Source organism: Phocoena sinus, chromosome 13, assembly GCF_008692025.1.
Source record: "Phocoena sinus isolate mPhoSin1 chromosome 13, mPhoSin1.pri, whole genome shotgun sequence".
NCBI lineage: Eukaryota > Metazoa > Chordata > Mammalia > Artiodactyla > Phocoenidae > Phocoena > Phocoena sinus.
Genome location: NC_045775.1, coordinates 862,849 through 1,147,776, shown reverse-complemented (window position 1 = coordinate 1,147,776; position 284,928 = coordinate 862,849). Strand labels below are relative to the sequence as shown.

At 52.1% G+C, this 284,928-nt stretch overlaps 2 protein-coding genes across 5 annotated transcripts; both read left to right on the top strand.

The window, feature by feature from the left end:
• Positions 1-56,311: 56,311 nt before the first annotated feature.
• Positions 56,312-193,177, top strand: MYT1L (myelin transcription factor 1 like). Of its 3 annotated transcripts, none has more exons than XM_032652890.1 (21): positions 56,312-56,366; positions 56,525-56,558; positions 56,787-56,849; positions 82,228-82,583; positions 97,771-98,742; positions 103,280-103,414; positions 107,598-107,688; positions 109,456-109,563; positions 113,038-113,249; positions 113,540-113,542; positions 120,263-120,510; positions 122,771-123,007; positions 124,771-124,892; positions 125,769-125,837; positions 157,610-157,672; positions 164,444-164,527; positions 165,817-166,038; positions 181,627-181,718; positions 189,497-189,600; positions 192,575-192,718; positions 193,037-193,177. In XM_032652890.1, exons 1-21 carry the CDS (start codon positions 56,312-56,314, stop codon positions 193,175-193,177), a joined length of 3,555 nt encoding a protein of 1,184 aa, XP_032508781.1. The 3 variants fall into 3 exon arrangements, with proteins under 3 accessions (XP_032508781.1, XP_032508780.1, XP_032508782.1); XM_032652889.1 differs by having other exon boundaries at positions 97,771-98,748; XM_032652891.1 differs by lacking the exon at positions 193,037-193,177 and having other exon boundaries at positions 189,497-189,606; positions 192,575-192,730.
• A 15,110-nt stretch (positions 193,178-208,287) lies between these two features.
• On the top strand, positions 208,288-273,983 carry PXDN (peroxidasin). 2 transcript variants are annotated; one of them, XM_032653389.1, is made up of 23 exons: positions 208,288-208,583; positions 231,867-231,938; positions 233,125-233,196; positions 236,809-236,880; positions 240,137-240,208; positions 240,557-240,628; positions 242,646-242,815; positions 245,113-245,230; positions 247,124-247,293; positions 252,653-252,925; positions 254,028-254,144; positions 255,269-255,427; positions 256,161-256,273; positions 256,981-257,137; positions 259,723-259,831; positions 260,391-260,548; positions 261,582-263,085; positions 265,787-265,921; positions 266,229-266,437; positions 269,024-269,144; positions 269,321-269,453; positions 271,221-271,331; positions 271,881-273,983. In XM_032653389.1, the coding sequence occupies exons 1-23, from the start codon at positions 208,384-208,386 to the stop codon at positions 271,998-272,000; spliced, it is 4,437 nt and encodes a 1,478-aa protein (XP_032509280.1). In that variant the 5' UTR covers positions 208,288-208,383; the 3' UTR covers positions 272,001-273,983. The 2 variants fall into 2 exon arrangements, with proteins under 2 accessions (XP_032509280.1, XP_032509281.1); XM_032653390.1 differs by lacking the exon at positions 236,809-236,880.
• The last annotated feature ends 10,945 nt before the right edge of the window (positions 273,984-284,928 follow it).

The following is a 284,928-nucleotide window of genomic DNA, read 5'->3' as shown; positions in this document are numbered from 1 at the left end:
TATCCATTTCATAATTTTGATTTTGTTACAGCCAATTGTCACATATTTTATATGTGACTCTCAGCAAGGTCGATGGGGTGAGTCGTTGAGGGAAGCCTGTGCTTTCCCTGAACCCTAACATTGAGCAAGGTGGGGGCACCTGGGCAGCACCCCTAAACGCTGGTAAAGTCGGAGAGGCAGTAAGAATGCCCGGGGTGGACCTCAGTAGGAAACCTCAAGAGGTTGAAGGCAGTGGGGTGAAACCCTCCAACATCGAGGGAGGATTACTCCGATCTAGATTTTTCCCTCAGATAAACATTATGGAAATAGGAAAAAAGAAAGAAGACCTCCCAAGCATCTTTCTTTGGGAAGCAATGGAGGGGAACACAAAATTGTGGCTAGGAGTTTGGGCTCAGGAATCCAATAAGCAATTATACTGTTAACAGGTGAAGAGAGGAATGTGCTGGGCACTGACATCTAAGGCACCACAGAGAAGAACGCAGGACAGAAGAGTGAGGGGCCACGAGAGACACAAGGCTCGCACTTTATTTACCAGTTGTCCATTTTGCAGAGGCGTAATCTTTGCCAAATTATTTTTTGTTGCATTGCGTTCTAAAGATACAAATGTAAGTAAAGCATGGTTCTACCCATGAGAAAGCCTCCTGTTTACTCCTGTAAGAATCATACCCCCAAGGGAGGGTCACAGAAGAGAAAGAAGAGGCTGTAACATCAAAAGGCAGAATCTGTGTCAAAGGGAAGAAAGATGGGATTGGAAAAAGGTGGTACGTGGTGAAAAAGAGAAGCAATCAGGTGGAAATCATTGTGGGCTAATCACCCAGGAAACAGACAATTGAGACAAAAATGAGAAAATTCATCTTACTCATTGGTTTCAGGCATAAATGTAAGTATTCAACACACAAATCTTATTTAGAGTCAAGTCAAAATAATGATGGGGTTTTAGATGACTATTCTTTAGGAGGAAAAAGTTTTTAAAGAAACGTACTATGTTGTCTCTGTACTTTTCTTGGAATGCAGTTTTTCTGTAAAAGAGATGAACAGATGTTAGACTTTGGGTGTTCAGTTAAAGATGGCAGATCCAAGCACATTAGCTTCTTCTCTCTCCTGAAATCCCACTAAAATGACAGAAGAGTCATGTTTATCAAAAAAAAAAAAAAGAAGAAGAAGAAGAACAGACAGGGGATAATGGCGGCCCCATTTAGAGCTGGAGAGCAGAGATAGGAAGAAGTGATGTAGCAGAGCCCAAGGAGGCAGATGGGCTCAGAACCACTCTCAGGACCCTCTGTCCCTCCAGGATTGGCAGACTCAGGCCCCATGGGAGGCAAGGTGAAGCTGGACTAGAAACTGGCAGATTGGTTGAAAGGTTAAAAGCCAAGTAGACAGCAGGGATAATTTCTTTTCAGCAGAAAACTCCAGGTTTACTCTTTGATGGAATAAATCAGAGAGTCTCTTTGGGGAGATGATAGAAACAGCTGAGGGCTGGATGCTATGCAGAAAGCTGGATCTAAAGGAAATTCAGATATTGAGTATGGAGCCCCTCAAGATCCCTCCCCTAACCTGTACAGCACTTACCGTGTATCAGACACAATCCCGATGACATGACACTTTTAAAAAATAGTTTTATAAACTCCTCAGGGGTAACCACTTTACAAATGAGGAAACTGATACAGAGAAAAGATTCAGTAACTTACCAAGAGCACACAGGTAATAAATGGAAGGGTTGGAATCGAAGCACATGCCGTCTCGATGCAGAGTCCGACTCTCACCCACCACACACAACTGATGGGCCCCGGGAAGAGCCTGTCAAACATCCCACACAGAAGCCCGAGATCCAGATGCATCGTCCGTATGAGCAGGGCCTCTAGAATTTCTGATGCTGCCCCGGGAAGTCTGAGCAACAGACAAGGACCCCGGATGCCTGAGAAAATCCCGTAATATGACAGAGACCACAACAAGCTGAGAAACAGAACAGAAGAGGGATCGAAGCAAATTGGAGGAAATAAAAGGATACAAGAAGAAAGAAACTTCCATTAACTTTCTCAGATTATGGGAGACAACTATTGCATTTACTAAATGAGAACAAAATATTTCTTAATTGGAAGAGGGAGAAGATGATTCAGATAAACAAGAGCGCTCACTTTGAAAGTAAAAAGATGAGTGTTGAAATTTACATTTTAAGAAGTCTCACTAGAAGGGTGAGAAGGTAAAATAGAGGAAACGTGATTAGAACAAAAGGACACAGACGAATGGATAAAGATGTGGTACATATATGTGATGGAATATTACTCAGCCATAAAGAGGAATGAAATTGGGTCATTTGTAGAGATGTGGGTGGACCTAGAGACTGTCATACAGAGTGAAGTAAGTCAGAAAGAGAAAAACAAATATCGTATATTAATGCGTATATGTGGAACCTAGAAAAATGGTACAGATGAACCGGTTTGCAAGGCAGAAATAGAGGCACAGATGTAGGGAACAAACGTATGGACACCAAGCGGGGGAAGTGGCAGGGGGGTGGTGGTGGGATGAATTGGGAGACTGGGATTGACATGCATACACTAATATGTATAAAATGGATAACTAATAAGAACCTGCTGTATAAAAAAATAAATAAAACAAAATTCAAAAAGAAAAAGAACAAAAGGACAAAGAGATGGAAACCAAGAGAGACAGACTCAGAGGTTGTCCTGCATGAGCTGTAGCAGTTCCAGAAAGAGAAGAAGAGAAGAGAAGATCCCTGGGTGCTCTGCAGGGCGCCCACCATGATCAGGGAAACAGATCCACACACCCACCCATTATGGGAACATGACAACACACATGGAACAAGAGAGAGTCCTAATAATTCTGGGAATGCGCATCTAGTGGAAAGGATTCTACAAAGAATCTTCAAGAGGTAGAAGATAATGGAATGAAACCCTCCAACATCTGAGGAAGAATTATTCCGATCTGGATTCTTGTACTCAAATATTATGGAAATAGTGGGAAAAAAAAAAAAAAAGATCTCCCTAGAACCTCCTTTCTTTGGGAAGCAATGGATGATGATCCATCCAAGAAAGAGGAAGGCAGGGGTTGCAGTAAACAGGAGATGGGGGAGTGGACTGGCTGGGCTGGAGGAGAAGGGACCATCCAGCCCTTCAGGCGGCCTGACGTAAAACGGCCGGATGGGAGCGCACGGACAGCTCCCTGAGATGTCATCCAGGGCCCCAAATGGACACCCAGTGCTTGCTTGCAGTGAAAGGAGGCTACTTAATTGGGAGACTTTGAGGATAAACTCTTGGGAAGCACACAGGAAGGATACAAGTACACGAGCACAGCTGCTGACTGCGGATGAGGGATGTGGTAAAACCTACGACCCACTGTCCACAGTGTTTTCATAGTCATGACAACGGAACGTTGTTAATGGTCTAACGTAATGTCCCCCGTGACTGCATTGGGACAGAAGTGTCTGAGACAGGACGGCAGGTGTGCGTGTTGGAAAGCATCTTCTTCTCCAAGCTGGGAAGTTGACAGATGAACGCTTCTGGGTGGGAAATAGTGCCCTAGAGGAGGGAAAGCTTTTGTTAGGGATGTGGATGGAGGTCAATGTCAAAAGAAAGGGTGAAAGAGTTGAAAACCCTGCCCTCTGGGGAGCTGGGAGTAGAATGCAGGTGGTATTTGGGGAACAATTTTCCATAACAAGCCATGTACAGCTGCCTGACCCCTTAACTATGTATGTGTATCACTTTGGTGAGAACACATAATACATTTTTTGATATGTCATATTACATCCTGTTGTTCATCATGATGGCTGGTAATTGCAGTCTTCAGAGCACAGACGGTCTGGAGTGGAGGCTGAAGGCTCTCAGCTCCTGGAATCGGAAGAGCAGTTCCCGGAACCCGGGACTCAGCTGCGCTGGGCGAGGGGGTGGCCTGTTTCTCCCAGGAGGAGGGCGCAGGTCAGTTCTCCAGCCACTCCTCCCCGCACTTCTCTGGTGACAGCACATTTGGTGACTGACAAACACTCACCCCTTGATAACAGCGTGTTCCCGCAATAGCTGCTGGATTCCCGGGGGTTTCAACGCTGTTGAGCGAGCGCGGTCCATGTTAACAAAGACACTAAACACAGCTGTTTCATTGTCTATATTTAAAACCAGTCAAATAAAGATACTCTTGGCTCCCAGCAGAACGGTTCTGTGGGGCTCCAAACGGGCCCTGGGTTGCTGGAGATCCTGGCGGTCCCTGGATGCCCCCGGGTGTGCTCAGGGCCACCTCTCAGCTGTCCCTCCTCAGCCACGTGGCTTGTGGGGCCTGGGTGCACCGCTGATGTTTCTTTAATGTGCAGCCGCGTCCTATGTAAGCCATAGATCCACAATGAGCCGTTAGTAAAACAAGAAGCAGAAGGAGTTCTAATAATAACATACAAATTAGCAAGGAGCAAACCTACCTCAAAATGGTCTACACCAGCTCCGAAAGTTACGTTCATAGATCAGATTTCTCATATTGCCAGTCACAATTTCTCTGATACTTGTTTAAAAATGGTAAATGGAAAAACATAAAGATAACCCCATTTATAATATGTTATATTTGGAGAAGTACTTACAAATATCAGCCTAGAATATTCTCTTCTGCCTCACTATTTGGAAACAAATTTTAAAATGAACAAAAGAGAGATGGAAGGAAGGGAGGGAAGAAACAAAGAAATCTGGTTTCCCTTAGCCCAAAATGCAAACATTTCAAACAGGAGGTCATTTATGTCTATTTTCCATGACAAGATAAATTACTAAATTTCAATCTATCTCTTAATACATAATCAGTCTAAAAACCAAATATGACGTAATCAATCATTCTTGAATCGGGGACAAACAATGCTTTTTATTCACTACATAACTAATCTAAAAATTAAGCAATGCACACTCTTGTTAAATGGGGAAAATCAAAATTGGCCTTATATCATGAATATTAATAAAGGTAAAGTTAAAGTGAATTTTATAATGCAGCCATTTATAATGCACTGATCTAAAACTGAGTTTTTACTTAAAACCACTTCTTTACTACATGCTACTACATACTATGTTAAAATGAAGAAATGATTTGGGCTCCTGAGAAGGGACCCCCAACAGCCCCAAACTGAAACCTGGTGTGGGCATTCCCCAAGCAGTCCCTCATCCCTCACTCCCCATGTGCCGAGCGCTGGTCGACACCACAAGATGCTGGGCAGAGGTGTGTTTCATGGTTTAGCTCATCGTTGGCTCAGTTGTTCAGTCTGGCAGAATCTGCTCAGCAACTGTTCCATGCCTCCATGGTTGCGTTGTGGGCTCTGAGCCACAACTACTGAGCCTGCGCTCTAGAGCCCGTGAGCCACAACTACGGAGCCCGTGAGTCACAGCTACTGAACCCATGTGCCACAACTACTGAAACCTGTGCACCTAGAGCCTGTGCTCCACAACAAGAGAAGCCACCACAATGAGAAGCCCACACACTGCAACGAAGAGTAGCCCCCGCTCGCTGCAACTAGAGAAAGCCCGCGCGCAGCAACAGAGACCCAGTGCAGCCAAAAAAAAAAGTCAACATCATCAACACACATAGCTACAAAGTTTTTTGTGTGTGATGAGAACTATTAAGATCTACTCGCTTAGCAACTTTCACCTATACGACACAAACGTACACAGATGTAATGCTGTACGCTACATTCCCAGGACTTATTGATTTTACAAATAGACGTTTGTGCTTTTGACCCCATTCACTGGTCTGGCCTAGCCCCACCCACACCCCTCTCCCCCGTCTCTGGAAACGACCAGTCTGTTCTCTGCATCATAGAACATTCTCAAAACTATAGAAATGGAAGGCAGATTCGAGGTTGCAGGAAGGGAAGTGGGTAAGCTTATAAGAGGGTGGCCGGGCTTCCCTGGTGGCACAGTGGTTGAGAGTCCGCCTGCCGACGCAGGGGACGCGGGTTCGTGCCCCGGTCTGGGAAGATCCCACATGCCGCGGAGCGGCTGGGCCCGTGAGCTATGGCCGCTGAGCCTGTGCGTCTGGAGCCTGTGCTCCGCAACGGGAGAGGCCACAGCAGTGAGAGGCCCGCGTACCGCAAAAAAAAAAAAAAAAAAAAAAGAGGGTGGCCACACTTGTGGTGACAGCGTTCTGTGCCTTGGCTGTGCGGGTGTACAGTGGACACACACAAGTGATCGATTCACATACAATTAAACACAGACATGCACGGGAGCACAAGTAAAGCAAGATCAGTGGAGTGAATGGGTGTTGATATCCCAGTTGTGACGATATCTTAGAGTCTGGGGAGATGATATTACCAGGGGAAGTAAGTCAAGGGCACATGGGATCTCTGTATCATTTCTTCCAGCTGCACGTGATCTGCAATTATCTCAAAACAAATAGTTTAAAGCAAAGTAAAACATGTATGATAATTTCACATAATGGCCAATGCTATAAAGAAAGCCCCATTAATCCTCATCTGAGTGAGGGTGGATGAGAGGAAGGTGCAGTAAAGCTGTACCCGAGGACACAGTGGGGCTGAACACCCGAAGCCACCCCCGCCTGCTAGTGTTATTTGCGTCATTTGTGTTTCGCAACTAAGCTACCTGCTAAACACTTCATATGAGAGCTCGTCTTGGAAATTCCATTACAAATGATCACAAGCAGCATATGTGACAGAGAACTGTAAACAGCCAGAACCATGGGAGCATAATCCTTCATCTTGTACCTGAGTAACTGAGAAAATGTGATGTCTTACAAGATCACGTCACTAAGGGACTCAGTCGTTTGTAGATGGTTCTGTGGATTCTTACATAATGAGAGGTGTTTTGTTCACAGAATCATCAGCTCAGTTTTTCATTCACTTTTTTAAATTCTGCCTTAAAGAAGAAATTTCTATTTTACATCTCAGTTGTCTTAAATCAAAATATATATACATTTAATAAGAAGCATCAACTGTCTTTCAAGGGCATTTAACCTGTAATCCATCCGTTTTTAATCTACATCTGACAAATGACTCCGGGGTGAAAATACCTCTTGGAGAAGAGGTGGTGTCTCCTGCTGACAGTCACCATAAGTTCCCTTCTTCCAAAAGGGGGGCAGAATGTCTTGTATTTGTGGGTGAGCCCCAGCTCCCCGTGAGCTCAAGGGAACAAGGAAAGGATCAAGGTCACTGTCACAAGGATCCAGACACAGCAATATTTGGAGGAAGCTCCATGAAGGCTGAGAGGAGGGCATTGCCCATGCGGGGAATGAGAAAGGTATTTTCAACTCCCTGACTTATCCGTGAACGTGGGCATGGAGAACAGAGGATGTGTCAAATACAACTTTGTCCACAAAATTCGATGTTATAGACCCTAATGACTTTAATGAAAAGCCTGTCATTTGCCCCTCATGGGTGAGCCCGGTGGTCTTTGTCTTCCCAGAACCCCACGGAGTCCCCAGAATGATGGGGACCATGTGATGAATCTACAACACATTATGAAATGCTTAAAGCGATAGAGGTGAATTTCTAGGATTACCAGAAAAGTAAAACATGTAAATTAATATAACAATATTTCACTAAAATGTGATTTTTTAACAGAGTGTTGGCACTATATCAGATAGAGTGGCTTTGATCATTAATATCCAATCCTTTTCATATATTTTCTAATCACTTAATTGTCTTGCTTTGTGTTGGTTTGTTTATAAGATTTATTTAAATTTGTCTACTTGATGTTCTTCATACGATGAGAATTAAGATGCTTTTTCATAAAACCTCTGCACTGAATACCATTCAAACCATTCTTAGCCAATTTAGTAACATCTCAGAACATCTTCAAAATAACTGTGCCCACTAAGTACACATTCACCATGGAAGACTGTGCACAAAGGCCATTTTAAACACTGCGTTTTGTTGTTGCTTTATAGTTATAACAAATGAAAATCTTAAATTAACACTTAAGAGGTTGTATTTTGTTTTCCTTTTTCATTAGCAAATAAGATGTCCTTAGAAAGTCTTTTATATGGAAAGGACTGTAGCTTATTTACTGCCTTTTGAATGGACAAGGATAAAAATAAAAACACATCTGACAAACTATGATGATAAAAGCTCTGTATCGACAGGCAGATACATCACTATGCTTCCCTAATTAACTTCTAAGTATTTCATACTGTCTTAATACTTTTCAGACTCAATCAAAGATAACTTACACTTAGTTTTATTGAGAACATGTTAACAGTTTGTGTAATCTTTACATCACAAACAGCAATTTAGTTTTCTAAAGAGATTTTTCTATAAGGAATCATTTATCACAAATCAGTGCATTGTGATACGATCTCCAGGTCCCCCCATAGTGTCTCCGTGTGTTTGTGCACCCAGCCTGGCTGTCATCCCCCGTCTGTCCTCAAGGGCAAACCTCCCTGGTGAATAGACCCTGCAGGTAGGATCCTTGTCGCCTTATGATAAGCAACTGCATTCCTCTGCTCTTTTATTCTTCCCTAGAGTGACTGCATCTCGTGGAAGAGGAAAAATGTAGTTATTGGATCCAATCGAGTGTTTGTGTCTCTGAAATTATCAGCAACACCCCGTCAGGAAAGGCTCTGTTGGTCCACAGACGTATGGCGATCCAAGCAGCCACGTAAAGGTAATGACCCCGTGTCCTACTTCAGACTCGACGTGCAAACAGATGTTTGTCTATTACCTTAACAAGAATTCCGAAAAGCACAAAGACAGGTTTGCGAATAGAGGATTTTGTATTTGATCAAGAGTTCAACGTTCCTAATCTTAATAAACAAACTCAGTACAAAGTCAGAATTTATCATCTATTACTAAACATAGACTCAAGTAGTCTTCTTTTATCCAATGACAACGTTACCCCCAAAATTATTTCATAGCCATATTAATAGGTCTGTTCACCCCTTGGCAGTTGTACAGAGGCTGCTTCGTACAGAGTCCCTTTAAAATCAGATCTCTCTTTCCACTATTAGTCTATTTAGGGACCCTTTATCTTTAAGGAAATTAAGCACTTCCTTAATTAGGGCCCATTTGCATAGCCCAAGGTCCTCATAGGTTGATGTCAATCACTGTTGATAAGCCTCTCTCAGTGCTGCTGTGAACCTCCAGAACCACACTCCTTGCAAACTTCCAGTTATGTATGGCTAATGTTCTTTTTTAAGAAATTTTTTAAATTGTGGTAAAATGTATAGGACGTAAAATTTACCTCCTGACCTCTTTTAAGCGTACAGTTCAGTAGCGTGAAGTACATTTACATTATGTAGCTGTGCGACTACCATCGCCACCCATCTCCAGAACTTTTTTCATCTTCCAAAATTAAAACTCTGTCCCCATTAGGTACTCACTCTCCATTTGCCCCTCCTCCCAGCTTCTGGAAACCACCATCTACTTTCTGTCTCTGTGAATTTGACTGCTGCGGGGACCTCATGTGAGGGAATCATACAGTATCTGTCCTTTAGTGACTGGCTGATTTTACCAGCATTATGTTGTGGCAGGTGTCAGAATCCCTTACCTCTTTAAGACTCAAGAAGGTTCTGTTGTACGTAGAGACCACATTTAGTTTATTCCCTCTCTGTCAATGGACACTTGGGTTGCTTCTACCTTTTGGCTATTGTGACTAATGCTGCTATGAACATGAGTGTGCAAATATTTGTTTGAATCCCTGCTTTCGGTTCTGCTGTGTATATACCCAGATGTGAAGTTGTTTGATCCTATGTTAATTTTTAACAGTAAGGAACTTCCATACTGTTTTCAATCACAGCTGCACCATTTTGCATTCCCACGAACGGTACACAGGAGTTCCAATTTCTCTACGTCCTCACCAACGCTTCTTGTTTTTTGTGTTGTTTTGTTCTCTTATGTTTTTAATGATAGCCATTCAAATGGATGTGAAGTGGTATTTATTGTGGTTTTGACTTGATTTCCCTAATGATAATAATGTTGAGGGTCTTTTCATGTACTTATTGACCATTTATATATCTTCTTTGGGTAAATGTCTATTCAAGCTTTTTGCCTTAATCAAGTAGTTTTGTTGTTGCTGTTGTTGTTGTTGAGTGTAGGAGCTGTTTATGTATTCTGGATATTAAGCCCTTATTAGATAAATGTTTTGCAAATGTTTTCCCACATTCTGTGGTTTGCCTTTTCATTTGGTTGGTCGTGTTCTTCGATGCACAGAAGATTTTACTTTTGACGTAGTCCAATTTATCTATTTTCTTTTGTTGCCTGTGTTTTTGGTATCATATCCAAGAAACCATTGCCAAATCTAACATCATGAACATTTTCCTATATATTTTCTTTTAAGAGTTGTATAGTTTTAACTCTTATGTTTAGTTTTGGGTTTTGATCCATTTCAAGTTACTTTTTGTATATAGTGTAAGTTAAGGGTCCAGTGTCATTCTTTTGCAATGTAAGTATCCAGTTTTCCCAATACCATTTGTTGAAAAGACTGCCCTTGCTCCATTGAATGGTCTTGGCACCCTTGACAAGAATCATTTGACCATATGTACAAGGGTTTATTTGTAGGCTTTCTATTCGATTCCTTTGGTCTGTGTGTCTGTCTTTATGCCAGTACCACACTGTTTTGTTTACTGTAGCTTTGTGTAAGTTTTGAAATCAGGAAGTATGAAACTTTCAAATTTGTTCTTCTTTTTCAAGATTGTTTTGGCTATTTGGGTGTTCCTTTAGGGTCCACATGAATTTTAGCATGGATCTTTCTATTTCTGCAAAACAACAACATTGGGATTTTGATGGGGATCGCTTTAAAACTATAAGTTGCATGGCTAAGTGTCTTAATCAGACAGAAATAGAGGTTTCAATGTTTTATGGTAGTGAATTTTCCTACCCAATTTGAGCATGTACCATTACCTTAAATAAATGTTTTTTCAGTGTGAAAAATATTAAGATTTTATTTTATTTTTTCTGATCCTGGTCTGGAGAACAGTAAGTGATTGTAGGGAATGTTAACTATAAAGTTTTACACAAATCTGCGCTGAGAATGAAGAGACAGTTTCTGTTGAATTTCTTAAAACTCAGAATTTTGAAATCAGTAATTCCTTAGTAGAAAATTACCAATGTCATGGAATGTTTCACATAGTCTTTGCCATCAAAGGTAAGCTTATCTGGCATTCAGAAGTTCTTTATTTATAATAAGAGCCTAATACAAAACTTAGGTATGATGGGGCATCACTCAAGACCATGGTCAATATTAACAGTGTGGAGATGCACAGTATATTTGAACGAGTGATTAATCACACCCCTGTGTCATTTTTGAAATAACAAAACCTACCAATGATCGAGCTCTAGCACACACGCCAGCACCGGGCAAGCACTAAATTCCTCCCAAATTCTCCTAGACTGAGAGATTATCCTTCCCACTTCAGAGCTCAGTAAAGGGAGGGTTAGAGAATGTAAGTGACTATGTTAAGATAACATAATTAATAAGTAGCCAAGACAGTAACTGCACCAGACTTAGGTGGCTGACAACGGAATTTTGTTTAGAGATCTACATTTGACGCAAATCACTAATTCCAAGAAGCCTTCAAATTTCAACCTTCAATCCAAGTCTATTTCTAAACCAAATGAAAATGTTCAGAAGTTAGCAGTAGAATAGATACAGCGAAAAAAGGACTCAAAGGAAAGGTTTTTTTTCACAACTACCCTTTCTGTCCCAGATACAAAGGGATAATTGTGTATTAATCATTATGTTCCTCCATTTCCCATTTTTTCTACACCACTGAGTACCTATTTGGTTCCATGAGCCCTTCTAGACTCTGGAGGTATAAAATGGATGAGGCACGGTCACTGTCCTCAGAGCATCACAACGACGTGGTAAGGACCAAGAGTAAACAGGCCTGCAGGCCCTTCCTTCAGGGCAGAACACCTGCTTGGTCCCTCCGCCTTCCAGAGCCGAGCATGTTTCCCGGCCCTGTAAGGAGTTCGGTCACTTCTCATGGTATCAACAGAGGTCTGGGTAAGATGACTTGGGAGGATGGAGAAGAGGTCTTAGCTCTGATTAGAGGGGCCAAAGATGTCTTTGCAGAGGAAGTGACCCCAGAAGTGGGCCTCGAAAGATTAGTTCATTAGATGGATGAATTGGGAGTGACTTCCCATGTAGGAGAAAAATATAAAACCCAGAGATGAACTCAGGGCGTAGACATAGATACCAGTAACTTGGCACACACAGCTACTTGTTAGGACAAAGGACTTAATTCCTCCCGGCTTGGGTTTGGTGTTGGTAAAACAGTTGTGATTTCTGTGGTCCACAGGAGAGAGAACGTGATGTGGCTCCATCTCCCTGTCTTTTCAGATGGAGGGTGTAGAATTGTCCACTCCAGGGCTCTCAATCCCAGAAACTGATTACTAGCTGCTCTCACTCATTTGCCCACCATCCTTTCTTCTTCCAAGGCCCAGCGTTATCGTATTCAACCATCCAGATTCTTGTTACCTGCTGCCATGTGGTTGTTTGAACTATGGATTCCCAGGATTGTTCTTTCGCTGCTTCCACTCCTTAGATTGCAACTCAGAATCAGAAGGACGCAGGTGGAAGGGCCCATGGTCCCGTTGCCATTGCTAAGCCAGCAGCGGTTGAGTACAGACGACCCTGGTCCTGCAGCCCTCGCACTTCCAGCCCCTCCCCACCCTGTGGCCACCACCGGCTCCCCGTGGGCCATATTTCCTGTCCTCAGCCCTTGCTTCCCTTAGCAACCCCAGTCAAGAAGGACTTTGGGGCTTCCTCTTATGGGAGAAATGAAAGTGCCGTGGTAAAAGATTTAGATTTAGGGCATTTTCTGTCCATGTGTCCCAATTAGCCACCATGATTGCCGAGTTGAGCACCTGTGGCTTCCCCACAGCTGGTGCTCTAGGAAATCCAATTTCCTCTGAACCAGAGCCCAAAGAGAAAATCACACTCCCATCCAATTTCTATGCTAAAGACTTTACTTAAAATAAAATCAATATCTGTTTCCCAAAAAGCTTCATGGATTGTGTTCTGAATGGCGACTATTTTAAAGAAAAGTGTATCGTGTGTCCAGAAGGAGGAATCTGCCGAAATAGCTCCAACTTTGTAAATCTGTGGTCTTTGACCCTTTGAATCGGATTTATTTAAAACAGCTGACAAATACTATTAGTTTCGTCCTAGCACTGCCAGTTACCATTTGTATCCCTTTGGGCAAATCCCTTCAAAGTCTTACTTTCTTTTCCTGTAAAATAGGGATAAAGGGCTAGATCAAGTGTGATGGATTACATGAAAATACTGTAAACTACTAATGATGGTGATTGTAGCTAAGTATTCATTAAGTATCCACAATGTACCAAGCTCCGTTCTCAAAGTACCACTCACTATATCCCATTTAGTCCTCGAAACACCCTGTGCTACTCTTCTTGTCCAGATTTTTATCCGTAATTTATATCAGAGGAAACTAATGTATAGAGAAGTTAAATAAAATGCCCAACGTTACACAGTAAATGGCACGGATGGAATTCAAACTTAGGTGGGTGTTTCAGCTCCTGGCCAACGTTCTTAACTGCTGGGACCTGCCCCTGCCATGTTCCCAAAGCCCTATGCAGATATCACACATTGCTATCCTTGTGTCTGTTCCACATATATTTACAATAGATATTATTTGTGTGTGCAAGTACTGTGTATATATATATATATGCTTACACACCAAGAATTTGTAAAACTGCTAGGTTGCCACTAAATCACTGTTTTGCCTAAAAGGAACGACGCTGTTAATATGATTCTGAGTTCACCACTCTCATGGCCCCTTGCTCAGAAAACGGCCCAATAATTTCGAGTCGTGTTTTCTCAAGATCATCCCTAATGCTTTTCAATAGTTTTCATAGTGATCCGTCAGTATTGCTCAAATCTTCTTTATGACCTTTGTTACCTGCCGTTATAACAATATTTATAAAACGTAATGTTATAAAATAGTACAGATAGTGAAAAATAAGTAAAAGCGTTTGCGCTTTGATTTTTCTGGAATTTAGGAGACAGTGGAAATTTGCATTTTACGTGACTTGTCTCAAAGTCTTGGACCACCACTCTCTTGGAAAGTAGGATGCAAATGACTAATCCCTCTCCCCTCCCCTGGAGTGCGACAGGGACGGCAGATGACGACTCTTCTCTCCCCCCAGCTGAGAACGATTGCCTCCATCCGTGGGCGTTTGGATTGAAGCCGAGTTGGGGAATAGGCGGGTCGTGTGTGGGTGTGGATGACAAGGGGCATCAGATCCAGGGGCTTCTGCCAGCCAGAGTCCACCTGCGGGCGGGGAGCTCACCAGAGAGGAGCTCCTCTTGACTCAGTGGAGGTGCTGCCGCCGTGATCGAGGTCAGCCTGGGACCCCTTCTCTGTGACCCCATGCTCCTCCGGCATCCCGGGTGACTTGAGACTGGGAGGTCCCTGGACGCCCCGCGGGTTTATGAAAGCTTCCGAGCGACGTGCGTTTTCCACACATGAGTTTCAGAGTCGGAATGCCCTTCCCTCCTGTTCCCCTGGAGCAGAACTAGGAAAACGAGAAAAGCCAAAGATGCCAAGAGAGCCCAGGGCTTTGCTGAAGCTGCCCATTCAGTCCAGTGAACCTCAGGCAGCTCGTTCAGCCCCACCCTCGGCAGGACCGCGTTCTAAGTTATTTCTCGGAGAGAATAGAGTACTGCAGGGTGCTAAAGTGACCCCGGAGGTCACTGGCACCAGGAGATCTGAACATCAGACAGCATATCATAAATTTCTCAAAGAACCCAAAAGGCAGAAACACCTATAGGGCAGGTGCTGTGTGTCGGGCGTGTCCGTGCCTTCCGTGTACTCACAGCCTGAGGTCCCCCGCACTCCACGATGTGCTCTGGACAGCCCCACACTCACGGCAGGGACCTGCACAAATCCCTGGGGAGACTGACAGTGCAATTATCGCCTGAAAGTCTGTGATGCGTGAGAAATTTGTGCCCTGAGGTCTTGCTGGGAGATTTTGTGGTGCTGGTCAAAGCCTAATGCTGACATTATTCACCATTTTCATATTTCCTCTTTAATCGTAGTTCACATCCTTTCCTTGGGTCTTAACATTTGTTTGACAAAAAGATTGCGCACCATTTTATTTATAAAGATCTACCATTACTAATATGTTTAGAGAAGAGCATTCTGCTTAAATAACTGGTAGCACCTTCCACTGAAGCTTTTATAATTAAACCTCTTCGTCTGCTAATGTCAACAGTTCCTTCTAGATGGAGTCAGTGGAATTCTTGTTATCATGGAAACTTGCCACTTGATTCTACAGCCTGAGCCTTGTGTAATATGTACCAGAGTAGTGATGTTTAGTGATGTATAAGCTTTCTCCTCACTCCTAGTAGAGAACTTTCAAGTAGACCGCATTCCATAGAAGGTTCTAGAACGGCCATTGGAGGTATATGTATCTTTACTTTGGGGGAGGAAATACAGCTATCCTCAGATGTATCATTTTCATTTGCCTTGTGGATGTGTTCTCATTTGACCAGAATAAAAATCATGCTAGCCCTTATCTCATGGGTAGCTTTCATGCACAATTTAAATCCAATGTAAAATTCATGGGTGGAAATTAATAGACACTTGCCAAAGCATAATGAATAACGTATTACAGTCTTGAAAGGGGTGTTAAATTTAAACACAGATAATATGGCAGTTAAATGAATAAATCTTCCCTAATCAAAATCACTTTCAAAATATGGAAATTTTAGTGCCTGCCTTGTTTTAGGGTTGCATTAATAAACAAACAAACAAACAAATAAGGAATAATCCCATTAGAACAGAGCAGAAAAAAGGTAGATAGTGACTTACTAGCATATTAAATTTGACAACAAATATTAACTAAACACGGAGAAAGAATATGGAAAGATATTTCAGAGAAGATGCAAGTGGCTTGTACGTTAGAAAAAGTGTTCAACCTCATCAGCATCATCCGTGTGACCCACAGACTGACAACGTCATAGCATCGTTTACCTACCAACCATGTTCAAACCGTACTGAGGAGCGTGGCTTTACAGACACAGTTACTGGACATCAGTGAAGCTTAGAGAGGATATTGCCTTCGTATTAGCACGTCCACGTAGTGCACAGATACTTACACTCAGGAGCTGCATATATGTTGTATGTATGAAGCTGCGGCAAGGCGGTGCCCGGGGAGCATGGCCTCTGCAGGGACCATATCCAAGCATGACTTTGGACGATCTACGATCTCCGCCAGTCTGTTTCCTTCTATGTATGTCAGGCATGGTCATAGAGTGCCGTGAGAAGGACTTGATGGATGAAATGGCATCTGTCACATAGTGAGCATTTCAGAAGACTTGGCTATTTTTGTTACACGTTATAGACTTGTTTGTAAGAGCAGGAATTTGGAAACAACTATTCATCCATAAAAGACGCGTTAAATGAAGTATGCTGTGTTCATGCAAGAGAGCACTCTGGATTATTTTTTGAAGGCGGGAACTTGTATGAACCTAGCCCAGCCTATGTCGTGAGATGAAAACTCGCAGGTGCAAAGCCACGTTGAGGGTTACCATTTGTATACTTTGAAAGTGTGTTTGCACACAGATGCTTGTCAGTGCTGGGACATCAGAGGAAGGACAGTCAAGGTTGCCTCAGGGTTAGGAGTTAGCTGATTGGGCAGGAGAGGAGTTTCTTCTCCTCGTTGTATGCCTGTGGATACCTTAAACATGCTGCCCCATCTATACGTCTATTCCCCTTTGAAATTCGTGATCGACGTTTATATTCACTGAATATTCGTGGAGAGACTTGAGTGGAGCCGGCAGAGGCTGTGACCCTGGGGGAGCTGACACTCCCAGTCAGATGTTCCCGGAGAAGTTGGCAGAATGGATCTGGGGCGGATTCGTGGGAAAGGAGTGGACAGGGCAATACCAGTGCCAAACTCAGGGGAGAAGAGAGGTGTCCTGGAGATCAGACAGCTCCTCAGACCTGAGAGGCTGGTGGAGATGGGATCCTCCGCCAGCACCAGCAAAGGCACCGCGGCAGGAATCCCAGGTTCCGCCTGGAAAAGAGGCAATGAGTCTAAATCCCGGTGTGTGCAGGGCACAACCACATGAGCAGAGGACAGGAAAATGGGGAAAGCTGGTTCTGGGAACATCTTTTAAACACGTTGCCCGCTCTCCTAAGAAAAAATGCCAAACTATGAGGGGCAGAGAATTCCATCCACGTGATACAGGTTATTGGTTTCATTTGGCTAATACTGTTTGTATATCGTGAGCAGGTGGGTGGTACTGCCCGTGATCTCTGAGTTCTTCACACTCTTGTAGATCTGCTGCTTTGCCCCCTCCACCCCGTGTGGCTCTGCAGGAGCCCCCTCCTCCCAAGGCCTCTCCAGGGCCTGCTACTTCAGCAGTTTAAGGAAAGGCAGGCAGAACCCATAGCAGCCAGGCAGTCTGCCTGTTAGAAGCCTGCCCCAGAAACCGTGTCTGCAGGGTGATGGATGAGGTTAATCTCCCGTCGCTTCATGGGAGATTTACATGCATAAGTCTCATTAGTGCTAATGGGAGTTTCTTGCATAAATCTGACATGCGGGAAGGTAAGGAAAAAGATGGTTTTCTTTTCTTCTTTATCGGTTTTCTTGTTTAAGGATTCGTTCCTGCAGTCTGGGGGCTGGCTTGGGTGTCTTGCCACGTGCCTTGCATGGAAGCCGCTGGTGGTCTTCATTTACATGGAAATGGACCCTAAACAGGGTTCTGAACTCACATGTTTAAACACCTCCTACTTGCGCCATCATCTTTGCAAGTACAGATACCCAATTAGTGCCACTGATCCAACAAATTTCCGTGTGTCAGTTGTACCTGCTGTGAATGTCATTCTGTTTGGTGATAACAGGGCCTGCACCCAAAATGGAGGTGGGGGGAGAGGGAAAGCCACACTGAGTCCTTGCTGTGAACTGAATTATTTTTAAAGTGACTACAGATCCCTGTCCTTTTTAAAGTACCAGCCTATCTCTGAAGCTAGGATTGGGTTTGGAGGGAGAAAGGCTAGACCGGCCCCTGTCGCTCACTTGCCATCCCTTCCCTTATGTCTATTAAGTTGTGGGTCGATTTATAATATCAAGGCAAACATGTAGAGTTAGAGCTGTTTCCAAGAGGACATCTGAACCAACAAACACAGGCTTAATTTCACCCTGCGTCTGAGTGGGAGACTGGCATTTTTCAAAGCCCGTTGAATACTTTCCGTTATTATTTTGAACGTATGCCAATTTCCCATCATGTTCACACTCAGAGCTGTGGAGTGTCGCTTGCTGGGAGGTAGGAGATGGTTGTGGAGGACTTTGACATTATATAGGTTCACTTTATTTGTATTTAAACATTTGCATATGTAGCTGCTGACAAAAGGTAACCACGATGACTTCAGGTACATCTAGTTCGGAGGACAAGTCACGAGTGTGGTGGCTTGTGATAGAAAAACCTTTTCCTTGTAATTTAAATTGTGTATGATTTACAGATAGATATTAACAGCAGATATTGTCTATAGTATCTGCCCATGTATATGTAAATGGATAACATGCTAATGCATAAAAGCAATATGTGTGTGAGTGAGACAGACAGATTAATAGAAGATTTTAGTGTATTAATAGGAAAAAGAGATAAAAGATAATAACTTTAAAATTTTCCAGGAAACCAATACTTCAGTTGGCTAAATTAGCAACAGAAGAAAAGTAACTTTCTGAGCTTTTTCTTCATTAATCCATTTTCTAGAAAAAATATCTGATGGAGTCATTCTCTGTTAACCAAAATGATAAAAATTATGTCTTCCTCTCTAATCAAATTCTCCTTCAGTCAAATTTTGGCCTCATCTTTATTAGAGATTATTTGTAAATTGATGTTCATTTTGATCACAGTGTGGATAACTGGAAAGTTTTTTGTGTGTCCACATTCACGCACTCACTTATTCAACATATACGACTGAGCACCCATGAAACGCGGGGCGTTGCTCCAGACGCTGGGGATGCTTCAGAGAGCAGAGCCCCTGCCCTCACTGAGCTTGCCTTTCAGGAAGATGGATGCAGGTGACGCAGGGCAGGAAAGGAGCCTTTCTGGGGAGGGAGCAAGGCTCTGTTCCAGAGAGAGGGTGACCTCCAAGAAGCAGACGTGGTCCAGTCACAGCTCCAATGAGGCAAAGACAGGGTGTAGATGTTGGGGAGCCGGGGTCGCTGTCTTGAACTGTTTCTGGCTTCTGGATGAGGTGGGAAGCCAGGTCCTCCATGAGCTTGAGGGGAGGAAGGGACCAGGTCTGGAGGAGGAGATGTGACGGAGGGAAGGAAGGAGGGGACGGGGACCTTGTATTGACAGCAGGAACTGAAGACCCACCTGAGGCCACGTCATGCTTTGAGGTGAGACCAGACAGCCAGGACTGCATCCTTCCTTCCAGCCACTCTCTGGAGGAGGGCTGGCACAAAGCAGATGGCGAAGCCAACCTTCCCAAGGGAGGAAGTTTAGATGAGAGGCAGGCGGGCAGATTAGGGAGCGCAGGAAGAGCAGCGAATCGTGGTCCATCCAGTGTGAGTGCCGAGGAGGGGAGGACGGAGGACGGGGGGGTCAGTGAGGAGATGGTGGGGTCAGTGGGCGATTTGCTGGTCCTTGTGCAGTTGTCCAAAGGCTGGTTGGAGACTGGGAGCTGGAGGGAGGGAGCTGGAAAGGCACCAGGTGGCAGCCAGAGGGGGGAGCGTCTGAGTGAGGAAACAGAGCGGGGGCCATGGAGCAGAGGCTGAAGCAGGAAAAAACGGTCCAGGAGTCAAGAGGCCAGGATTTTGGAAGGATGGGTGATGTGGATGGAGAAGTTATCAAGGATCCTGCAGGTTGGCTGGAGACCATCCTGTGATCCTCAAGGAGTGGGGTGAGGTCCCGTGTTTTGGTGATGTCAGGGAGTCTCTCTGAGTCTAGGGTGACCTGAGACTCAAGGCTGGAGGGATTTAGGGAGGATAGGAGGGGGCTGCCAGGTGAGGGGCCGGCCCGGGGTGCAGAGGCCCGGGGCGGGGCAATACACAGGATGCTCTGGGGCCTGCCTTGAGCTCCAGAGGCTGCCTTGGAATGACTTCAAGAATGAGGCATGAGAGGTGGGGTCAGGAAGGGGACAATGCCCGGCATGAGGCTTAGAACCTGAGAAGGGTCCCCTGGGAGCCTGATGGGAGGTGCCGACCTCAGTATCCCCAGCATCTGCTGCTGGTGGGTGAGGCTGGCAGGTGAGGCCGGAGGGACGTTCATGGGATGTCCTTTGTGATTTAGCACGAATCATAGCTAATATGTTAGAGCGGGGCTCCTAAGGGTACTAAGGGATCAGTGTGACTAAGCACGTGTAACATTGTGACTCTGGGCACAGAAGTTGTTTAATGGCTCAGGAAAACATCACGTGTATCACACATGTCATTTACATTGTTTGCCCTTGAAGTGTCCTTCAGAGTTGACACAGATACATTACAACCCCCTTGAAAACAAAGTCCACAAATAAGGTTGACATAAGGAAAGTTTATTTGGTAACAGGGCTAGAGGGATGGAGAGGGGCCGCATGAAACATTTCCTTGCAAGGACTTAAAAAAATAAAATCCGTGTACCATGCAATCTCACCAAAAAGGAAGAACGTTCCTTCAGCTGGAGAATCTTCAGATTCTCAGTTACCGCATGTGATGGCTCAAGTGCAAAGATGGCTGTTAAGAAGGATCTTGGCTGGACACAGCTGCCGATGACGCACTTGAAACTGTCTGCTTCGGCTGCGAGATGCAGGTATTCGCAGCCCCTCCCCTCCTCTCAGACAGCCCACAAGGATGCCATGGGGACGTCACCCTGCACCTCCACGGAACATCTGTTCACAAGGATTTGTTGGATGTACAAGGTGTGTGTAGGTGTATGTGCTGGGCGCACATGGGCATTCATTCACTCCCCACGCGTCCAGCGGACGCAGATGAAGTGCTAAGGGCGATGGTTACACTGCCGATGGACCCCTGGTCCCTAAACACACAGCCCGCTGAGGCCGGATCAACCCAGAAACCAGGGCAAATGCAGTGAGACTGAAATGGCAACACCTGTACAGGTCACCAGGTTGTGACCAGCTCATACTGCGGACAGGGCACCCGACAAGGTTCACCCGAGGTTTCACACACACAATCACTCACACGCTCTCAGACTCACAGTAGTAACGACAGCCAGGTTTAGTCGTCTTCGTGCTCCCTCCCCTACGACCTCCCTCGGAACAGACCTCCTGGTTCCTTCTCGCATCTCCAGGCTCTGCCCGTCATCCACTGAGTAGGTCCTATGCTCTGGGGAATAAGCAGATCACCCTGGCCCCGCAGATGCCCCACTCTGAGCCCAAAGGCGTCTTCCTTTTCACCAAAGCCCGTTAGCTTCCTGTTGGGAGTTTTCTGTCTTTGGAGCTCCTGTGGGTCCAAAGTCCTATCTATTCCTCAGCAACAATCACGTCCATCCTTAACAATTCATATTTCCCTCCATTCGTAAATTCAACTTTGAACCTTCCTTCAGGTGGTAAACTTCCCATTTTGTAACAGTAGGAAATGGAGATTCCAACTAACTGACGTGTATGGAACCAAGAGTTTGTGGATAAACATGTAAAGATCATGTATAGATTTTCATCAAATATTACTGTGGTACCGTGAGGATAAAATGCTACGATATTTGTGAGAGAGAGAGTCGTGAACCACAGAACGTTCCCCGATGATTACTTATTAACATCAGGAAAAATGCGCCCAGTGAAATATTGTCCTTTCAATGGGTATTCACTGGCCACCGGCCGCGAGCAGGTACCGGGGCTATAAGGATGAAAGGGTCTCACGAAGCAGAAACTCACATACTGAGCGCAGGTCACCGGGCGGGGTGCGGGGTGGTTGACGCAGCACACAGCACTGTGGGTCGGGGCATCACAAGAGGGGCACCTAGTGGAGGAGATTGGACCCAGCATAAAGGGGGAGACGGTGATACTTAAGCATCAGCCCCTGGATAAGAAGGAGTCAGGGAAGAGGGGGCGGGGGAGAGTGTGTGGCCATTGGAAACCTGGCGTTTCCTGCCGAGGAGGTTTGTCCGAGGGGGAGGTTGGCCTCATCACAAATGACCCTGCAGGACATGTCGGGGGTTGGACTTTGTTCTGAAGGCTGCGGGACCACACACACGGTCATCCTCGTGACTGATGCCACGGCAGGTAAATCAGCAAGTAGGAGATGCGTCTGGCGGCAAGACCAACCACTAGGCTACACGCAGGAACACAGGCAGATAAACACGGCCCCTGACCAAGACAGCAGGTGCGCGGGACCGAATGGGCGGCTGGAGAGATGCCGGAAGCCAAGCCAGCCTGGACAGGCCACTGGGGAACCAGGGACAGAGGGGGGATGGACGAGGGGGAGCAGGCAGGGGTCCACGTCCCGGGCTGGGACCGCAGCTTAGGTGGGGGAGCCACTCACGGGGCTGGGCGGAAGGCCGGCTTGTTACTCGTGGGCAGGAAGACCCCACTCAGCCAAGGCCACACTTCACGGTTACATAGTTTAACCTTAGGTTGAAAAGGCATCTCAAGATTTTATACACGGAGTTCTAGTGCAGTAAAATAATAACATGATAAAAGGGGCACATTCTCTAATCAAGTGAGTCTTAAACAGCGCCGGCCCTCTCACATTCCCGTAAGAGACGCGCGTGTCATGAAATAATGCCATTTAATTCCGCAAACATGTTGAAACCCTAGGTCTGTTGCTCAGCAGATGTTCAGTGTTTGATTTCACCCACGTGGAGTGCCGAGGTCACTAAGGCCTAACCCAACTCCCAAGGACTTATCATCTCATAAGGGAAACAAGACAAATGGGCAGAATAATCGCTTTTCAGGGCTGTGTAGAATCAGTGCCGGGGTGGGGAGATGCACAGGCATTTAGGGACTCGACCACACCAGCACTTTTCATCACCCGAACCCCACTATTACTTGTCCCAGACAGGTGACCCCCTCCTTGTAGATGGAGAAAGAGGTACTTTCGGGTCTCATAGCTGCAGTGACGGTCCCGCAGGCCTGCCAACCACGTTCTGTGCCAGGACGGGGAGAGCCACTGGGGACAGGATGGGGCAGCTCCAGTTCCCGTGGAGCGTGCAGTCGAGGGACGGGGCCCACAGAAAACAAGCAAACACACAGAAAGCGACTGCAAGTTGCAGTAAGTCTACTGAGCAGGGGACAGGCAGTGGGTGGAGAAGACGAAGCGCTGCCCCATCCACTCTCACAGGGTGGTTTGGAAACTCCTGTGCTGGGAAGACGGCGGTGAGGCTGGGCAGAGAGTAGAGGAGAGACTGAGAAAAGTGGGGAGACTTTCAGGCAGAGGGCACCACGGAGACGGGTCAGGACTGTACCAGCTCGTTTGGGGAACACAGAGAAGATGCTGGAGCCCGGTGGATGCGGGGCAGCGTGGGGTAAAGCAGGTCAGAGGCTGCAGGGGAGCCTCTGCATGCTGCCTTGTCACAGTCAAAAGGGGTCTGACATCATAAGGCCATGGAAAACCACTGGTGGGTTTCAAACAAGGCAAAGCCCAGAAAGTATTTATATCTCAAATTTGGTACTTAAACAGACTGGAGGTTTGATTGTCAAGGGGCAGGAAGGGAGAAGAGAAGACAATTAGATTATTTCATTGGTCAGGTGAGAGATTATGTAACTTGGACTAAATGTGTTGATGCAGAAAAAATGATTTAAGATGTGTTTTGGAGATAGAATCGTGAAAACTTGTAGATGTGGGGCTTTGAGAGGAACGGAGGAATGAATAGTGACCCTGTTGCTGATGTGAACAGGCATGTGGACAGATTCTGTTACCTGGATACAGACGGCATCAGGGAGAGAAGCTGGGGTAGGAATGAGGAGCTCCATTCCGGGCCCCAGAAGTTTTGGATCAGACATCACGTCCAGAGTATACGTCTAAGTGTCTGAATGCTGGTATTGTGTTGAAACTAACGTTCTTTTCTGAGCTAAATTCCCCTCAGTGTTTGTAGGACTTTTAGAAATCATAGAGAACTTAATAAGCTTTAATCTTTCTATCACATTGTTTAAATGAGGGGAATTGAGTGGCTTATCTGCGGTTATTCAGGTACTTAGGGAGAGCCAGGACCAGCCCAGGCTCGTGCCTCCCACCCTGTGTGCTCCCCACTCAGGCACTGAAAACACAGGTGCATTCGTCTGTCAGGACTAAACCCACACTCTGCGTAAGCCTCCTCACTTCCACCATGTGACTGTGAATGGAACCGCAAATGCGACGCTGAGTCCAGGATGCACAGCACACCGCCCACCATGGGCCGCCAAGCTGGTCAAGTCACTGAGTCTTTCCAGACGTTCCGAATGGGGGACGGAACAGCCAGGACGGTGAATCGTCTTCATCCCGTAGATCCCTCTGCTACCTGTCATCTCTGTTAGAATTTAGTGACTTAAAACCGCATTTCTGTAGCCAGGTGAAGCCTAGAATATTTTAAAACGCTGATTCCTGGTGTCTCCTTTACATATTGGAAAACGAGGCTGTTTTTCTCTCGATATCAAAGTGCTTTTCACTCAGCAGCCCCGCACGGAGATTGGCCTCGAGGCCTCAGCGTCCAGGGCGGAGTCCTGTCTCGCTGCCCTGGGACAGAGGGAATGAAGGGATGCACGGCCTTCTTTCTGTACCGGCCACTGCACCCTGGAAGATTCGCCGAATCTGAGTCCCCCACCTGTTCCTAGCGGTTTTTAAAAAGGTGATTAATTGGATCCGATTTGACTCAGTCTTGAGCGTCCCCTCCCAGGGCCTCCCCCCTGCATCTGCTGCTGTATCTCTTCAAATGAGCATCACAGCTGCGAAGGCATCACGACGGTAACCCCACAGGCCCGCGGTGCCCCGGAGCTCAGGGACGCCGACAGGCCACGTCTCTAGAAGCCATGGAAACATAAGATGAACTTGTAAAGCTCGGGGCTTGTTTGTTGGAAATTAGCAGCCACACTGTTTATTGGAGCTGGTGATGAAAGGTCCATCATTTCGAAAAGTCAGTCCTACAAATACTTAATACAAAACCAAAGTATTCGAGAAATAGCTACATCCTCGCAACGTGAGACACTAGAAACTAATGCTTTTGTCAGAATTCAATAAAGACGCTATAAATCTGATTCAGCTTCGAAAAGTGAAAACATTGGGGCCATAGGCATCCATAAGCACCAAACCGTGTAGTCCCTCGGGCTGGAAGTCGAAACAGAGACGTAGCTTAAGGCCGGCCAAATGTATAACTAAAATGATATATAAATCATAGCGGTTCAGACTGTGCTATGGTTTCCCATTAACTTACAGTATACTTTCAGGGACATTATTACAAGTCCATGAACTTTTACCTCAATATACTTTGGAGGAAACCTACATTTGTAACTCCTGCATAATGTCTAAGGATATACATTCAGCTCCCAAGTGACTTTCTAATAAAGGTGAGAAGACAATATCTTAACTGGCATGTTTGTTTAAGTTATAGTTAAACCCATTGCTTCCTCTTACTCACTTTCATGAATCTTAGCATCGAGAACAAAGCCTGGCAAATAGCGGGCATCCCTTTCGTGTTCAGAGTAAAAGACACGCGGATGAGTAGGTGAACACGATAGGTAAGGGTCAAAGGTGTTAGAAACAGAATATGAATCTGGATACTCTAAGACATGCTAAGGTGTTCGTGAGCTAATTGTTGCTGTAACTGGCACTCCGCCAGAAGATAATTTGTTCTTGGTACCCTTGCCTTAGAAGGGAAGAAGTGAGTAATTCAAAAACCTTATGAAATATGCAAATAAGCATGGTTAAGTGTTAGATAAGCAGTTAGTCAGTCACGGTGAGATTGTGTGTATTTACTTTTCCCTAGTCTTACACCCAGAAATATGTGTTTGGCCAGTATACATTGACACACGAACAATTGTCAGAGGCCAGTAATTTTCTAAATTAGATGCAGTTTCTCCAGTTGTCAGTTTTGAAGATAATTTATTAGATTTCTTTGTAATGAAATAGAGCCTAGATTATTTTATGCACATGAAGGTAATTCCAACTCCAAATCATACGAAGCATGGAGAGCCAGTTAAGTGGATCTGTAACACATTTGCGTGTGTGTACCCACGAGCACATGCATGTGACATGGGCGTGGACACGCATGTGTCAGCTAGGCATTCATGTAATTTACTGTCACTTTAGTCTAAAGTGGAAACGGCTGACTTGGGTAATTACAGGTCTGTAAAAAATCACCTTTCTGCTTTTGGTACGTCTAGAACAGGGTCCTTCGCTCTGAGTTATTGAACACCTAGAAGCTTTTTCAAAAATTCTAGAATACTAGCGTTGAAAAAGACTTTGAAAAACATCAGATCTAGGGTTCCATTTTACAGATAAGGAAACTGAGGCTCAGAGGGACTTACTCAAAAAGAACCCATTTAATCACCCTCCTCTCAGGGGTGTCCTTACACACACGCCCCATCATTCTGGCTCAGGTGCTCCTCTTCTGGGTTAAATACCGGTCTGGGTTTTACCTCCCGTTAGACTGCAGGATCTTGAAGGCTTAGTTGCTTTGCCCTGTGTCCCTGGTAGCTGGCCTGGGCTCCAGTAAGAACTGAGGAGGGAAAGAAAGAAGGTTTCTTAGCAAACGCAAGGTTAGCAGCCGTGTCTCCAGCCGTGTCTCCAGGTTCGTGTTACACCACATGCCTTCCAAGAGCATGTTTTGGAGCCGTGATGCTAGCTTTTCTAAACTACACACAATATTCCTTCCGTTAAAAACAGTGCCCTGAAGTGTAGACCTTGGATAGAATCTGCCATTTCCGTGGTCCTGCCTGACCTTCCGTCTCTCTTCCTGCTCTTCGCATGGCCTCCCTTTCATCACAGATTTACAGCCTCCCTTTCTGTTCATCACTTTCTGACCTTCACAGTGATTGCAGCTACTGGCCCTGTCACTCAGCCCCTTCGATTCTGCCCCATAAATTGTCAGCTGCCAGTGGTCACCCAGGTACGAAGCCCACGTTCCTTATGGGGCATCTGCCCCTCTAGACCCCGGCGCCCCGCAGGGTCTCGGGCCTGGATGGGCTCACACACCGGGCTCACCTCCCTGCCAGACCAACGGTCTCGTTCTTCTTATTCTCCGAGAGGACGCTCTGTTATGGGCTGAGCATCGCAATAGATTATTAGGAAAGGGTCTTCTTAACTAACCCAGTCTTATGACCCCAAATATGATAGAAACTCAGTTCTATCAGATGATGAGACTGGCTGTGAGGAAAGCAAGCAAAAGCCATCATGCCACTATTACCGTCTTCAGTTTCACATTTGCTGTGGTTCCTAAGCTCTAGACTAGCCATCAGCTTAGCCGCCATTCGTGCGAGCCTCCTTCAGGAGCTTTCTGGGCACGGACACCACTTCTCAGCCTGACCATTTCAGCTCCGCAGTGACAGTCAGCAATGTCACCTACTTTGCCGTCGTCACAGCTAACGGGAGGGCTGGGTTGGCGAGTTTGGACACTTTGCTGTTTTTGCCACGTTAAGTTTCTAAACAGCGTCGCTGGTGATTATTTCAAACCTCCCCTGTACATCGCATTCTTTCTTAACTTGTATTCCTAATATACTAACACAGTCAACTCATATCTGACAGCTACTTTTTGTTATATAATCTTAAGGATACTATTTTACAAGTTGACTCAGTTCACAGGAGTCTACTTAGTACATCCTCCATATAAATATAAAAATGTTCTGCTAGCTGTCATGTACAATAACTTCTGCACTTTCTACCAACCAAATTTTTGACCTTCCTCCGGCGATGACTGGAGAAGTCTGCATATACGTGTGGCTGTGCTTCACCCCGTCCCTCCCTCCAGGGCCTTCGTCCTCTTTGCTCGGCCATTCCTGCTCGTGAAAAGCACTCACCATCCCAGCGTAAACTCATAAAGGCAGATCCTGCCCTTCCTAAGGGCGCAGGGGAGTGGGCTTCCTCAGCGCCCACCCACGGGGCTCAGCCAGCAGCAGAGCTCGGGGGAATGAGGCCACTGGGTGCGTGGGTGAGCAGGGGACAGCCAACACCACACCTGCCCCAGCAGCAGGGACGGTACAGAGGCCACCAGGGGGACCCAGAGGTCCCCACACCTACCGGCCTCGGGTCAGGAAAGGCTGACATCCATGATTTAGCAGTGCCCCAGCCATGGCACTTGGCCCAGGGATGGAAGACAGACCACCAGAAGCAGACCAGGAGGCCAGGGAGAAGCTGCTTTTCACTAAGGACCTGAGCCTGAGAGAACTCGACTGTTGGGATCCCCCTGGACAGGCTCACACATACCTGCTCTCACCCCAGCCCTCCCGATGCTTCCGGTCAGACCCTTGTCCAGCCCCTCCTGACACCCCTTCCGCAGCACAGGCAGGGGGAGTCCCTGATTAGCAGGCCCCCAGACAGGAGAACAACAGAGGGAACAGAGGTGATCTAACTGTCCCCTGCAGGGAGCCTGGAGAAATGCCGACTCCGAGTGACCAAGGGTGTGCGTGGTAGGGAAGATAGGGACGAGACCCCTGCGTGGTTTTGTTCTATCCGTGAAACTGGAACTCAAGCACTAAAGCCTGATGCATAGCGTAGCTCACCGTGGTGCCCAGTAGGTGTCTGAGCACGAGGGCCTGTGTGCTGCCCCCTGCTTTAACACCCAGGGTGTGAGAAGACACCGCCCCCCAGCTGCCAGCCCCTCCATTTCTCCCTGAAGCTCTGCCTGTCTTGTCCTAATCAAGCATGTAATTGATTGGTTTAGATTTTTGCTTTGCTTCATGTATCTTGTTCTGAATATCAGGTTTGAATATAATTGCCATAGGTCACACTACATTTTAAAAAAAAATTATCCAGTATGCAAGTTTGGGAGCTGGGGGTGACATGAATGTTATATGTAAATTTATGTAAATGTATGCTAATGCCCCGTTGCAGCCCACAGGTGAGTGAAGTGGCTGTCACATCCTCACAGGTTAGTTCACCAGGGAGCCCCGAGCACTGCCAGCTCAGGATGACTGCAGCATATTTATGTCCCTGTTGAAAACAGTCCAATAGCTTTTCTCAAAAGATCTCACAATTCCCCCAGACTATTCCTGTTGATGAGAAAAATCACACTGGTGATCTTCCAAGTTATCTGTGCTTTCTTTTATATAGAAATCAGCCTACATGTTTCTTACATTTGCTGGTTTTTAAGTTGGTTTCAAGTCAGTAAATACCACTGGGCGCTTTTCGCTGTGAAACACCGTGCTGGGTAAATGCAATACAGCTCTCAAGTTCCAGGACCTCGCAGTTCAGTAGGCAGCACTGCAATGGAGCTGGAACTCAGATCTCCAGAGGGGGAATGTTCCACGTAACTGTCAGGTTGGGGGAAACACCCCAGGATTCTAAGCAGAAGGGGCTGCTCAGCTGTGCTCTGCTAAGCCCCACTTAGAGAGCCAGTAAAACCCTGTGCCCCTCACCCCACGTCATCCAGAGTGTCGGGCCTTCCATGCATCTTATACGTGGGATTTTTGCATAAGATTTAAAAAAGAAAAATTTTCCTATGTGAAAGCCAACAAGGCACACAGGATGGTTTAGACTCTAGAAGCTGATGAGGTGGTCCAGCGCCGAGACGGTGCAGACCAGGCTCAGGGGGCTGCAGTGGGAACAGGTAGAAGCCAAAGGGGGAACGTCACAGTCGTCTCAGAGCTAAGACAGCCCCTGCCCTGTGCTTCCGTGCAAGGCCCCCCTGCTGCCCTTCTCCCCCCAACCTCCGGTGACCTGCACCTGTGCCCCGCTTCTCTCTCCACGCCACGACCCCTTCTTCCTCCGTCCTTCCTTCTGACACTCAGGGATTTACTGCAGAGGTCACAATACCTGAGCACTGACTGATTTATCGTAATCTGGGGTTCCAGCTGCAGAGATCTTAATCCCCCTTCCAGCCATGGGGAAGGCTCAGACTGACATACAGGGAAATGTGGAAAACAAAGGTAAAAAATGATATTCCAAGATTTACTATTCACTTGCCACATCCCGCTTTTCCACAGAGACAACTGGATAGTTTCTGGGCCCTGATCTGAAGGGAAAAGGGCAATTTGAAATTTTCCCAAAACGCCCCTCGTCCTGGAAGGTGGAACCAGGGTGACGGGCCTCAAGGTTGGATGTGGCTATGACCCTCGACCTTCAGCTCCCTCCAAATAAACAGCCCCCAAAGGGATTGTCAGCAGTGGCTTTGAAGTAAGAGCCAGGAGTGGAGTGAGGAGGGTCAGCGCCTTCTTCCCTGGCTCCCAATGTTGTAAACACTTTATCCAGCAGGCTGGCCGGGGCAGAGCCTCTGAGGGGGCAGAGCCTCTGAGAGCGCAGAGCAATGGGATGTGTGCATTTGCTCAGCGGCTTTGACAGTATTGGGCTTAAAGAACAAGATCACTGTCTCACCGTCTGGAGGATGGACTCAGGCCGAGACCCCGGTGTGGGCAGGGGTGGCTCCTTTTGAGCCATGGGGAGTTTGTGTCCTGGGTCCCTCCCCAGCTCCTGGGGGTTTGCTGGAGATCTTCCACATCCTTGGCTTGTAGAAGCATCAACCGACCCCTGAATACCGGTCACAAGGCACTCTCCCTGCGTGTGTCTCTGCATCCCAAGTTCCCCGTTTTATAAGAACCCCAGTGATACTGGATGAGGGCCCACCCTATTCTGTATGACCTCATCCTCCTTTATTTAATCTGCAATGGCTCGGGTTACAAATAAGGCCACATTCTGAGGTCCGGGGGTTAGGACTTCAACCTATGACTTTTCCAGACACAACTCAACCCTAACAATTAGGTGGAGTGAAACAATATTCACAGGAACGATGGTGGCACTGCTTTCACAGAACAGGAAGCTGGTCCTACAACGGCCACGGAGGCTGTTTTCTCTTCCAGACGGTGGGGAAGTCTGCCCAGTCCTTGGCTGCGGCAGTGAGCCCTGGCCGTGGGCCACGCGGGCTGCTCTGCCCCTCAGACGAGCTGCCAGGTCTCAGCAGCAGTCACACGTTAAGATGAAACATGCCTGGCATGATTTGGTCACACATGGGTGGATGACCCATCTTCTATCACATTTGACCGATGTGGCCATGTCAGCTTGCGGGCTGAAAAATGGTATTTTTGGATGGATAAGTAAGGACGAAGGTTGACCTTATTCATCAACACATTGCGTCTGGTTCTGACCCCACAGAAGCTCTGATTCCCCAGAGATTCTCCAGAGGGAAAGGAAAGATTGACGTATCTCCTACTGCAAGTTCTGTCACCTTTCACCTGGTTGAATTTGCGTTTCTTCTTATAAAAAGTTATTTTAAATTAATGCTATGGAACTCTGAGTGTGACAAAGGAAAACTACTTTTGCATCAAATAAAGAGGATATTAACCAATGTAGAGCTTACACTGTAGTTTCAGACCACCTGGAAGTGGGTGTTAGAGCTCGTAGGGTGGGACAGGGGCTCTTACCTGTTTGGAGATAGAAGAATCCCAGCTCATACCCTGCAAAGGCCTCCCCCGACTTGGAGGGGCCCTGTGTGTTCTCAGTAGAGCTGTGTTGTGGAGTTTCGTGGCAAAGGCAAGCCCTGTTAAGCCAATATTCAGAGGTTGCTCCGTTTACGACCAAAGCACTGTGCAAAGTGCGTGAGTGAAGTTGGGACACCTGCAGGGCTGTCTGCCCTACAACCCTAAGCCCTGAGGTGGGGAGCCCAGCCCGCATCTGCTGACTCTCAGAAGTTTCTGGAAGTACAGTTTGGTGGCTGGCACTCTACTGCACGAAGACGGAGCTTGTTCGTGGCAGGGTCTCAGGATATTGACACCATCAAAGACACAAGTACAAGCCATATCGCCGGTCCCTCCATGGTCTAAGTATCAGCAGGTGTCAGACCTGTGGGGAACGGCCTGTTTCCCAAGAGGAGGGACCTGGGCTGCTCTGGGCCGCTCTCTGATTCCCAGATGGGGCACTGAGGGCCAGGTACGAGGGGCCTGTTCAGAACTTAACTGGATCACGTGCCCTCTCTTTGAATTCCAACCTCCTGCCATGCTCAGCACAGAAACGAGATCCGCTCTGTGGCATCAGGAGCCGTGAGGACCTGCCCTGCCTGTTTTGTCCTTTTAACCCCAACCTCTTTCTCTCCCTGGGCCTGTGCCCCCTCCCCCTCCAACCTCAACCAGCTACCTCTTCCCTTGGGTTTGACCGCACACACCCCCCTAGAGAAGCAGGGCTCCTGACCTGCAAAGAGCCCTCTTGCTGCCCGAGACCCCAGCCACTTCCCTCCCGAGTGTCACCCCTTTGCCCGTTTCCCACCTCCACTCAGAACTCGCAGTGTTACTGCCACACCGGGCAGACAGCTCACGGGCTCCCAAGCAGGGGGGTCACGGTCCCAGGGCGGCTGCTCCAGGTCACAGTGGTCCCTGGAACCAGGCACATCCTCAAACAGACGAGCTGTTTGTGTTTGGGGAGGATTTAGGAAAACATCCTGGGGTAAGTCTTTCACTCAGAGTCGGAAGAGCCGTCTTAATGAAAAGTAGAAGTTACACGTGGAAAGACCGAGTGTCACCCTGTCAACATCTAAAACAGGCACAAACCGAGCAAAAGGCCAGTGATAACCTGGGGAGAAGCATTTGCTGCGTGAGTAACACAAAAAACATAAATATTCGGAATACATATAGAAACATAATCAAAAAGGTACAGGAAACAACTAAATCACAGAAGAGGAGAGAGAAACGGCCGTCAGCTCGGGCTCAGGTCACCTGTGAAACAAGCGAAGTTTGGTAACACAGCTACTGCCAACGTGCTGGAAATGTCGCATCCATACTTTTACTGGTTGCGAATGGATTTGACCACTTCGAAGGGCAGCTTGCTGGTATCTGTTGAATTTTCAAATGTTGAGAAGTATCAGTCCACATGCCTGAGGAGGAGACCAGACAAGGTTTAGTAGAGCATCAGTGTCTGTTAGTGAAAAACAGGAAGCAATCTGAACTTATATCAAGACATTTGATAGTTTCATGAATTGTGTGTAGCCATATTATGGAATAATTACCACTCATCATGAAATGTGAAGTATAGCTTATTACACCCACGTGGAAATGTTTCCAACGGTAACTGAAAAATAAAACTTTGTAGAAGAATGTGTAAGATGTGGTCGAATTTATGTTTAAAAATGAGTAGCTCTATGCATTTACATATTTGGTAGGGCTGACCATGTCTAGGTAAATTGTGTGTTTGTGTGTCTGTGTTTAGATGAGCATGTTACAGCAGACACAAGCAAAGCTAATAAACATGTCTGTCTCACTGGAAGGGCCTGAGACGGGAGGGAAAGTCTGGTGGCTAAAAAGGACGTGTTCCAAAATCCACTCCCCCATCACAGGTATTATCAACATCTGCACTTATTTCTTGCCAGTATTTGTTCATTTCCATGGTGCTTTTGGCTAGGAGCATATTATACCTGTACTTTTGCAACCTAATATTTATTTCACAATTGCATCGTGAGCACTTCAAACAGTGCTACAATTCTTTCCGTGGGGAGAAAGGCTTGCAGTGATCCGGCACTGGCTCTGTGCTGGACATCTTAGCCATTACCTCATTTAAGTTTCCCACCACCTAACGGGCAGGAATTAGCCCACATCGTGAAGGGAGCCTGGGACTCAGAGCAATTGGGTGAACAGACCAAAGAACTGGCTGGCAGCTGGATCAGGGCAGAGCCCAGGGCTGTTTGACAACAATCGACAGTCTCCCCCCTCACTCTGCAGTCTCCCCCCTCACTCTGCAGTCGCCCCCCTCACTCTGCAGTCTCCCCCCTCACTCTGCAGTCGCCCCCCTCACTCTGCAGTCTCCCCCCTCACTCTGCAGTCACCCCCCTCACTCTGCAGTCGCCCCCCTCACTCTGCAGTCTCCCCCCTCACTCTGCAGTCGCCCCCCTCACTCTGCAGTCACCCCCTTCACTCTGCAGTCTCCCCCCTCACTCTGCAGTCGCCCCCCTCACTCTGCAGCCGCCCCCCTCACTCTGCAGTCTCCCCCCTCACTCTGCAGTCGCCCCCCTCACTCTGCAGTCTCCCCCCTCACTCTGCAGTCACCCCCCTCACTCTGCAGTCTCCCCCCTCACCCTGCAGTCTCCCCCCCTCACTCTGCAGTCTCCCCCCTCACTCTGCAGTCTCCCTCCTCACTCTGGGAAGCAGATGAATGAGGAGCCCCGTCACCGTCCGTGTTGCTGGGAATGAGGCTGCTTTCCATTTTCCACTCTCCTGCATGACGTGTGCGGTGCCGAGAAGGTGGGGAGTGAGCGGGAGGAAGAGGACCGCCTGTGCCAGGTGTGCTCCGGGAACCGGGCCTCACCTGGTCGATGCGAAGGCTGAGGCCTGCTCCCCAAGGTGATTCAGAGCTGAATCCTGAAGGCCTCGGAACTGAACAATAACCCGCTCGTCTCCCTCCTGAGACACCGGCTCAGCTCGAAGCCCCAGGTGACCCCCCGCAGCGCTCCGGCTGCTCGAAATGGAAGGCGGCACAGCTGCTGGGGGCCTGTGGACTCAATTATCACCACCTCCTTTAAATAGTAATTTAAGCAGGTAGATGCTTTTTAATTGCCGTCTGTGTAGTGAAATCCATACCAAGACAATCAGGGTCTGCTTTAATTGGACATAACCTGGCTGGTAAGCATCAGAACGACAGAGCTGAGACTGACAGGTCAGGGAATCAGACACTTTGGCCATGTATAATGGTTGGTTCTATGTGGCTTCGTGGTCTCATATCACGTAAATAAATATGGGTGTGTGTGTGTATGTATGTATGCGTGCATTCTACATTATTATTTTGCTCTTCTCATCCAGCAGGCCAGCTTCTCTCTCCTGATTCTAAGTATTACTTTCTTTTATTGCCTTTTAAACTCTGCCTTCACGCATGTCCCCCACCTCCCCTGGAAGCTGCCTTGCCCATCAGCAGCTGAAGTAGCCACACTAGGGGAGGCACTGGATTCCCCTTATTTCTCTCCTGTGCCCCCAAGGAATTGCCCCGTTGGGTGCCCTGCAGGATGCAGACAGCCCCTGCAGCTGTGGGGCCCTGCAGTGGGTGTCCTGCTTGTCCTTGTCCTAAATTCCCAACAGGCTTGTGTCAGGGCTTAAGAGGCAGGAGGAAGAAGTTCCCTGCTTGTCTGTCCAAGCTCTTGGAGAGCCTTCCTGGCCAGCCTACCCCAGGGGCCGACCCTGCCCTCCCTAGCCCCTCCCCCTGACATCCCGCACACTCAGGATCGGACTATCTCTCCTGTCTCGGCTCTGGGTCCCCTGAGCAATGTCCCTGCTGTGTCCCCAGCACCCGACAGACACCTGACTCGAACGCAGTCTCCAACCCTAATTGCTGAGGGAGCAAAGTCACTTAATCCTCACCAGGCTTCATCTGAACCACAACCAACGTAAATGCTGCTTTCTGAGTCGGCCTTTCATCGAAGGATGTGGTGCATGTCTCTCCACATTACCAGCCTTCCGTCCATTGTTGTCATTCTTTCTCTCATTCTGGCATCATCTGACTGCAGTGACCACGTGGATGCTGGCACCCCAGTGGGGCTGCTCAACCCTCGTCTGGGTGAAGTGTCATCTGCAGGAGAGACTAAGGAGGCTACTTCACAGGACTGTTGAGAGGAAGGGGCGGCTAAATGTCAGGAAGGAGGGGCCCGGGATGCAGCGGCTCCCCCAGTGCAGGAGGGACACAAGGCCCTGCTCCCCCAGTGCAGGAGGGACGGAACCTCCACAGGACCGGCGACAGCCTCCCGCCTCCCCCGCCCCAGCCAGGCTCCCCTGGGCCCTGCAGAGCTGCACACCCTCCAGGATGACTCACCTTCCCGGGGCCCCTTCAGCTGTGAAGAGCTGCGTGGGGATTAATTAAGTGACTGTGGGTAAGGAATGAACTTGGAGGTCTCCCACGAAAGGTGGCTCGGGAGGACATGAGCTGATTATTAAAGTATTAAATCCCCACTTTGCCGCTAGATAGAAAGCAACTCAACTCTCCCAACTGCTCTGGAGGAAAACAGGATTCCTGCACATCCCGCCCCCTGGTGAAGAATGAAATAGCACCAGTTAGGATGTACTGTACTTGCTGTCGAAGAACAGGGCGGCCGTCTGGTAGGGATCCGGGCCTGCTTCGACAGTTAGTTATTTACCAGGTAAATCTGGTGCATAGAGAAGAGATGCAGCGTCCAGTATCTTGGTCAGATGCTTCCATGGTGGTGCCTTCAGCTAATACTGGTCAACCAGACGGTCTACGTGGGGGGCCCTACACCACCGCACACCAGGGAGGGGCCGTGAGGACGCTGCAAACACTGCAGGGGCATTTCATGTTGACCCAATTCGGTCACCCGCCCGGAGCCTCGCTGGGATCTAGGATCTCACCTTTCTCGTGAGCGTCCTCTCTCCTTTGTGAGAACAATCAAGCTGAGTGGGAGGGCAGCCTGCTTGCAAAGTGCTGCAGGGCACTGCCAGGTGCTGGGGCTGGGCGCCCTGCACGTGGCCAGCTGGTCTGCCCAAGCCACAGGCACGCCGGGTCTCGGAAGGCAGCGTCACCTGAGCGCCTCCCTGCTCGGCATGTGTGCAGGCTGGCGGCCCTGAGACTGAGGTCCCGGCCGGCTTCGCCACAACCAGCCGTGAGCTGGGCCCAACACAGCCCTTCCCCGGGCCTCAGGGGGAGTCCAATTTGCTTACTCCCTAGCAGGGCTGGCACAGTCAGAATCCAACTTGTTGGCCGGCAACAGTCAGGTACACTATCAGGTGTTATCTGAGAAGCAGTGAACTGGGAGGACAGGGCTGGTAATGGGGAGACCCCAGAATCACACAAGGGAAGCCTCACACCTTAAACCCAGGGAGAAAACGCCCCTGGGCCCGAGAGCATCCGGCCCCAGGCACGGAGGCAGGAATGGGGTCTGCTCCCTGGTGGCTCAGAAGGTCCGGCTGGTTCACTGATAACTCCTGAGTGTCGCCCCGGGGTGTCTTATGAATATTTTTAACAGCTTTATTAAGATATAATTCACCTACCACACATTTCACCCATATAAAGTGCACAATTCAGTGGGTTTTCGTGTATTCACAGATAAGTGCAATTGTCACCACAGTCAATTTTAGAACATTTCCATCACTGAAAAGTGACCCCATAGATTTCAGCTTTCCCGCCCCACTTCCCACCCTACCCTCTTGTCCTAGGAAACTACTAATCTACGTTCTGTCTCCATAAACTTCCCGATTCGGGACATAGCATACAAATGGAATCATGTAATATGTGATCTTTATCGACCTGATTCTTACACTCAGCATAACATGCTCGAGGCTCATCGATGTTGTAGCGTGTGTTGTTCCTGTTTATGACAGATCGATATTCCATGTATGAAGAGACCGCATTTTATTTATCCATTCATCAGCTGATGGAAATCTAAATTGATTCCATCGTTTTGAATATCATCAATGCTGCTGCTGTGTACATACTTGTACAAGCTTCTGTGTGTACTTGTTCATTTCTTACCTAAGAGTGGGATTATTGGGTCATGCAGTAACGTTTTGACTCGGCATCTGAGGACCTGCCTGATTGTTTGCTGACGTGGCTGCGCCATTTGCATTTCCACCGCTTGTGCGTGAGGGTTCTGACTTCTCCGCGTTTTCCCCAACACTTGTTATTACCTGACTTTCTGATTCTAGCCATCCTCGTGGGCATCAAGTGGTGTCCCATCGTGGTATTGATTTGCAATTCTCTGATGATTAATGATGTCAAGGAGTGTCTTGTCACGTGCTTATTTTGCTATTTGTACATCTTCTTTGCAGAAATGTTTATTCAGATTCTTTGCCCATTGTTAATTGAATTGTCTTTTTTTATTACAGAGTTATAAGAGTTCTTTATATATTCTGGATACAAGTCCCTTATCAGATATATGATTTGCAAATATGTTTTCCCATCCTGTGGGTTGTCCTTTTCACTTTTTTAATGGTGTATTTTTAACGCCAAAGTTTCTTTTTTAATTTTGATGAAGTCCGATTTATCTATTTTGTTGTTGCTGTAGTCGCTTGTATTTTTGGTGTTATATCTGAGAATGATTTGCCAAATGCAAGGTCATGAAGATTTACTCTTAGGTTTTCTTCTAAGTTCTTTATAGTTTTATCTCTTACATTTGGGTCTTTGATCCAATTTGAGTTCATTCTGTTACATGGTGTGAGACAGGGATTCAAATTCACTGTTTCGTGTGGGGATGTCCAGTTGTCTCAGCTCCATTTGTTGGAGAGGCTATCCTTTCCCCTTTAAATGGTCTTGGCACCCTTGTAAAAATCAGCTGACAAAGATGTATGGGTTTATTTCTGGACTCACAATTCTATTCAACTTGTCTATGTGTCTATCCTTATGCTAGTACCACACTACGTTGATTACTATTTTTTGTAGTACATTTTGAAATTGGAAAGTGTGAGTTCTGCTGTTTTGTGTGATGTTAGCTGTGGGTATATCTTCTGAGTATTAAAGGTTACAAAGCTCATAGATATCAGAGCTGGGATTCGATCCTTGTTCTCTCCACGGTACCTCAGGCCTAGAAGGGACACCTGAGCCATTATTGGGTATTTCCAGTGAGGGGGAAGTTTCACTGCATTACCTCATTGGACCAACTCCATCCTGACCTTCCTGAAGACTCCAAGAGGTACCAGGACTTGACCCAGGGTAATGAATCTGCACGTAGAGAGGCAAGACAGGCCTGTGACACCGTCATGCCTTTCACCCTGAGCGGCATCAGGCCCTGGTCTAGAAGACAACACCCAACACCTCCAAGTCACCCAACACGGCTTCCACACAGCTGGGCAGAACCTCCCAAGAGAAAGCCAGCCTCCAGCCTACCTGACTCATAACTTCTGGGGTCACCTTGAGCCCCCCCATTCCATTCTGAACGTCTTCACCTAGATCTGAAGAGCTGGACAGGGAAACGGGGTTTCGTGATTTCCTGCTGCCTCTACGTCCTCCCTGCTGGCGCCTTCCATACAGAGAAGCAGCCACAGCAGTGGGAGGTATGGGAGAATCCAGTCAGGACTCCTGCCGGAATGGGCCTGACCATGGCACATTCTCTGTTTTATGCTGTAAATACCCAAAATATGAAAGGAGGGGTTTTGCACCACTTCCAATAGAAGAGAAAGCGAACTGTTACAGTACCATGTAATAATGCACTTTCTGTCTGAAATAAGAAAAGGTACAAAAGAGAAGACATGAATGGGCTGGGTGAATAAATAAATTTTGTGATAAAAAGAAACACAAGATGTCATAGGAGCACAAGGAGGGCACCTGAGCCATCCTGGGGCTTGGGGTGCCCCTCAGCTTCTCCCAGAGGATGACAGGGACTGAGTCAAAGGGAGAGAAATGGTCCACCAGAGGCCTGGTCTTAAACCTCTTGTAAAGACAAATAATCACCAAAATAAACGCAAATGTATAACTGTGATAAAAAACAATTTGGGCATATAAAATAGGATTCTTTTTTTTTTTTTTTTTTTTTTTTTAGGATTCTTGAAATTTTAAAATACAATTGAAGAACTCAAAGATAAATTTGAAAAAACCTTCCAAAAGATAGAGAGGAAACAGAAAGAATGAAAAAAAAGCCAAGCTCACTAAGATCAACTTATCAGTAGGATACATTTAGACAACACAGATCCATTTGGTAGACATTTTTTTAAAAAACACACAGTAAAGAAAATAAAAAGGGAGAAGTTATCAAAGAAAGGAGAAGCAACTTGTCAGCGACCAGCACGCTTCAGGTCGTGTGTGCACTGAGTGCTGAGCAGTAAGAGTGGAGAACGGATTCCCACAGCGACACACAAGCCCAGGGGGAGGGAGAACTGCTTCTGATGAGAGGTGGCATCAGACTGGCCTCAGCGGCAGAGGCCATGCTGGAGGCCTGGCCTTCTAGTCTCGTGGAAGCAATTTACACTTAGGAAGTCCTGCCTGAGAGCGAAATAAAGACATTTCCTGACATGCAAGGTCTCAGAGGGAAACTTTCCTGCAGGTTCTCATTCTGGGAAAATGCCTGGGCTGAGTGTCAACAAGGTAGAGGAGAAGCCCAGGGAGAAGACTGTTAGGGGGTCTGGAAAATAAACAGCTCCTGTGCCCTGCATCTAGAGGGAGGAAGGGCAGACAGAGCCGTGTGAGGCCTGTTGGGCTCCTTCAACACCCAGCAGTCCCTCTTACCTTCAGCCTTTCAATACAGACACTTGTAATGCACGTTTTTCAAAAGCAAATAAAAAAAAATAATAATAATAATAATAATAATAATAGGTCTGAGACCGTGATTTCCTGAAATAAATTTCCCAGAGGGAATTTCTGCCATTGAAAAAGAAACGGCCTGGGTCCCAAAGAAGAGGGGTCCAGATCGGTTGTGAACCCTGGAACCACCTGCCAGGGTGCCTGACCCCCCTCGGCTGCTGGGCTGTGGGTGGGACTTGCCTCATCCCTGTGCTGCCCAGGGAGGGAAACTCTGTCTTTGTGCAATAAGTACTCTGCTCGGAGCCGCCGGAAGCCGTCCTCGGATTAAATAATGTCGATGTGCAGCTTTCAGGGGACACTTGGCTCTGTGGCATCATCACCCCCTGCCCTCCCACGGGCTCTGTAAGGGATGTGGTCTAACGACTTTGTTGTCACCAGAACACAAGACCCACAGACGAGCGCGCCGCAGGTTTATGTGACAACTGTAGTCAATAGGAATATCAAATCTAATTTAGTTTATGCTGAGATCAGGAGTTGAACCATAATTAACAGTTTGCTTGTCATTCGTTCATATATAATTTGATTGTTTAATTTTTAAACATTATGAGCTATTTATATGTATATTTCTGGATAATATTACTCACACTGAGTTGAATATTTGCTGTTTAAAAAGTGCTTTTTAGGGCTTCCCTGGTGGCGCAGTGGTTGGGAGTCCGCCTGCCGATGCAGGGGACGCGGGTTCGTGCCCCGGTCTGGGAGGATCCCACATGCCGCGGAGCGGCTGGGCCCGTGGGCCATGGCCGCTGAGCCTGCGCGTCCGGAGCCTGTCCTCCGCAACGGGAGAGGCCACAACAGTGAGAGGCCCGCGTAACGCATAAAAAAAAAAAAAAAAAAAAAGTGCTTTTTATAGCTATAGTTTTATAAAATAATTTATTTTAAAAGGCCAGCATCTACATATGTCACAGTATCAAAACTGAGCGTGCTGTCGATGTATTAACCTGTTTTCGTTTGTGTTTTAGTAGATTATGTTGTATTGTCTCAGTTATTGGGGTTTCTTTGATAAATTTAGTGATGGGTATGGAATTTCTATTTTACCCAAACGTACTGCTTTTTGTGTTTTTTCCTTCTGCTCTTTCATCTTTTCTCTTTTTCTTGACACCCCCTCAAAATTATTTTTTGCATATTTAAGGTTGTAACTGTGTTGATCCTAACTCTGCGCTATTCTTTCTTTTATTCTTCCTTTGAACTTATGTAGAAATGTCTTACCTATCTTGTTTCGTACCGAGTCACCCAAGTCTAGCTGAGTGCAGGCAGGCGAGCCCTCAGTAAATAGTGGTTGAGTTAATTAAAGGCGTCCCTATTTAGGGAGCTGTCTACATCATCATGGTTATAAGTGAGAAACTGAAACTCAGAGATATTATGGAGGTATATTAATAAATAGATATACAGTGATAATAATATACAAACATACTACCATTTGCTGAGCATTTACGGTTAGCTAGATCCTTCTTGTATATTATCTACTTTAGATATTGAAAAATTCTAGGAAATAAATACCTATGAACAACCAGCTCAGGTTATGAGGTAGTAAGTGGTAGTGCTTTTGTGACCCAAGTCCATCTGATTCCAAATCTTTTAACCATTAAACATTTTACTGGCTGGTTGGGTCACTTGTGTAACAATCCGCTCAATTAGATCAAAAATTCCTCCTGTGCGGGTCCACAGGAACGCTGTCTTCTTTTTTCTCTCTGTCTCTCCCTTCGTTTCTTTTTCTTTTCTTTGTCTTCCTATCAACAAAGCTGTATTAACCAGCCCCTGGCTGCAGCACCTAAGACAAAGCAGGTGGTCTGGCTGCTCCAGAGTCACGAGGACCCGAGGGCTGAGCCCGGAGACAGAGGAACTGGGAAAATTTAGGGGAATTTATTAAATCCCGAGGAGGAGGTGGGGAGACATTCTTTGTTCTAAATGGCAAACTTGAAAAGCAGAAAGACAAATCTGGTCTAATTCCTTTCTCTTTCTGGGAATTTATGAGTTTAAATCTTCTGTGGTTTACGTCCTTGTGTTCCTAGCAAGACACACATGAGCAAACTCTCAGTCCTTGTCTGTGTGGAGCAAATCAGGCCTTGGGAAGATTAAGTGTTCAAGGAAAGGATTTACAGCTCAGCCCTAAGTGTGGATGGGAGCACACAGGGCAGCCGGTTCCCAGGTAACAGGAAGGATGGCTGAGTTCCAAGGACAATGGACTCCCGCTCAATGCCTCCCGCTCCTCCTTATTTGACTCAACTATCTAATTTCCTGTAGTTCAAATGAGGAATTACAACGAAAGTTGATGTCATACCTCAGCATTTTGCTGGTTGTCTGTGATAAGCTGGTTATCCGAAATGTCAGTGCCCAGAGGTTTTCATTCCAGCAAACCGCGTGAGCAAGAGGCACTGGACCCTTTGCAACGAATGAGCCCATGTGAATGGATAGCCACAGCAACTGCTGGGGCAAAGCACCCAAAGTCGCCGCTCAAAAGCTCGTGCAGGACTCTAGCTGGGTCTCAGCCCCTCCGGTTCTCCTGGTGGGGGTGGGGGCGTGTGGACAGCCCGGCTGCACTGGGGAGAGTCCTCGATCCGGCTGCAAGAGCGTGCAGTTCCCCGTGTGACTCTCGCGCTGACTACCCGTGTAGCTTTGAGCAAATATCTCAACCTCTCTGTCAGTTTCTTCATTCAGAAAGTCACCATAGTTTGGTTGATGGATAAATAACATACTGGATAAGGTGTTGTAAAGTCATCTAGCTCCACAAACGTTACGGAGACCAGCCTGGAGGGATGCTGGTCCCCCTGTACCAAGAGTTCTCGAACCTCCTCAGGTAGGGCAGAATGTTCCACAGTCTGCACAGCTGACTTGGCTGGCAGGGAACAAGTCTTCCCAGATGGAACCCAGGGAAGACCCTTTCTCGGAGACAAAGCAGCGGCCCCAAGTCCAGGAGAGAAATTCTCAAGGGCAACGTTGTATGTGGGGAGGACAGAAGACGTGGTCCCTGGGGGAAGCAGGAGGGTCCATGGTCACTGCCGAGGGCATGTTCTCTATTCACGCTGCTTCCTGAAATCAATAGATGGTTTACCCCGTGGTCCCTGTTTTGCAGATGGAGAAATCGAGGCACCGAGAAATTAAGTGACTTCGCCACAGTCACAGGCTGGGGAGGACCCGGATTAGAACTTAGAGAGAACTTGACTCTGGGCCTGTGTCCTGCCCACAGTCACGCTGCCTCCGTTCCTAGGAGAGAAGACTTCCTGCAAGGTAACCCCCTGACCCCGCCCCACCGGCTGCGAGTGGTCCATGAGGAGGCCGTGCACTGCACGTGCGTGGACCGCTGACAGCGCAAATGTCTGCTCTAGGCCGTTGTCGGCAGACTGCATCCTTCCGTGGTCATGACGGCTGCCCGCTCCCCTACCTCTGCAGCCCCGTCCCCCCAGGTGCCCTCGTCCCGCCCCGAAGTGTCTCCACTGCCTCCTCTTCAAGGCCTTTGTTTCATCCTCGTCTTCTCCTCTTTACGTATCTACAACCCCCGCCCCTCCATGGGCTGACCAACCCTATCCCAGGGGTTTAGAAAAGAGAGAGAAGCTCCCTTCAACCCTCCCCGAGCTCTTGTCTCACCCCTGGGCCCGTGAGGCCAGGCCTGGAGGGGCCCCCTTCATGGCCTGTCCACTGCACGTCTGTGGGCCTCTGGCCTGCAGTCCCACCCTTCTCCTGGGACTTGTCTCAGAAATCCACCACTGGTCTCCTGAGACCAAGCCCAGGCCACATCAGGGGTCAGAGGGGTCATCCAGCCCGGCATCCCACCATCCCAGGGATGAAACTTCCCCACACTGACCCGCGGCCACCTGACTACTTCCCAGTGTGATCAGTGCCCCCTCGCACCCTGGGGTCCCAACTCAATACTCCTTCCCCCCAGCATCCTTCTAGAACTTTCTCTCACTTTCTGTTATGCGCTGTTTCTTTAGCTTCTCTTCCTACCATTTGGGTGACTTTTCTTTTGCGGGTACATTTACTTTGATCTCTGAAAGCTCCTTGAGGTGAGGGGTACGTCTCGTTTGGTGTTTTCCTCCCGCTGAGATGGACGCATGAGGTCACAGGACTAGTCAGGACACAACGTCCCTCCTTACGTGGGCACGTGAGCACGGCACTCCACAGTTTAAAGAGCCCCAGGCGATCCTGGCACTCCACAGTTTAAAGAGCCCCGGGCGATCCTGAGTTTTCACACCCATCCAACCCTGCACTGAGCTCGCAGGAAGACACTCCTCTCACTGCGCAGTTTGTACAGACGGATCAGGCTGAGTCTTGAAGGGTGAAAATGTGCAGTAAGTGGGAGAAACTAAGTGCCAAGCCCAGCCCTTTCTCTCTAAAATTCATATATCTTGCCTATTCAATAATTTCCAAGATATTTTAATTTCTGGAAATTTTCAGTGAATTGTGTATTTCGTCTCCCCTGAACACAAACTTAGTTCACAGATTACACTTTCTCTCACTTGTAGATGTAAGCTTCTCTAATTTTTCTGTTCTTTATCCATTTAGTAGTGTTCCCCCCCAAAAAAAGAGTAAAATAATTTTATAAAAACTGGATTTTTAAAAAATTTATAAACTAAAAAATCACTCAGTTTCAAATCTTTATATAAATGAACATTTTTGTTAATTGTTATAATGTCATAACATATTTGAATCTTTGAGTTTTATTTTTTGTGCCACTTCATCAAAATTTAAATTGGGAAGAAAGTTGGAAAATGCTGAATATAGACCAGATATATAGTCTCAAAAGCAGACTTATAGATCTGCTTGTGAACATAGAACATTATTGACTATTTGTTCAAAGCAGTTTTCTCATCACATTTGTGGTTTTGTCACTGTCAGAAAGGGATGTGTTGTCTCTCCTTTTTTGCTCCCACCCAAGGGGCCTGTCTGGCTGAGGCAGGTGTTAATAAGACAAAGGAGCATCCTTCTTGGCCAGTTCACAAACACAGAGCCCAGGATATAGAACAGACCCCAGAAGTGGGCCAGACATGCCAGGCGGGAGGAGCCTGTGCCCATCGACGTCATGAGGGGCTGAGCCCGGAGAAGGCCCAGGGGACCGAGGTCCACTGGTGGGCAGGCTGAGGACATCCAGGAGACGGGGCTGGGTGGGGAAGGCACGCTGGCCATAGAGCGCTGGGACTCTGTCCAGATGGCCGTGGGATGGCCTGCATTGTGTGCTTCTATTTGGGAAAAACACCACTAGCAAGGAAAAAAAAGAAAATACTTGCAACAGATAAGATGGGCAAAGGGGTTAACACCTTAAACATACAAAGAGCTATTATGAATTGATGTGAAAATTTTTAAAAGAAGAAAAATAGGCAAAGGGTGAGAATAAGAACTTCCTAGCAGGGGAAACTTAGGAGGCTGAATCTGGCTAATACTGACCCTTATTCTTGGTTGGAGAAGGAAACATGTAAGCAACCATGTGACAGGTAACCTCAGTCAGTAAAAATAACAGACTGGTGGGACCCATTGGAGGTAAGCACTTAGATAATGGGCGTAATCATACTTTACTAACGAGTGCATGGAGTTTTACATTTTCTAACAGTACTGACAATATCTTTTAAGAAAACCATAGTATGGAAATGTGTACAGAGATGTGTGTGATATTTATTGCACCTTTTTATAGTGGAATAAAACAAATAAATGAAATACAACAGCCTAACTATCCATTAGTAGGGGAATTTACAGATATGGTTGGATACATTTCTGGCTGCAGAATATTACGTAGCCATTCAAAAAATGAGTGTAACAAAAATAAACTCAGAATGGCTTAAAGACAAACATAAGACACGACACCATAAAATTCCTAGAAGAGATCATAGGCAAAACATTCTCTGACATAAATTGTACAAATGTTTTCTTAGGTCAGTTTCCCAAGGCAATAGAGATAAAAACAAAAATAAGTAATTGGGACCCAATCAAACTTACAAGGTTTTGCACAGCAAAGGAAACCATAAAAAAAAAAAAAATAGGAAAAGACAACCTACAGAATGGGAGAAAATATTTGCAAACAATGTAACTGACAAGGGCTTAATTTCCAAAATATACAAACAGAACATCTCATACAACTCAACAACCAAAAAACAAACAACCCAATCCAAAAATAGGCAGAAGACCTAAACAGACATTTCTACAAAGAAGTCAATAGGCATATGAAAAGATGCTCAACATTGCTAATTACTAGAGAGATGCAGATCAAAACTACAATGAGGTATCACCTCACACCAGTCAGAATGGCCATCATTAAATAGTCTACAAATAACAGATGCTGGACAGGGTGTGGAGAAAAGGGAACCCTCCTACACTGTTGGTGGGAACGTAAGTTGGCGTAGCCACTGTGGAAAACGGTATGGAGGTTCCTCAGAAAACTAAAAATAGAGTCACCACAGGATCCTGCAATCCCACTCCTGGGCTTATGTCTCGACAAAACTATAATTAAAAAGATACATTCACCCCTATGTTCATTGCAGCACTATTCACAATAGCCAAGACATGGAAACAGCCTAAATGTTCATCAACAGAGGAATGGATAAAAAAGATGAGGTACATATATACAATGGAATATTACTCAGCCATAAAAAAGAATGAAATAACGCCATTTGCAGCAACATGGATGGACCTCGAGATCATCAGACTAAGTGAAGTAAGCCAGACAGAGAAAGACAAATATCACATGCTATCACTTACAAGTGAAATCTTAAATACGACACAAATGAACCTATCTATAAAACAGAAGCAAAATCACGGACATAGAGAACAGACTTGTGGTTGCCAAGGGTAGTGTGGGGAGTTGGGGGAGGGATGGAGTGGGAGGTTGGGGTGAGCAGAGGTAAGTTATTATATATACTACAGATAAACACCAAGGTCCTACTGCATATCGGTATCCTATGATAAACCATAAAAGAAAAGACTGTTAAAAAAAGAAAAGACTGTAAATATATAGATGCATAACTGAATCACTTTGCTGTACAGCAGAAATTAACACAACATTGTAAATCAACTATATTTCAGTTAAAAAAAATATTGAGTGTAAGCCACAGGCATTGACCTGGTGAGATAGCTGTGATTTTTAATAAGTGAAGAATAGCAACGCACAGAAAAGTTTGTGCAAATGGAGCCGCCTTTTATAGACAATAAGCATACGAGGGGAAAGCTGCTCGATTCATTCATTACGTTTCCAGAGTAGAGAGAAGGTTAGTAATCTTGGGATGAGGAAGTTGGATGAAGAGACTATAGCTGTTGCTGTATCCCCACCGCAGAGCTGATGTGTCGCTGTACTTCTTTTGATTTTTTTCAACCCATTAATGTAGAAGAAGGGAAGAAAAGGAAGGCAGGCATTGTTGCTCAGACTTAAGGAAGTCAACGGGAACTTTTCTGCGTTCCTAAGCCAGAGAATTCCATGATGGAAATAGGGTAGCATCACGGCTGTGCATGTAACAGGTTGACAAGGGGACAGGCCTCTAGGAGAGGATGGCAGTGAGTCGGTCTTAAAAGGTAAGGACTTAACCAGGTGCGGTATCCAGGGAGATGGAAAGAAGTGGGAAAAAAATACAATGGCGAAGAGTGGAACGTGATAAACGATTGATGGAGAAACGAAGACGAGGAAAAGGCCGAATATGGTCTTAAGGTTTCAGACTGAAAGAATGACCCTTCCTTTGGTCCGTAAACAACCACTGAGAAAGTGGACCGATTCTAGGCTTTCACAGGCTCCCTCCTCCCAAGACCTTACAAAACAGGCAGGAACGCCTTCTGACCATGGTGCAGAGAAACAAACCTCCAATGAAGAAATGTACACAATGCTGAGGATGTATGAGGCTGCTTTTCAGACGAATCCGCTGTGAGATGACCATACCCTGGAAGCAGCCAGAGCGTGGACTCGAGGTTGAAATGAGAGGTCAGGACTAGAGATGCTGGCTTGAGCTGTGGCAGCGGGGCAGTGGACACCTCCGCCCTGGGCGTGTGTGGACCTGAGGGACCGGACAGGAGCCAGTGATCCGGGGAAGGGGGACCGTAGCGTGAGTGTCTGCTGAGGGATGAGACAGATCGGCTTTGGGGAGTCAGGGAACAGGCCCCAGTGACCTCAGAAGCGGGTTCCAGAAGTGACGTCCTCCGGTGGCTGGGAGAAAGGCCACTGCTGAAGAAGTTTCACAGCGAAGGAGAGATGGGACCGTCACCAAAGTCAGCAGGCCGGGTGGGGGTCCTGAGCCGAAGGGAAGCAGGAGGGCCCGTGAGAGGAACAGGTTAAACTCGCTGGGGCGGGGGTGGGCAGGGAGAAGCCCAGGACCCCCGGGAAGTGGCCTCGCAGCCCTGAAGTTGGGGGCAGGTGGCGGTGGTCAAGCGTTTGAGCATTGGACTCGGCCGTGACCTCCAGCTCCGCTGTCTTTCTAGTTGCCCGACCTTGGCCCAAGTCACTGACTGACCCTCTGAAAGTCCTGTACTTTGTAATCTTGACCCACCAGTGATGCTGCTTCCAGGCAGAAGCCAGAGTCACCGTGGGGACCCTGTGAGGCGTCCCTGAAACCATCTGCAGCCGTTTTTGAATATTCATTCTATACTTTTTTGAAGCCTCCCCTTCCTATGGAGGGATATTGAGTTCTGGGAAATGATTCACTTTTTCCTCCTCCTTTCCTTTACTGTGTAGAACATCCAAGCCCCTTAAATAACTTCCCTCCATCCCTACGTCGCCAAGAAAGTTTGCCCAATGTCCACACAATCTTTAAGGGAGCTTATGTATTTTTATTGAGTACAACTCAGCAAACATTCATCACCGAGCAACTGCTCTGTACCAGGCACCGTGCCAGAGACCGACACACCTGCTCTGTCATAGCCTGCCTAGCACCGCTCACTGGGGCCAGGTCCACCCGCGCACAGGTGGGTCTGAGTTGCCCCCATGTCTCCAGGTGCCAGGACTATAGCAGTTCTCCAGCCTGATCCAGGGAACTTAGGAGTCTAGAAACTATTAAAATACTTGGATTAAGGAAGATTGTCAAAAAGGCAAGAGAAATACTCACAACTAGAAAAGAAACTTGTGTTCCCCACCCCTTCACACACGTTTTAAGTTTTGTAAATATAGCCAAATTGGGGGCTCTAGAAGTCATTATGGAGACTGTACTCCGAAGCTGTGCACCGTGGTGCTGGTTCAGATACTCAAAGGCCAGTAAAATGTTTGGTATTAGGAAAAGCTAGTTAAAAATGCACAGATGGCATCATCTTACCCTACATCACAAGAGTTGTGTATGTCCTTAACTTGGGTATTATGAGCATTTCTGTTTCTGTGCCTTTGGGAAAACACAGCACCTAGAAAACCAAGCTGGGAAGGATGCACAGACATCTTTAAGCATCTCTCGAGTACCAGGCACCAGGCCAGGTTCTCCCATAAAATCATTCCATCCGAGTCTCTTGACCACCCAGTGGGATAAGTAGGGATTTTACGCATGACAGAACTGAGATTCACTTTGTTAGTAAACGTGGAGCCACAGTCACACCCGGGCCACCTGCTTCTGAGATACACCTGCCTCACCGCACACACAGGTAGATGGGCATCCACAGAGGGGGGGAGGATCGCTGCTGACACAGAGGAGTCCCAGGATGCCAGCCCCTCCATCAGGAGAGCCAACAGTTAGAAGATTACCCCACTGTCTGCAGGGCCCAGAGGTGTTCAGGAGTCGCACAGGACCTTGCGCCCAGCCCACATCCACCCTCTTGGTGGGTCCCTGCTGAGTGCCGGCACCCTGGGAGGGGCAGGAGGGGCAGGTGTCTCTGGGGAAGATGGAAGCCTAAACAAGCACCTTAAGACAAGAGTGTAATTCCTTTGAAGACAAGTACAAAGTCTCTGCAAACGTATCTGCAGGAACTTTCTGGGAAATTAAAGAACAACTACTCCAAGAAGAGGGATGGAGAGGAATTTAAATACATCATTAGACACTGAGCCAAAGCTCCTGGCCAGAGACTCAGGTGGTTTTTGGAGAGGCTGCCATGTTCTGAACCTTCAGCAAATCCATCCAGCCCTCTGAGACCCACACCTCAGGCCCCCACTGCCCACGGAAGTCCTGATGACAGATACGGGGTCTGGAGCTAGGATGGGATACTATTCCTATAAAATTACACAAAATCCCACAACGTTCATGTGTTTTAGGTCTGGCTTCTCCTTCACTCTTGAGAGGCCCTGGAACTTAGATGTCTGCTCTGTTCTGAGGATAATGCAGTTATCCTCAAGGGCAGAGAGCCCTGGGCGGGAGCAGGGACCCCCAGGGAGACCCAGCCCCAGGCAGCCTGGACACAGCTGTCAGCATTGTCGGAGCCCCTCTTCTGAGACAACTGGAACCGGATCAAGAGCAACGCAGTCAAACACCCCAGGGCTGGGCGGGGGTCACACACAAGGTATGGGATGGACACGGGGCTGCCACGTGGAACGCAGCCTCGCCAGCCAACTGTTGCCAAGAGAGTAATGTTTCCAGATCCCCTGATTTTTCCAGAAAAAAAGTCAGGAATTCAGATTTGGATATGAAATCTCCAGAGTTTTAGGTGTGGGTCCGACGGGTTACGTATTAACAGCCTCAAGGAAGGGGTGTTGCTTCGTGCTCCAGCACAGGCCACTGTCTAATGCCGTGTTTTACAATGACTTTAGGAATTCTTTATAGGCCACAAAGAGTTGCTTGACGTTTACTAAGTACTTATTGACCAGTTCATAAAATAATCAGGCTCCAAACCTCCTCATTCCAATGAACTTCAGATATGCTACTTCCTCTGTTATCCTAGATTTCCCCCAAAACGGCTACTCACAGAATCGTCCGGGAGCGAGGAGTGTATGCGGCTTTCCCTCTGGTCCCCGAGCACGGAGGCAGCAGCTCACGTGGGGGTCAGGTGGGCAAGGCCCCGCTCACACCGCAGTCAGGGCCAGGAGGCGGGCAGCGGCCAGCGGCTTCTCGTGTTTGCCCAGAGAATTCCTGGTTTCTCGTCTCAGTCTCTCTTGCCTCTGTTGGCACCAACCATGCCTCTGCAAACAGGGGCGTCTGGGGTGAAGCGGTGGGAGCCTCGGTCTCTGTCCTTTGAGGGGAGTTGACTGGGTAACCCCTCCTCCATGACCAGGAAAAGGAGAGGAGGGAGCAAAGGAAAAGTTAGGAGCGGAAAACCCAAGGCTTTGCCTGTGTTTTATTTGTCTAATTTTTCCTTATTTCCATCCTAAGAGGTGGGATAACTAATCTGAAAACTTATAAACCGTGGACCATAAACCCCTTTACTTCTTCTAATTTTGTAACCTTTGGACAATAACGCTATCCTTTGTCTTAATAGAAATATTGGATAGGAATCCTCAATCTCAACAGATTTGCACTACGTTAAATTCACAGAAAATGTCATATTTTAGAAAACACTTTAAATTGTTACAGTATTTTTTTAACTCTACTCAAGGATGACACGATACATAAACTCCGATTCTCGCTGGTCTTTCCCGGTGGATTTCTTTATGAACCAAAACTTCCCTGCGTCTGAACTGAGACGAGGAAGCAGCTTCCATCACGGGGAGCTGCGTGGAGCCGGTCTCCTTTACCTAGGAGACCTCGGTTACCTAGGAGACGGTGACCCCGGGCATGAAAGCTCTCTGGGAAACAGCTGCAGGCAGTTTGATCCGCACCCTTGGTTTTGCCAGAGCTTCTAGTTTCCCTTCATTATACCTTCCCCGACTTTCTCACTGTCACACCACTCGGGCTGCCGCCTGCCTGCAACCCTCCCTCCTCCGTGATGCTAATGAACAGTGAGCAATCCGCAGGTTGGGTGGCAGCAGGTGAAAGGTAGGGCCTGGCTGATGACTAAGTGACTGCTACTTCCCCAGTGACTGGGGAGCAGCTGGGGAGGAGGAGGGAGCTCCGGCTCTGTGTGGAGCCCCAGCTGTGCCCACCGCGGAGACCGCGGCCCGAGGCCCCCCCTGCCTCGTCCCTGCAGAGGGAGCGCCGGTGACGGTGCGTGGAGACATGGGTCAGGACACCGATGGGCCCTCGCGGTCCCAGGACCCCACTTCCAGCCCCTCCCAGGGGCATTGCTGTGGCCTGGAGCCTGTTTGGCCTCCAAAGGCTTGAAGGAATCTACGAATGCGCGGTTTTTCATATAGTTAATACTCTGTGATCTTCACTAAGTCTCAACCTGACCGGAGTGTGCATTTTCCTGGTAGGGAGGATGGGGGGAAATCAAATAGTAAAATAGCTCCTGCTTCCAGATTCAAGTTTACATATTACAACATAATTCCCTGCTCTCTCTTCAGTGAGTCTTTCTGATGGCTTCTGTTGGTTCAGAAGTAAATTTTTTAAATTCTAGACTTTAAGTATAAAACCATTTTAAGCTCCTAAGAAAACCTCTTTTTATTTTTAAAATAAGCAGTGGGCTTAAAAATAAAAGAATTAGTGCTGTAGTAGTTCCTTAAGGGTGATTTTTCTAAATGTGAATCACTAGAGTGGGAATCAGAAACCCAAACCCAGGCAGAGGTAACCAGGTTGCTTCTGTCCGGGCCCAGGCAAGACCAGAGCCCGTAGGTTAGAAAGCGCTGCTGGCAACCTGCTCAGGCATCACCAGTGAAGCTTCGGCAACTCAGGTCTCAGACCCCTTGGAAGAGCAAATTCAAACACACAGCTCCCCTGATGCTTCCGAGGAAGACGCCGTCAGGTGGGAAAGGGTGGGTGAAAACAGGCAGGAGTGGGGACGCAGGCAGGGGGGCCTGCAGGAGTCGGGGGCCCTGCCCACACTCGCAGGTGTAGGCTTGGAAGATGAAAGAACCTCCTCACATATCTCCCACTGTGAACTGTACGCTTTCTGCCTAATCTGAACCTCGCCAGCGGTTTCCGGACATTGCTACGTGAGTGTGAAAAGGAAGTTTGAATCCGTTCTGCTACTTTGCCTTTTCAGACTCTTTTCCCTTAAGGGTTGTTACAGAATATTGAGTAGAGCTCCCTGTGCTCTACAGCAGGTCCCTGTTGGTTCTCTGTTTTATATACAGTAGCGTGCGTATGTTAACCCCACCCTTAAAGGCTTATTTACGAGAGAGCAAAACCCACTACAGAGCCTGGAATTCAAACAGGATTGGCCCTGCTATAAACAGAGCAGTGGCACAGAACAGTCCACAGAGGGACCCAGCTGCGGTGGGAAATTAGCACAGCAAGAGCGTGTATTTTAGTTGGGGCGGGGGTGGAGCTAGTATTTATTAATTGAAGGATTAGTGGAAGAATTAACTGTCCATCTAGAAGAAAATAAGGTTGTCCCCGTATGTACAAAAAATGGAGTAAAACTTAAAGGTAAAAAATCAAACAATTCTTAGGCAACCATATGAGCAATTAGCTAGTAAGCCAAGGTTTTCGACTTCATACCCACAGAGCGATGGCCTCAACGCCCTTTTGGTGACAAGCCCTCTCCTGGGCGACGGCTGGGGTTTATTTCAGATGCTACACGAGCATCCGTGACAAGGGTACGGGCTTCCCGAGCGTGACTGGCCGTGTCCCTCTGAAGCTCCGAGGAGCCCGCGCCAGCCGAAGGAGGCCCCCCAGTGAACCCCAAGCACCCCCAGGCCTCCCGGAACTCCCCATGTGCCTGTGCCCCAGGGCCTTTGCGCGTCTTGTTCCCTCTGCCTGGAACATCTGCCTCAACCCTTTTTTAACCTGAAACCTGCAGTTTTCCTTGAAAACGGCGCCTATTTTGATTCCCCCTGGGAGCCTCTGTCCACCTCCCGAAGGGTTACCTTCAGCTCGTCTGTGTTCTGTTATGTTCTCAGGGCCCTGACACAACGTCTCCACTCGGTTTTGAGTTCCTTAAAGAACAGGCTTCCATCCCGTCGTCTCTGCGTCCCTGGTCCTACGACAGGTGTGCAGTGTCAGGAGATGCTCCAACTTGCACAGAACAGGGCCCAGCATTTCCTCCGTCACCCGTCGCCCCACGGCGTGTGGGTCCTGTTTGCGCGCTTTGCTAAACCGTCAGCGTTGGAGAGGATTTCCAGGTGCAGTAGCCGCCTCAGAGCTGTGACGTGCCACCCGGGGTACCGCTGACCCAGACTGCGTCTGCCTTCCGGGCTTCCACACCCTGAGCGGGGCTGATGCAGCAGAGGAAGGGCGGCCACCCAAGGAGGCCCGGCACCGCGCGCCACGTCGACCCTCCTTGAAACGTTTCCCAGCTCCTCTCCATCTCCCTGCGTCTGTCCTCCCTGCAGGGTCAGCTGCATCTCAGGACGCAGGCCGACTTGGTGGAGGCCCTTCCCCCCGGGCAGGTCGTCTCCTCTTGGCCCACTCTGGTCCCCTCTGCGCTCTCTCGAACTGCTGCTAAATTCATTTCTTTATAAATATGCTGGTGAGGGATCCCTCCCGTGCTCAAGAACCAACAACAGCTGTCTATCCGCTGGGTCACTAGTGACCCTCCAGGTCTGTCCAGGCCCCCAAGGGGCCCTTCCCACTCTCCCTGTGGCCGAGCGCTCCCTGCTCCGCCAAGCCCGTCACCCCGAGGTTCCACCTTGTTCCCGCCGTCTCCTTGACCCACCATCTCCCCAGCAAATGGACTCGCCAACTCATTCACTTGCGCGCCCATCCAAGTACGCGTTTCTAGCATCTGCGTGTCAGCTGAGCCTCTGCGTGTACCTATACACACGATGGATGTGTAAGTCCTTTCTTCCTTCTACACCTAATCGTCCTGAAGTATCTCAGCTTTCCCTGAGAAATTCCCCCTCCGTGATTCACCTCGCACGGGCTCCTCCTTTCCTGAAATTCTTCTTATTTTATTAAATCTGCCAAATCTTATGTCTGTGCAGATGCCTCTCCCATTAAGATATTAAGCTCATTAAATGAACTTACATTTATTATTATAGGTATTTTTATTATTCCACACACAAGAGTAATAAACAGCTGGCGTGAACATTAAATCAGATTCCGTGCAGGATCTCGCCTTGCTGATGGTTTATTTCAATAGCAGATCCACCCAGGTCTTCTCGATAACGTCACCTGGCAGAACCACAATTGTCTAACTAGAGTCTTCTTTCCCAAATTCTGACGTTTCTTGTCATGAACTGTGAAGGAGGTGAACTGTGCATACGTGGTTTTTTGTTGCTGTTTGAGTTAGTTGATTTACAATGTTGTTAATTTCTGCTGTCGTCAGTTACAGATAGATATATATTCTTTTTCATATTGTTTTCCATTACGGTTTATCCCAGGATATTGAATATAGTTCCCTGCGCTCTACAGTAGGACCTTGTTGTCTATCCATCCTATATATACTAGTTTGCACCTGCTGACCCCAAACTCCCAATCCATCTCTCCCACACACTCCCCCCAGTACATGACGTTTTACGACGTCCCCATCTTCTGCCCAGAATGCAGCTCTGGTCACAATGGGCGGGGTGAAAAATGACACAGTGCAGGTTGGAATCTGGCCGGAGGAGCTGTCGCCTTTACTGCTCACCTCTTGTCAGCCCCTCTGATGCGCTGAGTGGAATTCTCCCATGACGCGGTTGTGCCGTGTATAAATTACTCACATCCACCCCACTGGCAGTATGTTCCCGTGGCTTAAAGAGGACGTGGAGACAGTGGCTGGTTTCAGGACCCTGCACCAAAGCTGCCCCTTGAATGATCTTGGGCAAATCACAGCTGTAAAGGAAGTGTAAGAAAGACACCTCCTTACAGAATCGTGTGAGGACCCTGCAAGGTAATAGATGGAAACACTGTCATCTCCAAGTGTGAGCCTTGCTGTGACCCTGGAAAGCATCCTGACGATTTAGATCAAGGTAGATGCAATTGTCCCCCAGGACCAGACCACGGCGAGAGTAGCCCGCACGCTAAAACGTCCTTCTGTGACACCCACCTCCTCCCCGCCACGACTCCTCGATCAGGTTAAACACTTCAGCTACAGGGAGAATCTAGACATTAATATATGCACTTTCTTCCTTCCTGCAAACTTCAGCCCTATCCATTATATTCTTGGCACAAAGTACAACTCAGACTGACCGACCCAGGTGTGTCCCAATCAAAGTCTTCCACTGCGGGGGCCCTGCAAGACGAGGTCTGCTTTGTTATCTTTAAACAACACGTTTAGATTGCCTGGTCCTTCCCCAGTAGCACCCCTTCCAGAGGGAACCCGTCCCTGAGTTGCCAGCAGGAAAGCACGCTGACTGCCTTCCTCTCTCCCCAGATGGAGGTGGATACCGAGGAAAGGCGGCACCGCACGCGGTCTAAAGGGCTCCGAGGTACGTCCCTGCTTCCAGGTCCCTGGGGGCCCTGCTGGGGTCCCCTTTGTCCTGCCGAAGCCCTCAGACCCGGCCTGGACACCACCCTCTCGGTAGCTATCTGTGGAAGGGGCTTCTTGGGATCGATCATCAATTTGTGTCTTTTCCTCTCTCTGCAGTTCCTGTGGAGCCGGCCATACAGGAGCTGTTCAGGTCAGTGAACAGGACGGGCAGGTATGCCGTTCAGATAGCGGGCAGGATGCACCCCAGCAGCGGTCAGAGACTGCGTCGTAGCAGAGACAGGGCTTTCGCACGCCCGGGGGACCCAGGGCCTGCACCCCAGCCCCCTCCTCCCAGTTTCCAGCCCTCCCTGTCTGTCTGCGTCCCCCACTTCCCTCCCGTCCAGGTGGCACCTGAGTGACCCATCCTTTCCTCTTGCAGCTGTCCCACCCCTGGCTGTGACGGCAGTGGCCACGTCAGCGGAAAATATGCGAGACACAGAAGGTAAGGCCTCGGTTTTTCACGTCATGCTGAGTGACTCGTGGTCACAGTGAATGGCGACCATCTTGGGGAAGCTTTCCTGTCCTCCTCGGACGTGGGGCTCTTGTAAGACGTTCTGACCACCTTCTGGGGCAGCGTTTACCCCACACCAGGGGTGGCGACTGAGGACCAGCCTTGCACCTCTCCCCACTTGCTCCCTGGGATCCTCCCCTAGGTCACTGGGAGCCATATTTCTCCTCCCCGTTTTCTCCTTCCGTAGCTCAGGATGGTAAACATCCGGTGGTAAAGTAAAGCGTGAACTTCCTGACCTTCCTGTGGGCACTCGGCTCGTCCTGGGAAAGGAGGTCCAGGCCTGGCGCCGGGCAGCTGCAGGGGAAATTCAGAGCAGGAGGGGAAAGTCCGTAAAGATCACGCTCGGAGGCTTTGGGGCTTAGAGATGATGCTCGCAAACACCGGGATTTCATGTCCGTGACAGAGGTGGCAACACCTGGAGCACAGGATAGGCAGGTGATGGCTGCTAAAATGCGCCACCGCGGAATCGCATCCTTCACGCCAAGACTGCGGGTCACGTGCAGCTAGCTCGGTCTTGAGATTCACTTCTCCCGAGATCCCTTTCCCTGTGGTATTAAGGCAGCTTCACCTTTCAGTGGAAGGTTCGGGTTATGATGAGTTAGAAATGTTTACAAGCCGTGACACATTTTTGGCTAATTCCCACAAACAAGGGTGCGAGGACTGAGGCCATTCAGCCCAAGCAGCCATCAGGGGCCGGGCCTAGGTACCCAAAGCTCGGGAGCTAGAGCAGGTGCCCTGAGCACCCCAGGGTGACCGTCCTTCGCTGCTTTCCACTTTATTTCCTTTTCAGCTGAACACTAATTTACGGATGAAATCAAGCAATTATTATGATTGTCCTTTAGCAACATCAAGGGGAAAATTACAAATTACTCCAAAATACCCATGCTAGCGTTTAAGGAGGCAGGGAATTTTCAGTGGGCATCCATGATGAAATGGTTTCACACCAAAGGAACGACAGGCCATGGTTAAGAGAATTTTGTGACTTAAATTATTATATTTAATTTATTATATTATTATTTGATTGTGAAAACTTATTGAATTATGTAATTTAAATATGTGGTTTTTTTAACTATATATTATTTTATGAAGGAGTATATATGTAAATTCTTTCTTAAAAATCCAGTTTTTAAAAACTGGATTGTTTATGTTTACAATGGAAAACAAGTTATGAAATTCAGAGCAGGGGGGGAAAGTCCGGACAGATCACGCTCGGAGGCTTTGGGGCTTAGAGATGATGCTCGCAAACACCGGGATTTCATGTCCGTGACAGAGGTGGCAACACCTGGAGCACAGGATAGGCAGGTGATGGCTGCTAAATGCGTGAGTGGAGTTTTTCGCCTAATCATCTCTTCACTAGACAATAGTTTTGCTACTAGAAAGAATGATTAAATTTGACTAAAAAGTTTTAATTAGGTGTCAGCTAGTTTTAACTGGGCGTCGTAACCACACTTTTGCTGGAAAAATCATGAAGTTCCCAAAGAATTATTTCAAGCGTTTGTATTCCTACCCAAGGTGCATCCCCTAGAGCTGTGGACTGATGGGCCCTGTGAGATGCAGTGTGTGTGCACAGCTCTCCCTGGGATCTCCTCCACTGCTCAGAAATGATGCTCAGCCTTAGGCTGGGAACAATGCGAAGACAGCTGGGCTCCACCCTCCTCTGAGACCTGATGCTGCTGAGAGCACAGAACGCCCTGAATTTTTCAGGAGCGAAGTAGGCGGAATTTTAGAGAGGAGTCACAGAAACAGCCAAATTGGACAATTTTACAGCAAAAATAATTTCAGTTTTTTAAATTTAAAATGTTATTTTTTACCATGAGTCATAGTGTTTGCAATTATTGGAATTCCCGCTGTTTTAATAGAAATAGTGAGTGGGGAGGCATACTGTGGGAACCCAGTACACAGACACTGGGCCCCGTTTCCCCTTTGCCACTAATTGCCCAAGGGGCTTTGGGTGAATTATTTAACATGTATTGACTTCAGATTTCCTCGGTTTTATAATGAGAAAGTTGCAGACTTTGTTATGTAAAACTAATTACCATTCAAAACTTACGTCACAGATAAGACTTCTCTCCAAGGAATCTCACTGAGTTATCAAGTGGGGCTTTTTCTAAATTTTATTTTTCCGTGTCTGCATACTATCAGCAGTTTTCAACTAAGGGGTGACACTTGAATTGCTCAGACTGAAAAGGGGCTCCTTGTAGCAGATAAGATTCGTGTATACGTCGACATCTTTTGACTGGTGCTATTTCAAATCTGTGAGACTCTTCAATTATATCTGGCTTTGTTTTTTTCTATTTTTAAAAGATTTCCTAAATGAAAGTTTCTCCCCTCTGACAGCTGTGCTCATGCAAAACAATACCTGCACTACCCGCCCACCGACACAGGTGTCACTTGCCTGCTGCCCTGTCCCCGCCGATACTCGGAGCACATGAGGCCCCTGCAAATAGGACAAGGGCAGCAGCCTCAGTTCGGGTCTTGATGAAACTGCCCGTTACTTCGGTCTTTTAAAGATGCATTTTCCAATGAATATATTCCCGTTAAGGCTACAATTGCATTTTACTCACATATCACGCCAGTTCGTAGCCAAATAAAAAGGCATTCTTTTAGTATATTGAAGTATCTATTTATTTGAACATGCAAAAATTAATTGGAGGCAGGTGAGGGGAATCAACAATGTAAAAAATAAAACATACAATTTTTAGGAAATTTGGTATCAAGTGGTAAAATGATGCCTCTCAGTTCATCTTTATTTTGAACACAAGAAAATTTCTAAGGAAGTCAAATATTGATCACAGTTTCGGTGTGCCTTCTTATTGCTTTGGAGGGCATGCACGTCGGTGGGTGGCCTTGCTGCTTCAACGGGGATTTGGCTTTTCATGATAGCTTCTAAGACTGATGGCTTTTTTCCTGTGTGGTAGAGGTAGGGTTGTGGATTTGTAAGAAATGGGGAATAGGTGATAGAGGAGGATCAATCATCAGATAGGACCTGTGAAATTAAACAATAATCTGAATTCACAAGGCATTCACAATTTAAGATCCTGGTTAAAAATGGAGAGCTAGGAATTAAATTTATAATACTTACTTTATTCGTTGGTCTGCCTTATTCAAAAATTATGTCCTTGAACTAAAGAAATCTATTCATGGGTGTTTACTTGTGTTAATAGTTCACCATCAATTTCAGGTGTCTGATAAACACAGGTACAACTGCACAGTTAAAGGCTGAATCCAAGAGATAAATTAGGAAAAACATAAGGGAAATGAAAACAATCTTACCAGAAACCCAGGATGTATCAGGAGTTCTGATAGGTATTCCATCCAGTGCTGAGTCTCTGGGCAGTCAAGGTAAGAAAGAGGAAGACGAATGACACAACCTCGTTATCTGATACAGGCAGCGCAGCAGTTCCTCAGAGGGGTTGCGCTCCTGGCACTGAAGGTCCATTTCTTTGAATCCCTGCACACTGACCAGCAGGGATCCGAGCTCAGTCAGTATTTTTCGCCCTGATGCATGTGAACAGGGCCAGGCCTCCAGGCAGAGGACAAGATTACCAGCCGTTATCTTCAGAAACATCGTTAGTATCTAGACACGTGACTCTGACTTTTTTAGGCTTTATATTATTAGCACATAAGTACGACAAACCATCATGGATTTGTAGTCAGGGCCAGAAGTAAGTCTCCTGTCGTGAAGCAAAATACCGACACAGTCTTTTCTGTACACAGCAAATCCGACCTCTGCTTTCCCACTCACATCTCACGTCTTTCGCACACCTGACCGCACACAGTCCGGTGCACACGTCTTTTCTAAACTGGTATTTACGAGTAGCTGAAGTTCGCATCTCAAACGCAGGGGCCCATCCCGGGCTTTCTTTGCAGGTGCAAAACTACCCCTCTGCCATCCTAAGTGAGTTTTCCAGAGTTTGGTTCTTAGACGCCTAAATTCGGGGAAGGGAGTGTCCTGGATGCCCCACTCTCCTCCCTGGACCACCTCCTTCCCAGTGTTCAGGCAGACTCTTGACCTGTAAGCATTTAAAACACCTATGGGTGAAAAAAGAGCGTTTCTCCATGTGTCTGCAGCCTGGGCAGCAGAAAAAAAATGGAATACGTGGAGGCCATGCACTTGGAGTTTAGGAAGTTGCTGGGCTGTTGGTTGGTTGGCTAGAGGCTGCAGGCAGGCAAGGTGTGAAGGATGCAGACCCAACCCTTGGCCTGGGGCTCCGAGGGCAGGAAGAGCTTCCCGACGACACCAGACCCTGAGCTGAGGGGGCGTCTTGGGGGACTGGGCCCTCTGCATGTCCTGGTGATGCCCCCCTCTACTGAAGATGAACGTCTTAGGGATGGAGACATGTGGACAGGAGACCGCAAGTCACTCTATCTATAATTGTTTTTGTTTGGTTCAAGGACCTGAAAAAGAGATGGGTTATTAATCCAGAGAATTAGATGAACGGATATTAAGATAGGAGCCAAAGTATGGAACGTCAAAACGTTTCTGCAAAAATCTACTCCTGAGCATTTGAGTGAGATTGAACACTGTACGCCATACATTCACAACTTTTTGTCCCCACGTCGATATAAAATACTGTTTGTGATCAAGACACAGTGCAACTTGATGTTACAAAGGGATGAATATGTAGACACTAAACTCATCGTCAAAGTCCCAATAAAACTTAGGAATAATAAAAAAGATCAGTTTCTATTTCAGATTAATAAACATTAGGCAATGTGGAGGAATTTGAATTTTAGCCTTCCTTATAATAGTTATATACACACTGGACCATTTGGAATTAATTGGATTTACTTATTTCTTTCTGAATGGTGACTTTTGTATAAGCCTCCAATGAGAGAGGGAGGGAGAGGGAGCGAGAGGGAGGGAGAGGGAGGGAGAGGGAACGAGAGGGAACGAGAGGGAGGGAGAGGGAACGAGAGGGAGGGAGAGGGAACGAGAGGGAACGAGAACCCTTAATGCGAATTCCTTCTTCACACCATTGGTTTTGTGAGCCCTCTGAATTGACTTCTGAAATTTCGTAGATTTTATTTACATTTACCCTCCACAGCTGTTTTTTAAGTTACTCTTTGTTGAGCATAGGGTTCTGGTGAGATAGTTGATCCGAAATCTAGCTTGAGAGACTTGCACAAGCAACCATCCCCCAAAAGCCAGGGGACGGCTTTGGTATTATATTTAAATCCTTCCCCGTTTAGAAAATGCAGAGTCACATCAATTTATCTTGAAACTTCAAAATTAAAAGCTCCAAATGGTAGATTTATTTTTTATTAGAAAATTATTAAGTTCTCTCTGGCTTATGGTGCACGTCCCTTCTTCAGATTTTTTTCCATCTCATCTACCTTCGCACCCACCAGTGTGATTGCCATGGCGGCAGCCGCGGGTGAATAATTGCTTGTCTTCACGGGAGCTTGTTCTGGACCTGGAGCTGAGGGCTTGCTTCCTGATGTATGCATGCCTCATTTGGATGCTGCCAGCAGCCTGGGGGCTGTATTATTCATGCCTTGACAAAGAGCTCTCACTAAAAGCCTTGGAAGAGAGCCAGGCACTGGGAGAGATGGTGGAGCATTTCAACGTGCAACTGAGAGGAGAATCGATAATCAAAAAGGAAAGAAAGAAAGAGACAGAGAGGAAGAAAGAGAAATAGGGATCCCTACACCTCCCTTTTACTGGTTTCACATGGGTAGAATTTCCATTTGCATTACAATAAAAAACCCTAAAAATAATTGCATTTTTTTTCTAACCACGCTTGAAAGTTTAACACAATTTTCCACATTTAATTGCAAAGCTGATTTTAATTAGTAGGGTCCCGCATGTGAAAAATGAAGATCCACTTGGGTGCATGGAAACACTGCAGTGTCGGCTTTATGCTCTAATTAATGTATGGCTGCCGTGCAGCAGGGCACACTCTGGGGCGTTTATGAAGAATTCTGAGCACGCAGCCACCCAGCCAGGAGCCACGAGAATCAACAACTCCCCCTTCATTCTTTATGAGACATCGCTGTGCATCACCCCATGCATAAACTTTATAGCATGCCTGTCCTTTCTACTATTTGTCACTAATATTATGAATCAGAAGTTAGGGCACACCTATTTTAACATTAATTTGATAGCTTGCCCAATTGCAGAGAGAGCAAAAATGTTGTGATCTCGGGACTTATGTGTCTGAAGTGGAGATTCAAAGCAAGTGGGTTTCCCAGACTCACCATTGCTTGATGCCTTATTGTGAATTGTACGTGTGCAAACACAAAATCCAGGCATGGTCTTTCCAGACTGTGGTGGCAGTTAACCTTCATTGTCACGGTAAATCCTCTATTTTAAAAAAAAAAAAAAAAAAAAAACGCTTCCTGGCCATTATCCCCAGAAAACAATGTGCCTGCCGCTTGTCCATAGCACGTCCGCCCAAATGGACAGATCTCTGGCCCCGGCCGAGTCTGGTACATATTTCAGAAGACAGTGTGACTGATTCAGTGTATTTAAAGCTGCAAATAAAACAGGTCATGCATTTCAGGGTGGATTTTTGACGTTTTATAAAATTCAGGATACTTTGAAAATAATTCCACATTCATAGAGGAGGAATATAGGTATTTTCAGGTAGGAACTAAAACATAAGTATACTTAGAGTTTCTAATATTTACAATCTGTATTGCTTAAGAACTAAACATAGGAATTATAATCTCGGTGCGATTTATTAACTAGTGATTAAAGATATATAAACACGGCTTTGAAACATCTCCAGAACACACAGCAGAAATCGGTGTGTGGTACGGCTACCGTCAGGGTTTACCAGTTCCGACGTCCACCGTCTGTGCTGGGATTCTAGCAGGTACGCAGCCACCACGTTTAAGAACTGGTGGGCAGAGAGGGGGTCCTGACGTGAGGGTGAGGGGTGGGGGGGGCGCTGGCCTGCTGGGCGATCGTGAACCGGGAACCCCGCACACCTGCCGACGGCTGGCTGAGCAGCCCCGAGCTGGTCTTCCGCGACCTGTGTGCGGGTTCCCTGCACGTCCGCACCACCAGGGACAGGAGAGGCGACACCCAGAGTCAGTGGCTGCTGGATGGTCCTCAGAGAGGTGAATGGTGGGGGAGGGTGGACGGGACGGACGTGTGAGCCCCTCACGCTGAGTCCAGCATGTCCAGGTGACAAGTCCAGGCCGCAACTCCAGGTGCCTGGAATCTGCAGTCAGAACCAGCGATTCCGGAGAAGTCAGCCTTGCGACCAGCTCTTCAAATCCATACTTGAGAGCAATCACGTCGTTAGTATTATTACTTATACCCACACTTTGCGAAGCCCAAGGAGTCACGAGGATGACCCTTGTCCTTCTGCAAAGTGGTTGCTTCTCCTCCTTCTTGGATCTTCTGTCCTGAAGAGAAAACAGGGCTTCCAAGATGAGACATCAAGAAATGACTGAACCCCCAAACTCCAGAACCTTCTTCCTGCTAAAACTGGTGACAGAGTTAGAGGAAAGAAGCTCTGCCCTCTTAGCTGTAATGTTAATTTGATGAGATTGCAGTGTTTTCGTCTGAAAAAGTTTCTGTGTGACTTAGACCATTTCCAACTACAAAAAAATGGAAACCCCACTGCAAACTGGCTTAAACAGTGCAGAATGAATTGTCCACGTAAACTGGGAATTGAGGTCAATTCACTTCTGCCCCATCGTCTGGCATCTCCCGGCAATCACCCCCACGCCTGGCTCTCACCTCATCCCAGGGCTGCCTGCCGGGGCCCCAAAGCCCAGAGGAGGCCGGAGGGATCAGGTCCAGCGAAGAGGACCTCTGGATAAGCCACCGACACCGTCCTCATAGTTCTGGTGCTCCAGCGGGTCCACAGCCGGGCCTGAGCCCTCTGACAGCCAAGCCATCCCTGGGCTGAAGGCTGAATCAGCTCCACGCAGGCAGGGCGTCAACCCCGAAGCCCCGAACGTCAGTATCACCTGAGAACTTCTTGGAAAGGAAGCATCCTGGCTACACGCCCCACCCCAAACCTGCCAACTCAGAAGATGTGGCAGGGGCCCCGCTGTCTGTTTCCCTCCCCCCACCCCAGGGGATTCAGATGCCCCCCGAGTGTGAGGTCACGGCTCCCGAGGGCACAGGCCTGTGTGTGCCAAGGGCAGTCACCTGCTCTAGTGGGGTTTTCAGGTAATGCAAAGGGAGGCTGTGTCCTGGGCGAGCAACCAGCAAACAAATCCAGAGTATGTGTGAAGCTGGCAGCCGAGGAACTGTTTAGTGGCCGTCTGTCTGGGGAAGGACTGGACGGCCTGGTGTGGACAGGTCAGGGCTGCAGAGGCTCTGCCTTGTCCCGTGAGGAGACCCCCTCCCAGACCCAACACGGGCTTCAGGTCACGCGTGCGAGGTGGTGGGGGCAGAGGTTCCTGGCTGCTCAGAGCCCCCAGCCAGCCCTGCCCTCTGCCTGTCCCTTGGGCCAGCGAGGCTCTGCGGTCACCGGCCATTTCTGCCCTGCATGCTTGGCCTGAGCAGAGCCTGGTGGCCGGGAGCACACGGGCAGTAAAAGTCCAGAGTGCCTCGGCTGGAAGAAAATCTGGACGCGCCCTGGAGACTGTGCACGACCCATGGAGGGCTTACTCCCCTCGTTCAGACTGGGCTACCTGGGCCCCGTGAGCCTCCGCGAGGCCCTGTGGACCTGGGAGCAGGAGGATAAATGCACCTTCCCTTTCCTGTTAAGGGTAAGCTCTGAGCTCCCCCTGTATAATTCAGCAGATTTTAAAAGCTCCACTCATTGTAATTCAGTGGCCGCTGAGCGGGCCGTGAATACGGCCTAATGCTGTATCTGACGTGGCCAGAGATACGCTTCCCACAGGAGTGGACGCATCTCCTAAAACTCTGGGGAGGAGAGTGGGCCGTGAGCAGCTCGGAAGAAATTTGATTCCGCAGTGATGCTCCCGACTCGCTCCCAGCCCCCAGCCCATCCCATGACGGCTTGTGCTTCTGAATGAGCTGTCTGCGCCCCTCTGAGAACCCTCTGGACCCCCACGCCAGGGCGGGCCTGAGAGCCAGGAGGGCAGGGAGGCAGCAGCGGCCACCGGGAGGATCGTGCAGACCCAGATCCTGGAGCCGGGGTCTCTGGTGCAGGCGACCGAGTGGCCTCACCATGGTTAACGCACATGTCAGGGAGCGAATCACGGAGCGGCTTCTTGGCGCTGCATCTAGGAGCAGGCCCCCCCTCAGGAGGGGGCAGAGGGCCCCCCCCACCGCTGCTGTAGTAACAGACTCTCTGGACCACAGCCCCTCGCCTGCCCCCATCTCAGGAGACACTGATCAGATGCTTACGGCAAAGTCACCACCTTGAGTGACTGATGGACTGAACTTTCCCTGAGGCAGCACGGTTTTGCCAGAGATGCTTCTTAAATTAACCCAAAGAGATTTCTAATAAGTGATGGTGTAGGCAGAGGGGAGGGGGTTCGGGGGCCGAGGCTCTCACTGGAGCCCTGTCTGCCAGGCGTCAGCACCACCCAGCCCGCATAACCCTGGGCTGGGCCGCCCGTGGATGCTGCCCCTGGAGCCCGCGCACAGCCCGGCCGCGGCCTCTCCCTGAAATGGGGCGAGAAGGCCTGGGACTTGCAGCTTTGAAACTTCAGGACTTGAAAAGATGAAAAGGAGTTTGCTTTTCAAATTGTCTTAACTGATCCTCCCAGGGAATTTTTATTGACAACAGAAACCGGAAGAAATACTGCATGCGCACAAAGGTGACTTAGGATTAAAGGTGGGAAATGCTCATTTTCTCAAATAAGGACTAAAAATGGGATTACAAAAGAAAGCATAGTGGAAGTGGTGGCAGATTTTCATGAACATCTGTCTCGTTCTTGGCACTGTGCTCCGTTCAGGGAAGGTGACATTTGCCCAGAACATCAGACTTTTTCCCTGGATTTTGAATGCATTTTACTCTTTTACTTAGTCTCATGTTATAGGTGTAAATTTGTACTTTTTAAGTTTTTATTTAACTTTATAGCATGAGCCTTTTCCGATGTCACTAAATATTTTAATTTTCACGGCTAACTTCCATCCTATGGTGATATTGTAACTTATGCAACTCTTATTATTGGAAATTATTTATTTAGTTTTTTTTTTTTAACTTTTCCACGTTATAGATCATGTGCGATAAGTGTCTTTGCAGACAGCTTTTGTGGCTTTTGGCTCCTTCTTTGGGGCAGTTTGTCACAAGGAGGAGCCTTGGCTTGAAGGACGTGAGGACAGGAACGGTTTTAAGAGTTTCTTTCCAGGAAGACGGGACCTGTTTGCATTCCCAGCAGCAGAAGGGAAGGTGTCCCTGTTTCCTTCTGCAAATAATATGGAATAATTGTTTTTAAAACACTTCCTTCTTACTAAAAAGAAAAACATGTTTTTGTGAAAGGATAAACTTTTAAAGGATTGGTCATTTTTCAAACAATGCTAATGCCAGAAAATTCTAGAAAAAGACATGGTTTGAAATTTAAGCCACACTTTTTCCCTCTTAAATGGTCTCACTTGTCAGTGTTCAGGTGAGCTGGACCCCAGCTGCCACCCCCCAGGACTAACCCTGGGGTGAGACCCTCCAGAGCTGAGTAAGGAAGAGGCTTCCAGGCAGAGGGGCGATGCTTCGTGCCAGGCGGAAGGTGAAAGGCTCTCTTTCTCTGTCTCGGTCACCTGGTCCCCACTCTCGCCACCCACCAGCCTCAACATTCCAAGCCCAGGAGCAGAGGACAAGCCAGTGTCCGGTCACCAGAGCCACAGCCAAGTGCGTCAGGGTGGGGACAGAGCCCCTGAGGGAGGAACCTGTGCCTGAACGTTATATAAAAGTGTCTTTAGATTTTAGAGTGATAAAAATTTAGGCCAGCAAAGAGCAGCAGAGGTTCTGCATCAGGGCCTGAGGGTCTTCACTGCCCTGTGCTCCTCCAGCCCAGCCAGGGGCCTTGGCTGTGGCTGTCGAGAGCTCCACAGAGTGGAGTGCAGAGAGTGTGGGTGCAGCAAGCCGGGAGTGGGCGAGCACACATTTCCGGGACTGCTGCCCTGCAGAGGCCCTGGGGTCCAACCGAGGGTGGCGTTTGGCACAGCCCTGCCCTTAGCAACCATCCCTAGACACACACGCCGACGGCACAAAAGGCAAACGGACGGTCAGACGGTTACCATTTACCGTACACAGGGGGACTGTGGGCGTGTAGACAGTGCCCTGAGACCAGGAAGGAGCGAGCAGGTGGAGGGGCTGGGTTTCACCCGCCGGGGAAACTCGCCCAGTTGCCTTATTTCAGAAAGTACAGTGCCGTTTAGGGAAATGCGCAGAGGCGAGAGAGAAGTGGTCGCCTCTGTGGCCAGGTAGAACAGGACCCTACAGACTGCTTCAAAGATGCTCTGCTTGGCTAATTACTGAGTGTTCGCTGCACACACAGCCATTGAGCAGAAGGAATACTGGGGGACAAAGGGACACCCTGCCCTTTGACCTAAGATGTGTGGCCCATGCCAGCGATGCGTCCAGACATACAGGATGCAGGGGAGGGTATGACCAGGGAGACAGAAGGAAGGGTCCTGGGAGAAGCATTGGATACACGACGCCCGTGAGGGGCTTCCTCCTCTGAGCCCTCTGCCGTGTGCCCCCAAACACCGAGCAGGAGACGGGGCCAGAGGGACAAATCACCTCACTTCCTCCCTGGGCACTATGCATGCCCACCTTTATCCAAGGAACGGCATGGACACAAACGTTCCCGATTTGCAACATCTTGGAAAATGGAAGTTGGAAGAGTTTTGCTGAGTCCCAGCTTTTGCTCCAGCCGGGCAGGACCTCAGATTTCACCCGTGTTTCGTCTACATCCTGTGTTATTTACACAGGATTCATCACAACTTTCCTTTAAAGAGTAGATCTCTTTCCCACAGTCGAAACACAACATCTGAAGCAGGATCTTCGATCCGCACAAACTTTCTTAGACACTTGTCACCACCGCACAGTTTCCGCCCAGATGTAAAATTTTCTTCCTAAATGGATTGTCATCAGCTCCTCAGAAGACAGAGGAAACTTCTCTCTTTCTCTCCCCAAGACATCCTTTCTTCGGCTCACGGTGGCCGTTCATGTAGTACCTGCTGGAAGATGTCGCTACTGATGTAATGAAAGGATGCTGAAGGTGGAAAATGGTTGGAAAGATAGAAGAACAATTTCTACAAGTAAAGAGACTGGGTTACGTTCAGTTCTACCTAAATTTATAGCCAGTAGGATCTCACTGTCTTCTCCTTGGAGGAAGTCTCCTTGATTATCATCTGACATCTGTCACCTCCACGCCATGAGTCAGGACCATGGTCGGACCCAGAGGCATCACGGGAAGGAAGCGGTTCCTCCCCTGAGGAGGCCAGCTGTCCCGCGGATACACATATATGACAGAATGTCCCAAGGGCCCTCGGAGTCCTGTTTGGGGGCCAGGGAACAGAGAAGGAAGGACTTCCATCCTCCCGAGCTGGCCAGCCTTCCCAAGGGGGAGATTCTCCACCTGGCCAGTGGGGGGAGGGGGGCACTCAGGGGAGGGCACGGCGGGAGGGTTCACCTGGCCAGTGGGGGGAGGGGGCACTCAGGGGAGGGCACGGCGGGAGGGCTCACCTGGCCAGTGGGGGGAGGGGGCACTCAGGGGAGGGCACGGCGGGAGGGTTCACCTGGCCAGTGGGGGGAGGGGGCACTCAGGGGAGGGCACGGCGGGAGGGCTCGCGTGTTCAGTCACCCTTTCACTTGGTGAGTCTGAGCTCTTTGTTAAGCAGCGCTGTGCCAAGTGCCCAGGTCCGCGTAGGAACAGACCGGGTCCCCGCAGTAACAGACCGGGTCCCCATAGTAACAGACCGGGTCCCCTCAGTAACAGACCGGGTCCCCGCAGTAACAGATCGGGTCCCCGCAGTAACAGACCGGGTCCCCGTAGTAACAGATCGGGTCCCTGCAGTAACAGACCGGGTCCCCGCAGTAACAGACCGGGTCCCCGGCATCGGATGGGCTCGGAGCCCGAACAAAGAAGCACCAAACCCAGACACGGAACTCCAGCCCATGGGAAGCTCAGGCCTAGGGGAGCCAGCCTGATGAGGCCGGGTGGTGGAGGGGGCCCAGGGAGGCCAGAAGAGGAGGCAGGGTCCTCAGTGGGACTGTGGCCGCCCCCAGTGGGGGCGGGGGGAGAAAAGCACAGCCAGGAAGGAGGCTGTGGCCATAAGAAGATCCCGATCATAGAAGGTCCCCCATGAGGACAAGGGGATGTGGAAGCCGTGGCCTCAGGATGTGGCCCAGTGGGTCACAGAGGACCGTATGTGCACAGGCAGGGTCAGGTTTTGTCCTCTCAGGAGGGAGAGAGAGAGAGAGACAGGGTGGGAGGGAGGGATGGAGGGGGGAAGGCAGAAAGTCAGTGCATTGGAGGAGGAGATAGGAATGAAAGCTCTTGGTGACCAGGCGGCCAGAAGCCAGCCTGGCCTGAGGCGGGGGCAGAGTGGAGGGAGAGGAGGACACACTGGAGACATTCAGGGCGTGGACACAGCAGGACTCAGAGCCACCGGGGGCACTGAACCAGGAGGAAGAGGGTCCGGGAGACTCAGGTCCCGCGTCCTCAGGCCCAAGGTTCAGTACAGAGAGGAGCCGGGAGGCGGACAACACGTTAGGACGTGTTCCGTGTGGTTCATGTCCCACGGCCGACAATTTCACGCTCATCTCCATCCTCTGTGGTCCGAGGCGGACTCCACGCGTGAGCAGCTTGTGTGGACCTTACTGCGTGCGAGAACATTCTGTCTGTCCCATGCTGTGTGGTGAGAACTGGACCCCAGAGGCCGAGTGACCTGTTGGGGTCCAGGTGATGGGCTGGTCACTGGCCGGCAAGCCAGGCCTCCCATCCCCAGCCCTGCCCACTTTCCACGATGCCGCCGGCCTTTGGACCGCATCCCAGGCTGAGATAAGCCCTGTGTGCTGGAGTTCACTTCAGTGAGGGACGTGTAGCCCAGATTCAGACAGAGAGGGGGCAGGAACGGGGTGGTCTGAGCAAGGTGGTCATTGCCGAAGGGGGCTGACGTTAGTTCCAGCCGCATCGCAGGGCATGTGGTCCTGGGAAGCACCGTGCATTCATCTGAAGGGACCTGTATGCAGCCTTTTGTTTCAGGTTCTGTTGTTGTTGCTGTTTTCCAGCAATGGGGCCATTTGACAACCTCTGACTTTTCTTGTCATCAATTGTCATGTTAGCATGCTTCAAACTCTGAGAAGCTAATGCTCTCAAGCGGCTCCACATTCTGTACACGGATCCTCACTCATGTCTCTGTAGTACCTGATAGCTTTTAATTAATGAGAATGACCTATTAAAAAAAGATGTGAGGGGGCTTCCCTGGTGGCGCAGTGGTTGAGAGTCCACGTGCCAATGCAGGGGACGCGGGTTTGTGTCCCGGTCCGGGAAGATCCCACATGCCGCGGAGCGGCTGGGTCCGTGAGCCATGGCCGCTGAGCCTGTGTTCCGCAACGGAAGAGGCCACAACAGTGAGAGGCCCGCGTACCACAAAAAAAAAAAAAAAGAAAGAAAGAAAGATGTGAGGAACCCAATTGCAATAAGAACCATGAATGGAAACAGCGCGGAATCCTGGAACGAGAGCCCTTAGCACTTAGGCAAGCAGCTGAGCCCCCCAGGCCCCCGCCCACAGAAGCCTTCCACGGACAGGGAGGCCCCAGAGAACAGAGGCCCCGAGACACCTGGTCTCTAGCCCAGGGTCCAGAAAAAGCCCTTGAAGACCCCTGGGGATCTGACCAACCCCTTCCTCCTACAGACGAGGACCTGTGACGCACAGGGATGGAGCGACCCCCTCAAGGTCACACAATTAATAGGAGGCGTCAAATCCAGCTCTTCTAGTCCAGACCAGTATTCAGTTCCCAACCTGGATGTCTGAGAACCTTTGCACCTGCAGGACTGAGAATTATCTGTCTACTCACAGGGAGGGGAGGTGGGCACTGCCTGAGAAAACTGAGAGAAAAGAAGAAAAATTCTCATCTATTTAGTGTTAGTAAATATGGAGACAAATAAAACATAGCAGCATCATTTACAGCCGACCAATGGCTGAGCTGAAGGCAGTGGTTTCACTCCTAAGCTGGGAAGCCCTCGCCGAGGCTGGACGAGCACAGCTGGCTCTTTTTCCCAGGCCCCTCGTGGACCTCCTGCACGACCTGAACCGAGCCGTACATATAAACATCTCAATGCTTCAACTACCCGTATTTTAAATATTCCACAGTTGAATAATTTCTTACCAGCCATAGAAAGACAAAGTACTCTGTCCTAGAGCATCCAAAAACGAGGACTCTAGTACGTATTTGAGGAAGAATAAGAAATCTTTAATTTTTCATTTGCATGTATTTTCTTATATATTGGTCCCTGGGGCAAAGATGTAAATGGCAAAATCATAAATTCTTATGTAGTTTGATTCTCAGTTCTTCCTATCAATCTTTTTTTATTGAAGTATAGCTTCCTTACAATGTTGTGTTAATTTCTGCTGTACAGCAAAGTGATTCAGTTATACATATATATTCTTTTTCATATTCTTTTCCATTATAGGTTATTACAAGACATTGAGTGTGGTTCCCTGTGCTCTACAGTAGGTCCCTGTTGTTTACCCGTTTTGTATACACTAGTGTATATATGTTAATCCCATACTCCCAATTTATCCCTCTCCCCCATCTTTCCCCTTTGGTAACCAGGAGTTTGTTTTCTATGTCTGTGAATCTCTTTCTGTTTTGGAAATGAGTTCATTTGTGTCTCTTTTTTCTTAGATTCCACATATAAGCGAGATATCATATGATATTTGTCTTTGGCTTACTTCACTTATGAGAAACAGAAAGAGTATGATAACCTCTAGGTCCATCCATGTTGCTGCAACTGGCAGTATTTCATTCTTTTTTATGGCTGAGTAATATTCCATTGTATATATGTACCACATCTCCTTTAATCCATTCATCTGTCAATGGACACGTAGGTTGCTTCCATGTCCTGGCTATTGTAAATAGAGCTGAATACTGGGGTGCATGTATCTTTAATTTAAATTTATTTATTTAGTTATTTTTGGCTGTGTTGGGTCCCCGTTTCTGCACGAGGGCTTTCTCTAGTTGCGGCAAGTGGGGGCCACTCTTCATCGCCGTGCGCGGGCCTCTCACTATCATGGCCTCTTGTTGCGGAGCACAGGCTCCAGACGCACAGGCTCAGTAGTTGTGGCTCACGGGCCCAGTTGCTCCATGGGATGTGGGATCCACCCAGACCAGGGCTTGAACCCGTGTCCCCTGCACCGGCAGGCAGACTTTCAACCACTGTGCCACCAGGGAAGCCCCGAAGGGGGGCATGTATCTTTTTGAGTTATGGTTTTTTCAGGATATTTGCCCAGGAGTGGGATTGCTGGATCATATGACAACTCTATTTTTAGTTTTTTAAGGAATCTCCATACTGTTCTCCATAGTGGCTACACACCAATTTACATTCCCACCAACAGTGTGGAAGGGCTCCCTTTTCTCTACACCCTCTTCAGCATTTATTATTTGTAGAGTTTTTGACGATGGCCATTCTGACCGGTGTGAGGTGATACCTCGTTGTGGTTTTGATTTGCATTTCTCTAATAATTAGTGATGTTGAGCATCTTTTCATGTGCCTCTTGGCCATCTGGATGTCTTCTTTGGAGAAGTGTCTATTTAGGTCTTCTGCCCATTTTTTGATTGGGTTGTTTGTTTTTTTTGATATTGAGTTCTGTGAGCTGTTTGTATCTTTTGGAGATTAATCCCTTGTCGGTAGCATCATTTGCAAATATTTTCTCCCATTCTGTGGTTTGTCTTTTCAGTTCTCCCTATCAGTCTTAACTACTGTAATTCAAGGTAGCAGTACTGGCGCAACTTCAGGAGCCCCACAGTATCCCTTCAGTACTGAGTGTCACAGCAGCATTGAATATCCCTGTAATATTGAGCATCCCAGCAGTGTTGAGGAGTATCACAGTAGTATTAAGAAGGACTGCAGTACTAAGTATACCTGCAGCATCAGCTGTTGCTATGGTATTAAGTACTGCTGCAGTGTCTAGGACCTGTGCTAGCACAAAGTGGAACGATCACTTGCTAATGATGTCACAGTTGCTGCCTCCAGTGTTCAGTTCGTCTGGACTAAATGCAGACCGAAACGTCCGTGTTGCTGTTCTGTTGTTAAATGTGACCCAGAGCACTCTTGTCAACTTGTAAATATCAAGACCGATAAAGTTGAAAGCAGTATATGCAGTCGACAGCCTAAGCACGCACGGTGTTCATTTCCAGCAGTTTCCTCTTTGGACGTGTTCTCTAAGCTGGTGTAAGTAGGATGCTTGAGAGGCTTCTCTCCTGACCTGGCAGAGCTGTGCTCACGTAGCAGGTGGAAAGTCCGGTCATATTCTGACCTAGTACCTGTCACTGACTCTCTCTGGCCTTAGCTTCTTCCTTTTCTAGGTGAAGGGGTAGATGGAGTGATTGCTGGGGTCCTCTCTCCTCCAGACTCTGCTGTTCTGAGAGTGTTGTCTTAGGAGTATCCCAGCACGTGGCTCCCCAGGCCGTCATGAACTGGCCACTTCAGGAACCCTTTTAACCATCCTAGATTTTTAGCTCAAATAGGAAGAGTCAAAGTGAATTTATAGAGCAGTTTAATTTGTCGATCTCACTGCCAAGGGGTACACTGGCTGTTGGGGTGATTTTATCCGACATTCTCAACATTCTCCCCCTTGCAGTCTTATAAGTGGAAGGTGTAGTAAATGCTGTTTTGCAGATGGAAAGGCGAGGGCAAGCATGTCATTGAAAGCCGGGTGCTGGTGGAACCAACCTGAAGACCAGGAGGCTCATAGCAAAATCATCAGTAAAATATCAATCAATAGAAAGCAATGTATTGAACACCCACTCCTTCACTGGCACAGTGGCAATTTAGAATAACTAATTCTATGGCACACCCTAATGTCAAGGAGGAAACAGTTAAATTGAGATGATAAAATGAACACACATGAAAAAGTCAGTAACAATATAGTTACAAAAAGGATGCTAAGTATCTGACGGTGCAGAGTTTTTAAAGACAGAGGATCCTGAATTCCAGACTGACCAGTGGTGACTTTATGGAAAAAGCAGAACTTGACATGGTCTGGGAGGGTCAGCGTGAGAGGAAATGGAGAAGTAGGGCTGGAAGGAAGGAGGGGAGGAAGGGGGGGAGGGAGGAGGGGAAAGCAGGTGCTGCAGGCGCTATGCTCATACCAGGGCTGCTTTAGTTGAATTCTTTTGACTTTGGAAGAACAGAGAAACACAGGTTATTTCAGGTGAAAAGAAAAATAGGAGGCGGATACTGTAAGGATTTCAAGATTTCTTTTAAGATACAAGAAACAGTGTCAGCAGCCACTTAACCAAATCTCCTGGAAAGCGGGTTTGGGGAAAGGGTGCTGGTTTCTCTGTGTCTCCACCCATCCTCCCCGGTGGACGTCAGCCCTGTGGACCTCGGACCCACCAGGCTGCTGCCTTCCCCTGGGGAAGTGTTCTTCTTGAGTCAAAATAAATTATACAGTGATTTTTTTTATGTTTTATTTGAATCTTTAAACTGCCATTCAAGGCAATGAGTATTTCATAACAGGCTACATCATTTTAAATGATAAAAGAAAAACCCATAAAGCAAGTCTCTGCCTTGCAGAAACAGAATATTTTTAATTCTCTAAAGCCATAACGTCAAGTAAATATTTTGAAAATTTATTCATTGAATGTCTTACAATGCCTAGAACATTTATGTCACATTTAACTTAAAAATGTGTACTATTCAAATCAGTCTGTCTCTTGTTTACAATACTCTACAGAGAATAAAAGAACAAAATTAAGGAAATATGTCAATATGGTGTCAAAACTGAATTGGTTTTATTAATGTATATGTTGTTGAAAAGATATCAGGAAGATGTCTGGAATGCCAGCCATTTAATTGAATAATTCAGTGAACTAAGTTACTTCTGCAGTATTTTTAAACACCTTTATATATTCTAAAGACATGTAGGAATACCCCTTTAAAAGTTCAGTGGCAAAGAGTGATGTCAACTGTACACAAGACAAGAGGAGGGAGAAAATAACAAAAAGAGAGCTCAGATTTCCGGAGCACCTTCCACATAGTCAGAAGGTGTTTTATGTATATTTTTATGTTTTTCATTTGCTGCTAAGAGTCTGAATTAGGTATTACTGTGCCCATCTTACAGACGGAGAAATTGAGGCTGGTAGGGATTAAATAAGCTGCCCAAGGTTGAACAGTTGTGTAATCTTGAGCAAGTTACTTAAGTATATGTTCTCAGCAGAGTCGCTTTTGTGTTTATGTAGCTCTGATGCTGTTCACAGACTCTCCGCATGTGTGATGACCTGGATCCTCTAACATCTGCATAGATACGGCCCAGCCTTCCAGGGCAGGTTCAAAACCCATCTCCTGCTGCGACATCCATCCTGGCCCAGGTCACTCTTCTCCCGCTCCTGTGGCCTCCCGGGGGCTCCGAGTGCTGTCCCGGGGTTGCAGGTTTCTCTGCTCCCACCCCCTCCAGCCAGACAGGGAGCCCCGGGGGAGCAGCTCAGGCCTCCTCGGAGCCCTCAGGGCACTTGGACAGTTCTCTGTCCTCTGCATCTCCTTCCGTCAGCCCCCCTCCCTTTCCTCAAATGCCCATCTTCCTAGGGGTCTGTCAGTCCTCTCTCTCCACTCTTCCCCAGGAAGCCAGCTCCATCCCGCTGTGCACTGACCGCCCCAAACCAGTGTTGCCAGCCAGACCTCTCTCCTGAGTCCACCCCTCTTGCTGCTGTGGGAACTGGGACCCCGCAGTTCCCACACCCCACCCGAGTCAGCCTGACCTTCCTGCCCCTCTGCCACCAAAAATCCCAACAAGACCCGGAGCCTTCCGCACCCTCCAATCAGTGGGCATGAGTCGGGCTCCTCCAGCCTCTTCACCGCACTGCAGCCACAGGAAGGGTGTTTACAGTGCGAAAACGATGCCCCGTAGGACTCTTCCCACTGACCACCTTGTGATGGGCACCTCCGTCTCCAGGGCTGTCCCTCGCCATCCCACGGATGCAGTCACACCACTCTCTGTCTCTGTCTCTCTCTGTGTCTTTCTCTCCTGCCCCATCCGTAGCGGTTCCTCTATGAAGCTTTCCTGACCCTCCGTCCTGTCCACGAGGGTGACTCTCTCTGCTCCTGTCCTGTGAGGTGAGGGCTGTGTCTGCACTGCTCAAGGGAACGTTTCCTGAACAAAAGAATCAATCTCTTCATTCAGCAGCATTTATGGCGAGCCTACCTACCATATGATAGATGTCAGAGAAGCAAATGTGTCAATGGATCCTCACTAGAGCCCAGTGAGGAAGGAGCACAGCGTCTCTCCCTCTTTAGAGATCAGAAGCGAAGGCAGGGGTCGCGGGGTGGGTGTCAACACCTGTTTAGTGTTACTCAGCCTTGAGATTTTCAGCAAGGAGCTCAGGATCTGCCCCTCAAAATGGGAATTATAATAGCACCTGTCTCACAGGGTCATTGTAGAGTTTAATGGATCCGTATATGTAAAGATTTTAGGAAACACCAGGCACATAATAAGTGATCTGTGAGTGGTGTTGGCATTAGCCGAGCTGCCAGTAGAAGCCAGGACTCCAGGAGCATGTTCAAGTAGAATTTCTATTATTCCAAAATAATTATTTATCCTTGACACATTGAGGCTCTTCAAGAACACAAGAAAAACATCACCCGTAAAACATCACCCGTGAGAGCAGAGACCACAAAGAATCCCTCGTGAGCCTCGGAAGTGACCGTGGCCTTTCTAGGCTCCACGAGCATCGTCCTCGGCAGGGAGAGGCCAGCGCCAAGATCATCTCATCCTACATCCTTGTCTCCTGTCAGCAGCTGTTAACAAGAGGGCTCTGAGCAGGGCACACTCGGCCAAACGTGCTTTTCAGTTTCTGAGACCCTGTCCCCTGTTTGTGTTAAAATCGGAGACATGAAAATGTCAAGCAAAAGACCATTAAAAGTAACATGGAAATTGGCCTCGAGAGCATGTAATACACAATATTTTATATACGCGTTTGCTGCAGAAACAACGGAAACTCCGTGGCAGGTAACCAATTTTCTAGAATAACCTGACACAAAAGACTAAACGTTGTTTAAATCAAGTTAACATCAAAAGGACTGTAAAAGCTACAGCAACTAAATGACCTACCAAGACACCCAAACAAGTAGAGTAGCTGCAGAATAGCAAAGCCTGGAGGCCGATTCGCAACTTTAAGTAACTCAAGGAGGTTAAAGCATGAGCTGCCGTGATCTTATGAGTCATCATACTGACACTTTGAAGTTTCCACTGTGTGAGAAACATATAAACGCATTTACTGTCATCTTCGAACATTGCGTGTCATATAGAGTGATAAGGATACAGGAGAGGGTGTGTGAAGTAGTCGTCAGTACGCCGACCTGGCCTCCGGGCTCACCTCTCAGCTCGGAGGCGGGCAGACCCGGCAGGTCCAACAGCTACTCACGCCGGAAGCGGCTCAGCTACAGGGATCAGCAGACATTCACCCCAGCAGCACCCTTGTCCTTCAGAGCTGGCTGGGTCTGAGCATGCTGTAAGTATGCAGCACGTATTCCCTTGAGGGGCTGGGCTTTCTTGCGGTCACAGTTTTGTGAGCTGCCTCCCAAAGCTCGGCCCCTCCCTCCCTGTCCCCTACTCAGCTTCCCGCAGTGTCCGGTGAGAAGCCTTCCCATCGGTTTCTCACTCAGTAGATATTTACTGAGAAGCTACTATGTCCAGTATGGTAGCCACTAGCCACACGTGGCTATTGGACTCTTGAAACGTGACTAGTGCATCTGAGGAATTCATTTAAAAATCTCCTTTAATTTTATTAATTGGCTACACATGACTAGTGGCTACCGTATTGGATACTACAGCTCTAAAGATAGAACAATCCCTTAGACACGGGCCGTTTTCTCTGTCTCATGAAGGTGAAAGACAGTACGTCAACCGATAGTCACACTAGGATGTGGTAAGTGCTTTCATTACTAATAAGCGGAGAAAACTATGGTTTGTTCATTCAACAATATTCATGGAGTAGCCATCAAACACAGGGTTCCATTCGCTGCTATGGGCAATAGGCAGCTATTCCCACGGTGGAGGCCTGACGACAGTGCTGAGAAGCAGAATGGAGGAGAGCAACACCGACCATGAATTCCAAGCCCTACGTGAAGCTTGGACCCTCCCGCACAGGTGAAGGGCCAGCCATGGCGCCTGCCAAGTTCTCTACCTGGGGTTTCACGTTGGCACCAGATTCCCAATTTTTCCTAAGACTCTGCCATTTGTTCTGTCATGCTAGGGACATTCCAGAACTGTGGGGGGTTGTTGGTTTTTTAGAAAGACTCGTGTGCGTTGATAGACATGAGCCTGGATGAATCTGAAGGAGGTTGCAGCTGGAAAGCAGTCTGGCTTTTCCAGCACTTGGACCAGCGGCACCTGCTAGGTGGGAGAAAAGCAACACCCGCTCTTCCTCAGCTGTGCAAATTCTGTCCCGCTGGCCACCCCATCAGCAGATGTGAGGTTCACGTATGGCTTTGGGAGGCTCCACACTCCCCAACACGTGTCCCAGAGTCACTTCCCAAGGCTTCACTTTGAAACATTCCAAACCACTGGGTTTCATAGACCAGGAAGCGTCTGTCTATGGGAGTGGGTTCTTCATCCGGGAGCTGTTTGGCACACGTAAAATGAAGTCTGTCCTGTGGGCTTGAATTTGGTTGTCGTGTTTAAGGTAGATACGAGGAACTCACAGTCAGTGTGAGTGGGTCAAATAGAGACGGGACAAAATGAATCTGTTTGTAGGAAGAGCACAATTTCATTTCCAGTTTACATTAGTAGCTGTAGAAAAAAGCTTGAGCATCAAACCACGTGAACTGGCAGAAGACACTGGAAGCTTGAGGCCAGCTAATTCCAGAAAGTTGGAAAAAATGAATCCAAATGGTTTACAAAATGTAGGATAAGGAAGTAAAACCAATTCAGGTAACAATAGAAGGGCAGTCTCCATTCTCCTACTATGAATTTTGCAACCCTACCGTGTAAGGTCTGAGCTCCCATTGGCATCTTGCGATTTGGGGCTGCTGAGAGGGGACAGAATCAACAAGAAGCCCACCGCAGTGCTGGGTTTACGCCATCTACAGACATTCCCATTGCCAAGTGGAGGTGGGGCCGTTTTGAGTAACATGACTGAACTGTTTTCCCATCATTTCCCAGCATCTGAATGAATCTGATAGTGAAAGCAGGCCAGTTGTCTGTCTCCGTGGACACCTGGTGTGCAGGTAGCATTGATACAGGGCAGACACATCCAACAATCTGTTGATGAACTAAGACAAGAGAGAAGAGTTTTGGGAAGGTAACAATAGTCCTCATGAGCTGCCAGTTCACAGACAGAGCCCGAAGAAAAAGAACACTTATTGTTACACTTACTAATTTATTCAGATAAACACAGAGTGAATACACTAACAAGTCCACTCAGATCCAGGACCACGTCTTGAGAAGATTCTCTGGAATGGAAGTTGGACTTGACCAATCGTCAGGGATGGAGGCAGGGAGGGTGCTACGGAATGTTTGGCTGAGATCATTGACTCAGATTCTCCCCAAATCCATGTAAATGTTCACATAAATCTCAGATACCTGTTTATTTCCTATGAGAAACACTCTATAGACCAACATTTGTTTCCTTCGGTTTTTTCTGATTATAATAAGCATTATCTGTTTTGATTATTGTATTTTTACAACATGAGAACAGTCAAAAGGCAGAAGACCCATCACTCTGTGTTTCGCGCGTGGGAGCTCTGCCTGGTCCCCCCCCGACCCTATCTCGTCTCTCACGCTCTCGATCTGTCCTCACTGCACCTGCTGTCAGCTTCCCAACACGCAACTGTGATCGCATCATCGATTGCGTGAAGGAACTCAAATAACTCCCGTCATTAGCCTGCAAGGATGGTCTGACCCCGAAGGGCTCTCAGGGCTTTGCACCATCCTCACACCCACTCCCAGACATCTGGGCATCTCCTTTGAGGCCTGTCTCCAGCGTAGCCTCTTCCTGGGGACGCCCCAGCTCCCTTCGCCGGCTGCCCCTCTACTTTATGATGTAGTGCCCTCTCTATACTTTTATCATAGTGTCTGTCACACTCTCTATTCACTCAACAACTATTGGATGAGTGCCCATGGCTCCCTGGGCATTTGGGGCACGGTGGTAAACAGTGGCCAGAGGTTCTAAAGCAGAATTACTGCCATGTCTGAGTCCCCATTGGGCCATAAGTGACTTGAAGGGTGGATCTGTGCCTTTCACCTCTGGGTCTCCTGCACAGCACGGGGCCCAGCAAAGAGGAGGCTCCCAAAATAAACACACACTGGGTGGGTTCACGACTGAACGAATATTTTACCATTCCTAGGTCCAGAAGTGAGCCAGTCATAGTCTGCAGGAATCCCCTATCCAAGTGTTCACTTAGTGATGAAGATCACACATCTCATTTTAGACACACAGAACAATTGCCAACAGCATTTTCCCGGATGTCTTTTCTCCCCATTCCTTGCAGTATATATACACATAGAGTCTCCAGGAAGAAAAAGACTCCAATTAGCAACAATGCTTTGGAAAATTGCCCCTTTTCAAGGAAAGGTTATGAGCTCTTGCTGTAAGGGTCTCACCCAAGTTTGGGCCAGTTTTAGCAAGATTAGTGCTGACTGCCAAATACACCAAGTCTGCTTTCTGTGACGCCAGGGCAGGACTGACACCTTCTACGGAGCCTGAACCTCGCTCCCATCAAAGGCATGTACGGTCCACCTCCTCTGAGTGGTCATTCTGTCTACAGATATAGTTTTATCTGGAGAATGTACAAATCCAAATATATCCAAAGCTTTTTTGCAGCTTCTATATTTTCGTATTTCACAAAAATGTGTATATGTTAATATAGTATGCGTGAACTAATTCTTTTTCTTAAATGTGCGTTGCACACCGTGTGCGTTCGGTAAGATGTTTCGTGAACTTGTGCCGTCGATTACATGATGGTGCTGTGCACCTGCTTCCTAAACCATCCCCGGGGGTGCTGTGAAGATCCCTGTGTGATCACGTGGATGGTAGTGATAAGGGACGAGGAGAGGAGAGAAAAGGTTAGCAGCCCCAGACACGAGCCAGCTGGGTCTCTGTGGAACGTCGCTCTGTGCACAGGTGCCGGCGCACTCGTGGGAGTTCGTGTGCTCACATCCTTTCTGCGTTCGTGCCGAACCTCTGCCTCTTCATCCGGGGCTCCCGTCGCCCTGATCCTCAAAGACAGTAACTCAGATCTTCTCTCTCTTTTCTAACAGCGTGTATGGCTGCCCCTTGGCTAAAAAAAGAAAAACACAAGACAAACAGCCCCAAGAACCTGCTCCCAAGCGAAAACCGTTTGCGGTGAAAGCGGACAGCTCGTCGGTGGATGAGTGTTACGACAGCGACGGCACGGAGGATGGGGACGAGAAGGACGAGGCCGAGGAGGAGGAGGAGGGCTCAGACGAGGACGACGAGCCGCGGGACGACGACGACGACGACGACGAGGGGGGCCGGGACGAGGACATCGAGGACGAGGACGAGGACGGCGAGGACGGCGAGGACGACGAGGACGACGACGACGAGGAGGACGACGAGGACGATGACGACGACGACGACGACGACGAGGAGAACGGTAATCTGCAGCGCGGTGGCGAGGACCGAGCGGTGGGCGGGGCCGCTTCCGGGAGGATGGTCTGGGGCCGGCGGCCGTGGCGCATGCGTGCTTGACGCCCACGGGATTAGGCGGCCGGGGCAGCGCGGGGAGGCGCGGCTGTGCGTGTGTCTTTCCCTTTCCTTTTAGAGAAGTCTTTAAATCATCCATCAGACATTAGATGTTGCTTCGGTCACGTTGTCACTCAGACTGGTCATCCCCAGAGTCTGCTGAAATATCTGTGGTGTGCACGTCTGCTGAGCTTTTGGCAACTTTTATCCAGAGAGTTCAGTTTGCCTGTTCTCGGAGGCTCCACCCGAGAGACCCCGTCATGAGCCGCTCCGGTGGCTGTGGTGTTGGCACGGGCAGCCCACGTGCCTCCCGGGAGCCGGAAGCCTGTGTGAGCCCTGCTGCAGGAGCTGCTGAAGTAGGTCTGTCCGTCCGTGGCCAAGGCTTTCCTTTAGGGGCCGTCAGGTATGGGTCCGAGGAGGAAGCCGACTGTCAGGAAGCAATGAATCAACCTGTCATCCGCTTCCATGCTCAAGAGCTGTGTTTTCTGATCCAGGGAGACAGACACATGAAGGGCACGCTGCGCGGGGTAGTGGCATCTTTGGGGCAAAAATTTCAGGTGGTCGTGCTTTTACATCCAGCTTGCTGTTAGTGTCAGACTCAGAAATAGGACTTCAAAGCCAGTCCCCTCACAGAAGTCCTTTCTTTTCTAGAAGGACGTGGGAGGTCGCTGAAGAGTCTAGTTCTAGGTTTCACTGGCGTAGAGCTTGCCTCAGAGAAATGGCGAAGCAGGTTGAAAAAGTGGAGGGAATATTTATTCCTTAACTTCTTCTTTGGGCTCAAAGCTCTCCAAGAATCTGAATTCTGAGAAAGGCTCATTCCTCAACACAAAGGACAATGGTTTCAGCCGATGGAGAGAGAGTTTTTAGATCGGGCAGGTGTGAATTGCTTGTTGCTAGTCCCGTGGAGTGGGCATGAATCAACTTTCCTCCTCCAGGGGTTACACTAGTTTGTTCCAGGAAACCTGGCTTTTATGAAAGAATCCTCGATGGTTACTGTAGTTTAGGGTCCTTATGAAAACAACTGACTGCTTAACTTACATGGATAATACAAACGTATCTGTATATAAATGCATACACACGCACACACACACGCACGCATAAACTTCATGCATTAAAATCTGGTCTCCCCAGGTTACTTTTCTCGTCTTGTTATTATAGATAGTGGCGCAGAGACAGCCTAAGGAGTAGCATTAGCACACACCCACAGACACACACCGTTCGCCCTGCTAAGCAGACCGTGGTGTCATTAATGAGATGATGGCTCTTTCATGCTGAGTATTAAAAACAGCAGCCCTGGGTAATAAAATATGTGGAAAGTTGGAGAATCGACCAATTTAGCAAATTGTTTCTGGACCCTGTATTACATGTGCGTAGCTCTGGGTGGAATCGTTCGTTGTTGAGGCTGACTCATGATTTGTGCCTTAACCATGGCCTCTTATGACGATAGCATAAAATACTGCTCCTTCATATTCTCGTTCTATGTTTAGAAAGCGGCAGACACTAATATTTGAAGTTATGGACGTTTGTGGGTGTGGTGAATTAGGGTCGGAAATATTTGCACATATGCGTCGTTTAACCAAGCGCCTTAACCAGAGTCTAGGCTCTGCTCTCCGTTTGCTAGAATTAAACTTTCCATTTTGATTTACTTAGGGCCATCTTTTAAAGAATCTACTTTTAAAAGTGCAAAATGACGTATTTTGGAAAAGCGATCACAGGCTTATCGAAACAGCTTTAGCATGTGACTGCACTGGCTTCATCCACTCTGACTTCAACGCTTAGAGTTGTTTTAAAAAGTGAGAAAGCAAACCAAAGGTAAAGACATTTTTCTAGGAAAATTCATGCAAGTGGGCATAATCAAGGGGGCGTGATAGAGCCATGAAACAATTGCATAATTATTCCATCGGCCCCAGAATGTCTGACTATGTGACCCACCCTGCCTGGTGACCAGCACTCAGTGTCCTGCAAACATGAAGCCCAAGTCGGAGGCATGTAAGGAAGTTGGTTCCAGAAAGAAAATGCCCAGTAGGAGGATGAATGATCAACTCTTGGTCCCTGGTGGCAGGATTCATATTCAGCTCTGGATTCTCCAGCTAAGCACCTTCTAGAATCATCTATTCTGTGAACTTTAAAGGAATCAACTAAAACTACTAAAGAGAGGTTCAGCCGTGGTGGCCATTTATGGATCATCAGGGTACCTCTTCTGCTGTAAGACAGATATGTCCATTTTACCAAATACTTTGGCAGTAAGGTGTAATAAGCTACTCCCTCTTAGACAGCCTCTCATCAAGTCCTAAGTCCCGAGGAGTCGTTGGATCAAAGGTAGCCCATGTGATGGACCCTGAACTGTGGCTCTGATTGCTCTAAGTTCTGTGCAGGAAGGCCCAAAGCCTTGCTTGATTTCCAAGTCAAACAAAAGCATCCCTCCTAAGCAGAAACCACTTCCGAGGCCTGATTCCCGGAGAGGGTTTCACCAAGTTTTTCTGTTACAGGGAGAAATCTCCCCTGGAGGAGCCCACGGACAGGTGTTCCAAGACCCCATGTAGCCAATATCACACAAAGATATGCCAGGTGGATTATCCAGTGGGTTATTTCATAACCCCCAGGGTCAGGAATCTTCAGGAAGGTTCTAGATCAAGGAGGCACAGCTCTGCTGATAAAGTGCTCATTTTACATGATCCAACTCCTAGCTGTGTGTGACTTACGACAATCAGGCTTCGAAAGGCATGTGTCCATCCATCTCCCATGTTCATGTCCTCCCAAATGCATTTTATTTTACCTGATGGCTACGTTTAGTGCCAAAATCACTATCAGTCTGTGTGAGTATCTGCCCCCATAGCCGTGTCTGTAACGTGAGAAACCCCACATTGCATGTCTTTGTCCCCTCCTTGTACTGGCAGAAACTGTTTCTGAAAAACTGGGGAAGGTACTTTCTGTGTCTGGTGACCAGAGTTCTGGGTCAGCATCTCGAAGTCGGTCTTGCGTGTCCTTTGTTGACACTCTTGGCGGCTGTTGCGGCGCTGAGCCAGGAGCAGATCCTCTCCAAGGGGGACTGTGCCTCTTTCTTAGTAAACTGAAGCACAGACGGTGACTGACAGTTAACAGAGTGAGAAGCGAGGCAGGCAGGACTCGGCGCGCGGAGGCATCTCGGGCGCCGAGGGGCGGCTCGTAGGGCCCGTCACCGCGGCCGATGGCCACCCGGGGAAACCGGGGCAGCCAGATGGAGTCGCACGGACGAAGCTTAAGCTGCCCTCAGCCTCCCCAGTCGCTATAAAGTCTCAGACTACTTCTACCATCCTCCACCTCTGTTATAAGCTGGAATGTGAAGTTCGTTGAGAGGTTTTGTTACAGAGAAAACAAATGCTTATAAACCACCAAATTATTACATAGGAGCCCACCGATCACAGAAGGACTGTTATTGATAACTTGCAAATTAGGTGTTTATTCTAATTCCAAGAGTCCCCTGGCGTTGTAGTTACACGTGAACCAAGATATCACTGATAATGTACACTTCCAGTCAGTACAGTAATATACACACCGTGCTTGATCTTCACAGTGATTGTGTAAGACAGGGCAGGGTAGAAATTACTCCACTCTCATTGTGCCAATTAGAAACTGAGGCTCAGAAAGGTAAGATGTTTTCCAGCCAGTGACAGATATATGGTCAAACTCTGTCGGTGGTTTCTCTTACTTCAGAGCTCATGTTCTTTTTATCACTCTGCTCATTTGAAGGACAGGAATTGCTATCTGAGTAACTCATTTCAGATTACATTAAATGCACCACTAAATAATCAGAATTCTATTTTGTCCAGTTGACCTATCATAGGCTGGTCTTTTGCATGAAGAATTTTATTTTCAAAATGCGTGTAATGGTCTAAGGTGTAATTATGAGCTTGACGTTCCCTCGTTATCCTGAAGTTGAGAAAGTTATTATTCAGGGCTCATAGATTTTTCTAATAGCAGATTTTTTACATGGTATATAGTAAGTACCTTTTCAGAGTTTTATAATTTGAGAAATATAGATTCAGTGGTTATTTAATGCATAGTAAGTTACGCTTATTTTCATACTACAGCCCACTAAAAAGAATACATCTTTAAATACTAGATAGACTCACATATGTGTGTATAAAATAAGCGTATGTATTTAAATCTCCTTATGAGTATATATTGTATCTGCCCACTGACAGGAAAGAAAATTCCATGAGGAAGAGCATAGCAATTTGCTGTCCAGATGACAGGAATGTTCATGTCCACCACTGCCTTTTTTAACACATAACTGTTTCTTTTTTGTGTGATTTCTCCAGTTATAACTTTATTTTTTTAATGTTCGTTGGAGTATAGTCGATTTACAATGTTGTGTTTCTGGTATACAGCAAAGTGAGTCAGTTATATATATACATATAGCCACTCTTTTTAAAATTCTTTTCCCATATAGGCCATTGCAGAGCACTGAGTAGAATTCCCTGTGCTATACAGCAGGTCCTTATTAGTTATCTATTTCATATATAGTAGTGTGTATATGTCCATCCCAATCTCCCAGTTTATCCCCCCCTTACCCCCAGTAACCATAAGTTTGCATAACTGTTTATTAATACATTCTGTTTCTGAAATACATTTGTAAATACGTAAGGTCCTTTCTTTGCTTACTCTATTGAATCTTGGGACTTTCTGGACAATTCGACTTTGAAGACAATTGACTTGGCCATTGGGTCAAATTAGGCAAAAATGCAAACGCCTTCCTTTTCTAGAGGTTTTCTGGCTTCATGCTGTTGTATGTGTGAATTAGCCACAGATGTGTGGTGGCCTCCTCGGAAGGTCGCATCTAAGAAGGGATTGGGGGGTTTGAAGGGCAACGTGAATACTTACGTTGAGAATGTACAGTGTACGGCGAAGCTGCTCTGGGCAGGGTTTAGTGAGCTGACCAGAGGCTGAGCGGCCTGTGAGACGTGGAGCCCAGCAGGCTTTGGTCAGGTCACTGCATCTCACCTCACCTCGCATCCGTGGATACCTTCACAATGGTGTGGTCAGTGCCTGTCACACTCTGACTATGGGCTCTGTTTGCACCGCCCTCCCCAGCCAGCAAATCCATATGTAATCCAGCTTCTCTGCAGAAACTCACCTGTCTCTGAAGGGAACTCAAGACAAAACCCGCCCTCACAGACACAACTTTTGTTTTAATTACCAAGTTTCCAGCGTGTTTTTTATTCCACAAAGGATGATACCCTAGGTTCCATGTTATCAAAACATCATGACAACTTGCAATCAATGGGCTTGAATTTCCATAAGACAGGACAGAATGAGGAGGGTGAGGGTCTCTCACTGTGGCCTCCGAGCTCCCTAGACTCCCTTGCGATGAGGCACTCGCACTGATCAGCCAGTTACCTCTTAGCTCATTCTCAGGAAACGGCCCTGATGCAGGAAGCAAGTCGAGATACAGACAGAGTGTGCATCAAAATTAGCCCCCCAGCTTTCTCCTGCAGTCAGCAGAAAACGCAGCGAGTTCTGTGACCAGCGGAGAAACCAAGGTGTGTTTAGTAGGCACAGTCGGGAGAAAGCATATGATGACTTTCTATCATCCTAAAAATTAATCTCTCCCTCCATCCACGAAGGCGTTATTTTGGGCAGTTTAGTACGCGAATACATTGAGTGGATGGCTCCACCACTCAGAAATGAGTAAAGGCGGAACGAGGCATTTCTAGGTATCAGTTTATGATAAAAATTAAACTTTCTTCTTGCAAACTAATTTTGCGTAATTAGAAAATATAATTACATGTTATGTTTCACGAATTTTCAGACTCTTCAATGCAAACCAGAAAACTTGCTAACAAGGTGAATTCACGTACATTTGAGACGCGAGCAACATGCATAAAGTACGGGGAAGAATCTTTTTTCACATAATAATGAGAAATAATAGATGTAAGAGAGTAGATCTAACACATTTTTATTCAATTTTTTTTTATTATTTAAAAGCTTTTAATGACATCACATATCTTTAACAGATAGGGCACAAGTCGAGAGGCACAGGTCACGTGACTGAGCACCAGGCCTGAGTGACCGCCTCCGTGCTCAGGCCCAGCCTCTGGAGTTCATGCCTCTCAATGCCATTTTGATTGTGCAGTAAGATGAAAATTGTCATTACAGCCGTTACAGTGACAGAGAAATGCACACTATGTTTCCAATAGCAAAGGCAATGGAGCAAATTATAACACAGTGTGGCAACGCACAAGCAGGTAACCACTAGGGGAACAGGACTTTGTCCAGTAAATGCTCTTTATTCCATTTGTTTTTAAGGTCCACTTGAAGGGATGACCAGCTTATTTCTTTGTCTTAATTTGATTTTTTTTTTTTTCGGTACGCGGGCCTCTCACTGTTGTGGCCTCCCCCGTTGCGGAGCACAGGCTCCGGACGCGCAGGCCCAGCAGCCATGGCTCACGGGCCCAGCCGCTCCGCGGCATGTGGGATCTTCCCAGACTGGGGCACGAACCCGTGTCCCCCGCATCGGCAGGCGGACTCCCAACCACTGCGCCACCAGGGAAGCCTCTTAATTTGACTTTTATTCCAAATGCTAGCGTGGCAGAGGGTGGGATAAAGGTGGGAAGGCATGTCTTGTAGCTCTGGCTGCCCTGCTTCCCTCACTCTCCCTGGACTTCAGTTTGGCATCCAGAGATTAGGATGATAACACTTGCCTTTCGCTCACCTCACTGCTTGGTTGCTAAGCTTTAAAGCAGGTGTGGTCCAGAGAGATGCTGGGGAGAGGCGAGCCATCCAGAGCTGCAAAGTGGCAACCGTAACTCAGGTGGCTTTTGCACGGTTCTCCTCTCTCAGGCACAAACTCAAGCTTGTCTGTAATTCATGGAACCCAAGGTGCATGGCGATGCCAAGCAAATATATTATGTACATCAAAGCTGTATTAATTTAAAAGACTCAGGGCCGGGTGAAATCTCACTTCAAAACAATGGAATGTGTTTTCTGTGTACACAGAAGTGCACTGGGTTCCATGGGGACACAAAAGCTAAATAGATACCACGCTTTGCCAAAAAGAAACACACATAATATAGCACAAAAGAGGAGTGTGTACATGAAAATACATACGTAATGGTGCTTTACAAAGGGCAGAATTAGAAGCCATAAGCCGAGATGGAGGCTTTAAAGGTTTGAGTTGAAAACAAGAACAAAAGTTTTCAGATTTGAAGATTGTTGAGCTTTAGATTAGGTTACCAAAGAACGTGGTAGTGTTTCTGAAAGGTCTTTTCTGTCTGATGGGGATTGAATACGGTCGAAGAGAAGAACGGGGGCCCCGCGCCTCCCAAGTTCCTCCCAATCAAACATACTCATTGGAATGACCACATCACACCAGTATGTAAAACAGGAGGACCAAAGTTTTCGCAGACACATTTCTACTCCCTGGTTTACAGCATCAGCAGTAGCAAAAGTGACCTTGGTCTGCTGGGCCAGGGTTGTTCAAGGTCGTCCAGTTAATTTGGAAAGTCTCCGAGCTGTGTGTGCGTGCGTGTGCATGTGTGCGTGTGTGATGAGAGAGAGAGAGAGTGAGAGAGGGATGCAGTTGGTTAGTGTGTTTCAGTCCGTCTCAGTCTGAAAACTACTGATTTCAAATAGCTCTTGTCTGGATTGGGGGTTATGACTATCCTATTTCTTAGTCTCCAAACTTAGATAAACCACATACCTAAAATGTCATCAAGTAGAAAGGTCCTCAAAACTTAGTGAATAAGTAAAACTTTATTCCCTTGCATTCCATTAATTAAGATCCCTAATGAATAAAAACTTCAAGAAGCATAACTTACACATTCTACATTAAAAATTATTATGCAACTTGGATCCCTTGTGAAAACCATTATTTTTTCCTTCAGTTTATCTCATTTAGCTTAAAGGACATTTTTACATCATGTTTCAGCTTATGAAATGGACAACTTCCAGAATCAAGAAGCCAATAGTTGGGCTTCCCTGGTGATGCAGTGGTTGAGAGTCTGCCTGCCGATGCAGGGGACACGGGTTCGTGCCCTGGTCCGGGAGGATCCCACATGCCGCGGAGCGGCTGAGTCCATGAGCCATGGCCGCTGAGCCTGCGTGTCCGGGGCCTGTGCTCCGCAACGGGAGAGGCCACAACAGTGAGAGGCCCGCGTACCGCAAAAATAAATAAATAAATAAAACAAAGAAGCCAACAATCCTCTTCTGAGCTGTTCCTCGACTGCACAGTGATCTGGTGGTGGGTGGTTTATATCAAATCTGTGTTACTTAAGTCCACGTATAAATTATATATATATATATATATATATATATATTTTTTTTTATAAAAGTCAAAATCAAAGCTCAGCTCCCACTGAATTTCCATGTGCTGGCCCTGCATGGGCCAACATGGTAGCCCCTGGCCACACGGGGTTGTTTAAATATATATTTGTTGAGTTTGAATTTCACTTAAATTAATTAAAATCACATAGTGTTGAAACTCCACACCCTCAGGCCCAGCAGCCTTTGCACCGCAGCCCCTCCTCCCGGCTTGCGGTCCCCTCATCTCTCAGGTCTCTGCCCAGAGGCCACCTTCTCGGCGAGCCTGGCCCAACTGCACCTGAAGTGACCCCTGTCCTGGCCCCCTGGCCCCTCACAGCACTGGCCACCAGCTGACGTCACTGATGTTGACATGTGATGATGACATCACAGCTATTTTCCGTGTGCTTCTCTTCCGGCCCCTACGCGGTGGCGTCCCCGCCTCCTGGGCTCATCCTTCTGGTCCGAACAGCGGTGAAGTGAATAAAGAAGCTGCATTTGTTCGTGTCCCACAGGCCTGTCAGAACTGTGACCATCAGAACATCTGCCCGTGATCTGGTAAAGACTTGTCCTGTGTCGTCCTCTCCAAAGTTTTGGCATCTTGAAGTTGGAGGAAGATATCTCGAAAAGCCGATATTTGACCCAGTAAATGCCGACGGACGGAGCTCCCCAGGCCTGCGTCCCAGGCCTCCGTGTACCGCGTGAGAGCCACGCGGCCGCAGCGAATCGGCCGCCCCTTCCCCGGCCCCGGCCTGCCCCCGAGGGTTGCTCTGCCTCAGACGACGGACGTGATGCGTGGGTCTCTCCCATGTGGCTCATCTCGGGCTAAGGAAGGCTTTCAGGCCAGGCCGGGAGCTGAGATCGGGAACACGTTAGAAGCGCACGGCTCAGAGGGGAGCCTGGCGGGTTCCCGCAGTGACCCTGTGCTGGGGCGTATCCTTCCCGGCCCGGGGACAGCAGGGGCTGGAGGGGACCCCGTGTCCTGCTGCACGGGATCCGCTGATTTACACAGACAGGAGCAAATCCCAGCCCAGTAAGCCAGCTCCTCTGGGGAGAAGTAGGTCCAGCCGCTCCAAGTGCGGGCAGGCGTGGGGATGAGACCGCAGCCTGGACACAGGCACAGAAGCACCAACACACAGCTCAGAAAAAAGGTCCGGGGACTGTATACACTTCACCCCCATCATCTCCTCCCACGACGCGCACCGGTGAGAACAAAGCAACTACCTCTAATCGCCCAGAAACCACTGTTAAAACTGTGAAAATAGAGGGGAGTAGTCTGAAATCCCCGCCAAAGTGAAAACAAGACAGCAACACTGTTAAGTAAGTTGGAACTAGAAAATGTGACAGTAAGTCTAGAGAGGTGACAAACCTTGACTCTTCCAGCCAGGTCACCCGTCTGTTCCACCCTCACCTTCGAGATTCCCCTCTCGTTCACACTGAACCTGGGGGGTGAGTGTGATGGGGTCCTGGGAGTCTCCAGCTCTGCTCCCCACTGCTCAGATGGGGGACAGGGAGCTTGAGGAGGAAGGGCTGCCAGGGCCCCGGTGCTGGCCATGGGAGAAGGGCTGTGACCAGGATTCACCCTCTCAGGCGGCCGAGGCTGGCGCCCCCCCGGCAGAAGCTGTAGTGTAAGCAGTGCCTGGGCAAGTGGGACGGCCTCTCCTACCACAGAGGGAAAGGGTCCACAACGTCTCAAAGAGGGTCGGGGGTATTTGCAGAAGGACCAAACTCACCTTGCTCCGTCTGGTCTTGGGGACAGGGCTGCAGGAGTTACGTGTCTTCAGAGGGTCCGGGTCCGTGGATCGCTGAGGGGGTCGGTCTGTCCTCTGGTCTTTCCCTCCCCCATCTCTGCACAACCTCATGCCTGGGTGTCCCTGACCCTCCCACTTTCCTACCCACTCGGTCCCCTCACGCTGCCCAGGACGCTTCCTATGAACCCAGTCCAAGATGTTCCTAATTTCCAAACCTTTTCTCCGCATCAGAATGGACTTAAACTCCACCAGTCAGGACCCTCGTAGGTGACAGGCCAACGAAGCTGGCAATTGCAGCAGACATTTCAACACCTGGTGCTATAACGAGCCCTCAAACCTCAGCAAACCAGCGTAGAGGAGGAAGGCTCCGAACAGCAACAGCAGCTCCAAGTGGCTGTCAGGCAGCAGCCGTGGTGGATGCAGAGCTGGACGCCCGGCTGGGGCTAGTCTAGAACGGGCCGTGGCGGCGAAGATGGGCAGGTCTGGCTGCTGTGGAAGGAGGCCGTGCTGGCCCAGCACCCTGGGATGGCGTCCCGCCCTGTCACCTAGCAACAAGGTGATGTGGAGGAAACACCAGCCTCCCTGGGGCTCCATGTTGTCACCTTCGGAAGGACAGTAGGTGACACCTCCTTCTCACAGGGCCCCCGTGGGCATGAAATGAGGACTGACAGCCGCAGGCCACGAGACTGACCACCGGGGCTGTTATTCTGTGTTCACTCGATGGGGTGTGTGCAATGGTCAACACTTTTGCTTCTTTCCTGTAGTTGCTGCGACTGGTAAAACGCCATCATCTTCTCATTAGGATCTAATATATCATCACATTTCTGTAGTTACAAGTCAAAAGTGAATGTTGATATTTATTTCCGTAATCAAAAAGGAAACACCTATTAATGCCGTAAGAAACTGTGGCCTTTGGTGATTTGAAATCCACGAGGGTGGACTCTTAGACCACGTCTTCTCTGACCTGGTAAATCTAGAGCAGTTTCTGCCTTGAAGAAGTGTCTCTTCTTTCTGTATTTGTATTCTTGTATTTTATTTATTTATTTATTTTAGTCAGTTTTCTATTTGCTAGCCTACGGCCTATTTTAATGGCTAGAGAGAACAGTAGTAACACAATCAGGTTTAGGACTAGACACTGAAAGAATTAAAAGGTGCGTCAGACATACTTTTTAGAGACGAAATACTAAATGAAGCCAGTGCTTGTATTTAGAAAGTTATAATCCACAGAGTTCTAACCACAGCAAATTCCGGTCGTGAAGATGGAGACAAAATACCATACATGGCTCCATTTTTTTAAAGAAATGTTTTTGGTTTTCTAATCATAGCTACTGAGCCTAAATTGTTTATAACCATCTGATTCAAAGGAGATAAAATTCAGACCTACGACGTTTTACAGCACTCACACAGGAATCCAAAAATGCATGTAATTACAGTAAAAGCAATGTTCTTGTTTGATGAGGAAACACTGGGGAGACCCTGAGCCACTGAACCGCCTGTGCTTCTGGGCGCAGGTTCCTCCCCTCCGAGGGGCGGGCCGGGTCTCCTCCAAGTTCCACCCAGGTGCGGCCATCCTGTGAGCCCCTCCCAAAGGCAGACCCCTGGGCCGGCCCCCACCGGCAGGTGCCTTTCCCTCCTGTTACCGCACAGCTTTGCCAGAGGAGAGGCTTGAGACAGAAAACCAACAAAGGACACTGAGATACCTTGGCCTTCTCCTTAAACCTCTGTCTGAGAAGCTGTGTTCTTTTATTTAGAATGTGGGCCTGAACTTTAAAATAACTTCCTGGTAAAATGCCTTTTCTCATCACAAGTGCACTCTCCCTGTTTCCTGGATCACCGATCACATGAAGAACCACTCCACTGACTCCTGAAGCTCTTTGGGTTGGCAATTGAGTTTGTGGACTGTCGGTTCTATGTTGCTAATGCCTGGCTGGCCCAGAAAACTCTGGCCTGTTTCCCGCAGCCCACCTCCACACGTGGTCCATTCCATTTTGAGCCTCAGCAAAGACATAGCTAGAAGGGTAAACTGCCTGAAAGCACAAGACCAGAGATGGAATTCCAAAAGCTCGCGGTGAATGATTTTGAATTCTGGAGGCTGACGCTCAGAAGCTGCTTGCTGACAGGCTGCCTGATGGATCCCTTCCATCCGCCCACATCATTAAGGCTCGACTTTATCGCACACGCGTTTTGAAAGAGTTAAATACCAATAACTTGAAAACGTCCATTAACCCGCCAGGATTTTCAGCCTCTCATGCAGTCTCTCCGGACACCCCCAGTCTCACTTCTGGGGGTCCGGCAGCCTCGGGGGGCATGGAGGCTGGTGACCAGGAGGGAGAGCTGAGCCTTGCTCCGTCGACGCTAACCCAGTGTCCCTTGATGCCCCAGATTTCTCCTACAAGTACGCAAAGTTCTCCACGTCTGCTGTGTGGGCCCGGCCTCCCCGGAGACCTGCCACCAGGCGTGCAGGGCTCCTTCACTGTGCGGGTCTTTATGTGGCACAGAATTCTCGTGGTTCCAGTGAGGGCTCAGGCCTGGCTCGGGCCGCCAGCGTCACCCAGCCAGTAACAGCAAAGGCCCAGCCTGGACCAGGAGGTATAAGTTCCCCCGTCACTGTCACCCTGATGTGGCTACACAGCAAGGGGCGGCCTGCAGGGTCCAGGTCTTCAGAAGGGAAAGGACCCCCCCAGCTTGTTCACAGGCTCCCTCGCCTGTGTGGCTGGGAGGCCGTGTGAAGAAGCGTGTCCACCTTCCTTTAATCTCCTTGTAAAGCGATAAGGTCACCTAGCAAGGATTGGAGACATGAACAGGTGTATGGTGATTGGAAAGCTGAGCCACGTCCCTTTTCTGTGTGACACTGAGGGGAAACCACTTCCTCTTTGGGGCAAATGAGTTGAAGCTCATCCCGAGATTCTGAATTTGGAGAATTAATGAAAATCATGCATATGACAAGTGTGGGAGGAAGTGGGGAGCTTCATAAGCTGTGGGCCTCGTCGGCATCAGGCTCCCGTGCAGCCTTCACTGTGGTTTAGATGCCGGGGGTGCAGGGCATAGCCTCTCTGCCCTGGTCTCTCCTTTCACTGACCCCCTCCTACTCCAAGCTCTTCACGTGACAGGAGGGAGTGAGAAGGAAACCAGGACGATGCCACCTCTTACTTGACTCGGCTTCTGCCTAGAATCAACTTTCAAAATGCTTCCAGGGGTTTCACGTGGTGCCTTGTTTTCAACCACAACATGTAGGTTCATCTGGTGGTTGGTTCTTGGTGGGTGCAGTGGTGCTGGTTCCCCCAAAGTGCCAGTTTCGTGCAGAGGTAACGCAGCCTGGTTATCTAGAGGCCGCTTCTCTGATCAGCCCACGAATATAAAGACAAAAGTGCATAAATTGAGAGGAGAATATAAGTCACACTTTCAAGGGCTCCTGAAGGCAGGGGTGCCTTTGAGTCTTGAGAGCTTAGCCCTGAGCTATGTCAGGTGTGCATGTTGGTTGAACACTTCCCTGGGATTTCTGATGCGTTTGCTGGTTTTGTTTTCCTCCCTCTTGACGCTCTTTGGGAAAACGCATATCCTTATTCTAAGGAGATTGATTCCTAGGAATTATCCAGAAGAGATATAATATTTGTTTGGTGCAATTAGTGGTGCTCTCTGACTAATACACGGCAAATTTGATTTGCTGAGGTTTGGAGAGATGTGTTAGATTTCAAAACTGTGCTGGTTCTGTGTGTGGGTTGCAAGGATGCTGTTCTCTGTTATTGATGTGCCGATGTCCAAACCCAGTTCACCAACAAAAGCCTGTTCGAGGAGACAGCACAAAATCCATAAAGAAAACACTCGGGGTCCCTGAGTCAGCTCTGAGTCAGCTGGCATCTTCTACGAATCAATACGCCTCATTTCCTCATTAATAAGCTTTAAAAGTTCTTCTTACTCTGGTTGATTTAATCATAGAAACAAAGAGTATATTTGAAAATGGCAGGCAGTTAACCAAATCCAAACTAAAGTAGGGGAGGGGTCCATCTGAGAATCCATTTAGTATTATCTATATTTTGCAATATACGTGGTAGCGGTCACGTAACATAAGGGAGAGAGATCGTCCCAGCTACGCCTTTAGTGTCGAACGGAATACATTTCAGATGAAACACGGGGGTTTCCTGTCATTTTTAACTTGGCCTTTTTTTACTGAGTTTTCCTAAATTTTTTTTGAGATTGGATATGACACTTGTTCACATGTTGTTTCCGCCAGCTCACCACAGTTTTCCCGAGGCTGTGGGGTGGGCGCTGGGTAGTGTGTCACAGTGACACCGAGTCATCAGAGTCCTGCTTTTCGTGGGCATCTGGCCGCTGCGTACTTTCCCCACCCACCCTCTCCAACCTGCTGAGATACCTATAAAGAAGCACAGCTCATCAGAGCTCCCTTCTAAGCTCTTGCTGGGGCACTCCTCTCGCTTCACAGTGTATCTTGATAAGTTGTCACTAAGGTAGAAAATTCAAAACCGCTCCCAGCCCCAACGTGTGCTCCTGATACTGACCGCCCAGAGTCAGTGTCGGCGCGTCCCTGCAGGACCCTCCAGAACCTCGGGCTTCTTCTGTGCTGCCCGGGCATCACCGTGAAAACAGTTTAAAAGCGATTGGTGTGCACATCTGCTTCCGAGTCAGCGACGAGCTCACGAACTCTTAGAAAGCCTCGTCATACGATGAGCGTAATTACTATGCATCTGGTTGGGCTGTCAATAAAGAAGGCCGATAAAAGAAGTGATGCTGAAAAGTTAGAAGTAACGGAAAAGTAATCTTTTAAAATTGTACTTATCCTATAGAGTGGTTGCTTTGAATATTAATTCAGGAAATTTGTCGTTTGCAGCAGGTGCTTTAATGGCCTACCGTGCTGTAAGCGCACCGCGTTTTCTTTCTGCTGCCACTGTCTTTGGACCTGCAGGTGGGCCTCCGGGTCCTGTGACGTGACGGGCCGGGCGTAACACGTGCCCTGAGCTCGCCGTCCGCGCTGTTGCAGCTACAGGTTCTAGCCACTTTTTCCTCTTCTTTTCTTCTTTGTCCTTTTTTTTTTTTTCATTTTCTTTGCAGAAGGCCATCAGCTGAACTGTCACAGCGCTCGCATAATGCAGGACGCGGAGAAGGATGACAACAATAACGACGAGTACGACAACTACGATGAGCTGGTGGCCAAGTCCCTGCTGAACCTGGGCAAGATCGCCGAGGACGCGGCGTACCGGGCGCGGACCGAGTCAGAGATGAACAGCAACACGTCCCACAGCCTGGAGGACGACAGCGACAAGAACGAGACCCCCGGCCGGAAGGGCGAGCTCAGCCTGGACCTGGACAGCGACGTGGTCAGGGAGACGGTGGACTCGCTGAAGCTGCTGGCCCAGGGCCACGGCGCGGTGCTGGGGGACCACGCGGGCGAGCGTGGCTACGCGGACGCGCTGGCGCTGCCCGAGAGCAGGAGCCTGAACTACACGACGCTGGGCAAGGCCGCCAACAACGGGCTGGTGGAGAAGCTGGTGGAGGAGAGCGACGAGGAGGTGTGTCTGAGCAGCCTGGAGTGCCTGCGCAACCAGTGCTTCGACCTGGCTCGCAAGCTGAGCGAGGGCAGCCCCCAGGAGCGGCCTCCGCAGCCCGGTGCCGGCCCCCGCCCACACGGCCGCCAGGACGACGACTTCCCAGGGAGGACGCCCGACCGCAGCTACTCGGACATGATGAACCTGATGAGGCTGGAGGAGCAGCTGAGCCCCAGACCCAGAACTTTCTCCAGCTGCGTCAAGGAGGATGGGTACCGCGAGCGGGAGGACGACGCCACCTCCGTGAACTCGGACAGGTCAGAGGAGGTGTTCGACATGACCAAGGGCAACCTGACCCTCCTGGAGAAAGCCATCGCCCTGGAAACCGAGCGGGCCAAGGCCATGAGGGAGAAGATGGCGGTGGAGGCGGGAAGGAGGGACAGTCTGAGGTCCTATGAGGACCAGTCACCGCGACCGCTCCCCGGGGAGGAGAGGAAGCCTAAGTCCGGTGACAGCCATGTCAAAAAGCCATACTATGGTAAAGGTAATATTTCTACCTAACGTAAGTTGCCTCATGAAAGCGTGCGCTAGGGTAAAGCTGTCAGGGGTATTAGAGGCTACGATGCAGGGGGCGCATCCCACTCCATTACATCACGCACGCATGTTTCTTAGAGTTGATTCCAGAGTTATATTTTGTGATTACGTCTCTGAAGAGCAAATGAAATACCTGTCTGAGAAATACACAAAGCAGCTGGATAACATGACGTTTCAGTGGAAAACGCATGCCTTGGAAAGATAGGGTCAGAGCACAAGCCCATCATGTGAGGGAAAACATTAGGGTGAGCCTGTGTTCTTACAGATGACCTGCAATCTGTGTGGAGTGGCGGGGGTTTATGTGACAAAAAGTCCATCAGGGATGAAGCACGTATTGGGTCAATTGCATTGAGTAGGTGGCATCGTGATTTATAAAATGATCATCAAATGTCAGTTATCGATGAAACCTCCCCCACAGAAAACACCCCTGACAGAAATTGAACCATAACAGGATGACTGATAGTGTAAGACAAGGGCAGCGACTGCACGTCCATTACCTTAAGGTAGTGAGGAATGGGAACCGTTTGCTACGCACAGCCTGGTGTGTCCCAGGCGCAGATCAATCACCATCCCTTTCGTATATTCACCCCCTCACTGTTCCATTCCATCATGGAAACAGTTATGGTGCTTGCTTTATTGGGAGACACTCAAAACCCTGCACTGTGATAGTTCCAACGAGGTTTCCACCTGTGAATTTTGTGGGCACGTGTTTGCATAGATCTGTAAATTCAACCATATCCATACGGAGTCACTACACCTAACATGTATATTTCCACCCTGAATGATTGACTTCATGCTTCCAGTAACAGCTGCATCCACTTTCAGTATGAGGTGGATGATAATTTGACCTGTGTAGGACCTTGTGGATATTTCAATTACAAGACTCTCAGAACTAAGTGAGAAGCATCTTCAAGGGTGAAATTGGTGATTCCCTAAATTCTTCCGTATTAGTACCAAAATGTTTTTCTGTTTTGTATATTGTTCCATTTCTGATGAATATTGAGTTTCCTTAGAATGAGGTTCAAGAATCTGGTTTGAGAATCCGTTGCTACGGAAACATCAAAGGATCAGAACCTCCTTCTTCTGCGGTTACACAGGTGTGTATTCTCCTCTCCATGTGTGCACGTACCTCCAGGGGCACCTTGGGCTTCGCTTTAACCAAACCCCAGGTGGAGATGAACCTTAGCCAGAGGCCCGTCGGGTTCTGGATGTGGCCGGTGCTTGGGTGCTGACCATCGTTTCAGTAAAGCAGGTGCAGGCCAGACTGAGGAAGGGTCATGTGTTAAAGGCCACAGAGTGAGGCATCAAGCTTGCTTTGGGTGTTGCCGAGACCAGGAGACGCAGCTTGTGTGTCTATAACTAGAGTGCAATCTCTTAGAAATCTTTAGTTGGATGTTGGAGACTCACGTAGGAACTAGACACTTTTAGGAAGAAATAGTGTCCTTTCTCATGGGCTGGCTCAGGTGGACAAATGTGATAGCGTTCTGTTTGGGATTCTGCAGAGTGCGTTTCAGGACTGAGTCTGGGCAGGAGAAAGCAGCGCTTTACTTACTGAGGAAGCACGTGGGCTCACGTGGACCCGACGCTGCCGTGCCTTCTTTGGTCTCTGTGGTTCCTTTCAACCCGCCAGCTTGCTGTAGATTTTGACCCATTTTGTTTTGTTATTCTTGTTATTTTCTTTTATTCTGTTTTTGGCAAGAAGTGGAATTCAAATCACTTGCTTCCCCTAAATAAATGGGGACAGCATGGAAACAAACAGTAAAACCCCCAAACCAGGATGTGCTTCTTTCCCCCGAAATGGGGGAAGGGTTGGGGATTCGGACTTTCCAGATGAGTCGGAAAGCACTGATTTCTGCCTCTCCCCAGTTTTTCCAGATCTTCCTCCTCTGATCAAAGTGAGTCGCCGTTTCTTATCAGTGTGGTCCACATCACTTCCAAATTTCTTTTGAAGACGTCCGTAGTTATATTCAAAACCAAATAAATAAAGCCAAGCAAGGACACCAAAATGGGGCAAAGAGATGAATGCCCTCCTTATTAAAAAAAAAAAGCTATGTGCTCTCTTACCAACACGGGCACATAGCACGTCACCAATCTATTGTCAGCTTCTCTGGTATTTTATTAAACATGGAGAGAACACTCACACCAATTCTCATTCATGCACAATCTTCTCAAAATGATTTAAATTATAAATGATTGACCTTTCCAAAAGCTTGAGCTGAAACAAAAGAAGTTCATCACAGGGACCTCCCTGGCGGTCCAGTGGTTAAGAATCTGAGCTTCCAGTGCAGGGGGTGCAGGTTCAATCCCTGGTCGGGGAACAAAGATCCCACATGCTGCGTGGAGCGACCCAAAGATATTTAAAAAAAACAAGTTCATCACACAACGTCCTCTGTCTTTCTTCTCCTCAAGCAGCTGCCGGAAAGGGAGGAAGGGCGCAGCCTAAACACAGCACACAGTTTTTTCTAGACATCGTTGCAGGGTTTTTGGTCGAATCATTGGCCTGTTTGCTTGCTTGGTTGTTTAACGTTTGTTCCAAGGTTTGCTTTCAAGATGAACTGGGATTGCAAGAAGGGAGAAAGCAAGGGGGTTGGGGGTGTTGGTGAAGGCAGAGGAGACACACCTCCACCAGGACGCAGGTATCCAGAGGAGAGTACACACTTGGTGTTTCCAAAACCGCAGTAGACGGAGCCACACGGTGTTTGCACAAATCTGCACTTAACTTCAGAACGCTTTCGAAATCGTGAAATAATATAATTTGTTAGGAAACTGTAAACATACTCGTGGAAAAGAGTCACTTAACGATCACTAGTATAGCTTACGTTTTATGCTTTAAAAGTCCTTTATATCTAGTCTGTGGTTTTAAATTATATCTCTAGTTTATGACCTTAACTAATATTTTCCTTGGAACTGTTACTGCACACTTACTATTTTACATTTGCCTTCATTCAGTTGTACCGCTATTATTATGAAATTACTCAAAAGCCAATAAGATGCTGAGCTTTTCGTTTGCACGTGTAAGAGGAGCTCCAATAAGATATTGAGAAATGAAGTCACCACCGCATAGGTTTAGATCTGTCTTCAGAGACGATTATCTATAAATAATGGTGGGAAGCAGCCCATTGTTATATCTAGGACGCTACCCTCAACGCCATCACCCGTTTAAGAGGTTCCAGGACCTTAAAGACACATTTCAGAGAATAGAATGTTAGCTAAAAATAAAAGGAGGGGTTTTTATATAAACACAAAAGTCTTTATATATGCCTGTGAGTCCTTTGTCTGTTTCAAGTTCACATGAATGACTTGAGAAAAAAGCCCATAAAAGTTCCAAAATTTTTAAACCAATCTTTTCTCTTGATAGAAAATGAATTCTTTGCCAAAAGTAAAACATCTATTTTCCAGTGATCATGACTGGCCTGATTACTGAGATATCACTATAAAAATATTAAAGCCTTAAAGAAATTTTAACTATAGCATCCCTGGGCCAAACTCCTAGGAACTGCCATCTATCGATCACCTGTACACCTGGTTTTGAAAACTGGCTCAAAACTAGTGTTGCACACACTCCTGTGACTATTTGGTCGGGGTTTTGGGAGTTATTTGCTGCACATTTATGAACTGTGGTCAGCTCTGGATGTAGAACTAATTTTGTTAGCAAGGCCGTTGCATTTCTGGCATCTGCCATTTGAGTTTTGACCAAATGTCTGCTCTGCTCCTCCCCGACCGGTACCGCAGAGCCCACGGGCTGCCTAGAAGCATCACCTCTTAGTTTTGCGCGTGCACGCACAGCTGTCAGAGCCTGCCTCTGGTTCCAAGTGCAGACGAGGAGATCAAAACAAATTATTGCTCCAGCAGCTTCCGAAGCACTTTTGATTGCCCATCACCTCTGGCAGGTGGGATTTCCACCATTTCGGTCATTTGCTTGCAGTGCCTTCTGAGAGTTCAGCTGGTCTTGAGAAAAGCGCTGGATTGGCGTGCTAAGGACAGTGTTGCAGGAGAAGAAGTGTCAGCGCCAGTAAAACTGTGCAACTAGTAGCACACGCAATCAGAGCGCTCAGTAAGAAAGAAGCTCTGCTCAGCAGCTTAAATGGCGTTACGTTTCCTGGTTGGATGTCACAAAGCAGTTGCTGAAGGATCACGGAAACATTTTGTTCTCTGAGAAGGTCACTGTCTCATCATTGTTTATGTTGATTTCTTTGAGCAACGGCTTATCATGTAACACACGGGAAACAATTAATCAAGAGTTCAGGTAGGGAGAGCCTTTTTTTCTTTAGTGTCGAAAGTAAAATATGTTATGATTCGTGATTACACCGTTTAAGGTTAAAAATTCACCCCCAACCAAAGAACTACCCACGGATGTCACAGTCTGTCCCCGACACCTGCTTTGTTTCTTTATTGATCAAGGTCTCTTCGGTTGTTAATTTTTCACATTTGTCTTCAGCTGGTAAAAAATTCATTCTATTGACACCTGTTGTCGCTTTTAGATCCCTCGAGAGCAGAAAAGAAAGAGAGCAAGTGCCCCACCCCCGGGTGCGATGGAACGGGCCACGTAACCGGGCTTTATCCGCATCACCGCAGTCTGTCCGGATGCCCGCACAAAGATAGGGTCCCTCCAGAAAGTAAGTCCGTGTTTCACCAGCGCCCTGGAGCGCGCACACCTGTGACTCGTTTCTGCATCCTCGCCTCTGTCATTTCCATCTCTGGTCAGTGCAACCTGACTTAGGTGTCCCCTCCTTGTCCGGGAGGGCAGCTCAGCCAGGACCAGGGCTCTACCCCGCCCCACAGCCTCCAGCATTTCCTCGGCGTGGTCCCCGTAGACCTGCCCCAGGACCCGGGCTCACCATCCGGTGTTGCTTTCTGCAGCTTGGGCCCCGAGCAGCCGGCCGGGGCTCTGGTCCTTACTTCATTTCTAACTTGCTCTGTGACCCCCAAGCCAGTCACTTCTCTCCTTTTCTCCTCACAAAATGTAGAACTGAATTTAGATAGTCTCTGAGCCATCCATGCGGCACTACACGGCCATGAATCCCCGAGGCAAATGGGCTCGAGACGTCTTTTGCCCACAGTTATCTGAATTTCTCCACTTCCGCGAACCAGTACTTACGTGTTACTGCATTTTACTTGTAAAATCTATTTCATGTTGTCCCGACATTTCTACACAGTAAAATCTTAAGTAAGAGGGTTTAACTTGGGTGGGTTCGGACCTTACACACCCGTTTTAATTAGTTAAGTTCTGAGAATATGCACTTGACCCATGGAGACGACTAAATTTCTTTTAGAACTGAAATGATGAGCCCTTTTTTTTTGTTTGTTTATCTTTCTCTCGGCATATAAGGTATGCCAACTATTTAGGTAGAGTTAGGATTGATGGCTCAGAAAAAAGGCACATTTTCAGAAATGGCTCTGTGTCAGATCCTGACTTCAAGTCTCAGGTGGTAGGGATTTTCCTCATTCCGTGAGACACGGTTTCTGCGGGGGGGGGGAAATGTCATAGCTCGGCTTGTTTGTGACAATGACCAGCTGAGTGGTGACGTTACTTCCCCATCACAATGGTCAGCTTTGGAAGTACAGAGAAAAGCTCGTAGCTTAGAAAGCAGGTTTAGCAGAGTGTTTTCAGGTGACGTATTTGTAGAGGCTACTGTGGCTCCGGGTTTGCAAGTAGCCCCTGGCAACAGTAAAGCCGCGTTTCTCAGAACCGCCTTGTGGGCAAAGGCGCAGTACGCAGTGTTGCGGCCACAGCGGATTGGAGAGGGGCCGCGCCCGTGTGTTACATGAGCAGGGGTAGCTCGCTTCACCCACAGCAGCTTCTGCCCCAGCACCCCCTGCGGCCGGGCACCCCGCTGGCTGGCACCCATCTAATCCCAATAAGCCCTGCAGGGGGTATTGGCCCTGTTGTCAGATGAGGGACATGAAGGCCAGATGGTCACCGCCTCTCCCGGGAATCAGCACAGCACCCAGCGCCCTGAAGATGCTCAGAGCTTTCTGAGCTGGTCCGAGCAGAGAACTGAGCTCAGACCTAAACCCGCCTCTGTCCCAACCCTGAGCTCCTCTGTCTCCACGGAGACCTGGGTTTGACGTTTCGAGTTCAGTCTTAACAAGCTGTGTGTCGCGGGGCGGGTGACACGCTCTGTACTTCTTGTCCTCATCTACAAAGAGGGCATTAGGACCAAGCAGTAATGTTTGAAGAAGAAAGAGCTTCTTTGTGCACTTTTTCTTTGAGACATCAAAGTAGAACATCAGTGCCTTCTCATCTGAACAATCCTCCTGGCTCCATATTTTCACAAGAAACGTCTAAATGCAGTCAGACGAGGCCCGTGTCCTGACAAGCTGCACCCCGAACCTGCCCACACAGACCCGGTCAGATCACACCTCGCCTCACCTTTGCTCACGTGACGTGGGGATTCAGCTCTGACACCAGTGTTACAAACACCTCCCAGAGCATCCACAGAAAATCGTTTCTAAAGATTTACTCGTACACAATTTTTTTATAGGACCATAAAAATGTAAAAGAATTAAAGGACTCCATAGAAGATATGTCTCTCTTTTTCTACTTTTTATTTTTTAGCTTTTTCTGGGCTACTGTCCCCTACTCACATTTCTGTTCACTTGAATTCCACAAAGTAGCCTGCACCCAGTTTGAAACATACTGTGTTAGATACACAGAGGACACACCATGGATGAGACACAGCTCTGGCCTCCCCCTGGAGCTCCCGACCCAGCCGAGGAGGGGGCATGAGACAGCATGGCCACAGCGTAACCGAGCTCCAGCCCCTGCTGTGGGCATCAGGGACCGTGGCCTCCCACAGACTTCACTGGGGCGACGCTTGTGCCGGTCCTGCGTGAGAGAGAAAACCCACGGCATTTTCTAAAAGCCGTCGTAACGGTCCACGCGGGAGACCAGGGCAGAAAGGAGGCAGTGGCAGAGGGACAGGTTCAAGGAACACTCCAGAGACAGGCTGGCAGGACAGGCCATGAGAAGGAGAAAGGGAGGGAGATTGAGAAGACGTCTAGGTGTCTCCCTGGTCCATGGCAAGGGCGATAAACCGGGCATCAAGCCAGGGCCACGTCCAATAGGGGAACGAACGCTTGGATTTTTCCAACTGAAGCTGGAAGTTGTGTGTGAGATTCCCGCAGGGTGCTGGAGGGCCGGCCTGGACACCCGGAGGAGGCCAGGCATACAGGTGGCCCCGTCTGTCCTCCGCAGTGTTAGTAGAAACGGGATGAAACTGCCTAGAGAGGAGACCTGGACGGAGGCTGAGCAGCAGCCCAGACTGGGGAAGGTGCAGAGGGCGGCAGGTTTGCCGGGCAAAGCTGACAGCTGACACCTGAGAGAGAGGCGCGAGCCACAGAGGAAGCTGGAAGCGTGTAGGCACAGGGCAGCACAGATCCCGTCCCAGGGCCGGCCAGGGTGAGGACCGAGTGGGAGTCGGCAGGACAGGGCGGTCCACACCGCAGGCGAGCACGGAAGGCGCGTGCCATCCCCAGGGGAGTCTTAATAGTTGAAGAGTTTGGCATAAAAGGAAAGGAACGATGTATGTTAATTTGAGGGGAGGGCTGTGTGGTGTGATAAGAAGATGATAGGGTGTCAGGAAAGGATGGGGAAGGAAGGGTCATTCCCTGAAGGAAGAGGGTGGGCAGGTCAGAGCGCAGACTGAGGAGGGGAGGGAGGGTCCCCCGGAGAGGAGACCCCAAGCCCGCTCCAGCCGGGTCCCCGCACAGAGCGAGCCCCGGATCAGCTCTCCACAGATGGGGCATCGACCACCTGCACGGACGATGCAGCTGTGACCGCTGAAAAGATGAAACCAAAATGGACCTGGCCAGGGCTGAGGAGAGCAGGTGTAAGGGCCACATGGGGAGGAAATAGGGGGGAGGTTTCAGGGGAAAGAGGGAGGCTGTTCTGGAGACGAGAGAAACTGTAGGAAATAACAATTACGTAACGAGCTCGGGCAGATCGCGGTCACCTGCTGCCAGGTGACCCTCGCCGCAGGGAAGGTCCAGCAGCCTCGCTACAGCTTGTGCTGCGGAGCTCGGAGACCGCTGGGCTGGGGCCCGTGCTGGGGGTCGGCTCTCTTGACCCAGCAGCACGGCTCACCCCCCAGCTGTCCCCACAGTCCAGAGCAGCGAGGGGTCGCTGAGGACCAGAAAGGGAAAGACAGGAGACAGTTCAGGCCCATGACCATGGCGGGGAAATTTGAAGGCTGTCTCTGGGCAGTGGGCAGTAGCTTCCCTGCCCTACGGACCACGCCTTCCGTCTCCCACTGGGTCTTACATGGGGGCCCGCAGAGCACTTCCTCCCTCCCTCCCTCACAGAATAAATAAGAAGGTACCCAGTTCCTAGATGGAGAGTCATCATCTAATTATCTTCATTTAAAAATCAGGTTTGGGCTGTCTGTTTGCCCATGACCACCACAGCTTCCTAATACCGCGTGCTTCCAAAGCAGAGGCATGTGTTTAAAACCACCGGTCGACGTGCTGTTACATGGCTAATCACTGTTCCACACTTACGGCTGGGAGTTCCACGGGGAGGCCCTTGCTTTCCTAGCCACTGGGAGCAGTTCGTGCTCCCGCTTCCCGGGTCCACAGCTCCCGCCCAGCGCACCCCGCTTTGCATGCCAGTCAGAGTCAGGTGGAGACAACCTTCTTTTTCTTCCTACATGTGTTTCCCTGCCCATGCCCATCACAGACGTGTGTAGGACTGTTTGTTGTGAACTAACCCAGCCTTTGTTAAAATGATTGCATATTCTTGTGTTGGGACCATTTCTGTGTTTTAACGCTGGGCTGTTTTCTCTGCCTCTCCTTGTCAAGTTCTTGCCATGCATGAAAATGTTCTCAAGTGTCCTACTCCGGGCTGCACAGGGCGAGGGCATGTAAATAGCAACAGGAACTCGCACAGAAGGTAAGCAGAGCTCCTGCGTTCTGGGCTGCAGGGGGGCAGATCCCCGGCAGCCATGTTCAGGCACCCTCCAGAGGGGCGCGGCCCCTGCACGACCTGCCCCAAGGGACAGGAGACCTGGGCACTTCTCTCAGGAAGCCAGGGGGCGGGAAGAGCCGAGCTGAGCCGGCCCGGGGCGCGCGGCGAAGCCCAACGCTTAGATCCCTCGTTTGCAGACTGGAATTTCTCAGCTGTCTCCCCCCACCTTGCTGTGATGGGGTGACAGTCCCCTGGCAGGTGTCCTCCTTGAGGTCAGATCCCAGGTGGAACCATAACCGTCTGCAGCGACTCCAAGGAAGGCCGTAAGAGCTCCGTTACCTTCCAGGGATCGAGGGGCCCTTCCTGTCTGCCTCAGACAGGTCGGCGACTAGAGCCCATGAGGCTGGGCCGTGTGTGACCCCAGCCGGCCGCCCCCGTGATCCCCGCTGAAACACTGGTCATCAGCGTGGGCATCACCAAAGTGCTGGCAGGGGTGCAAAGGTGCTGGTGGGAGAGCACACCGCAGGAGAGGGGGCTAAGGGGGCAGACCCGTCCCTCCTGGGCTGTGGCTGCAGTCACACTTTTGCTCTGGACAAATTCCAGTTCCCTTTTCCTATCTTATTCTGACTTTCGCTAAGTTCCTTCTAATACTCAGTTCCTATCAGTTCCCTTTTTTTTCCAGTGGCCTGAAAGTGATCCTGTCCGATTTTTCTTTAACTGCCTATAGTTTCAGCTTCACAGAGCGGCAGAAAAGTATATCTAAACGGAGGAAACTCTTATAAGTTTCACCGTAATTTATGCTTCTCCGGTAAACTTGGTTGCTTGTGTTAAATTTGTAATGAATGAGGTCGCGAACCTGTGCCCTTCAGAGGTGCTCCTGGGCGTCCTGTGGAGAAGGGGCGTGACGGATGGGGGCGAGGTTCCTCCTGAGCCCTGTTCACGGGGTTTACAGCGTCAGCTCGTCCATCATACCTCCGCAGAAGTCGCCAAGCTGTGCCCTTCAGAGGTGCTCCTGGGCGTCCTGTGGAGAAGGGGCGTGACGGACGGGCTGGCGAGGTTCCTCCTGAGCCCTGTTCACGGGGTTTACAGCGTCAGCTCGTCCATCATACCTCCGCAGAAGCGCACAGTTTCCAGACGCTGTGTGTGTGTGGATTAGCCTCTGCACTGTGTGCAGAGACCACCCACACGGATACACAAACAGCAGACACCCACACGGATACACGAAGAGCAGACACCAGGGTTTCATGAAGAATCAGCTTAAACACCAAGGACCACATCTGTTGTCTCTTCCCATAAATATTTAGTGGCAGAAAAGCATTTTCCTACAGTCTCGAGATCACTCTGCTTTCCTTCCCTTCCGTGTCTCTTCCTGGGGAGGTTGTAGACCGGCTGGTCACGCTGCATCCCACGTGCTGTGGACAGCAGCTGCCAGAGAGCCCTGTTCTCGGGCGTTTTAGAAACCCATCCTACCCAAGCGGTTAATTGCCCAGCTCCAGAAACCGCAGTGGTGTCTAAAATCTCATGTTCCCTTTAACGATACAGCCTTTGTGTTGCTGTCATTGGAAAGGACCGCGTGTCCTGCACACACGGCACGGCCATCGGCATGGTCTGCCGGAGGCCAGGGGCAAACACCGTGATGTCCCCTGACAGGCTTGGGAGCCTGGTGCCGCCCAAGGCAGAGGAGGGGGATGGCGATGGGGTTGCTGTCGGAGTGCCTCAGAGGACACACTCAGATCCCTCCTGTCATTGCAGCCTCTCTGGATGCCCTATTGCCGCAGCGGAGAAATTGGCAAAGGCCCAAGAAAAGCACCAGAGCTGTGACGTGTCCAAGTCCAACCAGGCCTCGGACCGAGTGCTAAGGTACCAGACACACATTCGGGGTCCGTCCACGGCCGTCCCCACGGGCCAGGCGCCCAATTGCTCCATGAGGGGCGGCCGTCCTCAGTGGGAGTGGAGGGGAGCTGGTGCAGCTAGAAGACCTCGCCGGGGTCACGACCCTCCCCTGCGGCTCCATCCTGGAGGCTGTGCGGGGCCAGGGCTCGTCACCCCCGGGTCTCCCTGACCCCGTGTGACTGTTCGCACGAGAGAAGCAGACAGAGCTGTGTCTGGCTTTCTTTCTGGCCCTGACGCTTCACGATTCTGTAAAGGTTGGCTGAAAGGGAGGCTTAGAGAGTTCACGAGGTGCCCCAAGTAGTTTCACCTCGGTTTGGAGGCGAGGGCCCCGCTCCAGCCTGCGGGGTGGGCTTCATGTTCTCGAGGACGTCGGGGTAACAGCATCCCCACCCCCGCGCGCAGAGAAACCTCGTCCTCAGATGCTCCCGGCAGGCGGGCGGGATGGTGCCATTATCCCCCCTTGACAAGTGAAGAGACCAGGGCGCAGAGGGGTGAGAGGCCTTCCCGGAAACCTCTGGGTCCCGGGTGGCACAGCCGGGGACGCCGCAGACGCTGCCTGCTTGCCCCCTGGACAGTTAGGGTGATTATATCAGGAGGGCAGGTGGGAGAGGAGCTCTCTTCCCTCAGCGCTCATTTCGCGTGTCCCCTTCAAACCCTCATCCACATGCATCCTGCCTGTTTAGTCAGTTCACACCAGCCGCTTCCTCGTCTGTGTAAGAATCGTACCTGTCATCCTCATAGCTGCTGGTACCCACTGGGGGAGGCAGCACCTGTGCTGGGACTGGGCTCTGGCCCTGAGGCACTTCGTGTGATTCCAACTTTACTATTAAAAGGAGAGCAGTAAACACGCACACGCACACACGCACGCACAACTTTGCTCCTGTTAAGTTCTTTGGCATAAATCACTTGGAAAAAACCACTAGGCAAACGATACGAACACGTCTTTGGTTTTTTCCTGTATTATTTCCCATCTTTCTGAAAGGAATTCACCACTGTCATTAAACTCCTTTTTATCCCGCAACAGAAAAGTTCAAATCTTTATAGAAAATGAGAGATATTTCACTAGACAAAAATAAAAGCCATCTAGGAGCCTACCATTTAGAGCTAAACCCCCAATAAAGTCTGGGGTGCGTTCCTCTAGCTATTTTTATGCGTGGGCGTTGCCGACCTAACCTGCCCCCAGGGTGCCTGTAACTCACTCATCTTACGGGTGCGCTGACACCAAATACCTGACAGGCTCTCCCCGAGGGCCCCTCAGGCCACTCTCGGTTACTGGGAGCATGACAACCTCCCTGCCAGGCCCCCGGGCTGTGTGTATTTGAGAAGGAATAGTTATTAACCAAAGGAAAGTTTGAGCAAAGGGAGAGAGAGTTGAGGCTGAGGACTTCCGTTAATTTCCCTCCCCCACTGGGGCCAGACCCCCGAGAGCTGGAAGGATCCCCGTGCCCACATCCTTCTGATGTGGGGTGGCCGCGAAGTGACTAACGCCTGTCCTGGGATCGGTGTCAAGCTTACTTTCCACTGAGGGGCTCCGTTGGCCGCTTGACACGGACAAGATACATCTGAAACGGCAAACATCACCTTGTTCAGACAGAGCCTCTGCTCTGATCCCGAGCCTGTACTTCACAGCCTGGGACCATTTCTTCGTGTCATGCAGTGGGAAACCTTCTGCCAAGTGACAACAGAACAGAAGATCGTGGGCCAAGACTTGCGCAGCTGCAAACAGTTTTGTTCCCGAGCCTCCGGCTGTGTGGTGGGGAAGCAGCATGGGGACAGGCCCGGGGGGAGAGAAGGACCCCTCCCACCGCAGGGGAGGCGTGGGGCTGGGCTCTGCAGCCTCCGAGGGCTCAGCTCAGGCACTGACGTCCCGGCCGTGAGCCAGGTCTGGAGGACCTGGTGTCCATCCCCGTCACCTTCCCATTCCCCGGGATGTCTCCACGCAGCGGACGCTCATTCAAGGCGGTAAGACAGGAAGGAAGGAAGAAAAGGATAATTTCAACCAACAGTTCAATTACTTAAGATTTTAAGAGTATTTAGTCAGATTGTCTAACGGGACGCTGAGACTTAGGTGAGGGCTACGGGCCTGCCCAAGGCCGCACCCGCTCCCCAGCCTCCCAGCTCCCGGCCTCCATCACCTGCTCCGTTTTGTCATCAAGTGTCCCTTCCCGACGCCTCTGCTCCAGCGCGACCTCCATTGGAGCTGGTCCCGACCTCCTGGAGGCTCAGGGGTCAGGCCTTCCCCGGCCCAAGTCCCTTGGCCTTGCCTGCTGGACAAATGGACGGAGTCCCAATCTAGTCCCACCCAGCCCGTCCCCTGCTGTTCCCCCAGAGACGTTCCCCATTGTTCGACTTTCCTGGCATGTTTCCTACACCTCCCTGGATCTTAACCTTGACAAATGCCACCTTCTCCCTTAAAACTGAATGGGATCTCACGGCCGGGAGTGTCCTCCACTCGCCAGGATTCTCAGAAGCTCGGGCTCCTAAAACAAGATCACATTCCAGGTGACCTTTGAAGGCAAGGCCTCCAGCTTCATTCATTTATGAGCCCCCCCACCGCCCTGCCCGTTGCCTGGCAAAATGCCTCAAGTAATAGACGTTTAACTGATCGCTGCATCATTTGGTTGATTCGAGAAGTAAATAGGCTAAATTAACGAAATCAAAGTAAATGTGTTGGTAACTTGATAAAGTTGTTAACGTAAGGGGAAGTTTTAGGTAAAAACCCTAAAGGGATCTCTGCACTCCTTCCTGTAAATCTACAATTATTTCAAAAAAAGTTAAAAAATTCTGCCTACGGGATAGACAGATGGACACACAGAAGAAACAAGATAGGATATTACTGCATATGTAATTGAGAGTTCTTTCATTTAAATATTTAATTCCAAAGTATAGGAAAATGAACGACTACTAGGTAACAGTCTTGAGAGTGCGTGTTACTATTTGTCAAAATACATGACCACGTGCTCCGTTTTAGCGTCCAGCAGGATGTTTTTATCTAGCTTCATCTCCACGTCCTTAAGAGTGTTTCTTTCATTTCCTCGTATTTCGTTAAGGGAGTTCCTTATTAGCTCACTTCACCGTGTGTAACGCTTACTCTTTGCAAACCCTGCAAAAGCAAACGCACGGACGTGAGATTCTTTCCCACGTTCACATCTCATATCTTCATCGTACCTCCCCAGACTCTGAAAAGAAAAAGAAAAAAGGGCAAAAGGTTAAGTATTTCATTTTCTGTTCTTTTTATTTCCAAAGTTGGCATCTAGCTGATTTGAGGTTATATCATTACAGCACACTTGGCTTCTGCTCAGGAAAATAGAATTGGGATTTTAGTGAGAGGTCTGGTTCCTTAACACAGCTAAGCAGCAAGGTGCTCTAATTTTAAGACCAGCCGTGTCTCATGCGCAGCCATGAGAAAGCCAGCTGTGCACTGTCTCTTTTTGCTTCCAGGCCCATGTGCTTCGTAAAGCAGCTCGAGATCCCTCACTACGGCTACAGAAACAGCGTCCCCACCACCACGCCTCGCTCCAACTTGGCCAAAGAGCTGGAGAAATATTCCAAGACCTCGTTTGAATACAACAGTTACGACAGCCATACTTATGGCAAGCGGGCCATAGCTCCCAAGGTGCAAACCAGGGATATATCCCCCAAAGGATATGATGGTAGGAGGTGCACCCTCTTATACATGAGAGTCACGCTTGCCGTTGATAATGTTGTTATTGTGTATATCCATTTCCTACAAACTGATGGAGCATGGGGGTCACTCGATGGGCAGCAAGGAAAGCACGCGGGCAGCCTAGGCTGGTTCCTTCAGCCCCAGGTGTGGGAGAGCAGGCCCTGGGGGAGGGAGGGCGACGCCCATCCCCCGTTATCCCCAGAGCAGAGCAGCCGGCTGCTGGCAGGACGTAGAGGCAGACAGCCGCGGGCTCGTCTGCTTCATGCTGCTGCTGAGACGGTGTCCTCACCTTTACTAACTTCCTTTACTAGATGCCCCGACACAGACAGAACCAGGAGAGTCGGGGATAGCTGCCCAGAGCTCTTGGATTTCGTGAGAAGCTCTGTGTTCCCTCCCTGTTCTCAAGCCGGGATGCACGTCGCATTCATCTGGGGAGACTTTTTAAATTCTCATGCCCAGGGCTGCACCCCAGACCAAGTAAATCAGACTCCCTGGAGGTATTCCCTGTGTGCAGCATTTTTAAAAAGTCAGCCAGTGATTCTAACATGCAGCCAGGGGTGCACAACTCCCGCGGGTCCCACCGGCCTCCTTCCAGCGGGCTCGGACCCAGGTGTGGGCCCTGGGGAGCCCCCTGTCCTGGCTTTGTAACTTTGTCACTGGCCTCACTTGTAGCTGCCACTACGAAAATAGAACCCATGAAACGGATAAACACTGCGTGCTTCGCAGGACAAGATCGTTTATTTTGACTCATGCGTATGTGAACCCACTACTGGGGTGTAAACTCTAAACAGACTAGTTCTCGTTTCATCACAGAGCTAACTTGGTAAGTAGTTGAAGCACAGAGGGGAAGACTGCATTTCTGTGATCTTACTTATCTAACCACGCTTCTACTTCAAATTCCAGGATGTATGGACTTAGTTGGCAGAGTTTACCAATGGGGATGTGGGTTGTATGAGTTGGGTGATGCAGGCGTCTCGTCTTGGTGTCCACCAGCAGAGGTGAGGAGAGAGGGTTTGAAAGAGTTCGGAGCTGCTCTCTGAAAAAGATATTTAATTAAAATCACAACACTCAAAAAAAAAAAAAACATTTAAATTGAATGCTTGGGGAGTTCCAAAACCTTTCTACAATGCTACATTATTTTAGTCATCCTTTGCCTTAATAACAATTAATTTGTATGGTGAATGAAATGTAATATTTCTTTGATGTATCTCAGATCGATTACCCTTGCAGGTATCAATTCTAAATATATAGGAACAAAGATGGAAGTGGGAAAAGGGAGTGGCTTAGGGTATAACAGAAAACAATTTGGGTTTTTTGTAATAACAATTTGCCAATTTCAGGCTTTGTTACAACTTCATTCATTTGATTGCAAATGAGGGACCAAAAGAATTTGAATGCACATAATTAAGGATTGTGCTTGTAGGATTCCCAGTTCACTGACATTTTGTAGTGATCTGATGGGCACTTGCGCCAGGTGGTCATTGCTACATACGTCTTGTTGCTGTTGTCCTGTGAGACCTGATCTCCTTCACCCCGTTGTTGTGGCTGGATCTGGGCGAAGTCGTGACCAGGAGGGCACATGTCTGGTCACAGTGGCTTCCTCGGCTCTTCCATTTAGGAGCCATGTGATATTAGATACATTAATCTTCCTGTGTGGTAGTTTCCTCAAGAGCAGAGGTAGCGATCGTTCCCCGCCTGCTGGCCGCGTGCGGCTGTCGCGAAGCTCAGCAGACAAGGCTAGAGAGGGGAACTCACGCATGTAAGTGTCACTGGCATCTATTCTCAACCCCGGAAAAAACACCTGTTGTTGGAAATGGGCAGAGCCCTGCTCTTCAGGTGACCCACAAATAAACAAGAACACCGAACAGAAACTTCAGTGCTAGATCTTCGAGAAACTAAGAAAAAGGGGAAGTTGGCCTTTACGACAATCTACTGAGAAGAAAACAGACAACTCCATTCCTCTTCCACGAGATCCACAGTCAAAACAACGGAGATGCCCACTAAGGATGAGAAGGGTAGGCTTAGGTTTCTTGCGGGGTGTGAGCTGAGGAGGGCCATCCCCGTGCCCGGGAGACAGGCAGTGTACACCGCAGAGTGACCGGTGTCTGCAGTCACCCCCCAGAGGGCTGTCCCCAAGGTTTGCCTCAGGTGCCCAGTGAACTGGGCCATTGCTCCCAAAGAAAAACAGTGAAGTGAGCCTCCTGTGGGGCAGGGGAGCATAATGCCTGGGAGCAAGGAGCAGGGCCTGGACGTGCACAGTGGGATAGAGAAGCAGGACCCTTGCCTCAGGCTCTGTGCGTCATCCCTCAGCTTCCACCAGCTGTGATCAGAAACACTCAGCAAACATTGATTTATCCACCTGCATTCTTCCAGACACTCAATAGTCGCTATCTGTCTGTCTCATCTACCTATCTATCCACCTGTCTATAGATCTATCCGTCCATCCTTCCACCCACCCACCTATCTATCCCTCCATCCCTCCATCCACCATCCATCCCTCCATCCTTCCACCCACCCACCTATCTATCCCTCCATCCCTCCATCCACCATCCATCCCTCCATCCCTCCCTCCCTCCATCCATCCATCCGTGGGCCCACCTATCCATCCATCATCCATCTATCCATCATCTCTCTCTCTCTTCTTTCTTTCTCTATAACAAGTTTCAAGGAAGGGATTGTGGGTAAAGAGAAGACAGGGAAACAGGTACTCACAGCGAAGCAAGGCGTCCGTTCTGCCTGGAGGAATTAGCAGGAGCTTTACCAAAGTGGCAAATTTTAAACTTGCTCGTGAAGCCTGAGTGGAAAATACTAGAAGGCAGGAAACCCACAGGTGAGTGGGAGCTGCCAGCAGGCTGGTGAGGCTGAACTTCAGATGCATGAGAGGAGGGACAGGCTGACCCTGAGGCGCTGTGGAGACAGCTTTGGGTTGCCTGCCTCGGGGAGGAGGACACAGACACCGTGTGCAGGAGGTGACGTCCAAGGGAAGCCGGGAGACCCTGCCCCCGGGAGCCCCAAGCCAGCATCTCCCCCGCCTCTCCCCCCATGTCTGTGTTTTATGGTGAGCTAAGAATGGCCGTTCCATTTTAAAACAGATGGAAAACAACAAAAGAAGGAGAATTAGAATCTCAGCGTTCAGAGCAGTGTTACTGGCTGAGGGCCACATCACCCGTATGGCCGGTGGCTGTTTCCCAGGACAACAGCCGGGTGTGTGGTCCCAGCAGAGACCCCGTGGCCGCCAAGGCTCGACCACTACCAGGCCCTTCACAGAAAATTTTTCTGAGCGGGTCTAAGCCATCTCCACTGTGTCTCTGGGCAGTTTATCACCACCCTCAGGCTTTGTTTAACACCTAGAAGTCCCAAGCCCTGAATGGGCCCCTCTCATGAGCCCCTCTTGGGTATCCCCAGCTTCTAAATTCTCCTGAGCTCAGCACTTCTTGATCATTTTTGAAGCCCCCTCTGCTCCTCCAAACCTTGTCTCTGATATGCCCACCGTGCCCACCGTTGTCTGCCCTCCCCCGGTCCAGGCCTCAACACCAGGTGGCCCGGGCTGGCCCTCAGGGGCCCCAGGACCCAGCCTCTGGGCTGGGCCTCCCGCCCTCCCCCACCTCCTGCCACCAGGCCAGCTTCTCCTGGGAATACCTGCCCTCCCACCCTGTTCTCCTGCCCCCATGCTCTCCCACATTCACCTCTGCTTCCAGAAGCTTCTCCCGCAGCCAGATCTCTCGGACAGACGCCCACCTGCACTCAGCGGCCTCCTCCCAACCTCCTTAGGGCTGCTTGTGCAGAATGAGGGCGCAGGCACGCGCTTCTGAGGCTCAGCCCCGAACCCCACCGGCCGGCGCCAGCAGGGCAGACAGGCGAGTGCAGAGGACACTCAGCCAGCGAGCGCGTGCGAGCCCAGCCAAGAATCCGGACTCTGATTAGACGTGATAAACCGCGTGAGCAAACTGCCTTCAGAGGCCACCGAACGGGACGTTCTCACGAAGAAGCGGCTTTTACGCCCCTTAGGACTCTGCATCTGTATCTCGGTGTACTTACGGGAAAGCACAGCCGTGGACCCACGTAAAGACTAGGAGTCGCTGCTACAAGTTACGCGGCGTGTGGACCCCTGAGTCCAGCCAGACCTGACGGGGCCAGGCCCCATCCGGCAGCGCAAATACCCAGGAGGCACGTCTCTGGGCCATATTCGGTTTTGTCTGCTTTTCGTGGAAATTCAGGTCGGAAGGACACAGTTATCTATTCGCTACAGGAAATGTTATTTCAGAAGAAAGTGAGACGCACCCACTTAGTAAGACTCTTACAGGCAGTGTAGATTAATAAGGTGGAAGGTGGTCGCTCTGTTTTTCTCATTTGTCATATTTCATCACTATGAATCCCATGTCGTTTTTCGTTTCCCTGCACGAGAGGGCAGGGTACCTGAAGAGGTATCTCTCAGTACGGTGTAAGGTCGGGAGGACCTCTGATGCTGTAAATGCAAGGGTGTCGTTCTAAAGGAAGGCAGTTCCATCGCATGAGTTCTGCGATGTGCTGGTGCCTAGAGGGACAGTAACACATTTTGTCTGAGGATTGATTGGAAAAAGTTTTGATTGAAAATAGCTCTGTGCGTGGAAAGAAAAAGAAAGTGCATTTTGACTTTGTTAAAGGGTGGGGGGCTTCCTCAGTTCTGGGCAGGAGGTGGCAAGAGCCGTGACGGCCTTCCAGTGCCCCCCTGCTCTGCGGCGCCCCATGGCGTCCATGCAACAGCCCCAGAAACTGTGACTGGTCATAAAAATTACTGACACTAACGGTTTCGTAAATATCTTACCAACAGGCGATAATTATTAAAACCAAAGACCTTCATTACCCGAGAGATTTGAAGTACAGAGACTCATTTTCTTTTGGAACAAAGTAGTACATGATTGATGGCCCTTAGTGAAAGGATGCTTGTGAAATGAATGCTGTCCTCACTTTCCTCCTGGGTCGCGTGAGCTAAAATTCTGGACGAGTCCCATCAACTCAGCGTAATCCAGGAGAAGTAGAATCTTTTGATTTAAATGTTTGGTAAAGTAGAGGCACTTTCCAGAACTTTGCTGCAATGTGCTGAGTAGACACACGTGTCTTGTTTACTTTGCTTTAGGAACTGAAATTCCTTCATTTGAAAACAAAACTTTTTCCTTGTTTATGTGGACCACATTTCTTTTACCGACCCAGTGTCTAGCCCTCACTAGGGGAAAAAAATCCCTCATAAGTGTTAGATCATTTCTCCCACAGTTTTTATATTCCTATTTTTATAACAAAATTGTAAACGATGTAAAGCCTTGGACTTTAGTCAATTTGGAGAGCCTTGTGAGCTGTGGGGCGGCCTTGCTGCCCTGGTCGGTTTACAGAACCCAGTGGGCAGGTCGCCCTGCACGCTGCCCCCGGCCCCCCGGTTTCTGCTCAGACGTGAGACCCCCGCCCCCCCACTGCTCTGGCAGCTGCTTTGACGTGATCCTTGCATGGAGGAGAGAGGAGGGAAGGACAGACACACGGACAGTGTGAGGACTGGGCCTCAGGGCTCAGCTGACTCTGATTAGCGGAACAGAAGTAACTCCCTGACGAGTTACTCTCCGCGTTGGGCGGGTTTGAGGGTGGGGAAGTGACCTCGGGGTCCGTGCGAGGGGCAGCGACAAGGCGACAGCTTCCCTGAGGCCGCCGTGCGCCCAGAGCATTGCCAAGCCACGTCTTTGATGTCAGGAAAGCTCAGTCTTCCGTCCAAGGTCAAAAGGTACCAATAGTGAAAGCTTAGCTCTTCTATCACTTGTATCGGAATAGGGTGCTTTGGGGCAGTTCTTGGTGGTGCTGTGATGACCACCCGTGGTGTCTGTGAGGTTGTGGTCACTTCCAGACCATACCTGAGCGGGCAGGAGGGAGGTGCTGAGACGCCTGTGCCGCACGGAAGGGTGGCCTGCCGGAGGGGTCCCGGTGCTGCAGAAGGGTCTCCTGGCTCCCTGCAGCTCTCCCCTCAGAGCAATTCCTCCCTCTGCAGGGTCAGGTGAGCTGCTGACCCCTAAGCAAAGGGCATCCCGTGCCTTTAGCGACCGGCGCCCATCCTAATCAGTCATCCAGCGATCATCTTCCCGTCCTTGTGTCAAAGGAGACTGAACAGCTCTAGCAACACACTTGCTCTTGAGGGCCTGTTGGACTGTTGGGGAGGCTGGCTGTTCAGAAGGACCCGGCAAGCGAAGCTGGGGCGTGTGGAGGACGGTCGTTCCGCACGAAGGGCGGGGCTGCGGGCGCGCACCGGCGTCTGCCCGTCCCCGAAGCCCTGAACGCCTGAGCACTTGCCTTGGCCTATGTGAGCCCACACGTGTGTGCGGTTCTCTCCCCGTCACTGGCCCTCCCCCCGGGTGGCTCTTTATTAGAATCACAGAGGGAAGGGGTTTCTGTCGGGGTCTCGGCTGCACCCTGACTGGAATGCCACTCCCCGAAGCGCAGGTGCCCGCAGGCCCGCAGAGGTCCTATCTGTTCAGCTGGGTCACCTGCACTGGACAGTGGGCCCCAAATGGCTACTGTGGCCCCTCGCAGCCGGACGGATCATCCGGTCTCTAGCGGGATGAGGGGTCTACAGGGTCCCCGTCACCCCGGCGAGCAGATGAGCGGTCAGAACCTCCCTCCGGCGGTGATCAGGCTGGTGCGGCCAGTCGCTCCCCGCATCTTGGTGGCCGCTCCCTGACCGGGAGCGCGCCCTTAATGGTTACTCAGCGGGCCCCCTGCCTCCCGCTTGAGAGCCATACGCGCTCTTCCCGCTGGTCCCCAGCTCTGCCCGTCCAAATATACACCATGTGAAAAAAGGAAAAAAGGGGGGGAAGCCAGACTTTTTCGTTCGGGAATCAGCGGGTCGGCGGGTGCCGCGTCCCCCTGGGTACCTGCGCGCTGGCGTGGGCGCCCAGGGCGGGCGGGCGGGCGGCGCGGGCGGCTCTTCTGTTGCCGTGGCCCCGGGCGGGGGCCCCGAGTCATCCCTGTCCCCTGTCTCCCCAGCGAAGCGGTACTGCAAGGACGCCAGCCCCAGCAGCAGCGCCGCCAGCACCTACGCGCCCAGCAGCAGCAACCTGAGCTGCGGCGGCGGCAGCAGCGCCAGCAGCACGTGCAGCAAGAGCAGCTTCGACTACACGCACGACGTGGAGGCGGCGCACATGGCGGCCACGGCCATCCTCAACCTGTCCACGCGCTGCCGCGAGATGCCGCAGAACCTGTCCACCAAGCCGCAGGACCTGTGCGCCGCGCGGGTACGGGCCCGGCGGCGCAGCCCCACCTCCGCCTCCCGCCCCCGGCCGTCTCGGCCCAGCGGCCCCTAGGCGCCTCCCTCCCGGAGGCCGGCGCAGGCCGTGCGTCCGCCGGGCTCCGCTCGGAGGAGGCCTGACGGCGCGGGGTCCTGGGGACGCACTTTCCAGACCAAGAGAAATCGTCAGGGCTTTCAGATGAACGTTTCCATTTGGGACCCTCCTCTTTAGGACCCAGAGTCACTTCTGGAAACAGAAGGACACCACGCGGACTCCTGAGGGTTCCGAGAGCTGCACAGAGAATAGGAAGCTCCAGGAGCCGTGCGCCCTGGACCTTAAGCAGAGAAGGGTGGGCAGCGCCGCGGTCAGGAGAAACGCAGGACTGCTCCCTCCCGCCCAGCCCTGGGGAACAAAGACGGTGCAGAAATCCCGTTTCCCCACGGGTTCCCAGCCAGGCAATTACAGCCGGCTTCCATTAGTTCAAAACAGCATAGATGCCAAATCGGTGAGCGATACTTAGGGCGGTTCCTCGTCGATGGGCTCCTGGCATTGGGAGGAAGCCGTGCGGCCGCCGCAGCGCACAGGGCTGCCTGGCGAGACCACTAGGGGGCCGGGGACGCGGGAGGCGCGGGCGCCTCGTGCTCCCGGCCGGTGAGCCGGCACGCCGGCCCGCACCTCCTCTCCAGAACAAAGGGTCCCTCCATCGCCAAGTGCTGCTGGGCGTGCGCCTGAGCGCACAACGCTGACCGTAGTTGTTAGAAATGAGTGTGATTTGTATGAATGGAGAGAGGTCAGTAACTTTATGTTTTGCAAATGCTTTCTTCTCTATTAGTATTTTTATTCCTAGATTTTGGAGGAGTGTCAGGGGCACGCAGTTTCCGTGGAGATCAGGGCTGCTAAAATGCGAGGCTGGCATGGAGGAGATTCTGTTTAAGGGGGGAAAAAAGACAGTAACCCCTTCCAGTTTTTTTCACCTTGTTAAATTTAAACTAAGACAGAATTATAATCCAACACGATGAAGGCTAAGTTAGTATGAGAGCTGGAAACCGGGAGTGCACTTTGACAAGAAGAGTTCAGACAGAATAATATGCTATAATCTATCAAGGTAACAGCCCAAAGGATGGGGTTTTCCTTCCAAGCATCTCCCCTCTGCTATTGCATTCAGGCGAAAGAGCTGCTAGACATCTGAGTAGGCAGCACGTTTCACGCCAGCTCTGAAATCAAATTGCTCAAGGGAGTGTAACTCTCTGGGAAAAAAAAAAAAAAAATGGAGGATTGTCAAGGGTATTTTGATTTTTCTTCTCTGTCCTCCATCTGCCCTTCCTTCTCTCCCTCCTCCTGAGAGGCAGGCTCTGAGGAATTCTTGATCTGTTTAAAGCATCATAAAATTAAAAAATTTTTTTTAAAATGAAAAATAAACACCCTGTACCTCTTCATTTTTTCTAAAGCTGGTTGACTAAATTGCAGGCTTGCTGAGCCATAGAGCAGGTCAGCCCGTGATCGCGGCAGCAGTGCTGTGTTGGACTGAGATTGCACATCTTCCTGCTTAAAACGGAAAAGTCTCTCTCCACCATAGGTTTTGTATTAGAAAGTACATTTTATGGGGGGATTTTGGTTTGGTTTGGTTTCCTACTATATACCTAGAGCCTGTGCCTGATAGGACTCGATACACATTTGTCCAAAAAATGGAAAAAAAAAAAAAAGTAAATTCTAGTTCCTCTCCTCCATTCTTCTAAATTCTTGTGTTTTCCTCCACTCCAAGTCTTGGAGTATTAGCCTCAGTGAAACTAAAGGAGAATTTTAAGTATATATACATTTTTAGGTATTTATGTATAATCTGTACACACACATACATTTCTGAGCTCTTAAGAGGTCTTTGAACTGGAATAGAATTGAAATTAGGCACTTGTTTTTCTTCTGGCCCGGCTTATTTCTAAAGGCAAAAATGTATTAGGAAGAAAACATATACATCCCTGATAGGTAAGTGATAGAGAGATGATAGATAGTCGATAAGAGACAAGAGAGGGAGAGACTGATGGGTGATTAGTAGATAAGAGAGAGGCGGATGCGTGCGTGCCTCTGGCAGCCAATTTCCCAGCCGCGCGTGCGGAGCAAGGCATATGGGGGGCCACGTGCCCTTGCCTTGGGCGCTTCTCCACGTGAGACTGCAGTGAGCAGTTTCCAGTTTGAACTGTGTCCTGGCGGAAGGCAGGGCTGTGGTCTGGGGGATGGATTCTCACGGTCCCTGTGTCCTCCTGTCCCGCAGAACCCTGACATGGAGGTGGATGAGAACGGGACCCTGGACCTGAGCATGAACAAGCAGCGGCCGCGAGAGGGCTGCTGCCCCATCCTGACGCCCCTGGAGCCCATGTCCCCCCAGCAGCAGGCGGTGATGAACAGCCGGTGTTTCCAGCTGAGCGAGGGAGACTGCTGGGACTTGCCCGTGGACTACACCAAAATGAAACCCCGGAGGATGGACGAGGACGAGCCCAAAGAGATTGCTGTATGTCCTTCTCACTGACTGTCCCCCTACCCCGTCCACTCAGCACGTAAAGTTGGCACGACTGAGGGAAAATGCCCCTGGCACACGCCTTAACAGAAAATGTCTTTCCTCTTGAAAAATGACCTTTAGCTGACTAGGGCTTAGAAGACGTTTTCGGTTGACCCAGGAGAGATTTGGCACTAACACTGATCAGAGTGAAACAAACCATCGCCTCCTTTAAATGATGAGTTTTATTTTCTAACAAGTGTGTTTTGTTGCAGACGATTTCTGTAGGAAAATGTGTAAACAGCTTACTAGTTCATTTTTTCTGGGTGATAAATTGATAGAATGCAGGGTTCTCCTTGCAGGTAGGGAATTATAATGAGACTCTTAAATACTTAAAATGATTAATTCTGTGCGGTTAATTAGCTGGCTCATTGAAGCAAAGGACAGGGTCTGTTATCTAAGAAACCTAAAATACGCAGAAGAGCCTACCTACCCCAGCCTAGAACAAACCATTTTAGTACTGTCACCTAAATCTTTGTTGACTATAATATTACCAAAACACCTCTGTCAAGAACATATTTTTGAGGTAGTTACAATTTTCAAATTCAGATCATTAAAATAGCTGTCCTTTAGGCTAAGAAAATAAATGGGAAAAAAATGTTCTTTATTAGACTGACTTTTCCTCCAGTGTTCAACTCTGAAAATTATGACATCTTTATTCTCTGAAAAATGAAAATTCTTTTTGAACACAATAGGGAGAGCGCCATCCAAGCAATAGCATCTTTACAGGAGGGAGGTGGAGAAAAGGGAAACGTTAGCTATTTGTAGGAATTGGCAGGGAAGGCACCTGTTCATAAGGCATTACATCAAAAGCTTATTACGCTTATTTCAAACTGATTTAAGTATCCAGGCATCTTAAAGGAGAATAGAATCAGAGTGGCAAGCTAAATTCCAAAGTATTTTTTTTCTCCTACAGTGTTAAATCGTTACTACCAAATAAGGCATGGTAGTTGAATCTTCGAATTTATTTTAATTAAAATTAAGCCCCCATAAAAGGACAGCAGTATTTCCATCATAAGGTGTCACACAAGTGAAAACCCTTGCACTCCAGAAACACGTTTGCTGAACATCGCCACCTGTAGGAACTTCGAGGTTACTGCAAAGGCCCCCGTTAGCCAAAGTAGGTACATTCTATTAAAAAAAAAAAGAAAGAAAAAGAAAAAAAGTGTTGCCTACGAGTATTGTAAAATCACAGCGTCAGTCTAAACTGGGCTTCCCTTGCCTTGGGACTTAAAGCACAGACAATACTTCTGTGGTGTAGGATACTTACCAGAGGCTGTTAGAAGCCCCGGAGTCTAAAATATCTTTGGGTAAAAATGCTTAAGCTGCGCCCAGTGATGTTGGATAAAGTGCCGTATGTCTTAAACCCAGGTGAGCAAGGTCCACCGAGCAGCCTCTCTGCCTGCCAGACCGCTTATCTGTCCCTCCTGTCGGTACAGCTTCAGGAATTTGAATAAGGAATTTGAATTTGCCCACTGACAGTTTACCCTAAGTTTAGGAATTTAGAGCAAGTGATGAGACATGAAAGTCGCCCAAAGAGAGAGATACTCTTTCAGCGAAGTTGGGTTTGCGTCCTCAGGGTGAGGGTGCATCGTGACTTTAAGGGTAGGGTGGGGACAGGTGGGCAATGCAGGGCAGCCATCCCCTGGGGGGACACAGCCTCTGGTCTGTGTATCCAGCGTCATCGGTGTGGCCCTGAAGCTGTGTTCTGCCCGCAGCCGGAAGACTTGGATCCCTTCCAGGAGGCTCTAGAAGAAAGAAGGTACCCGGGGGAGGTGACCATCCCGAGCCCCAAGCCCAAGTACCCCCAGTGCAAGGAGAGCAAGAAGGACTTGATAACGTAAGCATGGCGTGAGGTGAAATTACCACTCTTCTGAACCTTCCCTTTCTTTGGCTTATCTCTAAACCGGGTCTGTATATGCCTTGCCGTTTGAGCATGCGACATGCGCAGCGTACAAATGTCCCCAACTGCCAGTCGGGTGGAGCGAGAGGCCAGCCGTGGACGCGCTTGTTCCGAGCGATGCTCTGTGCTCTGGAGACACCATTTCCATGTAATCCTGTGCGTTTTGCAGCTTTTCTTCAGGGCGCTTAAATCCCTGTGCAGACATTGCAGCTAAACTGGAAACAATGAAACTTTTTTCAAGCTTTTTTTTCAAACATACTTACTATTTTGGCTGTTTTGTTTTTGTTTGGTGGCAGATGTCCAACACCAAGGTGTGATGGGAGTGGTCATGTGACTGGTAATTACGCCTCACATAGAAGGTGTGCCTTCATTTTACTCATGGTGGATTCTGTCTTTTCAATTTATTGTTTTCAGCTTACCTCAACAATGCTGTCCAAGTACAAACGTTGAATTCTGTGTCACCCCTTTAAGTGCTATATGTTGACCTTCAAAAGCATGCTAATTGACGTGTTGTATAATGTCTTTTATTTTGAAACAAGCTACCTAAATTTGGAAAATGACTTTTAACAAACATTGAGACCAAAGGGCACAAATATTTGAATCTTATTTTTTCAAGTTTCTGGAAAGACACGTTTCCTTCAATTTCTATGTAAACATGAATTAGTTAATTATACCAACAAAATTCAATATACAGCACTTGCCCCATTGCTTTTCTGCATTCAACTTTTTAATTTCAGTTTTATGTTGTGTTTGTTCGGGAACGTAAGCTGGGCCTCGGGGCTACTCACCTGACTCTTCCGCCCTGTCTTACAGTCTGTCGGGCTGCCCGCTGGCTGACAAAAGCATTCGAAGTATGCTGGCCACCAGCTCACAAGAACTCAAGTAAGATTTAACGAAAATCCTTCTCTTTCTAAAATCTATTCGCTTGGTAGTAACAAAAAGGACGTGTCGTTTGAAAAGAAAAAAATGTCTTTAAAAAGCCACCTGTGTGCGTCAGCGCCTCAAATCAGCGCACATGACTGGGCTTCAGGATATTAGTCACTTCTCTGGACAATCCATCTGCCTTTTCCCTCTCGTTTACCTCCAGCTTTTTCATATCGTATCCTTCTTCTATCTTGAATTTTCTAAAGTATAGGTATTTTCTCTCCAGATGTGTATGCACGTGGAAGGGAAGTTTTACAGAGTTACTCAAACTTTTAGGAACTGATTGATTGTAACGTAAAAAGTCAAAAATTGATTTCTTAAAAGTCAGTAGTTAACACGTCACTTTAAAGATGGATATTTAAATAGCACGAATGACAAAAGCCCACCATGACCGTAGCTAATTCCTTCAGAGTGTACTGCGGTTGTAGCTATGGAGACTCCTTAGGGCGGTGGTAACTCACAGGTAACTAAGGCTTTTACCAGTGCACGACAGCACGGCCCTCTGTCTCCTCTGAGCCTGTAATTTTCTCTATCTTTTCATCATGAATCTGGTCAGCTACATTTACACCACCAGACTAAGGGTCTTCTTCTTTGTGTGTGTGTGTGTATACACACACATATATACATATATATATACACACACACACACACACACACATACATATGCACATATATACATCCATATTCAGTCACTAGACAGGTTTTGGAAGAAGTCAGTCCAAGCCATTGACAGCAGATTAAGACCTTTGGTCATCTAGTTAGAAGGGATATTCAGGTGTCTGTAAGGGAAGAAGGGCAAGACTTGAACATTCCATAACGTAATGAGAATCGAGATTCCCAAAAAATTGTTTTTAATTACCTGGCCTGTTATAAAAATCATCACGTCAAATTGCTCAGCTTCCATTTTGTTTGGAAATGGCTTTATCTCCAACGCAGAGAAGATTCTGTTTTCAGACCCTGTTGGATTCCTTTCCCAAGGACCCCACCCCGTGCTCCCACTCCCTCGAGACAGACCAGGGCATCCGCAGAGCGCGGGTTCTGTTTCACACCGTGTCGTTTTTTACAGGATCTCTGCCCAGGGCCCTAGCGCCATAGATCACCTGCTCATGTTCAGTGGCCTACTGAACTAGCCCTTCCGGCACGAGACCCTGGGAGTTCTCTTCATGGCGTGTAAACACCAGGAGGTCGTCCTCTTACTTAACAGCTGTAAAGTTTGTAGCCGTCTTCGCGGTGCCTGACGGACAAATAGCTTTTAGAACCTCAAATGGACAGAATTGGCAAGAACCTCCCGGGCCGCTGTGTTAAGACCTCCTTTTGGCACGGCTTGAAATTATATTCCCCTAACAATCAAAACGTGGTTAACTGCACTTGGAGCTTGGCTAACATCAGAACGTGGCAACTTCCCTTTGACTCTCTTGCTGAGGAATACTTTGCCATCTCCGGTTCCAACAGGCCTGCTGTAGACAGGGCAGCAGCCTGTAGACGACTTGCATCTGGTGTGGCTTCTCGTTGGTGGTCTCCAGACCCCAGAGACCAGAGTAGGCTTCTGATGGGTCTGGTTTGCGTGGCTTTGCATCCTCTGACTTTGGGCTTGGAAGGTTGTGTTGATCTGGAGTCCCAGGCAGACCTGCTTCTCCTCCGCTGCTGACTCTCTCTTCTTGTCCTGTCTTCTTGGAAGATGGCGTGATGGTCCACGCCATCTTCATCTTCAGAGTGGTGTCCGAGTTCTCTTCACATCCTCCTGGGCGGTGTCGGGCTGTCTGTTCCCTCCTCCCTCCCTCCCTCCGCCTGGGGGTCGGGGTGGGAGGTGAGTATCTCCCAGAGGGCGATGGCTTCTCCTGATTGACGCTGATCTAAAGGCCACAGTCACCTGTAACTTGTCTTTGCAGCAGGTGAATCCCGCTTCAATTGACCCTTTTTCTGGAAAATCCAAACTTGACCAATTTTCTGAAATGATTTGTTTTTAAGAATGGATCTTCAAAACTAGGGGTCTCACTTACATGTCTACTATAAATAGTCTGATGTTTAAATGACCATCTTTTACTTGACGATAAGTCTTTCTCAACTGAGGGAACCGTATATTTTAATGTGTTTTTTTTCCTTTAATCTTTTACTTGATGACAGCCCTCCATCCATGGCTTTTTCATGCGGGTCATAAAGCCTTTCCTGTACACAGGAGCCGAGATGAATCCCTTTAGGATTCGCAGCTGCTTTCTCTAGGATAACTCATGCATGTGCCCTTTTCAATAGCTTATTCTTTACATATGTATTTTTAAAGCTTTGGTCAGTTTCCGCTGCACAGCCCTTGCCTGATTGAGAGAGTCCTTGTGTGATGCAGTGATCTCCACTTCTTCATAGAGACACCTTAGGAAGTGGGTCCCAACTGCCTCACAAATGTTTCTCGCTTCTGCATCAGCTAAGAAATAGAACCTCCGGGGAATGTTCCCCCTTGTCACTTCTGATGTTGAATTTTGTTAGTTGGCCGTTAACAGGACATTCTCGATCTCAGACACACGAGTTTTGCCAGATACACTCTGGGTCTTGGGTCCTCCATCCTCTTAAACTTCCTGAGATAAGACCTTGCTCCATTCTCATCTAGAACAGCACACGTGGGATGGTCTTAAAAGGAAGCCGATTGTGTTGTCGAATTATGTACCATATGTAAACTGAACCTGTATTAAAATGTAATGTGTTCGTGAATATCATTCAGTCTCTGCAACTATTGCTTTCTTGTCCCTGGTCCGTCTGGCGTAGAAAACAGGTCGGTGGCTGGGTCAGAGGCAGGTGACAGCACTGGCGGAGGGAGCGCCAGAGGCAGGCGAGGGGGCCCGAGACGACCGCGACCCAGGGCCCCGAGACTAGCAGAGCCTCTCAGGCTGAGGCTTGATGCTACACAGACGCCCAGGAGCAGCCACCCCCCCGAGGACTCCTGACCGTGACGTTCATTGAGACCCCAGGCCAGGAAGAACACAAAAGAATGAAATTGTTCAAATGAATGTGATTTTTTGGTGAGGACTCTGCCTAACAAGAGGGAAGTTTCTTCTCTAAAAGTTTCCTTGGCTAGGATCCCCTGAAAGAACTTGCAGATCACATCACATCATCCTCGGCCCATATTTTTTTTAAGAAGCCACATCCCCCCAGCCAGAAATTCTTTTTCCTACTTCCGGATGCGAGATCAGCACAGACACGGGCGTGATGTAGGTGTTTTAGCCACCTCCATGACCGGTTTAAACCGGTTAAAAACTGACTTAAATCAGAGGCGATTAGCTCTAAAAACAGTCCCTCAAACTGGCTTCCATTCACGCTCAGTTGGCCACATTTAGATTCTCCCTTGTTATTCCTGTCTTTGTCATAGAACCAAGAATCCCTGTGGTTAATGAGGGTCCTTGCAGGAGAAGGAATTGTCCGTCCCTGGTTCTCTTTACTTCTTCACCTGTGGACTTTGATTTAATCCTCGTGGGCTGGGTGGGGTCCTCCTTTGGGTTCTCTGACATTTAAGTCGTTCTTGTGTGTTCTGTCTTTCCGAGGCATGTCTCCCAGGTATTTTCACCTTAGACACAGAGGAACTTTAACCACATACTGAAAAAAAAACCTTGTTTAAAACCTGGTTACCTGTACTTAAATAAAAGAATTAAAATTTTGAACTTAGGCCAAGATATGACTTTTCTCTAAGGGATCCCTATTTCTAGAATTTCTGAGGGCTTATTTCTTCAGCTATGCATGTCGCGCTGGCGTTGGGAGGATTATTTACCAGGGTCTAATAGAGCCTCACCCCGCCCACAGCTTCCACTCTTTCGGGTGCAGGAAGTTCACCCGCTTTCAGTGCATACCAGGTTCTGAGAACTAATCCTCATTTCGATCACCTTCCGCCTTCCCGGTTCACAGTAGTAAATCCAGGGGACTTTGTGAATTACAGCTGCCGTGGACCGAGGGCTGTGGCCTTCACAGAGGACGTGTCTCTGAGTGGAAGGACGTGTGGACCCCTCTGTACAGTTAACGCCTTACAGTAGAAGTGATGCTGAGGTTCTGGCCCTCACGTTGGGGGAGGCATGTGATACGTGATCTTTCACTTCAAGGAGCCCCTCAGATGCCCTCCTTTCAGTTAGAAAATCATTTTATTCCGTAGCAGCAGGGCCACCTGAGCACACCTGGTGCATACGCGTGAGTGTGCGTGGGGGAGAAGGGCACCAGCCTCGGGCATCTGGGGCTCATGTCACACCATAGACACGACCTGCTGGGACCCGGTGAGCAACGCACACCTGAGATTTAGACGAGGCTCGGAGCCTTCTCTGCGCGCCTGGCCCTTGAGAAGGTGGGGGGCTCGGACCCACCTCTCAGATGTGGAAACTGAGTCCGGGCAGTTGGGCAGCTCAGTCAGTAAGTGGCCATCACCAAACGTGGCCCAAGCGCCTTTTCCACACTTCATGCTACCGTTTCAAAATTAGTATCCCTTTAGGGGTGTTGGTTTTCGATGGAGAATTAAAGGTTTATGCTTAACTACATAAAAATACAAATTCTGAGTTTCTTTCTCTGAAGCTTTTAACTTTAGGTCTCATGCCGTGTTTTCTCATAACCCGCACGGGGGACTAAACAGGGGATTGGGTCCTGTGAAGCTAAACTTCCAGGTGGGACATGACCAGCAGTCGTGGAAAACTGTTCACAGGGGTTTTGTCATCCCCAGGAAGAACCTCGTCCCACAATTTCTATTTCAACATCTGTAAAATGTTGATAAAGTTTGTGCTGCAGCATTTTTCTAAAAATACCCTAAGAAATACAGCTTGCGGCAGATAGATTTTTATTTAACCATAAGTAAGGTCAATTTAAAATAAGTCCCATATAGGAAATTCAGGGGAGCACAATATAGGAAAACTTCTACAATAAGGATGTTTGAGGATGACTCCAGTTATACACACACACACACACACACACACACTCACCCACAGACACACACTCACAGCGCACACACACACGCTCACGCACTCACACACACAAATACACACATGCTCACACAAACACACTCACACTGACACTCTCACACGGACACACACTCACGCACACACAATCACATACAGTCACCCACTCTCACATGCGCGCACACACACGCACACACTCTCACAGTCTCACACAACACACACACACATAGATTCGCACACATGCACTCACACAAACTCACACTCTCGCACACGCACTCACACATACAAATGCTGACACACACACTGACACACGCACACACAATCACATACACTCACACACATGCTGACACACTTACACGTGTGCTCACACACGCACTCACACTCATGAACACACACACACAAGCTCTCACACTCACACACACTCCCACTCCCACGAATGAACACACAAACATACAGTAAATAAAGCAATGCAGTGTGGCTCAGGCCTGGGTTCACTGAGTTTCTTATTAAGGGAGGGTTCTGGGGGAAAGCCTGGGTTCTTCTCTCTGTTTCTGGAACAGGCAGACTTAGCCATGTAGCGTCATAGGGCCCACCTCCCTGGATGCTGGCCCAGCTGCCAAGTGTCATCGGGTAGTTTGCTATTGTACCTGGATCCGTCAGGAATCTCCCTTCCTGCTACTTCTCTTTCTAATAGCCGACATTAGACTCACATTAGTTAAATCCCTTCTTTTAATATTTATTTATTTATTTATTTGGTTGTGCTGGGTCTTAGTTGCCACGGGCATGCTCCTTAGTTGCGACTCCAGGGCTCCTTCGCTGCGGCTTGCGGGCTCCTTAGTTGTGACATGTGAACTCTTAGTTGTGGCACACGGGATCTAGTTCCCTGACCAGGGATCAAACCCGGACCCCCTGCATTGGGAGCATGGAGTCTTAACCACTGCGCCACCAGGGAAGTCCCTAGACCCAGATGGTTATGTTTTAATCACCTTTAACCATTTTCACATGCAAATCAACAAAAAACAAAACAAAGCAAAAAACACAGAAAAGCGTTGATATTTAATTTATTTTATAAAGGGATCTGTGCTTTACAAAAGCACCTGCAGAGTTCTCGGGCAGTATTTGAATGCAGTCTAGGTGTGTCTGTCTTTGGTTTGTTTATCCTCCACCATCTTCCAGGTTTGGGTGCAGGTTATGAGGAAGTTTGCATGTGAAAAACCAGACTTCAGTCGTCAAAGAAAGGCACAGGTGTAGGAGGGAAGTTGACTAATCAAGACACAGCTCTGTACCAATAAACTCTTTGTGCAAAACAAAACACAGAGACCGGCCTCTCCCGTCAGAGGGCCGTCAAGTCCTCATCTGTGAAATGGGAGAGTCCTGGTACCCGGCTCACTGTAGATGTTCAGTTATTGTCCCCGTCACCACGGCAACACACGCAAGTCCCACAGCTCGTGTTAAACTGCTGGGTTTTGTGACAACATTAAGCAGAATTCAAAGGAGGAAAATGTAAGCGTTAGTTTAACGTTTACTTAATGACTTCTGTGACCTCCCTGAAATAAGGAGAACTTTAATTCACTCCAAAGTCTTCTGAGCCTCTGGCTTTGGAGGACTTTATAGCAAGTCCTTTGAGTTAGAAAGAAAAATAAAGAGAAGAAAGACACTGCGGCAGTTACATCTGTTGGAACCCTGGGGGTGGGCGGTGATTGCAGAAAGGGGCGCCTGTGTGCTGGGCCCTCCCTGCCATGTTTCTGCAGTGCCTTGTGTATGTGTGTGCGTGTGTCCACGTGTGTGTGAGTGTATGCAGGTGTGCACGTGTTCATCTGTGGGCCAGCACAGGTGTTCTCGCGTCTGGTTGTCGCCATCAGCATGTGGGCGGCATTCTGCTGCCCCGGGAATCATTTCCGCCCCTCTGTGCTCACATCCCCTCAGTAAAGAGGGATGTTCTGCAAAGTCCCTGAGCCTCGAGTCGGAAGCAAAAACCGGGAGAGGGCATCTCCCGGAAAACCATAAACAGAGCTGTTTCATTCTTTCGTTTTAAAAACTTGTAATCCGCACCCAGAGATAAGACACCATTTCTGCCCTCAAGGGACCATGGCCAGTCCCGTGCAGGGCATCCTGGGAGGCGACCATCGGGGTTGGGGGGTGGCTGGGGAGCAGAGGTCGTGGGCCAGTGCCTGAGCTCAACTGGTCCAGGCGCGGGCAGCAGACGGACACACTGAGGCCGGGAGGAGGCCGTGCTGTCGGGGCCGCGGAGGGGCCAGCGAGGGGCCGGGCAGAGCCGGCTGCGGGGAGCATGGTCCGGGCAGGGGCCCGGAGCCCCGAGCGCCGCTCAGCCGGGTTGGGGGTGGAAGCAGAGGGGAGTCAGCCGTCCAGGCCGAAGCAAGGCTCATTGCAGGCGGTCTGTCATACTGAGCACCGCCCCACGGGAAGCACTGCCTTGGCTTGGCCCCCTGCGCTCTTAGGGATCCCTTCTCTCCTCAAAATGAGGGATGTGCTGGGTGGGCCAAAAGGCTGCCGTAAAATCCGGGCTTCGTCGGCTCGTAGAAACTGAATTTTTAAGTTGTTCGTTGGTGCCTCATCACCCATTTTCATTGAAGCTAAATGAAACACGATGAATGTGGACCAGATCCCCGACCCACGCTCAGCCAAGTCACAAACTACTTAAGTCTTGTGTGAAAGCTCTGTGGGTCTGAACCATCCTCCTTAGGGCTCCTGGTCGAGGGGTTTCACTGCAGCAACCCCTGCTCCCCGGCCCTGGAGAGGCAGCGTCCTTTTTTGTTACCTCAGGTGTGGATTCAGCTGGCATCCGTGTTTCATTTCACCTTCAACCTGCCTTACTTGCTGTCTTCTGGGCTAAACCAATCTGTCCTGTCACCTGAACAGTCCATACGCTGGCCATTTAAAACCAGCTGACAGTGGCCACTGTGTCTGACCTGAGAGGAAGCCCTCCCGGGGATGGGGCTGAACTTCTAACTTAAAGCTGGCCTTGAGAGTTTCATGTTTTTTATTGTGAAAAACTTGGGGGAGGTTTTAAATCCAGAACAAGGCCACGAAAGAGGCCTTCCTTACGAAACATTTCTTCGCATTCCATTCCTCCGTTTTGAAATGGTGAAATTTTAATACAGATACCAGACAGTCCTGAATGATACTATTTCTAAATAAATAGAACACAATTTGTCATCTAATCCAAACTAAAATAATCCACCTGCTGCAAACTATTTGAAAATGACTCTTTGAATAAATTTATTTTTTAACTGCAAAATTACTTGCTTTATACAATTGAGAATATAAACCATACAGCATATTTGGTGCATGTGAACAGAAGGAAAAAAATGTTTTCCTTACAATTTTAAATACTGCCACTTTAAAGGTACTTTAAATGTACGTACATATGTATTTAAATATGCTGCGTGTCGATGTGTAAACACACACTCATGTGAATACATGGATTTTGCTGCCTGTGTTGTCAGGCCAGGATTCAAAGCCAGACACATGGCCCTTCGTAAAACGTGTTGAATCGGCTGAGTCCTCTCCATACGTTACATCTAGTTAAATTTGGCCTTTCCTGATTATTGGGAATGTGGTCCCATTTTCATTTCATTCTGGGCTCCTCTGGGGCAGTTCCGACAAATGGTCTTCCTTCAAGCTCAGCGGCCGGTCACCACCCCAGCCCTGAGCTACCAGAGAAGCTGCTTCTGTGAAGGAAATGAGGGTCTGACCAGCCAGGAGCAGGTTACGTTGGCCTTTAATTGTAAATTTGAGGTTTTATTCCCGTAAACACTTCACTAATTTATAGTTTCCTCGAGCAAAATGAGCAAATCTGGAAATAAAGTAGACGTTCCCTTTGGGAAGTTACCAGCGAGGATTTCGGAGGGCATTTTTTGCTAGCAATTTCAGGAAAGAGAACCATCCTCTTTGGGTTTCCTTCTTGATTGGAAAGACTGGCTCTGAGCGGGTGAAGGGGGTGTTTGATGGGCCGAGGCCGGCCGGGGAGCCTGGATGCTCGTAGGGAGTGATCCCACCTGTCTGCGCATTTGACCCGTCTGTGTATGTAACGTACCTGTGTACTTGTCCCTAAACGTGATCCCTGATCTTCCAGGAGCCACAATTCAAGGATAATCACATCCCTTCTCTTCCATTCTCTCTCTTTTGCATTTGTACAAAGAGAGACGTGTCCAGACACCTGTGGATTCTGCTTAGCTGTCTGCAGGTGGTCCATGTGCTTAATCCTGTTCTCTGTCCACAATAATCCTGCTACCTTCAAAGAGAATTGGAGAATATTGGGATAGTAGAGAGAGACGAGAACTCCCACTCTTACCTGACCTTTTTAAGGAAACAAAAACTTAAGCGCAAATACTTTCTTAATAATCAAAATGAAAATGTGATCTGGCTTTACAAAATGAGTTTCTAACTCACACGACTGTCCAGCAGCACTTTGTGGGGTGATGGGGATGCCCAGGAGGACAGCCTCAGCCACACGTGGCTGCTGAACGCGCGAGGCCACCGGGGCTGAGGAACGCATTTCTAATTGCACTTCGTTTTCTGAACTCAGATTTAAGTAGCCACTCTGTCAAGCAGACATCCTCAGTGGACAGTGCCACGTGGAACCTTAGACTTCGTGGATACTGTTCGTCATATATAGTCTTACTACATTTTAATACACATTCAGGAATATTTTAGTCCTACAACTGAAAAGTTTATGATTTTTTTAGCATCTGTGTCCTCAACGTTTTTGTTAATATTATAAGCCATTGACAGAGAGGTTAGCCCTTTTATATTTACATGCTGTCCTCTTTTTAATTTAATGCCATTTATAGACAGATTAAAACTAAATATTATATAAGCTTCACAGTGTGTTTTCAGAATAGAATATTTGCATGTTACACCAAAACCTCATTGTTTCGGACCATTCGGGCAGTATTCAATACAAGGTAGTGGAGAGCCTCTGTTATGTTATTTTAAAAATATGTTTGACTTTATTACTTTCAAACTTGTACAGAGATTCAAGTCTAGTTAAGCAGGTGTCACCAAAGAGAGCTGCGTAGGCCCCCTAAGGACTAAGTAATCCTGGCTTATAACTAGCATACGCATTATTAATATTTGGGGCATCGAGGTTGTTAGAAGCCTGCTCTCCACTAGTAGCTGGAATACTTCTCTTTCAAGCTGGCTTCTGCCCTTAATTATCCGCTACCTGTGGGGAACGCTGCCCCACGGAAGTGACCTTCAGGCCCTCCCCGTCCCAGGTAGCGTTAGCGGCCGGATCCTGAGGACGCCACCACAGTGTACGGCGCACAGTCCGGGGCTCAAATTGGTGGCTTCTTTTAGCTCGCTTTCAACCCCAGGGCCACAGAGGGCAGCTCCATCTTGGCCTCGGCGGGACAGGGCCACGCACCTCCCTGCTCCACGCCCCCGCCACGGGCGCTTGGATGGCGGCTTCGCATCCCTTCCGCTCTTGTCCTCCTGTGGTCAGGTGGTGGTGGTGCCTTACTACACGCCTGCCCTCTGTTGAGAGGAATTGCAATCGCCCATCGCTGGCACGTGTAAGGGGCTCTTGGCGAAGAGGGGGAGAGTGTGATTTTAACAAGACCACGGCATTTTTAAATGACATTCTTGGAAACAAAGCTACTATACGCTCCAAAACTTGAGAAAGCGGGGGAAGAAAAATTATGTATAATCTCATCTCTCTGATAAATGTTAACTAATTATTATTAATGATATTATTAATCACATCCCTCGAGGATCTTGAGGCCTGCTTCTTTGTGTACTGTGTAGGTTATGGAATCTCTAATAGCTGCATAAAATTCCTGGGGTGGGAGGGGATGTTTCTGTAGCTTCCCTCTTGGCCTGGAACGACGAGCAAACACAGACCCAAGCCCCGGGAACGCGGGCGGCTGGCGCGTGCACGGAGGCCCCGGGAGCCGACAAGGGTGTCTCCGCCCAGTTAGGATCTCGGGCGGATCACAGACGGGACGGGACGGTACCCTGTGAAGTGAGGTGACGAGCTCTGCGCGTATACGGCTCACTTTACAGACCCGACAGCTCCCACAGCTGAGCCTGAAACAAGGACCACAGGCTAAGGGCGTGTATTCTTCCTGGCGTTTGCGTGTAAAACCCCGTGTGCGGGGAAACAGCAGGAACACGGCCCCCGCATGCTGGCAGGGACGCCTGGGGGTCCGAGGAGGGACAGCCAGGGGCAGGTTCCAGAACGTGAAGCAGAGCGTCAGGGATCAGATCCCATCAGGCCTGCAGGACCTGGCAGGACTCTGATCTCCACTCTGAGGGGGCTGGGTTTCGGCACAGCAGAGACATCACCTGATGTCTTCCACTCATCGCTCCAGTTCCCGCCAAGAGGAGGTCAGGAAGGCCCATTGGGAGGCCGTGGCGACCCTCCGGGTTGGAGATGATCCCACAGGCGAGGTCAGGAGCACAGCAGCTGCAGGAGCGGTCAGAACCTGGGGGCTCTGCCCGAGGAACGCGATGTGGCGTGAGTGTGAGAGCATCCGCGCCACCCAAAGGTGCCCCCAGCACCTGCGGTTTCCGAAAACAGGAGGAGCCTGCGGGGGAGTCGGGGGGCGGGGGTGGGGAGCGGGCCAGGCCGCGGAGGGTTGAATGTCCTAGGCGGTCGGGAGAGGGTCGTGTGAGCACCCGCAGAGTTCGCGAGAGACGGGGGCTGGAACCCGGGATGTGGAGGTCGCCAACATACACGTGGCGATTAAAGCTGCTCAACTAGCGGAATGAATCAGCGGGAGTGAGCGTCGGCGGAGAAGACAAGGACCGAGGCCACAGCCCAGCCTCGGGGTCTCCTGTTTGAACTCAGTGGGAGGAGCCCCGGGGTAACCTGATCACTTCCTGGAAACGGAAATTATCACAAAACTTCCAAGTCCGTCACAAATACGTTCCCTCCGATGTCTGGCAGGCCCCTTTCCTCCCAATAGAATGGGGCAGCACCAAGGATTTCCCACTTACTGACGGTGGCAGCCAGCCCACAAATCGCACCATGGGCTGTGTTTGGACGGGACGACGTTTCAGAAAGGAAATAGTATATCTGACTTGTGACGATAGCTCTGTAACCACTGGGGACCATTTAAATGTGACTGTGGTGATGCGTTTTTCTCTTAACGCATTGTCAGAGCGACAGGACCTCCATCCATCGGGGTAGGGGCCTCACCTGCCCACTTTCCCCTGACGCTCACGCTTCTTGCCGGGCTCCTTGGATAAGTCAAGCTGAGGCTGAACGGACGCACTGGGAGAAGGTTGGGAAAGTGTGAAAACGATGGCCTTTCGGAGCAGCTGGTTCCGGCAATGATCTGATTATCAAACGGTGCTGCTTCTGCTCTTGCCGTGAGGATCACATCCACACTTAAGGCGGGTGACCCCCAGCTCTGCGTCGGGCAGAGAGGGAGGACGGTGAAGCTGGATGTACTTTCATGGGAGACTAGCCTTGGTTTCACCTTGAACGTAGATTTGCAGACTGTTTCACCTTGAGGCTTAAAGATGGCTTGAGAGATCCTGAGATGTATATTTCTTAATTCTTCAAGTAACTGTCTACAATGTATGCATGCTTCATGATGCAAGAACTTTCTGGTGCCCTCCCCCTTTGGCCCTTTGCAAAGCAGGCACATCCCCTTGAGGTGACCTTCCTTGACCCTCCTCTCGATCCAAATCCACCGTCTACAGGAGCCCAGCCATGGAGCCAGGTCGGCCCTTCACTGAGCTGGCTAATCCCCTCACCTGGGCTTAGATCCCACAGCCACAACGCCGGCGCCCTGGCTTCTTTCTGCAGACATCATGTCCCATCTTACACTGTGGCTGTGTGGTCACCTGGACCGGACACAGAGCAGAGGTTCCTGAGGGCACCCCTCAGGACTTCAGCACCCAACTCCTTCTCAACAGCACTTCGCACTGCGCTGGGAACCCAAGCCGTTGAGAAAATCAGTCAACGCATCAGAACAAGATGACTTGTACAACACAGCCTGGTAAAGAGCCCAGGAATTCTGCAGGGAGAACTGCGGAGGGAAAGTAGTGGGGTCTGCAGACAGGTCAGCCAGGTGACCTTGGGCAGATGCGGCCACGTCTCTGAGCCCCAGGCCTCCACTGTGGAGGGAGGGGATTCGGCCAGATGACCTGGAAGGTTCCGGTGAATTCGGAAACACTGTTGCCCTGGGTGCAAAGGAGGCAGTGGTGGCAGGCGAGCTCTATGAGGTCACCTCTGTACAGGGGACAGAGCTGCACATGGGCGGCATCAGTGTCAGGGACATGTGGAGGTGAAAGCCTGGTGGCACACGTATGGTGCGGCCCTGGACGCGTTCTGCTGCTGGACGCACGTGGCGTCTCCTGCACCAGGACGGCGATTTCCGAGTGAGTAATGGAGGAAAGACATACCTTCTTGGTTGCTGGATGGGAAGCCGGGGAGGAAACAGCATCACTGTCCAGTGGGAGGCCAAGCTGCCCGTCAGCTGTGCCCTGAGCCCTGCGCAGACTCGCAGCATCCTTGTGGGGCAGGGGGGCAGGGGTGGGTGCGGAGGACGAGAGCCGGGTCCGGCCAGCACTGGCCACAGGTCAGTGGAGCTGGAGGGCCTGAGCACAACTCTGAAAAGGGGAAGAAGAAGCACTTCTCTCTCCCGACCACCAGGCCACTTAGTCTGCAGCGCAGAGGGGCACAGACAACCCCTTTACAGCCGGGGACCTAAGACTTACGGGAAGGGACAGCTTGCATCGTTCCACGTCTACCCACCCCACGTGAGTTTTACCTGTTTTCCAGACACGGCTGTTTGTGGAAGGCACTGAGATGCTTATCCTCTTGCCGGGGGCATCGGGGCACCTCCCGCGGTCCCCCCCACCTCCTCCCTCCTGACTGTAGCTTCTCTCTTCCTGCAAAGCCCCCCCACAGACCCCACCCCCTCTGCCATCTCTGGCCGTCCCTGGCGGTCTCTCTCCAGCACCTGTGACGTGTGTTAGATGGAAGAGAGTTGCCCTTTCCGAGACTTTCAGTTCAGATGTTTTTTGGCCGTATAACTTTGCGTATGCTCTCTTCTCCAAAGTTTTGGACTCCCAAGGAATGTGTATCTATTCGTTGGGCTTTCCATGTAGGTTTGTTTGTTTTAAAGTGGAATGGGCTGTGTTTTCAGTTTAGCCCTCTCACCGCGTGGGGTCAGGGCTCCCTGGGGGCCACGGGCAGGTGGGCTCAGAAGGGCTGGGCTGGGGGCAAGCGCAGCCCCTGGCACGGGGCCTGGGTCACGCTCAGCACTGGACACGTCGCTGGTGAAGCGAAGTGGACTCCGGTCATTGTTGCTACTTCTGGCCTCTTTCCAAAGGGAGGTCTGTTTCGGCGGAACCACACCTTCCGGCCAGAATCATCCCGCAGTGACTCGGTCACGCTGTCGCCGTGTACTTGGGGTCTTCGCCGTCTCTCTCAGGTGTTTCTGCTTTTCTCCCCGTGTCACGTCATGACAAGATTTTTTCGCCCTTGAAAATGCCTGTCTCTGGCTTTAAGTTCCTCGGGGCTATCAAATGGAGCCAGTTTTTAAGTTAAGTAGAAATAATTTAAAATCCTGTTTATTGCTTCATTGTGAGTATTTGAGGTCTGTCGATTAACTGCTTTCTTTGTAAAAACCCTTTTAAAAGTCCAGGCGGGACATTCGAGTTGCACTGATAAAGGCCCCTCAGATACCAGGAGACATTTTCACACCTTCGGGTTTGCACAAGTGCGACCTAGGAAGGGCAGTAAGCGTCAAGGGGTGACCTCCTCCCACCTCTGGGTGGTCCCGGGCACCCTTCCGGGGACTCAGGAGCAGGGCCAGGGCTTAGCGGCGAGGACCCCCAGCAGGCCTCCTGGCTCCAGGGCCCAGCCCTGCCGCCCTCTCCCGTCTACGTCCAGAGCTGGGCAATGTGGACAGCCACCTGATGGTTCACGGTAAGGACGAGACGGGCTTCTGTCTGCAGAGGTCTCAGGACAGCGCCGGCTCCCAGAGAAGAGTTTCTTCCTGAAGGACTGAGGCCTGAGAGGAAAGCAGGAACGGCCCATGGGGGCCTGGTGGGCCAGGCCAAGGTGCCTCCGCAGACGTGAGGCCAGCTGGGTTGGGGGTGAGGGAGGTCAGGGGAAGAAAGACAAAGATAATCAACCCCCAAAGTCTGACCCAATTCCAGCAACAAATGAATGAAACGCAACCTCTTATGTTGGAAACTCCAACAACCAAGATCAAAATATTTCAAAGATAAAAGGATTGCATTTTCCTAATATGTCTTTTTCTCTCTCTTGTCTAATATGGTATTATTTTAAAATGCTCATATCAGACTTGCAAATCAGGTTTAAAATCATCAAATAAAAATGTCCATCAGCCCATCAAACTCACATCAGATCTCACCCCGTACTAATTTCACTCCCTTCTCCCCACTTTCTGAATTCTAAAACATTTTCCCAACTGGCATATTTTGATCATCTTTTTCTCTGTCATTTCTTTACTTTCCAATGTGCCTTGAATACTCGATGCAGTTCCCTTGCCTTTTTTGGATGACATGTGTTTTAAGACGAGCACATGTTGGAAAGAGAGGCATTGTTATTCCCTGGGCATCGTTGTGGGTCAGAACAGTGCCAGAGATACTGAGAAACCCTCTCTTTTTTCTCTCCCCGTTTCGTAGATCTAAAGCAGACTAGATCCCGATGTCCTAGGCAGTCTAGTCTACAATAGATAGCATTTCAACTTTCCTAGTTACATGCCGGCTCCACCGGGGTGAGGCTGCACCCACGTCCCCTGGACTAGTTATCAGCCAGTGTATCGTGGACCGTGCTGTAGCTTTTCCACAAATACCTCATCTCATGCAAACCCATTTTGATTCTTCCTGAACTTCTGTCTCAGGCGTGATCTTCAGGGAGCCTTTGATGTTAACTTCCTGGTATCAGAAACGATAGCCTTGCTTTAAATCTCAAGTCCTCGTATACTTCATGGCATCTTATACTTTCTGGCACTTGAGTTCTTTCCAAATGCTCTGCTGTCGTTTCATCTGCACAACCGATGATCTCAGCATCCATGGCGGCCCTGAGACGCTGAAGACAGACAGGGCAGGCAGCTGCTTTCAGGGTGCAAGGCCGGCGGTGCGTCTGGGCCAGATGAGATGGAGGAGGGGGGAACAGGACTTGGGGCCACAGAACGTCGGTTCAGATCTTTTATTCTGTCTAGCTGCGTGGTCTTCAGTGAGTTGATTAGACTTCTGACATTCAGTTCTCTTATCTAGAAAAAGTGAGGGTGACGTCTTCCGCCGAACTTACAGGATGTGTGTGTGGGTCCCCCGAGGTCACGCTGCATCTGGGCCTGGTGCAAGGCTGGGGGGTGCTGAGCTCAGCAGAGGAGGGGCGCTCACGACCCTCCTACAGGGCAGGGCGTAGAGGGCAGGGAGGCTGAGCGACCTTCCCAGCATCACAAAGAGACTCAGCTATCGGACCAGGACCCGTCGGCCCAGCCGGTGTCCCTTCCAGCAGCCCCCCGGCAGCCCCTCCATCAGGGCACGTCCAGATTTCCCAGTCGTTTTAAGGAGTCGGCCTTCGGGGTTAAGGAAGTTGCCTAATAGAGGAGGATCCCATTTAGACTCTAAGGCATGTGGTTTTCAGTTCATCAAAATAACGAGTTTTGGGTGAGGCTAAATTACACTCGTTGGGAAGCAGGTTCACTGACTCCAGAAACCAGAAGGGCTTCAGGATTAATAAGGGGCCACCTTGTACCTGGTACCTCCTCACCTGCTGGTTTCCTCTAATAGCCATTTGCTGCCCTTTCCTTGCCCTTCAGTACAGACTCAAAATGCCAAATGTATCCATTTCACCAACAAACAGCTCTAGCAGAGGGCACGGTGAATAAAATGGTAAGAGCAGGAGGAGAAACGACCATCTGAAACCCAGGTATATCTTGAGGGAATGGGTTTCCACACGCTGGAAACTATTCCGCCAACAGGAAACAGGTCCAATACTGCATGACTTGGAGTATCACGCTTCCGCTGAAATTTCCAAGCCGCTCTTCGCACACACGGGATTTCAGCCCAATCGCCCATAAACTAGAGGAGAAAACGATGTGACTGGCGTTTCTGGTGTGTGGTAGGCGCTGATAAATTGCACAAATGAAAGATAAAAGTCATGGAAAGTGCCCCTGTCAGAATCCCACCAGAGCAGGTGATTCAGAGTTGACGGTGGACTGGCGCCCAGGTCCAGGAGAAGAAAGCTGCTTTCGTTGTCTTCTACCCGTGGCTGGTCTGGTCCAAAGACAGCTGGAGAGCTGCGGGCGGCAGAGGTGAGGGCTGGGATGCTTCGGCCACCCTCTGCGGAGGTAGAGCGCCCCCGCCCCCCCCCGCCAAGCGGACAGCAGGCTCCTGGCGCAACCCGGGAGGGGCCCCGTGGAGCTGGGAGGCTGCTTCTCTCTGGGAGGTGGAAAGGCTGTGACCTCTCCATGTCCCTCGTCCAACAGAGGGGAGTGGAGCTGAGAACAGCCAGAGAAAGGCCAGTCCCCAGGCGGCCAATGGTGACAGAGCGTGAGGACTTCCTGGAATTCACGGCGCTTTTCTGGCAAGGGAGCCAGTCTTCTCTGGGCCAGGAAATAATTTCAGTGAATCACCTCAATGAACAAAGTCTTATGACTGGACTTCAGTACGTCCGGGAGCCTCTGTAAGAACTGGCGTCCTACAGGTGGAGGAAACAACTCCCGTGCTTGACACCTCGGCCTGGAAACATGTGAGGCAAGGATGTGCCAGGCCCCCCACGGCCTCTTCCACAAGCAAAGGATGAAGCTCGTTTATTTTTACTTGGACAAGCAAGGGATGACATTCGTTTATTTTTACTTCGACAAGCAAAGGATGACGTTCGTTTATTTTTCATGTCCTTTAAATTTAAACAGCTTATTAGGTCGAGAGCTCTTTTCCTGGTCTAAGAAATGAGTGTCCTTGCCACATAATGAGGCAAACACAGGCTCCGGGTCCGTGCAAATTAGAGTCACAGCCCTCTTTGGCCACTTACTAGCCGGGCATCCTGGACTAGTCACGTGGCTTTTTTTGACCCTAGATCTTTTATCTCTAGACCCGGGTAGACAGCAGCCATGGGGTAAGTCTGGGGAGGGCTGACAAGAGGAGGGACGTGTCAGAGCCTGGTGGGTGCAGGTCCCCGCTGTGGAGCACAGAGGCCACAGAGCCTGGGGACGCCGTGGTCCTCCCATCTGCGGAGAAGACGCTTCCCGTCAGCCCCACGCGAGCTTGTCCTCCATGAGCCTGTGGGTGTGTTGCACACACACGTGCGCACCCAGCCCAATGTGTCGTCCTTAGTAGCCTGAAGGGAAAGGATGGTGGCAGCATAGGACTCTGATCTATGTCCTGGGACACAGAAGTGCCAACCGAGCTCTGAGTCACTGTCACTCAGGTGGCCCTGAGGGGTGCCGGCTGCAGGGAGGCCCCCGGCCCTCCAGGCCCTCAGAGCCCTGGTTCCTGAAGCTCTGAAGGCCAGTGTGTGGGTCCCAACAGTTCCTGGTTCTGGTCGTGTGCTGCCATTCGGGCGAGAGGCTGGCTGAGCTGAGCCCTACCCTGTGAAAGGCCTTCCCTGCCTCTCCGGCATCCCCACCCCTCCCCAGCCATTGGGGCAGCCTCCGCCTCAGCTCTCTCTGCTCAGAACCAGGTTTTCCCAATTCTCCTGCACACAGAGAACCTGTAGCACCATGCGGATGACTGAGGGAGGGAGTTGCCATAGCAACTCCCTCCCTCATCCTGTGGTCCCTCCCAGTGTCGGGCAACCCTGTAGTGCCACGGGGTGGGGAAGGGCAGTGCTGCAGGGGGGACGGAATGTCCTCCAGAGAGCCTTCTTCCCAGCTTGGTGACACTCGCCCTGCCTTCTGAGCTGAAGGATGCCCCCTCCCCCGCCCCCGAGAGATCTCCCCACGCAATTGCTGATGAAACGGGAAAATTAAAAATTACTGCAGTCCTCTGGTCCTCTAAATGTTCCCAGTTAAAAATGTCCTCTCCTTTCCTTCTTTCTCTTTTTCCTTCCTTCCTTTTTCCAAAACATAATTCTGATTCTTTCTTTACAGCTTACATAACAAAAATCATTTTTAAATGTGATTCATTTCCTATGAAACACATTTTTGGTTTTGGGCAAGTGAAGTTTCCATTAAAATATGCCCTGGAACAACCATATTTTTAAATGATTTTCTTAAAAATCAGATCCAGGTTGCCTTCCGTTAAACACACATCGATGTTGTTGGACATTTACTTTTTCCACAATCGGCAGACTGCACAACATGGTTTCATTTGGAAGAGTTTTCCGTGCACGTAATAATGGAGAATCTGCAGTGGCGATGCGTCCACAGTGACCTGGATCTGGGGTCTGTTTATCTCCCTAACAAGCACCTGTGCCTCTGAGCTCAGCTCCCTGCCCACAGCTCCGTGCGGCGTCCTGGGTGTGAGAGCAGAACTGTCCACGGAGCCCCCTGCAGCCTGCGGCCCGCTCCCAGGACAGCCAGGCGCCACCTGGGACGCGCCCCGGGCAGAATGCCACACCCCAGGACAAGGACCCCTGTCCCCGCTGGTGATTAGCGCTCAGGAGGACCCGACGCGTCTGAACCAGACCCTGTGATAGGAGGAAACAGGCACAGAGATTGTTGTGAGCCCAGCAGAGGGGCGTCCGGACCGAGCGCGCACCGGCGGCCGTGCGTGCGGACTCTCCAGGGCTGCTGCCCACACCTCCCATCAGCCTGCCCAGGCCTGGAGGGCGGGACCTGTACCTGCACCTCCATTTCTCTCACCCAGTGACTGGTCCAGGGGACATGACTGTGCCTGCTGTGAGGGGTCCCTCCCTGTCGCCCACCGGGTCCCAACCCTCCCCGCTTCCCCTCCCCCTTCCTGTGGCCCCATGGGTGCTTATCCCCACATGACCCCAGTCTGCCCTCCCAGGCTCACTCCGAGCATCCCTCAAATGTGTCCTTTCTTACCTTTCCGTCTGCACCTGCTGCCACGGTCCCAGAAGCCCATCCCATCAGACCAGCTGCAGGTTAAACCCACTGGCCCTCGAGCCGGCAGCTGGCATCCAAGCCCAGCCTGGGGCCAATCCTGGGCACCTCTGTGCCTGCTTTGTCTGTGAGATTGGGTGAAGGTAGCAGAACCCAGCACCCAGGGCTGCTGGGGAGCCTAGGTGAGCGGTGGGACCATCCGCTGCTTCATGCAGGCCTTAGTGGCCACTGGCACTCGCCCTGCAATGGCCTGGGACTATGGGGGTCAGTGAGAGTGGCCATTCTTACCAACCACACTGCACTGAAGCCTAAGCGGGTTCCGGGCCTGTCCTCCGCGCCAGGGGCAAAAGGTCAGCAGCCTCCCAGAGATGCGGGATTTCTGTGACCCAGCCCACCTTTAAAAACACAAAACAGCTAAGTTGTGTTACTTTGGTTCTTTCCTCCTGTCGAGGGTCCTGAGTGCTGCTGGGCAGCGTCCATCCTGTCCCTCCTCTGCCTCAGAGCTGGACCTCAGGGCCGGGGTCAGGGGAGGGACCGGGTGCCAGGTGCTGGGCTCACCTCTCCTCGGCACAGAGTCCCCCACCCAGCGCCGCACACAAAGATGCTCACGACCTATGACCTGGTCAGTGCCACAGCCTCACTGGTCAGCAGGCTGACGCCCCCCCAGAAAGCATCCTCAGCCCTCCTCCCCCACGAGAGTAGCTGGGTGGGCAGTGCCAGGGCCCACAGACCGAGGACAGGATAAGGCAGCTCGCCAACTCTGGCTGGAAAGAAAGCCGGCGCTTAGGTGGAGGACAGGCTCGCTTCCTGAGCCACAGCTGAACGGTCCCCTGGCTGCTGAGACCCGCTGAGACCAGGAAGGGCATTTGGGACAGGCCCCTCGAGCCCACACGCCCGCACACCGAAGCATCCACACCAGCGCTGGGACGCTCAGCACCTAGTCTGCTAATCAGAAACCTGAGCAGGACAGCAACGCTGCACGGATCGGCCGCCGAGGTCCAGGCTGGGAGGGAGGAACCAGACGCCCCTTCACCACGTCCACCTGAGCCACGGACGCGGAGCCCAAGCAAGAGACAGGAACACGGAGGACAGCACCCTGCTTCCGCGTGCTGAGGGCACCCAGGGGCAGAGGAGGGGGCAGCTCTCGGGAGGGGTGGCCTGGAAGACCCCTGGCAGGACGAGGTGGTGGGAACTCTCGGCCCCGTGACGCCCGGGAGGACTGAAGGGTCCAGACCTGGGCGTGTGCGAGGGAGCGCAGGCTCCCACGGAGGGTGAGACTGGCTCGAGCAGACAGAGGAGATGGTGTGGAGGAGTGGGTGGAGACGGGCAGCCCGGGGCAGGGGTTCCAGGAGACCCGCACCTGCGTCCTCCTGCCAGGGGCTTGGAGAAGAACTCCCCTGAGTGTGCAATCACCTGGAGAGAGGCTGGCCCCCGGAAACCCCTGCAGAGGGGTCCTGGTCTCCCTGGGGGGTGGACACTCGCAGCCCCTCTGGGCCGTCCCAGGCCGTGGAGGAAACCTGGGACCTCGGCCCTGGGGCCTTCAGGACGGTCGCGGGCAGGCCCAGCCTAGCCCGCCCAGGGGGTCCCTCTGCTCCCCGTGGCCACTCCGGCCCCCAGGAGCACCTGTGCTTACAGCAGCCCCCTGAGAAAGCTCTTCTTGCAAGTTCGGAGCCAGAGGTCCATCCTCCTCAAGAAAGCCTCTTGGGTTTTCTAGTGCAGGACTGTTTTCCTAGAGTCTTCTCCAAGCTAGATGTTTCCAAGTGCTCGTCCTTTTTCCCAGGTGACCCGGCTCGAGGCCTCATGACCTCGTCACCTTCAGAACACTTGGAGGACCTTCCCTCCAGGAGGCTGTGCAGTGCCAGCGTCTTCGGGACGCAGGGGTCCATGGCTGGGCCCACAGCCTGGCCTCGGGGGAGGCGGCCCATCAGGGTGGCGGGTCACGGGGCGGCCGCGTCTCACTCACGCCATCGGCTCACCTCGGTCCGCTTCTCACTCGGTCCTTCTCGGCATCTCTCTCTCCCTTCACTCCGGCTGCTTCTCCCTACTTGCCCTCAGACACCTTTTCCAGCAGGTGCCTGGTGCGGACGCCTGCTCATGGGCTCAGTGGCCCTAAGGAAGCAGAGGCTCCCCTCCACGCTCCCCCCCCCCCCCGCGAACAGTGCGCCGCGCCCAGACGTGCGGAGGTCAGAGAGAGGACAGTGTCCGCCCGGCCCCCCGGGCCCCCTACCTGACCACCCACGGCAGCCCTGGGCTGGACACAGGCGTGTCCGGGATCCCGGGCCGTTCGTACCCTGCATAGCATCTCCCCACCTCTGCCCTCCTCTCTCTTCCTCTGTCTGCCCGTCCTCACCGTGTCAGGCCTCTCCTTCTGGACTTTCCCAGGAACATTCTGACTTATTCTGGGCTCTTTCTCAGAGGGACGAACCTTCCCGATTCCAGACCTGCACACGGGGTCACCACGTCAGGACCACACGGGTTGTCGGTGTTCTGAGGCCCCTTCTGCTCTCTTGTCCCTCCTCATAATCGGAGGGAAATCAGGACAATCGGTGACTTTTAGATCCCACTTGTGACTGTGCCCTTGATACGGAAATCACAGAAATGTGCTTCCACTCTCCACTTTGCCCCGTTTATGAGACACTGAGAGGTCCATGTGGGTCAGTGAACTGCAGACAGGGGAACAAGTGAACTCCTGTGTCTTTACAGTCAAATGAACTTCCCCCCAGATAAGCACTAGACCATACGATACAGTTGTAGGCTAGGAATTATTGATACAAACAGGACATTCAAAAAGAGTCTATTTGAGTAAACAAGCACCATATGAGGAGAGATTTCTGTTCTAATCTCAGCTGTGTCCCTCTTCGCGTGACCTTAAACATATAATGCACCTGCTTGGATTTGTCTTCTTACCTTTAGAGCAAGGATATCTGATGAATCTATTTCTAAAAACTTTTGCGAAACTAAGCGTCTATTAAATCATTTAAAATTTGACCAAAAATAAGATGTGAGACAGGGGAAAAGGCAGATTCCACAGAGGAAGGGAGGACATGCCAGAGAGACCAAGAGAGGAGAAAATAAACTGAAAAGGGTTTAAAACCAGATAGCTGTAAGCAAGAAGACAGGGCAGGAGGCGAGGCTCACGGACAGAAAGAGAGAAAACATAAAACGTGAGAAATTACGGAGAATCCCGGGATTACTCAGGTAGCAGACGGAGCATGGAATCTTTTTAAATTTTTCCTGCTTAGAATAAAAAGACTTTCTCTATGAGATGAGATAGAGGCTTCAAAAAGTAAAAGATCTATAACCATGAAAAACATAAAAAAGTGAGAACACAAAAAGTAGGCACAAGATTGCAGTTTCAAAGGACCACGTGGCCAGTCCCCGTGGCTTCGTGGCCCTGGAATCTGTCCTTTCTTCTGCCCCACACGACCTGCCTCCCAAATGCTTACTGCCATCCATAGCTTAGGAAACGGGCCTGCTTTTAAATTATATCAGCCTCTGTCCTCCAATACCTTGAGAGGAGTTCTAAACCGTCTGTGGACAGGGAAGTGAGCTGACGGAGGCCACAGAGTCGCCATGGCTCTGACCGTCCGGAAGTAACAGCCATGTGGCCCCGTGGCACGCTCCCACTGAAGTCTGTGTCCACCTGGCCAGCGACGCTGGGCCCCACACTTGGCCTTGGCGTCCTGAGCCGCCCCTCCTGTCCCCGTGGCCTCGGGCAGTGGGGCGTGGCCTGTGCATGAAGCCTGGAGCCTCCCCGGGTGCAGTGGCCATCCGTCTCCGTCTCAGGTGCCATCCCATTGGTTCGTGGTGTTGAGAAGATTATCCTGGACGAGCCAGCAGCTCCCCCTGACCCCATCCTGGTCGGTGGGCTTCACCACCGGCCGCTCACCAGTCCAGGGTCGACTTCTTACCACTAAAGACCAGTTGGATATGGTCACCGACTTTCTCGCCCGAGAGGTGGGGGACGTGGGTGCGGACGCTGTGAGGGCAGCGGAGGGGACCCTCACACATCCCCATGCCGCTCTGGGGCCAGAAGGAGCCCCTGCCCCGAGGGCACACGAGTCTCTAAACGCCCGGTTTCCACCCCATGTAAATGGTGTGACTGCCCTAGCGCTCAGTGTAACCGAGGAAGGTGAGTAACCCCTGGCGGCCCAGCCCGCACCCGGCCCCCCAGGCCCCTGCATGCCCGACGCGAAGCCCCAGCCGCGGCACAGTCACGGCGAGCGCGGCGGCCCCGAGGTGCGTGGACGGCTGGCGGGGTGGAGCGGCGGTTTCTCCAACAGTCACCTTTTGTATGTTCTTTTTTGCATGGGTCCTCCGCGTCCAATTCCAATTCTGAGCGCGGCTGCCCCAGCTCTGGTCTAGCCGCTCCCCTGCTGCTGGACGTGCATGCGCTCCGGCAGCAGTGCCCCATGGACACATCCCGTTATTGAGAGGGACGTCAGCCTTGCTAGGTACGTTGGCCGCCCTGGACAGGAGCCTGTCCCTGGATGTACCTGGGACGCCGGGCAGCGGGCAGCGAGTGGTTCAGTGTGGTGCCCAGGGGTCCGAGTTAGCTCCCGCCCCGACAGGGAGGCATGAGCCACACCGGCACATGAACGGAAAGTGCAGAACTGCATGCAGCATGGACAACAGAACTGGCGTCGCAGCTCCCGCCCCGCTGCCCAAACAGGCAAACCTGCACCTCGAGCGTCCCCCGGAAATGGACCCGGGAGAGGGCCAGGCCCAGCCCCCGCTCTGGCCGGGGCCAGCACCCCAGAGCCCTTACGGTCCAGCTTTGACAGCCAGGGCCTGGGCGGCATCCACCTCCAAGGGCACCCTGGGGGCCTGAGTGGGGGGATGGGCAGAAGAGGGCACTCACGGCTCTCGTTAGAGGTGACCCAAGGCTGAGGGCAGGCGTGTGAGCCTCTAAGTCAGAACTTAAACCTACTAGTAAACACCGTTTATCAGCGGCTTGTATGGTAAGCGTATCACCCAAACGGTCTTTGCAGAACGGAGCCTGTGCTCCGGTGGGTGCAGGCAGCGGGCATCGTGGCTCTGGTGAAACCCCTGCACCCACCAAGCCACCACCCATGCCCACCCCACGGCTCCGTGGGCATTCTAGCAGCCCTGGGTCTCGTATAACCACAACTTTGAACTTCATCTGCAGGAGGACGCTCCGTTCTCTTAGTAACCTGAGGCCCAACCCATTCCAAAATGATATCTGAATCACCAAAATGAAATTTAAAAAAAATTATTCAGGGCACTTTTATAATTCTTTTTCATTTATTTGTTTGTATTTGAGTGTTGCTTAAAAAGAAAAGTGCTTGGAACCAAAAGAAAAAGGTGGTTTTGGTTTACATGTCCTATTGAAATCAAGGCTTTCACCCAAAGTCTACTAATGTCAGAACTTGAAATGTGTAGAAATTCAAAATCCTGGGAGGTGGCAAGCATCCCGGGTAAAGGCCCTCACATGACTCTTGGGAACAGGAGAAACTTTGGGTTGCATCTTGGGGAGGAAGGTGGGAGGCCAGTCTGCAGAAGCCTCCCCCAGACCTCTCCCAAGGGCCGGGGAGGGAGGGGCACCCGCCAGCCCCCTCTGCAGGCGAGCGGTGGCCGTGCAGGTGGCATAACACCGGCCAGGGGACCCCTGCCCCCTCCAAGCCCCCATCCCAGAAAGCCGCAGTGGCGTCATGGGTTCGTGCCCACGCCCTCAGTGCGTGTCTTCGGTGCTCCTGTGTCACCTGCTGCTTTTAACGGGAGGTGGGAAAAGGGACCGGGTGAAACATGGGCCCTGGGGGGGTGGGGACAGCGGGAGGCTCCCAGTGAGATGTGCCCGGCAGGGGTCAGAGGGGGAGAAAGGTCAAAATTTGCATACTCAATACCGAATTCCAAAAAAAGAGAAGCTTACTGGATGTTGTACAACCTGAAAAGTGATTTAGGAGATCTTGGCTTTCCTCAGAGTTTCTGGTAATATACCTAGGAAATTGGACAGAAGTGATGTATATTGCTTTTAAGTGACCCGGTTCCCTTCTGCTTGGAGAGAAAATCGCAGAGGGGCAGCGTTAGAATCAGTATATATCCGTTTTCTATTTTAAAATACCTTTATTTTGCAATCCTCTGCATTTCTTTACTGTTTCCCATTTATATGACAAAAAATTCAAAATAAAGATATAAATTTTTAGAACCACATCTCTTTAAGCCAAAACAATGTTTTTGAATTGAACTTTTTATATAAACGGGGCAAGTCTTTTACGTAGGTGACCCGAATCATATTACAAATATATTTTCCTGCTCTAGACGAGGCCTAATCTTACATTTTCATGGTTTCTTTTAAAATTGAGAGTATTTTGTGTTTTATTTAACAAGTTCTCCTGTTAGAATGGTCATGAAAGAAAGGGACAGAAAAGGCCATTAAAGAAGCACACCATGAAATTCTTCAAAGAACTCCCAGAATCTCAGTTTCACCTTTTAAATTATTATCCCACATGTTCAGTGAGCATTGTTCTGTCTGTTTCAGCTACTACACTCAGAATCGGGGCACGTTTGCCGGCCGACCTCGTAGGGTGGGTTCAAACGGTTGAGGTGAGCCCCAGGGACAGTTCAAACCTGCGGTGGTGCTTTCAGCCTTTATTTGTAAGATTTTTAAAAATATGCAATTGACTTTATCAAGATGAAAGACGATGAGTCTCCGCAAAACATTTTTCCCTGCAAACCGGCTCTGGGGGACACCGGCCGCCCTTGCCCCATCCTGCCGGTGTAGCAGGTGCTGGGGCAGACGGGACTACACCGGACCACAACCATTCCCAGGCCCGAACACCCTCAGGGGTCCTGCTGCGTGGCCGGCGAGGCTGGCCTCCAGGTGGATGGAGAGAGACTGCCCGGCTCTGGGTCCTTGCCCACGTCATGTCCGGCAGCCCTGATCGCTGAGAACAAACGGATGTGCATCTGAGGCTACCCTGGACGCCTTCCTGGGGAGTCCGCTGCCTCCCTGTCGACAGGCCGATGTGACAGCCCACCTGTCTCAGCCCAGGACAGGCAGCAGCAAGGGCACAGTGTATGCATCGTTTAAGGAGAGGCCCTCCTCTTGCAAAGAAAAAGCTGTACTTTAAATGCATTAATACAACTACTTATCAAATCCTCACTTCATTTCAAAAGAGAGAGAGGATGATGGAACGTGATAATTAGGTGATCACACGACTTCAGTCAGTAGATTGAACTGTTTCCATTTCTGCTACCCTGTGTCAGGGTCGTGGTTTTGTAAACAGGAGAAAAATCACAAGAAGGGGTTATCTGTCTTACAGAAGGATGAATCAGAGGCACAGGGGAGAAGCTGGTCTGTGGCCACATTTTGTGATGTGCACTTGTGCAAATCAGAGGATCTCCACGATACGTACCGTAATGCACAGATAGTCAGTTCTCCTTTGATGACACGTCTCAGACCCCCGTGGAGGTGTGAGCCGCATTGATTCTCTTGGGGGTAGGTGGTTAAGTGAGTCATGAGCACAAAGGGCCTCCGGGATGTTTGGGCTCCGAGATGTTTCTGACGTCCTAGACCTACAAAAGCCACAGAAATCTAGTCCGTTCCTACTGAGAAGGGCTAGTTCCAGGAGATCAGAAATCCAGAAGTTTGTGAGTGATCCTGATTTCTTTTTTGTAGATTTTTGCCTGGATTCTGCAAAAATGGCTTAAAGCATTTTATTATGATTTTTCCATCGATATTCTTAAATGTCTATACAAGACCATTTTTTCCAGCCAGATAGTAACATGAACTACCCCCAAATTACTTTCTCTCGACATTGCTTAAATTCCAAGGCAAATGCAAGATCACAGACAAGGCAAAGGATCACCAATATTTTTGTCTGGAATTTACAGAGATTCTAAGACTATGTATTCATCATTCCCTGTCTCAGAGTGTTTTTACCAATACTACCTTTGGAGTGGAGAGGAAAAAATGAAGAAGCAAGGGTTTTATTTATCACAACTTTACATCTCTAACCATAGGAACTTAAAATAGACCCGGTGCGAGTATCGGTGACAACTGGCAGGGAGCAGGGTGGACCATCAGCTTGGGTGGCCTCCCCGAGGCGCCAGGCACCGAGCGCCAAGCACAGCGCCTGCCTTGTCGGGAGTTTCCATGGAAACCCAGTCGGTCTCTGCTGCCATTTCTATCCCAAGCTGTGCAGCTTGTGCTGCTCTGACTTTACCCACGCGGGTCTGCGTGAGCCACAGGGGCCTCCCTCACGGAGAAGACGTGCTCCTGGATGGAGAGGTGCCCTTAGATGGGGAGGTGCTCCTGGATGGGGAGGTGCCCTTAGATGGGGAGGTGCCCTTAGACGGGGAGGTGCCCTGAGACGAGGAGGTGCTCTTAGATGGGGAGGTGCCCTTAGATGGGGAGGTGCCCTTAGATGGGGAGGTGCTCTTAGACGAGGAGGTGCCCTTAGATGGGGAGCTACCCTTAGATGAGGAGGTGCCCTTAGATGGGGAGGTGCCCTTAGATGGGGAGGTGCTCTTAGACGAGGAGGTGCCCTTAGATGGGGAGCTACCCTTAGATGAGGAGGTGCCCTTAGACGGGGAGGTGCCCTTAGATGGGGAGGTGCCCTTAGATGGGGAGGTGCCCTTAGATGGGGAGATGCTCTTAGATGGGGAAGTGCCCTTAGATGGGGAGGTGCTCTTAGACGAGGAGGTGCCCTTAGATGGGGAGCTACCCTTAGATGAGGAGGTGCCCTTAGATGGGGAGGTGCCCTTAGATGGGGAGGTGCCCTTAGATGGGGAGGTGCCCTTAGATGGGGAGATGCTCTTAGATGGGGAGGTGCTCTTAGACGAGGAGGTGCCCTTAGATGAGGAGGTGCTCTTAGATGGGGAGGTGCCCTTAGATGGGGAGGTGCCCTTAGATGGGGAGGTGCTCTTAGACGAGGAGGTGCCCTTAGATGGGGAGCTACCCTTAGATGAGGAGGTGCCCTTAGATGGGGAGGTGCCCTTAGATGGGGAGGTGCTCTTAGATGAGAAGGTGCTCTTAGATGAGGGGGTGCGAATCGAATTTCTGCACATCGATTCTACAGCAGCCTGTTACCAAGCGTCCTGGAGCAAAGACCCCTTTTGATGCATGAATTGTCACATCCACCGACTTCAGAAAGCTGTGTATTTTTGAATGATGAGATTTATTAAAGCGAGGAAATTTGTATGTACATCTCAGAGTTTCCAAAAGCCTTAAAGTCTTGAACAGGAACATGAAAATGAGCGCTATAGAGCTGGCAGAAGAAAGAATATTTGAGGGCCCATCCAGGGCTGCCTCGTGTGCTCCAGGAGCACCACCTAAAGAGGAAAAGGCCGACTTAACACCCTCGAGAAACCAGAGCTGGCTCTTTCAGGGGTGGGTGCCATGAGCGTGTGTTCACAGCCTGCACGGAGCCCTGTGGTCCTGAAGCTCCAGGGCACAACAGGCTCCCAACAAGCAAAGACAAGCTCCCTCCTCCGTCCTCTTCCCCCCCCCCCACCCCGCTGAGGGGAGTGACCTTGGAGGTTTAATTTCCCCACATTCTCGCAGCCAGCAAGTGGCAGGCCAGGGATTGGACCCCAGCGGCTGAGCTTGAAACCCTGAAAATAATAACAAACCTTTCAAGAAAGCCAGGCCTCTTTCTGGGAATGTTTATTCTTTCCTGACACTGTGAAAGGTCTGAAAATGAGCCAGTAACATTTTCTTTGTTTTCATGGTGACAAAGGACAGTTTACATGCCTCTTTTTTATCAGATGATGCATTTGTAAATGACTTAAACACACAAAAACTACTCCAAAATCCTTTTCTCTTTTTTTATATTTAGTAAATTCTCGTTTTCATTTGCATGATTTTGATTAAAATGCCTTCTTAAATTTGAACAGAATGTGTCAACCTCCTCCTGCCTCTATCAAAAAAAAGACATTAAAAAATTTCTACTCATGTTTAAATGAAAAAATTTTAAATAAATTTGCACTAGGCGCTTAAATTAGGAAGACTTTAAGGATTTTTTTCTTTTGACCAAAAAGCAAGGCCACATGTATATTATTGGCTGGTAGGAAACATTACTGTTTCTTGATACATTTTCAAAACAGAAATGTGCATGCAGATTAGCTTCTCTTAGAATGATTTTTACTGCTTTCAAAACCTCCTCCCTCTGGGGTTGGGGGTGTCTCCACATGGGGTGCCATTTGGGAAATCAGTTAGATTCAGTCATTTAGGTCATTATTGACGGAATAGTCTTGAGGTCAAACTTTCAGTTCATGAACAGCTGTTACTTTAATGACAGGCCAACAATCTGATTCAGGGTATTGTTTTGATGGAAGGACAGCGTTAAACTCCTTCTGCCCCAAACTCCTATTTTTAAACCCTGATTCCACTTACACACATGGATGATTTCTCAACCCCTTTTCCCTCAGTGCCTTTTTTATTCTCCCACAGCAGTCTATAAACCTTAAGCCTTTTGCTGAGTATCAACAGTGCACCTGAGATCTGTAATCACGTTCCTTTTCTCAGGACTAAATGAGAATTGTCAGTTTCTAAATACCAACAATTGATTGCGCATCTAACTGTAAACTGGGACATCCACACCCTTGAACTCAGCCCAGCTGCATGGATGCCCACCACACTCCCTGACACTCTCACTGGTTTTGAGAAAGTCTGTCTGTAAGCAAGTAATCTGCTGGCCTTAACCCGACATCCAATATCCAGGGTGGCTTTCTGAGTGGAAAGCAAATTGAAATCTCTTAGAAGCATGTACCTTTATGAACCATTTTTAATTTGTGGTTTTTGTCCCTGCCAGGAATTCAGATGCTCATGGAGTGGGGGGTGGGGGGAGCACAGGGCATAATCTGAGGGTTACTACTGGGCGGTAATATTGTTACTAAATCATCTCATCCTTGTCTCTTGAGAGTTAAAATTTAGTGAAAGGAAAAACATTTTTTTCTTAATTTTTGTCCTTAACTCTTACATTCCTGGTGGGTGCAGACGCAGCTGATGTAGGTTGAAGTGAAAGTGTCTTTGTAGGACTGCTTATTCCTGAGATGGCGTATTTGAGAAGTTCCACGGAGGGCAATGACCACAAAGCCCTCTTTAAAAACATCCCCTCCCATTAGCACAGTGGCGATGTGGTAGTTAAGAGACTGCACGGAGTTTCCTGGAAAGGTCTAAACACAGGCAGCGGAGCTGCCCAAACTAATCTCAGCGTCTCAGCTGACTTGGCTTGTGGACCGAGACAGATCTGTGCCCTACTCACGTCAGTCAAAAGTAAGAAGGGTTTTAAGGTAAATCAAAGCTACCTGAGCGCCCGATGACGGTCTGAAAGACAGCTAGTCTAACTCCCAGGGCTGGTACAGGAGGCTGCCCGCACCAGCCTCTGGGGCCAACCAGGGGCAGGGCTGGGAGGGGCCCCTGTGACGGGCCTGTTGCAACGCCGCTGTTTTGAGTTTAGACGGGGACCGGTCTTGGGCCGCCGTGTGCGCCTTTTCATGACCAGTCGCGCATCGTGTTCGGAGGGTGCAGCAACGGGTCCTGCTGTGACTGGTTCCACTGGACTTGAAGTAATGATGGAAGGGGTGGGAAGATGGGGTGGACACCTGGGGACCAAGGTGCCGCACGGCTGTGGAGGAGGGGCAGCTGCCGCCCCGAGATCGCTGGTCCCTGGACGGCACCACTGTGCGCGGAGGGAAGAAGGGGTCCGAGCCACACCTGGTGGTGGACGAGGATGGGGACGCCCCACGAGCCCGGCGGGGACCCTCCAGCTCCATCTCACCTCCTCACCCAGGGAGGCTCAGCATTAAAGAGACTTTGGAACTGTATAAGTAAGAAAGTGACTTGTTCAGGGATTTGATGCCTTTCCATGTGCCTTTGTAATTGCAGGTGCCCCACCCCTGGCTGCGACGGCTCCGGGCACATCACCGGCAACTACGCTTCCCATCGGAGGTATGCATGGCTCGCTCCCGCAAACACCCCCTCCATGCGCGGGACCCCTAACGGGGGCTCGGGTTGCCTCCACTGGTGAATTAAGGGTCTAGAGACCCTCGCCCACAAAACGGGGCTGTCCCCAGGGGCCTCACTTAGAACACCAGCTCTCGGGACCATGGCTCCCCTCTGACGTCCCCCTCATGGTGCCACTGGCTCCATCTGCAAGAAACGTTTCTCAAGTCGCCCAAGAGCACGTCTTTCTCAATCAAAAAGGGACGAGAAAAAGAGCCAGGATGTTATAAGATGCCAGAGAACAGCCATTGAGAGACAAGCGTGCTAATCCCACTGAGAGTGGATCTCTTAAATATTGAGATTTGAGCCCCAAAGCTGTACGGTTATTATAAGCAGGGATCAGCAGAGCTGAACACACAGAAAGGCTTGACCTTACAAATCCCAGGCCCCGCCGGTCCCAAAGAGCAGGGAGCGTCTCAGTACAGCGTGGAGAGTCAGTCGTCTGAGGCAGCAAGAGGCCCACGGTCGCTGAAGAGTTTACAAACGTGTGTCTTACACCAGGCCCTATGTTAGAAGTGGGTTGAGAGAGCCCGTTGGTACAACACCTGCGCAAAGGTGGGTCTAGACCCCGTGCGCAGGAGCGAGAATTCCTTGTCGTGTTCAGTCAGGATCAACAAGCCAAGGTCAGGACAAGAGCCTTTCTGAACGGAGACCCTCGTAACTCGAAGTCTCTGATGCAGGAAGGGGTGCTGCATTCTAACAAATAAACAAACCATGTTACAACGTAGCTGTCGCCTTGCCGCCCTCTAAAATCAGATTATAAAGTGGGCAGTCGGAATGTGGATGAGCCCTTCAGCTTTAAATGCTTCCCCAACAAAAACAGCAACAAAAATGAAGAGAAAAGAGAAAGGAGGGGGAGGAGAGAGGGAGGGAGGGAGTCAGGACAGTTGGTGTGGGTCACCCCACAGCCCGTGCACCGTCCACAAGCAGAGTGGATTGTGTGCGTCACGGGGGGTCCACACCGTGTGGCTGCCCGAGTGACCAGATCCCAGCGTTCAGAGCAGGGGGCGCTCCCGGGCTGGCTGGCTCAGCGTGGCTTAGAGACGGAGCTGGCAGGGTGGGCTGTTTCCTCCTTAAGGCCACAGGCTTCTGTGTTCACTTTCCAGCCGTTTGGGAGCATCGTTTCTACAGCTCGGGTCTGGGAAGAGTAGGAATTATGATGACCAACAAGGAGAACTGAATTCCTCAATTTATGGGTGGATTCTTCACACTGACTTGATAAAAACACCTCATTCTCTAGACCAGGGCTGTCCACCTGGGCAATGTGGGCACTCGGGAGGAGATCGTTCTTTGCTCTGGGGGCCGTCCCATGCGTTGGAGGATGTTGGGGAGCATCCCTGGCTCCACCCACTAGATGCCAGTGGCACCGCCATCCCCATTCCTGACAGCTAGGTGTCTGCAGACATGTCCGAGTGTTCCCAGGGCCACTGCCATGCACCACAGGGTCGAGAGGAGCCTTGCCGGGTTGTCTTGCTGGTTTTACCCGGCGGCCCAGAGCCAGCCGCTGTATTGTGAGTGTAGAACAAGGGTGATGTATCGTGTGTAGAACAAGGGTGAATACATTCCAAAAGGGATTCCCAGCGTAGGATCAGCGGTTTAGAGAAAACGAAATAAAATAAAATAAAGCGCTAGTTAAGTTTCTAAGTCAAGCGCACTCTGTGCTACTCTTTATTTTGATTTATCTCAGAATTTACCTCAGTCCTCACAAGGCCAGAATTCCCAGCACTGAATAACGCCTGCAAACTAAAAGTGAACATTTACTGGTCATTTCATATCCAAATGTCTATTTTACTACTTCTTTCTGGTTTGACATCACGTAAATTTACTCCTAATCTGAACATGTGCATATGCATTTAACGTATATTTTAGAATGGTGGGTACGTGCGTATCGCGTAAACTTGTGAATGAAACGTAAGTTAGGCTATACTCTGTGCCTGGACTAAACAGCACCAGGAGTGCTCTGTACATTTGGAAAGTAAATTTGATCTGGCTTTCAGCACATTTCAGTGCTACATACAGCCCTACAGGGGGCGGCCTATTAAAAGTAGAGCACGTTTCGCAGTATCGTTTATCCGAGAATGCCTTCCACGCGTAGGAGTTAGAGTGGGCCTGAGCTGTTGGCTGAGCAGAAGTGGGGCTAGGGTAACAGTCCTGTGGACGCTGCGGAAAGACGGAAGCAGCCCCCCAGGCCCGACGACCCTGGAAGGTCGTAAGTACGCATAGAAACACGCCTTTCGGGGTTACTCTTACTTGATCCATTCCCAGGAACATGAGGCGATGTTACCTACATGCAAACCACAGGGAAACGCCTCTCAGGGACCGATTCCTCAGCCTTCCGCTAAATTGTGCCAGGTTGCCAGGCAGCCACAGACACCTCAGAGATACGCAGACTCGGTTCCAGGCCACCCGCTGCAGTACAGCGAAGGCCACAGTAAAGCGGGTCACACACGTCTTTGGTTTCCCACCACATACAAAAGTTATGTTGACACTACCCTGTAGTCTATTAAGTGCACGTAGCATTATGTCTAAAATGACGTAATCGCCTTAGTTTTTAAAATGCTGTACTGCTAAAAAAATGCTAGCTATCATCTGAGCCTTCAGCAAGCTGTAGTCTTTTTGTAATAGTAACATCAAAGACCATTGATCACAGGTCACCATAACAGATATGACAGTAATAGAAAAGCTTGAAAAGTGCGAGAACCATTGAAATGTGACACAGAGACACAAAGCGAGCAAGTGCTGTTGGAAAAGCGGAGCCAAAAGAACTCGCTTGACTTGGAGAGGCCACAACTCTCAGCTGGTGAAAAATGCAAGGTCTGCGAAGCGCAACGAAAAGGGGTGTGCACGCCCGTCCTCGGGCTCCAGGGGGAAGAGCAGTCACAGCACGAGGACCCTCGGGTGCCCCTGAGCAGCTGTGGCCGGGACTCCCCCACCCCCGGCCCCCAGGCCGAATGCACACATGCAGACGCTGTCTACATTACAGGAGGTCACTCCTCCCTGCTGTAGCTGCCACCAAGGACTGTGTGTCCCAGGCACTGTCCCGGGAACTAGGAAAGTCTACTCGGCCCCGCCAGCCTCAGAGCCACCCTGAGCAGCAGGTAATTTCATTTCTCTCTGCACTGGAGGAAACAGGCTCTGAGCAATTATGTGTCGGAGACAGAACTCAGCCTAGTGGCCACCGCCAGTGTCACACATCTGGTCGTGGATGGACCTCTGCACCTGGGACGGCCTGCGAAGTTCACACAGGGAAAGGAGGGTCACCCCCGACCCCAGGTGGGGTCTGCTTTGCCTTGCTCTTGTTTGGGTTGTAATGGTGATGTGTTTTCTGTCTCAACGTCACCTCTGAAGCTTTTTTTTTTTTTTTTGCGGTACACGGGCCTCTCACCGTCGCAGCCTCTCCCGCTGCGGAGCACAGGCTCCGGACGCGCAGGCTCAGTGGCCATGGCTCACGGGCCCAGCCGCTCTGCGGCATGTGGGATCTTCCCAGACCGGGGCACGAACCCGTGTCCCCTGCATCAGCAGGCGGACTCTCAACCACTGCGCCACCAGGGAAGCCCTCCTCTGAAGCTTTTTTAAGTCCATTTTAATCAATATTGTTGACCATCTCTGATGTTCTATCAAAAAATCCCCATCATCAGAAGCTTTGTCTGTCCTGAGCGGAGAAACCTCACTGAGCATCGCACACGGAGGGGTTCAGGCTGTGGCTTGGTCTTCTTGTCTTCAGACCACGATAGAGAAATCCATTGCTTCAGCTCTCTCCCTCAAAGGTCCTATTCCCAGGCCTCTTTTCTCTTCTCCTGACCCTTCTCCAGGCTGGCTTGTCTCTGCAGCTTCCAGACAGGCTGGCACAGCAACCTCTCGGCCAGGTCGTCCCCGTGGCCTCCCCAGGCCTCCTCCGACGCCATCCTCCCACCTGCCAATAGCAGCAGGCCCCACGGCCTGGAGCGGGTGCTCCGAGGCAGAGGTGGCACCCAGGCGTTTCACAAATGGTGATGCGGCACGAATCTGACTCGCCCGGGACCCCTCCCCATCTCGTAGAGCAGTGGCACCCCTCGGGCTCCAGAATGTTCTCTGACAGCGAAAGACAAGCTGTACTGAGCACTCACTACATGCCGAGAACGTGTGCGTGGATAATCTCACTCCCTGAGCGTGGCTCTTCTCCTAAGGGCATGTGAGGGGCCAGCGCACGGGACCCACGCTCAGAGGTGACAGTGACCCCAGACCGGCCTGCGAGAGCTGGCTGTGGACTCCCTCACCTAGACAAGGATGCCGGGATTCCAGGCCAGCCCGTGTCAGAGCCAGGGTTTCCTCGGAGTCAGGGTCGGGTCCAGACTAAGTTCCCTGCTGCGCTATCTGTTCTGTTTTGGTTCTGTTCCAGTTTATTTTCACCCCCAGCCCCATGTCGGTGAGGACGCAGAGCCTCACCTCTCTCCCAAGTTCAGAGTGAAGGAGGTGGGGGCAGGACAGAGCCAGGCTCCCTGGCCAGCGTCCTGGCCTGTGGCTTCCCTTCACCACTAAGGTCCCCGTGTGGGGACGGGCAGGAAAGACGGGCTCCCAGGCAGGATCCGCGAGTCCCACCCACCCCTCCTCGTCATTCACTGATTAACTCACGACAAACATCTAACTATGACCTGCTCTGCACAAGGCATTGGCCTGGGAATCAGAGGAAGAAGGGAGAATAAACACACAGGGAACTGACACTCGTGTGGACGAGCGAATGGACAGTCACCAGGATGGAGGGAGAAACACCACGGGGACTGGGGGCTGTGAGAGCCCCAGGGCTGCTGTCAGGATGGCAGGTGGGCAGAGAAGACTTCCTGGAGGAAGACCGTCCAGGCTGAGGCCAAGCAGACGGGGAGGGATGTGAGGCCCGAGGATGGCTTGGCCGGAACCGAGACATGCCGGAAGCCTCCAAGAGGACCGCGTGGGGCAGGGACAGCAGGGCTGGCGGCGCCCAAACCAGGAGCCTTGGGTGCTGCGTGCAGGGGTGTGGGTCCATCCTGAGGTGAGTCGGAAGCGGGCAGAGGCTAAGCAGACCACACGCGCGTGCAGCTGAGCCCTGCGGCTCTGACACCCCATCCTACAGGCAGGAGTGACATCGACTCGGAAGGCATTCAGGACGGAAGAGCCACAGGACTCGTGGGAGAGAAAACCCGGGAACGGCCACGGGTGACCCGGCCTCTGGCCCCTGACAGGAGCAGACGGGAGTGGTGTGGGCTTGGCCGGGGAGGACGGTGAGTTTTCCGGCAGCAGCAGCAGCGAAGGTGTCCCAGTCCCCGCGGGCAGCACGGTTTGCAGAGGGGCAGCTGGGAGTCATCGCCGCCTGGTACCTGGAGACCAAGGAGCCGTGGCAGCGTGAGGACAGAGGAGGGCCTGGCGGGGGGACCGGCTCAGCAGGGGCAGAGCAAGCCAAGCAGACCACGGAGTTTCCAGATCGCAGAGCCGCCGAGCCGAGGCCGGACACGGGCCCCAGCAGGGCGGCAGGAGCTGCAGCCGGTCCTGCAGTGTGAAGGCGGCGTCCCGGTTCCTGCGGGCCACCGTGACCCACCAGGATAAGAGCAGTTCTCACAGAAGACCCTGGGGGGGGGGCAGAGGTGTGAAAACACAGCCCCCACTTTCTAAATTTTTATCCCAAAAAGGAGGAGAGAGATGGAGGGAGCGGGAGAGAGTGAATCAAGGTGCACGCACCCTGTCTCTTTTGCTGTCCTGTAGAGGGTGACAGGTGAAGCGGCGTAGGGAGGGAGGCCGCGTGCCAGGGGAGTTGGAGCGCTTGAAAATGGGGACACGAGGGGCGGGGGGCTCCGGAGCTGCAACTTTACAGAGAGGAGCCAGGCGCCTGCATAAACGTGGAACAGAACCAAGGAGACGGCCGTGATGGGGTGACGGGGTGATGGGGGTGCCCCCCAAGACAGCCGGGCCCTTGCCTGAGGGCCAGCGTGCTCAGACAGAAGCCAGACCCGGCAGAAAAGCATGTACTGAGGTCAGGACGATCCAGTGGACGGCACATCCTGCCCTGGCTCAGCCCTGGGGCCTCTGCCTCCACACTTCCCCGGGGGCTCCAGAAACGGTCCAGTGCCTGCTTCTCCAGTTCTCTGCAAAAATTCCCGCTTATTCTATATAATCTCACATCTAATAGCCTAATAGCCTACAGTTAGCTGTTGTTGAACAGAAAAAAACTCATATATAGACATCCCAGCTAGCAAAGTTCCTTTAGACAACGTGAGCCTCTATTTCCAAAATTCCAAAATGAAATAGAATAAGCTTGGTCAACTTGCACTGCATCTTCCGCAGATGCCATGGGAAGCCAGCCGTATCCAGGTAAGTGGGGACGGATGCCCAGGACACGCGCCCTCCCAAGACGAAGGGCTCTGGAATCCGGCCACAGGAACGCCACCAAAAAGGAATGGGGAGGCGTGTGTTTCTTCTTCCCTGTGGCCCCTTCTGTGCAGAAAGCTCATCCCCCTCTGGCAAGTCAGCCCGGCCTCTCCTGGTGACTCCTGACACCAGCTTCTCCCACCCAGGCTCTGGGCGCCCTCGCGGGGGCCTGACAGCGTCTGAAGGCCTAGGGGGAGCACAGAGGAGCTGCCCCCAGGATATCGTTTTCATGCCAAGAAGCACCAACTGCTGGAGGAAACTGCGTCAAAGCCCCATCGACAGTGAAAGGGGCTTGCGGGGTGAACAGCTTAGGCGCTTCCTGAAGTCGCGCTTCTTCCTTAGCCTTTCAGGTTGCCCGAGAGCCAAGAAGAGCGGCATCAGGATAGCACAGAGCAAAGAGGACAAGGAAGACCAGGAGCCCATCAGGTGTGTGGGCCGGGGAGCGGGTCAGGGGCCTGGGGGGCGGGGGAAGCTGGGGGCCGGGGTCGGGTCAGTGGAAGCTGGGGGCTGGCGGGGAGGCCAGGCTTGGAGAGGTCGGTCAAGTGTGAGGTCACAGCATTGAAACCAGACCATGCACACCTGCTAACTGACCAAAAGCATCCTCTAAATGACAGGTGAGGTGATAACCAAACATCCAGCCATCCGATGCTCTGAGTAACCTAAGTATAAGAAAGTCCCCTCTACCTTGGATGGGAAAAGCAGTGTAATTTACTGGGAAAGGCAGGTCCGTGAGAGTGCAGGAAGTTATTAACTACAACAGCCTAAGAGAACACTTGGCTGACTTCCAGCTTAGGAAGAGGTCGCTTAGCTGCCTGTACTCTGCTTCTCGCTAAGGCGGGATGGAGAGCACGGTGGGTAGAAGGCTAGCCCCCTCCCCCTCCCCACAGGCATTTGCCCCGAACCGCTGCCCGGTGAGCCTGGGTCTCAAAAGTCTGTGAGATAAACCTGTTGCTATCTCCCTGAAATTTTAATCTCATTCATTCAGTGTCTTTAGAGAAAAGTCTTGATTAAAATTAAAATGTGTTTGCGGTTTGGCTGTGAGTCCTCAGCCCTTTGCCATAACCTGCACTAGAGAAGTTTCAGAAGCACGACTGAATTACCCTGTTGCTGAACCTTAGTTCCAACCAATGATTTTCCTGTTTATTTAAAAAAAAAAAGTGCTCCTGGGGTACCTCGTGCCAAAGCTATGCCCGGAAACTTAACTAAATACCACCTCTGCTGCTCAAAAACCAATCTCACTGGAAGGGTATCCTGTGATCTCAGAAAATACAGCCAAACAAATGAATATTCTCTAGCTCCTGAGAAGAACACAGGTTTATACGACAATCTTTTAAAAATAATCCTGCAGTCTCCCATTGACTTTGCACATCTCCACCATAAAAGCTGTGACTCGCCTCTCAACAGATGCCCGCATCTCACTTGCTCCAACAAACTGGTTCTTCCTTTTCACGCACGGCATCTGCATCCCTCACTAAGCCTGGACTTTCTGGCGTTCCAGGTAAACCTTCTTCCCACCTGGCCCGGACCAGTTTCCAGGAGGGTGAACTACTTCACGGCTCCGCTAGGTGGTGTCTTTTCGGGACTTTTCTTTTTCTTTGCTTCTGCTGCAGTAGAGGATGCCGGTTTGTCTCTCGTGTCAGGTTAACTTGACCTTGCGGGGGGGGCCACCAGGCGTAGGGTGGCGAGACAGCCAAGCCTGCCCCTCTGTCCCCCAGGTGCCCCGTGCCCGGATGCGATGGCCAGGGCCACATCACCGGCAAGTACGCCTCCCACCGAAGTGCGTCCGGGTGCCCCTTGGCGGCCAAGAGGCAGAAGGACGGGTACCTCAATGGCTCCCAGTTCTCCTGGAAGTCCGTGAAGACGGAGGGCATGTCCTGCCCCACGCCGGGCTGTGACGGCTCCGGGCACGTCAGCGGCAGCTTCCTCACGCACCGCAGGTGAGTACCCCCGCCCAGGCTCTGCGCCGCGGGCGGCGCGGGGAGGCCGGGGGCGCCGCTTGGCCCGCGATGGTGCCACGCCCACCCCTCAGGCTGAGAGGGGAGACCCCGAGCACTATGGTACCAGCTCATGACATTCTGAGGCTCGGGAAAGGAAGAAACAAACAAATTTATTTTGAAAAGCACAGACTCGTCCTACCACGTCTGCATGTACGTAGAGGTTTCCAAATGTCTGATCAGGATCCGCAGAAAGAAACAGGCTGTCATTTTACACGCGCGCGCACACACACTCAGGAGTATCTGTGGAGTTACTTATTCGTTTTGGCTGAATATTGCAGGCAGGTCCCACTCGAGGAAAGTGGGTGACACCTGGTTACAAAGGCCTCATCAGATACATCAGGAAACCTACAGAAGGGCCAATCATCACCATTGACTGTTATTGGCTTAATTGTGAAATATCTATATATGCGATTACGTTGCCTTAGAAGAAGAGGCTTGCTCTGTTGGGGCAAGTGGCTCCCTGTAGAAGTCAGGATGAATGACTGACGTGGACAAATCACAGGCGTGCCCCGGCTTCCCAGGATCCAGGTGGGGGGACACAGCATCACACATACGGCACAAAGCCACGGGGCTCCCTCGGCCTCACCGACCACAAACCCCGTGCCCCTCGCCTCTGTCTGCAAAACTGCATGGAACATGCAATGAGCCAAACGGAATGACGCGTGGCGATGTGCCTTAACAGTTTTAGGAAGTGATTTTATTGTAAAAGAAATTCCTGCTCAGGTAGAGACTCAGACGGGACGAAGGGGCCTAAAGAGAGACGTGAGTGTCTTTCCCTGACTCTCCCCAAGGCGGGAAGTCCCCGCGTCCCCCTTCAGAAAGCGCCCTTGAGCAAAGAGGCACACAGCCCGGCTTAACGTGCCCAGGGGCACAGAGACCCCTGACCCCCATGGCACACCGGTTTCTTCTTTTTGATAGAACTAGATCACAGTGTTTCCTAGGCGTCTGCGTGGAACGAGGGCTGGCCCTTCACCAGAACAGCCCCGGGCCCAGCTGGTAGCAGGCGTGTCCTTGGCCGGCGAACGTCTCACTCCCGCTCAGAGCGGCCCCCTCCTTTCCAGAGGGAGGGCTCGGCCTGCGGCCCCCAGTCTCCACTCTAGACGGGATGTTACCCGGCAGGGAACTCCCTTCTGCTGACTTCTGTACATCCCTGTACCAGAGTGTCTTCAGGGTACCGTCCTAGAAGCAAAAACGCTAGTTCTTACATGTTGATAGGAAGTGCCAAAATGCCCTCCAAAAAACACCTACTTCCTAAGTTTTGGGCAATCAATAAATTTTTTAAAAATTTAAAAATCCTGCCCACATGACCTATGAATGAGGGTATACGTGGTTGGCTAATCTGACACAAATGAAGACAAGCTCCACTTCTCTGATTAAATGTAAGCACTCAGTTTCCAGAAACTACAGCAGAAGAGGGGGGCGTAGGCGTAACTGCTACCTGTGTGGCGTTTGCTTGTTTCCAAACCTTTGATAGGATAGTTGCCTTAGAGTCGGAAGGATAACCCTTTGTTCAGAGCCACCCAGCAGATCCTACTCGCCTTCGCAGGCTGGTTACTCAGCGCGTCCTCAAGGCTCGCAGGGAGGACGACTCGAGGGCCCCAGACTCCAAGTCGCTACCACCAGGCAGGACCCTCCTGGCTCACCCCTCCCCACATGCTGCTGGGCTCACCCCACACACCTGATCACCCTCCAGATTCACACCCAGGTGCCAGGACGGAGGTGATCTCGTAAAGACGCCCAGGCTCTCCCGGTTCCTGGCCTTCCCTGTTTCTTTTCCCCCAAGAGACACATCTCCCCAGGGCCTCTGGCCAGGAGGGGGGTGTTGATTCAAAGGTGCCTTTGCCTTGAGCAGATGGAGGGAATCTCTGGACAGGTCGAGTGAAGACAGGCACAGCCGGTGACTCCTGTGACTTGGGCAGAATCTCTCTCACCTAGAATTCCTCGTGACGCGCCCTGGGGTCTGCAGACAGCTCACCCAGAGCCCCAAGGAGGGTCCCGGGAGGAGCTCCCCGAGTCCAGGGAACAAGCAACCAGCCTGGTCTGCCCAGCCTGCGCTGGGAGCCGAGCCTCTGGTCCAGGGCACTGCGGCTCCACCGTGAGATGGAGCTGGAGGGTGGACCCTCAGATCATCTCAGAAGCAGCTCCATGGGGGCCCTGCTTGTGGTGGGCAGAGCCGCACAGAGACTTTGGTACTTTATTTCACTGTGAAGCTTAATCAGAACAGTCTGACCTGCTACCTGTCACCTCTGAGGAGGAAGGTTATGTAGATGCTGCGTGGAAAGGGTTGGGAACCCAGGGGTGTCAGGTGATAGGCGGGCGCCCTCCCTCCGGGTGTGAATCTGTCTGGCAGGGCGCGGGCGTGGGGTGGAGTGGTTGGAGAGACGATCAGGACCCTGAGAGAGCTGACCTGCATTTTTAAAATTGTGCTGTGAAGCACATAACATAAAATTTACCGTCTCACCCATTTCTAAGTGTCCAGTTCAGGGGCCGTAAGCATAGTCTCACTGCTGCGCAGCCACTGCTACTGTTGCCTCTGGAGCCCTCCACCTTCCCAGGAAAACCCTGCCCCCGCTAGACACTCACTCCCAGCCCCCGCCCCGGCCCCTGGCACCCACTCTCCAGCGGATCTGACTCTCTGGTCCTCACCTAAGTGGAATCACATGGTGTCTGACCCGTGATCGCTTATCTCGCACAGCATAGCGTCCTGGGGTCCCTCTACATTGCAGCCTGTGTCAGAATCACCTGGCTTTTAAGGTGGAATCATGTCCTGTCGCACGTCAGCCTGCAGTTTTCAACTGTTGAACAAGTTTTCATTTATTTTATTGTGGAGATGAAACGTTGTTCCCTGGAGGTGTAAGAACCGAAATCCTGGGCAGGAGCATGGCTTGGGCACAAACACAGGCTTGGTAGGGTTTCTATACGCCTCTTCCCCCGGAGGCCCGGGGCCCGTCGGCTGTCTGGTTCCCCAGACCTTTAAGGCCTCAGTGAGGAGGGGCCTTCCAGAAAGACATGGGTGGTACCCTGAGATGCAGGGCTCCTTGTACAACCCATGTGCCATGAAAGCAAAGCGGCTTTTAGAATCAGAAAAAGAGTAGAAGGAAACAGAAATTCCTGTTTTATTGCTCTTTTCCCTCCAAGTTGTGACCACCCAGCGAGATGATAAAGGATCACTTCCTAAGGTGCGTGGATGAAGGGGGAGCACCCGCCCTGGCTTCCGGGTCCCAGGAAGCCCACTCGCCCCGCTTTCCTCTTTGGGAGGTGACCACATGGATATTCTGGGAAAAGGACATTGACAGGTGACACGTGCCCTGAGCTCCCACAGTCCCTGTTGGCTGCAAAATCATTTCCACTCATTTCTTCCGTGTAAGGATGGGTGGGAGGACCTCCTCCTGGTACCTGTTTCCCGGGCAGAGCTGCTATAAAGGACTAGGGATTGGCTTACTCTATGGTCAGGATTGGCTGCGTCAAAAACGGCGGGTGGGATGGGAGACAACACCTGGGAGTAGCTTGTAGGGGCTCGGGAGCAAGGGAGGGTTTTCTAGGAGGGGTGAATCTGGATACGAGATTTACCGGAAGGAATGAAACCAACGGGTGAAAAGAATTAAAGGCACAGAGCGGTCACGGGGACTTGACGGGGCCAGATCTTGAGAGGCAGACCGAGCCACTGGGGTTTCATCAGAGGCACGATACGGTGCCTGAAAGGGTACAGGGACTCGGGATTCCAGGATCAGGGTTAGAGGTGTCAGGAGCAAGGGCAGGAGAGAGGATGCTCTTCCAGGGTCTCAGCTGGCTCAGGGGGCAATGGCTCATCTGGCCGGGAAGACCCCCCAAGGCTGGGTGCAGGTGTCAGGACTGTGTGCACTATGGGGCCGGTGATGCAGGAGGGAGGCAGGCTGGAGGGAGGGGCTGGGCAGGAGGGAGGGCGTGGGCAGGGGTTCTACCTGTGGAACCGCTTCTCTGTGTGCGGGTGTGCTGGTCACACTGTGCTATCACCCCAATCTTACCACTTTATGTAGATTAGGAAGCTTCTCCAAAATTAAAGCCGCAATTCTAACCCTAACAAATAAATAAATAATCTTAGAAGCAAGTCATCTCTCACTGAGCTTGACCAAAATATTTTTTTTAATTCCCTCCCAGCCCCCTAAACCTCTTCCCCCTGAACCACATGACGTGGTTTATTTATCTTCAGTTCCTCTACGGTTCTTAGAAATGAGTAGAGGGGCTTTTTCAGGATGTTTATTGTGCTTGACGCTTTCCAAGAGAATCGTGATAAAAACGAGTCACCGTATTGTGTGCTTACTATGAGGGGTTTTTGCAACCAACCATCCTGTTTAATGTAAATATGAGCTGGATAGGCTACCTGCCTTAACAGATACACCCAAACTGGCTCCAAAGAGTGGAAGTTTACCTCTTGCCCACATGACAGAACTGGATGAGGGAACAGGAGAAAAGGGCTCGGCCACCTTCAGCACATTCTCCAAGGGTGGTGGTCTTCATTCCACAGCCAGAGAGGGAAAGAACATGCAGGATTCACCCGGGAGATGTGGGAGCACGGATCACTTCCTTTACATCCCACAGGTGGAACCAGGTCCGTAGAATCACCTAGTACAATGGATGCTGGGAAATGTAGGCTGCATGGGATGCTGGGGAACGCAGTCCTTGTGAGCCCAAGGAGAAGAGCGAGCCTTTAGGCACCTGCCTCTCTGTAATGCAGAGAAGCCATAGCTTTTACCAAAACCTACGTAAACAGGCAACCACAGCTCCCTGAGGTCTGCATAGTTCCCATTTTAGACATGAGAACACTACTGCCAGCAAGAAGAAAGCTGGATTCAGCCAAGGACTGTCTGGGGGCTTCATCCGTGGACCGTCTGTATCCCTGTCTGTCTGTGCATTTGCAAGAAACACGGGGCTGCCGCAGGGCAGGTACTGAAGAAACCAGGTCTCGTGGGCTGGAGCCCAGGGAGAGGGAGTGAAGAGGGCTGACCTCTCCGTTCCGCCCAGCCGTCCCGCCAGGAGGAAAGCCCACTGCCCTTGGCCTCTGAGGACGGGTCCATGTCTGCCCAGGAGCACGGAGGTGGGCCTTCTGTTCCCTCTCAGGCTGAGACCAGGGCCATGCTCGCCCAAGACACACGTGGGGATGGAGGACACTGAAGCAGCCCCAGAGTTCCTTACTCAAGACCCGCTGGTGGTAAATCCAGATTCCACAGCGTCGCAGCCCAGGAGCTGCGATCCGGCTGCAGACCAGCCCTGCCCCTGCTGCCTCCTGGGCTCTCGTCCAGCCCCCGGGGCTGTCACGCACCCCTTCCCGCCCCCTCTGAACCCCAACCGTCTGCCCCTGCTGCCTCCTGGCCGGAGGCGGGGGGACAGGAGGCATGGCCGGGCCTCCGGACCCGCGGGTGGTCTTCTGTTCGACAGAAGCATATTGGAAACATCGTGTTTCACTCTGCGACGAGAGGAAACGTCTCCATTTTGGATTTCTCTGTGAGCTGCAGTAGGTGAGGAGGGTGGAGGGTCGAGGTGGCCCCTCCAGAGGAGTAGATGCTGTCGGGGGTGGAGAGCGTTTGCATGCGGAGCAGACCTCGTGCTGCTCTGGCGCGTTTGTGGGACTCGGTCAGCTGGGCCCCCATTTCACTCCTCAAGCCTGAGTTGTCTGACCAGGCTGCCCATCAGGAGGACAGAGGGACGCTGGGCAGCCCTGTTCTCTGCTTTGCTTCGGATGCGGGAAGAGGCTGGGCAGGTGGCAACCTGCACCCCGTGGCGGGCTACCCTCTGCTCTGCGCGGGGGTGGGCCCCCCAAGCGGAGGGGCGCAGTGAGGCCCCGCAGAGTGACTAGTCCTTTCCGTGGGGAGGCTCCCGGGGCTGCGGGCCTCCTGCCCTGATGGAGCCAGCGCCCCCAGAGGAGGGACGCAGGGTTCACGGGCGCCACGATGATGAGCCGCCGGCACCGAGAAACCACGGTCCTCACGGCCACGTGCCTCACTGCCCCCGTTTCACCCGCTTCCTTGGAGCTGCTCCTTGGACCACTGGCCTTACTGGTCCCACAACTGCATGGGAAAGCCTTCGGGGGATTTGAATCCACTGCCCTTAAAAGCCCAGCTTCCCGCCGGGTCCCTGGTCCAGGTGCCCCCCTGGGAAAGGCCCCACATCAGGCAGCTCGGCCCGTCCCCTGGGCACCACCCTGCGCCGACCACTGGCCCCGAAAGCAGCTCAGGCGTCCCGACTGTTTAATCTCCGCATTCCAGTATTTGACGAAAAGCACCAAGGAGGGGAGAGCTCAGATCCAACATCTGTTCCAAACCGTGAATCCCAAAGGGCCCATGAAAGTTAGGAGCTGGGGTCACAGCTGCCAGCGTCCTGGGCCCGAGACCACAGGCGGCCCTGGGGCAGGGGCTTTGCTGGGGAAGCACCACCTCGTTCGATGTTCTCAGACTCCTCCTCCCGGAGCGCATCTGCATCCACCCACCTGTCTCTCCCGGGCCTGGGACGCATCCGACAAAGACTGGACGAACACACCCAAGCATCCACCTCACCTGGATCTGGGCTCGCCGTGGCACACGCGCCCAGGCTGCTTCCCCCACAGATTTCTGGACATTTTCTCACCAGTTCTCTAGAGAACCACAAACGCAGGGGCTCAAAGCCACACCCTGCGGCTGCTCCGTCGGATTCTGCAGGGTGGAGTCCAGCCTGGCCTCCATGGGCCCCGGCTCGGGCCTCACCAGCTGGAACCAAAGTGTCTGCAGGTATGTCCCCACCCAGCCCACAGCCCAGGGCCCACCCCAAAGCTCATCCGGGTCTTGGCAGAACTCAGCTCCTCGAGGCTCCAGGACCGAGGCCCCATCCTCCTGCTGGCTCTTGACCAGGGTGGCTGTCAGTGCTGGAGGCTCCCTCGGGTGCTGGCCACATGGCCCTCAATACGGCAGGGGGACAGGCCCCTCCAGCCGTCCAGGGCTGTTTATACATCATCGCCGGGCCACGGGAGGGGCCGCCCCATCACCTGATCATAGGAGGGGCCGCCCCATCGCCAGTACCTCTATCTCCAGGATGGGGCTAACCTGGCCTGGGCACCTCGCAGGGACCCAAGGGCTGGTTTAGAACTCGGCCTCCCGTAGGCTTGCTGCTTTGGCCACAGTGCAGGGGTCTGTGGAGAAATAAATCTCTTAATACAGTCCTGCCCCAAGAAGCTTGGCCTGTCACAATTTTATAGGGAAAAGCAATGTACAAACAAAACATTAACGATATGAATACACAAGGTCATTTTTCTCTCCAACAAACAGATGGAGAAACTGCAGTCTTCAAAGCTTTCAGGTCCAGAATGTGATTCAATCTCAGTTACACACACACACGTGGGACTTTTGACTCTTCCGATCATTGCCGATCAGGACAACATCGCCCTCAACTCTTAAGCGAACCTGAAGTAGGTTTTCAGGAACTCAGCAGTTTCTAAACTGTGATCGTGTCGTAAGAAATCCGAAGTCCACACGTCCGCCCATTTTCTGTGACTTTCTCCATCCTGTCCTCACTGTGGGACGAGAGCCTAGCCTGGGGCCTCCAGCACCTGTGCCCCCTGCATCCACCAAGGGTGTCCCTCCCGATCAGTGGGCAGCCTGGGGCCTCCCAGGTCGTCTCGTCTGGCCGTCAGCCCACGTGGCTGGCCCTCGGTATTCCTGGCACCGCCAGGCCTCTCCAGCCAGCCTCCCCCCAGCATTTGCCTCCCAGGCCTCTGAAGGGCAGAGGCGGTGGGGCCTCTGGGGGCTTCTCCCAGCCAGGCTGCTCTCGGGGGAGGGGGCGGGGAGTCTGTCCCCGGCAGCCGGGTCTCTGCTGCAGCCCCGTCTCTTGCCGGGCGTGGGTCTCCTCTCCGGACCAGCAGCATCTCAGCTCTCTTCGCACCTCCATCTCTTCTCCTTCCCCTTCTCTAGGAATCTTTATCTCGCCAGGATGAATTCTTCCAGAACCACAGCCTGTGCGCTGACTTCTTTCCGACTCTGGGATCCGGCATCTCCAAAACACTGAGACTTTGAAGCTCACAAGCCCTTTCTCTGCTTCCAGCTCTAAGGCAGCACACGCTTCTCCTTCTAGCAAAGCCAGAGGTGAAGTAAAGAGGAAGAACGAAAAAACGCATCAGCTAAGGAACACTGGTTCCCACCCGCGGCTCCCCGCACTGACCCCAGCCCCCAGCCTGTGGGTGCCGTGCAGCCCCACCCGGTCAGCAGGGTAGCGTTCGGGGGCACCCCGACATGGCCAGGCCTCCCCGCACCCCTGAGGTCCAGACACTAGGGCCACAGGGCCGTGAGGGCACAAAGATGAGGCTGGGATGAGTCACCAGGCCCACACCCGGCAGAGGGAGAATCCCCTCCGCGTCCTGATGGCAGGAGGGCCAGGCAACTGGGCCGGACCCCCCCGAGCCCCCCACCTCCTTCCTGGCCTCGTTCCCCTGGACGCATCTTGTGACCCCCATGCTCTGGTCCTCACAACGGTTTGAGAAACACTCACACTAAGACTGTCTTCGTTGGTGTGTTCCTGCCGAGGTTTGCTGGGAGGCAGCGCTGGCCCCGAGCCCATCACGTCTTCATCCATCTAAAGGCAGCAGCCTCCCTGCAAGCTGCCCCGGCCCCCCAGGCGCTCTGTCCAGGCCTGCGTGGACCCGACACCTTTTGTCCTCTGCTCGTCCCCCGAGCAGCGTGGAGTTGGAAGAAACGTCCTGGGAACCAAATAGCACAAGAGGCCAGAGCCCTGTGCACTGGCCCCGCGGGTGGTGTCACTGGCAGGTCATGAGCCTCCGTGACTCTAGAGAAATGGAGAGAAGATGCCCCCATGACCTCAGATGCCTGAGAGAGTCAGCGGGGCCACTCCAGTCCTTGCTGCGCGAGCTACAGAGTCTTAGACGTAAGGTGAGTTTAACACGTCTGCCCACGCTCGCCCGCTTCTCCTCGAATTCCCTTTGCAAGAAGACTCTGTCTCCAGAAACCTGCCTGAGCCCCCAGAGGAGGCTCTCTTCCGCTGAAGAACCGATGACACTCTCCGGGCTCTCCCGCCAGCCCCTCTGAAGGCCGATGCCGCCCCGGGCACAGAACGCGTGACCGGCCGCCGTGTCCTACTGGCTGCTCTGTCATCACCAGACGTGCGAGGCTGCCGGGCCCACGGCTGACGTCCAGTCCCCGTGACACTTAACGTTGTTTGATTTCAGTTAATACAAGCTGAAGTGTGACCCACACGGGCTGGGGGCTCCCACCCTGGATGCCCTGCAGGCCCCGACCCACTGCGCCCGGTTCCCCTCCCAAAGCTCCGTGGCTCCGTGTCCCTTGGGGTTCCCCTCTGCCATCCTCACACCGGGTCCTCCCTCCCAGAACGTGCCCTGAGCAGTCCCCCTGTGCAGCCAGGGGCCCAGCTGGGTGAGGACACGCCCGGCCACACTTCTCACCGCTGGCCAGGGGGCCGGGCCCCGCGTCCCCCCTCCTGCGGCGCCTTTACCCTGAGCTCTTAATGCCGGGGGTGTCTCCTCTGTTATCATCTGTCACCCCCCAACGCGTCAATGCCGCCTGAGCTCATGGCAGAAACTCATATTTACAGAACAGTTATGTTCACATATCCAAAAACTGATAGAAATATCACAGGAGATGGGGAAACATCTGGATTAGGAGTCCAAAGTTAATTAACAGGTCTGATGGGATCAGCTTCCTAGGCTGCCTGACACACACCACAAACTGGTGGATTAAAACGACAGAATTTATCCTCTTGGCGTCGGAAGACAGAGGTCACGACACGGGCAGGGGCGTGAGGGGACGGCGATCCTGGGTGTCACCCGAAGTCTCTGCGCCGTCGTCCCCGGCCTTCCTCTGTGTCTCTCTCGTAAGGACCCAGTCACGGGACGAGGCCTCCACCGCAGCGCGACTTCATCTTGACTCAGCGGCATCTGCAAAGGCCCCATTTCCCATGAGGTCCTGTCACAGGTTCTGGATGTTAAGGTGTCAGCATTCCTTTGGGGACACGATCAGCCCCCAGCAGTGATTTACAGGAATGTGAGCCCCGGGCTTCCTAGAGACAAGCAAAAGGAGAAACACAGAGAGAAGCAGGTTCCCCGCCGTCTGCTAGGATGCGGCAGGAGAACGAGTGGGGCTCAGGGCGGTGGGGATACTAGGTCACTAGGTGTGATCCTGCGTCACTAGGCCCGGGCCAGCAGGGCCGACCCGGCTGCCGGCTCCATCCCCCGTGGCTCTGCCCTCTGACCCCCTCGCTCCCACCCCACCCACCCTGGAAGCTTCGTCTCTAGGCTGTTTCTGTTGCTGGATGGAGGACGGGTCTGTCTTTGAGGATGCTCCCCTGGGTGTCATGGCAACACTTAAGCTTCCGTCCCCTGGACCAGGTGTGCCTAGGATCTGGCCACCAGGACCACCGTCACTCCAGGAGAGAGAGACCGCCACACTGGCCCCCAGGAAAGGGGCGGAAAGAGCACACACATTACAGCAAAGTGCCCACGGACCCCAGACCTCAGTGGGCATCTCTACACAAAGTCCTGGTCAGACGCCACAGGTTGAGCACACAGTCGTCTCCGCTCAATCTCAAACCTCCACTGAAGTGACCTACTCTCAGTTTATAAACCCCGAAAGTTTTTTAAACGGTAAAATATTGTTAAAAGAGAAGTGAATTCTATCCCATCCACCAAGTCCTGGGAGCTGCAAAGCTGGCAGACAAATGACTCAGACCTGCATCTCCGGGAGAGGAAGGGCTGGCGGGGGACATGGGTGAAGGGGGAGCTCGGGGGGCTGCGGATCCCACGGAACCCACAGACCAGTGGGCCCTCTGTGGGGGGTTCAGAGAAGGCTTGAAAACAGAGGACTAGTTCAAAGTCTCCATAAGAAGCAGCCTGACCCCTAGATGTCCAGCCCATGCCCCCGTCACCCCAGTGGAGTGGGAAGCTCTGGCCTGGGACCCCAGGAGCAGCTGGACACAGGGGTGGCCCTTGTGCTGGACTCAGGAGCATTAAGTGAAATGTGGAGGCCCCGGCACCCCCCAGCTTGTCTCAGAGCCACTGTGGCCACTCCAGCCCATCCAGACGGGGCGGTGTTCCACCCCCGAAACCAGCAGGTCCCAGAGGAAGGTGTGATGTCTGGAGAACGGGACTGAGCAGCCTTGGGTTTCCAGCTATTTAAGGGATGCGCCAGGTAACAGGACAGAAAACAAAATAAACACGCTTAGAAGAAGACAGAAAAGGAAAAGAAGCTCAGAGAAAACAGCCATTTCTGGAAGGAGAAGACTTCAAAACAAAAACAACTGTAATTTGTCATCAGACAGAAAAGGATAGAAAGAATATTATAAGTTGTGATATTCATAATTCAAAAAACATTCAGAGAACAAGAAAGATCTCTTTTTTTTTTTAAAAAAAAAGGCAAGTAAGACTTTAAAATCCACATAGAAAGTTAGAATACAAAGCTGAGGAACTCTCCCTTAAATTATAAAGAGGTGAGAAAAGAAGATAATATTTTAAAAATAGAGAAACAATTCATGTGATTTAATAACCAACAGCTATAGGAGTTTCTGAAAAAGTAGAGAGACGAGAGAAAATGGAAGAAAGAAAATGATCAAAGAAGGAAATCAGAAAAACCTCCAGGACCCAGAGTCTTGAGTTTTTGAGAGCTTGAGAGTTTTGAGTTTTGAGAAGATCTTGGGTTTTTGAGTTTTGAGAAAGACCTCGCGGGTAACCAGTGCAGTGAAGGGAAGGCGCCCCATCGGCCGAGCTGCCCCCAGAGGAACGGCCACAGGAAAAGCCTGGGGGCTTCCTGGGGACTGCAGGACCACCCCTCCCCAGCACCCAGGCCTCCCCGCCCGAAGTACCAGCCTCGCTGCCATAAACAAACGTCATTCTCAGCCACACCAGGGGGACGCTCACCCAAGAGATGAACTTTGGAGCCCCCTCGATTCAGCAGTGTTGGTCGCAACACTGTCAGGAAAAGAACACCTGAGGAGAGAGCCTCCGAAGGGCCGTCCCTGTAGGTCGTCCGACTCCATACCTGCCTTCCCCTGCCCAGCAATGGTGCTGAGCGCCCTCGGGCTCAGCAGTAATTCCAGGCAAGAAAGGGGGTCAGAAGAGTATGAGCCACTCAGCCCCCCATCCTCGGCGGGGAGACCCCAGCAATCCTGTGATACCCGCCAGCTGGGACCCAGGTGCTCGCAAAAGTCTGCTTCCTCCGTAATGCCATCAAAATGCATGGATGGAGGGGGATCAAGCAGGAGAAATAAAGCGATTGCAAAGCCTGCTACTCTCCCGTCTGACCCACAGCCCCTGCAAATGAACGCCTGCGACTGGGAGACCCCGTCTGTCCAAAGGCCCAGGTGGACACAGAGGCTCCTGCCCTAACGCTTCCCTCCCTCCACGGCTCAGGGCATGCTCTCGACACCAAATATGTTTTCGGAGAAACTCAGAACGTTGCTGGGGATAAACTCCAAATCCACATCTTGGAATGAGAAGGAGCCACAAGGACACCCCTTCGCACTGAGATGGGAGCAGTTCAGACAATCTGGGGGCAGAAATTCCATGGGGGTCAGAGGACACCCTGTGTCCCCAACACATCCTCTGTGGTCTCAGGAAGCACATTCAAAAGGGGCTGCTCCGGTGAGCGTGACGTGTGCCCTCGGTGTTAACGCCGGTTCCCTCGCTCAGCATCTGCCTGCACTGCCCACCCCCGAGAGTCCCCAGTGTTACGACGCAGTGGGTAACAGTAGTGCAGTGCCCGTCACCGGGAATCAGCTGGTGACACGTCCACAGTGCTACGATACAGAGGGTGGCATTAGCATGGGGATCTATGCTGTACAGGGAGGTACCACGTCCTTACTAGAGGATTTTAACATCAATGGTGAAATCGTAAATAGTGAAAAAAACAAGGTACATAACAGCCCAGCTGCACTTCTTGGGAGAGAGCCTGAGTCACGGGGGCCTTTCACGTCGGGGCCCTGTATTCTCGATTCCCGAGCCACTCTGGGCCGTGAGCAAACACCAGAGCAACACACCCCACGCGCTCTCGAATTTCTTACTTTCCTCCCAGTGGACTCCCGAGTCTTTCTAACCACTCCCCTCCCAGAAATTTTTACTTATTGAGCTATTTTCAGGGCTGATGTTCTCCTGAAGGAAGTGCACTCGGGGGGATGTCTCCTCTGTCCCTTTCTGAAGCCCTGGGCAGTGTCTGCCCGGAGCCTCCCAGAAATTCCTGGTGGAGCCTGGGCCAGACGTCTGGGGCCCCAGAGGTGGGTGCTGGGGCAGACACGGGTTAACTCTTTGCTACCTGGAGCCTGGCTTTAATTAGAAGCGTCTCCATAAGGGCCGCTGGGTCTCCGCTTCAGGACTCTCCTCTCACCACACCGAGATCCCCCCGGGGTCGCCCCCTGGCAGGACTCGGGCAGGGGACTTTGCCCTGAGATCCTGGCCCAGCGCAGACCCAGGGCACCCGGTGCGGTTGGCTCGGGCCGCCACTAGATGGCACTGCGCCCTCGCCTGGCACCCGCCACCCGGCACCGGTGCCCGGCCTGCTTCGGACACTTCCAAATTTGACCCAGGCTGGGATGCAGTCACTGGATCGGAATGGGAGGAACACGGTGCAGGCGTGTTTGCACAGAACACATCCTTCTGCGGGCCTGTCTGTGTCTCCTAACTTAGTTCCCGGCTCTGGCTGAAGGACACCGTTATTTGTCGTTCTCGGCTGGCATTTCAGTTAACCGGAAGCTAGGAGAAGCAACTGGAGACCGAAATCTGGTTCTGACCCCCAACGTGGGTCCAGGAGTCTGTGTCTGAAACTGTTTCCAGGCCATCCTGCTGCCGCACACCCGGGTTTGGGCCCCACCAGCCGGTGATGGACGCGTGGAGACACCCGAGTCCCTCACTCCGCTGGCTTCCGCGCGGCTGGGCTTCCTTCTCGTTACTTTCCACCCTCACTCTGTCCTGTAGCCCCCTCTCCCACTTCTGTTCAGGTAGGAGAATCGGGGTGGGCAGCCACCCGCCGCGCACAGCTTCCAACCCACAAGCAACCGGGAGCCCCTGGGCACGCCTGGCGACGTGCTGCCTCTGAGCAACAGGCCCCAGGGATGATGGCCCCAACGACCACTAACGGACGCTGTGTCACCCTCTGGGGTGACGTCCCACTGCCCCTTCCCCTGTAAATCTAGAAGCTCCGTGAGCGAGTGCAGGGCCCGGTGAGGTTCTGGGAAGAGCAGTGCGCACGGCGGTCACTCGGCCTCTCGGGGAGAGTCCTGCACGGTTGCCAGACGCGAACGTCTCCTCGAACCAGCACCTCAGAGCTTCCTCGTGAGAACATTTGTTGTACGAAGGTGTCCTCCCCCAAAACACCTGCTAAAATCCCCATCAGCCTCCCTGTATAAACGCAGATGTCCCACGGATGTTGCCTAGTGACCGTGTAAGTGTCACTCTCTGAGGACAGGGTCCGTCTAGCCCTGAAAATGCAGACGAAATACGAAATGATACACGTGGTTTGAATATACGTAAAATACTATAATATACACTGGCTTACATTTCACCTGCGTATGAAGCGCCAGAGGGACCCTGACGACGGGGCAGTGGGCTCCCCCTGTGTGGCCCCTGGAGGTCGTAGCCAGGCGAGGGGCGAGGGGTGCGGAGGCCCAGGCTTGGCCCCCGCGAAAGGTGCTCAGATCGCCATCCTCAACACGGACCCAGAAAGAAAGAAAGAGGGAAGGAGGCGTCCTGCAGAGACGCTGCCCGGACCAGGTCCCAGCTTAGGGTACAGAGCACACGTGGACCCGGGCAGACGGCCATTCATGAGGCTAGGAGGCAGATGGGGGCCTGTGGACCCCGACAGGTGAGGGTGTTGGCACACGTTTCAGACCCTCAGGTGAGATACTGATGCTGAGGCTCTGTTTGGGGGTTTCTCCCAAATAACTATGGGGAAGGGGCCCTGGTGAGTCAGGATGTGAGACTGGGTGGTAGCTCATCACTCTGCCCCTTCTACTTTTGCACGTTTGACATTAAGTTTTGAATCCAACCCTTCTGTGAGTTTGAGACTTTCCACAATAAGGAAGTTTTTTATATTTTCATTTACTTTTGGCCACGCAGCGCGGCGTGTGGGATCTTAGTTCCCCGACCAGGGATCGCACCCGAGCCCCCTGCAGTGGAACGGAGGAGCCCTATCCACTGGACCGCCAGGGCCGTCCCAATAAGGAAGTTTGTTAAAGTGAGATAGGCGCTCCCTAAAAGTCCCAGGGGCCCTCAGAGGGCTCATCTCCCTCCCGCCCGAGCCCCAGCGGTCGGACCTCGCCCCAGGCCACACTGTGGCCCTGTGCTGCGTGTCCGCCCTGAAGTCCGCCATCCACAGACACCAGCCTGTGGGCACAGCCGGCCCTGCCCACCTTCCGCTCTGGTTTCCCATGTGCAGGTGGCCCTTTGTCGGCAACCAGCCCAGTCGGGTGACGTAGGGACCTGCAGCTCGCGGCAGTTTTCCCTGCAGGCCCGGGAAGCCCGCCCCCCCACCCGGAACCTGCGACTAACTCCGCCTCCTGTCTCGTCCCCAGCTTGTCGGGATGCCCGCGGGCCACGTCGGCCATGAAGAAGGCGAAGCTGTCGGGAGAGCAGATGCTGACCATCCGGCAGCGGGCCAGCAACGGTAACCGCGTGCGCCCAGCGCGTCGGGGCCACGGCCACAGCCCGGCCGTCCTCGCGGCCCCAGCATAGCCTCGTCCCTTTGGGAGGGGGCAGCGGTCACTCCCGCCCGGGCAAAGCCGGTCCACGTGGGGGGAGGCGGCCTCCCCACGGCCCTCCGCGCTGGGCGCTGAGTCAGGGGCCCTCGGGCCACACGCAGCCCATGGCTGTCTCCCTGACCCTCACTCTGGGGCGGGAGCTGGCGTCCGTCTGTCTGCGCAGCCCTGCTCCCTGGCCCGCCGCAGGAGGCGCGCAAAGATGCGGGCGGAGCGCACGCGGGGGGCTCGGGCCTCGGAGCCCGTCCCAGCCCGGACTCGGGGCCCCGGGTCCACGCTACAGTCAGTTTGTGACCCCAGACCAGCGCTCGCGGTGCTTTCAGGGCCACGGGGAGGGGAGGAGAGCCTGAATCTCCGGCCACTTTCCCGCGAGGCCCATCCTTTCTGCCTTCTCCTCGTGGCTCAGCCATAAATAAGGGTCCTCTTCACAGTCTGTGGGGCGCTGCGTTTGTTGAATTTTTGTGTTTTCCCGTTGGAGACGCCACTGTTGAAAAGGCCCCCAGAGCAGGACAGGGGTGCCGTCTGGTGTCCTGGGCGTAAGGAGGCCGTGACACGCCTTAGGGAGGAAACCCGCGTCAGACAGGCTGCTGGCCGAGACTCCAGTGTCAATGAATCAGTACACCCATTAAATGAGGACGTGTCTTTCACAGAAACACACGCACTGGTGCGCTGATGCCCGTACTGCCACCAGAGGCTCGCGGGGGCGTGACCGCGTGTGTCCCTGGGAGCTGAGGTCCAGCGGTCACTAGTGCAGTGTTTGCAGCGATCGGGAGACCAGTGCAATTGTAATCCCTCAGCAGAGTGGCCTGTGAGAGGCTCCCTCTCCCAGCCCCTCAGGGGACTTTGTGAGGGACGGGGCTCGGGCAGAGCGGGGCCTATAGTGAACGTGCTGAAGCCTGGCAAGGTGCCTCCCGAGCTCCATGCTCCTCAAAGGAACCAAGTGCCGAGAAACGCGGGTCAACCCCGTGCTGGACACCTGGACCCGCCGCAGGTAGCTCGGGCCCCAGGACTGGGTGGCGGATGGGGCCGACCCCTCCCCGTCCGCTTCCCGGGCTGCCCCGCACCCAGGATGCACGCAGACAAGGACCCAGCCGTGATGCACTCCTAGCCTGGAGACGCCTGGGGCCCGGCCGCTGTCCTGAGGCCTCCATGGCTCACCGGACACTCATTCTCGGTCGTGCGGACAGCACGAGGGGCTCAGCAGGAGACGTGCCTCGCCCTGCCCCCCCCCCCCCCCCCCCCCCCCCGGTCATTTACCAGGAAGACAGTCAGGGCCACGACGCTTCCGCCTGAAGGTTCAAGTCCCGTGAGCCCCGCCTCTGCTCAAGGCGGCTCAGGGGCTGGAGATGGGGGGCGGGCACCAGTTAGACGGAAGTTCTCAGACTCACCCGCCAGCGTGAGGAGCCCATCCCGAGACGCCAGGGTCACCAATGTCCCTTCTCACTCAGCCATCGAGGGGCAGGGCGCGTTGCCAGAGAGAAAACAATATGCGCTGAGCTCTTTCCAAATATTTAGCCGACATTTCACCCGCACAACGTCCCCGGGGCTAAAGCAAAACTCCTTCTGCAAACCGATGTGAGTCTGCGCCAGCTCATGACTCCGGATAGACGGAGCACAGTGCAGACCCAGCGGGGAGAGAAGTGGAGAGGGCAGGTCTGCACACCCAGAGGAGGAGGCTTCCCAGCGGGCGGGACGGCCGGGGAGAGCGGGGAGTCCTCCGGGCTGGCACCTCTCACGGGGGCATCCGACACTCAGAGTCCTCCTTCTGTAACTGCTAGTCACAGCTGTTAACCAGAAAGGACTCATGGCATCTGGGAGAGGAACCAACCCCAGCCTTCATCCAGGCTGGGCACCCGGCTCCCAGCTCCACCCCGGTCAGTGGGGTCGCCTGCGGGGTTGCCATCCACCCACCTCTCTGCACCTGAGCTCAGCTTCCTGACTTTAGTCTTCGGAATGTTTCTTCCTGCTGTAGGTTCGGTCACTTGCTTGTCCACAGACGAGGACCCGGGGAAGCCCAGGTCACCTGGAGATGAAGCAGCAGAAGAGGGGCAAACCCAGGTCTTCCCAAGCCCAGTCCATGCTGGAGCCCAGGGCTGGCGGTCCCCTCGCTTCTCACCTGTCGGGGCACCTTTTCTGCCAAGATCAGGGCACTTCCTAGTAAACCCAGAGCACACGTCATCCCGTGGATAAATGGCCTCATCCCCGTGTGTGTCTGACCAAAGGGCAGGACTGCGGGAAATTCACTTCTGCTCTTTGGGGGTCGGGAGCTCAGCAGTCACTGCGCCTGCAGCTGTGCCCGACCTTCACGGTCAAAGGCGTGGCCCTCGCTCTGTGTGAGGAGAGCCCATCGCTCACCCTCTCATCTCTTGAACACGCTGAGTGCAGACCTTACCCGAGGCCACTCACGCTCCGTGTGTAATGTGTCCTCTTAACGGCGACTGAGCACCGCGGCCAAGGGACCACCTGGAGCCCTAGGGCTGACTCGGGCCGGGCCGCTCCTGTCCTGGGATCCGGCTTTTTCTCCCGAGTGTCTATCTGAAGAGGGAGGAGTGCATGCATCTAAAAGTCTCTGAGGTTTCCTTCCGGCTCTAAAATCCAAGGCTCTTTCTTTTTCTTTCTGAAGTTTAGAGAAGAGTCTGTTCCCATCTCTTCCCCGCAAAGACTCTCACTATTCTGTGTCTCCCCCTGAATGATTCCACATCGTCGGTCAGCTCTCCGGGCAGCTGGGGCTCTGCGAAGTTACCAGGGGTCTCCTCCAGGACCCTCTGCACACGGTCACTCCGGGCCTGTGAGCATCTCTGCCCGGAGTTGGGCTGCAGGCGGCTTTGGGGTTTTGCTTTTTTGGTTTTAGTTTTTGGCCAAGCCTTCAGGAGAGAAGGAAAAGAAATAACGTTTTTCTGCCCTTCTCATCTACTGGCTGGGATGGTGAGCTGAGGGAAGGCCCCCTCCCCTGCCTGCAGCTCTGTCCGGGGATTTCATGCACTTATTCATTTATATTCCCATCAGCCCCAAGCGTGGGTACTGACGCTCCCCTTTACCAAGAAGGAAGAGGAAACTCAAAGCGGTGAAGAGGTGAAAGCGGTGCCAGGCGACCTGTGAGGGCACACCCGCAGCCAGGGCCCCGCCGTGCCCCAGTGGCACCGAGGGGCCAATGAGCCTACCTGGCGCTCTCCCCTCTCCAGAGGCGGGCTTCACAGCCAGGCACTTGTGCCCTGGGGCTCTCGAGGGTGACCTGGGGGCACGTCCACATGGATGGCTTTAATTCCAGACCCTCGAGTTCCACGTGACTCACTAGAATCCGACAGTCTGAGAATCTGTCCGTCACCTGCCAGGTCTTCCCAGCTTCCCCACCGTCACGGAAGAAAGGCTGCTCCCGAGTCCTGGACTCACACACGTGCAGACACTTAACGAGGAACCACTCACGAATGCTGGGCTCCTGAGGGCGCCCCCCAGCGGGCAGGAGGGCAGGTCCAAGAGCTTCAGGAGGAAACGGTGCTGCAGCCGGTGCTCCTTAGTTCATCCAGGCAAAAGCTCACATCTTCATCCCTCCATCCATCCATCCACCCGTCCATCTCCTAGAATAAAATTTAGAGACGGAAAGGTCACCATGGGGGCCCTGGCTAGCGCTTTATTGGGTCTATGGTGGCCTCTGTTGGACGGTTGATCTGACCTGCAGACTGTTTTGATAACGAAGCCTGATTTGCCACTTAGTTTACACAGTAGATATTTTTTAAATAAATTAAACACTCAGTCCAAGGCTTTGATGAAAATATACTGAAAGCACTCTGCAACATACAATTTTCTAGAAATATATACATTTTTGGCCACTAAAGTCACAGTAAAAACCATCAGATGGCAGTTTTAGGACTTGTGAGGGAGAGGTGTGTCTTTTTAAAATTCTTTAATTCAACAGGTATCGAAGCCCGCTGCACTAGACCACATACAGTATTTTTTCTTTCCTTTTAACTGTTTGTCAGCTCATGTGGACTGGGTCAGCAGGACAAAACCAATCTGTGCTACTTTCCGGTCAGAGCAGAGATGGGCCTGCAGACACCCCGGTGCTGTCGGGCTGCTCAGACAACACGGCACTTAACATTTTTCTTTGGCCCCTGTTTGGCGAGTCTCGCTATAGCTCAGGTATCTTATACAGTTAGCTTATTTCTTACAGCCACTGTGACAGATAGGGACCTTTTTAAATGGAGGGATTTGAGGTTTCTAGGAATTAAGGAAAGTACTCACCACAGGACCCTTAAGTAGCAAGATATGGATTCAGATTCCAGGTCTGTCGTGTTTCAAAACCCGGCTCTAAACCCCAGACCTCTAAAACCTCTCATCAAGGCAGTTCAGAAATGCTTCCAGCTCGGTGCTTTGTGACGACCTAGAGGGGTAGGATAGGGAGGGTGGGAGGGAGACGCAAGAGGGAGGAGATATGGGGATGTATGTACACGTATAGCTGATTCGCTTTGTTGTACAGCAGAAACTAACACAACATTGTAAAGCAATTATAATCCAGGAAAGATGTAAAAACAAAAAAAAGAAAAGGAAAGGAAAGGAAAGCAATGCCACCAGACTTCAGGAAATCTCCCAGGACCGTGATCTCTGTCCCCTGCTTAGACGTTGGTTTTCCACAAAAGTTAAACAGAACATAATAATTGTTGGAAACTCTTTCATGAAAATTCAAACCAGTGAAATGGGCTCCCAAGATTTCACCTATATTCCAGAAAGACCACATTCTTGTCTCATAATTTTATCAAAATTCTTCTAAGTTTGCTGGAATCTAGCCTCAAGACAAAGATGCTGACGTGACGGTGTATTTTACACGCTTCGCTGTATATTAGGTACCGCCGATGGGGTGCTCCTGACAAGTGAATTAAGGGGGTTTAATTGGAAATTCGAGGCGTGCTATTCTCTCCCACCGTTCTCTGGGTTTTATAATAGGGCAGTGATCTGCAAACCGCCAACCCTGAAATGGATTGTTTTGCTTACAACTCCACTCACTTCTCAAGGGAAACGTGAAATCTCGGTGTTGGAAACAGGAAGTTGCGTAGCACATTTTTCACCCTTCCTACCGCGATTATCCAGAATCAGACCTCTTGATCAAATAGCTCTGGGGGTGTACCGGGGGTAGCTCCCCAGGAAGAGCTGCCCCAGCCTCACATACAGACTCTGGCAGGAGGTACCTCCGTGACACGCAATCACGTCTGCTCTCTGACACTTCCAGTGTCACATGCAAGTAAAAATGAGACATTTTATTTAATACGTGAGAGAAGACTGCTCCTGTATTAACCGACGCGTTTCCTTTGCACAATGTATTCTCACACTACAGAGAGGCCCAGAGCCATTGCCTGAGGGGCCTTGTGGAGACGCGGCCCCTCTCTCAGCAAGCGCCCGTTCGGCAGAACATTCGAACCGGTAACGGTGGCTTCAAAGAGAGCCTGAATGCAAGCAAAGCTCGGGAAACCTTAAAAGGCAGCTGCACCTCAGGGTCCGAGAACCGAGGGACATCCTCTGGGCCTCTTAGGAAAATGCGATGACCCTCTCTTCACACGGCTGGTCCTCAACAGAAACTGCAAAACACACCCGGGAAAAGAGAAAGTTTTAAACTGTTCAAATCTGAAAAGCTGAAGAACTATGACATGAAGAACTTGTCCAGAAATCATAACAGAAATTCACTTGGAAAATCTGACGACCCTCACAGCCCAAGGATTCAGTTTTCACAAGAGATGTTCTCCGTGTGGTTGGAAGCCCAGCAATTTAGAGGAATGTGTGGCGAATCCTCGTTAAATGATAAACTGCCTCATGGTTTAGTTGTTTTACAAGTCAGGATTTTTATGCATTTATCGTGATTATTTTTATGCATTCTTATCTTGAGCTATACCTGAACTTCAACTACGGAAGAATAATTACGTTGGCCACAGCCTTGATGGAGACCTCCCGTGTGCCAGGTTTTTTATATACCCTGACTCAGTCAATCCTAAGCCCTAATTTTGAGAGATTGCCATAAAGACCTGGTCACATATAAAACGTGGGGGAATAGCGGCCTCCACCCGAGAAAGGGTGAACCTCGTTTCATTCCTAGCAGTATTTGTTATTATATCCTTTATGACCTGCTTTCCAGGGTACATTTGATAAAAAGGAAGACTTTGTTGTTGATGTTCTGGACCTTGTAAGACGCTGGCAGAGAAGCACCTTGAGGACCTAAGACGCTGATCAGGGGTCATGGACGAGAGAGCCATCACTCTGGTTAAGGTCACCCCCCGTCCCCCTGGGTGACGGTGGGAGCACAGCAGGGGGAAGAGGGAAGACTTGAGCAGGTGCTCAAGACCAGCTCGTCCGTGAGCCTCGCTTCACACCTAAGACAGGTCCGTGGGGAGAAACGATTCAGAAGGAGGATTATTAAAGGGGAAATTAAACTGAGCACGATGACACGCCCCTCCTGCTGCTTTTATGAGGAGACATAACGCCGTGGGAGAAATGCGATTCTTCGCAGGAAGATGCTTTACTCTTGAGGATCTTTTTTTTTTTTTTTTTTTTTTCCATTTCGCTAAAAACAGCAGCTGAGACTCAGACCCCCAGTCTCTCTTTGCTTTGTCTTCTCGACTCCTGGGAGGCGAGGAACCCTCCGTGGAGGGTCTGCAGCATTCCAAGTTGTCTGGGGCCTTCCGTCCCAGGCGGACTGGACCCCTCTCTCTACAGAGCTGGACAGCGGCCCCCCAAGTTCCCCCAGGTGCCGTGCGAGGGACAGGTGTGGTCGTCCTGTAGCTTCACTTGCCGGGTTCCTGCTCGTCCCCTAGGGACGCTCAGCCGTGGGATACCAGTGTCAAACACCAGAAGTATCGGGATCTTTCTGACACTGGCGAGGCCAGGTGGCCAGCAGCCAGCCAGGCGAGCTGGCCTTGAAAACGCCCCTTGTAAACCCTGACAATTGCCCCTGCAGCCCAGCCAGGGCCCCGCTGGTGGCTGCACAGCCCCCCTCCTGCAGGACGCGGCCCAGCCAAGCTTCACGCCCTGGCCATTCAGATGGGGGGACGTGTTTATTAGTTAGCTGTCAATATTCAGAGAGCCTCTGTGACCACCCGCCTGAAGTCTGTCACTGCTCCCTCATCCTCCCACAGGGGACAGCTACCTCAGCACCCACCGAGTTGGGTTTTTGGTTACCGGTCTGTTATCAGTTTTCCTACCCAAAATCTAGGCTTGCGGAGGGCAGGGACCCTGTTGGCCTCATTTTCAGATATGTCAGCAGGCTCCTTCCCAGACTGATGGGGGAGAAAGAAAGAGGGAGCAAGACAGAGGTGCAGACAGAGACAGGGAATAAACACAGGAGACAATTCACAGGCTGCACTGCGTAAATCCACGTCCAGGACGAGATGGTTTCGGCTGGAGTCGTGGGGGGGGGGGGGGGGTGTCACACCCTGAGGCTCTGGTTAATCGTCCCAGGGAGACGGAGCCTTTCAGTTTGGGGGGCCTGAGTCCCCCCAGTTGATTTTTTTCTGTTTTTAGGTGCCTTAATTGTAAGGAGGGTGGCAGTGGGGATAGAAGGCACACAAACTGTGACTCTAGTTTTTAATTCACGAGTATCCTCTCCCAGCAAATTCGGTTCCAAATCTAGAAAGAGCGACACCGCCAGGTTCTACCTGTAGTGTTCCCAGGTGCAGCGTCTCTAAGCCCCTCCCCTCCGCCCTTTCAGGCGTAGAGAACGATGAGGAGATCAAGCAGCTGGATGAGGAAATCAAGGAGCTGAACGAATCCAACTCCCAGATGGAAGCCGACATGATCAAGCTCCGGACTCAGGTAACAGTTTCTGAGGCCTCAATCGAGCCGCCGCCTGCGCTGACGCCGCGGAGCCGAGGGCTGCCGCCATTTCCTGTTTCCTTGCCCGGTTTTCCCTTTACTTATTCACCTTTTTTCTCAGTGTCCTGCTGAGATCATTTCAGTGGCAAAACTTGCTGTGACAGAGGGGCCGCCGGCCGGCTAGTTTTCCCTCTTGTGTTGGTATTTTTAATGACACGTGGTTATGAGTAGACGGTCCCGAGGAGCGCTGCTCCTGCAGCGGGCGAGCTCTTTCCCCCCGGGATGCAAAGGCCCTAAGGTCATCACGCGGTAAACAGGAACAGGGAGCTTGTTCCTTGGGTTCCCGGGGGCCGCTGCTATCCGTGGCCTCACAAGCCTGCCCGGAGGGGAGGGGTGGAGCCTTTATTGAGCACCTACCAGATGCCCCATCCCAGGGGCTTTGGTCCTATAGCCCAGGTGCCCACAGCGGTCCACATGGTAAGTGTCCACAACTCCCGCTGCACCTGACTGCTCAGCCAGGGCCGCAGAGCCGTGGGCCCAGCGCACCCAGTTTGCCCCTCCACAGGCCTTCCCCGCCCCGGCTCTGGGAATGGGGAAGCACTGCAGCCACTCACAAGTGAGGCCAGGGATTCCTGTCCTGTTCGAACCCACGCCCTCTGTGGCCTGGACCTGCCCAACCCCAGCCATCCCCTCGGGGCATCACAGACTTACTGGGATTCTTGCCCATGGGCTTAGCGGGCAAGGACAGGTCCCTGCTGGTCCCCGTCCCCGCGGGCACAGCCTCTCCAGGGAGGGGAGCCCTCCAGCTATGCCCCCACCAGGGTCACCACAGGGACTCCAGGGCTACCCTTTCGTGCCCTCGGGCGGATGTGAGGCTGAGGTTCTCTGCCTGACCGTTCTGTCCACTTGTTCGGACACCAGCCCACCTGCTGACCACGGCCTCACCTCCGGCTGTGCTGCAGCCAAAGGTGTGCCTGAGACAGGCAAGGGTTTTCCTTACCTTTAATCCAAAACCACAGCAGGAAGGGTGGAGGCCGTGCCACTGGGCTTTCTGGTACCCCTCACCTCCAGCCGGGTCAGTGACACCGGGAGGGAGAGGACCGTGCTGCTGCGTTTTGTCCAGCGACTGGAGGTGAAGACAGAGCTCTCCAGGCCGCACACCCCGTCCACACAGGACACATGCATGGCCCCCAGAAGCCCCGTAGCACGGCCGCTGGGATAGTTAGGGAGCGACGGTCACCGCGCCTGATAGCCCCGGAGCCCAAGCCCCAGCTGTCAGAGCCCAACTCTTACCTGTGTTACCTGAGGGCTCCAGTGAGCCTTCAGTGTGAAAATAGCTTCTGATTCTGCTGCTTCAAAGGCACTGAATGGTCAGTCTGACCCGCACCTCTCTCATTTTACAACTGCAGAAACTGAGGGAGACCAGGGTCCTCGCAGGGTCCCAGGTCCAGAGCCTGGACAGAGTTCATGGCCTCTCCATCGAAAATGCTCAGAACTGGGGCCTTCCCTGGTGGTCCAGTAGTTAGGACTCTGCGCTTCCACTGCAGGGGGCAGGGGCTCGATCCCTGGTTGGGGAGCTAAGATCCCACAAGGCGCACAACATGGCCAAAACAATAAAAATATAAAACAAAATGCTCAGAACAGTATGAAGAATTGTATACTTTTTTCATATCATCCAATCAGTGATTGCTGAGCTCTATGTTTGTCTCTTATAAATCTTATCTTTATCCTGAGCCAGGTCTAGCTTTCGTACAAGCAGGCACACACCATCCTAGCGGCCTCCTCCCTGCACTGCAGGAAACGAGATGTCCCTCAGACACATAGTCGGAGGACACGCTGCCAGTGGCAGGGAGAGGAAGAAGGTCCCCATCCCCAGGCGGAGGACCCTGAGCCAGGGCCGGGGGCACAGAACCAGCCGCGTGCCCTGCCCTCCCCCTGGCTGTGAGCGGGGAAACCCTACCTGAGACATCGGAGTTTAGAGCTTATGAAGCAGAGATTCAGGTGACTGGGGGCAGCCGGTGGTTACAGCGTGAAGGCGCTAAGGCGGTGAGCTCGGTGCACGTCCGGCAACTCTGTCTTGTTTCTACGCATCCCCTGTGATGCTGACCTGCGGCTGCCAAGCTACACAGGTGCGGGGGACCCACAGAGCCCGGCACACGCTCTGTGGCTGCCAGGAGCCCCCGTACCCGTGTAACCAGCCTTGACTACAGCATCCAAGCTGCCTATTCGCTTCCACGACTGTGTCCCTGCAGCCCACGCAGATGGGGGCAGCCCTCCTGCCTGGCCGTGTAGTAAGTGCTGGTTGTCTGGTGGCAGGTGGAGGCCAGAAGGTGCCACGGCAACTGTTAAAATCTCTCTGGAATATTAGAGGAAGGAAGAGCTGCCCAGGAAGCCACGGTAGACCTTTATCCGATGGAGGGTTGCAGAGATGTCATACATGCCGGTAGAGACACCTGCCTCGACCCCGAGGAGAGGGCAGTGACGTGCCTCACAGATAAATCAATATTTCAAGACTTACCTGTGCAGAATTAAGTTCAGGCTAAAAAGAAGATGTATTAGTCGCCACAGTGCATAAGAGACTAATCCAGATAAAGAATCCCATCAGGCCAGCGGAAAGGCCAGGGCGGGACGAGGACACAGTCCTCATGTGATCCTCTATGCACAAGGACAGGCAGAACTTTTTAAAACATTGAGTGAAAGTCAACACAGCCCAGGAGTCAAGCCCACGCTAACGCGTGAATCCCCTTTCGGAAAGACAAGCCCTTAGAGTCCAGTTGCCATGTGCTCAAGTGTGATGACTCAACGCACACAAGACAATGACCCTGAAAATGACCTACGCTTCACGTGGCAGCCTCCCGATTTAAGCAGAGAGGTTCTTCCTCTGCCTCGGGAGCTGAGGCCTCTCCCTGTGGGACCGGGCGCTTGCTCCCCAGGCCGGCTCGTGTTACATGTCCCACGCATCTGTGCGTTTCAGATCACCACCATGGAGAGCAGCCTGAAGACCATCGAGGAGGAGAACAAAGTGATCGAGCAGCAGAACGAGTCCCTCCTGCACGAACTCGCCAACCTGAGCCAGTCCCTGATCCACAGTCTCGCCAACATCCAGCTCCCGCACATGGTAAGTGACTGACCGCGCGGAGCAGCCACCGGAGGCCTCGTGCGGTGCGCATCCCAGAGTAGATGTCTTTTTCTTTTCTATTTTCACCGTTCTTCGAACTTTGGATATTTGCGGTTACCTCCCCCAAACCATAACGTTGATTGCTAGAGACTCTGGCGGGGCTGAACCAGTAGATCCCCTAAGATTAAGCCTCTCTGAAAAGGCCTTTTAACTATGCTAAGGACAGTGGCGATATGCTATGATACTATTTTATGCTGATGTGAATATCCTATTTAGAAAGTAAAAGTTGCATATGAACTACTATTTAATATCTCGTAGGATCCAATCAATGAACAAAATTTTGATGCATACGTGACTACTTTGACGGACATGTATACAAATCAAGATCGTTATCAGAGTCCAGAAAATAAAGCTCTACTGGAAAATATAAAGCAGGCTGTGAGAGGAATTCAGGTCTGAACAGCTGCTGTAGTGATGGAATCTTGCTTAAAAAAAGGATGCCTCTTGTTCTTTGCTGCTGTAATTTACCAGAAAGTGTTATATATTTATTTCTGTTTGAAACAGTGTTATGCTTACAAGACTTCATAATGATTTCATGTCTTGCTTTAAAGATAGTACCTACAGAATAGTTTTGGAATACATTCACATTTTTGTACGTTTTCATATAAGCTGACATAGTGTGATATGCCATGTAACGTTTATAGCTGCTAATGTATGCACATTTGAGGGTATATATATTTCTGAAGAGGTAAGCCGATCAAAATAAATAGAGTGTAAATTCTTTTTAATGCCTTTAGTGATTAAATGTTTTAGTATTTTGAACTGAAATGGACAAAAAACAAAAACAGCTTTGAGTGATCATGTGGTGGTCCTGCAGCCACCCTTTAGGTGTTATCATTTTGCCTCACGTTGGAGGATTTTACGGAATTTAAGAAAAACATTTCGTGTGCATATTGTTTCATAGCAAGAATTGGTCGCAAAAAACAAATGCTTTATTTTTGAACAATGCTTGGAAATATTATGTGATTTTTTTGTTTGTTTGTTTTAGGAGGATGGTGTATGGTGGGGCAATAAATGAGGTTTTTTGCATTCCAAGGAAATGGCATATGGATTAACTGTAAGAAATGAGATAAGTAATTTATTGTAAGACAGCACCAAGCCATGGAAACTTGGCAGAAGATTCAAAGCAGCTTAAACAGCACTTTTTAAACTAACTCCTGAGCATTAATTACATGGTGTGACTATGGGACCTTCAGTTAAGACAGGGGCCTATTAGAGGTGGATGACCCGAAGACTTCCTCTTCCATTCTCAGTACCCTTTGGAACAAACTTCTTTTACCTCCCCGAGAGTTCCGTGTCCCTCTGAACTGTCTAACAGAATCTGTGTGTTTTCATTTACGCTCAAAAGATCACTTAAGACTATTTACTTCCCCTTCCACCTTAAACAGAATTATTCTTGCAGTTGTTGTTGCTGTTATGATGTCACGTACGGGGTTGAAGGCCCATGATTTGTGAGTCCTCGAGCGACTGGGCTGATCTGTCTGCTCGCCTGCGTGGGCCAGCAGCTCCGAGAAGTGCCCTCACCCCACGCTGACTTTGAATAAGCCCGGGTCCTATTCAGAGTCAGGACGAGTGTGCTCCACTGTCCCGTCCCGTCCGCTGGAGACCAGTTGACCGTAGAACGTTTGCGTAGCCTTGTTTGATCTGTCATGACCTTCTCTAAGAATGAATGCAATCAGATGTTGAGAGTAACTAAATATACTTCAGCACTTTTTTGCTTTACACTAGATCATCTTAGACTCATTTGCACCCTGGAGATTGATTGTTTTACCCGACGACTGCACTACGTGTTGCATAGGACCACTTTCCACGGCTGCGCTCTCCCCTGCTCGCTCGTCCCTGGGACGACGTGTGTCGTGTTTTCCGATTGCCGTTGACTTAATTTACATGTAATAGCATTCTTCCTTCCATGTCTTGATGTTATGCAGGAAGTACAAAAGTACTTAAAATTTTGTTATGAAAAAAAAAAAAAAAGATGGGTTTTGTAAAAATAAAAAAAAAAAATATTTTTAGCAGAACAGGACTTACAGGGTCATTGCCCCCACACGTGCCAGTCGACTATTTGCACTTACCTTGTCCTATATATCCGTACGGAGGTGTGCAATTCCCGTGTCAGTAGCCTCGTGACACTGACCCTGGAGGAATCTGAGGAGGCCTCCCGGCTGACCCGATGACGCTAAGGGAGATTACAGGGACCTCACAGCAAATACTCTGATACAATACTCAACCTCGGTATATATATATATGTATAAATATATGTACATCCCAGCGGCACTTTAGACTGCTCACTGTACAAAAGCTTACAGTTTTCCAGGAGGACTTTAATAATTAGCTGGGAAAAGATTACGTCATGACTTGGGCTCTGCAGCCCCTTCTCTGGAGAGCCCTTTTTCTGTTGTGTGATTAGTTGTAGCTGCCCTGCTCAGAATTGCCTTTTTGAGAACTGAAGCCAGGTGCTCTGCGTCACCTGCGGCCATATGTCCCATCCAGGGCCCCGGCCTCCTTGCGGGGGGGCCCCCGTTGTTCATATTGGCACATGCATCTCCCCGCCCCGTCGTGTCTGCAGCTTCTTGGCCAATATAGTGATGCTTTTGGTAGAGTAATAGGTAGTGTCAGTTTGGGATTCTAATTGTTCTCACCTATGTACAATGGAAAGGGGTTTTAAGCACAAGTCTGCTGCTCATCTAACGTTGGTACATAATATCAGATCAAAAGTTACCCGTGACTATTATATAAGGACCACAACAGTGTCACATATTAGAATGCTGACCTTTCACATGGAACTATTGTGAGTCATCAGAGTTTATTTATTATAACTTACTGTTCATATTCACTTCTAAGTTAATTTAAGTAATCATTTATTAAGACAGAATTTTGTATAGATATTTATCGTGCTCTCTGTGGAACTGAAGTTTGATTTATTTTTGTACTACACGGCATGGGTTTGTTGACACTTTAATTTTGCTATAAATGTGTGGAATCACAAGTTGCAGTGATATTCATTTTTAAATTGTGAACTTTGTACAAATTTTGTCATGCTGGATGTTAACACATCTTACTCTAAATAAAAAAGGTGTTACCACATTTGTGGCACGACGGGTCTCTAACCGGGTGTGCATCTTCACTGGAGTCCGGAAGTGCCTGCTGTCTGGGGCCCCGCGGGACCCCCGGGAACGTTTCTGCCCAACGCCGGATGCTTTCACTGTAACGTGTTCGGAGGTTTCGTTCTCTACTCCGAGGCCCCTGAGAGCAGATGCGAGCAGCTCAGGAGGCGCCTGTGCGGAGCCTGTCTGGAAGCCACTCTGCCACACCAGCGGTCACCCCGCCCTCTCCCCCAAGGTCACGTCACACGCAGGCGTCTCCCCAGAACAGGGACGTCCTCACTGCCACGGTTATCCCTCTAGATATGACATCGTCATTACGTAACACGCGTCCGCGTCCCAAAGTTCCCACTTGAGCCAAGAACGTCCTTTACGGGTTTTTCCAGATCTGGTGTCACGAGGGCTCACAGGCTGCTTCCGGTTACCACGTCCCCACCCGCGGTCCCTTCACTCCCCTGCCTTCCCGGGTCTGCAGGACACAGAGGTTTGAGAGGTGTCCAGGTGGTCAGCTTTGTCTGATGGTTCAGTTCCCAGGAAGACGCTGTGTCTTTCTCAGCACCTCCCATCTGGGGTTCCGGGGGCCACTCGCAGTGTGATCGGTGCCCTGGGAGCACCGTCACCATTGTTCCTTCCACACCGTCAGCAAGGATCACCCACAACCCTTAAATTAGCCCCCAAATATGATTTAACAACGATGAGTTACCCAGCTGCCCATCACCTTCGTTAGTAAAGGTAACCCTCTAAAACTCCAAAAACACTCACCTGTACTAGACACAGTCCCGCAAAATATAAAATTTGAGGAAGAGACCCGCCATACTCTTTGTTAAATCCAAAACAGAGTCCCAGTGGCGTCTTCTGCTGGTTCAAGGCCATCCGAGCCCCTCTTCCCAGCGAGCATTGTTGATATTTTATACCTAACAGCTTGGTCAGCTGCATCAGGGCTGACGGAGGTGGGAGGGTGGAGGGTTGCTTTCAGGACGCTGCCACCTCTGTCTCTCCATACCTTGGGGTGCACCTCTGTGAAAAGCCCCGTCTTCAGGATCAAACGCAGTTAAAGCAGATGGTGGTGCGTCAAGGAGCTGCTGGCAGTGGCTGAAATCTTTCAACTTGATGGTCGAAAGCCGTTTTGCCCTCGCCTGAGAATTGGTATAAACATCTTGGAAAGCAGTAGAGCAATAATATCAAAGATCTCATAAAATTCAAATTTCTGACCCAGTAGTTCCAGAAGGTCCCCTAAAAACACCAAAGCAACCGCAAATGCATTGAAATAAAGTCCTGTTTCAGAGGAAGGTTTGAGCAGCTGATGCCAAATGCACCTCACGGAACACTATGGCGTTCCTAGAAAGGCTGGTTATAAAGACTCAGTGATAAGACGCTTGTGATAAAGCCGGTGAACAGTACAGAAAACACGCTAAGGAGCAGCTGAGTGGCAGCAAGTTTGGGCCAGGTCCACCTGTGTTAGTGACTGAGAGACCCGCGATTCTCGTGGTCCAGCCGTCCCCCAAGCCTGCGGAAGGGGGATCTGTCCAGTGCCGTCCTCGGTCTCCTCCGGGAAGCCCCGTCACCAGGAAGGGAAGTGATGCCCCTCTTCCTCGGGAGGTAGCCTCTCCAGGAACAGGAGAAGCCTTTACTGACGGCCAGAGCATCTCAGCTCCCCGAAGGCCTAAGTCCCTGCACCGTTAATCTGGGGCCATTTCTGCTGCGGGAGACCTGGGTGCACTCAGGGCTCCCATGAGTAGAGCTCTCCCTCCACAGCCTGAGCTCCAGTCCCTGTGGCCTCCTCAGCAAGGCAGAGCAAAGCAGGAGAGCCTTGGGCCTTAAGCAATTTTAAATATGCATCAGGGAAAACAAACTTTCTTCATTGTCTTTTTTCTTTTGCATTTACACCGCCTTAGATCCAGAAGTTTATTCACCAAAACCATCACACAGATTCTCTCCACGTGATCAGATTACGAGCCTTGCTCATTTCCTTCTCTATAGGGTTCTGTTTTCCCCAGTTTTCTTTAGGTGTGATCGACATAATCAGATCTAAGCATCATCATCGAGGAGGGTCATGTGACCCCTTATAAAATCAAGAAAAAATGCCATCTTTAAGGAATTCTCTAGGTGATGCTGGGAGAACACTGCTCTTTATGGCTGAGCAGGTACTGCTCCCGATGGGGAGGTCTGCACGGTCAGGGGAGAGAGGAGGCCAAAAGGTAGAGAACCTTTGTTAGGCTTAAATTTTTCTTGTCTTGCCATAAAATATGAATTTTATTCCACATTAATAGGCACAGGTGTTACTGCTCCCTTGGAGCTGTATCTGCCGGTACTGACCCCCAAAGCACCTCCCTGAAAGCTTGCTTTTGGACCCTCTCTGCTTTCCATCTGCTTCCCCGTTGCTGTGACCGGATTGGTTGACTACACTAGAAGCAGCCGGACCTCCGGCTTCCTCGTTCCCATCCTGGGCGTTAGGAGAGCTGGAAGTCTCTGGAGTTCGCTTGCTTTGTGAATTAACATCTTATCATTCGCTGGATTGCCAAAAATTTTTCCCCGGAGCCCAATGAAGTGTTGATTCGAAAATGTTCCTAAATGCTTTAGGCTTATCTGATGCAAAGCATGAAAGATTAGCTCATGGTCACATGTTTAAAGTTCTTTTATTCCTGCAGAATAAGGGGAGGATCCCTTTCGCTTTCCAGAATGAGAACGTCTCTCTGGATGTCTGGATTTGAATCTTATCTGTCTCATTCTCTGACGCGTGAAAGGCTTTGGTGTCTTAGCCCCACCGGAAGCTGCCTCTCCTCCAATCTCTGGTCCTTCCTCTGGCAGCTGTCCTCCACGTGTTACCGAATTGATTTGTATGGACCCTGCTCAGGCCGCAGCCCGGCTCCCTGCCTTAGCAGGAGAGGGTTCTTTTTCCCTTCAGGATGGAGAGGCAAAACCAAAGTTGAGATCAACACAGCACAAGCTCTATATGGAGAAGAGGAACTAAATTCACAGATAAGCTTCTCACCCACCTGGCCAGAGAAATTTACTTTAACCAATAAAGACAAAGGGAAGCGGAGTGAGGCTGACGATGGGGAGGTGCATGCATTAGTCTACCGGGGGAGGAGGTGGGGCTTCCCCCACACACAAGGGAGTGCGGTGCCATCCCCTTTTTATCGTTTTCTGGTCCTTTCTGTCTAATCATGTCCCACCCTGTAGGTGTGTCATTTATATGCGAATGTAGTAAAATCAGTGTACAAGGAGACTGGGGCTCTGTTGGAGGGCAGACTCCTCGCCATCTGGGCCCTTGTTCTGAGACAGGAAGCGGGCAGGGCACAACCTTTAAAAGAATGACAGCCACCGAGGACACGACATGAACTGATTAGAAACAACTAGGTCCAAGACGTGGACCTTGAGCCTCAGTATAGGCTCATTGCAACATATCAGCTACATGACACACCCCTAGGTGCCATGACAGTTCTGAGACTGACCATAAAAGGCCAAAAAGTGGGCGGTGGCCCAGTTCCTGGAAATCCCCGCCCCTTCTCCAAAATAGCTGGAATATTCCTCCCACTCATTAGCCTATGAAATTACCCAGCCGGTAAAGACTAACCATCCCATATTTGGGGGCCTCTCGCTTTCTGAGATGGACTGCATTCTGTCATGGAATGTGTATCTCTCTAAGGAAACCTGCTTTCACTTTACGATGGCTGCTCTTGAATTCTCTCCTGCACAAAGCCAAGGACCCTCACCTGGCGGCCGTGCCCGGGAGACCCAGGACGTGACCTGGAACATGACCATCCTCTCACACCCTACTCTTTTCTGCAACAGTTCCATCTGCTTTTTTTCTCTCTCTCTCATTTGTTTGTAGCTTCCTTTCTTGTCTCTGGACGCTTTAACTTAAAGATTTACGATCGCCCCATCTAAAGGCGGGGGTTGACGGGCTTTGAGCAAAGGTCTGGAGCAGCTCCAGAAGCACAGCTCTTGTTCTCAGCATCTCACCTCCCTGGTACAAAACTACGTTCGTGGCGCTGTGAATGAAAAAGGTTGCTGCCGTATCAGTAAACACAGGACGCTGCAGCCATCCTGCCACTCAGGCTGCCCCGAAGGTGAGACCTGAGAGGACTCAGGATGGAGGCAAAACGGGCTGCAGCCACCCTTGCGGTGCCCCCTGTGGGGACTCGGGTTGGGAAAGCACAGGACACTGGCCCCAGGTAGCGGACGTGCGGCTCAAAGGGATGATGTCAATGAGCCTGGACTCTTGCATCTTCCCGTATGTAGAAAAGTGCTTAATTCCTTAACTTGAGACGTCTGGTTTTCTTTAATTAACAGTCATCTTTGATGTTCCGACTGCCTAGACTTCGTGGCAAAAACCCCTGTAGATCCTGGCTCCCCCCTGACCTCTTGTGAGCGGTCCCTCAGAGCTCTCTGAGAGGCTGTGTCCTGGGCTTAAGTCCTCAGCAAGTCCACCCAATAAACCATAATTCCTAGAAGGCCGTGTGTCTCCATCCTGAGTTCCCTCAAGGTCCACCATAAGGGCATAGGGGTAGCTTCAGTGGCTGGATGGCTGGAGCATCCTTTGTTCACTAATATGGCAGTGACACTTTTCATTGATAAGGGAAATCTCCATTTGTAAGGGGGTCTCCTCTCTGAGCTTGGGGAGAAGGATGATCCCAGATTCCCAGAGACCCTCATCACCAGGAAGTGCTGACTTAAATCTGCACGACGACCTTATCTGTCTGCCGTTCTGGGTCCCCTTCCCATAACTGGCCTCCACAGGCTTCTTCCTCAGATTTAGCTGAAGATGGCAATTAAACCTGAGTTCTAAACCACCTCTTAGAGATGCTCACTTCCCTGGGTGTCGCCCCTGAGTACAGTAGGCACACCCTTGGATAAACTTTTGATTTTTTTTCTCTCGTTCATTAGTCTTTCATCACTAGGCCCCCAGCCAAGAGCACAGGAGTAAAACCAAGCAGGACCCTGTGGGGCCCTGCCGGGTACAAAAGCCTCTCCGTGTGCCCCAGTTCTTTGTAGTGTGCCAGGGAAGAACAAAATCTGACTCCATGTTGGATCTGTTTCTTTGACTTTAACTTTTGCTTCTGGTCGCTTTTGTTATTATAATCATACATAATGACCTCCCTTGGAGAACCCTAACCCTCTGTCTGAATGTTAAACTGAAGTGCCTTTGTTCAGCTCACAGGGAAACACCCTGACCCTGCCCACCTGTGAATGGCTGCAGAAAAGAAGGAATTAACACATCCCCTCCCTGAGGCTGGCCAAGCCAGGAGATATTTTACAAGACTTACGGCCTTTTCACTTTACATTCTCACCTCCTCCCCCTCTCTGTTCTATCAAAGAAACTGGCATCCAGCCCCCCCCCCCCATAAGATGGTACTCTAAGACATTAATCTGCCGTCTTCTCGGATGCCCAGCTTTCTGAACAAAGTCACTATTCCTTGCCTCATCCCCTGATTTATTGGCCTGTTGTGTGGCCAGCAGAGCGAGCTTGGACTCGGTAACAATAGGAAAAAGGCTTCAGCCTCCCAGACCTTCCCTTTTTTCCAAAGGGTAGATTCCAACGGTTACTAATCCAGGAAGGGAGGGGATGCAGAAGCACCGGAAAGGCAGTCAACAAACAATAGTGCAGCCTTGGGGCAGTGTCCTGGTTCCTCCACAAGGAATATACATAACAGTACCTCTGAGTTCTTCTGCAGGAACTAAGGCCTCCACCCGGATGGAGGAGGGTAACTTCAGGCTGAGCGCAGGATTCCTGGAGGCCCACCTGCTACCTCACCACCAGCGAGTCAGAAGAAAGTCACACAGCCTGCAGTCCTCACCCCGAATTCTGCCTATACAAACGCTTTCCCGAAAACCCCTGGGGAGTCTGAGGTTTTTGAGCACAAGCCACCCGTTCCCCTTGCGTGGTCCTGCAATAAACCTTTTTCTCTGCTCCAAACTCCGACGTTTCAGTTTGTTTGGCCTCAGTGTGTGTCAGGTACACGAACCTGCAACAGAAGGGCAGAGGGAGAATTGTCCTAAGAACAGGCCGTGTCTTGGGACCCTGAAATAGTCAGGGTCAACAGCAGTCTGAAGGGGAGCCTAGGAAAGCGATAGTTAAAGCGAAGCCGGAGAAATTCTACTCCAGCCCTGGCTCTTCGCAGCAGGTGATGACCCTGCTGAGCCCTGTTAAGAGTTTTCTCAAAAAGACCCGAAGGCCAACTGACAGCCTGGCTTCCAGCCCCACTCAGGGCTCTTTGCGTGCCTGGGCCTGGGTCCCCTCGGCACCAGCTCTCCAGCGGGAGCTCTCCGTCCACCTCTCCCCATGCAGCCACACTGGCATCCCTTCTGGAACATTCCTCAAGTGACCAGCAGGGTGGAGTGTGATGCTTTCCACCCAGAGATCGGGCTTCCACTCAGTGTAGGTGAGGGGGTGGAGGCTGCACTTGCCCCCCTGGATGTGCCAGTGACGCTGGGCAGAGCCCTCTGGAGTCTGTGCTGTGATAGCTCCAGGGTCAGGGGAACACGAGGTAGAACCAGAGGCTTAATTCTCCCTGTGGAAGACAGCAACTTCCCGTTTCCCTTTTCTTTCGGAAATCTTTCTCGGGCCTTTTCAGATGTGTGTACATCTTCCTAATGGCTAAAGTAAGCCTCTGCCCTCCTGGCAGTTCCCCCAGGACCTGAGAGCGTCTCTCTGACTGTGACCCTCTGGGCCCAGGCCTGCTGTCCAGACCCCTGGGAGGAGATGGGCCTATGGTCTCCAGACTCCAGACTGCAGTGGGTTGTACGCAGCAGCCACACAGAGCTGAGGTTTCCCCAGCTTTGTGGCCTCTGAGCAGGTTGCCTGTGATGCCATCGCGTCCTGGCTCAAAGCCGGGGAGGGAGTAAAGCCAGGCCCTCTGTCCTTCTGGCTTTGATGGCCAGTCTGTGAAGTGAACGGACCGCAGGCGGGTTGTAGCAGGAGGAGAGGCACAGACGTCGGTTAACTTTTAATATAACGTGAACGGGGCACCACAGGATAAGCATGAATGAGACGTGAGAGTTTATGCACGTCTTCGTTGAGGAGGGGAGAGGATGCAGGCCTCCGAGGGGAGAGCTTTAAGAAAAGATGATCTTAGGAGGTGGGATGGGGGGGTGATGGTTTGTGACCGTTCGTCTGTGTGTGGGGTCACTGCCCCGTCTCCAGTCCTGTGACAGGAGTCATCCTGGGCGGTGAAACCCTCGGGGAGGGGACCCAAGATACTGTGGCTCCTGTCGGAGGACCTGCCTAAGCAGGTGAAGGGGGGCAGACCGTGACACCCCAAAATGCGCCGCCTCGGCATGTGGGTTATCTTGGGCTGAAGGCAGCCAGGACCCAGCAGGCTCGTCTGCAGCCGACCTCGGCCCACTTCTGAGCACCCCTGGCTCAGCCCTGGGCAGTGGGGATGTGCCGCCAGGCAGGGTGCTCACCTGGGCCTGGTGCCGGCTGGGCTGCTGTGGGCGGGGTCTTGTGGTGGACGGGTGGCCGCGGGCCGCAGGGCGCCGGGACCCACAGAGGCCACCCTGTGGCCTGCTCAGGGCCGAGCCCCAGCCCTACCGGATGGTACCTCCTTCCACTTCAGCTCCCAAAGGGGCGGTCAGAGAACCAGGGCTGAGCTCACTCGCGGCTGTGTTGATTTCAGTCTAAAACAGCTCTAAGTGGGTGTATTTAGTCGCTTGCCTTCTTCTCAAAATTTAAATGTAAAAAAAGAGGCTCTAGCTGACCTAACGGGAAGCAGTATAACCCGCTGATCGAAGCTGCAAGATAAAGTGGGTGCAGGAAAGGGTGCGTGTGGGGTTACAACTAAACACGGGGGCGTTTGTCCACAGGAACGGCTTTAACTTGGGAAAAGCTGATCTTAGACCCATTTGGCTGAGAAGTTGTCCCCGAGTTCATGACAATAAAATGAAGCCATGTCCTCACGGCTGTGCTTCCATCCCTGGCATGGAGGTTTCAGACAGTCGTGAAAGGAGGAAGGGGGACCCAGCATTACCGACGTCCTTATCTGGAGGTAGGGCACAGAGCACCAGTGTGCAGGCCACTGCGTCTGCCTGTGGTCCTTACAGCCAGCTCTGCATGCTAGAGTTTCACGTTCATCTGGCTGAATAAAGGTCCGGGCCCTTCCCTTCCGCCAGCCAGGAGCAGCCCTGGTGAGCAGGACCCCAGGCCACAGGGTCAGGGCTCATCACCACCCCTGCCTGCTGTCTCTGTCCCCCTGAACCCAAGTCCCGCCCCGAGCTCGGGATGTGACCTTCTCTGGAAATGTGGCTGCTGCAGACGTAGCCAGAGTCAGGAGGACGGCATTACTAAGGTGGCCCTGAGCCAGCGCGTCCTCATAAGGAGAGGGAAACACCGGGTGAGGACAAGTTTGGGGGAAGGTCTTGTGGCGACGGGACCGGGGCCGGCTGGCAGTCTGCAGCCCTCCTGGCAAAGCCGGAGAGAGGCTGGGACGGATGTTCCCTCTGAACCTCCAGAAGGAACCTTGGCCTCTGGAACTGTGGGAGGACAGGTTTCTGCTGGTCAGCGGTACCCGACTGTGATGGTTTGTGGCAGCAGCCCCAAAACGGGCTCTTGGAGTTACACCCAGGTCAGCCGGGGGCCCTGCTCCCCTGGGCTGCCAGCGAGTGGGCAGGCGTAGGGCAGGGAGATGCAGGAAGAGGCCCTTGGGACTGGGGGGAGGGGGGCTGCCTCAGGCACAGCCAGGTTCTCAGGGGTGACTCACCGTCTGGGAATGGCCCCTAGGCCTCCAGACTGGGGGCCACCCAGACCCGGAAAGCCTCCCCAGCAAGGAGAACACTCACCCTGGCGTGGCTGACGGCTCCCAGGCAGGCACCCCCGACAGCCCTCACTCAGTCCTCACGACAGCCTGCGTTTCGAGTAGGAACTGGTCTTCTCCTGTTACAGACGGGAAACCGAGGCCCAGAGAGGGCGAGAAAGTCGCCAGGCGTCGCAGAGCTGCCTCCCAGCTTGCCTTGTTCCAAACCGCACGTTCTTTTCCTCATAACTCCTCGAAGAGGCAGATGGGGAGACGGACCGGTAGACGGGCGCAATGTCACTCTAGAAGCAGCAGCAGGAAACGCGGACCGTCCTGTCCTTGGGGGACCCCGTGGCACTACGGAGGAGACGCAGGTGTCCTCTCAGCAGAGCCTGATGCACAGGGGGCTCTCGGGGTGAGGACAGCTACCGAGCAGGGGAGACACTGGCCATCGATCGCCTGAGGCCCAGGAAGCCCTGCAGTCTGAGGGCTGACTTGTGTCCGCAGCTGCAGGCGGCTTCAGGAGGGGCGGAGTGCCCGGCATCTCCAGGAGCACGGCCCCCGTAGCCCTCGCAGCCCTAGCGGGTCTCCGGAGAAGGTCGGCAGCCACTGGGGGGTGGGGGGGCATGCAGGGGCCCAGTGACATCTGGGGGTGTCCCCAACCCCGTCCAGTGCAGTAGGCGAGGCTCACAGGTCAGTCAGCTTCCTGTCCCCTCCCCTCCCTCCCTCCCTGGATGAGTGACAGGTCCTGGGACATGTTACCCTCTCTGCTGAGCATCGGTGTCTGCATTTGCAAAATGAGGATAGTAACACCTCCTCAGGAATGTCTCAAGGCTCAGGTGTCCGTGCACCTCGGTGTGAGCAGGCCCTGCCTCGGAGCCTGTGTTCAGACACTGGGAGGACGGATCTCATGTCCCCACGTCTGCCTGATCCACTGGAGAGCTCAGCGATACTGTTCACAGAAAACAGACGATGGCGGTAATCTTGGCTCCTTTGTCTGCACATCTGAACAACTAGAGCTTGTCAACCAGCACAATCACACCTGAAAGGGCTGTTTGCTGCAGGACAGATAACAGGATTGCGGGCAGACAATGAGGTATGGAGAGTGGTCATCAGAGAGAAATGGGAAGAGTCACCAGGGCCTTGGGCAACAGAAAACTTGAGTGGCTTTGATGTCTGCCCGTGATTCCCCAGGAAGGTTGAGCTCCTGGAGGTGTGAGGCCTCCGTGGGCCTCTAGAGGGCAGATGCAGGAGATGCTGCACAAAAGGTGCGGGAAGCACACTCGGCTCCATGTAAGAGCTTCGTTACTAAAACATGAATTCCTTCCGGCCTGAGCGCCAGTCATTGCACTGGCCACTGCTGCCACACCTCCATCCAGAGTTCTGCAGACGGCTGTGTACCCGACACACATGTTCAGGGAGACAGCACCACGGATGGATGGAGGGATGGATGGAAGGGTGGTGGGTGGATGGATGGGTGGATAGAGGGATGGAGGGATGGAGGGATGGAAGGAAAGATGGAAGGAAGGGAGGGAGGGAGGGGAGGTGGGAAGGATGAAGGAGGAAAGGTGGGAGGAGGGAGGGATAGACGATTCTAAGGAAGTGGCTCACGCACTTGTGGGCACTGGCAGGTCCTACATTTTACAGGCAGGTCAGGAGATTAGAAACTCAGGCAGGAGTGGATGCTGAGATCTTGCAATAGAACTTCTCCAGGAAGCCTCAGTTTCTACTCTAAAGAACGTAAACTGAGTGGATGAGGCTCACCCACATTATGGAGGGAACTCCTCTTTGTCCAAGTTCACCAATGTCAATCTCATCTACAAAATACCTTCAGCACAACACCTGGATTAGTGGTTGATCAAATCACGAGGTGTGACAGCCCAGCAGACTGGACACATAAAATTAGCCGCAGCTGGTGCTGAACTGAAAAGAGAGGCTGAGACTGTGTGCTGCTCAGGACGCCTGCACCTGGGGTGGCAGAGGTCGAGAAATTTGATCTTTACCCACTTATACTGGAGAGGTCCAGAGACATTCGGATGGGGGGGTGGGCAGGGTCAAAGCAGTGGCACCTTCTCTGCCTGCTGCAGGGAGCATGGACCTGGTAGACCGGTGTGGGGTGGCGTCTTGGCGGTGGTCCAGGGCGATGGGCAGGGCCAGGACCGTCGGCGGTTATAAGAGGGAAAATGGAGGAACAGAAATCGACTGAGCCACAAGGAACAACCGGAATCCACAGGGTTTCTCAACCCCCTACGTGTGGGTGAGCACCAAACAGGCCACTTCTGGGTTGGAGGGTCTGAGAAAGCAGTTTGGAGGATCACATCAGCGATCCAGAAGAAACCAGACATCTTTCAGGGAAAGTAAGGCTTTGGGTTCCTGTATTTAAGTTTGAAATTCTTGTGGGGCGAGCAGGCAGCACTTGTAAAGGAGTGTGGAGGCCTGGGGGGATTTGTGACTGGTTAGCACGGGACCCCTGGCTGGCGTGGTCCGGGTCGCTGGAGGACTGGGAAGGCTGCTCCCTATGGTAACAGGGATGTCAGCGTCCATGACAAACGTGCACCGTCTGGAGGGGCCTGAGCCAGACCCCAGCTCAGCTGCCCGCACATGCAGACGCGGGGCACCGTGTAGGTACAGGAGTTTACTGACACAGCAGCAGGAAAGCGCCCTGTCACCCCAGTCCTGCCGCAGCATACCTGAGGTAGAACGCCCCCTGGTCACACGACAGTGTGGAGGTCAGGACAGACCCAGGCTTCTCTCTGACGCTGGGACTTGGTGATCATGTGTCTTTGGACACAGGACAGCCTGGACTTCCTCAACTGTTACACGCAGAGCCTGGATCCTGGAGAGTGAAGTGTCAGAATGGGGCTGCAGACAGACAGAAGAACGTGGGACTGCCTCCCCTCCTTCCCACCGACCCCTGCGTCTTCTGGTGGCCCCAGGCAAGGCCCCCTTGGGGGAGGCCCGGTGGGGTTCTTCCGGGTGTGGCTACAAAAGAGGAAACTAAAGGACACTGAGTGTCCACCTGGCCGAGCCCTGCGCCCAGGCCTCTACGCAAACGTCTTCTGCGCTCCCAACAGTGGCCTGGCGGCAGCAGTGCCCAACGTGGGTGCCTAACAGGCCTCACGGGCTCCGACCCCTGGCTCCGATCCTGCTGCAGGGGGTGTTTGTACAAGTCAGACAGAGACAGAGAGACAGGCGGAGGAGCGGGCGAGAGAGAGAGAGAGAGAGAGAGAGAGAGAGAGAGAGAGAGAGAGAGGGAGGGAGGGAGGGAGGGAGGGAGGGAGGGAGGGAGGGAGGGAGGGAGGGAGGGAGGGAGGGAGGGAGGGAGGGAGGGAGGGAGGGAGACTGAGAGACAGAGAGAGGGCTCCAGCAAGCGCTTGGAATCCTGACTGCAGCTTGCTAAGCACTGCGAACGTGTGTTATAAAACAACCTCCACCCCTACTGCACACATGTGGAAACGGCGGCTAGGCGAGGCGGAGCAACTTGGCCGAGGCCTCCGGTCGTGGGCGCAGACCCGGGACTGGAACCCGGGGGCCCAACCTGAGCTCCGCACCCGGGGCAGCGCCGCGGCCCGACGCCCGGCAGGAGGTCCTCGCCCCGCCCCGGCCCTTGGGGAGGAGGGGGCGGGCGGGGAGGAGCCGCGCGCATGTGCACAGCTGGCGCCCCCCGCCCCCCGCGCGCAGCTGGGACGTGGGCCGCAGCCGGCGGCGCTGGACACGCCGGGCCCTCGCGGTCGGTCGCAGAGTCCGAGCGTCCCGCGCGCCGTGGGCCATGGCCGTGCGCGACGCGCGCCCCGCGCGCCCCTGCTTGCTGGCGCTCGTGCTGTGCTCGTGCTGGGGGGCACTGGCCGCGGTCGCCCCCAAGCCGGGCAACGGGTGTCCGAGCCGCTGCCTGTGCTTCCGCACCACGGTGCGCTGCATGCATCTGCTGCTGGAGGCCGTGCCCGCCGTGGCGCCGCAGACCTCCATCCTGTGAGTCCGGCGGGGCGCCGGGGACCTGGGCGCGCGGGGCGGCCGGGTCCCGGGGGCCGGGGGGAGGGTCGCGCGGCGGCGCCTTTGTCCTCCGTGGCCGGGAGGGGGGCGGACCTGAGCTCAGCGCGCGCCGCCTCCGGAGCCGCCTTTGTTCGGAGCTCGGCATCCCCGAGGGACGGGAAAGTTGTCGGCAGCCGCCGGGGAAAGCCCTCCGCCCTGCCCGGCCCGGTCCTGCTGGCTCCCCTCCTCCGCTCGCCTTCCTCCCCATCCCGCCCCTCTCCGGCCCCCTCTTCTCCTGGGGCCCGGCTTCCCCCTCCTCCGGCTTCCTCTCTCCCCCTTCCTTTCCCCTCCCCCTCTTCCCCCCTCCTTCTACTCGGCGGTTCCCGCTCCCCGTTTTCCCCTCCTCCCCGAGCGCGGCACCCCTGTCCCGGCTCTGGGGCGGGGAGGGGCCCTCCGTGGCGCACCCTCCGTGACCTCACGTCCCCGCATCTGCCGGGGCGCCGAGAGCCTCCTGCCCGGGTTGTCCCGGGGCCCGTGGGACGCACCGTTCTCTGGGGCTTTCTCTGCGCCGTGAGCTACCCTGGCCGAGTTCCGGGAGGCGCCGAGGTGCGGGTCCCCGAGTTGCGGGGCAGCGCGGGCGGCCCGGGGGTGGATACAGTCGGGGTCCAAGCGGGTTTGCTCCCCGGGCACGTCCCCGCCCTCATCTCCAGCCGGGGCGCGCCCAGGTGGTGCCATCGGAGACCCGGCGCTCCGGCTGGCAGGACGTATCGTGCCCTCGCCGGCCGACCCCCGCCCTCCCTAGAGGATCCCGGCCCCGGGTGCCGCCGAGTGCAGCAGGCCTATTTGGCTGCGCCTCTGATTAGGAATTTTCAAAATCTGTAAAGGCAGCCTGCGTTTCAGGCGCTGACTGTATTCAGCGTCCTACAGCTGCCCTTCTGAACGCCAAAAATAGTTTTCCACTTTTCTTGGCTGAGCCAGAGTACTTTGGCACCACGAAGAGCCTGCAAAAGTTGTAAAATATTGAGTGGACTATTCAGGAAGTGGGCGGTCAGTGTTCCTACTTTTAAAACAAAGTTCACGGACAGACCACTCTCCTAGTGGCCGCCGGCTATACTGGCAGCTTCCTTCGGGGTCCTCGGCGGGACTCCCCTCGCAGCCTGGAAACTGCTCCTCCGAGAGAGACAGGCACGGGCTTCCTTCCCGTGTGGAGGGCCGGCCAGCAGGAGGGCATCAGGCGCTGAGGAGGGGGACCGTAACCGGCCAAGTGAGGGTGTCCTGGAGGCAATCGTTTAATTCTTCAGTGAGTCAGTGGAAAAAGCCTGGACCGTGAAGCCATTTTTCACATCTGGCCACAGTCTAATACTCGTACTGTGCTCTGTCCTCACATCTTAATGGCTTTTTAAAAAGAACAATGTTTTAAAATGTGGTTGTCGTAGAACAGAAATGGAGCCACCAGCCTCCTGCGGGTGGTGAGATTCTCCACAGAACCTCATAGGGTTTTGTAAAACAGCTGAGGGTAGGCAGGGAAAGTGACATAATAGGTAACGGGCAAGATTTCCAGAAATCCTCGTTTGCCTTATGCTTTCGTGGGGTTTTATAGTTTTTAAAGATGTTTTGAAAGGACCTTGCGTGGTCTCGTTGATTCTGTGAGGGGGCAGGGTGTGCTAAGCTGACCAGATCCCTCACAGAACCAAGCGGATTATCACTGACATGGACACAGACCCAGCTGACAGCTGCGTAGACACAGGCGCAGGGGGAGGAAGCTCCCATCGCTGCCATTGTGGACCAGGGACAGGGGAAGAACTGAGTCCTGGTGGGAGGGGGTCCGACTGGGGCCCCGGAGCTGGGGACACAGAGCAGGGCGGTGATGATGAGAGAGAGACCAGCTGGGGGGCGCCACGTTGCCGCCTGTGGGCTCCGGGGTCCAGTCTGGCGCGTTCCTGGGGGGCTGCTCGTTGGGGTGCAGTCATGTCACAAGTTCCACTTGTGCAGAAACATTCAGTGTTCACTCGCAGCTTTTCTCCAGGTCTCTGCCCTCATGCATCTGCTGCTGTTTTCTATTTTTAAAAAATGATTTGGTGGCAACTGGGGACTTAAAAGATGTGAGGGTAAGTGAAGACCTGGCCCCAGACTTAACTGGGCCGTCCAGCCATCGCTTCATCCCTTTGCTTTCGGGACCCTCCCCTTGGCCCCCCCCCAGAAAGACTGAGTGGGAGTCTCTGGGCATATCAGACTTGTGTCCTGCTCAGGGCGTTTTAGGGTGTGTCCAGGTGGGACCCGGGAGTGGACTGTTTTGCCGCGTGGTTGGGCTTCAGAAATGATGGTCTGAGAGTGTCCTGTGATTCCGGTTTGACCCTGGAAAGTAGAAAGCGGTGTTCTAGCCGCCCTGGTATCTGGAGCCCTCGGGCTCCGGCGCTGCAGCTGGTCCCTTCACCAGCGGGTGTGGTACTCAGTCCAGCTCAGCTTTTGTAGAAACACTTTAGTTTTTGAGTATTTTACTCTGCTCAGCGCTACAGGAGACGTTTGTCACGGTGATGAGGAAACAGCTAGCGCTAAAACCTAAGCGGTGTGCCATCTACTTGGCCCGCTTCCGTCCTCCGCTCCGCCGGGACCTCTCGGGACGACACGTTCTCACCTCCCGCCTCATGAGTCCTCGCGAGCCCTCCGCGCCCCACCCCCGACCCCGTCCTTCTCTCCGTGGCCTCGTCTGTGCGGTCGTGGGGTCGCCTCCTTAAAGCTGGCTCCCACCCCATGGTCCAGGCCGCTCCAAAGCCGCCGTCCATGTGACAGGAAGCCCTGGCGTCAGAGGGCGCCCGGGGCCGGGGGCTGGCGAGAGCTCCTCCCCTGGGCTCGTGGTCAGCCTGCCGGGCAGCTGTCCTCAGATCCCTCGATGTCTGCTGACCCGTGTGTTTGGGCCTGGGCCAGCTTCCGGTTCCTGCCTCTCGGGGTCCCGGGTCCACTGGGGTGCTGGGGAGGGAGGCCCTGTGGCTCTGTGATGAGGGCAACTGGCCATCCAGGCGTGTCTGGCCGAGGGGGCCTGCAGGAGGCCAGCCCTGGGCGCCAGTGCCTCTGGAGGTCTGGGCGAGTGACCACCCATCTTTGGGGTCATATTCCCATACTCGGAGAAGGTCTTGGTGCTCCCTGGGGACTAGTCCCCCAAGGCACAGCGTCTCCCCTTACCAGCCTCCACTGGAGCTCCTGGAAGCCGGCCGACGGGAGGATCCAACTTCCCACCGCTTCCCTGTGTGCCCAGGTGAGGCCTCTGGCCTACAGGTGGCCGGAGGGAGGGAGCGTTCCTGGGCCGGGAGGTGGGCAGGCTGCCAGCTGCACGTCCCCTCCCCTGTCTTCCTGGGGTTCAGGGAGTTCCCTCTCTCCCGCTGCCACCCGTCCTGCGGGGACGCGTTCGGCCTCCAGGCAGGGCTGGCCTCTCCTCCTCTGGGTGAGGCTTCACAAGGTCAGCAAAGCAGCCTCTGGCTGTCGGTCTCTGCAGGACACCGTGCAGGCCGTGACAACAGGCCTTAAGCTGAAGCCCGTGGCTTACCTGAGGCAGATTTCTGCTCTTAGACCCCTGTTGGGATGAAGTCGAAGTCTTCATTCTCAAAACAGCCCAGAGGGACATTTTTCAAGTATCTGAATTGTTCGTAATTTAGTTTTCCAAAATGGTGGTGACCACTCTGCGGCGTCCCGAGCCCACGGCTTTAAGAACACCCAGCGTGCTGTGCGCAGAGGGGAGACCTCGGTGACCCGAGGAAGCTTCCAGAGGCCACCTGGGATGCTGTGTGTGACGTCAGCCATCAGGGAGTGGTCCTGGGGCCGTTCTCAGTTTGGACACAACTTTACACTTGAAAACATGCCTTTGGAAGCTGCATCTGGAAAAACTTCCTTGGAAACTGCAGCAGGGCAGCTAGAAGGCCCCCCCCCCCCCCACTGTGTTATTAGTGAGTCAAGGAAGTCGTTGTAAAAAGAAAGCACACGGGGCCCTGTGTCTCCGAATCTGGGGGTAGCTCCGGCTTTGTCCAGGGCGTGGACACCACAGCCTGGACGCGGTCCCCTCCCCTCTGTGCGTCCCCGGCCGCCTCCTCAGTGCTATGACTCAGCTTCCCTGCCTGGTGACGCCCGGCAGCTGTCGTCGGCTTCCCTTCCGATGGCCTAAGTGCAAGAGATGAGTCTCGGTCACAAGCCCGAGTTCTGGGAATCGTGTGAACAGACCCGCTGTCTGTCCCCAGCACACCCTGGGCGGCGGGCGGTCATGCCCACCAGGCCCGGGCCTGGCGGCCCCTGGAGCTAAGGACAGGACCTGCCCTGCCTGAGGACGCGTGGCCTGGAAGCGGGGAAGGGCTCCTTGCCTGGGGGAAGGCGGGCATTTTATTAGAAGAGGTGGCAGGGGGGCAGGCTGGACAGGTGCCACGGTCAGGTGTCAACAGAACAGCGACAGCATCCCAGTCTCCGGAGCTGGGCCCGTCATCTGTTTGACAAATGGGTGAGCGCTGGAAGGTCCATGCGTCTGTGCTGGTTCCCGCCGGCTGAGTTGGAGGTTCTGTCTGTTGGCTGGAGATGCCGACCTCTTTCCTGGGCACTTGCCAACAGGAAGAAACTGGAGTAGGTGCCGTGGTGAGGGAATGGGGGCCTCGGGGTCCCGGCCAAGCTCTGAGGGCAGCGCCCAGGGCTAGAGTTGGGCCCAGCCTCCCGTCTCCCTCCACCGTGTGCCCTGGCGGGGCGCTGCCGGCCTTCAGTGCCCGAGACGTCAGGTCTCTCAACTTAGCGTCCAGCTTAACGAGCATTTGAATTGTGACAGTTTCATGTGCTTTTGGGGGTACACGAGAAAATGTGGTTTGTTTACAAATACAGTTTTGGGTGAATTCAATTGAAACGCAGTTAAACATCAGTGAATTTGATGCTTAAATAGTCTATTTGGACGTTTCGTGCGTTACTGTATGTCTCTGCTGGCCGGCAGCTCTCTGGGGTCGGCCTTGAACTTGAACTGGTACCTACGTGTCTCCTGTAGCACCTGCACAGAACTCAGCCCACGTGTGTCAGTGGGTGAGGGAATGCCCTTTGGTGTTTAAAATAACATCATCGATAACTTAGGATCTTTCTAAATTGGTAAGTCCAGTAGTTTATGTTTCCTTTATCTTGAAGTTAATTTTGAAAAGTAGAAATCGCACGTGTTCCTCTCCTGGTTCCTTGGTTTCTCTTCAGATGCCACCAGCTCACAGAAAACAGGCAAATCCCGGGGTCGCTCAGTCCAGCGATGACTCGTGACTGAATCAAAACTGGCAAAAAGTTTAAGTAAGAATGTGTTAGTTGTTTCAGGACTTAATTCTCAGCTCCCCTTTTCTTGGCTCGGGTACAGGGTCAGTTATCCCTGCTGATTTGATCAGTTTCTTTTTTCTGGACACTGTTGCCTTTCTCTCCGAGGGGACGCAGACTGCAGAGAACTTCCCCCGCAGACCCTGGGTGGGCAGTGATCTGACGCTGTGCCCCCAGGGCTCTCCTTGGCCTTGTCTGGTTTCCGTCAGCCTCCCTTGAAGGGTGGTCTGTTCAGAGCTGGGTGCCCACTGGATGATCAGCTCATTGCGGAGGGATGGTGCCTGCTGGCGTCTGGATGCCCAGCCCCCAGGGGAGCTCGGGAGGGCGGTTGGGTGGGTACAGGCTGCTGTCACCCAGCCCACGGAGCTCAGAGGCCCACGGGCAGCTTGCAGGCTCGTCCCCTTCTGTTCTGTGGTCAGGTCCGCGGTGGAAGCTTAACCAGTGACGATTCCCTTCTCCGACCTCTGTCTGGATGAATTTTCCCTGAGGAAAATCAAAAGCCTCGTGGGGAGTCCGCTGACAGGACAGCAGGAGTTTGTGTTCGCGGTGCGCGCTCGGGGGACCGTGCTGTGTCCGGTCTGTGCAGCCGTCGCCACAATCAGGAGTGTCCTCACCCGCGGGGTCCGCGCCCCTGGCAGCCCTTCGTCCCGAGTTCTGCCTCACTGGGCATGACTGCATCTGTGCTCACCAGGGGCTCTGGGCTTTGTTCTCCTGTCCTGGAATGTCTTTGTCTGCTTTGCGTATCAGGGCAGACCTTGCCTCCCAGAGCCGGTGTGAGGGGAGAGCAGGGGGCACACGGCTTAGTGCCGCTTAGAGGTCTGCTCCAGCTTCCCAGGGAAGCCCCCGGGCTGGGCTGGGCTTCCTGCGAGGGTTTTAAACTGTGATCTCAAACTCTTCAGTAAACACAGGGCGGTTGGGGACAGTTTCTTCCTGAGTGAGCCCTGGGAGCTGGGAGCTCGGCCGCGTCACACGATCCTGGGACAGCCGTCCATCGTGAAGTTCCCCGTTACCCTCCGAATGTCTGAGGATGTGTAGGGACGTCCGTTCTCTGGTTCCTGATGTCGGAAACGCGTGTCTGCTCTCCCGTTTTTTCCGGATCGGTCGCCTAGACGTTTTTCCGTTGTACTGACCTTTGCAGAAAGCCAGCTTTCGGATGCATTGATCTTTCTCTTTGGTTTTTCCTTTCTCTGTTTTGCTGATCTCTGCTCTGATCTTTATTGCCCTCACACGCACGGCTGCGCTGAGCGCTTGACGCTCCAGGCTCCCTGGTGTCCTGTCTCTGTCCCTGGAGCTCCAGCTGTCCTGTCTGCGTCCTGTGGGTTCTCGCCGTCCCTTGGGTTCTCGCCGTCCCTTGGGCAGCAACCTGGGGCGGTTCTGTGCTCACCTTCTTCGTTTTCACTCCCTCGGGGATCCTGTCCATTGCTGACCCGTGCGCGGTATCTTGAAAACAGTTGTTTCATGTATTTTGTCAGCTTTTTGGTTGTTTCAGACAGGGGAGGAGGTCTGGCCCCTGTTATCCCATCTCTTCTTGTAATTTTGTAAAACCTTCATTAAATTCTTCTGCAACTTTATAACAGTGTGGCTTATAAAGAAAGTAACAAATAGAATAATGCTTTCACATGCCCCAAACTAAAAATTGTCCAACCGGCTGTTCTCCACTTGCCTTTGGAAGGCTGTTGTATCGGGCAGGGGACTTCAACTGCAGCTGCCTAGTAAATGGTCGCAGGGTCTCGGCGGCTTAAAACAGTGTGAGTTCCCGCTTCCCTCACACAGAATCCAGGCCAGATGTCCTTGCTGGGCAGCTGTCACTGGAGGCTCTGCTCTCAGCCCGGGGCCTGCAGACCCCGGCCAGCGGGGCAGTGGCCTGGGTGCTAAGCTGATCTGTGCGGGACGTGCCATGCCCTTCACCCACCTGTGGCTGCGGCTGTTTCTGACGCCAAAGGCAGAGCTGGGTAGTTGCGACATGACAGTACCTTTCCTGTCTGGCCCTTTAAGGTAATGGCGCTCTACCAGTGACCTGGGGACCCAGGCTCTGTCCACCCTGTAGCTCTGCTGTCCTGGTCCCTGGCCCTCCAGGCTGTCAGGGAAGTGGAGGCGGGAGTGAGCGAGAGGAGGGTCCAGGGCTTCGACGGCCCCGAGGGGACACGTCACTTGTGCACACGTTGCCTGGGGGGCACCGGTCCCCTGTCCCAACCTGGTGCCTGGCGGGCTCTGGCACGTTGTTTAGGACCTTCCCGGGAAGGAAGACTGCATTTGCAGTGTCGGACGTGCTGGACGGGCGGTGCGTGGCTGCCGTGCTGCCTTCACTGTGTCCTCTCCAGGCGCTGCTGTTGCATGTGGGCACCTCTGGTCCCTCACGTGCAGAACAGAGAGGGCTGCGAGGTGTTGGCCCTGCTTGCCGTGTCCTGTGCCACGTGGTGGCTCCCTGCTCCAGCCCCCCGTTAGTTTAGGTCCCACTGTGGGCTGTAACAGGGGCCATGATGGGTAAATAGAGGTTAAAAACTAGAATCTCCTTCTTCTAGCAAGAATTTTGCTCATTCCTCCTCAACAGAGAGCTGCGCAGTATAAGTATCGTGGCAGGTGTTGGACCGCCTGTGGCGGTAACCCGTAGATCACGGTCGGGTTTCTTAGAAGCCAAGCGCTTGACTCCAGATTTTCTGCCAGGACGAGGCATATTTGGGTTTATGCTGGGTTTTTGGAAATTTGCAGGCTGCCGAGAAGGCCCTGCAGGGGTGGTCATCGTGGGTGGAGTTTGGCTTGGAGGTACAGCCTTTCCGCCCCGGCGGGGGGGGCGGGGTTTGGGGGGGCAGCATCTCCCCAGCAGCTGCAAGCAGGAGGCTGTGGAGCCTGCCCCTCACCCACTCCAGTGCCCTGTCCTGTTTACTCTTCTTCTACAACATATTTTTAAATATTTTTATGCAAGCTGTACCTGTTCATGGTAGAAAAATGTGAAAATCCAAATAAGAACACCATAATAAATGACTCACATTTCTGTCATTAGAGGAAACTGTTAACCTGCCGGGCTTTCCCTCAGATACACAAACAGTCGTGTGCGCGCACGTGGACACGGAATCACTGGGGTGTCTGCATGTCTGTCCATGTCTGCCGCTCCATCTGTCCATCAGCCATCTATGTCTGCTGTGTTCTGTGGATCATCCGCAGGACGCGGGGCGCACACGGCCCCAAGGGCGCCTCTCACACCTGACCGTGGAGACATGGCACGCGCACCTGTGCGCCCTCCCTCGGTAGCCGCACTTCGATGGTGGTCCCGGGTTTTCTCTCCGGAGGCTTTGATGCCAGCATGTCCTGAGGACTGTGCCAGCTCCTGTGTGGGCCCCTCCCCAGGCTGCAGTGCAGCCTGGCTTATGTTGGGTCCCGGCCACCCCGTCTGTGGCCGGTTTCCTGTGTGGTCTCTGCCCTGTGGTTGGATGCCTCTGCCGGGCCCCGAGATCTGGGAGGGGCTGGGAGAGCCCCAGCTCAGCACCATCTCTGTCAGCGGAGGTGAAGCTTAAGGTTGATTCTCGTTATTCGCAGGGCTGTGTTCTACATAGTCTCTGCGAATTCTGAGTTAGTGACCCGGGACCCTTGCTTCCAAGAGACGCAGGGTCAGCGCCCAGCCCGGCGCAGGTCACGGCGCTGTTGTCATCCATCGATCGAGGCACAACCCGGCCTTGTGAGCTTCTGTGTACAGATGCCTTACTTGACGTCTGTTGTTGGTTCATCAGCATGGAGCTCAGGGCAGCAGAGACCCGTGCCCGGAGGAAGCCGATCCCGCACACGCGTTTTCCCCGTGACCGGACAGCCCGTCGGCACCGCACTCGGGGGCGGTTTTAAACAGCAGAGTCACCAACAAAAGGCACAAAAATGCGAGCAACATGGCACCAAATAGACCCTGAAAAGGACACTGGACACATCATCGTCATCTCTGTGCCCGTCCTCGATGGTGACAGAGACACCACGAGGATCGACTTTGGGAAAATTCTCAAATCTGGAATCCGTGAGCAATGGAGCGGGACAGCGTCCTCCCGTTTTCCGGGTGGAGACGCTGTGACCTCAGGGCACGGGGACTCGGGAGGGGCCTCGTCGCGCTGCCTGCCCCGCAAAGTCTCCCCTGGCTCACCCCAGACCTTCCTCGGAGTGGGGTCTCAGGGTTTACGTGGTTGGTTAGGAGCAGGGCAGTTCCCCCCAGAGTAGCAGGACACTTCTGACCTTTAGCAGTCTCTGTCTAATCTTCTCTGGGGAGAAAGTATCTTGCCTTTGAGGTTCTGTCAAGTTCAAAGTCGTTAATTATTATTTGCGACATGCCAGGAGGAGCCTGCGTGGAGACATTGCAGGCCAGGTGCCGGGCGTGGAAATGGACAAGGCTGCCTTCGGTTTGGCCAAGCTGTGGTCTCCTGGGCAGGGAGACGGAGCCAGTAAGAGCCACGGTGTTGGTGACGGAGGCTGACCTTGTGGGAGATGCCCGTCCCACTGAGGGGGAAGGAGAGCTCGTCCAGCCAGGCTGCAGCTCAGGGTGTGGTCGGCCCCGGCCGGGGCGCTGGTTCCAGTTTTCCCGATGTACACCCCCGGGCAGGGTTCTCGCCCCTTGAAGCCTCGGTTTCCCACCTGCAGGGGCGTCCTGGGCATGAGGAAGGGGATGCGTGTGTAACTCCTGACACAGACTGCCTGGTCGATGCTTTGCTGGGGAAGCTATTGTTATCATCACATCTGGGTTTATTGACCCTGCGGACGTGAACCAGAGGAGTCCAGAGGAGGGAAGACAGGCAGCGGGAGAGAGCTAGGACACCAGGGCTCCTTTAAGTGAAGCAGATACTCGCGATGCAAACAGGAAATACCACCAGGCTCATTTTCAGTGCTTATTAGATAGGCGTGCCCTCTCCCAGGCCAAGCCCAAGTGTTTAAGAAGCATCTAAACTCCCCTTGTGAAGCTGCACCCAGAAGGTGCCTTTCATGGGACCCAGGAAACGCTCCGTAATCGAGTTCCTGCCTTTCCCAACTTTTCTAAAATGCCGTTCCTGCCAGATCTAATGTTAATTATTTGCTGAGAATTAAGGATGTGAATGGAAATTCAGAGTTACTCTAAATAAATGAAAGACTGGGATTGGTAAAGATGGGAAGATTTTGCCCCTGCAACGTTTGGATTGATATGTTCCCTTCTGTGGGGAAAAGTGAGGCCAACACGGCCCTCAGGCGGGAGATTTCTTTACTCAGAAAGAAATGAGATTGCAGACAAGTGCGAGAGAGGGAGCCATTCACCCGAGGAACGCGGGCTCATCTGCGGCGCTGGTTACATTTATGCTTCTTTTCCTGGTCACGGCTTCCTTTAGGGGAAGAGCCTAGATGAGGCTTGTCACTTCCTGGAGTGAAACAATATTTCTAAAAATCCGTAACCAGCTAAGCGGCACTTCAGCTTTTAAAAATAGCAATTGAAGTGGGTGCAGTTAGTCATCGTTGTTACTTATTCAGACATGTGGGATGTTGGTATTGGCGTGGCAGTGGGTGGCCAAATATTAATGCTGAGCATTTGTTTCCTTGTGCGTGTAATTTTGATGTGTAATCTTCTTAGGTCAATGCCTGTGTCACCCCTTCCATCCACTCACCCACGCATCTCTCCGCCCATCCATCCATCCATCTGCCCTTCCACCTGTCCGTCCGTCCATCCATCCATCCATCCATCTGCCCGTCTGTTTGTCCCTCCCCGCCCCCCATTCTGGTGTCCTTGGTAAGTGTCAGGGACTGGTGCTGAGATGTGTGGACCCCACTGCCATGAGGCAGAGTCTGTGGTGTAGGCTGTGCGCCTCTATCCTGATGCAGACCTGTCCCCAATCCGTCCCACCCACGTGGTTCAGGGGTGGGGTTGGAAGCCCAGCAAGGGGAGGGGGTGGTTATAGAAGGGAGGTCGCCTGGGAAGAACTTTCTTAGACCCAAGCCTCTTTCCTCCTAAACTCAGAACGCACTGGCTTAAAATCCAACTTTCTCGTCATTTTCCCTAGTCTTAGAGAAGCCTTCTTCCCATTTTTCTGTGGTTTCTCAGAGTTCCGTGTCTAGCAGCCTTTCTAAGCTGGGTTGTGAGAGAGGGAAGCCCAACAGAAAATGATCAGAGTGATTATTTTCTCAGTTCTTTCAAGGATCCTGCTGGACTAGTACCTGGGTGCTGGAGATAACCCAGTGCATTACATACGGTGGGCGCTGCATTAAGGCTTCTCGATTCCTCACTGGAAAAGGACTGGGAGACCATAAGAAGTCTGGACATCAGGGCACGGGGAGAGGACTGTGCCAGCATCCCTGCCAAGGAGAGGCCGGTGAGGCGGGTCAGGCTGGCAACGTGGGATCCCCTTAATGAAAGCGAAGGGGAAATTTCAGGAGGGACCACCTCGGCTAAGGTCTGCCTTTACTCCCTTCACAAGGCTCCATTTCGTGTCCCCTCCTCTCAGAACCTTTCCTGAGGGCTCGCCTCTGACCCATCCACTTTTTAAGTTCCTTGGGGTTTATTATTTGCCCCACACTTCTTTCGTCCTGGTTGACGAAACCGCATCACTTACGCCCTAGAAATGTGTTGTCATTCCGTAATTAACTTGGCTTGCACATCCCGTCTTCCTAAAAACTCAAGATCTGTGTATGTAGGAAGCCTCCTAGGTTAGATGCTCCCGGAGTGTCTTGGTGGAGGGTAACTATTTGGTATCAGTGTTTGTTGATTCTGTTTTTGATCCATTTCCTCCGTGGTGGTAACTACAACGCAGTCTGATTTGAGGCTGTTAGAAAAGCGACAGGCAAAAATCAATCTGTTTGGTAGAGCCTGAAATCTACTTCCTGGGCTTGGTTTCTGCTGGGTTCTGTGACTGTCCGCTTGCCAGTTGGCTAAGTCTTGGACGAACGCCCAGTGGGATAACATGATTTATCCGTTTATTTTGCTGAACTCAAAGAGTAAGCTCTGTCTGTCTCTGTAAGAACAAACTCAGCCCATTCAATCGTGTAAATTATAATATTTGTTGTAACAAGTAGGGTACATCTCAGCACGCTTGGGTGTCTGTGATGGTTAGTTTTATGTGTCAACTTGGCTGGGACACAGTGCCCAGATATTTGGTCAAACGTTATTCTAGAGGTTTCTGCGGAGATGTTTTTAAAGGAGATGAACACTTAAGTCAGTAAGTAAGCAGATGGCCCTCACCCCATCAGTGGAAAGACTTAAGAGAAGAAAAGCAGGACACGGCCCTGGGAGCAGACGGCAGCCCTTCCCTGGGGATCCATCCTGCAGGCTCACCTGCAAACTGTGGACCTGCCGGCTTCCACAGTAAGTCTTTCCTTAACAGAAACCAATCTCAGTCTCTCTCTGTACATGCGCACCCCCCCCACACACACACGCACACACACGTCCTGTTGGTTCTGTTTCTCCAGGGAACCCTGACTGATGCCGGTCCGTGTCGAGTGTCGCGTGACCCTGGTTCTCTCAGCCATAGCTGGTTGGATCCAGGTGGACACCAGATCCAAGACAGTCAGTCCACGTGCTGGCCGGTTACTTGTAATCAGGCTTAGCTCAGACAGATGTCTCTCTGAGGAACAGGAACTAGAAAATACTAAGGGAATAAACAGTCAGCAGTGGAGCTGAGGCTGGCAGGCTGTGCTGTGAGGGTCCAGGGCAGCCATAAAAGCCCATTAGAGGCTCAGAGCTCCAACGAAGCAGAGAGGGCAGAGGTGGGGCAGGGGGGTGGCTGGAGCGCGGACACCTGGACACCTGGACGCCTGTGAAGGCACCTCTGGCCCGGGAGAGAGACTCTCAGAGAAGAGCCAGTGGGTGTGGTGCCTCTGTTCCTGGTCGAGGCTGCAAGATGTTGAATGAGTTTTTATTGCTTGAGCCCAAAACTTGATTACTTTGTTTAAAATTACGTTTAACAAGGAAAGGGAAAAAAACATCTTTTAGTTATGTGCTATTATATAAGCGTGATCGTTCATTTAAGATTTTTTAACACGGTAAGGAAAAGAAAAATACTTTTCTATCCTGCATCCCATAACCCTTGGGGCATAGAAACTTTGTCTCTTCCCAGGGCGTCCGTGGACTTACTTCTGTATTACTGATGTCCTGACCCTCCACGAGGAGAACACCTGTGTGCCTGTGTGCACCCTGCCCCTCCCTCCACCCGTCCCATCTGCTTCTCCGTCTGTGAGCTTTCCTCTGTGCCCGGATCACCTTGGTGACCCAGGGGTGGTGTCAGCGGGTCCCTGTGCGCCTCTCCCCGCTCACCCCGAGGTGGCCGTTTTCCAGGCACGTGGTCTCCGTCCTGACTCACTGAGCGTCTGGTTTCCAGGTGAGGCCACGGCACGGCTGTGGGCTGATTGATGTCTGTGCCCGGCAGGTGGCAGGTCAGGGGCGGAGCCAGGACCGGGCGGCAGGTGGCAGCCGTGGACATGCTGGGCCACTGGTGTCCGTCCATTTAGTCTGACCAGCCCTGCAGGGCGCGGGGTCGGGGTCCGTGCGCGTGGATGGTGCCTTGAGCGCGTGCGGAGCCAAGGAGAGGCCAGGCCCGTCAGCAGGTGCTTTGGCGTCTCTTCTGGTGGTTCCTGATGTGCCCGTCCCGCCGGGCGGCTGTTCTAATTCTGTGATTCCTTCTGCATGAGACTCCGCTGTAAATAGGACTTGCCCATGTCAGCGGTTTCACCATCAGGTAAATGAGGCGAGTCTCCGGAGCTGGCCCGTGGAGTCTTCCCCGTGGTGTACAGCATCCCTTGTTCTTGCTGGCGTGGTTACCAGTCAGGAAAGCCGCTGAGACTGGCTGGATCCACCTGCCGCGGCTGAAAGTGTGCTGATCCGGGGGCGTCGGACCTGGGAACGCGCTGTGGACTCCTCGCTGGGTAGAGACCTGCTGGGGGATGGGCAGTGGGAGGGAAGTCTCACACGGCCGGGTTTCTAGACATGGACTTGGGGTGGCTTTGGCGCCCCAGAGAAATGCTGTGCTGAAATCACACAAGTCTTTCCAGCCGCGCCTGCATCTACACCAGGTGGAAACTGGGGCTTGCTGGGTGCTGCTCTGATGTCTTCAGGTCACGTTGATGGGGGCTGGTGGGACTGTGCCTGGGGAAGGGGGGACACGCTTTTGGCGTGGAGGATGAGGCCCCCGGCCCCCCTGTAGGCTGCCCAGGTGGGCTGTGTGGTTTCAGGCCAGTTAACTGCCTTCTCTGAACCTCTCCTCTGAGTGTGACATGAAGGCTCACCGCGCACACCAGCGGGAGGTGGCCCGTCCCTTTCCGGGCTGCCACGCACTCGGTGCACCTGTGACCTGTGCCCACCACCCCCGCCTGCTGCCGCCTCTCTGGTCCTGTCCCCGGCCCGTTTCCTGCTTCGCTGGTCTCAGTTCATGTGGTCCTCACAGGAGAGGCAGGGACATCATCCCCTTATCCCGCAGATGAGCAAACCGAGGAAGGATCAGAGAAGTCAAGGCATTTGTCCAGGATTGCACAGCCAGGGAAGAGCAGAGCAGGGATTTGAATCTGGACCTGCCTGGTGCCCGACTCGGAAACTGATCCACCCACGCAGAGCAGCTCTCGGGGCGCCCTGTCCTGGAGGAGGTGTGTCTGTGGACACACGTGGGCACCATGTCCCACGTGAGACCTGGACGGAAGGCTTTCGGGGCCCCTTGGATGGGCGCAAGGCTTGCGGTGGCCGCTCAGGGCGAGACCAGGGCCCAGGCCCGTGTCTTCACCCCTGCAGCCCCTCGGGCTTCCACGGGCTGGAGCGCGAAGCCGGGCCCGGCAGAGACCCTGAGACCCCTTGCGGGGGACAGGGGAGCTGCGGTGTTGCAGAGACCCCGCCCACGCGGAGACGCGCTCACCCGCACCTGCTCCTGTTCTCCAGCAGAAGCGGAGCTCCGTTTCCCACGCCTGGGCCGGGTTCTGCTGGCGTGTGTGCGCACTGCTTCCTGGGCTGTTGCTCTCTAGAAGGGCGTCAGGCCGCCGTGTTTTCACTGACGCGCCGCGCTGGGCAGAACGGATTTCACGCTCGTCCAGGCTGCTGTTTCGGCTCCGCGTTTGCTTGAGAGACAGAGGGCGGCCTTTTCCCCTAAGTGCACTGCTATCTTCGGCTTCGCCCCCTGCATGGGGGCGTCCTGGGATGCCGTGAAAGAGCCTTGGGAGAGAGAAGTCTTTGGTACACAGCTATGGCCATTTTTTGGTCTGGAAAGCAAGAAAAACACTGATTTCATTTTATAAACAGCCATGGGAGAAGTTTGGGCATTTTTCCCAGAGGACACAGCCTGCAGTGCGTGAACCAGTAGATGCATTTTGTTCATTTGTGAGGCGGTGCGGGGGTGGTGGGGGGGAGGCTTTACATTTGCACGTGGCCCAGAACGATGTTCCTGACACGGAGGCCCAGGAACAGTCAGTCTCCTGGGACGGTGGGCAGACACCTGCCTCACCGCACCCTCGTCCAGACCCGGAGCAGCCAGCGCCTGCTTTTGCTGTCCTGTGAACTCTGCATTTTACAGTTTTAAATAGTTGAAAACAGAAGAGTAGCGCTTCCTGATGGCGTAGTCTTTTGAGTTCCGAACCTCAGTGTGTGATCACAGCTGTGCATGATCAGGTCCCTTACTGCGGCACCGCCTTCGGCTGTGTAGCCGTGACAGTGGAGTGGAGGCGTTGCCATGGAGACCGTGTGGGACCGAATCCCACCATCTTTCTGCCCAGCCTTTTAGGGGACAGGGTCACTGCCTGGGCCCACGTGGCTGGTCTCAGAGCACAGCCAGCTGCGCCTTCCTCTGGGACCGTCCCCGGTTCTGGGAGGGGAGGGATGGGATCTGGGCTGGAGTTGGGCCCCTCGAGTGCTCCCTGGGGGCCCGGCGATGGTGACGCCAAGGAGGTTCTTAACAAATGACCCAACGGTCCAAGTGCAGTGGCAAGGCGATGAACCGAATGGTCCTCAAATGAGCAGCGTCCCTGCTGACCCCTGGCGGGCTGGAGAGGTTGCAGGGGCAGTGCATCTCTTGAACGCTGTTTGCTGAGGGCTGTCCCCAGAGCCCCCCCCTCCAGCACTGGACTGCCCTCGGTTGTCAGCAGCAGTGATGCAGTGATGCTTTAAGGGTCACGGACATGTTGGCTGTCCCGTGGTCTGTGCGGGCCATCAGGTGGAAACCAGGGTCCTCTCCGAGGTGGGAGCTCACTTCTCACTCCCAGTTGCCAAAACACTCTAAGCTCTCCCTCGCTTCTCTTTTCAGCTGTACGAAACGTAAAACCAAAACCGGAGTAAACGCTCTTCCATGTGTGCTTCCTTTGGATGAATCAATACCTTGGTTTGTTTCCTAAAGTCCGTTTTCTTGTGAAGTAGTTTTCTGTCCTGGGCTCTGAACCATTCAGTGTTTTAAAAATTCTCTATCAGGAGAAAACAATGGCTTTTTTTTTTTTTTTTTCCCGTTTTCTCTTTTTTCATACACATGACTCAGTGAACCAGACTTTACCGAGTTGATCAGAAGGTTCAGAAGGTGAAGAGTTGACCTAATTCAGGTTCCACCTTCAGGACGCTGAGCTGGGGCGGTGGGTTGAGGGCCTAGCAGAGTGTGGACGCTGCTGCCCCTCGGAGTGCGTCCCCCGCCCCGTGTGAAGGGCTGCCGACCCCCGAGCCGTGTTTTAGTCCCCCTCCCCAGGAGTGGGAGGCGGCCGCGCAGGAGGACCCGTTGGCCCGGAGACGGCAGCAGCTCAGGGCCCGTCCCGGGTCCGTCCGTCAGCAGCACTGAGGGAGCCCCTCCAAGCAGGTTCCGTGCTCTCGAGACAAGAGGTGGGCCCCTGGTTCCATGTGCTTACATCCTGGAAGGGGAGACGACAAAAAGATGAAACACTTAGCCAATGTGTCGCAAGCACCCACGTCCCTCCTCTGTCCGTGTGGCCTTTTTCTGGGACCTGAGGTTCTGGATGAAGAGCAGACGCAGCAGGAAGTTCAGAGCTGTTCCTGGAGAACAAAGGACTCGCCCATCGGGCACCCCCGGCACCCAGGGGCCTGCACATTACCCACCTCCTGGGAGGGCTCCAGAGGGAAGTTCTCTAGAGACCCCGACGCCCGCTCCCCTCGACGGGAGCGCCAGCCCTTTGGGGGGGGGGCGGCAGGCACGATTCCGCCAGGGCCCCTCTCCCTGCGCCCTGAGACTCCTGTGTGGGGAGGGCCCGCCTGTTCTCTGGTGCCCTGGACGTCATCCAAAGAAGCCAGGCCCGGAGTGCCGTCTGCACAACTGACCGCACAAGGGCCACTCTGTCACTGATAAGTACAGGCGTTTCCCTGGCAACCGGGCTCTGCTGCCACGTCGACGACATAACGTTTTCTGTGTTTGCGGAAGAGGCCACGGCACAGCGGGAGGAAAAAGCAGACCCAGCAGCCTGGCCTTTTGCCACGGTGGCGGGTCAGCCGCTGACCTCTGTGGGTCACCTCGTGCCACGGCAAGAAGGACGAGGGGCAGAACCTGGGCAGCCAGGACTTCCTGGCCCCTGACGGCTCCACTCCTGAAAGTGAAGCGGTTTTTAATAGGTGTGGGGCTGAGGGCTGTGTCCTGGGGCCTCACGGGCAGCCAGGACGCGTGGTCACCCTGGGCCCTCAGGAGGGATGGGGTGTCATATTGTTGCAGTGGACGCTGCACCATCCGGTGTCCGAGAGCACCCTGCACATGCAGGGACGCGTGGTCACCCTGGGCCCTCAGGAGGGATGGGGTGTCATATTGTTGCAGTGGACGCTGGACCATCCGGTGTCCGAGAGCACCCTGCACATGCAGAGACGGTGTGTCCAGGCCCTGGGTCCCGCTGGAGCAGGGCTGTCCCCCTGTGATGGGCGCAAGTGCAGGTTCTGTCACTGTCCCTCGTCCAGAATACCTGGCCCCGTGTGGCCTCTCCCCAACCTCTGACCGGGACCCACGTGCTCTTCACCATCGGACGCTGCTTTTTCCTTTGCTGACCTACATTTCTGATTTTGGTTTTTTGTTTTGTTTTTTAATTAATTTTTTATATTTATTTGGCTGCATCGGTCTTAGTTGCGGCGTGTGGGCTTCTCTCTAGCTGTGGCACGCGGGCTCAGTAGTTGTGGCGCACGGGCTCAGTTGCCCTGCGGTACGTGGGATCTTAGTTCCCCGATCATGGATCGAACCCGCGTCCCCTGCGTTGGAAGGCGGATTCTTAACCGCTGGACCACCAGGGAAGCCCCTGTTTTGTTTTTTTTTTAAATTTCAGTAATTTGAGTGAAGAAGGAGAGTGTGTGCCTATGACACCTGTAGGTGACACACTCCTGGGAGGATTAGTGAGTCCTTGATACAAATCAGGGTCCGGGGAGGCCTCGGAGGCCGGAAGGATGCACTTGCATGGACAGGATGAAGTTCTGTAACTGCTCGCCCGAATCACACGCTGAAGTCCTGCCAGTGCGCACAGGGAGGGGGCGGCACACACGCAGAGCCAGTCACGAGGCCTGTGCTCGGGAGGTACACCTGCGTGCCCAGTGTTTGTGAGAAGCTTTGCCTGTGTCTTCGCATCGGTAAAGCTTCACTTCTCCCGGGCAGCGTGCCGAGGGCTCTTTGGAGCTCGTGATCGTGTACTTGATCAGGCTGTCTCTGCACTGGCGGCTGGGATACTCTGAGCCAGACCTGCATCCCACCACCAGCGTCTGCTTCTCCATCTGTCCTGTTTCCTTTCCCCCTAATTCCTTTAGTTATTTCTTCTATTGTTGTATGTGAAAGGAGGAAGAGATGAAAACCAATAAAAATACATGTATCATAGTGTCTCAACATTCTGTGATTTCTAGCCGTGACCCCTGTTTTTTCAAAGCTACTCAGTAAATACTGAATTGAGTTAAATTATATATATATACACACACACATATTTAAATTTATTTATTTACTTAGGCTGCGTTGGGTCTTCGTTGCTGCGTGCGGGCTTTCTCTAGTTGAGGCGAGCGGGGGCTACTCTTCGTTGCGGTGCGCGGGCTTCTCACTGCGGTGGCTTCTCTTGTGGCGGAGCACGGGCTTCACTAGTTGCGGCACGCAGGCTCAATAGTTGTGGCTCGCGGGCTCTAGAGCGCAGGCTCAGTAGTTGTGGCGCACAGACTTAGTTCCTCCGTGGCACGTGGGATCTTCCCGGACCGGGGCTCGAACCCGTGTCTCCTGCATTGGTAGGTGGATTCTTAACCACTGAGCCACCAGGGAAGCCCTGCGTTAAATTATATTTTAAAAATCAGCAGCATCAGTACTGGATTGGGGGGGGGACTAAAAGTGAGTCCTGTGGTTGAGTGTCGTGAACGTAGGTGAACCCAACTCTGCAGTGAAGCGGGTGATGCCAGAAAACACCTGACCCATCACTTTACCACCTAGAGACACAGCTCCCGTCGAGGGGGTGACGTTCAGGCTCTCTCTCCTTCCCGGGGCCTGGGGGTCAAAGACAAGGGCATTGGTTCCTGAGCCCTCACGTCCCTCGGAGGAGAGAAGCACTGACCTTGGGGAGGCCACCCTTTTAGGGGGAGCGGTGGGCAAGTATTAGGGTGACCGGAGGTGGCATTACCCATCCTTCTAGGCTGCTCCCTGCAGACACTGCTCTGGGGTCTGCCCGGAAAGAGGGGCGTCGGGCCTTGCCTTCCTAGCATAGCTGGCAGGCATAGGCGGGGTGAGGTCAGGTCCCACTGACATCCGCGCCGCTCAGACCTGGCCTGGGAGACCCCGTGCTTGGGCGCCGTGTTTCTGACGGACGCACCCCAGTCGGCCCTTAGGGATGTGGTTGGCGAGGGCTCCGAGTGCTTAGGCAGGTGGAGGTGAGCGCGGGAAGCGTGGTGCGTGTGCCTGCCGCTGGGCCCTCAGGCCTGTCACCGGACCGCCTACTGTCACTTTACTCCTCCAGGCCCCTCCCATCAGCGGTGGCCACGCCTCTCAGCCTGGGGCCTCCCCCGCCGACTGTGTCCCTCCCTCAGTGCACAGCCTGCCCTTAACCTTTGCCTGCTCGCCGGCTGCACCAGCCCCTGGCTCTGGGGGGCCTGGCCGCCTGGTCTGGACGTGCAGTCGCCCTTGGGCTGCTTTGTCTCCAGTCTCCAGCCTCCTGGAGCCCTCACTGCTCAGCCACATGCTGGGAGCAGAGGATGAAAGGCAGTGCCCGGGCCTGGTTCCCGCAGGTCACCCGCTCCCGCGCCACGCCGGGCTCCCACAGCGCATGGCGTGTGTGGACCCCGTGTGTTTATGGAGGTGATGGGCACTTAGCAAGCCCAGAGATGTCAGCTGTCATGACGCCTGTTTATCCTTCGGCCCAGCCACGCCTTTCTAGGAATCGATTCCGTGAATACCTCAGCGACAGTGTGAATTGATGGGTCCAGAGAGCCAGTCCCGGGTACTGCCCGTGACGGCCTGGAGCGGCCCTCCCAGGTGGCCCGAGCACAGGCCGCGGTCGCTGCCCGGAAGGAGGTGCGGGCGTGTCCACACACAGCTGCGGGAAGCTCCGCAGTTTATCCCGGGGGAAGAAGCGTGTTCACAGTGAGCTGCCTTTTGTGCAAGAAAGGGAGGGAAATAGACACACGTTCTATTTGCTTAGATTTTCCAAAGGAAACAGTGGAAGGGTGAGGTAGAGTAACCCTGAAGAGCGACCGGGGAGGAGGGCAAGCTGTGAGGGGCAGGGATGTGGCCTCCAGACGCGCCTCGATGAACAGTTAATTACTTACTAGTGATAACGCTTTGGAACCGTTTATGTGTTGCAGGAAATGGAAACGAAAGTTCTGTCTGGCTGTGATGCACCGTGTGGGCCACGTGGAGGCGCACGTGGCAGCCCTGAAAGGCCCCTCACCCAGCGCTGGCAGTGGGTTGGGCACACGGTCCACTTAGAGGTCTGCAGGCTGCATGCCTGGTCGGGGGACCTGGGTCCTCCATGCAGGCTGCCCATGGGCCTGAAGCATTAGGAGGGGTGGACGGGGTCCACCGGAAAGTCCGCCGCAGTCCCGGTCAGGAGCTTTGTTACGGTGACGGGAGCAGTGGGCTGGCCAGTCATGGACGGCGTCCAGTCCAAGAGTAAGGTCGGGTTTGCAGGCGTGGCCGGGCCTGGCCAAGCATTGGTGGTAGAGGAGAGAAGGAGGTGGGCTTGATGTTGCACCTTGTCCGGGGAAAGTGGACGGACCTGGCGGTGCGCTAGGATCAGGGCATGAGCGGGGCTTGAAGGACCAGTGTTAAGCTCTTGGGGGACAGAACCAGACGCTGACAGGGCCACCTTAGCCCTCTGAAGTCGAGAAGAAAGCAGGAAGTGCGGGGAGCGTTAGGATCCGCAGGGGCGCTGGCCCCATCTGCCCTCCCCTTCCCAGCTCCCCCCCAAGGGGGCCGCGCGCTCTGTTCTGAACATGAACGTAAATTACTCTTTATTAGAAAGCAAGCCTGTCTGTGCAGGGGAGGAGGGGTCCTGGGGGAGCATGCTGGTGGGCAACAGGGTCTCCAAAGAGAGTGAACCCGGGTGAGGGTCAGGCGCTGACCGTTTGCCTGGGTCCCGAGGACTTGACCTAGAGCGAGGTAGCGAATGCCCGAAGGCCGTGCGTTGCACTCGCTGCCCGACGCCGACACGGTGGTTTCAGCCACTCAAACAAGCGCTTTCCGAGAAGCCTCCACCGCAAACTCAAACCAGTTCTGTCATCAGTCAGAGCTGTTGAATCGGGTCAACATACTCCGATTCCTGAAAAGATGATGAACACTGAAAGGGCTCAGTAAATATCGTAGGAGAGATGTCCACTCGTGACCTGGACCAGGATACCCATGGGAGTTTCCTGTGGCCGCCCTATCGAAGCACCACCCACAGGACAGGAGTCTGTTCTCCCAGAGTCCCAGAGGCTGGGCATCCACGGTCAACTGGCAGGGCGGGTTCCTTCTGTGGCCGCGAGGGGGATTCTGAGCCAGGCCGTGCCTCCACGCCCCCCGCCGCCCGGCTCTGGAGGTTTGCCGCGGTCCTTGGCCTTCCCCCGTGTGCCCGTCTCCAAATCTCCCCTTTTTACAAGGACACCGGCTGTCTTGGACCAGGGCCACCCCTGTGACCTCACTGGAGCTTGGTCACCTCGGGAAGGACTCTATCCCCAAATAAGATCACGTTCTGAGATCCTGGGAGTCCGGCTTCAACTTGTGAATTGGTGGGGACACAGTTCAGCCCGTCATGATCGCTGTTGGGCTGTGATGGAAGGGGTTCAGCCTGTGAGGAAGGAATTTTAATTTTTCTAAGACTCTTTGGTCAAGAAAGGGGTCTTTGTGTTTAGTTGTCAGTGACTTTCATACTTGGTCAACTGATAGCTTTTAAGTCAAGCTGGGGGAGGGTGGGAGCGGGCATCTCAGCAGACCTTCTGTCCCGGCACTCCTGGCCCCGGCCTGAGCCCCGCAGGCCTGCCCCGTGTCCGTGCGTCTCCTGCGGCTGGGCCGGCTTCTGCCTCAGGCTCTGGTCTCTCCTGGGCTGCTCAGGCCCTCCCTCCATCCACTCTTCTACTTGTGCATTTAATTTTATCTACCGTGTTAAGATTCACACATGAAAGAGCCTTGTTTTTCCAGCTCACACGCTGAATGAGCTTTGTGGCTCTGAGCGTTCGGGCTAAATGTCCTTACTGGGGGAGTGAGTTCCAGCTCAGAGGTTACCGGAGGGAACCCCAGTGTTTCCATGCCTGCTCCAGGGGTGACTCCCTTCGTGAGGCCCTGCAAATCCGTCCTGTGTGTTGTCTTAACACTGAGCCCTGAGCGTTCCCGTGGGCTGGCGGAGATGGATGGATGGGTGACCAAGGAACCTGTTATCTCCCCATAATTATTGTTTAAACAAACTCTGTGAGGTGAGAGCGTCCACCTGTCATTCAGACAAATATTCATGTCTTTGTTAGCCTTGGCCCAGGGTTGATGCATCCAAGGAATGAACAGGGAGGTTTAATTTCTTAAATGCCTTATTGCTGCTTGGAAACTGAATATTTAAAGATGACACACAACTAGTGACAATCGCAGATTTCTCTCCGTAAATGCGTTTCTTGTCTCTTTACAGGGATCTTCGCTTTAACAGAATCAGAGAGATCCAGCCGGGGGCCTTCAGGGGGCTGAGAAACTTGAACACATTGTAAGTCCAAACATTGTACTAGGAGCCGGTAGAAAAGAGATATCAAAATTATCACACCAGGGGCTCCCCTGGTGGCACAGTGGTTGAGAGTCCACCTGCCGATGCAGGGGACGCGGGCTCGTGCCCCGGTCCGGGAAGATCCCACGTGCCGTGGAGTGGCTGGGCCCATGAGCCATGGCCGCTGAGCCTGCGCGTCCGGAGCCTGTGCTCCGCAACGGGAGAGGCCACAGCAGTGAGAGGCCCGCGTACCGCAAAAAAAAAAAAAAAAAAAAAATTATCACACCTTTCCCTGTGGGTACATCCCGAGGCTGGGGTCTCAGAAATCATCACACCTTTCCCCTGGGGGTAGATCCCGAAGGCTGAGGGACGTCGACCCTATTGGCCCCTATGGGTGGGCATGGCTGAGAGGTTTTGCCGTGGAGCCTGACAGAGGGATTTGCTCGTTAAGATGCCAGGACTGGGTCCCAGGCTTGGCGGCCGTCATGACCTTTGCCCCCGTGTGTCTCATCTGACCTCTGTGAACCTGTCCATCGTCTGGGTGTGATCCAGGCCTGTGCTGGTCACGTCTCCCACTGCAGGGTCGAGGGGACGGCCCTCCTCTGAGCTAGTACGGGCCCTGGTGGGGTTGGGGTGCTGTCCAGCTGTGTCCCAGGGTTTAGACCCCAACTCCAGGCTGCCATGGGCTGTGCTGAATGCTGTGGGCGGAGACGGGTTCTGGCCCTTCTGCCCCAGGAGGTGACTGTTCTGTGCAGGCCCTGGGGGTCAGGAACGTTCACCACTGCCGTGTAAGCCTTGTCGGGGGGACACAGGTGGCTTCGGCCCCTAGCTCCCTCCCTGTGAAAAGGAAAGCTCCATGGTGAGACACCCACCTCCGGGACACCCTGCACCTCCGCGAGGGCCTCCCAGCTGGCTGGCGGGGAAATGGAAGAGACGGCAGGATAAAGAGAGACGTCTTTGTGCAGGAGAGAGGGGATTGCTTCTCCGCTGTATGCAGAGCTGCAGCAGTGTGCGCTGATATGGACCAGCTCCCTGAGGAAACCAGCAGCTGGGAGCATCCAGCACCAGCGGTGTTCTTGCTTGTGTTAATTTCCATTTGGCGAACGTCGGTATTAGGGCTGTGGCTTAATCGTAACACAATTCAGAAGCGTGTTGTTTTTTAAATTCTTACTGAGACTTTCTTTCACAGGCTTCTCAACAATAATCAGATCAAGAGTATACCTGGTGGGTCATTTGAAGACTTGGAGAATCTAAAATACCTGTAAGTCATGACCAGTTCTTTACACCGGAGTCTGTTACCTGTATTTGGACTGTTTACTCACTGAGCTAAATATTGTACTGTTCATGAATTATTGTAAATACATTCATGCGAAAAAGAGGCTTTATTTTCGAAAGGTGAGTGAAATTTGGTTGGGACTTTTAAAATGAGCTGTTATCAGTATAAAGTGCTACCTTACGTGATTTCTAATGTTTATCTACTAAGCCTTAAGTAAAATTGGTTGAATAAAATTAAAAACTATAGCCTCTGAAAATCATTCTCGGGTAAATATGACGCTTCTTGAGATGGAAGGTGATAAGTTATGTTCAGCCGCCAGTGTGAACAGCTGACATATTTTGTGGGATCTGAGCTTTCAGGGATGGGCGAGATGTGAGATGGGAATGACAGATCCCTCTGGAATGTCACTAATTCCTGCTAATTTTCCCTATCTTCCGCCAAGTGATTTCACCTCTTATTTTTATGTAGTTAAATTTTATTCTACCTTTAGAAATTGATTTGAATTAATGAGTTTATTAGCATTGAAAACATCTGCTTGTTGAAGTCACTTTTGCAGTTAGGAAGTGACCTCGCCTGGTCCAGTACCTTCGCAGGCACTTATTTTGAAGTTGGAAACTTTAACAAAACGCTGAATACATTGCTGGTTTGAACAGATTAGAAGTAAGTGTCATGTGCTTTGAGGAAATTACTCTTAATTTTAGGACTGTTCGGCTAGACCCATTTTACTGAGGGATTGGTATCAGTGATCTGGGGGGAAACGTGTGGCTTAAGTGAGCCTGGATGTCTCCAAGTCCTGCTGAGTTTAGGTGAGACAGTGGTTATGAGCAAGAGATAACATTAACTCTTTATTAAATACATCTTCGTCCACAAAGAATCTGAAAGTGTTGTGTCTACACACTTTCCTCCATCACTTTTGATGCAGTGTATTGATTTTTCATTACCAGTGTTCACACTGAGCTTTGTTGCTCATTTTTAAAATGAGGGAAAGGTCTTTTCATTTATTTACTTACGTTTTGTTTTGGTTTTTGATTTTAAGTGCTGTGTAAGCTCCAGAAGAAAGCCTGGATTTCTTAGAAGCAAGTCCGTTAACTGAGAGCCAGTATTTGCAGCGTGTGTGTGCATGTTTAGTCTGTTTCTAAGAAAAGAAATTTTTAACTTTTTTTTTTATTTTTTTGGTTTGAATTACTTAAGAGCAACTTATCATTTACCCTAGTAGCTAGGGATACTTCATTTTTCACTTAAGACAGTTTTTTAAAATAATACTTTTAAACCTCGTCTGTTGACGGGCTTCCTGTCAAGGCATCCACGTGCCAACCCTTCCCCCTCCCACCTGAACTCATCCGAGACACCCACGCGGTAGGTTCCAGGGTCACCGGGATGGACTGAGCAGTGGTCGGGGGTGGGGCGGGGGGGGGGGTGGAGATGGACCGCTGTGAGAACAGACACCAGGACAGGGATGCAGCTGTGGCAGGAAGGTGTCCCGTGACCCAGGCTTCTCCTCCGACTTCCCAGACCACATCGGGAGGGTCCATCCTGACAGGCACTGACTTAGGAGACCGTGCGGTATGCATCTTAAATGTTTAAGAAGGCTTCCACAGTTTATTGATTACTGCAGCCTTGGTATTTATCTAATCAGTGCCAAAGTGTATTTTTGGAGGTTGAGTGTTCCTTACGTGTTGGAGCTCCAGTGACTTCTGGTAAGGAATACACCTTTGCCTTCATTAAGCTTTCCGGATGATGAAAATTAACCCTTGAGGTAGTTAGAACTCATATTCAAAGGGTCAACTCTCTGATGAAGTAGAAAATTATGTATGATTTACTGTTAGATCATGATCAATACCGAGTTATTCTTAGGAAAACAGAGTACGCTCCAGTGTCCTTACCAGCATGCATTCATACGTCCTAGCTTGGTTCAACTGCATGTACCCTTTGACAGGATCCTTTACGCTCATCTTCTTGAAGTGCACGCAAGGTGACGTCCGTGTTGATACTTTGTTTTGCTTGTGTGTGTTTCAGAGACAGGCACAGAAACCTTTTCCAGACTCACCTCCTACAGGGTTAGCAGTAGCAGAAACAACTCACACCTGGACAGGAGTTGCACGTGTGAGGCCCTATTCCAAAGCTCTCTATGTATTTGTTGAATTTCAGTGATCCTGTGAGGTACTGCTATTCACTCCATCTTACATACGGAGGAACTGAGGCAGAGGACGTTAATTCTTATTCAAGACACACAGCCAGTAGGTGGCAGTTCAAGGGTTCAGACCCGGCAGCCTGGAGGCGTAATGTCTGTGCCAGGCCTCTTTCGGGCACTGGGCCTCGGTCTCAGGGGGAATTCTGGCTGGTTTGTGTTAAGGCCTGTAGTTCTTGCTGAAGTGGCCTCAGCAGATTTGCACAGGGAGAGAAGGGAAAACGCTTGGAAGGATTGCAGCGATTAAAGGCAGCACATCAGGTCCTGTTAGACTGGGCCGTGCACCAAATATTATTAAGTAAAACGCATGTCCTGGAAATGAAGTAGGCGACGTTACAAGCATTGAGACAAAGCGGTATCGTTTATTAAGTGGGTAGGTAGGTGAGAGCCCAGCCACCGAGCATCCAGTGTGCAGAGAAGGATCTGCCTGAGTTACACTATAGGAAAGGTGTGGATTTTGATCCGTCCCTCTGCCCACATCAGCGATGGAGAAATGCCCGGGGCAGGTGTCTCCACGTCTGATACAGACGGCCGCGGTAGACATGTGTTCTGAAGTCCAGGACGGATGGGTGGACCCCACACACATGGTTTTGTGTTTCTGGTGGAATTGGATACTTCGGTGTGAAAGTCTTCACCCTTGATGGGTTCCTTCGGGAGCTGGCCAGCTTCTTCTGGAAAGGACGGGGCAGTACACGCTTGAGGCTTTGAGGACCATACGTCTGTGTTTCCATGGGGCACAAAGTCAGCCGTAGACCACAGTAAATGAGTCGGCATGGCCGTGTGCCAACAGAACTGTATTTTCGGACACTGAAATGTGAATGTCACATGATTTGCATGTGTTTCAAAATATTTAACCATTTAGAAACATAAGCACCATTCTTAGCGTGCAGGCCATAAGAAACAGGCAGTGGGCCCATCGGGTGCCCCTTCTGATCAGCCTTGGTTGCTTCTGTTGTAGGAGAACGGGATTCTGAGTGGAAAACAGAATATGTAGTCTTCGTAATTTAGTCTGTAATTTCTATTCCCCAGATTATCTCTGGGCATTTTGAAACCGTATCAGTTACAGGAGCCTATATTCAATGCATTTGACCTGTTTTTCGGGAAATGATTTTATTTTCTTCAGGCTTCCAAGCAAATGCTTTGTCAGCTGCTCATAAGCTGTCCTCCAAGAATCTGTGAGTTTCCTGAAGATGTGGCGGTGGTCTGATCATCTCCGGTTGGAGGTTTTCCTTAGAAAGGGGAAGGGGAGCCTCCTTGGAGGAACTGTACCTACTGTGTAAACGTTCTGTTTGTATCCTAATACGATCATGAATTTGAAAACTGTCTCCACGTGCCAACTGAATTCTTCCTTCCACCCTGAGTTACGGCCTGGCGTGCGTGTGCTAATCCTCCCGTGTTTCTTGTTTCAGCTATCTGTACAAGAATGAGATCCAGTCAGTTGGCAGGCAAGCGTTTAAGGGACTTGCCTCTCTAGAGCAACTGTAAGTGCCTCTCCTCTGCTCTGCGGTGTCTCAGATTTCACCTGCCCTTTGCCTCTTGCAGGGAAAACTAGGCCAAGTCTGCTGTTTGCACGATGCATGTCTGTGCTCCGGGGGCGTAGGGCTGTGTGCATGCAGATGACAAAGCCGTGGTCCCTCCCTCCTTCTGACCCCGCCCATCTGGGCAGCCACCCCACACCCTGTGCCCTGCATTCCTGGGGCAAGGACCAGTAACACCGGTTGACCCCTGTCCCCATGGTGCTTCCAGTTTAACAAGCTAGACTTGTAAACAGATCTGCGCAAGTAGAGGTCTTTCGGGGACCAGGAGGTTGTTTTCCTCGTACGGTATTTCCTGTCTGTGAATCTGCACGTCCGGTTTCCTTGCGTCATTCACGATGTCATTATTTTGGAGAAAATAAACTTTTCCATGTGTTTCCAGTTAGGGTACGCTGGATGTTGTTTCTTGGGCTGCGTATGAAGGAAGGCCTACTTAACTTTGCTGTGAAGTCAGCATGCCCATTTTAAGTAGAGTTCCTGGTCAGAGGCATTTTCTGACTTGTTTGCTTGGCCGGTCGCCTGTCCATCAATGGGCTGGAGTCATCACGTGTCAGGCAGTTTGATTCACGTGGATGCTGCGGCTGAGGACGTGGTTCGTGTTTTGTCAGTTGGCCGGACATGGAAACATCTCCAGAGGCCTTGAGGCAGAGCTGGGGAGGCCTCACCTGAACCAGGAGCTTCCGAAGCACGCGCAGGGCTCTTGTTTTTAGATACCCATTTGTTTATCCAGCTGAGAGCCACTTTCCCGAGCCTGCTGTGCTCGCCGTGGACTGGATTTAGAAAGAAGCTGTATATGAGGGGCTGTGCACCCTCGGCTTCAGGGAGAATGACACAGGGATCAGATCATCACAGAAACACGTGGGAGTATCTGGAGAACCCCCAGGTGGAGGGAGGGTCCCCGGAACACGTTCCTGCATCTGACTCAGTTTTAACGGATCTGGGGCTGGGATTTACACGTGCTGTCAGGTGTGGAACTAAGTGAGGCCCGTCGAGCCTTGGGAGGGGGTGAGCGGGGTTATTTTTGAGGAAAACAGAGGCAAAGTCTGGGAGAAGTGAGGAGGGAAGGGGAATGGCATCCACGGAGCGCCAAGTGGGAGTTGGTGACCAAGGTCCTAGGGGTTCGGGACAGCATCTGAGACAGGCTGCCTCCAAACCCAGGATCGGGTGCTGGGAGGGAGGGGTCTCTGCTGCTGAGACTTCGGGATGAAGGGAGATTGGGACCCGTCCCCGCCCCTCAGGGAGGCACTGTGAGGGGGAGGGGAGCGTTCCCCTAGGAGCGCGCTCAGATCTGCCCCCGCCGCGTGCAGAGCGCTTCGGGTCCCCATCCTTGCGGGGCCCCCCATGCCCAGAGCTGGCACACGTGCTCCAGCAGAGGGGAGGCTGGTCCCGAGCCCCGTGTCTGCCCAGCATGTCGGCTCTCGCAGGCCTTAAAAGATAAGCGGAGGCTTATACAAATGTTTAGAGTTTATTTGAGAGAAATCGATTGGGACAGAGCCTCAGCAACCGGCCGTGCGTGGACACCCCCTGCCCCAGGGCTGGGGGAAGACTCCTGGAACAGGCCCAGATGCAGAGCAGGGCACTTGGTGACGGGCTGCAGCCTTGGGCCGGCTGGCTGCCCAAAGTGTGTCCTTAGCTCTGGTCTCTAACCCGGAGGCGCTGACAGGCTCCTTAGGCCGCGCGTTAGACCTGCCCCATCCAGCAGGCTCACCTGGGCTCCCTGAGAGGCTGGCCGCGGGCAGGGGCGGGGACCGTGGACGGCGCTGGGGGCTCCCTTCCTGCCTTTGGCCCGTTTTCCTCCACCATCGGTAGAGGTGGCCACAGCCCAGGGAGCCTCTGAACCCTGAGCCCCTCAAGGCAGCACCCGCATCCGGTCAGCCTCCCCCTGGCTGTCGGCATGTGGATTTTTAAGCAGCGTCAGGTTGGGACCGGCGTGCCTTCCCTTCTCTCCCTCCCTTGGCTTCGCCCCGGACCCGGCCGGCCGGCCCGCGGTCTCTGGAGCAGCGCGGCTGAGCGCGTCTGCTCCCCGTGTCTGTGCTTGATGGCGCGGCCCCAGGCTGCTCCACGGTGGCCACTGGAAGTGCACGTCCTGCATAGTCAGGACGGGGCGTTTCCTGCCCCCGCCATCCTGCCCTCAGGCCCCCACGCTCTCAGGGAGGGCGGTGGGCACAGACCCAGCCCCCACCAGGCTGCCTGCCCGCGGAGGAGGGTGGGCAGCTCTGAGGCTGCGTGGTCACCACGGTGGTTCTCCCGGCGAGCTGGCCCAGGGCAGGCCGGACACCGACAGGACAGGGCGAGGGACCCTGAGATTCCGTCATTTCAGAAAGTCAGTGAAAGGCTGTACCTGGTGGAGGGAGTGTGGAGAGAGCTCTCCTTTGCGTGGGTTTGTGCTGTGACCCTGCTGGTCCCAGCGTCTCGTGAAGACACAGCCTGGCGTGTCGGGCCAGGTCCCTGTGTGACAGGAGGGGCTCCTGCACGAGCACCGATTAGAGGGGGCTTCCGTGTATTTCTAAGGCAAAAGCCCACCAATTTTCAAAGTGAGAAAGGCGGTATGCAAGACAATGAGAAGAAATTAGTTTTACGAAAAAATGTGTAACTTATGGCAAGAAAGAAGTATAAGCGGAAAGAAACGGAAGTATAAGCTCTGGATGGTCGATGTAATTAAAGGACATTTGAGGAAATACGTTATTTCGCTTAACTCAGGGCCAGGTTTCTTCTGTTATTTCTGTAGTTGCTGTTTCTGTAGCTGAAAAACAATATACCCAATGTCACCTTGAAGCGTAAGTCTCCTAAATCCGTTTGTAAATTAAAAGATTGGAACGAAGGCATTCACGTACCTGCGTGTGTGGTGTAATGAAGATCTTGTTGATTTTTTTCTAGAAAGGTCCATGTATTTGGAGAGCTGAGTGTCCCTGGCTTTCCCCGCTGGGTGGGGAGGAAGCCCTGTCGGTGTGCTTGACTCTTAGTCGTATTGTCCAGTCAATCATTTAAAGTCTGCACCCAGTTTTCCGTTGTCTTTAATCTTCCTATTTGATGACTGCGTTTGTTTTCCATACAATGTAGGAGATCTAGAGAGTTATCTATTGACGTGTGTATTTGAAATGACTTAGAGAACAGATGTTTTCAGCAAAACCCTATAGATCTATAAAAAGTATAAAATTGTTTAAAATTTGTTTCTTTTTCCCATTTTAAAAAACTTCTCTAGATATCTGCACTTTAATCAGATAGAAACTTTGGACCCAGAGTCGTTCCAGCATTTGCCGAAGCTGGAGAGGCTGTAAGTAGTGTGGGTTGCCCCTCTTTACCTGCGGGTCCTGGAGCCCGTGGCTCTGTCCATTTCCTGTAACAGAAAGAACATCTATGTCTGTGCAAACAACCGGGAAACGTCTCAGTAGGAAATCTGTGCTCTCCTCTAACAGTTCAGAAGTGGGAATAGTGATAAAATAGAAAACAATGTAGTTATTTTCTGTACTAAATAACATTGTTCTCAAATTCATGTATATGAAACAAAGGCAGTCACTGGGATGTTCTTTGAAAGCTGATTTATTTAACTGCTTGTACACTTTTCTACATGTCTAGGAAAGTATTTTAAAGCATTGCTGTGGTTTATCACCTCTTTCAACAGGTTTTTACATAACAACCGAATTACACATTTGGTTCCGGGAACATTTAATCACTTGGAATCTATGAAAAGATTGTAAGTATAATAACCCTTTATGCTGTCTTTTCAGCAAAGACTAATAATTTCTCCATGTCATATGCATTCACCCGACCCCTTTTACTGGGTCTTTCAAAGAAGAGTTCATCACAGTCTGGATATGAATTAGGAAGGGAGGGTGGATTAAGCCATCAGAACGCAGAACCAAGACCTAGCTGGCTTGGAGGAATGTGGTAACAGGAAGACGTTTTTAAAAATCAATTTTAAATTCCTCAAATTAATCTTTAATTCCATGTTACATATTGTACTGGTGGAAATAAAATTGGCCTAGAATTAATCCCAACTGTGCTGCATTTCTTCTATTTAGGCATGCACGTAACTGAATTCTGTCCATTCTTAGGTCTCTAAAAGTAATTTATCTTTACACTGACTAATTTCTTATAATAGCTGATGGAGAAAGCTATCTGACATCTTCTGTGTGTTTTTCTCCGAGGTCTTGAAGGCCATTGTTTTTCAGTTAGGTATTACTGAGAGTGTACAATGAACTGGACTTAAGAAAGAGATAGAAAAGTCAAATTACCAGGCCTGGGCCCAGAGTGGCCTTTGTTTCTCTCTTGAGTTAAGTAAGACACAGAGTTTCCTCACTATTTACGGTTTTTTTCTTTATAGGATAAAGAAATCCCCAGCCAAACTAAAAACTGCGTTCTAGGGTGGCAGATGAGAGAAACACTGCCCGCTTGGCAGATAAGAGGGTAGGAAAGAAATTGCCAGGAGTTGCCAAGACGAGCTCAGGGCACGTGGGGGTTACCTGAGTCTACAGAAGGCTGGAAAGGTTCTTCTCCGTCTCTGCCTCCTCTTTGGCCTTTTGATGGTCTAGCACTGCCCTCTGAGAAACCCTAGGTTTCTCTGCCCCCGTGAACCTCCCCCTCCCCGCCAGACGGCAGAGGGGAGCATGCAGTCGGGGACCTCCTGCTCTGGCCGCTCGGCCCAGGGGCCACTGGCCGGGGTCACACACCTGCTCATCCACTGTCCCTGGGGGGTCCTCCTGAGCACAGAGGTCCTGCCGTTTATTCAGAGGGGCTGTGGGGTCAGCGGGCGCCGGGAAGATTCTGGGTCCCCCACGGCCTGCTGACCTGAGGAATCGGTGGGGGCGGGGGGCGGGGGGGGAGGTTCTGTCGTGTCTGCGTTGAGCCCTATGGATTCCACGGCATGTGCTCATCAGAGCTGGCCGTCCAGACAGAGGGCCAGTTCTGCCTGCTGTCTCCTCCGAGCCAGCGTCCTGGAGAAATGCAAGTGGGAGGTGTGCCATCACGGGCCCGCCTCCCTGGGGAGCTCTGGCCGACAGGCGTGAGCTCAGTGGACGCCCGAGGGCAGCCCCTCGGCTCTGATCCCGGGGAGCTCCCTCTGAACGGGGCCAGCCCTGCTGCCACCTCCTCGCTCTTGGTTCACGTCCCCCCGTTACACTCCTTACCTCGTGCTTTGCTGCATAAATGGTCATCGTTTCCGAGGGAGGAGATGACACCCTGCCTGTTCCGCTTGTTGGGACGGATGTGTCCAGCCCCATGGGGCACTTTCTCCCGGAACTTAATTCAGCAGCTGAGATCTGTGCCCTGCGGGCTGACTGTCCTTTAGGGCGTATTTAAGGGTTAAGTGGGGTAGTACATGATGACGCGGTGCCAGTGGTGGTGAGAGTTCGGGAATAGTTCCGGGTGGTGGGGATTTCTGCATTACTGATTTTACGAAGGCTCCTGCCTTGTGCTTTTCATGAAACTTCCCGGACTCGTCCAGCACGTATCTGTCCCTCGGTCTTGAACCTAAAATATACAGTATTTGGTTGCTCCTTTCACCGCCCTTTATTTGCGTTTTTCGGGTTCCCCCCGCTCTCGGGCTCTTCTTTCTGCCGAGTGTGGATCTCTGCTGGGTCCCCTGGTCGGGCAGGACCGGGTCAGATTCTGTTGTCTGCGGGCCCCATCACTGCTTGCCAGTTCGGGTCTGCCTGGCCCGGGTCAGCCCTTGCCCATCCCACGTCTCACCGGCTGCGGCTTCCTTCTCGTAGGCGTCTGGACTCCAATGCGCTTCACTGCGACTGTGAGATCCTGTGGCTGGCGGACTTGCTGAAGAGCTACGCCCGGTCGGGGAATGCGCAGGCAGCGGCCACCTGTGAATATCCCAGGCGCATCCAGGGGCGGTCGGTGGCCGCCATCACTCCGGAGGAGCTGGACTGTGGTGAGTGAGTCCTGGGGCCCAAGCCCGCATCGCTGTCCAGAGGGCATGGCGTGTGCAGCCCTGTCTCCAGCTGTCACTGGCTGATCCCACAGATCAAGTCTGGGTGGGGCCTGACCGGACCCTGCTTTACAAAGCCCGTCTCTGTAGTACCTGTAAGAAACTAACTATCTGGTAATAAACTTGGGTTTAATTTTCAGGTTTCCCTGCCAAAAAAAAAGGAACCTGAAATGCACCACTACCTCTTGCTCCTTCCAGGCCTCTGCCTTTAGAGGCTGCAGCTGCCTGGCCGGCAGGACCCAACGGTGGGCTGGGGGGCGGGGGCGGGGGCGGGGGCGGTTTCTGGGGGACGGCGCAGGGCTGCAGGCTGGGAGCCGGCAGCCTCCTGGGTCTGGACCTGGGTGGTGGCCACGCGGAGTGGCCGTAGGCCGTTTGTCCGGCTTGTTGCACCTGTGCACCGCTCGCGCGTCCGCAGTGCCTCACGAAGAAAGACGTGAAAAGGAGCGAAAGCACATCTCGCCGGACAAATCTTCCTGATAACTGCCCGAGGAATCCAGCTTTTCTCTTGTTTAGCACTTCTGCGGGGGGGTGGGGGGTGCCAAAATTAGGTTCTCCAGAGCATCATTATTATTTTCAAATATTGAAAACAAAATTAATTACTTGGAAGGTCACTCCATTTCACAGTAACCCCCCCCCCCCCCCCCCCCGCGCAGTTCTGTAACTTCGCTCGTCGCCGTTGGTGACGCTTTACGAGCCATCCCTGTACAGTCAGAGGCTCCTTCGCCTCTAGTGTGCACAGGTGACTGACTTCAGTCCCAGGGCCACCCTGTGGCCTCCGCGCGTCCTGCCCTCGTCTCTGTAAGCGCTGCTCTGCTGGCAGGGGTCCCTCAGGATGGGCAGCAGTGCTGTGCTGTGTGCACCCCGCTCTCAAGACTGTCTCCTTAGGATCGGCTTCCTGGGCAAAGGACGGGGGGACGGGGGGAGGTTGCTCCCTCTGACCTCTGCCCTCTGGACCCGCTCGGGGGTCACTTCCCTGTGCCCACCTTGGGGCTGCCCTCCTGCGTCGGCCTGGGTTCTGCCCGCCTCTCTTCCGGGGGAGGAGCGGACCCTCCTCCCTCAACCCCACCCCAGCCCAGCTCCGACCTTGTCAACAGGGACCAGGCTGGGGTGACCGAGGCGGTGGTGCCTTGAACTTTCTGAACTCCCGGGGCCTCGCGGGATGCCTGGGGACGATGCCTCTGCCCTTAGTGTCCTGGCAGGTCCTCAGTTGCTGCCGGTCACTCGGGGTCCCTGGGGGGCGCTCAGGAGGGTGGTCGTTCCTCCGGCTCCTTCAGCACCATTGCCTCTTCCTGGAGACAGAATGGAGAAGCAGAGCTTTCTCCAAGTCCCCGAACTCAGCACGTCAGAGGATGGCGAGTGGGCGAGTGTGGCGCCAGGGATGAGCGGTGGGGCTGGGGGTCCTCCGGCTACAGCAGAGGGAGCCGCAGTGCCCAGACTGGCGTGGGGAGCAGGGCGCCTGGGAGTGGAAACGGGAGCAGCGCGGCCTCGGGGGGTTCACGTGGACGGCGGTGAGCCCGAGGGGTTTCCTGTTGACGCTGTGCGGTAAACAGACACGCAGACGGCCTTCTGTGGCCGGTTAAGATGCCAGGTGTCGTGGAGGCACTGTGCACACCTGCACGCACGTACACACACAGGAGCACACGCATTTGCACGTGGCAGATCAGTGAATACATCTGGGCTGAGAGGGGTCAGCTCTCCCAGTTTCCTGGTTAGTAGGTGACCAGTCCAGCCTGCTGTGAGGACACAGAGAGGACAGTCACCCAGCAGCTGGAGTGCAGGAGGGATGCCTCTCTGTGCTCAGTGACTGGGTGGCCGCGGGGGACTGCAGAGGGAACCCCACACTGAGATAGATGGTCCTGCGGTTGGGAGCCCCTGGCCGCACCTGCACAGCCTCTGCCTTCGTGGCGGCTTCAGCCGAAAAGTGCCGCTGTCTGTCCTTTCGTTCCCTAAAACTGTTGACTCACGAGTGTCCGGCTCTCTCGGGGGGAGCGCCCACTGAGGTCGTCGCCCGGTGCTCTGTCTGTCAGAGGCTCAGCGCCACCGGTTGCCAGGGTTCTCAGCGGGTGGACCTCAGATGCTGGCAATGCTGTGTAATTCGGCTCTAACACCGTCTTCTCTGTGGAGATGCCCCCCTGCCGTTCTCGTGGGAGTGATTTTGTCTCGAACAGAAGGGATTTGCTCTGTGTTCTTGTCACGTGACGGTTTAAGACCGGGAAGGCCTGCTTTCCTTTTTGGTGCAGAAAGGCCGCGGATCACGTCGGAGCCGCAGGACGCAGACGTCACCCTGGGCAACACCGTCTTCTTCACCTGCAGGGCTGAGGGCAACCCCAAGCCCGAGATCATCTGGCTCCGAAACAAGTAAGTGGCTCCGGACGGGCCGCCGGGGGCGCTGGGTCCCGTTCCATCCAGATGCCCCGTGAGCCGCGGCCGATCCGCCCGCCCTGACCCTTCCTCCTCCCTGGAAGGAGAGCAAGGAGGAGGGAGGGCTTTCCGGGCAACCTTCCTGCTTTGAAGTCGCCGCCGGGCACGTCCCGGCCTCTGCGAGGCGCACGGCCCGCGTCACCCTCTGCTGGGCTTGGTCCGGGTCAGCGAGGCCGGTCATCACGGAAGGGGCAGTTACCCCCGCTCGGGGAGAGGAACGGGACGGAACCGGGGCTGAGGTCCCTGCGTCCCGGGGGAGTGAGGGAGGGTCCTCCCTGCGGGTGACATCTTCAGGGAGACCCTGTGAGGTGAACGCATGCACTTCGCCCCTGTGCATCTGATTTGTCTCCGGAAGCCTCGGCCTCGCCTTCTGTCCACAGGCATCTGGGTATGGGAGGGGGGGATGTAGTCATATCCCTGCGGGGCCCGAGGGTCAGACCCCCGAGGGTCGTCTGGGTTGAAGGGCGGCACCTGCACGCATCCGCTTTGAACCGAGTCCTGGGAAGGAAACCTCCGCGGGAGACCACGTTGTCGTCGTTGCCCCCATGCTTACTGTAAACGCGAGCACCCCGGCCCGCGCTCACTCACCAACAGAGCCCTCCTGTGGGTTCAGTGTGGCCCGTAGAGCCCCTGGCTGGGTTTAGTCGCGATAGTGAGAGGAGATGGACCCCCGACACCAGCTCTCGAGTCCAGCGGTGTTTGCACAGGAGAACAGGGCAGCGAGCCTGGGGGGTCACCTGAGATGCACCTGCCATGGAGGCGTGGAGTGGTTCTAGGCCTGACTTTGTTGTCGACCTAGCACAGCTGACGCCGGGCTCGGGGCCAGAGCTGTGTGGGGAACGTGAGATGCTGGCCTGTCCCCAGTGCCTTGGGATCTGGGACAGCTCTGAGGGTGGCAAGAGGTAAATTCCGGAGCGAACACGGGAGAGCTTCCTTTGGGGAGTGTGCGTTCAAAAGGCAGAGAAGCACAGATTCGCTCAAGGCCAGCACACCTGCATTCGTGAGTGGTCACACCCACGTTTGTAAGTCAACACTTTGATACTGGCAGAGCCAGTCACAGCAGAGGGAGACCCAAGGCCCCAGGCCTGCATCTGGTGCATGGCTGCACCCCGGGGCCCATCTCTGCAGCAGCCCAGCCTCCCCCGGGGCTCACGGTGTCTGTGGGAGAAAGCTGGGCCACATCAGGAAGAGCCTCACTTATAGGGCCTGAGAGGTCTATTGCCTCCATCCGGAAGTGCTCGTGAAGGACGGAGATGCCAGTTTTGGTGGCTCGGTTGGTGCAGGTGGAGCACAGCATGAGGGAGGTGGGCGAGGCACCGGACAGCGCCTCCCGCGGCCGGGTCTGTAGCCTGTGGGCACCTGGATTCTGAGAGGGGTCCTGGGAAATCCCTCGAACAGTGGCGGTGTTGTTCTGGGGACGTTTGTAATCTTCCGCTTTTAATAACTTAAATGTTTCTACCCCTTTGTCTCAAATGGATTTGCCAGAAACGAAGGGAAAGTTTTCCTGTGAATTTTTTCCACTCTGTTCATTTTTTCCCTTTGGAACGAGGACCACTTTGAAACGTTTGTTGGTTGAACATGTAAATGATAAAAGTGAATATGTGGGTTAATTACAGATGCAAATAAACACAGTGCATAAACACTTTTCCCAGAAATGCCGGTAAGTCAGACTGCTGGGAAGGAAAGTTTCCAGGAAGGCGGGTTAAGGCCCCGCATCTCCAGGTGCTTCATGCCTCCAGGCTGGGGTCCCCGCGCCAGGACAGAAGCCCCCGCGGGGGACCAGGTGTTTCCTTGTTTCAGAGCCTGAGCCTGCCAGGTCTGTCTTTCCAGTAACGAGCTGAGCATGAAGACGGACTCCCGCTTGAACCTGTTGGACGATGGGACCCTGATGATCCAGAACACGCGGGAGACAGACCAGGGTATCTACCAGTGCATGGCGAAAAACGTGGCCGGAGAGGTAAAGACGCAGGAGGTGACCCTCAGGTACTTCGGGTCTCCAGGTACGTTGCGTGCTCGCTCAGACACTTAGAGCCCACCTTCCTCCCGGTCCACTCCCTTCTTTGTTTGCACCTGGTGGAAAAAGACAAAACACCAAGGTCTCCCGTTTAAGCTGCTGCAGCAGGGTTGGCTCAGGGTCATAGGTGACCCCCGGCCATTGCCCTGGTCCACCATCAACCCCTAATCCAGGATGGTCACTCAGAGTGGACAGTAGAGACAGGTGCTGCTGGGAGCACAGTGCAGAGGGGCCGTGGACACCTGGGCAGACACGTGCCCCGTCCCCCGACACCTCCCATTCACGCTGGTCCCGGGGGCTCCTCTCACTTGTTGCCATTTGGCAGTGGGCTTTCTCTTGCGCTAAGGGCTTTGGTTATTTTAAAAGAAGCCAGAAATCTGAATTTGTATGCAGAATTCCCAGGTCTAAAACATTGGCACCTGAACCGAAAAGATTGTTTGAGCCAAAGGCAGCATGGCTGTGGCCTTGATTGGCCTGGGTCCCACCGGGTTACAGACCCCGCCCTTGTCGAAGTGTTGACTTTTGGAGCCTTGGTCAGAAGAGGAGCTGTGGCTCTTGGAGCAGAGCCCAGGGTGGGCCTGGTCCCCCGTGGCTGCTGGAAGAGCACAGGTGGCCAGGCCGCCTCCATGGGCCTGTGTCGCTGTCGTGTAGGTGGGCCAGGGTCTGTGTTTCCCTCATGCTTTATCGTTCAGGGCATTGCAGTACCCTCAATCCCAAGGTAAGTGGTTTGTGTGTTTCTTTGATTAGATTCCTGGTACAAGACCTTCGTATCATTGGGTTCATCCCAGCGCAGGCACAGTCAACATTTACTGACGAATGAGAGTTCCCAGCTGTCGGATTTCCCTTCAAGGGAAAGTGCGGTGCAGTGCTATACTGCAGCCACATCAGAGCCCTTTAATCCCATGTTCCCCGAGTGGAGCAAGGCGTCCAGCATCTTTGCAAAGTCACATGGCTGTGAACCTACCACAGATAAGTTAGAGCGCCCGGTCACAGAAGGGGCTTGTGCTTAATTTGTAAGGCACAAGGAGACCCACAAAATACCGAACAGAGTGGCGCAGTTCTGTAGGTGTATGTCGGAGGACAAAAGGGAGTAATAGAACATAAACAGTGCATCTCCTTAGCAAAGTTGCTGTGTTAGCGGGATAATTGATTCCTAGCTGGGAATATTAAAATCTCTCTGTGGCCTGAGAGTTCCAAATCTAACCCCTTTTGGTCTGAATTTTTGTTTCTCTCTCGGGAACGAGAGCCTTCTTTAGTGCACTAGTCTGTGTGTGTTGGCACTGCTCCCTTAAATGCACATGGAGGGTCTCCTACAATCCGTGACTGGAATGTCACTGCCGAGTGAGTGGGTCAGCCAGTGGCAGCCTGCCAGCCTAGACTGGGGCTGCCAAACCTGGACCACTGCCTGTTTTTCCAAGATCTTTGAAGTAAAAATGTGTCTTGGGCTTCCCTGGTGGCGCAGTGGTTGAGAGTCCGCCTGCCGATGCAGGGGACCACGGGTTCGTGCCCCGGTCCGGGAAGATCCCACATGCCGCGGAGCGACTGGGCCCGTGAGTCATGGCTGCTGAGCCTGCACGTCTGGAGCCTGTGCTCCACAACGGGAGGGGCCACGACAGTGAGAGGCCCGCGTACAGCAAAAAAAAAAAAAAAGTGTCTTACATTTTTATGTGATTGAGCAACTTAAGAGTAATATTTTAGAATACATGATAATTATATGAAGTTCAAATTTATACATGATAATTATATGAAGTTCAAATTTCAATGTCTGTTAATTAAGTTTTATTGGAACATAATCACATGCAAAGATTTATAGCCTGAAGAGCCCAAAAAATATGATTTGTGGCCCTTTACAGAAGTTTGCCAACACCGTGATGTAGGTAATGATAATGGACCCATTTGTAAGTCTCCGTGAGTCACAAAGGGTTAAATGTACTTTATCTGTTTGAAGCTCTGTTATTAGGGGCATATAAGTTTTCAGTTTTTAATCTTCCTCATGAATTAAACTTTTGATTATTAATGCTTTTTGCTTTAAAGTTAGTTTGATTTTATATGGATGCAACCCACTTTCTTTTGATTAGTGTCTGTCAACTATACTTTTCCCTTCGTTTTGCTCTGAACCTTTCTTTTTTACGTTTTTAAAAAATTTTTACTGGAGTATAGTCGATTTACAATGTATTGGTTTCAGGTGTACAGCAAAGTGAATCAGTTATACCTATACATATATCCACTCTTTTTTAGATTTTTTTTTCCCATATAGCTCATTACAGAGTATTGAAAAGAGTTCCCTGTGCTGTACAGCAGGTTCTCATTAGTTATCTGTTTTATATATAGTAGTGTGTATATGTCAGTCCCAATGTCCTAATTTATCCCACCCCCTCCCTTCCCCCTTGGTAACCACAAGTTTGTTTTTTATATCTGTGACTCTATTTCTTTTTTCTTTTTTTATAACCTACAGGTTTTTTCTTTTTTTTAATTTTATGTATTTATTTATTTTTGGCTGTGTTGGGTCTTTGTTTCTGTGCGAGGGCTTTCTCCAGTTGTGGCGAGTGGGGGCCCCTCCTCATCGCGGTACGCGGGCCTCTCACCATCGCGGCTCTCTTGTTGCAGAGCACAGGCTCCAGACGTGCAGGCTCAGTAATTGTGGCTCACGGGGCCCAGTTGCTCCGCGGCATGTGGGATCTTCCCAGACCAGGGCTTGAACCCGTGTCCCCTGCGTTGGCAGATTCTCAACCACTGCACCACCAGGGAAGCCCTGTGACTCTATTTCTGAACCTTTTTCTATATTAATATATTTTGGGTGTTTGTTGTAAACAGCATAGAGCTAGATTTTTCTTTAAAAAACTCACACTGACTTTAAAAATGAGTCCATATACATTTATTATGGTTAGCAATTTAGATTTATAAATTCTACCTCTTATTTTGGACAATTCATCCAGCCTTTTCTATGTTTCTTGCCTCGTTTTGAAATATTTTTTCATCTTCTATTTCCTACTTCTAGTTTGGAAGTTATATACCTTATTTCTTTTCTGTAAGTGGTTGTTCTAGAGAAATTTCAAATGCATTCTTAAATTATCAACGTTTACAGTTACTGTCTTTACGTTTGTCTCAAGTATAACTACCCACCTTAGTTTCTAGGCTGAGTTCTGTTTTTTAATGTATAAAAGGTTGTTACGTTGTACCGTTGATGTTTGTCTAGCTGTACCATGTAATTATCACTTCCAGTTCCTTTTATTTCTTCCTGCATCTCAGCTCTTCCACGGAGGTCACTTTCCTTCTGCCTAACGTAGTGTGAATTAGACAGCAGGCCTATGTGACGGCCCACTTTGGGTTGATAAAGGCTGACATGAGGGTTATTTCTCCCTTCTACTCAGCAGAGGTCCCTGCGGGGGGCTGGGGGGTAGGAGCTGACTTTCTCGTACTGATGGTGGAGCATTTTGGGGACCCGTCCTAGAGTTTTCTGTCTGACTCTCATCCTGGGGTGTCCTCATCTTTCTATCTCCTAAGGGTCCTACAAGCCACATATACAATTGCAGGGCTATGCCAATGCCTCAAGATGGGCTTCGCTTTTGGTTCTTGTCCCTGTACGTGGCTCCACATCTCCAGTTTGCCGTCCTCTGGAAATGCTAACATTAAATGTCACTTCTGTGTTTTCTATGATCCACTGTTACTTAGATGTGTGATAAGTGGGGTTTAAAAATAAAAGTATCCAACGAGCTCTCGTCACAAGGAAGAAATATTTTTCCTTCTTCTTTCATTTTGTATCTGTATGATGATGGATATTCACTAAACTTATTTTGGTAATTTCTGTAATTCAAATCACTGACGTAAGTCAAATCACTGTGCTGTACACCTTAAACTTATACAGTGCTCTTTGTCAATTATATCTTAATAAAACTGGAAGAAAAAAATAAAGCAGTTAAAAATTTTTTTTAAATAAAAAAATGAAAAGGAACAAACGAGAAAAGATGTAGAGAAGTCTCTTTCCTGTCTCCTTCCCTGGTCCACGTAATTCCCACCTCCATCCAACCTCCTTCTAGAAAATACTGCCAGTGCCTGCAAGGCCAGAGCTGCTTCTTACTTACTGGTTGTTAGAGACCTTTCATTTCAACATATGAGGGACTTCCTTACTCTTGCCCTTTTTATGGCTGGTGGCATGGAATCCCATTATCCAGATGAAACATCTGTTTAACCCGTTCCCTTTGGGGTACATGAAGTCTATTCCAAAGCTTTTGCTGTCACGGGTCTCCATCTCTTTATCCAAAACCCTTTGGGCCAGAGGTGGTTTGAAAAGTGGAACTTCGGGGATTTTTTTTCAGAAGGGCCACATGGTACATAATCCATTTACTGACTTGAACTGTCACGGAATCTTGGATAATGCCCCACCCAATCAACATGTAAAATCCTATAGCAAACTGGATGGATGTTCACAGTAATGGAATAAATGAAGATTACGAGTAGCCTCGTGCTAGAGAGACCAAGGAAAGAAGTTATGAAAAAATATTTTATTTTTGGATTGGAAACTTGTGGGTCAGGATGTCAGCCTGAAGAAACAACACAGTGATAAAAACCCCTTTTTGTATATACATTGTTTTACAAGCCAGTAAAAAATATTGGGTTGGCCAAAAATTTTGTTTGGGTTTTTCTGTAACATGGAAAGGCCCGAACGAACTTTTTGGCCGACCAGGTATGTGTGGGGTACATTCCTAGCAGAGTAATTTCTGGGTAAAAGGGTGAAGGAGTTTTTAGCTTTGATGTATGTGGCCCTGTTTCTGTCCAGATGGACCGTGGCAACTTGTGCTACCCCCGTGTGGAGTTGTTTCTTCACGTGCTTGACACACAAGCTCAATAATAAGTGTGTGGGTTTTTTTCCTGGATTTAGAGTTGAAAAATCATCTCATTGTAATCATAATTATAACCATCTCTTTAGAGTATTAATTTGTATTTTTCTTTCTGTGAGGGAAATTTGTTATTTCCATATGTTCTAAATACCCTTTAAAAACAATGTTCTATAACCAGTAAGAACTAGCAAGGTTTACTGAAAAGACTGACATATACATTTAGAATTTTTAAAAAGTAAGACTTATGCAGAGTTTGGTCCATGTTTGAAGAAGGAATCAGGTCAGTCAGGGCTGCTGATGGTGGTTTGACCTGAGGCCACGGACCCTCTTGGCGGTCTGCACATTTCTTGAAAAAAGAAAGTAGACAAAGCGTGCAATTGTATTGTTTCTGTTTTACTTATTTTAGACTTTAATAGCCAGAATGAATACCATGAAAATAGAAACGCCAAGCGAAGACATTCGCTAAACTGGAGGATTTTAATTCTGAATCTGTGTTTCCTGTGACAGCTCGTCCCGCTTTTGTAATCCAACCCCAGAACACGGAGGTGCTGGTGGGGGAAAGTGTGACCCTGGAGTGCAGCGCCACGGGCCATCCCCCGCCAAGGATCACCTGGACCAGAGGCGACCGGACCCCCGTGCCCGCTGACCCGCGGGTGAGCATCACGCCGTCCGGCGGCCTCTACATCCAGAACGTGGAACGGGAGGATAGTGGCGAGTACACCTGCTTCGCCTCCAACACCGTGGACAGCATCCACGCCACGGCTTTCATCATCGTCCAAGGTGAGAGCGTCCACGCAGAGGCCCCGGCTCCCCACAGCCTCCCTGGCTTGCCCTCAAGCCAGCCCCTCCGCGGGCTCCGCCTGGTCTTCCAGTCCCGGGGCCTGCTTCATCCTCTCCCATCACACCTGACCTTCGGTGGGACTTGGTGATACATTTATTTTCCAAGTGCAGGCTTTAGGTGGTCAGAGCTTTAGCTTTCTGCTGTGTTCCCCACACGAACGTGGGTACACATGCCAATTCACCAAGGCCTGCGTGTACGGAATCAGTATGTCTTACACACGTCTTGGAATTTCCTTAGGGTCAATTTTTGGACATAGGGTCTGAGAATATGTATAGTTTTAAGACTTAATGCTGTGTGTTTCCAAATTCCTTAATTGACTCTGTAATGAGTTTATTAGTTTTCAAATAAATTGCCAAGCGGGACTTTGGTTAAGAAGCGCTGGGACAACACAGAAGTGTGAAGTGCAGAGAATGAGTTCTTTCCTTCTCCTCTGTCCCCACCGGCTTCCTTTGTCTCCCACCCTGCTTCCTCTGTCCCCAGTGGAAGCCACCTCACTAAAAGTTGGTCCATAATCCGTCCTCTGGCCCTTTCTTTGCACGTGTGACCAAGCAGTCATGTCACTGGTTTTTACCTTTTTTGATTGTGGTTGTTGCTTTTGGAATGGAATTATATTGCATATATTATTCTGTAATTTTTTTTCACCCGGTAATAATAAAATAACTCCTGTCACTATGCACAGTTGCGCTAGGTGACATTTTATACCATTTGCAAATATTAGTTTAGGTTGAGAAGTGAGATGAATCTCTTCAAGTCAGGCCCCTTCCAGGAGCTGAAGTAGGTCGTTACCTGTGTTCTGTGTTGTAGCCTCAGTGCTGTTAAATTAAGAGTCTTCTGCACACTTGTCAGTGTGATGCTGAGAAGCACCCAGCGTTTGGTATTCTTCCTTTTCACTTTCCGGCATCTTCCTCTCCCCGGGATGCTGCACCCACAGTCGGGGTCCTGGTAGGACTCTTTGAGGGTGGGCGGTGTGCCTTGAGAACGGCGTTTTCACCCAAAGCTGTCTCCTAAATGTTGCGTTTCCAACGTCTTTCCCACCGGAAGCGCTTCCTCAGTTCACCGTGACGCCCCAGGACAGAGCTGTCCTCGAGGGTCAGACGGTTGAGTTCCACTGCGAGGCGAAGGGCTACCCACAGCCGGTCATCGCCTGGACGAAAGGAGGTGAGGTGTCGGGCAGGGCGGTGACCCACTTCCTCCTTCCTTCCCTTCCTGGGACTCGGACCCCCCGGGCAGGCCGGCGCTGGCTGAACCCGACGTGACCCAGAGCTGCGGGCACGTCGGGTCACGGGCCACCCCCTCACACACAGGACAGGAGACCTGTCCGCACCGAGGACCTGGATGTCAGGCCCATCTCCTCCCGAGTAGTCTGGGTCCCGCCTTCAGTGTGCACTGAATTAGCCTCTGGAGCAGATTTACTAATGTGCAGATAGAACCTTCTAGAAACTGGTGGTAGAATACATGTACCGTATATATGACTTTCTCACTTGAATTCCCAGAGTTCTCTTGCTGCTCCCGAAGAGGTGTTGTGACTTGACCCTGTTAATTCCTTGGGTGGGACCCCAGCCGATTTCTCTAGCTGGGAAGCTGCTGGGCACACAATGTGGGGAAGGCCCAGCCCGTCACCCCAGGGGGTGACAGCAGCCTGGCCGGGAAGGCTGCAGAGAGGCAGGTGCCAACGTTGGTGGACCATCAGGGTCTGCTCTGGAATCGAGGGGGTGACTAGCGCTGGACCAAAGGGCACCACCATCCCTTCCGCCCCTGAGGGGCCATTTCCAGGGATCCTGGGAGCAACCTGGACGAGAGGAGAGCTCCATGTTTTCGGGAGGAGAGGCTCATTCCTACTTGGGGAGCTGCTTGTCTTTAAACAGCACCAGCTCCATCCCCTTCCCAGCCCGCGACGCCTTCCCATCCCTCGTCCCCTTTCCACCCCCCATCCCTCTGTGCCCAGCCTGGGACCGGCCTCTCCCTGTCTCCGAGTCTGCATACCACCCCGGCTCTTGCTTACTTAGCCCTCGACCCCCTGGTCCCTGCCCCTTGCTCCTTCTCTGGAGAGTCTTGGGGGGGCCGGGTCTGTGTGCTATTTGTCCCTGAACTGTCGCACACACACAGGTGTGTGACAAAGGCCGGGACGGTGACTCCAGGCCAGATCTGGGGAAGACAAGCTCTGCGACCCCTTTGTCCCTCAGCTAGGGTTCTGCCTGACCCTGAGGCTCCCGTCTCCCACCTCTAAGGCCAGGCTCGTGTCCATGTATCCCTGTCACTGAGAGTGCATCCCCACCTTGCAGGGAGCCAGCTGTCGGTGGACAGACGGCACCTGGTCCTGTCGTCAGGGACCCTTCGGATCTCGGGCGTCGCCCTGCACGACCAGGGCCAGTACGAGTGCCAGGCTGTCAACATCATCGGCTCCCAGAGTGTCACGGCGCACCTGACAGTCCAGGCCCGAGGTAGGCAGTGGTCCCGCACCCCTCCCTGCGCTGGACCGTCCCCCGGACGCGCATCCCGAGGCCGTAGTCGCAGCCTGTCTCTCCCATGTCGGCAGTGAGGACAGTGCCGCGTGTGGGACACGGGTCATGTTACATCACTGTGTCATCCCTGCCTTCCCTGGGGGTGAGCAAGGTGGCCCCGGACCCAGCAGCACCGGCTGACCCGGGAACAGGCCCCCAGGTCCTCCTGGACGCGAGGTTCTGCCTCCTGCTGGCCCCGGGTCCCTGTTGAGAGCCGGGAGAGGAAAGCAGGCGGGGTGATGGCCTGGGGGGTGGGCGCGGAGGGGGGCTGCCTGCGGAGGGTCCCTGGGGGTCAGGGCCTGGGTCTGCTCCAGTGCTGAGCAGGCAGGACAGTGGGCGGCCCGTGGGTGAGGTCATCAGCCGGTCCCCTGCTTCCTCCCATCACCAGCTCTTGAGGGGTGGGGGGGGCTTGGACTTGGCAGCCCCAGGCCACCCCAAGCAGACCGGAGCTGTGCGGACAGACCAGATGCTGCCGTGCAGGTGGAGGGTGGCAGCCCTGGGCCGTCCCTCGATCCCGTCCGGCTCCTTTGCTCCGACAGCTGCAGCGGGAGCGCTCCGTGCTCTGGGCCTGCCCGGACCGAAGGCGGGGCCTCTGCTCACCTGAAGCTTTTGGAACAAATCAGGAGTCTCCCGGGTTCTCCACGTGTGTCAGCCCGTGTCCCTTGCCTTGCAGTCACCCCGGTGTTCACCAGCATCCCCAGTGACACGACGGTGGAGGTGGGCAGCAGCGTGCAGCTACCATGCAGCTCTCAGGGGGAGCCTGAGCCCGCCATCACCTGGAACAAGGTAAGGGCTGCGGCGTGTGGCTGGGGGCACCTGCCCCTGCCCGCTGCTTCTCCAGACCCCCCGTAGCTGGAAGGCAGCCGTGGTGTAAACAAAATGAGACCAACTTTGGACGTGCTCCTTTACGAGTCCTTCTTGGTGACAAAAGCAAAGAAAACCCTTTTGTTAGATCCTTGGTCCTGTAATCACTAGAGAAGGTTTCCTGTTGTTTCATTTCTCTGTGTTGTTCTTATTAAGCCCAGTAAAGAAATGAGTATCAGTGTTTCATTGCAAGCAAGTGTTGTAATATGAAACTTGTCCCTGGAGGTCGTGCAGTGGCGCCCCGGGAGGGAAGTGCGGGGTCTCAGGGCCCTGCAGCCTCGGCCTCGCCGGGTGTGGCTCAGGCATCCTGGCTTCTCCCGCACCACCCACCCCCAGTACACGTCCCAGGAAGATTGCCTTCTGTGGCCACGCCCCGGCACGCGCACCCCAGAGATCCAGGGACATCCCAGAGTGAGGTCTTAAGCTTTTCTGGGTCTTTTGCAAGCAGGTGGGAGAAGTTCCTCCCCTTGAATTGGCATCGGGCGAGTTCCCGCCAGCGTCGGCGGGTCTCAGCACAGCCACCGTGATGGATCCATGAGCGAGGTCCTGGCAGGTGGTGCCCCTCTCCAGGGTAAATGCCTCTGCTCCGCAGTCTGACCCCTCTGTTTCTTCCATTTATTTTGCTCCAGGACGGGGTCCAGGTGACAGAAAGCGGGAAATTTCACATTAGCCCCGAGGGCTTCCTGACCATCCACGACGTGGGGCCTGCAGACGCCGGCCGCTACGAGTGCTCGGCCCGGAACACGATCGGGCAGGCAGCGGTCAGCACGGTGCTCAGCGTGCACGGTGAGCCCGCGGCACTGACGCTCCCCGCGCGGCCGGAGGCGACCGAGGAGAGCAGGGAGCTTGGGGGTTCGGGTGTTATCTGAAGACAGCACAGCCCAACCTTGCAGGGAGGTGGGCGGGGTCCAGAGAGGCACAGCCGTCCTTCCTCCTGCTGCTGTAGGCTCTGCAGGCCGATGTGGTCGTGCCCTTGGAGATCTTGCCTTGCTCTGGGTTTCCTGGTTGGTTTAGTGGTCACCCAAACCCCCTCAAGTTCTACAGCATGTCATTTACAGTCACCATTTGGCAAAGCACAGACGTAGTTACTGCTGTGAAAGAATCCCGGCCCCTTCACTCTGTTCTCTCTCTGTTCTGGGTGTGTGTGGCCTTGTGCGGTCCTGGCGTGTATTAAGTCTTCATTTTAAACCCTCGAATAATCAAGGACCGTTCCTTTCCCTGGATCTGGTTGGTGGCCCTAGAGCCAGGTGGACCCTGGCTCTGTGCCGGCCTGCAGAGCTCACCCAGGGCATCCCGTCCAGCCCCACCATCTGGTCCATCCAGGTGTCACCTCCACCTTCCTAACACACTCCATGTGTTTTGGGCCAACAGGGTAAAATGCACAGCCTGTAGCTTTGCATAAAGTCTTTTTAAAAAAATATTTTACTTATTTATTTGGTTGCGCTGGGTCTTCGTTGCAGCTCGCGCACTCCTTAGTTGCGGCTCGCGAACCCGTAGTTGCAGCGTGCACGTGGGATCTGGTTCCCTGACGAGGGATTCAACCCGGGCCCCCCGCATTGGGAATGTGGAGTCTTTTAACCACCGCCCCACCAGGGAAGTCCCCGCATAAAGTCCTACAGTTCGACCCAAACCTGCACTTTGTCTCCAGCGCTCTCTGTGCCCCGCTTTCACCTGCCACCCCCCAGCACAGAAAGCCTGAGTTCTCAGGTAACAGAGCCTCCACACCCAGGCCCCTCCTCTGGACGATCCCCCAGTTCCTCCTGCAGGAAACATCCTCCACCTGCATGTGCGTTTTTGCCTTTTCCACTTTAATCGCCTAATCTGCCTTCCCCGAGGGCTGGTGAGCCTCAGACCTGCCTGGGTGTGGTTAATTTATATGCCAACACCTCACACCCCGTACTGCACACTCCCTGCACGGTGCCTGGAGCCTGTGGGCACCTGCAACCAGCAGTAAAGACGAAACTGGATACCTTTTTTTTTGAGGGGGAAATGTTAAATGACCTTATTTTCCCATTATATTAGAGCGTGAAGTGATTATAAATTAAATCGGTGAATCTCCTGACTTAGAAACAGTGTTTTTCTCAATTAATGTTTATTTTTATACTTGAAAAGTAATGTTACTTTAACATGAATTAGTTACACATGAAGTTTAAAAATAATCTCCCACCCGTAATCCCACTCCCCCAAAATAACCACCCTGAACATTTTAGTGAATTTCCATTACCCTTTTTCTAAGGCATATAAATAAGTGTTTTTGGATTATTTTTCTGTGATCATTGCTTGAAGAAAAACGAAGTCAGTTTAAATCATTGGTAGTAATGAAATATTAGGGTAATACAATTACGTAAGATTGTTCTGTCCGTTTGTCTAACACATGGCATAAAAATATTAGCTTCTAAAAATTAGTAAATTGGGGCTCTGTTTGAGATCGGTGTCAGGAGGGCGTATGTCCCAGTCTGGAGGGGGGTGTATTCCAGGAGGGAGGGGTGTGTATCCCAGAACCAAGTGAAGGCGACATTTCAATAAGGACATTTTCAGCCGTGTCAGATTTTCTAGAAGGTCGAGTATTTTGAAGGAAAAGGATACCGTTTATTAAAATGCGTGCTGTTGGTGACCTGGCATGAGACATTTTGGGAAATAAAGATAAAAGATGAGTTGGAACAAGGTTATTTTATTTAGCAAACTCTGAACGCTAGAAAAATGTCAATATTAAGTGAAAAAGGAATGAAAAGAGGAAAGTAGGGAGGGAGCCGTAGCTTCATAGGTGTCAGGTTTATCCGAGTGTGCCTGAGTGTGTGTGACGATATGCGCACTCATGTATGGTTATGTGTGTGCACATGTGGTCGTGTGTGTGCGCGTGCCCCCATGCACACATGTTGGGTGTAAGAATGTCTGATCCTTCCTTGAGGGGATAGGGTGAAGGGAGAGCAGAGTCTCGGGAGGGTGGGCGGGCTGAGATCCAGCACCCAGGCAGGTTGGCCTTTGACGGGAGGAACACACAGAAGCCACTGGAAATTAAAGCACCACACTCTCCGCCCAGCAGGGCAGCCGCTCTGGTGGGTGGGCCTGAGTCAGCGCCTCCCCTGTTGGGCGATGCTTTGGTAGAAGAACTTCAGTGTTTGAAGTTACAACTACCTTGTCCTTTTATGGAGTATCCCATGATTTAAAAAATTAAGCGTCTGCAACTTCCACACAGTTTGAAAACAGCTTCTCGTAGAATTTGTGATGAAATAACTTAAGGTTTGGTGTGAAAAGTAGAAATAACATTGGAGAAAAGCATGCCTCAGTCTAAGTGACATAGAGTGTAGACACTATTCTCCGACTCGCTTGTGTGCACGTTTTCCGGTGACGTGCGACCTCGCATTTCCTAGTTCCCGATGTCAGTAGGAACGGGGACCCATTTGTAGCCACATCCATTGTTGAAGCAATCGCGACGGTGGACAGAGCCATAAACTCCACGCGGACGCACTTGTTTGACAGGTATTTGCAGAGGCGGGCGGGGCTACAGAGGGTGATTCTCGTACGCAGTTTTCACCTGTTTGATGGGAACAAAACACTGTTTTAATTTGAAAATCATAAACAGTGTTGGTGTTAACTTTGCTGGGGGCTAAGATAACAGAAAGATACTCCTTTCCAAGTAGAAACTGAACTATGATTCACAAATAGAACATTTAAAAAATTTTTTGACTCATTATTTTGGCTTGTTACTCAAGTGATTTGGCAAAAACAAAATATTTCATAAGCCCTTCGTGCATTTGTTCATCTTGGCAATTCTAACGTGTCTTTTCTGCATTTGAACTGAAATAGTATATTGGTGTTTTTTTCTATTGACGTAATTAATTATTTGTTTTTAGTGTCTTTTGGTTTTGTTCGTTTGTTTTGTTGCCTTCCGCTTGGGATGAGTAAGGTACGATACCTTGTGTCTGTAGAAACGTAGCCACAGAAATATTTAAGAGCGATAATTCTCCTTCGGGCGCGAGTGACCTTTGTTCTCAGTCATCTGTTCCGTTCTTCCCTTTTCTTCCCGAACACCCGCTAGCCGACCCCGCTCCCCGAACGACCTGCTGGCCTTGTTCCGGTACCCACGGGACCCCTACACTGTGGAGCAGGCCCGGGCCGGGGAGATATTCGAGCGGGCACTGCAGCTGATTCAGGAGCACGTGCAGCACGGCCTGATGGTGGACCTGAACGGAACGAGTCAGTACCCGGGCGGGGTCCACACCCCGCAGACCCCTTCCCCATGACGACGTCCAGCCTGTCGGGCCCGGGGTCTGTGATGATCGCGGTCACGTGCGGGTTGCCTTGAGCTGGGACAGTCCTGTGGCTCCCCAGGTCTGATGGGAGACCCAGCGGTGACCTGACATGTGCTCAGCACGGGTGGTCGTGCTGTCCTGGCCCCCGGGCTCTGACCATCGGGGCCTCTGGACCAAGGAGAGCCCCTCGGAGGCCGTGGGTCCAGGTTGGGGCTGTTAGAGAGGATGCTGATGGAGCCCCAGCAGGTGCTGCGCAGACGGTGAGGGTGAAGCCACCCCCTCCTCTGCCCGCTGCAGGGGCCCCGCCCGTGAGCCTCTGCAGGGCCGGAGGGGGATTAGCGCCCAGACAGCGTTTAGGAGGAAGCGTTTTCCTTGCTGGCCCTTCAGCCGTTCAGGACTTCTCAGGGCGGCTGTGACGGAGCGGGCGTGCCAGCCTCGCCCTTCTCTCTGGGGAAACGGGAGATGCCAGGCTCTCGGGTCTGAGCCCGACGCCAGATGGCGACGGCAGCCCAGTGTCCTATCCCTGCAAAGCTCCTCTCTCGTGCAGGCCTCCGGCGCTTGTGTGTCTGACTGCTTCTCCCCCAGCCTGGGAAATTTCACCTCCGTCTCTTTACTGCTTCCGTATGTGGGTGCTGAGGGCACTGTCCTCTGCAGAGGGGAGCTGCCACCTGTCTTCTTTAAACGTACATGGGAGTCGGTCCCGAAGGGAGAAGCTAGATGCATGGTGGCCACCCCACAGCCGTGTGGGGAGCGTGGGGAGCCCCAGGCGCCGGGTCTGGGAGAGCTTGGAGTGGGAGCTGGTGTGCCAGGTCCTTCCCAGACTTTCCTGCGGGAGCTTCCTCACCTCCCTGCTTGTTCTCTCCCGGGTCCCGGCACTGCTGTTTGGTCCGGCAGGCCCAGCTGGCAGGGGCCCCGGGACAGCGCTCGTGCCCGCCTGGTGCCCGGGCTGCTGAGGCGTGTCTCCACCTTCTGTCCAGGTTACCACTACAACGACCTCGTGTCCCCGCAGTACCTGAGCCTGATCGCCAACCTGTCGGGCTGCACGGCCCACAGGCGTGTCAACAACTGCTCGGACATGTGCTTCCACCAGAAGTACCGGACGCACGACGGCACCTGCAACAACCTGCAGCACCCGATGTGGGGCGCCTCGCTGACCGCCTTCGAGCGCCTGCTCAAGGCCGTGTACGAGAACGGCTTCAACACGCCCCGTGGCATCGACCCGGGCCGGCACTACCACGGGCACCCGCTGCCCATGCCCCGCCTGGTGTCCACGGCCCTCATCGGCACCGAGGCCATCACCCCGGACGAGCAGTTCACCCACATGCTCATGCAGTGGGGCCAGTTCCTGGACCACGACCTGGACTCCACGGTGGTGGCCCTGAGCCAGGCCCGCTTCTCTGACGGGCAGCACTGCAGCTCCACGTGTAGCAGCGACCCGCCCTGCTTCTCGGTGGCCATCCCCCCCGATGACCCGCGGGCGCGCAGCGGGGCGCGCTGCATGTTCTTCGTGCGCTCCAGCCCGGTGTGCGGCAGCGGCATGACGTCACTGCTCATGAACTCCGTGTACCCCCGCGAGCAGATCAACCAGCTCACCTCTTACATCGACGCCTCCAACGTCTACGGCAGCTCCGAGCACGAGGCCCGCGCCATCCGCGACCTGGCCAGCCAGCGGGGCCTGCTGCGCCAGGGCATCGTGCAGCGCTCGGGCAAGCCGCTGCTGCCCTTTGCGGCCGGGCCGCCCACCGAGTGCATGCGCGACGAGAACGAGAGCCCCATCCCCTGCTTCCTGGCTGGCGACCACCGTGCCAACGAGCAGCTCGGCCTGACCAGCATGCACACGCTGTGGTTCCGCGAGCACAACCGCGTGGCCGCCGAGCTGCTGGCGCTGAACCCGCACTGGGACGGCGACACCGTCTACCACGAGGCCCGCAAGGTGGTAGGGGCGCAGGTGCAGCACATCACCTACCGGCACTGGCTGCCCAAGGTGCTGGGCGAGGTGGGCATGAAGATGCTGGGCGAGTACCGTGGTTACGATCCGGGCGCCAACGCTGGCATCTCCAACGCCTTCGCCACGGCCGCCTTCCGGTTCGGGCACACGCTGGTCAACCCGCTGCTACAGCGGCTGGACGAGAACTTCCAGCCCGTGGCGCACGGCCATGTGCCGCTGCACAAGGCCTTCTTCTCCCCGTTCCGCATCGTGAACGAGGGCGGCATCGACCCGCTGCTCCGCGGCCTGTTCGGCGTGCCGGGCAAGATGCGCGTGCCGTCCCAGCTGCTCAACACGGAGCTCACCGAGCGCCTCTTCTCCATGGCGCACACCGTAGCGCTGGACCTGGCCGCCATCAACATCCAGCGCGGCCGCGACCACGGCATCCCGCCCTACCACGACTACCGCATCTACTGCAACCTGTCGGCCGCCCACACCTTCGAGGACCTGAAGAACGAGATCAGGAGCCCCGAGATCCGGGAGAAGCTGCAACGGTGGGTGTGGGGGGGGGGGCAGCGCAACGGGGTCGTGGCCCCTGGATTCGAGTCTCTGTGCAGCCTCGGGGGCGGGGGGCACGTGGAGACGGGGAGGGGGCAGGTTGAGGCTTGACTTCAGAGATGAGGGGCCCCGTCCGGCGGGCCTGATGGGAGGGCTGCGGAGGGATGAGATCATCGGGCAGGACGAGACTGGCCCGCAGGCGCTTCGGGGAAGAGTCCCTGCTGCAGCCTTGGGAGCCGGAGTGCCAGCCCTTGGCCCCGCAGGACGGGCGGGCCCCCAGCTATGAGGCTTTGTCCGGAGTCCTCTCCCTAAACCCGCTATCCCCCAGACCCGGGCCCGTCGCCACGTCCCCTGCACCCCCGTCCGTCACAGGCAGCAGCCTCCCCCCTCCTGGGAGAGGGCTCACTGGGCCGGGGGCACGGAAGTGGAGGACGCCCAGCGCGCGGGGCAGGGCCCCTGGAGACCCCCGGGCAGCCCCTCCTCCGTGGGCCCGCAGAGGCCAAGGCCGGCCCTGTCAGGCCACGAGGGGCCGGGGTCTGGCGGGACGGGGCTTCCTGCCTGTAGCGGCTGCCTCCTCCCCAGAGTCTCTGCGTCCAGATCGCTGCTTAGACAGGGTCCTCACGACTCCCCCGCCCCCGCCCCTCTCGTGTCCAGTCTGCCCTGGCTCCTTAAGTCCTGTTTTTCTCGTTAATTGTTCCAGTCTCTCTGCGGGGGGGGGGGGGGGTCTTTAATGGAAATAACCACTCACTAGAGTTTTCCCACAAGGGTCCCCTGTGGCCCGCTGGTCACTGTGTACTTACAGTATGTTTTCCCATTTGAAAGAACGGCTTTAAAAAGGAAAACTACTTTTCTGTAAAGGCCCGCTTGGGTCATTTTCTGGACTCTCCTGCTCACTAAGAGGTAAATCGCTGATGCTTCAGTCACACGCTTAACACTGCAGTTCAGGCGTGTTCTCTTTAGGGCCTGGCCTGTGCCTTCCGGAGAAAGTGACTTTTACTCGTAGTTTCTCGCAGGTTGTGAATAAGTGAGCGTCATGCTCTACAGTTTAAGATGTTCCGGTGTTCGTTTACATAACAGTGTCAGGTTGCCTGGTACATAAACGCACGCTCCCCCGGTACAGAGACCTTTGTGGCACGGGCTGCTCAGCTAGGGTGTATGGACTGTCTGTATTCTTTATGCTTGAATATCCTCTGTTGTTCTCGTCCAGACTGACGAGATCACTTTCCCGGTGTTTCTTTCCTTTGCCCAGCGTCTGTCAAAGCCGTCTGCTCTCCAGCTCAGCGCTGCTGGGGGCTGGGGGCCCTGGACCTCAAGTTCCAGAGACCCTGGGGAGGCAGTCAGTGTGATCCACCCCCAGGAGAGTCACGCGTTTACCGGCTTCTGCGTCAGGCCTGACTCACCGAGTGGGGATGAGACAGGTGCCCGGGCAGAGTGACGACACGGGACAGTGGGTCCCAGCTGTGGGACAGTGACGCTGTCAGGGAAGAGAGGCTTTTAGACGGGGCTTAAGGGAGCGTGTGCTTGCACCTGTGTTAGTGGCATCCGATCAGATCTTTCCATTTCTGGGTGCACAGCGAGGGGGAAGTGTGGCCTGTGCTGGGGGGCTGTGAGCAGGAGGGTGCCCTGCTTCGGTCTGGGGTCTGCGGGGCCCACCTGTGTGGCCAATCACCCAGGGGTGGGGGGCAGACGGAAGGGGGCCCTGCCCAGGAACGGGGTGTCTCCTTTGGGAAAAGCCCCTGCAGGCAGAGAACCAAACTCACAAGGCTCTTTCTGACTGTGTTTCCATCTGAACTAAAGTTCAGTGTGAACGTCCTCGAACTTGGATAAAGTTCAGTGTGAGCGTCCTTGAACTTGGGGAGAGTGAGGATGGCGTGTCCTCGGACTGAATGCCCTTCCGGCAGCTTCGCGCTCACCCTGCTCCTGAGATGGGGAGCGCTGAGGACGGCCCGGCACGGCCCTGTCCGCGGTCAGCACCCCTAATCCAAGCACGTGGAAAAGGCGTCTCAGTTACAGGACGCACTTAAAAGGTCCAGTGGAGCTTTGGGTGGCAGCTGAAACTAAGCCATTACCATCTTCCCAGGGTGTCAGGAGAGACCAGATAAGAATGATGTCAGAGGAGTCGTCAGCTCTTTGCTTGGAAGCATTTATTTCTAAGGAATTGGAAGAATTTGATGAAAAAGTTTGTTCTTGAACATTCAGACCTTGCTGTCTTAGTCTTTTGTGTGATTCCTACTTAGTAAGTAGTTTCTTCAGAGCAAGTATGTTTTCAGTGTATGGTAGAATCCCAGTATCGTTTTGAAAACGTGTCTTTAGCTGTGTGTGTAGCTTATTCTTCATATGTATCAATGACAAAAACACTGGAAGGGTTTACAGTAAATGTCAAGTTGTCTCTAAATAGTCAGGAAAGGTGTGGTTTTAATTTCCTTCCTTGTGTTTTCTTGGCTTCTCTAAGCTTTGTCCAATAAATATATCTGTGTGTGTGTTTTATCATGCGTATATAAACGGGAAGTAGGAACATATCTCTAAAACATAATGGATAGATGCTTTAAAGAAATAAGGGGGTTTTACTAAGTGAAGACCTGAATAACGTCAAATAATGACAAAGAAGCCACGAGGGTTTTATTTTCCGCTAGTTGCTCTGCTCTTCACCAGGTACGGCTTTGCTCAGTGAACTTAAGGCTCTGCTTGGTCTCATAGGTTGTACGGCTCCCCGCTCAACATCGACCTGTTTCCCGCCCTCATGGTGGAGGACCTGGTCCCCGGCAGCCGCCTGGGGCCTACCTTGATGTGTCTGCTGAGCACGCAGTTCAAGCGCTTACGGGACGGGGACAGGTAAGTGCAGACGCACCTGCCGCCAGGTGACTCGGTAGGTGGCCGTGTGCCGGGCAGTGCTTCTGGAAGTGGCCTGTGCTGGTCCATCAGAGGAGCTGCCCCTGGTGATGTCAGTGCAGATTTCTTGGTCTTTGTTTTTTGAGTGGCTCACAGTAACGTTTGAGTCCATTTTTAAGTGATAACCCAATTGAACCCACTTACGTCTCATCGCTGGCGAAACTGAGTGTGAGGAATATTTTAACCAGCCCCCTGGGGCTTTTGCGTTTCGTGTTTTCCCTGAGCTTTGCTCTCGTTCTGGGGAACGCAGGTTGTGGTATGAGAACCCGGGGGTCTTCACCCCTGCCCAGCTCACGCAGATCAAGCAGACGTCGCTGGCCCGGATCGTGTGCGACAATTCAGACAACATCACGCGTGTGCAGAGGGACGTGTTCCGAGTGGCCGAGTTCCCCCACGGGTACAGCAGCTGTGACGAGATCCCCCGGCTGGACCTCCGCGTGTGGCAAGACTGCTGTGAAGGTGGGCGTCCCGGGGCCCTGCCGCTCACCGGGGTCCGTCCTCCTTCACCGACAGTTTGGGTGGAAGCTTAATGCCCGCTAACGCACGGGCTGGAATCAGCACAGCAGTGAGAACACAAACGAAACAGGCGGCTCTAGGGGGTCGCTAAGTTCTGGAGTATCCATACTGAGCAGTACTATAGAACCTGGGGATAATCAAAGTCACGGTTTTGAAGAATTTGTAATGCCAAGAGATAGGAGTTAGCAATGAGAACTACTGAGTAAAAGAAACAGACAGCAAAACTTGAATGAGCTTAGCTCCCAGCTTTTCTTTAAAACCTATCCCACGTCTGCATTTGATGGCCTGCCTGTCTGTCCCCGCAGATAAAATAGGAACAAGAATCAGATCGCAAAGCTTGCCAGACATCAGATTTAACTTTAAAACTGCGTGCTGTGTGTTCTCAGTGTCCAGAAGAGCTTGTGTAAGCAGAGAAACGTGCTATAAAACACCTCCTGAGGAAGTGGAGGGTGTGACAGGCAGCTGCGCGGCGGCCTCACCCAGGCACCTGGGAGCCCGTGAAGGTGGCGGTGCCTGTCCTGCCGCCGCGGCTGTTTCTGGACGCGCCGTCCAGGCGGCTCCTACACAGCATTCCCGAGCCGGGTCGTAGCTAATCTCGACTGCAGGTTCTCATTTGAACATCATTTTGGTTTTATTCCGACTGTGATCAGAGACCCAGGGAACATTGCAGTGGGGGGAACACTGAGGACCCATTCTGGGTAACCCCGCTCTTGTGGTGAGGAAATGGGGCCCCGAGCCTGGGGCAACACCACGGGCCACCCAGCCCCTGCGGGTGCGGTGGGCAAAGAGGGCCCAGAGCCCCGGCCCCCGGCCCTCCGCCTTCGGCTGGCGATGCCCGTGGACACCAGGTGCAGAAACCAGATTTCTTCTGCACCTCGTTATTTCCGCAGGAATAGCCCTGGCCAGGTTGTTCTCGCTAGTAATTAATTTTAATGAGCTGTTATTTTCATTAGTAAGTATTGAAATCTGGGTTGATGCACGTTCTGTGTGTGAGTGAGCGTGTCTGATGTGATTCTGTGTCTGTGGCTTCTCTCTGATGTGCGTAACTAATGCATGGACTACGTAATATGTTAAATAGATATATAACGAATACGATTTGCAACGTTGTAGGAGAATTCACATAAAAATTAAAATTTCGTTCGCTACGTGCCCAAGTTTCCAAAGCATTAATTTCTCATTTTTATAGCTGTTGGGAACTTGGTGGGTTTTTTTTTCGATTTTTAAAAAAAAATATTCTGACTAGTATATTAAGGTCGCAACAGTTTTCCACACACATGGCAGAGAATTTGATTCTTGTGTTTGCAGTTGTTCTCTTTGAAAATCATTGGAAAAAGCCAGTCTTTCTTTTCAGTTACAGAATCTTCATTTTCTGATAACTTTACCAGATAGATTCCCTGTAGCTGCTTAGAAAGGAACAGAGACAGGTTTTCTGGTTTTTGCTCCAGAAACCCGAAGTCCTCTGAGAGCCTGAGTCTTGGATCCAGGCTCTGTCGTCTGTGCCACAGCCCAGAGCTAGAGCCTGAGTCTTGGATCCAGGCTCTGTCGTCTGTGCCACAGCCCAGAGCCTTTTCTGGCTTCAGCTGGACGGTCAGAGGCTTACGCACTTGATGCAGTTTCTGACATCCTTTCTTCTGGATTCTTTTCCTCTTAGAAATAGCAGGCATAGCCCTCAGCTGACAAAACTTAAAGAATGCTCTATAAGCTTTATCTGTTTTTATTTTAGTCCAGAAGCCATATCTAAAAAGTGGCAGAAAAAAAAGTTATGGTTTGACAGAACCAAATGTCGGTAGCTGTTATCGACACCTCAGTGTTTATAAAAGACTCATGGGCTTCCCTGGTGGCGCAGTGGTTGAGAGTCCGCCTGCCGATGCAGGGGACACGGGTTCGTGCCCCGGTCCGGGAAGATCCCACGTGCCGCGGAGCGGCTGGTCCCGTGAGCCATGGCCGCTGAGCCTGCGCGTCCGGAGCCTGTGCTCCACGACGGGAGAGGCCACAGCAGTGAGAGGCCCGTGTACCGCAAAAAAAAGACTCAACCCAAACTTTCTTAAGCTTCATCTCTTAATTGTGTATTTGTTTAATCCAAGTACGAAACCTGCACACGTGAGAAACCTAAGAAGCTGCCCTTGGGAGGATGCATGTCTTTTTCTCTTGAGCAAAGTCAGGAATTTCAGCTTCTCTGTGAGGACTGATGCATCACGGAGAGGAAGACACACACATGCACGCACTTTTGAGATCACTGTAGAAGTCACTGAAATAGTGCCAACAACTCCTGTGTGGGCAGCACAGCAGGCACATGCCCCACCCGGAGGAGGGTGTTGTCGGGGCGGGGGGCGGGGAGCACTGGGGTCGGGGGGCTCCAGACCGCTCACGTGGGGAGGGGAGGGGAAGGGGAGTGGGGACGGTGCCTCCAGCGCTGCCGACCTGAGCGCCCAGCGTGTCCTGCGCGAAGGACAGTGATACTTGCCGAACTGTTCTTAACGTCCCCTTCGTGGGACTTGAGACCCTAACGTGTCTGTGCTTTGCCCGCAGACTGCAGAACCCGGGGACAGTTCAACGCGTTTTCCTACCACTTTCGAGGCAGGCGGTCCCTTGAATTCAGCTACCAGGAGGACGAGCCAGCCACGGATGCGGGGCCTGGGAAGATGCCAAGGTACGGCCGAGCCACGCCGGGACCTGGGACCGTGCACCCTGCCAGCTGGCCCTTGGGTGTCTGTGGGGGGTGTGCCTCAAGGGCACCCATGCAGCCACTCCACGAGCCCCGCCCTCGGGCCCGGGAGCCGCACATCCTTGGCTGTGTCCTGAGTCTCCCTTGCTTCTCCCAAGCAGAGCCGGGATGCCCGGGACGAGGCCCAGTAACGCCTCGGCCACCGCCTTTGAGCGCCCACCAGTAGCAGGGACCAGCGACTTCCGGGAGTTTGTCCTGGAGATGCAGAAGACCATCAGGGACCTCAGGAAGCAGGTTGGGCGCCCCCATCCTCACCTGCCCGGCCCCTCTCCACCCTTGGGCCTGGTGTGCGTTTCTCCTGTGACGGTGAAGGGAAGGTGCTGCCCACATACCCCTGGTCCTTGGCCCGGGAGCTTCCAGGGAGGTCACTTTAGTCTCTGCCCTTCTTTCTGGCTCGGCTCCAGCTGGGCCGCATTGAGCTGCCCTTAGACCTCCTGGGACCGGGGACCCTCGGCCGTGGGCTGCCCACTGGCGCGTTGGGTGAGGGGCGCGGATTCCCCCCGAACACTGGCTGTGAGGGGCTCCGGGTCAGGGCCACGCAGAATTCAAACCTCAAGTCCTGCCCAAAGCCTCCTCTTCAGGGATGACTGTTAAACCTCTGCTCCCGGGGGGGATCAGGAGGTTTTGATGGAAGTCGGGTCCCCTTGGGTGCCAGAAGGGCACTGGCACATCCGTGCTCCGGGGTTCTTCCCTGGGGGTCTGCAGGGTTTGCAGACCTCCGCACCCCGCCCCTGCCATGTCTGCACGGGGGTCTCAGTGTGATGTCACCTAAGTGGGAGTGAAGAGTGAGATCTCAGGTTAACGGGATGCATGCAGAAGGTCCCAGAGGGTCCCAGTGAGAAGGGCTTCTGATGCTGTGGAACATTCCAGAGACAGGCCTGCGAGTGGGGGATCTGTGGTGCAGGCCACGTCCTGCTTCTGGGGTCTCGGTCCACGGGCTTGGAAGACGTTTGCATCTTCCGGGGAGAAGTGCGCTGGCTGCCCTGCATCTGCTCTGTGCTTGCCCTGTAGCCGCTCCTCCCGCCTAGGGGTCTGGGGACACAGTTGACAGCCTCAGGTGCTAACAGACTCGCCACTGTTGGGGGGCGGGGGCAGGGGCAGGGGGAGGGCTGGCCTGCCCCAGCTGGCCTCCGGCTGGGTTCGGGGCCCGGACAAGAAGCCCTTTGTCTGGAGCTGGAGACAGAAAACCCAAGCAGACCCTGAGCTGACCACACAGCATGCCCAGGGTGGGGCTGCACCCTCGGATGAGTGTCCAGGGCCAGACGGCTGACCCCTGACCCCTGAGAGTCCACAGGGAGCGGCAGAGGCCTGGTCGCTCTGCACACATGGGTCAGGCTGACCAGAGACGGGGGATGCAGGACGGGGCGGTGAGAGGCTGGCCACCCCACGCCCGGCGGTGCCCATCCCACACCTTGTTTATGAGTCAGTTGAGACTCGGAAAACCCGAACGATGGTGGGCTAAATAAACGAGGTGGAAGTTTACTTTCCTCTCACGTATCCCAGAGGGAAATGGGCCGGGGCTGCCGGACCCTCCACGGTGCAGAGGCCCCAGGGTTTCCAGCCCCTGCCACCCTGTCAGCACCTCCCTCCCAGCAAGAGGGTGGCCCCAAGCTGGGGCCAGTGTGCGTCGGGGTCAGCAGCCGGTCACAGCCCAGAGCTCCTTTGAGAAGCTGGTGCAGAGTGCTCTCGTCACCCAGTCCTGTGTCGCACTCTCTCTGCTTCTTTCTAAGGTTTCTCTTCTCTTCTTTACCGACTACTCACCGAGCTTACAGTCCGTGCACTTCTGGCCTCAGACACGCGGAGGTCAGGCTGTTGTCATGGAGCTTTTGGACAAACAGCTACCAGCTGCCTAACGAGTAAATCTGAGGCTCCAGGAAAGTGCTTTAGACGTTCACCTCGGTCCCCGTTCGTCGTGAGGCATCGTTTCAAGTGAGGGAGCAGGTGCGCGGTACCCACGCTGCCCGCTGCGTCCCGGTGACCGGCGCTTCTGCTTTGCCGCAGATAAAGAAACTCGAGTCTCGGCTCAGCCCCGAGTGCGTGGATGCGGACGGCAGCTCGCGCGCGGACGGTACCACGTGGAAACGGGATCCCTGCACCGTCTGTGAATGCCGCGTGAGTGTGGATGCCGCCGGGGACCCGGGCAGGCAGCAGGGCTGTCAGGGCGCTCCGCTGTGGGGTCCCCTCCCACGTCCCTTGAGAACTCAGGGCTCTTCCCCCGGAGCCGTCGCTGAAGGTCGACACGGACATCACTGCCCCTGGCCAGCGCGGGGCTGTCCACACTGTTCTCGGTCCTGGAGCAAGTGGACCGAGGGGGCAGTGGTGGCCGCAGGGGAGAGGGGCCTGGCCGCTGCCCAGGCTGGGCGGGAGTTTTGGGGCGGGGTTGGGAGCCAGGACGGGAGGACAGTGGGCGGGTCGGTGCACATGGGGACGGGACTTCGTCCCCTGGCCCTGGAGGAGCAGGGGTCCGTCCGGTGTCCCTGGTGGTTGTCAGGTTTGGGCAGAACCTCGTCCTCCCAGCTCCTCTCTGGCCGGACCTCCTCCTGGTTGACACCCAGGGACGTGATCCCGGGGTCCCCAGTGGGAGGTCAGAGCTGGGGGTGGCGTGAGATGCAGGGGCCGGGTCCCCAGGACTGACGGGCTCGGGCGCCGTCTCTCCTCCAGGACGGGCAGGTCACCTGCCTCGTGGAGACTTGTCAACCGGCTGATTGTCCAGCACCTGTGAGGGTCGGCGGGGCCTGCTGTCCTGTCTGCCCGGGAGACTCCATGGGGAAGAAGCCCTGAGTGCCTCTGAGCCCTGAGCTTCCCCCTCGTCCCCTGGAGAGCGAGGCCGGGACGGGCAGTGCGGGGGACAGGGCACAGCCAGGCCGGGACATCTCGGGGCCACGGCACGGAGCCGTGTCGGAACTCGCCCAGGGGGCTCAGGCCGGAGTGCTCGCCAACAGACCACGGAGCAGACACGTGTCCTAACTTTATGTTAGACTTCTCAGGTTTTTATTTAATTTTTTCTAAATGAAAAATTGGTGCTACTATTAAATGCACGATTAAATCATTTAGGCTCCTAACTTGATTTCACCTAATGTCACCGTTTCTTCTCAACTGAAAGTTAGTCCCGCCTGGTTCTGGTACCAGGAGCTTGCAGAGTGGAGCCGCCAGAGGAGGGACACGGGATTGGAAAGAAAATCAGTCTCTGGCACACGGAGCAGTGTCTGCGGAGCGTGTTGGGTGACTGGTCTGGGCAGTGAGCACATCCCCCCAGCCCCGGCCCTCGGCAGCTCCCAGGGCATCACCTGGACCCACAGGGCGGATGACCCCGCCGCCTGGAGCAGCAGCCCGTCCTGCGGCTCCCGACTCCTTCGCCCGGGATTGGAAGGTTTTTCAGCCGCGTTTAGAACAGGTCTGCGTTCACCTGTAACTTGCATGCACGCTGGCTGGTGTGGACCAGATGTGAAAACCCTCCGCTCCACACCACGGTACCTACTGACCTGCGCGGCCAGCGTTAGCCACGGCCAGCGTGTGCTCTGTCCCACCAGAGCCCACGGGAGGGCCACAGTGCTCTAGATGCTTCTTCCAACGGGAGGATTTCGAATGTTGGGAACTTTCTCACTTCAGGTTGTGTGAGTACCTTGAAGAAAAACAACCAATCCCTATACCTCATTTCTGTTTCACAGCGTGTGATGTTCGATGAAATTTCGCCCATGCTTTAGTTTTAGATACATCAGAAAAATCATTTCCACTCTGCAAAGGTTCTCGTAGGATTCAGTGAAAAGCAACTTCCATACCTCATGGTCTCCGTCTTTTTAACTGGCCAAAAACCTCCCGTCTTGTTCCAAATACAAAGTGGTCTGTGTTCTGAGAAACATGTCCCTGGACGTCCTGCTCAGTTCCGCAGACCTGAGTGTCCACAGCGAACCGGGTCCTGTGCTGGGCGCGGATACAGCACCCACCTGCCCTTCCCCCAGGAGACCCTCGAGGACCCCGGCCGTGTCGGTCCGAGGGGCCAAAGCCTGTGGCCCGTGCGGAGCTCTTCACGGGGTGGGGGAGGGGAGGCAGGGCTCCCGCCAGCATCCAGCAGGTAGTGGGCAGTTTGAAAGCCTGGTTTCAGCCCAGCACAGGCCTCCTTCCCGGCCACAGGAGACCCCAGTGCCAGCCCTGCTAACATTCCAGCCCGAGGACTCGACAGCAGCTTACACACGGTCGGCTTGAAGTCTGTCCTCACACATCACTAAGTGATCAGTAAAAACTCCAGCGTTTCACGGGCACAGGACTTCTTTTGAACTAATAACTCACACTGAATAGATAACCAAATCTTGGAACCAATCTCTATAAGCAGAAAACGGATAACTTTGTCTGAAAGTTGATGGCTGTGTAAGTTGCTCAGGTATAAAATCCCGCCTTCTGGAGTGTTTTGGTGTCTGAAGGTGCCTGGGAGGTTTATCTGTGGTTTCACGCAGAGGGTGGGTTTAGACAGGCAGCCTAGCACGGCGTTGTCTAGCCCGACGGGAGGCTGACTGTGATTCACAGAGAAGTTCTGCGGTTGCGGTTGCAATTGGAACGTCTGCAGAATCGGCCGTTCGATGAGGTGGTGGGAGGGGCCTGGACACGCCTCCAGCCCCGTGGGGAGCTGCGTGTACATATTCCCTGACTTTTCTAACCCTTTGCCAGGAGCAAGTGCCTTTCTTCTGTTCATTGTAATCAGTCCGTCACCAAAGAGCTGTTTGCACTATGTAACGATGCCTTTCAGTTCCAATAAATGGGCCACATTTTCAAACGGAGAACGGGTGTTCTTCTTTTCATGAGCCGATCCCAGAGGCGGGTCCCCGGGGGAGCCCAGGGTCTCTGCATGGACCACCATTCATAGAAAAAAGTGAAAAAGGAAGAAAAGGGGATTAGTTAAATGGAGGCTGTCCTCCCCTGTGGCTGGGATGCTGTCCTGTGGACAGAGCTGACCTCTGTGTTGTGAATTTTGGGCAGGTTGGGGGCGAGCTCCCAGGAGAAACCTCCAGCCCCTACCCCACCCCCGAGGTTTCTGGCTCTGTGGCCAGAAACGTGTGACCGTGTGACAGCTTTCCAGCCCCTGGTGCCCTGGGTCCAGGCAGGAGAGAGGATGCCGTCCTGAAGGGACCTGGAAGGGATGTGAGGGTGTCTTTGCAGGAGCTGGAAAAATCATGGCTCTTTATGGAGTTACCACAAGAAGAAAATTGAAAGGGAAAAATTCAGTACTGAAGTTTTTGAATTTGCCAAATCAGTTCAAAATTTGTGATGAGACACTTGATCTTTCACGATCCTGCCTTACTGCAGGCAATGCTGAGTCTGAATCGTCTGGTGCTGGCTGTCCTGGGGAGCTCGCCCCGGTCACAGGGGAAGCTGAGGGATTGCGCGCAACGACTCAAGCAGCTGTCTTTTCTTCGAGTGACAGATGTCATGTTACGTACGTTTTTGTGTAACGTGAATAAGCTTCTCCATGTAGTGTTGGGTACTTGAGGATCCCCATGAGCTGGAGCTCGGGAAGCAGGTACCCAGGTAGAGTGGCTACAGAAGGGCGTATGGGCCGCAGGTTGATAGACTGGACGATGTGGAGGCCAGGCTGTGGACCCGGAAACGGGCCTGCCTGGACTTCCTCTCCCTCCCCCAAGACCCAAGACCAGCACCTGTGCCATGTGCCGGCCACACCTGGCGTGCTGACCGCACCTGGGATGGATGGCGGCCCCCTGGCCCATGGAAGGACCATCAGTCAGTCTGAGCTGGGGGGTGGGAGAGAGCAGTCCCCCTTCGGCCAGATTCTGAGCAGGCACGGTGCCCTGACCACCTCCCCAGGGGACCCAGGGTCCACGGTCCATTCCACTCAGCTGGAGGCCGCCTCTGCCAGAGGCTGGGGCCCGAGGTGCAGAGGTTCATGTCACCTGGCCCACCTGCAGCTCACCTGCTCTCCACCCCTCGGTCAACAAAAGACACATTAAATGAGGCGCTTTCCTGGTCAGAGGTTGACCCAGGTCAACACAGGTCCGGGCATCCTGTACCATTTCAGTTGAAACGAAATGGATGATGTAAAGCTGGCGAAAAGCGTCTGTATCTTGCTTTAGAAAATGAGGAGAGGGGGGAAATGGTGCAGATGAACCGGTGTGCAGGGCAGAAATAGAGACGCGTGTAGAGAACAAACATGGACACCAAGGGTAGAAAGCGGGGCGGGGGAGGGTAGTGGGGGTGGGATGAACTGGGAGATTGGGATCGACATGTATACGCTATTATGTATAAAACAGATAACTAATAAGAACGTGGTGTATAAAAAAATAAACTTCAAAAAAGAGAAAATGAGAGAGATCGATACAAAAACAATCAAGAGAGGGATTCTGAGATAATTACGGTAAAACCTAATTTCTTGATCTTGGTGCTTTTCATGAGTTTCTTTACAATAATTTATTAAGCTGTCGGTTTACTTTTAGGTAATTTTTTGTGTATTTTATTTGATAATAAAAATCTGAAGTCATTAGAAAGATATTTAAAAATTAAGAAGTTTTAACAGTTGGGGAGCAGGGAGATATATGGGACCTCTCTGTACCTTCCTCTCAATTTTGTTGTAAGCCTAAAACTGCCCTTAAAAAAATAAAGTCTTATTTAAAGGAAAAATGAGGAGAATGTATGGAAACATTCCTCGTGCCTTCTTAAAATATTCACACCTGTTTCCTGTGGGCAAAATTATGTGCTCAGTGACATAAATAGTTCTGTTTTGTTTGCCAAATGATTTGCCAAAAGATTCTTCCTTATATGTATATGCATAGCTGATTCACTTTGTCATAAAGCAGAAACTAACACACCATTGTAAAGCAATTATACTCCAATAAAGGTGTTTTTTTTAAAAAAGAAAGATTCTTCCTTGTGCTTAGAGAATGACCCAAAAGCAATTTTTAAAAAAAGTATTTTCTGGCAGAGTTTCAGGAAGTCATCTGAGTATGTTTTTTCTGGTTTTACCACCTCATCACCGTCCACAGCTGTAGCCATGAGACCCTAGAACCTTGGAGACAGATGGGGGAGCAGGACGGAGCACATCAGCGATTGGGGTGCGGAGTCCTCTGTCCCCGAAGCCACCAGAGCCTTGCATTTCCCAAATGCCCACCATGGACGGTTGGGAGCCTCGGCTTGAACAGCTAAATGGGTTGTCCTGTAATTGCAGAAGAGGGGAAATGGGCCCAGAGGCGGGGGACCTGCACCAGGCCACCCGCAAGTGGAGGGCAGTCCTGGGGCCCCCTGCAGCCAGCTTATCCCAGGCCTGTGTCTGTCCTGTCCCGTAGGCTCCTCTGAAAAGGCTCCTTCCCGCTGTGCGTCCCTTTGGGCTGCCATCCTGTTTTCTTTAAGCGGCTACTTTGGCAAAGGCCCTGAACAGACCACGTTCCTGCTTCCTCAGGTACTGAGTGTTAAGGTTTCATGCTTGAAATCTTCTAGTTGTGGATTTGCCTTCTTTTATGCTAATGGTAACAAATACTCTCAGACCCAAAACCTGGAGGCGTTGACAGGGAAGCAGCATGTTTGAAGTTGGAAGGTTCCAGAGGCTCTAGTTGTGCCTATTTTAATGTTTGTGGGATTTGTGGAAAATAGCTCAGTCTTATTTGCTCTTTCAGTGTCTGGATTTCTTTCTCCAGAGACGGGGTCTCCAGAGGAAGGAAGGCCGCCGGAACGTCTCCGTGGTCTTTCCCACGGCAGCCTTACCTCCTGCCGTAAACGTTTCCCTAACTTAACAGAGTGATCTCGAAGTCAGGCTTTTTTCCCATCATAACTCTGAACATCAGCCTGAGGCTGGTCTAGTCGGTTCTGCCAGGAAGCCCCGTTTTTCAGAAATAGCTTCTTTATGGGCACTTTGGTGTTACTGGGGAGGGAGGGGACTGTCCCTTTGTCGCTTGCAGGGACTGTTCAAGGGTAGAACGGTGAGTCCGGTGTGGCTTTTCTGTGCGGGAGGTTTGGGGAAGGAGAGGGGTAGGAATCTTCTGATTTTCATTATAACCTTCTTTCCTTTTCCAACATTGAGCATAATCTTAAGTATCATGGAAAATGTTATTTTTGATGTGTTTTATCAAAATCGAATCTCTCTGTAATGGTTATTAACCCTCGATTGAAAGCCCTAAACTTCGGAGCTGCATGACGTCATTGTTACATGCTTTTCCCATTAGCTTCATCCTTCCTGGCACCCAGACGAATTCTCCTGTTGTTTTGTCTTTGAGCAAAACAAATCAGGGTACACAAACAGAGCCTCTGCTGGATGACTTAATTTGCAGCTGTTCTCACAGGAAGTCCCTGGAAAACATTGGTGTTTGTGTTCTTTAAAAATTACGGCACCAGAAATTAACTCAGAGAATAGCCACGGTCACCATTTCTTGTAATCGTGATTCAGCGTGAGTAAAGTGAGAGGGGACGGGATGCTGGTGCCGCCTTGGCCGTGTGTCCGCGGAACATCTCAGCCGGGCTGGGTCTCGCCTCTGCTGCCCGTGGCCCCACAGAAGTCGGGAATCGTGGACCCAAGGCTCAAACCCACTTCTTCTGACACTGAGGCCAGTACTGTTCTCATTTCACCAGACTTAGAGAAAATGAACACCTACGTTGAATTAACACTTTGATTCATGCTGTGCTTCACCCAAGGTGCTGCTAGAAACGCCTAATTCATTGAATGTTCCTCACGTGGGGGGACGACATTCTGTAACTTCGGGAATCTGAATGCTTGAAATACGGTTTCCTGTTCGTGCTGGACTACAGACCTAACCACGCTTTCATTCGCTTACGGAGACCCTGCGCTCGGGGCCGTCCGTGTGTGTGCACGCGTGTGCGTGTGTGTGTACACTGCTCGGGGCCGTCCGTGTGTGTGCACGCGTGTGCGTGTGTGTACACTGCTCGGGGCCATATATGTGTGTGTGTGCGTGCGTGTGCGTGTGTGTGTACACTGCGCTCGGGGCCGTACGTATATATGTGTGTGCGTGTGTGTAGTTCACACCACCTGTTCCTGCTCTGCAGACAGCTGGGGGGTTCATATCAAGTGCCTAGCGCAGAACCAGGCTCTAACACAAGTGCCATAGGAGTGCGGTTCTCTTTCTGGCCACTTGGGCACAGCTGTGCTCCTGGAGACGTCTCCGATCCCCCAGGTCCCACATTTAGTTCTCAGAATAACAATAAGCAGCGACTTGTGTTTTCATGCCGCCAGGAAGAAGGAAGAGGGTGCTGAAATAGTTCTCAGGATTTAAAGGCAACAGTTTGCATGAGAAACTCCCTCACTGGACTCAGAATATTGTGAAACGAGAGGCCAACGGCTGACACCCCAGGTCTTGCAGAGGCCGGGATACACCTGGACACAGCCTCAGCCCCCAGCCTCCTTCCCGCGTGACTGAAGCCCGCTGCCCTGCCCCGTGCCCCTTTCCTGCTTTTGTGTGCCCTTGTCCTTACCCTCCTTACGTGAACCATTCCCGGGCACCCGCTGCCCACTGCTGGCCACCTGAGCCCCTGGCGGCCGACCTCCGAGAAAGTGCCAGTGGGAGCGGGGCGCCCGTCTGCCTGAACTGCTCTGCGGACTCACCCATTATTGTTCCTGCGTTCAGCTCTTACGTCCTGGCCACGTTACAGACTCCTTAGTGACCCCCTCTTACCTTTATCTCCATGAATTCTTACTTGGTACGTACATACAAGAGAATATTACTCAGCCATTAAAAAATGAAATAATGCCATTCGCAACAACATGGATGGATATAGAGATTGTCGTCCCGAGTGAAGTGAGTCAGGAAGAGGAAGACAAATACCATAGGATATCACTGATATGTGGAATCGAAACTGTGATACAAATGAGCTCATTTACAAAACAAAAACAGACTCACAGACATAGAGAATAAACTTACGGTTACCAAAGGGGAGAAAGGTTGGGGGAGGGATAAATCAGAAGTCTTGGATTAACATATACACACTACTACATATAAAATATAGAGTATATAAAATATATATAAAATAGAGACCCAACAGGGACCTGTACTCAGTATTCTGTAATAACCGATATGGGCAAAGAAGAGATGCATATATATACATATATATATATACAACTGAATCACTGCTGTACCCGAAACTATTCCTGTAAATCAACTACACCCCTATATAAAATAAATATTAAATTTTAAAAGGTCATTGCTGATCTGGTCCTCATGTCTCATTGGCAACGGCCCCATCGCTCTTCAAGGTGAAGATCTTTACTTGGAGGCTGATTGTAATAATCTTATTTTTGCAGATAGCGTATCTGAAGAGACAGGTGAGACAGCGAAGTCGCTGGAACAGCGTTTGAGGCGTGGGTCTGGGGGCGCGGGGAGCAGGTACAGGGCTGCCAGCTGCTGCGTGACCACAGCACGGTCAGGGCAGCCTCGCTGCTGGCCACCAGCCACCGTCCTGAGGGCGTGATGGTGACCTTCCACCTCTGTCCCCATTCTGCCACCGGCCTCCTCAAAGTGGGTGGGGCTCACTGCCCTTTATTGAACCGACGGGAATGGGCTTCCTCCCCTGCTTTCTCTCGGCGGTGGAGACATAACCCTGGAGAAGAGAGAAACGCCAGGAAAGTCATGCAGGAGTTTCTCTGGTTTTCATAAAAATGAGTCAAAACAGCGCCCCCGTTATTTATTTCCTCTTAAACATACCGTTCTCAGGCCTAGGAAAAGCCATATAAACCTAATTTTCTGTTCTATACCCTATAAAATAATTAGTCCACTCTAAATTCCGATCTACCCAGTGGGCAACCAGGCACAGGTCTCACCGTCCTAGAGCCCAGGCCCTAAGCTGATGTCCAGAGCAGCAAAGGTGTGCAGACTTGCCATAGCTGTGGAATCTGGGGAAGCAGCTGGACCCTGGTCAGCAAGTGGGGAGAACTGAATGCTGAGCTGCCACGTCTCCGTCTCGTCTAACTCTGCAGCCCGCTCCCTCACCCCTCCCGGCCCTGGACAAGGCCCCAGGGCCCCGAGGGGCCCGTGCGAGCTCAGGTGCTGCCGGCTTCTGGATCCTTCTCCTGCATATGACTCACACGCCTGCTGGCATGGCTGCAGCCTCGTGGGGTCGTAGAACGGCTCTTGGGGACGTCTTCCTGCTGTAGCTGCAGTTAGGGTGATGTAAAGGCCACCCTTTCATCTCTGGGCTCGAAGAGATCTCTTTGTTTTCCTTCTTGGTCACTGTACGAGTCGGCGTGCTGGGGTGGAAACCAGTGCTTTGAGTTCCCCTGACACCTACGTGCCACCTGCCTGACTTTTGACAAGTTGCCTGACCTATCTGGGTTCCCTTTCTCTTCATGTAAGACAGGAGAAAGAACACCTTCCTCATAAAGTAAGACAGCATTAGGTGTGGATTTCTTCTCTCCTTCCACCCCTGGAGACAGACACCGAGTTTTGCTGTCACCGAGGAGACGTTTTCAAAGGCTGAGCTGACACCCTCTGGCTGAAATTCGAAAGATGAATCGCCGAGTCCCAGAATTACAACTTAGATCTGTCAGAACTGCCAATGACAAAAACGTAGCTCAACCTCCAGAGAGAATGTGAACTTTGCTGGCGAGGCACGTGGTAACGTGGGTGTACCTGAGCCCCAAGGAAGCAGGACCCCCGTGTCAGCTCCTATCTCCACTTCCCTCTCAAGGCTGCTGTAACCTTTCAGTGGAAGACGTGGATCTTGGTGGCATCCAGGGTCGCATCAGCTGCTTCACCCCCAGAAAGACAAGGACCCCCATTCACAGCCCAGGGAACAGTGGTGATCTGGTGTCTGGGGCAGTGCCCACCTCTGGGGCTGTCCCCGTGAGCTGTGAGGACATGGCCGCTCAAGCCCAAACCACCTCCTGGAGGGTGAGCCCCCCTCACAGCAAGACGGGGTCTTCAGGAAGGTGGTGGGCATGCCGGTCACACTCAGAGGAGCCAGGACTGCAAGTTCCCCATCACAGTTGTGTTGGGGTCCCTCGTGGGCCAGTCGCACCTTTAACCACAAGGGAGCACAGGTCCTTTACAGGAAAGTAACCATGTGAACAGTTGTCTGTTAACAGGACAAGTAACAACTACTCAGACTTTATCCACTTATTATCTTCCCTCCACCTTTTGTATTTTTCCAGCTTTTAGGGCAACTGTCAGTGAATCTTACAAAACTAAAGGTGTTTCCTCCAGATTTGCCCTAAGTGCCTTCATGGAAATCTGGTTTCCTGGAATTATTGTAATTACTTATGCTCAGGAAAACGTTAGCAATATGAATTGTCCATAAACTGGGAGTGGATGGCTTTGGTCCCCCCCAGGTCTTCTAGAATCTTCCAGCCAGGGCTGCCTGGACCTGCAGTGCTGTTTCTGTTGGGAGGCTGTGCACTAGGGCTCTTGGAAGGGTTCCTTGTGTTTAGCAAAAGCTGGAACAATTGGTGCTTAAAATTAATCCCAGAGTCGCTGGTGTGTGCTGTCTGGGCCGGGTCCTTTCCAGGTGCTTTGTCATCTCACCCCCCAAGGTTCTGGTCCATACTCTCTCCCAGCCTGAGGCCTTCATCCAGCAGGAGTCAGCAGGAATTTCTGCTGCAGGGAGCCACGAGAGACTCTGCTTCGGACAGAGTGGCCGTCAGGCCAGGGGCAGCGTTTGCTGGATTCTCCCCCCGTGTGCAGTGTCCCTACGTCCTGGAGTACCTGCAGCAGAAAAACCGACAAGCTGGACAGAGCCTCGGTCCCGCACGGTGTCGGCCAAGACAGGGTTTCCTTGTTTGAAGGTGAGGGTTCCTGGAGATACATCTGACCTCCCCCGAGTCTCCTGCAAGTGTTTCTGGAGCTCAGAGCCATCCCCAGGCTTCAGGTTGCCTGCCTGCCTGGTCTCCACCAGGACATCTGAGAGCAGTCCCCAGGAAGCATCGGATCCTCCCGCTGTGCCCCCAGCTTCCCCTTCCCAGCGACAGTACCACTGTCTGTGGCCTCTTCCCAGGCCTGAGTCCACAAGTGACGCTTTGCACTCTTGGGGCCCTTGTCCGGCACCCGCAGCAGCAGATTAAAGACCAGTATCACTGGGGGAGGTCACTCCCCAGCCGTGCCGTCCTCTGTCCTCTGAGTCCTGTCTGGCAGCTCTCACAGAAAGCCCTCCCCGTGGTCCTGGCCCCTCCATGGGGTGGAGCTGGGGTCCTGTGTGTCCAGGACATTCGATTGTCCCGGTACATGCACAAGTCAGGCCAGCAGAGTCCTTCTTGTGCCTGGCGGGGGCCATTCAACCACCAGCGTGTCTGCCAGAGGTTTTCCAGGCATGTGGCCTGTCCCCACTGCATCCTGGGGACCCTCATGCCCTCCTTTCTGGTCTCCCCGGGACAGTAGAGCACTGGTTCTGAACCTTGGAACACGGGCGATGCCTGGGGACGACAGGGGCCTCTGGGGGCGGGGTCAGGGTGCTGCTGGCCACCCTGCCCAGCCCAGAGCAGCCCCCAGTGTCCTGGGCAGAAGGCAGAGACCCGGGGCAGATCCCCCGATCTGCCCCAAACTCTGTCCAGCGACCTCCCGGGGAGCGCTCCACTCTGAGCTCTGCCCTGTGATCTGGAAGCCCGGCCTTGTGGGGCTCTCGCTCACCCCCTGCCCTTCCCGACGCCACGCGCCACGCCCCGGCCCCTCAGTGCCGTCCGTCCACGCTGCCTCCCGCCCCGCTTCCTCCAGCCACACGGGCTGCCTTCTGTGACTCAAATGTCGGGTGTGCCGCGGCCTCTGCCTGGAAAGCCAGCCTGTGTGGCGGGTCCTGTGCGTCCCGGGCAGCCCAGCTCGACCTTCCCCGACCTCTGGATCCAGAGCATCTTCCTCCTGCCACTGGGCCTCGTCTCCTTGTCAGTGTTCTTCACAGCACTTAGGTCAACCTGAACGTCTCCCCGATTCATTTGCTTTCTTGTGTTGCCTTGGTGATTGAGTCCACCTGCTGAGTTCCCAGTGAGAGTGGATTATGACAGCAGAAAACCTACATAAGAGACACTTCAAAGAGACAGGAATTTGTTTTTCTCTCATAAATCAGGACATCTGGCGGTGGGCAGTGTAGAGCCCACCTTTCTGCTCGGCCCTCGCATTGTGGGGCCCTTGTCCTCACGCGCTCAGAGTGGCTACTGGGGCTGCTGCCATTGTCACGTGTTCCGAGCAGCAGGAAGAAGAAAGGGCCAAGAGCAAATGGGAGGCTGCCGGTTGGATTAGACCCGCTTGAAGACATTCCACGGAAACCCCCCCAAGGACACTGTGGCTCACGGCCGCTCCCGCCTGCAGCATGGGCTGAGAAGTGTCAGTTTTCAGACGGGCACATGGCTACCTATGGAATTAGACGCTCTATCGGTAAGAAAAAAGGAAAAGTTGCCACAAATAGCTTTTGCCTATATTTTTGTCTGATAGTTGTCCTCTAATAAGGGAGTTGAAATTGTTCACCCGGAATCTCGCGCTTACACGGCACCTGGGACGCGGCCAATTCTCAATAAGCCTTTGTGAGGGTGAAAGGTAGGCTTCTCATCATCCCCAGAGCCGGCCTCAGAATTCTCGACACACCGTGCGGTCGGCTCGGCACAGGAATTGGGGTGAATCTCCCTATAAAACTTTCGGTGGTTCTGAAGCCCCGAGCCCTTCCTCCCCTCTGCTCTCCCCTGGGCCCCGGGTCGCCGTCTGGTCTGAGCACATCTGTGGTCAGAGCCCCTCCTGCCTGGTCAGCCCATATCCACCCATGTGGCTGCACTTGGACGTGCTGGGGAAGCAGGCCGTCTTCTGTGCCTAGCATGGGAAGGGGACCCCTCACCAGACCAAAGACAGCACCAAAACCTGTGCACCCCATGGTGTAGGAGACGCTGGGCAGGGCCAGGGAGGATGGGCTTCTCTGGCCTCGGCTCCCACCTGTGACCAGGGACCCCCGAGGTATCCTGGGCCACCTGAGCGGGACCCGGTGTTTCAGTGGAGTCCAGGCACCGAGGACACAGGTGGACGACGTCCGCTCTCCAGGACCTTCTCTGGGGCCGCGGAGAAGAGCGCTGGCCCAGGGTGCAGGGCCGGGACCCACTGTGGTCTTGGGAAGACACCGAGGGCTGTTTGGGAACGTGGGCGTCCTGCCGTGTAAAATGGGTCCCCATGAGAAAATCCGTGTGTGCGGGGACAGTGGCTTCCCTATGGGCACAGAGGCACCAGCTCCCAGTTAGTTGACCTGCCCGCGGGCAGCCGTGCCTCCCCGACTCTGACACGAGCTGCGGAGAGAAAGCCCCGGCACCTCCGAATAACTCGGCCCCTGAGGGCGAGAGTCCCCGGAGCATCTCAGGGTCCAGGCGGAGCCGCCCCTCCCGGCCAAGCTCCTCTTTCACAAAAGCCGGTTGTTTTGCTCTCTGCTGGGTAGGTTTCCAGGGGGACAGGGTGGCCAGAGCAGCTGGGGCGCCCAGCCCAGCTACATGAGGCAGAAGAGTGAGTAAAGGAGAATGCGGCAGGTGAAGTGGGTGTGGTCAGGGGTGCTGGGAGGAGAGGGCGTGTCCCGTGAGCCAACCGGGGAAGCCAGCGACCTGTGCCCCCGAGCGGAGCATCTGTCCCAGTTTGGGCAGAGGCAGAAATGATCTCTAAGTGTTTGAAGCGGGGGTGGCTGGGCCCCTCCCCTCCGGAGCCTCGGGACTCACACTTGCCACTGTGCCCACCCGGCCTGGGACCAGAAGGGATGGTCTGTCCCCATTCTCCAAAGCTGGTGGGGGGAGTTGCTTACAGCCTAAGAAGTGCTCTGAGCC

Coding starts and splice junctions, on each gene's coding strand:
- PXDN (XM_032653389.1), top strand. CDS start 208,384: ATGGCCGTGCGCGACGCGCGCCCCGCGCGCCCCTGCTTGCTGGCGCTC. Junction 255,428..256,160: donor CCTGACAGTCCAGGCCCGAG/GTAGGCAGTGGT, acceptor CTTGCCTTGCAG/TCACCCCGGTGTTCACCAGC. Junction 269,454..271,220: donor TCAGGGACCTCAGGAAGCAG/GTTGGGCGCCCC, acceptor GCTTTGCCGCAG/ATAAAGAAACTCGAGTCTCG.
- MYT1L (XM_032652889.1), top strand. CDS start 56,312: ATGGAGGTGGATACCGAGGAAAGGCGGCACCGCACGCGGTCTAAAGGG. Junction 56,559..56,786: donor GCCATACAGGAGCTGTTCAG/GTCAGTGAACAG, acceptor TTCCTCTTGCAG/CTGTCCCACCCCTGGCTGTG. Junction 124,893..125,768: donor AGCAAGAAGGACTTGATAAC/GTAAGCATGGCG, acceptor CCTGTCTTACAG/TCTGTCGGGCTGCCCGCTGG.